This window comes from Doryrhamphus excisus, linkage group LG16, assembly GCF_037039965.1.
Source record: "Doryrhamphus excisus strain RoL-2023G ecotype Guam linkage group LG16, RoL_Dexc_Guam_v1.1, whole genome shotgun sequence".
Lineage (NCBI taxonomy): Eukaryota > Metazoa > Chordata > Actinopteri > Syngnathiformes > Syngnathidae > Doryrhamphus > Doryrhamphus excisus.
In genome coordinates, this window is record NC_136372.1 from 6,253,908 (window position 1) to 6,512,400 (window position 258,493).

At 40.9% G+C, this 258,493-nt stretch overlaps 20 protein-coding genes and 1 long non-coding RNA gene across 36 annotated transcripts; 9 read left to right on the forward strand and 12 right to left on the reverse strand.

Moving 5' to 3' along the window:
* Positions 1 to 626: 626 nt before the first annotated feature.
* On the reverse strand, positions 627 to 3,838 carry tnfsf14a (TNF superfamily member 14a). Its single transcript, XM_078797336.1, has 3 exons — positions 3,554 to 3,838; positions 2,355 to 2,421; positions 627 to 1,090 (listed from the first exon to the last, which is right to left on the reverse strand). The coding sequence occupies exons 1-3, from the start codon at positions 3,734 to 3,736 to the stop codon at positions 714 to 716; spliced, it is 627 nt and encodes a 208-aa protein (XP_078653462.1). The 5' UTR covers positions 3,737 to 3,838; the 3' UTR covers positions 627 to 713.
* A 1,046-nt stretch (positions 3,839 to 4,884) lies between these two features.
* LOC131103831 (transmembrane emp24 domain-containing protein 1-like) lies at positions 4,885 to 20,201 on the forward strand. Of its 2 annotated transcripts, XM_078797481.1 has the most exons (6): positions 4,960 to 5,006; positions 5,219 to 5,328; positions 5,403 to 5,579; positions 18,607 to 18,704; positions 18,820 to 19,000; positions 19,107 to 20,201. In XM_078797481.1, the coding sequence occupies exons 3-6, from the start codon at positions 5,403 to 5,405 to the stop codon at positions 19,317 to 19,319; spliced, it is 669 nt and encodes a 222-aa protein (XP_078653607.1). In that variant the 5' UTR covers positions 4,960 to 5,006; positions 5,219 to 5,328; the 3' UTR covers positions 19,320 to 20,201. The 2 variants fall into 2 exon arrangements, with proteins under 2 accessions (XP_057906417.2, XP_078653607.1); XM_058050434.2 differs by having other exon boundaries at positions 4,885 to 5,328.
* A 1,173-nt stretch (positions 20,202 to 21,374) lies between these two features.
* dnm2a (dynamin 2a) lies at positions 21,375 to 46,266 on the reverse strand. 5 transcript variants are annotated; one of them, XM_058050423.2, is made up of 21 exons: positions 45,794 to 46,266; positions 36,240 to 36,313; positions 35,916 to 36,065; positions 35,410 to 35,613; positions 35,206 to 35,304; positions 34,972 to 35,132; positions 33,758 to 33,900; positions 33,523 to 33,658; positions 33,348 to 33,415; positions 31,724 to 31,862; positions 30,799 to 30,885; positions 30,502 to 30,572; positions 29,645 to 29,696; positions 29,028 to 29,039; positions 26,605 to 26,715; positions 25,028 to 25,137; positions 24,836 to 24,947; positions 23,362 to 23,526; positions 22,875 to 23,098; positions 22,451 to 22,717; positions 21,375 to 22,300 (listed from the first exon to the last, which is right to left on the reverse strand). In XM_058050423.2, the coding sequence occupies exons 1-21, from the start codon at positions 45,952 to 45,954 to the stop codon at positions 22,228 to 22,230; spliced, it is 2,619 nt and encodes an 872-aa protein (XP_057906406.1). In that variant the 5' UTR covers positions 45,955 to 46,266; the 3' UTR covers positions 21,375 to 22,227. The 5 variants fall into 5 exon arrangements, with proteins under 5 accessions (XP_057906406.1, XP_057906403.1, XP_057906404.1 ...); XM_058050420.2 differs by lacking the exons at positions 29,028 to 29,039; positions 31,724 to 31,862 and adding exons at positions 28,815 to 28,847; positions 32,440 to 32,578 and having other exon boundaries at positions 45,794 to 46,265; XM_058050421.2 differs by lacking the exon at positions 31,724 to 31,862 and adding an exon at positions 32,440 to 32,578 and having other exon boundaries at positions 45,794 to 46,265.
* Positions 46,267 to 46,413: 147 nt separating this feature from the next.
* qtrt1 (queuine tRNA-ribosyltransferase 1) lies at positions 46,414 to 52,734 on the forward strand. The gene is made up of 9 exons (XM_058050425.2): positions 46,414 to 46,731; positions 46,887 to 46,955; positions 47,033 to 47,171; positions 47,622 to 47,816; positions 47,916 to 48,054; positions 48,119 to 48,194; positions 48,263 to 48,372; positions 49,031 to 49,115; positions 51,479 to 52,734. The coding sequence occupies exons 1-9, from the start codon at positions 46,432 to 46,434 to the stop codon at positions 51,629 to 51,631; spliced, it is 1,266 nt and encodes a 421-aa protein (XP_057906408.2). The 5' UTR covers positions 46,414 to 46,431; the 3' UTR covers positions 51,632 to 52,734.
* Positions 52,735 to 55,531: 2,797 nt separating this feature from the next.
* Positions 55,532 to 108,391, forward strand: kcnt2b (potassium sodium-activated channel subfamily T member 2b). Its single transcript, XM_058050418.2, has 30 exons — positions 55,532 to 55,955; positions 80,210 to 80,289; positions 81,486 to 81,588; positions 81,674 to 81,736; positions 84,610 to 84,658; positions 84,984 to 85,043; positions 86,923 to 86,997; positions 87,174 to 87,257; positions 87,630 to 87,724; positions 88,621 to 88,801; positions 94,160 to 94,324; positions 95,586 to 95,722; positions 96,217 to 96,280; positions 96,548 to 96,656; positions 99,479 to 99,587; positions 99,713 to 99,769; positions 100,526 to 100,678; positions 100,756 to 101,009; positions 101,092 to 101,416; positions 101,482 to 101,587; positions 101,671 to 101,843; positions 102,174 to 102,245; positions 102,796 to 102,930; positions 103,004 to 103,115; positions 103,269 to 103,370; positions 103,462 to 103,545; positions 103,621 to 103,749; positions 105,066 to 105,411; positions 105,564 to 105,648; positions 107,219 to 108,391. Exons 1-30 carry the CDS (start codon positions 55,867 to 55,869, stop codon positions 107,334 to 107,336), a joined length of 3,714 nt encoding a protein of 1,237 aa, XP_057906401.2. The 5' UTR covers positions 55,532 to 55,866; the 3' UTR covers positions 107,337 to 108,391.
* On the reverse strand, positions 88,318 to 107,396 carry LOC131103832 (uncharacterized). Of its 3 annotated transcripts, none has more exons than XR_013629949.1 (5): positions 107,223 to 107,396; positions 103,453 to 103,543; positions 103,263 to 103,363; positions 95,595 to 95,730; positions 88,318 to 88,808 (listed from the first exon to the last, which is right to left on the reverse strand). It is a non-coding gene; the product is annotated as an uncharacterized LOC131103832 (long non-coding RNA). The 3 variants fall into 3 exon arrangements; XR_013629950.1 differs by having other exon boundaries at positions 95,592 to 95,730; XR_013629948.1 differs by lacking the exon at positions 88,318 to 88,808 and having other exon boundaries at positions 95,471 to 95,730.
* Positions 108,392 to 110,995: 2,604 nt separating the features above from the next.
* On the forward strand, positions 110,996 to 112,738 carry LOC131103830 (C-signal-like). Its single transcript, XM_058050427.2, has 6 exons — positions 110,996 to 111,233; positions 111,290 to 111,344; positions 111,574 to 111,767; positions 111,870 to 112,031; positions 112,187 to 112,297; positions 112,383 to 112,738. The coding sequence occupies exons 1-6, from the start codon at positions 111,090 to 111,092 to the stop codon at positions 112,494 to 112,496; spliced, it is 780 nt and encodes a 259-aa protein (XP_057906410.2). The 5' UTR covers positions 110,996 to 111,089; the 3' UTR covers positions 112,497 to 112,738.
* Positions 112,739 to 119,326: 6,588 nt separating this feature from the next.
* Positions 119,327 to 122,679, forward strand: LOC131103199 (C-signal-like). Its single transcript, XM_058049267.2, has 6 exons — positions 119,327 to 119,549; positions 120,202 to 120,256; positions 120,335 to 120,522; positions 120,606 to 120,767; positions 120,877 to 120,987; positions 122,516 to 122,679. Exons 1-6 carry the CDS (start codon positions 119,406 to 119,408, stop codon positions 122,627 to 122,629), a joined length of 774 nt encoding a protein of 257 aa, XP_057905250.2. The 5' UTR covers positions 119,327 to 119,405; the 3' UTR covers positions 122,630 to 122,679.
* A 937-nt stretch (positions 122,680 to 123,616) lies between these two features.
* On the forward strand, positions 123,617 to 128,375 carry LOC131103198 (C-signal-like). Its single transcript, XM_058049266.2, has 6 exons — positions 123,617 to 123,814; positions 124,841 to 124,895; positions 125,025 to 125,212; positions 125,283 to 125,444; positions 125,523 to 125,633; positions 128,215 to 128,375. Exons 1-6 carry the CDS (start codon positions 123,671 to 123,673, stop codon positions 128,326 to 128,328), a joined length of 774 nt encoding a protein of 257 aa, XP_057905249.2. The 5' UTR covers positions 123,617 to 123,670; the 3' UTR covers positions 128,329 to 128,375.
* Positions 126,885 to 133,115, reverse strand: LOC131103197 (E3 ubiquitin-protein ligase TRIM35). The gene is made up of 6 exons (XM_058049265.2): positions 131,567 to 133,115; positions 131,042 to 131,137; positions 129,375 to 129,605; positions 129,284 to 129,306; positions 129,086 to 129,204; positions 126,885 to 128,983 (listed from the first exon to the last, which is right to left on the reverse strand). Exons 1-6 carry the CDS (start codon positions 132,101 to 132,103, stop codon positions 128,424 to 128,426), a joined length of 1,566 nt encoding a protein of 521 aa, XP_057905248.2. The 5' UTR covers positions 132,104 to 133,115; the 3' UTR covers positions 126,885 to 128,423.
* A 146-nt stretch (positions 133,116 to 133,261) lies between these two features.
* gipc1 (GIPC PDZ domain containing family, member 1) lies at positions 133,262 to 143,405 on the reverse strand. 5 transcript variants are annotated; one of them, XM_058049260.2, is made up of 10 exons: positions 143,164 to 143,405; positions 142,902 to 143,024; positions 141,091 to 141,828; positions 139,597 to 139,691; positions 139,485 to 139,532; positions 139,172 to 139,396; positions 138,920 to 139,097; positions 138,672 to 138,845; positions 138,474 to 138,590; positions 136,746 to 136,970 (listed from the first exon to the last, which is right to left on the reverse strand). In XM_058049260.2, the coding sequence occupies exons 2-9, from the start codon at positions 142,963 to 142,965 to the stop codon at positions 138,499 to 138,501; spliced, it is 1,614 nt and encodes a 537-aa protein (XP_057905243.2). In that variant the 5' UTR covers positions 142,966 to 143,024; positions 143,164 to 143,405; the 3' UTR covers positions 136,746 to 136,970; positions 138,474 to 138,498. The 5 variants fall into 5 exon arrangements, with proteins under 5 accessions (XP_057905247.1, XP_057905243.2, XP_057905245.2 ...); XM_058049262.2 differs by lacking the exon at positions 142,902 to 143,024; XM_058049257.2 differs by having other exon boundaries at positions 142,902 to 143,404.
* A 1,307-nt stretch (positions 143,406 to 144,712) lies between these two features.
* On the reverse strand, positions 144,713 to 149,573 carry LOC131103438 (uncharacterized). The gene is made up of 8 exons (XM_058049726.2): positions 149,525 to 149,573; positions 148,650 to 149,441; positions 147,518 to 147,612; positions 147,405 to 147,452; positions 146,899 to 147,123; positions 145,373 to 145,550; positions 145,133 to 145,306; positions 144,713 to 145,051 (listed from the first exon to the last, which is right to left on the reverse strand). The coding sequence occupies exons 1-8, from the start codon at positions 149,571 to 149,573 to the stop codon at positions 144,960 to 144,962; spliced, it is 1,653 nt and encodes a 550-aa protein (XP_057905709.2). The 3' UTR covers positions 144,713 to 144,959.
* Positions 149,574 to 149,743: 170 nt separating this feature from the next.
* On the reverse strand, positions 149,744 to 155,619 carry dnajb1a (DnaJ heat shock protein family (Hsp40) member B1a). Its single transcript, XM_058048390.2, has 3 exons — positions 155,042 to 155,619; positions 153,346 to 153,923; positions 149,744 to 152,487 (listed from the first exon to the last, which is right to left on the reverse strand). Exons 1-3 carry the CDS (start codon positions 155,250 to 155,252, stop codon positions 152,257 to 152,259), a joined length of 1,020 nt encoding a protein of 339 aa, XP_057904373.2. The 5' UTR covers positions 155,253 to 155,619; the 3' UTR covers positions 149,744 to 152,256.
* Positions 155,620 to 156,881: 1,262 nt separating this feature from the next.
* On the forward strand, positions 156,882 to 164,856 carry LOC131102824 (very-long-chain enoyl-CoA reductase). Its single transcript, XM_058048389.2, has 11 exons — positions 156,882 to 157,565; positions 158,457 to 158,508; positions 158,576 to 158,620; positions 158,718 to 158,821; positions 160,016 to 160,131; positions 160,248 to 160,353; positions 161,173 to 161,245; positions 161,329 to 161,372; positions 161,448 to 161,505; positions 161,582 to 161,670; positions 163,451 to 164,856. The coding sequence occupies exons 1-11, from the start codon at positions 157,395 to 157,397 to the stop codon at positions 163,622 to 163,624; spliced, it is 1,032 nt and encodes a 343-aa protein (XP_057904372.2). The 5' UTR covers positions 156,882 to 157,394; the 3' UTR covers positions 163,625 to 164,856.
* Positions 164,763 to 173,681, reverse strand: samd1a (sterile alpha motif domain containing 1a). Of its 2 annotated transcripts, none has more exons than XM_078797464.1 (7): positions 172,854 to 173,681; positions 169,378 to 169,726; positions 169,166 to 169,290; positions 169,008 to 169,065; positions 167,302 to 167,386; positions 167,118 to 167,232; positions 164,763 to 165,499 (listed from the first exon to the last, which is right to left on the reverse strand). In XM_078797464.1, the coding sequence occupies exons 1-7, from the start codon at positions 173,250 to 173,252 to the stop codon at positions 165,353 to 165,355; spliced, it is 1,278 nt and encodes a 425-aa protein (XP_078653590.1). In that variant the 5' UTR covers positions 173,253 to 173,681; the 3' UTR covers positions 164,763 to 165,352. The 2 variants fall into 2 exon arrangements, with proteins under 2 accessions (XP_078653590.1, XP_078653591.1); XM_078797465.1 differs by having other exon boundaries at positions 167,302 to 167,383; positions 172,854 to 173,678.
* Positions 173,682 to 175,308: 1,627 nt separating this feature from the next.
* Positions 175,309 to 190,068, reverse strand: prkacaa (protein kinase, cAMP-dependent, catalytic, alpha, genome duplicate a). Of its 2 annotated transcripts, none has more exons than XM_058048388.2 (10): positions 189,332 to 190,068; positions 180,062 to 180,123; positions 179,809 to 179,937; positions 179,634 to 179,732; positions 179,473 to 179,555; positions 179,261 to 179,387; positions 179,075 to 179,170; positions 178,874 to 178,996; positions 177,393 to 177,557; positions 175,309 to 177,300 (listed from the first exon to the last, which is right to left on the reverse strand). In XM_058048388.2, exons 1-10 carry the CDS (start codon positions 189,375 to 189,377, stop codon positions 177,175 to 177,177), a joined length of 1,056 nt encoding a protein of 351 aa, XP_057904371.2. In that variant the 5' UTR covers positions 189,378 to 190,068; the 3' UTR covers positions 175,309 to 177,174. The 2 variants fall into 2 exon arrangements, with proteins under 2 accessions (XP_057904371.2, XP_057904370.2); XM_058048387.2 differs by lacking the exon at positions 189,332 to 190,068 and adding an exon at positions 181,942 to 182,487.
* Positions 190,069 to 190,728: 660 nt separating this feature from the next.
* On the reverse strand, positions 190,729 to 193,809 carry asf1ba (anti-silencing function 1Ba histone chaperone). The gene is made up of 5 exons (XM_058049378.2): positions 193,442 to 193,809; positions 193,077 to 193,192; positions 192,838 to 193,014; positions 191,246 to 191,500; positions 190,729 to 190,899 (listed from the first exon to the last, which is right to left on the reverse strand). The coding sequence occupies exons 1-4, from the start codon at positions 193,548 to 193,550 to the stop codon at positions 191,309 to 191,311; spliced, it is 594 nt and encodes a 197-aa protein (XP_057905361.1). The 5' UTR covers positions 193,551 to 193,809; the 3' UTR covers positions 190,729 to 190,899; positions 191,246 to 191,308.
* Positions 193,810 to 194,777: 968 nt separating this feature from the next.
* crb3a (crumbs homolog 3a) lies at positions 194,778 to 199,869 on the forward strand. Of its 2 annotated transcripts, none has more exons than XM_058049381.2 (4): positions 194,778 to 195,053; positions 195,344 to 195,513; positions 198,265 to 198,311; positions 199,332 to 199,869. In XM_058049381.2, the coding sequence occupies exons 2-4, from the start codon at positions 195,417 to 195,419 to the stop codon at positions 199,539 to 199,541; spliced, it is 354 nt and encodes a 117-aa protein (XP_057905364.2). In that variant the 5' UTR covers positions 194,778 to 195,053; positions 195,344 to 195,416; the 3' UTR covers positions 199,542 to 199,869. The 2 variants fall into 2 exon arrangements, with proteins under 2 accessions (XP_057905364.2, XP_057905365.2); XM_058049382.2 differs by lacking the exon at positions 194,778 to 195,053 and adding an exon at positions 195,093 to 195,212.
* Positions 199,870 to 202,094: 2,225 nt separating this feature from the next.
* On the reverse strand, positions 202,095 to 206,337 carry tubb4bl (tubulin, beta 4B class IVb-like). The gene is made up of 4 exons (XM_058049380.2): positions 206,159 to 206,337; positions 205,331 to 205,439; positions 203,508 to 203,618; positions 202,095 to 203,430 (listed from the first exon to the last, which is right to left on the reverse strand). Exons 1-4 carry the CDS (start codon positions 206,213 to 206,215, stop codon positions 202,373 to 202,375), a joined length of 1,335 nt encoding a protein of 444 aa, XP_057905363.2. The 5' UTR covers positions 206,216 to 206,337; the 3' UTR covers positions 202,095 to 202,372.
* Positions 206,338 to 209,659: 3,322 nt separating this feature from the next.
* LOC131103730 (zinc-binding protein A33) lies at positions 209,660 to 215,698 on the forward strand. 2 transcript variants are annotated; one of them, XM_058050220.2, is made up of 6 exons: positions 209,660 to 210,166; positions 212,202 to 212,297; positions 212,446 to 212,607; positions 214,253 to 214,275; positions 214,347 to 214,459; positions 214,536 to 215,698. In XM_058050220.2, exons 1-6 carry the CDS (start codon positions 209,780 to 209,782, stop codon positions 215,072 to 215,074), a joined length of 1,320 nt encoding a protein of 439 aa, XP_057906203.2. In that variant the 5' UTR covers positions 209,660 to 209,779; the 3' UTR covers positions 215,075 to 215,698. The 2 variants fall into 2 exon arrangements, with proteins under 2 accessions (XP_057906203.2, XP_057906202.2); XM_058050219.2 differs by having other exon boundaries at positions 209,661 to 210,166; positions 212,377 to 212,607; positions 214,536 to 215,697.
* Positions 215,699 to 217,207: 1,509 nt separating this feature from the next.
* On the reverse strand, positions 217,208 to 218,256 carry LOC131102701 (G-protein coupled receptor 183). The gene has a single exon (XM_078797337.1). The coding sequence runs from the start codon at positions 218,254 to 218,256 to the stop codon at positions 217,306 to 217,308; it is 951 nt and encodes a 316-aa protein (XP_078653463.1). The 3' UTR covers positions 217,208 to 217,305.
* Positions 218,257 to 258,493: the final 40,237 nt, after the last annotated feature.

Sequence of the window (258,493 nt, forward strand, 5' to 3'; positions counted from 1 at the left end):
CCCTCCATGATTTCTAAGTGGGAGAAATAGCAAAATAGCAGGGTGTTCAAATACTTATTTTCTTCACTGTATAATACAAAGTTGAAATACAGTTTTTTTAATATATACAGTCATGGAAAAAGCATTGTTTCTTACTTTATTTGTTTATTTTAATGCCTGGCAAAGCTCACGGTAACTTTGTTTGGACAAAATATAATGACAACAACAGAAGTAGCTCAAATGACTTACATTTTTTGGCAGCACAATAATAGAGCTATTGATATAAGACCTTAAGTGATTATCAAGAAAACTATGGAAGTTGCTGGATATGAGCTATTAAATTAAACTATTAAACTATTTATATATAACTACTTTATATTTATCTAATATTATAATATAATAGTATAACATATTATACTATTCTAACTATTTATATATAACTACACTATTAATAATTGACACTATTATAGTTATAGTTGTTATCATCGTTATATCTGTCCAAATAAAGGTACCTTTAGTTGTACCAGGTATTGAAATCAATACCTGTAATACCAATAAAGGTTTTGAGATCAATAAACTGAAGAAACAAGGCTGGTCTAATATTTTTTTCCATGATTGTATATCACGACTTAGCTTATCTACCTGTTTTGATTTATGAAATATGAAAGTGTCCCTTGCGTCCTTTAATATTTCAGAATGTGGCCCTTTGTTGGGAAACTTTGGACACCCGTGTTCTAGATCATGAACGCACCAAAGACGTTCTCGTAGGCTTTGTGGCGTACTACTTTGGAGGAGTTGCTCACTTTGACGAAAACGGCGTCACGTTTGTGGAGGTGGAAGACTCCACCCAGGAAGCTGTTGGATTTCTTCTCCGTCTTTGTGGAATATGTCCTGGATTGCAAAAGCGGGATGCTCTCCTCGTCATCCCTGAGAGTGTGCATGGTGTGGTGGAATACTCCCACGTCCACGAAAAACACTTTGGAGTAGATAAAGTAGTAACCGTCCTTGCGGATGACCAGACTTCTGTTCTTGTAGTCCATCTGGTGGAGGAGGGGGTTCGCGATGGCGCTCCAGCCCAGGATGGCTTTGTCGTGAAGAACATCTGGTCCATCTGGAGACAAAGTCAACCATGATTATGTTCCATTTCTTTCCAAAGGTAACGAAGACTACCACCATGTACCCCACCTAACAGGTTATACATGGTCTTATTTACACTGTATAAGTATGTCTGTACCCAATTCCAATGTAGAACCTTTATTTGATGAAGATATTTAGTATAAATCCATACTCTTTACACAACCTCTACAACAGCTACAACCATCATACTACAACAAATGGCAATTTCTATATAATTCTATTCTATATAATTTATATATATAAATATATTGTACACAAAAACAAAAAGTCGTACATGTAAAAATGTAAAAAGATGTGTATATATATATAATTTTTTCATTTATTTATTATATATATATATTATATTTTACATAATATTTTTATTTTACGTATTTATTATAAGTGTATAAAAAATCTTACAATTGTTTTGTAAAAATTTTGGAAAATTATGAGGTAAAATACCTCAAAATTGTACATGTAAAAAATGCAGGATATGACAAACGTCTTTTAATATTTACATAAAATAAAATAAAATACTTTATGTATAAAAAAATGTCAAAAATACATAAAAATATTTTATGTATAAAATACATAAAATAGAATTTTAATATCAAGAGACAACCCCCCATGAAATTATACAAAGAAAATGTTAATATGTTAAATGTTTAAAAAAAATGTTAATAATAATAATAATAATATATAAAATAAATGTATATCTACAAAACAACAAAAACTCAAAAATACACAAACAAATTTTACTAAAATGAGAATAAAGCCTCAAACTTATTATAACAAATTATTTTTTTTGGTTGATATTTAATTTTATAATTACGTTCATTTTATTTTCAGAATTATTATTATGATTATTATGATAAAGAGTGAGTGTAGTACATGTACAATAGTACACAAATACATTTATCAACAAATTCATTCATTCAGTCTCTATGCTGGAGCCTATCCCAGCTGAGTTTGGTCGAGAGGTGGGATACACCCTGTTAGGTCACCAGCCAATCACAGGGCTTCATAAAATTCATTGAAATTGAATTGTAAACCCTACAAAATACGATATAGTAATATAATAATGTTATTAGATGACTGCTTGCATTTCATGCTCATAGAAAGTCTATCGTGGCGTCTCACCCATCAGATGTGCCGCTGGTTTAGAATGAGGAACCTCAGGACTGGAAGAGTGGAGGGATTCAAGTTTTTCTGTGGGCAACCATAATATGGACACTTTAGGGTGAAAATGATGCGTATTTATTCCAGTTCATGTTGAATGTGACGTATACCTGCGGTGGGCCTGGAGAAGGAAGCTGATGTTTGTTCCTGCAATGCAAACGATACATGTCAGTGTTGGTACAATATGGAGTATAGTAGGTGCTTTTTTTGTAGGTCGTGTTGGTAAAGAAAAGAAAAGGTTAGAGGAAACAGGAAATAGACCCCTTCTTCTCCCCGCCGTCCACTTTGCACATTTGTTTGCCTCGAGCTTCTTACACGCAACAACACCAACAGGAAATGCTCTTTTTTCCCCCCGCAGTACAGCATTTACTCAACTTTATTTCATGTATTAAATTAAATTCAGTAGATTAAGCAGGTGTGCCTAATGAAATATGTGTATGAGTCTGAGGTCACGAGTATGAGAAAAATATGTATTTCATGAAAAAAGGTTCAAATTGAACTGAAATAAAACAAAATACTGCTATTATGTATATTATATAGTATGTTATATATTGCTATTATATTAGAAAAGCAATCATTATGATTAGAAAAACAAACTAATTCTGCACAATAAATTGTGATAAAAGGGGGGGACAAAATATGGAAAAAATTAAACTATCATGACAAAAAACATAAATAATTATCATAAATAATTAATTTTTGGACACAGAATTTACTCAACTTTATTTCATGTATTAAATCAAATATAGTAGATTAAGCAGATATGTCTAATTAGATATGATGCTATTAGTCAAGAGTATGAGAAAAATATGTGTTTCATGGAAAAGGTTCAAGGTAAACTGAAATAAAACAAAATACTGCTATTATATTATTTTATATATATATTATATATTACTATTTTATTATAAAAGCAATCATAATGATTAGAAAATGAACAAATTCTGCGCAATAAACTGATATGAAGGGGGGACGAAATATGAAAAAGATTAAACTATCATCATGACAAAAAATCTATATAATTATCGTTGTTATTGTATTTTTTTGTTTAATTTTTGGACTAAGGAAAAAATATTAAATATAAGATATTTCAAATTTTTTTAACTTAGATTTTTCATTCATTCATTGCCATTGATGCAGTTGAATGAAGTGAAAAGTACTATAAATGGTTGTACCCTCATCAAGTATTCCAATGAGTTAAGGTCCTATGTCAATATGACAACAGAAAGCTGGTATAATTAAAATTAAATCTGAATGGAAAATAATAAATAGATGTCCTTACACGTTGACTTGAGTGGAGATAGAAGATCAGCACAGCCTCCAGTATGACCCCACCCAAGGCTAAGCTCACCAGCAGGAAAAGAAGGCTCTGAGCCAGGTTTCCAGTCCTTGGAGGGGCTGCTCGGGGTGGTAGCGGAGGGGCGGTAGCACGGTTGTCGACAACGTACACAGAAGGAGCTTTCATGTCTGTACGCTATTCAGCTCTTCTGCAAGTGCAAATATCTTTCCAGAGCTCATCAGACCCCCAAGTGAGAGATAGTAGTTGATGCGTGCCGTTGCACACTGCAAAGGCAATGTGCATCACACAGCATCTCTCCACTACTATAGTACTTCATTCTAATAATCACACAATCATTTTACAACAATAAAGTGAAAATAACTCAAAATGATGAGAGAAAAACATTGCTTTCAATAAAACATTTCAAATTTGGAGTCTTACAAGAGTGTTATGTTAGGAGAAATCGGTTTAGTAGTTGGGCTGTCAAAGGTTAAATGAGCAATTGTGTTTGAAATATGCCAATTTTGCTGTATTTAATGAACAGAAAGATAAATAGCCGGATAATATGACAGTTAACAGCTCCAAATGAACTGAATGTGTCAATCAAGCTAAAAGATACCACGCAAGTCTCACACTTGCAATGAGAGGTTGTGTTCAAAGACATCACGTTGTCATGACTTCCGGTCAAAGACAGTGGGTTTCATGTGATTGTGAGTTGAATGTGTAAACGGGTTCATAGCTGGTAATATATGTTAAAAATGTGTAGTAAAACGGTTAAAAAGCCATGGTTGAAATTTCCAAATTGAGATATCTCTAAATAGAATCGTTTCATTGATTGCAAGAGTGAATGCTCTTTCAGTATTAGAGGATCTTTGACGTATTTCCTCGTCGTGTTAAGTACAAGCTAGCAACGGCAGAAAGAGTTTGGAAAAAGCTCATAAATAAGCTTTGTTTGAATTTTAGGAAACGTTCGTCTTTGTGAGTATGGATATATATGTGTAAAAACATTCTCCCGAATTATTACTTTGAATATGTAAGTTGTAAGTTGATAGTATGACATGGATTTGTTAGCAATGTAGCACTGTGTTCAAACTAGCTACTCGTATTTAGCATACTTAATGTACATTTACGGACAGTAATTACATTTGTTATATGTTACAGTTACCGCACACATATACATGCACGACAAAGGAAGCGGAGGTTTCTTTATTGGTTCTCTGGGTAATGTAATTTAAGATAAATGTACTTATTTTCGTTGTATGTTTTTGCATACTTAAATGTACCAAAATCTTAATGTAGAGAGACAGCGTCGTGTTTTTTTATTTATCTTCCGGTTTATTTACGCACGCGCACTAGAAAGCCGTTTTGTGATGTTCGTAGTGGCATTGAATGCATCTCGCGTTCTTGTGACGAGAATGAGGAAGTGTCGTTGCCAGGATTAATGGACTCCAGACGTGTGAGTTGGTTAAATACAGTATATGGTGTTGGAATTGTACTACTGTTGATGTGTTCAGGTCAGAATGAAGTTATAAAAGAGTGTCAGACCACTGGTGTAAAAAATGTAACAATAAATAAAATCACGTGGTGGTGTGTATTGGTGTAACGAGGGACGGCTGGTCAACCTTCCAAGGTGTGTGCCATTATTAGGCAACTTCTTTTCCTCCAAAGACTCCAAAGGGTGAAATATTAGCAAAGGTGAAGCTCTCCCCGTGATGCCGTGGTATTGAGCTCCAGGCCAAAAGAAGCCGGAATGACACCAAGCTGGGCTGGATCAGCAGGTTTGACAAAGTGCTCAACGTTAGCGTCTTGTCTTTGTGTGCAACTAGCATCTCTTGTCATTGTGATTTTCAAGATGGAGCTGAGGTGTTTGCTGCTGACTTTGCTGGCTTCTTCGACTCTCAAGACGAGCCGGGCTTTGAACCTGAGGTCCAGTGAAGACATGGAGTTCACCTTCTTGTTACCTTCCGGCGGCAGAGAGTGCTTTTACCAAACCACAGCAAAGGACCACAGCCTGGAGTTTGAATACCAAGTAATCACAACATTTTTCTTATTATTATTCTTATTCACTGCTGAAAATGTGGTCAAAAGTCCCAGGACACCTTGATTACATCCCAAATGAAACATAATTTTTTAATGCAATGTCATGTTATTGTCGGCGTGAATGGAACTATGCTTAAATGCAGCAAACTAATCTGCTAATCAGTCTCAACGTTCACTGCATGTTAACATATTTGTTTTTTGTGTCTACATGCTGATTGACACTTGTCAAAAATCGTATATGATATCCTATTCCAATTTTCATGCATTGGACTATTTAATTATAATGTTAAAAATATGTTTTTAGGTCATACTTGGTGTTAATGGTATTATAAGTCGGGCTGTGAATCGATTAAAATATTTGGCCGTGATTAATCATATTTAAAAAAATCCATAGTTTACTCACAATGAATGGCATTTAATTGCAGATACAAGTTTTTATTTCTAACGAATAAAATAAATATCTTAAAACGATTCGATGTACAACTACGATAATTACATCAAATTTTATGTAAAATGATATCAATTTTCGGAACTTATAAAACAATACAGTCAGCAAGCATATTTTTGGATTACTACTTTTCTTTATTATTAGCATATTACTTCTTAAACGCGCCCACAAATGTTCAGTAAATACAAAATACAAAAATATAAAATAATGTAAATAATGAAAAATAATTACAAAATAATAAAAAATATACTAAATACAAAAGAGTGAGTGAGACCTCTCACACGAACACGTTTTTCTTTGTTTATTTATGGTATTTATGATACTGGTTTTAAATTCTAAATGTTTGTGAGTAAAAAAGCCTATTTAGGAACATTCAGAAACGATTATTATTAAGGATTGAACCCCCTCCCCCCCAAAAAGGTAAGGTTAACCCCTTACTATTTTTGCCAAAAATCAACACCTCTGCAAAGTGGAAATTTCTGCCATTTTGGGGTCCTTCTGGGACCCCCCATGAGAGTGTGGAAGGTTTCCACTTCATTTCACAGCAGTAAAGTGCAGTTTAAGCAAGTTGAACCTCCCCCTACCCCCCCCCAAAAAGATAAGGTTAACCCCTTACCATTTTTGCCAAAAATCGACACCTCTGCAAAGTGGAATTTTCTGCCATTTTGGGGTCCTTCTGGGACCCCCCATGAGGGTGTGGAAGGTTTCCACTTCATTCCACAGCAGTAAAGTGCAGTTTAAGCAAGTTAACCCCCCCCCCAAAAAAAAAGGTAAGGTTAACCCCTTACCTTTTTTTGCCAAAAATCAACACCTCTGCAAAGTGGAATTTTCTGCCATTTTGGGGTACTTCTGGGACCCCCCATGAGTGTGTGGAAGGTTTCCACTTCATTTCACAGCAGTAAAGTGCAGTTTAAGCAAGTTAACCCCCCCCCCCCCCCAAAAAAAGGTAAGGTTAACCCCTTACTATTTTTGCCAAAAATCAACACCTCTACAAAGTGGAATTTTCTGCCATTTTGGGGTCCTTCTGGGACCCCCCCATGAGGGTGTGGAAGGTTTCCACTTCATTTCACAGCAGTAAAGTGCAGTTTAAGCAAGTTGAACCTCCCCCTCCCCCCCCAAAAAAGGTAAGGTTAACCCCTTACCATTTTTGCCAAAAAATTGACACCTCTACAAAGTGGAATTTTCTGCCATTTTGGGTCCTTCTGGGACCCCCCATGAGGGTGTGGAAGGTTTCCACTTCATTTTGGAGCAGAAAAGTGCATTTTAAGCAAGTTGAAAAAAACCAAAAGAGGTAAGGTTAACCCCTTACTATTTTTGCCAAAAATCAACACCTCTACAAAGTGGAATTTTCTGCCATTTTGGTGTCCATCTGGGACCCCCCATGAGGGTGTGGAAGGTTTCCACTTCATTTCACAGCAGTAAAGTGCAGTTTAAGCAAGTTAACCCCCCCCCCCCCCCCCCAAAAAAAAAGGTAAGGTTAACCCCTTACTATTTTTGCCAAAAATCAACACCTCTACAAAGTGGAATTTTCTGCCATTTTGGGATCCTTCTGGGACCCCCCCGTGAGGGTGTGGAAGGTTTCCACTTCATTTCACAGCAGTAAAGTGCAGTTTAAGCAAGTTGAACCTCCCCCTCCCCCCCAAAAAAGGTAAGGTTAACCCCTTACCATTTTTGCCAAAAATTGACACCTCTACAAAGTGGAATTTTCTGCCATTTTGGGGTCCTTCTGGGACCCCCCATGAGGGTGTGGAAGGTTTCCACTTCATTTTGGAGCAGAAAAGTGCATTTTAAGCAAGTTGAAAAAAACCAAAAGAGGTAAGGTTAACCCCTTACCATTTTTGCCAAAAATCAACACCTCTACAAAGTGGAATTTTCTGCCATTTTGGGGTCCTTCTGGGACCCCCCATGAGGGTGTGGAAGGTTTCCACTTCATTTCACAGCAGTAAAGTACAGTTTAAGCAAGTTAACCCCCCCCCCAAAAAAGGTAAGGTTAACCCCTTACCTTTTTTGCCAAAAATCAACACCTCTGCAAAGTGGAATTTTCTGCCATTTTGGGTCCTTCTGGGACCCCCCATGAGGGTGTGGAAGGTTTCCACTTCATTTTGGAGCAGAAAAGTGCATTTTAAGCAAGTTGAAAAAAACCAAAAGAGGTAAGGTTAACCCCTTACTATTTTTGCCAAAAATCAACACCTCTACAAAGTGGAATTTTCTGCCATTTTGGTGTCCATCTGGGACCCCCCATGAGGGTGTGGAAGGTTTCCACTTCATTTCACAGCAGTAAAGTGCAGTTTAAGCAAGTTAACCCCCCCCCCCCCCCCCCCCCAAAAAAAAGGTAAGGTTAACCCCTTACTATTTTTGCCAAAAATCAACACCTCTACAAAGTGGAATTTTCTGCCATTTTGGGATCCTTCTGGGACCCCCCCCGTGAGGGTGTGGAAGGTTTCCACTTCATTTCACAGCAGTAAAGTGCAGTTTAAGCAAGTTAACCCCCCCCCCCCCCAAAAAAAAGGTAAGATTAACCCCTTACCATTTTTGCCAAAAATTGACACCTCTACAAAGTGGAATTTTCTGCCATTTTGGGGTCCTTCTGGGACCCCCCATGAGGGTGTGGAAGGTTTCCACTTCATTTTGGAGCAGAAAAGTGCATTTTAAGCAAGTTGAACCCCTCCCCCACCCCCCCAAAAGGTAAGGTTAACCCCTTACCTTTTTTGCCAAAAATCAACACCTCTGCAAAGTGGAATTTTCTGCCATTTTGGGGTCCTTCTGGGACCCCCCATGAGGGTGTGGAAGGTTTCCACTTCATTTCACAGCAGTAAAGTGCAGTTTAAGCAAGTTAACCCCCCCCCAAAAAAAAGGTAAGGTTAACCCCTTACCTTTTTTTGCCAAAAATCAACACCTCTGCAAAGTGGAATTTTCTGCCATTTTGGGGTCCTTCTGGGACCCCCCATGAGGGTGTGGAAGGTTTCCACTTCATTTTGGAGCAGAAAAGTGCATTTTAAGCAAGTTGAACCCCTCCCCCACCCCCACAAAAGGTAAGGTTAACCCCTTACCTTTTTTGCCAAAAATCAACACCTCTGCAAAGTGGAATTTTCTGCCATTTTGGGGTCCTTCTGGGACCCCCCGTTAGGGTGTGGAAGGTTTCCACTTCATTTCACAGCAGTAAAGTGCAGTTTAAGCAAGTTGACCCCCCCCCCCCAAAAAAGGTAAGGTTAACCCCTTACCATTTTTGCCAAAAATCGACACCTCTGCAAAGTGGAATTTTCTGCCATTTTGGGGTCCTTCTGGGACCCCCCATGAGTGTGTGGAAGGTTTCCACTTCATTTCACAACAGTAAAGTGCAGTTTAAGCAAGTTGACCCCCCCCCCCCAAAAAAAGGTGAGGTTAACCCCTTACCATTTTTGCCAAAAATCGACACCTCTGCAAAGTGGAATTTTCTGCCATTTTGGGGTCCTTCTGGGACCCCCCATGAGGGTGTGGAAGGTTTCCACTTCATTTTGGAGCAGTAAAGTGCATTTTAAGCAAGTTGAAAAAAACCAAAAAAGGTAAGGTTAACCCCTTACCATTTTTGCCAAAAATCAACACCTCTGCAAAGTGGAATTATCTGCCATTTTGGGGTCCTTCTGGGACCCCCCATGACGGTGTGGAAGGTTTCCACTTCATTTCACAGCAGTAAAGTGCAGTTTAAGCAAGTTAACCCCCCCCCAAAAAAGGTAAGGTTAACCCCTTACTATTTTTGCCAAAAATCAACACCTCTACAAAGTGGAATTTTCTGCCATTTTGGGGTCCTTCTGGGACCCCCCGTTAGGGTGTGGAAGGTTTCCACTTCATTTCACAGCAGTAAAGTGCAGTTTAAGCAAGTTGCCCCCCCCCCCCAAAAAAAAAGGTAAGGTTAACCCCTTACCTTTTTTGCCAAAAATCAACACCTTTGCAAAGTGGAATTTTCTGCCATTTTGGGGTCCTTCTGGGACCCCCCATGAGTGTGTGGAAGGTTTCCACTTCATTTCACAGCAGTAAAGTGCAGTTTAAGCAAGTTAACCCCCCCCCCCAAAAAAAGGTAAGGTTAACCCCTTACCATTTTTGCCAAAAATCAACACCTCTGCAAAGTGGAATTTTCTGCCATTTTGGGGTCCTTCTGGGACCCCCCATGAGGGTGTGGAAGGTTTCCACTTCATTTCACAGCAGTAAAGTGCAGTTTAAGCAAGTTGACCCCCCCCCCCAAAAAAGGTAAGGTTAACCCCTTACCATTTTTGCCAAAAATCGACACCTCTGCAAAGTGGAATTTTCTGCCATTTTGGGGTCCTTCTGGGACACCCCCCCCCCCCCCCCCATGAGGGTGTGGAAGGTTTCCACTTCATTTCACAGCAGTAAAGTGCAGTTTAAGCAAGTTAACCCCCCCCCCAAAAAAGGTAAGGTTAACCCCTTACCTTTTTTGCCAAAAATTGACACCTCTGCAAAGTGGAATTTTCTGCCATTTTGGGGTCCTTCTGGGACCCCCCATGAGGGTGTGGAAGGTTTCCACTTCATTTCACAGCAGTAAAGTGCAGTTTAAGCAAGTTGACCCCCCCCCCCCCCCAAAAAAGGTAAGGTTAACCCCTTACCATTTTTGCCAAAAATCGACACCTCTGCAAAGTGGAATTTTCTGCCATTTTGGGGTCCTTCTGGGACCCCCCATGAGTGTGTGGAAGGTTTCCACTTCATTCCACAGCAGTAAAGTGCAGTTTAAGCAAGTTAACCCCCCCCCCCAAAAAAAGGTAAGGTTAACCCCTTACCATTTTTGCCAAAAATCAACACCTCTGCAAAGTGGAATTTTCTGCCATTTTGGGGTCCTTCTGGGACCCCCCATGAGGGTGTGGAAGGTTTCCACTTCATTTCACAACAGTAAAGTGCAGTTCAAGCAAGTTAACCCCCCCCCCCAAAAAAGGTAAGGTTAACCCCTTACCATTTTTGCCAAAAATTGACACCTCTGCAAAGTGGAATTTTCTGCCATTTTGGGGTCCTTCTGGGACCCCCCATGAGGGTGTGGAAGGTTTCCACTTCATTTTGGAGCAGAAAAGTGCATTTTAAGCAAGTTGAAAAAAACCAAAAAAGGTAAGGTTAACCCCTTACTATTTTTGCCAAAAATCAACACCTCTACAAAGTGGAATTTTCATCCATTTTGGGGTCCTTCTGGGACCCCCCGTTAGGGTGTGGAAGGTTTCCACTTCATTTCACAGCAGTAAAGTGCAGTTTAAGCAAGTTGCCCCCCCCCCCAAAAAAGGTAAGGTTAACCCCTTACTTTTTTTGCCAAAAATCAACACCTCTGCAAAGTGGAATTTTCTGCCATTTTGGGGTCCTTCTGGGACCCCCCATGAGTGTGTGGAAGGTTTCCACTTCATTTCACAGCAGTAAAGTGCAGTTTAAGCAAGTTGACCCCCCCCCCCAAAAAAGGTAAGGTTAACCCCTTACCATTTTTGCCAAAAATCGACACCTCTGCAAAGTGGAATTTTCTGCCATTTTGGGGTCCTTCTGGGACCCCCCATGAGTGTGTGGAAGGTTTCCACTTCATTCCACAGCAGTAAAGTGCAGTTTAAGCAAGTTGACCCCCCCCCCCAAAAAAGGTAAGGTTAACCCCTTACCATTTTTGCCAAAAATCGACACCTCTGCAAAGTGGAATTTTCTGCCATTTTGGGGTCCTTCTGGGACCCCCCATGAGGGTGTGGAAGGTTTCCACTTCATTTTGGAGCAGTAAAGTGCATTTTAAGCAAGTTGAAAAAAACCAAAAAAGGTAAGGTTAACCCCTTACCATTTTTGCCAAAAATCAACACCTCTGCAAAGTGGAATTTTCTGCCATTTTGGGGTCCTTCTGGGACCCCCCATGAGGGTGTGGAAGGTTTCCACTTCATTTCACAGCAGTAAAGTGCAGTTTAAGCAAGTTAACCCCCCCCCAAAAAAGGTAAGGTTAACCCCTTACCTTTTTTGCCAAAAATCAACACCTCTGCAAAGTGGAATTTTCTACCATTTTGGGGTCCTTCTGGGACCCCCCATGAGGGTGTGGAAGGTTTCCACTTCATTTTGGAGCAGAAAAGTGCATTTTAAGCAAGTTGAAAAAAACCAAAAAAGGTAAGGTTAACCCCTTACTATTTTTGCCAAAAATCAACACCTCTACAAAGTGGAATTTTCTGCCATTTTGGGGTCCTTCTGGGACCCCCCGTTAGGGTGTGGAAGGTTTCCACTTCATTTCACAGCAGTAAAGTGCAGTTTAAGCAAGTTGCCCCCCCCCCCCAAAAAAAAAGGTAAGGTTAACCCCTTACCTTTTTTGCCAAAAATCAACACCTTTGCAAAGTGGAATTTTCTGCCATTTTGGGGTCCTTCTGGGACCCCCCATGAGTGTGTGGAAGGTTTCCACTTCATTTCACAGCAGTAAAGTGCAGTTTAAGCAAGTTAACCCCCCCCCCCAAAAAAAGGTAAGGTTAACCCCTTACCATTTTTGCCAAAAATCAACACCTCTGCAAAGTGGAATTTTCTGCCATTTTGGGGTCCTTCTGGGACCCCCCATGAGGGTGTGGAAGGTTTCCACTTCATTTCACAGCAGTAAAGTGCAGTTTAAGCAAGTTGACCCCCCCCCCCAAAAAAGGTAAGGTTAACCCCTTACCATTTTTGCCAAAAATCGACACCTCTGCAAAGTGGAATTTTCTGCCATTTTGGGGTCCTTCTGGGACACCCCCCCCCCCCCATGAGGGTGTGGAAGGTTTCCACTTCATTTCACAGCAGTAAAGTGCAGTTTAAGCAAGTTAACCCCCCCCCCAAAAAAGGTAAGGTTAACCCCTTACCTTTTTTGCCAAAAATTGACACCTCTGCAAAGTGGAATTTTCTGCCATTTTGGGGTCCTTCTGGGACCCCCCATGAGGGTGTGGAAGGTTTCCACTTCATTTCACAGCAGTAAAGTGCAGTTTAAGCAAGTTGACCCCCCCCCCCCCCCAAAAAAAGGTAAGGTTAACCCCTTACCATTTTTGCCAAAAATCGACACCTCTGCAAAGTGGAATTTTCTGCCATTTTGGGGTCCTTCTGGGACCCCCCATGAGTGTGTGGAAGGTTTCCACTTCATTCCACAGCAGTAAAGTGCAGTTTAAGCAAGTTAACCCCCCCCCCCAAAAAAAGGTAAGGTTAACCCCTTACCATTTTTGCCAAAAATCAACACCTCTGCAAAGTGGAATTTTCTGCCATTTTGGGGTCCTTCTGGGACCCCCCATGAGGGTGTGGAAGGTTTCCACTTCATTTCACAACAGTAAAGTGCAGTTCAAGCAAGTTAACCCCCCCCCCCAAAAAAGGTAAGGTTAACCCCTTACCATTTTTGCCAAAAATTGACACCTCTGCAAAGTGGAATTTTCTGCCATTTTGGGGTCCTTCTGGGACCCCCCATGAGGGTGTGGAAGGTTTCCACTTCATTTTGGAGCAGAAAAGTGCATTTTAAGCAAGTTGAAAAAAACCAAAAAAGGTAAGGTTAACCCCTTACTATTTTTGCCAAAAATCAACACCTCTACAAAGTGGAATTTTCATCCATTTTGGGGTCCTTCTGGGACCCCCCGTTAGGGTGTGGAAGGTTTCCACTTCATTTCACAGCAGTAAAGTGCAGTTTAAGCAAGTTGCCCCCCCCCCCAAAAAAGGTAAGGTTAACCCCTTACTTTTTTTGCCAAAAATCAACACCTCTGCAAAGTGGAATTTTCTGCCATTTTGGGGTCCTTCTGGGACCCCCCATGAGTGTGTGGAAGGTTTCCACTTCATTTCACAGCAGTAAAGTGCAGTTTAAGCAAGTTGACCCCCCCCCCCAAAAAAGGTAAGGTTAACCCCTTACCATTTTTGCCAAAAATCGACACCTCTGCAAAGTGGAATTTTCTGCCATTTTGGGGTCCTTCTGGGACCCCCCATGAGTGTGTGGAAGGTTTCCACTTCATTCCACAGCAGTAAAGTGCAGTTTAAGCAAGTTGACCCCCCCCCCAAAAAAGGTAAGGTTAACCCCTTACCATTTTTGCCAAAAATCGACACCTCTGCAAAGTGGAATTTTCTGCCATTTTGGGGTCCTTCTGGGACCCCCCATGAGGGTGTGGAAGGTTTCCACTTCATTTTGGAGCAGTAAAGTGCATTTTAAGCAAGTTGAAAAAAACCAAAAAAGGTAAGGTTAACCCCTTACCATTTTTGCCAAAAATCAACACCTCTGCAAAGTGGAATTTTCTGCCATTTTGGGGTCCTTCTGGGACCCCCCATGAGGGTGTGGAAGGTTTCCACTTCATTTCACAGCAGTAAAGTGCAGTTTAAGCAAGTTAACCCCCCCCCAAAAAAGGTAAGGTTAACCCCTTACCTTTTTTGCCAAAAATCAACACCTCTGCAAAGTGGAATTTTCTACCATTTTGGGGTCCTTCTGGGACCCCCCATGAGGGTGTGGAAGGTTTCCACTTCATTTTGGAGCAGAAAAGTGCATTTTAAGCAAGTTGAAAAAAACCAAAAAAGGTAAGGTTAACCCCTTACTATTTTTGCCAAAAATCAACACCTCTACAAAGTGGAATTTTCTGCCATTTTGGGGTCCTTCTGGGACCCCCCGTTAGGGTGTGGAAGGTTTCCACTTCATTTCACAGCAGTAAAGTGCAGTTTAAGCAAGTTGCCCCCCCCCCAAAAAAAAGGTAAGGTTAACCCCTTACCTTTTTTGCCAAAAATCAACACCTCTGCAAAGTGGAATTTTCTGCCATTTTGGGGTCCTTCTGGGACCCCCCATGAGTGTGTGGAAGGTTTCCACTTCATTTCACAGCAGTAAAGTGCAGTTTAAGCAAGTTGACCCCCCCCCCCCCAAAAAAAAAGGTAAGGTTAACCCCTTACCATTTTTGCCAAAAATCAACACCTCTGCAAAGTGGAATTTTCTGCCATTTTGGGGTCCTTCTGGGACCCCCCATGAGTGTGTGGAAGGTTTCCACTTCATTTCACAGCAGTAAAGTGCAGTTTAAGCAAGTTGACCCCCTCCCCCCCCAAAAAAGGTAAGGTTAACCCCTTACCATTTTTGCCAAAAATCAACACCTCTGCAAAGTGGAATTTTCTGCCATTTTGGGGTCCTTCTGGGACCCCCCATGAGTGTGGAAGGTTTCCACTTCATTTCACAGCAGTAAAGTGCAGTTTAAGCAAGTTGACCCCCCCCCCCCAAAAAAAAGGTAAGGTTAACCCCTTACCATTTTTGCCAAAAATCGACACCTCTGCAAAGTGGAATTTTCTGCCATTTTGGGGTCCTTCTGGGACCCCCCATGAGGGTGTGGAAGGTTTCCACTTCATTTTGGAGCAGTAAAGTGCATTTTAAGCAAGTTGAAAAAAACCAAAAAAGGTAAGGTTAACCCCTTACCATTTTTGCCAAAAATCAACACCTCTGCAAAGTGGAATTTTCTGCCATTTTGGGGTCCTTCTGGGACCCCCCATGACGGTGTGGAAGGTTTCCACTTCATTTTGGAGCAGAAAAGTGCATTTTAAGCAAGTTGAAAAAAACCAAAAAAGGTAAGGTTAACCCCTTACTATTTTTGCCAAAAATCAACACCTCTACAAAGTGGAATTTTCTGCCATTTTGGGGTCCATCTGGGACCCCCCGTTAGGGTGTGGAAGGTTTCCACTTCATTTCACAGCAGTAAAGTGCAGTTTAAGCAAGTTGCCCCCCCCCCCCAAAAAAAGGTAAGGTTAACCCCTTACCTTTTTTGCCAAAAATCAACACCTCTGCAAAGTGGAATTTTCTGCCATTTTGGGGTCCTTCTGGGACCCCCCATGAGTGTGTGGAAGGTTTCCACTTCATTTCACAGCAGTAAAGTGCAGTTTAAGCAAGTTGACCCCCCCCCCCCCCCCCCCAAAAAAAAAGGTAAGGTTAACCCCTTACCATTTTTGCCAAAAATCGACACCTCTGCAAAGTGGAATTTTCTGCCATTTTGGGGTCCTTCTGGGACCCCCCATGAGTGTGTGGAAGGTTTCCACTTCATTTCACAGCAGTAAAGTGCAGTTTAAGCAAGTTAACCCCCCCCCCCAAAAAAAAGGTAAGGTTAACCCCTTACCATTTTTGCCAAAAATCAACACCTCTGCAAAGTGGAATTTTCTGCCATTTTGGGGTCCTTCTGGGACCCCCCCCCATGAGGGTGTGGAAGGTTTCCACTTCATTTCACAGCAGAAAAGTGCAGTTTAATCAAGTTGACCCCCCCCCAAAAAGAAGGTAAGGTTTACCCCTACCTTTTTTGCCAAAAATCAACACCTCTACAAAGTGGAATTTTCTGCCATTTTAGGGTCCTTCTGGGACCCCCCATGAGGGTGTGGAAGGTTTCCACTTCATTTCACAGCAGTAAAGTGCAGTTTAAGCAAGTTGACCCCCCCCCCCCCCAAAAAAGGTAAGGTTAACCCCTTACCATTTTTGCCAAAAATCGACACCTCTGCAAAGTGGAATTTTCTGCCATTTTGGGGTCCTTCTGGGACCCCCCATGAGGGTGTGGAAGGTTTCCACTTCATTTCACAGCAGTAAAGTGCAGTTTAAGCAAGTTGACCCCCCCCCCCCCCAAAAAAGGTAAGGTTAACCCCTTACCATTTTTGCCAAAAATCGACACCTCTGCAAAGTGGAATTTTCTGCCATTTTGGGGTCCTTCTGGGACCCCCCATGAGGGTGTGGAAGGTTTCCACTTCATTTTGGAGCAGAAAAGTGCATTTTAAGCAAGTTGAAAAAAACCAAAAGAGGTAAGGTTAACCCCTTACTATTTTTGCCAAAAATCAACACCTCTACAAAGTGGAATTTTCTGCCATTTTGGGGTCCTTCTGGGACCCCCCGTTAGGGTGTGGAAGGTTTCCACTTCATTTCACAGCAGTAAAGTGCAGTTTAAGCAAGTTGCCCCCCCCCCCCCCCCCAAAAAAAAGGTAAGGTTAACCACTTACCTTTTTTGCCAAAAATCAACACCTCTGCAAAGTGGAATTTTCTGCCATTTTGGGGTCCTTCTGGGACCCTCCATGAGGGTGTGGAAGGTTTCCACTTCATTTTGGAGCAGAAAAGTGCAGTTTAAGCAAGTTAACCCCCCCCCCCAAAAAAAAAGGTAAGGTTAACCCCTTACCTTTTTGCCAAAAATCAACACCTCTGCAAAGTGGAATTTTCTGCCATTTTGGGGTCCTTCTGGGACCCCCCATGAGTGTGTGGAAGGTTTCCACTTCATTTCACAGCAGTAAAGTGCAGTTTAAGCAAGTTGACCCCCCCCCCCCCAAAAAAAAGGTAAGGTTAACCCCTTACCATTTTTGCCAAAAATCGACACCTCTGCAAAGTGGAATTTTCTGCCATTTTGGGGTCCTTCTGGGACCCCCCATGAGTGTGGAAGGTTTCCACTTCATTTCACAGCAGTAAAGTGCAGTTTAAGCAAGTTGACCCCCCCCCCCCCCCCAAAAAAAAGGTAAGGTTAACCCCTTACCATTTTTGCCAAAAATTGACACCTCTGCAAAGTGGAATTTTCTGCCATTTTGGGGTCCTTCTGGGACCCCCCATGAGTGTGTGGAAGGTTTCCACTTCATTTCACAGCAGTAAAGTGCAGTTTAAGCAAGTTGACCCCCCCCCCCCCAAAAAAGGTAAGGTTAACCCCTTACCTTTTTTGCCAAAAATCAGCACCTCTGCAAAGTGGAATTTTCTGCCATTTTGGGGTCCTTCTGGGACCCCCCATGAGGGTGTGGAAGGTTTCCACTTCATTTCACAGCAGTAAAGTGCAGTTTAAGCAAGTTGACCACCCACCCCCCCCCAAAAAAAGGTAAGGTTAACCCCTTACCATTTTTGCCAAAAATCGACACCTCTGCAAAGTGGAATTTTCTGCCATTTTGGGGTCCTTCTGGGACCCCCCATGAGAGTGTGGAAGGTTTCCACTTCATTTCACAGCAGTAAAGTGCAGTTTAAGCAAGTTGACCCCCCCCCCCCCAAAAAGGTAAGGTTAACCCCTTACCATTTTTGCCAAAAATCAACACCTCTGCAAAGTGGAATTTTCTGCCATTTTGGGGTCCTTCTGGGACCCCCCATGAGGGTGTGGAAGGTTTCCACTTCATTTCACAGCAGTAAAGTGCAGTTTAAGCAAGTTGCCCCCCCCCCCCCCCCCCAAAAAAAGGTAAGGTTAACCCCTTACCATTTTTGCCAAAAATCAACACCTCTGCAAAGTGGAATTTTCTGCCATTTTGGGGTCCTTCTGGGACCCCCCCCCATGAGGGTGTGGAAGGTTTCCACTTCATTTCACAGCAGAAAAGTGCAGTTTAATCAAGTTGACCCCCCCCAAAAAGAAGGTAAGGTTTACCCCTACCTTTTTTGCCAAAAATCAACACCTCTACAAAGTGGAATTTTCTGCCATTTTAGGGTCCTTCTGGGACCCCCCATGAGGGTGTGGAAGGTTTCCACTTCATTTCACAGCAGTAAAGTGCAGTTTAAGCAAGTTGACCCCCCCCCCCCCCTCAAAAAAAACCCTAAGGTTAACCCCTTATCATTTTTACCAAAAATCGATACCTCTACAAAGTGGAATTTTCTGCCATTTTGAGGGTGTGGAAGGTTTTCAGGTTAATTTCTATGTCGTAGGTGATTGGTGAGCCAAATCAGGATGTTGGCTTTGTCATGGTGTCGCCAAGCGGCCGCAGACTTGCATACGACTACCGGAGATCTCACGCCATCCACAAGTGAGCTTCATCCACTATGTTTTTCCTTACGAGGAAGCCATTCCTGGTCATTGCATGTGTATATATTCAGGCAGCACTCGTGCAGCCCTCATATGTGCCGGTTCTCCCCCTCCAGCGTGGATGTCACGGAGGATGGAGACTACAAGTTGTGCTTTGACAACAGCTTCAGCACGCTGACGAACAAGATGTTGTTCTTCGCTCTGGTCATCACCGGCCCAACCGCCATCAAAGACGAGGACTTGATCGGTGAAGTCATCACAAACAGGACCGTGGAGTTCCAACTGCAGGACATCAAGGTGAGACTCATACGGACATCCCCACGTAAAAATGAAGTATACCGCGTACTTTAATACTACAAGAATACAAATATCAACTGAAGTCATTCCAACTGTTGTCCTGCAGGGCAAGCTGGACTCTTTGTACTCGTCCCTCCAGAGGAGTCGTCTGATCCAGCTGATGCTGAAGAACTTCAACACCAGGGACCAGCACCTCCAAGACGACAACCTGTGGAGAGTGACCTTCTGGTCCGCCGTCAGCATCTTGTCCATCCTGACTGTGGCTGGCGTTCAGGTCTACGTGCTGCAGTCCCTCTTTCCTAAAAACACATCCTGCTGAACACCCCCAGGATTTCGCAAACCCTTTTTACAAGGAACAAAAACTAAACTTTACAGTATATTTTAGAACACAATTTTACAAAAAGCAATTCTACATTTCTAAGAATATTCTACCTAATATTCTAATATTAATAGATATAGATATACTAATATCTACCTAATACCTAATATTCTAAAAATAAATTTGTTAGGTTGAAAGATATTTTTAAAATAAACATATTACCATTTACCATGTAGTTAAAATAATGTAATATTGTTTAAATGAAAATATGATCATGAAAAATAAAATTCGGGTTAAGGTCCCAATAGTACATGATTATAGCCTCAATCCTCAAAAATTAAAGTATTAATAATTATTAAATTAATTATTAAATACAATTATTAAATTAAATATGTAGGAAATTAAAAATAAAAAAACATTTAAAAAACAAGATTAATCAAATCAGAAAAAAAATCAGAGACTTAAGTCCTAATATCACTAGATTTCTATGAATAAACTAAATCTAAAAATTAAAAACATTTAGAAGAATAAAATAATCACCTTGATTTTAAGACAATAAGTCATACTTTTGTTTAAAAAATAATAAAATCAAATCTCTCAAAAATCCTATTAAACAATTGTATTCAAATAAAGTATTACTATTACCAGAAAAAATAATTAGAGGGGGTATAAGAAATAAAAGCATTAAAAAAAACTTTTAGTACCAAAAGCTAAAGACTAAAGTCAATCTTTTAAAAATACATTCGTGCCTCAAAAGATGTAATTTGTGAAAAAAAAGTTAACATTTTATCAGAAAAAAATGTAACATGAGTAAAGTTAACATAAGAAAATGTGTAATGTTATGTAATACTGTGTGTTTTACAGGACTAATATCCAAATATTAGAATGTGTGTATACATATGAGCCATGTGAACCATATTTATTTGTATTAATTTACACATTTACAGTATGTAACCAAAACAGTAAAAAGCAGCGCTCACATTGGCATTCTTGGTATACACACCCACTTCCATTGGACCAAGCAATAAAATATCAAGTCAATAATTTTGAGGAAATGATGACTCTCATTTGTCCATGTTCACCATGATTCTACCCCCCCACTCCCCACCCCCCCACCTTTATTGCTCCTTACATTTACAGCTCCACAGCTATTGAAGACATTCACATGAGGCTTCATGAAGGCACCCTCCTCCCTCGCCATCCACACAAGGTCATTCAAGGTCAGCGCTAGTATCGCCGAGGAGCGGGCCGCCTGTTTTAACAACAATCAACGTTACAAAGATACTCTTAATAATAATTAATGTCACCTGCCTGACAGGAAATGCCAGTAACTCAGGCGTGGTTAGAAATGGAGAGATGAGAAATGATACAAATGAAGTATATATTAACAAATGTAAAGTACAATAATTACATTTATGTACATAGTGATTCTTGTTGAATAATTTGAAATAATTTCTTAAATTTATTTATTTCCGTTAATGTAAAAAAAGTATGAAAATATTGTAATTCAGCCATTTTTATTCAATTAAATATTTAGTTATACTAAAGTAAAACTATGCAAAATAACAGCAGTGATATGAATACATGTTTATGCATTTCTATTTACTTTTCTTAGAATCAAATAACATTTTCATATTGTAATGCACAATAGTATTAATGTTTTGAATATTTAATTACAATTATAATTTTATATTTATTATATACTTTTTAATTATAGTAATAATGTTTCATGCACACAACAAAATTACAATTCAGATATATTAAATTGATTTACATTTTTATAATTGCAGTACTGTTTAAGTATAATAAATAGCATAACATTCCTAACAGCAGTATTGTAAATATGTAGCTAAAATAAAAAATAGGATGTAAAATAGCAGTAATGAAAATTAAGTGTGCATGAAATTTAAATAAATAATAAAAAAAACATTACAACTAGTTTGGACCTACTTTGAGTATGAATGTTTGGGATGGTTTGGGAACCATTTGGGAAGGTGAAGGAGAGGAGGGGAGATGAAAAAGTGAGGACTCAAGGAAGACACCAACCACCAGAAGAACCATTCCCTCGTTTTATTGTACACACCGCTTTTATTGACTTTTGTCTTGTCTACATCAGGTCATGTGATGTTGGCTACACAGGCACTTGGACAGAAAAAGAAAATCAGGGAGGAAGGAGGTCAAAGTCAACTTAATAGTCTTAATAACAGGACTTCACTTACAGGCGCCCTCTAGTGGAGATAATGTGTAAGGCAAAGGGGAAAAAAGCCCATTCTGTAGAGAGGTTGGAATAGTTTTACAGTGATTATTCAGGTTTTGTGGCTTCTTTTGACAGGATGTGCCTTCAACCCCCCCACCGCTGAACACAGGCAGCCCCTAAATGAGTGAGTAGAATGAATTGAAGCGAGCGATAATAGTAAATAATAACGCCCCTGTGGCATGTAGGTTATAAATAAAAGCATCTCCATAGAATCCATACAATTGAGACGAGTTAGTCACATGACATGTTAGATAAGATACAAGTGCTGCCTTCCACAGTGTGGCCCGCGTATTTACAAAAAAAAAGGTTGAATGCATAGATGCAATCCGGTGGATTCTGTGCAACCGATTCCAAATCGCTTTTCGGACTTTTCACCACGGGAGCAATTATTTTTGTTTTTAAAGCTACATATATCCGTTTTTTTTTGTTTGAATAAAAAAAATGGTTAATGAGAATGCATCGGGAGGGCGTGAATAAGTTATCTGAAGATGTAAAACAACTAGCCTGTCCATGTCATCCTACTTTTATTTTCTGTACACTTTGCACAGCGCAGAGGTGGAATTGAACGTTCTCCTGTCCATCACACCCGCGCACGCACGCGCACGCACACACACACAAACAAGAGAATTAAGGCTCAGCCACCGTGGGGGTCTAGTCTAGCAGGGAGGGCTCAGCAGGGCGGATAATGGTGGGCCGATGAGAGGGAGCCCCAGGGGGTCTTCGGCTGCAGTGTGGAGAGAAGACGGGAGACGTGAGACTCTTAGTGCTCACAAAAGTGACAGAAACCAAAACAACCCGACAGAGGGAAGATGAAGAGGGGCGGGGAGAGGGGCGGCGGGGCTTGTGTCCTACATAACATTTTAAGATGTCCTACCTGGGAACCCCGGGAGGGATGCGGGCTGGCCGGGAGGGGATCTGCGGGGGCGCGCTGAAGGGGTCCTGGAGGTTGTTGAAGGCACTGTGGGGCGGTCCTGGCCGAGAGGGGATGGGAGGAGCCCCGAAGGCGGAAGACGGGTTGAGCGGAGGGGCGCCAAAGGCAGGAGAAGGGTTCAGGGGGGGTCCGGGCGTCGGACCCCGGACTGCTGGTGGGCGGCTGGGCGGTGCGGCTGTGGCGGGCAGTGGCTTGTGCTGCGGGGTCGGGCTGAGTGGATGACAGAGAACATTGTCATCATTTGTTTGTGGGCAACGTCCTGTCAACTTCCTGTTTTGATTCCAGGCTACTTAAATATCCCTTAAAATAAAATCATGAATTCAAATCCTAATAACACCGCTAGGAAAAAGCATTTTTCCCATCTCACCTGGAGTCTTGGATCCAGGTGTTATTTACAGGTGGGGGGACCGGGGTGGCGATGGTGTTGGCGCTGATGTCGCCGATGATATGCAGAGCCTCCTTGAGGGCATGATACATGCGCAACATTTCGTCCCTGCGCTGGGCCTGGTCGGCCGACTCCTCCATCAGGGTGTTCTGGTCCCCAGAGGAGTAGAGGTAGGCCAGCAGCTCCGAGTGGATGAAGTCCTTGGCCTGAAGAACACAGAATACATGATCATCATGTCAATGGCAATTTCCCTGAGGGATCCCAAAAAGATTAATAAAAGTATTCAGTGTCTGTCATCTGTGCTCTTAATCACTATTTCAATAGCAAAAATGCATTTATACGTCTTTAACATTGTTTACACTAACGACACTGAAGCCATAAAAATGGCCACAAGGTGGCAGAAGTGCATTAGAAAATGAGTTAGCATGATCTATCTAACAGGTGTTTGACAGGACGTTAGCAAACTCACATTGTTGATCATGAGGTGCATGATGGTCTTGGGTACAAGGTCTCGGATGGATTTGTTGATGATACCAATGTACGAATCCACCAAGTTGCGGATCGTCTCCACTTGACGCTCCAGCTGAGGGTCCATAGAGAAGGTGTCCGCCGGAGCCACTTCCTCATTCTCCACCTATGGAAGCCACAAAACATACGCTGAAAACATAGTGTTTTGATTGACATGGCGTAGCAACAGTAGAGCCTGTTCATGAGCACCAAATGTCGAAAAACTACTTCCTGACCCCTAGCTGGACCAGCCTGTCCCTCAGGGTTTTTCATAAATTAATAAACGATCATTGTTTTGTGGTTACCTTAGTCCAAAAATAGTGGAATACACGTCATGTAGTATTTTGGTCACTAGGCATCAGTAACATTTCTTTACCTTACCTTACCTTTTACATTACCTTAACTTGCAGACAGTCCAATATGACAGTGACAAAAAGTCATCCTCCCATTCCGTGTGGAAGTGGTAAGTTTTTGGCTTTTTTGCTTTGTGCTTCCCACTCAGTTTCATACCTATTCTTAAATTAAGAATGGCTAAATTGGAAGCTAAGCTAATACATCACTATATTGACAGTTACTATGGTACCCATTATGTCATTGTATGGTCATATCACCTCATACGTCGGTACGTGACAAAAATAAAAAAACATTTAAAATAAAAAAATTTAAAACTTAAAAAAAAAAACTATATTAGGAAAGCAGGAAGTGAACAAATGTAACAGTTACTGATTGTAAAAGTACCAGATGGAAGGTGTGTGAGGCTGGAAGGATGCCAATCATTTTTTTTCTATGCTATGCAATCAACCCACATTACATTTGAGATACTACAACAAGTAACAACGAGTTACTACATATTTGTTCCTATTGCTTATTGTGCCTTGTATATTAGGTAATTGGGGTATGGAAGTGACTATAGGGGTGTTATATAATGTCTACATGGCTCTCTAACGACGTTAAAAACAGGTTTTCTATGCTCTAACTACAAAAACATTCCACATATTAATACTGAATCCTGGCTTGTGGAAATTCAACAATACCCACAACAACAACCAAATACCCACAATAAGAATAAAAAATAATTAAAAAATAAAAATAAAAAATAATATAATAAATATTATTATATTATTATATAATAATAATGAATAATAATAATGAATAATAAATAAAATAAATAATAATTATGAATAACAAAAAATAATTGCTTAATCGATTAATCTTCCATTAATTGATTAATTGTTGCAGCTCCTCTAGCTATGCTACTGTTTGTGTCCTCTCGTCCTACTCCTTAAAGAGGAGAAACACAGCTCTTAAAGCTACAGGCACACATAACGGCGTGCTCCCAGTAAGACATACAAATCCGCTATTGTGGGACCTCAGACTGATTCCAAATGTTTGATGCCCTTTCATGTTTGTTATGATGATTGCAGTGACGCTCTAACCTGGTCCTTCTCCGGGTAAACCCCGGCCCTGAGGAACGACGCCTTCCAGCTGTCCACATCCTCTTGAGAGTCGCACGCCAGCTCTATCTGTCGTAGATCCTTGTACACGTTCCTGCATTTAAAAAAATATATTAGCGTACTTCCACATTAAAAAGTACACATGTGGACCAAGATAAGCTTCCAGCTACTGACCTCTGCTCAGTGTTGAAGATGGCGAATATGTGCTTTGTGGACATGAAGCCTTTCTCGACGTCTCTGATCTTCAGGTTATCCAAAGGCAGCATGTACTTCTTTTCTTTTTCCTGATGGGAAAATAAATATTCATTTTAATTTGACGCACTGGAGATGCAAAAGATGGCAATTTAATTCCTCCAAAAAATGCCCCCCCATTGTAATTGGTGGTATTACATTCCCAATTACTGTGCTGCTTTTGCCTTGTATTGGTGTTTTAGTTCATTTAGCCATTTTTATGCTTAATTTAAGCCAAGATTAAGTACAATTTTAGTAATAATAGAACATATTCAACCACAAAACAGTAATCATTTGTTCATTACTTTGTGGAAAACCATGATCAAGTGAGGTTGCAGTGCCTGTAATAAATGACTATATGAGCAAATACATTTTGTGATATGATTATTATATAACGTTTGACTGCAAAAGAAAAGGCATGATCAGATAGGGTTGGGGGCGGTGGGGATGGTTGGAGGGGCGGAAGAAAAGGAAAAGCAAGGAGGAGTTGTGGAGGGGGGGGTGCCAGCTTTCACTGGTGAGAAGAGACATCTGGAAGCATTTATGTCTGCAGAGGGTGGCTCGGGCTCAACTGTTACGTCACTCGACTACACACACACACACACACACACACACACACACACACAAGGGTCAAACACCCCAGCACATGTGCAAAAGTCAAAGCAACATACATGAGTCTATACGTGTTGCATGAACATGCTACGTGATGCTGGAGTGCAAACAAACATTTTTGGTCCAACAGTCCAAACCTTAAAGGGACGAGCCTTAACACACACACATACACACACACACAAATGATCCCAACTCCCCCCTCGGCCCCCGTAACCCAGTATGATTTCCTGCAAATTCCAAAGTCGGATCCCGGCTGCAACACTTCAGCCCGCCTGCCACGTCAGTTTGCCTTCCACCATCCTCCCGCTCACGTCGGCACTCCCCCCCCCTCGTTTATTTTTTTTTTTGGTGCATTTTTGGGCCAAAAGGCAGCCAGCAAGAAAGTGCAACGTGTTCACTTAACATTTGGAGACGGACGCTGTGGACCACGGCTGTAGCTTGAATGCATTACTTGACCGCTTTGGAAGACTTGATGGGACGGAGGAGAGGTATGTAGCACATTTCCGATGTTGCGTTTATGAACACATGTTGCATAGGATTTATATGTCGTTACCATTTTACAAAATTAACTTTTGAATACACTTTCATTTGCCGGAAAAAAGACACATTGCATGATAATGTGAAGTAGTGCATGTGCTATATAGAGTATAACATACAGTGATTTCTCTATGTGCCCTTTGACCCCATAGTGGTAATGTTTAATCCCTGTGTACTCTTGTCCTAAGTAGCAACTAGCGGCCACAGTGACCTCGGGGTCCTTCACTCCCATCAGAGGCCTCCTCGCCGCCCCGCCTGCCCAGTGTTCAGACTACCTGTTCATCCGGTTACAGCTGAACAGTAGTCTGCACATTGGTTAGGCTGGGCTGGGACTCACACACAAACAGGAAGTGGATGAGGACACCTCTTACCTCGTCGTCTTTGTACCAGGACAGCGCCTCTGCTGTGAGGACAAACCAGTACTCCTTGGAGCCCCCCTTCATGATGCTGATGTTAATAGTCAGCCAGCCTTTCCTGATCACCTGGTCAGAAGAACAGGAAGTAGGTGTCAGGCTGAAGGGAAGCAGTTTTTTGACGTGAGGACCCTTGGTTCGCTAAGCATCGTTAGTATTAAGATGTGATTAACACTAATAAAGCTTACCTACTTACCTGCTTTGTCGATGCTGATGTTTTCTATCCTAAATCAAACATTTTATCGTCTTATAGGACTTGTGTGTTAGAGCAAAGAGGCGGAAAATGGAGTGGCAAAAAAAGACAATAATGCATGCATGACAGGACAATAATAGTCATGGAGAGTATACATGTGTACAAAAAAACAAGTTAGTCCTTTTTTTTTTTTTTTTTTACACCTCATGAAGCCAAAGACAGCAGCAAATTTAGCAGAAGAGGCTGTGCCAGTGGGGTTAATATCTGCTTCATTAAAACAGAGCACTAAAAAAAAGCACCGATAGGCTTAGTAAAGACGCTAGTATACAGAAAAAGAGTTCATTTTGTTCACTTAACAGCGAGTGCAGATAAAGAGGGAGCTCAAATCAAACCGGAGAAGACTTATTAACACAAATGATCTTTGCTAACTCCTTCCCTCTTCATCCCATCCTAGCAGGCTAACCTTATGAGAAAGAAAGCTCCTATAGTTTGGAGGCGCCAACATAAACATGGAAGGGAAAAAAGCAGGGCACATTAAAAGCTCAGCCAGCAGCTTGCCTTGGCAGCAAAATAACTTTCTCAGAAACACTAAATTGTTTCTCTGCAGGAGTCGACAAAAAAAAGATGCTGTGACACAGATAAGAAGTGTTTGTGTTGTTGTTTGCACTAGTTAGAGAAAAAGATGCAAAAGTATGAACCAATTAAAGGTTAAAAATCCAAATTAGAATGTAGGGTATTAAGCTGTTCTAGAGATCCTGCTAAACTGCAGCATCAAAGCCGTAACAGAAGTGCCTTTTACACAGAACCTAGCAAAGAGCCATATTAATTAAGGATCGGTCGATCACACTTTAACTCCGACAGAAATGTTTTGCACATGGTTTAATATTTACTCCTTTTAATGTTTATAATTGCGTTTAAATGTGTGTTTAAGAAAGCTGATTCCTACTGTGTTCAGTGTTTACATTTCAATAAATATTTCATTCATTCATTCATTTTCTACTGCTTTTTCCTCACGAGGGTCGCGGGGGTGCTGGAGCCTATCCCAGCTGTCTTCGGGAAAGAGGCGGGGTACACCCTGGACTGGTCGCCAGCCAATCACAGGGCACATATAGACAAACAACCATTCACTCACATTCTTACCTATGGACAATTTGGAGTCGCTAATTAACCTAGCATGTTTTTGGAATGTGGGAGGAAACCGAAGTCAATAAATATTTGTCATTGCAATTTTTTCATATAAATTGAGGGCGCAAAAGCAGTATAGGCCACAAATATCTGCCATCGGCTAAGGGTGAAAAAAAAATCGGTAAAAAAAAACATATCGGTCGATCCCTAATATTGATATGAACAGCATTAAATTTGGCGCTGACATTTTCTAATTGTATACAATTTATAAACAAATAATACAGACAATGTCAGGCCTCTGTTACAGCTCAGACACTATCCCCTCGAGAGGGGGGGCAAATTGCCAGTTTTGACTTAGTTCTCCCATTCCATATTGTGCTGTTTGTACACAACAGCCACACAGGAGAAAAGGCAAGGGGGAAATGCGCTACAAAGTCATAAGAAAGTAGAGTGGATTGGCATAATGAGGGTTAATTGATAATAGAAAGTGTTAATTTTTTAACTGGCTGTTAATGTGAATATGAGGTTGGTTTATGAAGTTAAGTCTGCATGCATTGTTGATGATATGATGAATATTTATTATTGATTGGATTGCCCCGACTCCCCCGCTGAGGTCCGGGATGATTTGTCACAAGGCAAACGTTTGAGTCAGGAGGTGGCAGCAGAGGCTAGAGCCTAAAGACAATGAGAACTGATGCCGTCCTACAGTCGGAGACCAAACCAAACCAAATTAGTGGTGTGGATATAATTATAGATAATTACAATTCCGAAGTGAGCGCACAGGTAGTCCCAAATTAGTGGTGACTGCAAGGCACGGTGAGGACCGCCGCCGTCAGCCCTGAGACTCTACCTGCTCCTCCAGGACCTCTCCAAGCACAGCCAGCTGCAGAGGGGTACAACAACTCAGTACGGTGACTGCGAGGATGTCCGCATTGGTGCCTCATCACATGGTCGTTTATCTCCTGGCCTAACTGTTTCGGGACAGCCTCAGCTCTGCTGCCTGCTCAGCCTTGCCTCTGCTGCCTTGCCTGGCAAGGTGTGGCTTATATCTGTAGGTACTTACCAGAATCTCACCCTGCAGTAATAAGGGAGGGGACGAGGTAGTATCAAAACAGTCGGAAGAAATGAGGAAGCAGGCAGTTAGAATTACTTCACGTATACCACAATTTGGTTATGTCAAATTCTATTGGGCAGGTTCATGCACGCTCTTTGAATTTCAACACAAAAAAAGATGCCGGCAAGTTAATGTGAGTTAATGTAACAGAGCAAATAAAGAAATGTAAATAAAATAAACACTTAATTGCAGCGGAAGAACATGCTAGGGTCACATGCAAACGTAGTTGCAAGGTGAAAAAAAGGGTGAGGGCTGCAGAAAAAAGCAGGGAGGAAAGGCTCTATAGGCTGACTAAAATAGCAGCTCTTCCCTTTCATCATGTAGCCTAAATTCTTACACACAAGGTGTACACTAACCTGGGTTTATTATTCTATAAAAAAACAAGACATTCTGCGGTTACAACACTGTACAAGGTGGATATTATTAGCAGCTATTAGCAGATATTATTAGGCCTAAATCATTGCTACAGTGGGGTATAATTAATAGGCTTGGTAATGGGAGGCGTCCGTCAAGGGAGATTAAATTTGACATTAGTTATAAGGCCAATGGCGGGTAATAAAACATACCTGGTTGGGAATGGCCCGCTTCTTGTTGGCCACTGTGTTTCTCTGCTGTGCACTGTCATCAAATAAAGATGGACAGAGAAGACATTAAGTATTGACAGAAAAACAAACATAAAATGTGCACTTAATTGTACAAGGAAATGTGGAAATCTTAAAAAGGGTCAAAAGTGTCGCAGTCTCACACGCACACTTACACACAACCCTACATTGTTTTGGTCGGCCCACCTGTTGCTGCTGTACCCCGGGGGGCTACCATCATCCAGCCTTCTGTGGTCAAGACTGAAAGTGATGTCATAAGAACCGTTAAGAGCCCTGACGGACCTCCAACGTGTTATACGGGAATCCACTCGCCATGCAGATGCGAGGCACCAATTGCACACACTGACTGACTTTGTTTATACGTTAAAATGTCACAACACACACACACACACACACACACACACACAGAAGGAGCAGGGGAGACTACCAGTTACAGTCACACCCAGGATGTGAAGGCCACCAAGAGTCATTTCCACTGCAGAAGCTAGGTGTCAGTGCAGTAAACCAACATTAGCACAACTCTGTTGACTGGCGCCATTGAGCAACCTTTACAGTCAAATAGCCTGTGGCAGGCTAATTGGAACTTGACTTAAAAGTGACTGCCACCTCCCACCCTGAAGATAAACATGCTCTTATGTAGCTGCGACAGCAACTGCAATGTTCAGGCACACGGATGCAATGCAGCTTCCAAGTAGCTAACTTATTTGTTAAACGGAGATTAAGTTTACTTTTTTATCTCACGAGCATCATATGATGCAGAGCACTTAATAAGGAATTTGACATCTGAAGCGTAAGAGAGGGGTTGGGTACTGGGTGCATACTTAGCAAAGCCAATGAAGTCCTCGTGGTTGGTGTTGATGTAGGACAGCTCAATGTCAATCAGCAGCAGAACCTTCATTTGAAGCAGAAAATCACAATTAGAGCGGAAGGGTTGCAATCAAATGTGATTCTTAGAAGTCACGAGCATCACAGAATTAAAAAAAAACAAACTGACACTATGTCTGATTAGCGAGTAAGTGAATGTTCATCACTTTGTTGTCACTTTGGCTCATAGTGGAAATACCCAGTAATGTAAACAACATCAAATGGGATTATTTTTGTGTCATCATCCAGCGTACCTGGTCTTTGCTCTTTCCTTCTCTTTCCCTAATATACGTGGTCACAATCCTCTCCGTCTCCTCTCGCAGTCTCGGGTAGGAATTGAGCTGAAAGACAAGAGCGACGCACAGCTGATGCAGCGCTGAACAAAGACATTGGCAAGTGAAGACATGTGAGTCGAGCCTAGTAAAGACTTACCAATAAAGAGAGGACAGGAGTGAGAAGTGAGAATAATAAAGATGAGGACAAAGAAAAGGGAAGGAGACAGTCAAGTGCCAGTTCAGGGCAACACAGTTTTTTCAAAAGACACTCGCATGTCCGTCTCTTCTTACATGGACTTTACCATCAGCCAGAGGACTAGAAATTACATTTTCTAACGATATAATATTTTAATTACACACATATCACACAGGTAAGCAACAATATGATATAAGAGTTACATCTGGCTGATAGTATAAGTGTTAAAGGTGAGAAGGCAAAGTGACAGGATGGGAGAAGCATAAAAGGTGGGACATTGTGAAGTGTCTCCCTCTGTCCAGAAGGGGGCAGAGGAACACTGTTACTATGGCAACCACTGCACCTTAAGGCCCCAGTACAGTATTATCCACCCCTCCCCATTGCTCCCAGGCCCATATGAATGTCAGGCTGCCAATGTGGCTCTGTGGGGGGAGCAGGCCAGGTTGGAATTTGGTTAGAGGGAGAGAAGCAAATGTGGAGGTGGTGTGGAGGCGACACTTTAATGAGCGGATGATGACTGCATATGTGATTGAAGCAGGCTGGTGCAGATTTGAAGTTGCGCTTAAAATCCGAAGACACGATTTGCATATTGAAGGTAAATGAGGAGGACACAAATGGCAGGGAGGGGGGGTTCAATGGAGGTTTTACTGAGAAGAGGGATTGCTTCTATTTCAATGTCGACACCCAGCGGGTGTTTCCAGCGGTTACCTTAACGGCACACTTTACGGCCAGTGCGGTGAGCTCGGACACCACGAGGTCCACACATTTGAGGCTGGGCTCTTTGAGTTTGAGGATCTGCTTTTTGACTATGGCCTCGAAAGCCAGGTCAGGGGTGAAGAGCCCCGTTCTGGGCGGTGTTAGAAGAAGGGTGCGTTTTGTCAGGGATAGCAGAGAGAGACAGAGGGAAGAATAAAAAGAAGGAAATAAAAAGAAGACATAGGGAGAGAGAAGAGAAAGTCTCAGTTCAGTTAGTCATTTTTAGTTGTTGACTAGAAGAATCAAGCAGAGGCAGACAAGCCAAAGGTTTTCACATCCTCGTCCCTGACTCGCCAGATCTTCTAAGCGTCAACTATAGTCAACTCCCTCTCAAGGACCTGACTTAGAGCGTAAGACCACCACGTTTTTTGTGCTGGCTTTTGGGGTTCGGAGCTGTGCGACCTGCGGCTTGTCCAGGAGAAACCAAAGATGCTCAGACAAGTACTGAAACATCTGGTATCCATGTCGACACGTCATCCTTCACAACACTCCACAACACAACAGTGCCGCTTGAACACAGGGCTCGCTTGACTCATTTTGGGTTGGAGGGCAAACTGTACAGAATATACAGTATGAGGTTTTACGTCAGTCTACCCTCCGTCAGACACGCCCACGGTCGCCCTGTGTCTCAAGCCGGGTCAGGAGATGCTGGACACCCCCCGCAGTACCTTGTTGGTGCACTGCCTGACTGTGTTGATGAGCTCCTGAATGACCAGATCGATACATTTGAGACAGGGCGTTTTCAGCTTAACGATCTGCTTTTTCACGATGGCCTCAAACGCCAGGTCTGGAGTGAACAGTCCCGTTCTGAGGATGCACAGAGAGACAAGAGGCACAGCGCACAGGACAAATGGGACAGTTAACAGACGGGTGGGGCCAAAGAACGACATGTGATTAAGACAATCAATAGACGAGCAGGCGGATGGATGAGACGAATAAAGACAGCGACAAAGACATAAACAAATAGTTTAACTACTATCGTTTGTGGCATATAGGCCGCTACTTCTTTCTTACGCAAATTTATGGCAAAAAACTACATTTCCCATGATACTTAGAGGGCAGTTCAGGCGGTAGTGATGTGGATGAGTGAAGTGGAAGCTAATATGACGTATCAAGTCTTATGCAGCGATCAGTAAAGTACATGCACAAAATTCCAGTCCAATATATGTATGCACGTAGACGACCACAATGTAACCTATCTGAGATTTTCAGCAGTGTTCCTATGGTTTTCATTACACATTTCAATTGGTCATGTACTGAAAGGAAAACACAAACTGAAAAAAACATTCCACAAAATAAATCTATACAGATTCTAATGATCCATGAATCACAAATAGGCCCCCAAACACAGAACAAACTAAGGCAATGCATGACAACATAGACAAGTCACATATAAGAAATCAGTAACTGGATTCCTTGAGGGTAAAAAAAAAAAAAGAAAATCAACATGCACAAATCTATGACTGCTATGTTTGATGATCAACCTTGAATGATTTGTGCGTGAAATCAGCAAATCGTTGTGTGTAAAGCAGAAAGTACATATGAGTACAGTGAGACAGGTTCTGCTTGCACTTGCCTGACACCGTGAACGTTCTTGATTGCGTGACTGATTTCCCGCCGTAGCTCCTTCTCATCAAATACAATCTGTATCAGCCGGGGCGGAAAATACAAATATTAATTTCACAAACATAAAATATATCACTGTGTACTACTGTATTACAACATATTTTGCCCCGTGGTGCCAGACTGACCTTGACTAGTTCGAATGGGAAGCGCTCGTGAAAGATGCGGTTGATCTTGGCGCCACCAGACAGCTCGTTGGTGTCTACCTGGTCTCCAGAGCCTTCAATTCGCTTCTCAAAGTCCACGCCAAACTGCTGCACCATCCTGTGGCGGAAAAAGAGGCACCATATAAGAATAACCTCAATGTCTAGACTGTGCTTGTGCTTGGCGTTGTAGCAAACAATGGCTGCCGGCTGCACTCACTGCAATAAAGCCTTGGTCTTGCGTGTCGGGTCATCTGGACGGAAATTCTTGTATTCCTCCACCTCCTTTTCTAGGGAGAGGAGCTGACTCTGTAGCTTACTGCGCAGACCGGGAAGTGTGTCCCTGATGTGATTGGTCAGTTGCTGGAGGCAGAAAAAACATAATTAGACAAGTTGCATTTGCATTGACTAGCCACGTTTACATGACAAGTTTTTCCCTTTCCGAAAGCAATGGTATACATGGAAAGGAATATTCCAATCGCATGTCTACATGCGCTGCTATAATCAACCAGAATAGTCAATGGGGCATGCGCAGTAAAGCGTAAACACCAATATCATGTGATACCGACTTCCTCCAGTTTTTCTTTCACTTGTTGGAATAACTCCGTATTGCCAGTTTTTCCTTCGTCCAGTCTTGAAATTTAGTTTGAATCAAAAACAAACTTTCCACAGCAGTCCAGTGGCGATTGCTCGCCTCCATTTTTTTTTTTTTAAATCGAAGAACGCCTCGAGCTGCGTTTTACGTCATATATCAGCATTCGCTGAAAGAACGCACAAGGGAACTAAAGATTAAGTTCAATCTTGCTAATATTTTATAATTAAGCTCAGCACATGTTTTATATAGATATGTATTTTATTTTTTTAATAAAACTGGACTTGTGAATGGCGTATAGAAGGGTTTAGATTCTGTTCCACAGATGGCGCTAATGCACACGAAAGCTGCTCGCCAACCAACAATAAACAACAGAAGAAGAAAAACACCACGAAGAAGAACGCAGTCTGACAACTTTCCGATTGAGCGGACCTCAATCGGTTTGGGGAAAGGAATATTCCGATTATATATTCATTGGGATTGGCACTTTTCTTTCGGAATGAGGTGCATACAAAGGTTACAGCAAATAACCCGAATGGAATTGGAATATTTGGGTCCATGTATACGTGGCTACTGACAGCCATTTTTGGTTTGGAGTTTTGGGGCATTTTTGCTTCACTTACAAGACCCACAGAATATTGAGTTTTATGACTACAAAAACATTAAATCTATGTAAAGAAACTTTAGACTCTCTTCTTTCAACAGAAAAAAATGTTTGTTTCTAGCCTTTTTGGGTCTTTATAAATGGTCAATAGAACATAGGGTGTTTTCAGCAAAAACACAATTTTGACCAAAAAAACAGAAAAAATGTACTTTTCTGCAATGGAGTTAAGAGTACACACCTGGTTAAGAGCCTTTTGTAGATGCGGCGTACCCATTCGCTCCGCCATGTGTCTGTAAGCAGGGTGGGAGAGGAAGAATTTTCTCTCGGCCGCCAGAGCAGCACGGATGTCCTTCTTGCCGTCAATGTCTTTCTGACTTCTGTTTACCACGCCGATGTAGCCTGCATACACAAAACACACAAATGGCTTACTTGCTTTAGAATAAACAACAAAGCCGTTCAATAATAAAATTACCTCTGCGCAGTGGCAACAGTTTATTTTCAAGGATGTCCTTTGCGTCAGTGCCTTCATCCATCAGGTCCAGCTTTGTGATCACGCCAATGGTGCGCAAGCCTGCACAGATGTGCCAAAATTTGCAGCCGGTTAGAATAAAACAAGGAGAAAATTGAGAGCATCTACAAACTACATGCCAACTGCACCAGAGAACCAGGTGCTTACCCTGGGGGTCCACCTCCTTGGCAATCTTTAGCGCGTCCGAGTTGGCAAGGTCGGTGTTGGCCGGCGTGACAGCGAGGATCAGACAGCTTTCCTTGGTGATGAACTGCAAGAGCATATCCCGGATCTGGTGCTCGATGTCCACCGGCTGGTCTCCCACGGCAACTTTAGTCATTCCCGGAAGGTCGATCAGGGTCAAATTCAAAACTGTGACAAGAAGGGGAATAGAGATGAAAGATGTTTATAGAAAATTAATTATTAATGAGACTAATTCTGATGGAAATGTAAACATACTCCAAATAGAATGTCTGATACTCTCTGCAGTTGAGTAAATAAACCAACCAGCCGCTATTTGAGTAAATTAAATATTCATTTTCCTTTTGATTGGTAGGCTTTAACATTACACGTGTATACACAGAGCCGTTGTGATGGTCATCTGTGGCAGTGAAGCCCAGCAGTAAGACTCCTTATTAAGTGTTTGTACTGTATGTTTCATTGTAATGTGTTACCATGTGGAGAGTAGACCCTCAAGTTAATTGGGATGGGAGAGATGCCCTTGTTGGAGCCTGTTATCCTGTCCGTCTCCGCCTCGATTTCCGCGCGTACCTCGTCAAAATCCACAAACTTCTTTCCCTTGCAGTGCAGGAATTCAGCATATTCTATACACAAGGGAGGAGAATGGAGGATGAGGGAAATGACAAAAAGGGAAGGGAGCATATTAAATTAAAAAGGGTGCCTCAGGCGAAGCGGCAGCACTGAGAGACAGGGGAGTGATGAAGCACAGCGGGGAGACAATATTTTGCGGTTATAAAATTTTGTACCGACTCGCTCACCTGCTTTATTGTTGACCAACTGCAAAATGAGAGGTCTGCGAGTAACAATGCCTGATCCTCTCGGAAGGAAGTCCCTTGGGTGAGACAGACAGAAAGACAGAGAAAGTTCAATAAACAGCAGGAACAAAAAAACATGTTGGGTAACAAGGCCGGAGCAAAGAGAAACACACAGAAAGAAATATAAAATGTGGGGGAGGGGAGATTTCACACCACCAACCTGCCACACGCAGCAAATCAAATGTGACAAAGTCATTCTGCCACAGTTCACAGTTCCACATTTCCAAAAGGAGTAGGAAGAAGCTTATTAAATCCTACCCCTTCCATCTGGTACTTTTACAATCAGTAACTGTTACATTTGTTCACTTCCTGCTTTCCTAATATAGTTTACGTTTTTTTGTTTTTTATTTTGTCACGTACCAAAGTACGAGGTGATATGACCATCCAATGACATAATGGGTACCATAGTAAGTGTCAATATAGTGATATGTATAGCACATCATGACTGGTTCAACTGGACTCTTCATCCTTGTATTTAGCAACTGCTTGTATTGTTTCTTGAATTGGCTCATCGTTGTGCATTGTTTGAGGGTCTTACTCAATCCATTCCATAGTTTAATTCCACATACTGAAGCTATGGCTTTTTAACGTAGTCCTAGCATATACGTGTTTCATCTAGTCCAGATGCTTGGATGCCAACCTGGTGTTCCTGGCATGACCAGCAAGGAGGAGGCACCCGGGGTAGAACAAAGACTCGCTAAAAGGCATTATGACTTTAGACTGTTTAGAAAAGCTTTTACATAGCTTGCCTATTTTAATGCATATTTAATCTCTTTGGTTCACTGTGTTGTGTTAGTTTGGCTTTGGTAAGTTCCACCTCCACTACTCTACTTATTTTGGATGTTCTTATTGTGTTATTGTGACACTTGCTGTTAACTTTTATTCTTTTATTGTAACTGTTGCACTTTTGAGATCATTCATTTGATGTAAAGTGCGTTATAAATTAAATTTATTATTATTATTATGTCTAGCAGCTGGCCTGAAAGAGGTGGCCGAAGACCAACAAGTCTTGACTCCTTACTGTGGTGTTAATTAAAGTATTTACTGAGTGAACTATGGGCTGTTTCTACTGTTTGCTACTTTTTACTATTTGCTCATTCTGGCAAAGTATTCCCAAACACATTTTAGCAGGAAGCAGCAGTGCTACAACAATGCACCCACGACAATAATCATACAGTATATACACATCAACAGCATTAACCACTAATGAGTTTGTACTCCTTAAACCTGCACTTTATTAAGTGATTACATACAATACAGAGTCATTCGGCAGTACATGATCTTTTAGGGTGCAATTAGCCGTTAAGGGATCTACAACATGGCTCTTTTATATATGACAAACAAGCCATTGTGCAAGTTACGGGAACAAGCTGGACTAATGGTCTCAATAAAGCTTTTGTGTGACCCACCCTGTGTCAATACAAGTGGTTTGAGCCACTTGTATTGCCTCATACTTGCTACACGCAAACGACTAACTACAATGGTGATTACAATTTAAACGCTGCCAGTGTTACTGGTGTGTTAAGGGAAGAGGACACCTATAGGATGGCTCGTGTTATGTTCAAGCGACAGGAAAATCATGGAATGTTTAACTACCAGGCCAAAGTCGCTTCTTAACTCCCCCTCCCACTTGTGAACATCTGGTGGCAATAACCCACTTCTGTTGTGTGACGGGGCGACCAGAGGCGTTTCACTAGCCTACATTTGTCCTTACGCAGCACTCTATTGGGGCGTACACGCTTGAGCAGAACGTTGGTCAAGCTCATCTGACTTCATACTGGAAGCAGTGAGTCAGCCCCAGTACCAGAGAGGAAGAAAGGGCTGGCGTCTATATAACAGGGAAGCAGTTATAGTGGGACACGGTGGAGAACGTTCGAGATAGGCTCTTACATCAGCAGAAAGCCAACAGCGCTGCGTCATGCACATAATGTAGAGCACGCAGGATTTGTTCAAGCCACAGACAGTATAGAAAGCTCCTAACAATGAACAAGAACCGTTGTCAACAACCTTTCTGGGCGATTTCAAAATGTCCTTGTAAGTAAATGCACCTTACTGACCTTTGTGTGCAATAATGCATCACATCAACATTTAAAACCAACAAGAAAATATACAAATGTCACTTCTAAGCAAGATCTTATTAATTTTCTCCTAAAATGAAGACAGTAAATCAAATAACATGTGCGGTGAAAATGCTTTGGAGGACATAGGTCAGCATACATTCAATACAGATATAACTAAAGTGTTGTATAATTATTAGATAAATGCTCAATGACTTGTGGACAATTAATGACAATGTCCCACGCACGCCCCTGCAAACATGGCGGCCATTTTTAAAAAAAATTTGGTTCAAATTTGCACCCTTTTGGTTTACGCATACAGTTTGTACATTCATATACAAAATGCAAAGAAAGAATTGAACCTCAACATTGGCAACATTCCTACAAACTGCTTCTTGAGTATTAAACTTAATAAAAGAGTTGTATAGTTTAATTACATTATTACCAACCACAGGGGTAAAATTGCATCATGAGTCACATGATGTCAGAAACACGACAGGTTAGGGTTAGGGTTAGGGTTAGGGTTAGGGTTAGGTCATGGGAACAACTGTCATGAATATAAAGCTCACATGCCATTGGTTAGGGCCATCAGTTAGGGTCATCACACACCTGACGTAGCATGAAGATGGACAGGTGGAGAGCATGTGGTGCTGCAAGATTGACACTGTCAAGTGTCGACCACTCACAATGAACAAGCACATTGATCAAACAGAGTTACAAAGCAGGCAACAATGGAGTCATGGGGGTGGCGAGTTGGTTTGATAGCGGTGGCATATTGAAAGGAAGTCAGAGGCCCGGATTCCATTATTGATGGGCTGTAAATGATAGACGAGGCTGAGCAGATTGTGTATCGTTTCATGAATTATGGATGGACGAGAACGAGCATCGGCGGTGCAAGTCCCCCATTGGAGAAAGCACAAAAGAAGAGAGAGTAGGGCAGAGGGAAACTTGGACAAAAAAAACCATTTGTATCTTTATAAAGAGATCATGTTTTAATGTATTATATCATTAAAGTGAGCAGGTGTAAGTAATGTTGTGGCAAGTAAGTGTATATTTATGCTTCTATAATCCAAGACACCAACAATGAGCCTAATTCATCATCATCATCCATCATCTAATGGGTTTTTAATGGCACTGCAGCGTTTCATTCACAACATTTGAGATAAAGAATCTGTTGCGGCTTTGAAACCAAGATATGATTCTACCACTACTGTTTTCACACCAAGGCCGATAACAGCAGATAGTACAAGAAGACCCTCCACCCTGGACAGCTTGCAGTGCTGAGATATGATGCCCTTCCTCCACGTTACCGCAGAGCTAGCCAAAATAATCAACAAAACTATGAGTTTGTTACTATCAAAATTCAGTGAACTGTAAATTAGGTGTACTAAAATCAGATTCCTCATAGCGGAAGGGTGTAAACCAAGAAACACCTAAAAGGAGCAGTGCTATGACACAATGCAAACTTGAATAAACTGTCACATTATTAAGAAATCATATTTTCCAAAGAACCACAACTACCATCCCAAATACGTCAACTCAGGTTTCAAATAAGTGAAGCAGAAGTATAATGAATCGGGGCCTAAAGCAACTAAATTACTTAACAATAGGAAACAATAGGCAGGTAGATAGCACCATATGTACCATCCGAGATCCAGGAACTACTAAACTATAACATAACAAATATACGATAACATAACAGGAAGTACCACTACTATAAGTATTTTTCTACAGAATCCTCTGAAGCTCCTCTGGAGGCTGCACTGAACTAGACTTAGTTAACATTGGCGACGTGCAGAAGAAAATCAACAGAGCAGAAATTACTTCATAAGAAATTAGGTACGCAACCGGCAACTCCAAATCAAATAAGACCCTGGGGAGTGACGGGTTTCCGACAGATTGGAAAAAAAATATTCAGGGAGGAGTTGCCCCCCCCTCTTGCTGAAAACATTTAATTGGATTAAAAATGATGGTAAAACGTCCCCCATCACGGAAAGGGGCAATTATAAGTCATCATAAAAAGAAGGGAAAGACAGGGAAATTGTAGGAAGCTATAGAGCTATTAAAATTTTTAATACCGACTACAAGTTATATACATTGATAATTGCGAAACGACTCCAGCAATTTCTCCCAGAGTTGATTGACCGAGATCAGACAGGATTTATGATAAACACATAATAATATTACACTTGGTAGATAACAGCTATAATACTATTACGATGCTGAAAAGGCTTTTGATAGGGTCAGGTGGTCAATCCTTAGCTTTAAGAGACAATCAGCTGTATGTATAAAAAAAACGCTTTATCGACAGCAAACAGCAGAGTCAAAGTGAACGGGTCATTAACACCAGTGTTTACACTGGAAAGGCGAACTAGACAAGATTCGAAGTAAGACCTTATCGATATACAGTGAAGAAAATAAGTATTTGAACACCCTGCTATTTTGCTATTTCTCCCACTTAGAAATCATGGAGGGGTCTGAAATTTTCATCGTAGGTGCATGTCCACTGTGAGAGAGATAAACTAAAAAGAAAAATCCAGAAATCACAATGCATGATTTTTTAACAATTTATTTGTGTGATACAGCTGCAAATAAGTATTTGAACACCTGTGTATCATCTAGAATTCTGACCCTGAAAGACCTGTTAGTCTGCCCATTAGAAGTCCACCTGCACTCCATGTATCATCCTGAATCAGATGCACCTGTTTGAGGTCGTTAGCTGCATAAAGACACCTGTCCACCCCATACAATCAGTAAGACTTTAACTTGTAACATGGCGAAGACCAAAGAGCTGTCCAAAGACACCAGAGACAAAATTGTACACCTCCACAAGGCTGGAAAGGGCTACGGAGCAATTACCAAGCAGCTTGGTGAAAAAAGGTCCACTGTTGGAGCTATCATTAGAAAATGGAAGAAGCTAAACATGACGGTCAATCTCAATCGGAGTGGAGCCCCATGCAAGATATCACCTCGTGGGGTCTCAATGATTCTAAGAAAGGTGAGGAATCAGCCCAGAACTACACGACAGGACTTGGTCAATGACCTGAAAAGAGCTGGGACCACCGTTTCCAAGGTTACTGTAGGTAATACACTAAGACGTCATGATGTGAAATCATGCATGGCACGAAAGGTTCCCCTGCTTAAACCAGCACATGTCAAGGCCCGTCTTAAGTTTGCATATGACCATTTGGATGATACAGAGGAGTCATGGGAGAAAGTTTTATGGTCAGATGAGACCAAAATAGAACTTTTTGGTCATAATTCCAATAAGCGTGTTTGGAGGAAGAAGAATGAAGAGTACAATCCGAAGAACACCATCCCTACTGTGAAGCATGGGGGTGGTAGCATCATGCTTTGGGGGTGTTTTTCTGCACATGGGACAGGACGAGTGCACTGCATTAAAGAGAGGATGACTGGGGCCGTGTATTGTGAGATTTTGGGGAACAACCTCCTTCCCTCTGTCAGAGCATTGAAGATGGGTCGTGGCTGGGTCTTCCAACACGACAACGACCCGAAGCACACAGCCAGGAAAACCAAGGAGTGGCTCCGTAAGAAGCATATCAAGGTTCTAGCATGGCCCAGCCAGTCTCCAGACCTGAACCCAATCGAAAATCTTTGGAGGGAGCTCAAACTCCGTGTTTCTCAGCGACAGCCCAGAAACCTGACTGATCTAGAGAAGATCTGTGTGGAGGAGTGGGCCAAGATCCCTCCTGCAGTGTGTGCAAACCTGGTGAAAAACTACAGGAAACGTTTGACCTCTGTAATAGCAAACAAAGGCTACTGTACCAAATATTAACATTCATTTTCTCAGGTGTTCAAATACTTATTAGCAGCTGTATCACACAAATAAATTGTTAAAAAATCATGCATTGTGATTTCTGGATTTTTCTTTTTAGTTTATCTCTCTCACAGTGGACATGCACCTACGATGAAAATTTCAGACCCCTCCATGATTTCTAAGTGGGAGAAATAGCAAAATAGCAGGGTGTTCAAATACTTATTTTCTTCACTGTACCACAGCCTTGCTGGAGACATTGTGGTTCCTCAAATGTTCCTCATATCATACACACATCTTTTGGAGTTGTAAAAAGGTACAATTATTTGGGTGAAAAAGTACATTCAACTTTAGCCAAGGTACTAGGATACAAGATAGGACATATTGTAACTGTGGTGCGGATAGAGGATCGTTGGTTGGCTAAGGTACTGGAAAGCCATCACTAGGAACTGGTACAGACTGGAACCACCCACCCTGAGTCAATGGCCGGACATTATAAAGAACTGACTCATTTATTACTCCTGAAGGGAGATGGTTGAAATGGACCGCTAGTGAAAACATTAAAGGATAGTACAACTATACATGTATAGATTTATAGGATACCTAAGCTACTATAGAAGGTGTAAACAGGCACTGGCAATTTAAAAAAAAAAAAAAATCCCGATTGTTTATTATTGAGAACTGATATTTTGTTGAAACTTATCTATGTTATACTGCTGACTATTAAAAAACAAAAAAAGGTAGAAAAAATATACATGTATAGATTTATAGGATGCCTAAGCTACTATAGAAGGTGTAAACAGGCACTGGCACAGTGTTACAAGTGAAAGTTATGCTTGAAATGTATCTTTCCCCTAAAAAAATTTCCCTATTGTTTATTATTGAGAACTGATATTTTGTTGAAACTTACCTATGTTATACTGCTGACTACAAAAAAACGAAAAAAGGTAGAAAAACTACACATGTATAGATTTCTAGGATGCCTAAGCTACTATAGAAGGTGTAAACAGGCACTGGCACAGTGTTACAAGTGAAAGTTATGCTTGAAATTTATCTTTTCCCTAAAAAAATTTCCCTATTGTTTATTATTGAGAACTGATATTTTGTTGAAACTTATCTATGTTATACTGCTGACTACAAAAAAACGAAAAAAGGTAGAAAAACTACACATGTATAGATTTCTAGGATGCCTAAGCTACTATAGAAGGTGTAAACAGGTACTGGCACAGTGTTACAAGTGAAAGTTATGCTTGAAATTTATCTTTTCCCTAAAATTTTTTTCCCGATTGTTTATTATTGAGAACTGATATTTTGTCGAAACTTACCTATGTTATACTGCTGATTACTAAAAAACGAAAAAAGGTAGAAAAACTTTTTTTCCTGATGAAAGATGGGTGTAATCTTTTTTTTTTTTGGTATATGCCCCAAGACACAATATTCTGCACACCTTGAAAAATCACTTACAATCCATCAAAAATGGAAAAATTAAAAATGGCTGGGATTGAAAAAGGTAGGTAAGTTTGATCAAATGTAGAATTACTACTGCTTCTGTTTGACATTAGCATGGTGGCAATAACGCCTCGCACACTGCCACATCAATATTACGTGTGTTATCATTTCTAATAGCGATGGCATACTTCACCGTCTGATTGAGACAGTGTTTCTCCAAACGAGAATTGTAATCTACCCCTAAACCCGACTACTCCTCACTTACAAAAAATGCAGCATTCACAAACGCCAAAGCGATTTGATTATCTTTCGTCCGACAAAAGCACCCAATGTGTTCATTCTGCTCACCTGTGACACACTTGGGAGGGAATGCTGGTTCAAATCACATCCACAAGACGGGCCAAACACAGCACGAGTGCGCAAACTCAATTCACCCGGCCTAGATCCACCGGGTTAAAATGGGGACTGTTGTCAATAGCAGAAACGAAAACATGTTCTTCTTTCTGCACGACTTTGTTGTGTGCATAGTGATGCAACTACAATGGCAGACGTGCAGACTGTGACGTCAAAATTCTAGGCAGGAGACAACAAAGGCGGAGGACATATGTTTCTTATCAGAATGAAAAAAGCTTCGACGATGGAACACGGAAAATAACCGTTGCAGGGTCAAACTATCACCATATTCAAACCTTTACTATGATATGGGCAATGTCCTAATAACTGTAATTATCATAATTTTCTAGAAAGAAGCAGAACAAAACTAAAGTCTAACCTGCCTTGTAAAAATTTAGCATCCTGTCTTATCCAAAGATGGTCGGGCCTTTGAAGTCCAGAAAACAATCAGTTACATCCTGCATTGTATGACTTTCATTCAATTTTAAGAGATTCCTCCACCACATGAGACTACTTCGCTTATATTGTGGCAGGAGGAAGAGAAAAAGGGAAACGGATTAATTTCTTGCCTGGAGGACACAAGAGATGGAGCACATACGCAGACAAGTAAAAACAACAACAATGAACGATCTGGCCTTGAATGAGCCACAGTGACTGGAGCACACCCAGTTTTATGTTGTTGTGGGGGCACCTCCTACTCCCATGTTTGACTTCTCCTGTTGCAATTGTCAACCCTGATGTTACTGATCGAGCTGCAGTATTACTGTGCAGAGTGCGGAAGGGTAATGACAATGGACTGAAGGTCACTTGTACATTTGCATATGGTTGACAACACCAAAGGGAAGTAAGCAATAAAACCCAAGTCAGATCTGTCTTTCTCACAGTGCAAAATCTCAAAATGATAAACTGAGTCTAGGCCGCATGCGTTTTCGTCTCCACAAGCAAGTTTTGACAGGCACTTTGTCAAGAAGGGCGCATGAAAGCCAACAACTCTCTTACACCGCTTTCACAGCCAATGCGCTTCCTCCTTTTTGCATGACGGCTCATTCCCTGAGCAGGTTGCACATTAGCACTTCTGTTGCAGGGAAAACCTGCTAAACAAGCTGGTTGAGAACGAAACGGGCCTGTTTGGTTTCTTTTTATCTGCAGGGTGATCTTATTCCCTGCTGATATGGGAGAGACAACAGGACCTTGTGAGAGTGAGAGACGTTTTAGTCTATTCCCTTCAATTCCTGACGTAAAAAGGAGCAAAAGAGGAAGATGCAAAAGGAAGTTGTCTGTCTGCACTTTTTAACCAAAAAACATTGCAAGAAGCCACTGTAAAAGGGAATGTCTATAATTCTAGCTGCTATAGAACACATTCTAAAAAGAAAAGGTCAAAATTAAATACATTTCCCAGCATGCACTTCCTTTACAATTAAGACAGAACAAGCTATGACTCAGTGTAAGTCACTGCTGTGGGTGTGGCATTTAAAGTATCCCCATTTATCAACATGACTCTATATAATATGAACTTTACACAAAATTAAATGTGAACAAATACAAGATACTGGACCTTCATTTATTTGAAAAACTGTCAACATTTAATGGAGGAAATCTATACTGCTAAAAGTGTAGAAGGGTAAGTTCCAAATACTGTAGTGCGAAACAAATATTTTCAATGCAAATATCGCAGTAGTTACTTAGGACTGCCCTTGCATTGACGTAGGATTAACATTGCACTTTTAGAAAAACTGCATAACATGACAACATAACGTTAAAAATATTTACAACCGGTTTAATTCATCTTAGCCGGGTTAGCTCAGCTAGCCAGCGTCGCTTACCTGCCCACAAAATTCTCCAAAACCGAGCTCTTCCCGGCACTCTGCCCTCCGACCACGGCGATCTGAGGAAGGTCCAAGTTGCAACTCTGTCCGATGGAGCTGAAGGCGTCCTGGAGCTTGTTGATGAGGGGAATCAGGTCTTCCATGCCCCGGTTCCCCATGGCTTCGTTAGCTCGGTGAGCCCCACACAAGCGGTACAAAAAATAGAAGCGGAGGCTAACGTTAGCTAGCCGCGTAGATTAGCTTGCTGGGTACTGACGAGAATTCCCGCAGTAATCAAAGGGCGGAAACTTTGACTTTCGCGGTAAACGCTGGTAAGGTCCCAGATGTGTAATTCACATAGCAAACATGTCGTGTTCCAATAAAGACATTAGCTACTCTTTGAGTGGAGTCGAGGCGGACGGAAAAAGTCGAAAAACAAAACTTCCTCTCCACAAACACTATCCGGTCAGCGGGGACTCAACATCCGATAGACACCGGCAAGTCAAGTTCCGCCTCTTGCCTGCCAACGTCGGGCTTCCATTGGCTGACAGTGCCGTCACTACTCTAGAAAGCCTTTTGATTGGACTTCATGAAACGGCTTGTGCGTGTTTTCTACATTTTGATTGGTCAAAGGAGGCGCCACTCAATCTACGTCCATGTCATGTGATTTTCCAAACATGGCCGCCACTAGTGCTTGTAAAAACGCCGTGGACCACGACATGTTTTTAAAGAAAACGCTCTCTTCCGCGTCCCCTTTGGCTTTGCACATAATCGCAGAGTGTCCGGTGACCAAAGCAAGAGTTTGTGACCTGAGGCTGCCGCACTGCACCGTCAACACGCCGGTGTTTATGCCGGTGGGTACTCAGGGGACCATGAAGGGAATCACGGCGGATCAGCTGGAGGCTCTCGGCTGTCAGATATGTCTGGGGAACACATACCACCTGGGAATGAGGCCGGTAGGACAACCTTTAATGTAGTAAAATAGCATAAAATTCAGTTAAGAATGATTTTACTGGTTAATGCATCATAGCAGATCATAGTATGAGTGACACATGGGCGTACAGTCACATCAGTTGTGCCTAATGAAGTATCTTCAATTTTGTTTCCAAAGGGGCCTGATCTGATTGAAAAGGCCAATGGCTTGCATGGATTTATGAACTGGAAAAGAAACCTTTTAACGGTACGTTTTGAAAGACTAAATTGCAACCTGCAGATTGTGATGTAGATTTTAACACGGTTATCTTTTGATTTTAAAAGGACAGCGGAGGGTTCCAGATGGTGTCACTTGTTGAACTCTCTGAGGTCACAGAGGAAGGGGTCACGTTCAAGTCCCCTTATGATGGCGAAACCATCCTCCTGAGTCCCGAGAAGTCTATCAGCATACAGAACAGTCTTGGTGCGGTTCAGATGCTAATTCAATCTCTTCTTAGAGTGCAGCCATTAATTTCCTATGGACACTTGAGAGTCTCCAGTTGACCTGAAGTGCATGTTTTTTTTTGGGATGTGGCAGGAAACCGGAGTACCAGTAACACCCAAACTCCACGCAGAGATGTTCCAATGTAGATTCAAACACTACTCCACTCCACTCTCAACATTTGACGTGTTTCTGCTTAAATTAAGCATTTTCAAACATAAAAAATGTCTAAATGACCTAAAACCCACATATAAGGCATTCAGAAGACTCATTCAAAGACACTAGCCATGTTTACATGAGGTGTTTTTCCTCTTTCCGAATGGAATCCTTCTGAATGACTTTTCCGAAAACAATGGCACACATGGAAAGGAATATTCCAATCTCTTGTCTACATGCGCCGCTGTAATCAACATTATCCATATTTTCTTCCAGGGTCGGACATCATGATGCAGTTGGACGATGTGGTGAGCAGCACAGTGACGGGGCCGCGGGTGGAGGAGGCCATGCACAGATCCATTCGCTGGTTGGATCGTTGCATAAGAGCCAATAAAAATCCACACAAACAGAGCCTTTTTGCTATCATCCAGGGTGGCTTGAATGCCGGGCTTCGGAAAACATGTCTAGATGGTACTAATTCTTATTTCTTTAAAAGAAATCAAATTACAGTACCGGCTACAGTACATAGAAACTCTAGTAAGGAATGTTAATAATCAATATGTCTTATAGAAATGACTAAACGTGATGTCCCTGGTTTTGCCATCGGAGGCCTGAGTGGAGGTGAAGAGAAGGACGACTTCTGGCGCATGGTGACCCTCAGCACGGACCACCTCCCTCGAGAAAAGCCTCGCTACCTCATGGGCGTCGGGTAGGATAACAATTTGAACGACTGAAGGTCTTCTCTATAAACTGATCTACAATCTGTGCTGCAGATACGCTGTGGATTTGGTGGTGTGCGTTGCTCTGGGGTGCGATATGTTCGACTGCGTGTTCCCCACCCGGACTGCTGTAAGCTCTTTTCAGTTTCCGCAAATGTCGATCACATTTCCTGACTGACTTGTTTGCTTTGCTCTCAGAGGTTTGGCTCTGCGTTGGTACCCTGGGGATCGTTGCAGGTGAAACAGAAGCAGTACGCCAAAGACTTCCAGCCCATCGACCCTGACTGCCAGTGTCCCACATGCACAAGGTGATTTAAAAGTCAACACAGTCGACACCACTTCACTTCCACACACCACTTCAAAGTTCCCATCATGTTGTTTTGTTGTTGAGATATGCATATTGAAGCACATTTTTCTGCTTAAATTAAGCATTTTCAAACATAAAAAATATCTAAATGACCTAAAACCCACATATAAGGCATTCAGAAGACTCATTCATAGGCACTGTGAATCCTGTAGTATTCGTCCCTGGCCACTAGGGTGTCAGTAAAGTCACTAATGTTCAAGTGAGACACACAAACACCAAACATGATCGCCAGAAAACAGTCTGGTATGACGTTTACATGGACCCAAATATTCCATTCGGGTTATTTGCTCAAATGGAAAGAATGTAACCTTTGTATACTACACCTCATTCCGAAAGAAAAGTGCCATTCCGAATGGATATATAATCGGATTCACAGTGGTGGAATATTCCTTTCCCCAATCCGATTGAGGTATCTTGCAAAAATTTCATTGGATAATAAAAAGAGACACACAACGAAGCAGTTTTTAGACATTTGCAATGTAAGCTATAAATGTAGGTCTGTGCTTCTGATTGCGTTTAAGCCAGCAGAGAAGGTCTTGCTGGCCCTAACTGCGAACACTATTGCTACATAATGCTGCTTCTTCTGTTCTCCACTTCAGACACAGCCGGGCGTACCTGCATGCTCTTTTTAAGAGCGACACAGCCGCCATGCATCACGTCACCATCCACAACATCGCCTACCAGGTAACCATAGTAACCAAGTATATTCAGAAACCATGTTTATTTCCAACCACACAATGGAACCTCTAAAGTCACAACAAGACAAACATTTTGAGGTGAAATACTGCACTTAATATTGCACGGAAATCCTGATTTGGAATAGCCATCTTGCATAGATAAAGGATGGCGATGACCAGCTTCAACCAAATGTTACATAAATTAGCATACTCAAAACTGTGACTCCACATAGGTTGTTGCATTAACAACTTATTTTTACTCTTAACTGACTGTTATGACTGATATACCTCTGTGACAACTTGCCTTTGCCCTTGGGGGTTATGACTAAGGATCGACCGATACATTAGCCAGACGATATTTGTGTTCTTTACTTGAATTGGTATCGGCCCATACGCACATGGGTTCGCCGATGTATTTTTCCGCAGCATGATTTACAGACAGGCATCCGTTATGGTGGCAGCTTTGTGTTGCCGGAGGACCCATTATGGAAATACTTCACATAAAGCTATTTATACAACTTTGGGGCTCCAGCAAACCACAGTGAGAGCCATTATCCACAAATTGTGATAACACGGAACAGTGGTGAACCTTCCAAGGAGTGGCCGGCCAACCAAAATGACCCCAATAGCACAGCGACGACTCATACAAGAGGTCACAAAAGACACCACAACAACATCCAAAGAACTGCAGGCATCACTTGCCCATAAGAAAGAGATTGCATGGGCAAAAAGAGCCGACATGGCACATCGGCAAGTGTTATGGTGGTTATTTTTTCACTTTTATTGTATCAAACAAAACCATAGAATCTGTGGATGTTGAGCCATATATAAAACATGGAAGCAGCAGAATCAAAGTTGGAGCTGCGTATAAAACGAGCATGAATACACAGCGTTTGTTTTGCTGCCGTCTGTGCTCTGTCAACATGTCAGCGGTTGACACTCTTATATCTATTATATCTACATGTATTATAACTTTCGTTTTTCCGTAGATATATATTCATTCATTCATTTTCTGCCGCTTTTCCTCACGAGGGTCGCGGGGGGTGCTGGAGCCTATCCCAGCTGTCTTCGGGCGAGAGGCGGGGCACACCCTGGACTGGTGGCCAGCCAATCACAGGGCACATAGTATAGACAAACAACCATTCACACTCACATTCATACCTATGGACAATTTGGAGTCGCCAATTAACCTAGCATGTTTTTGGAATGTGGGAGGAAACCGGAGTACCCGGAAAAAACCCACGCATGCACTGGGAGAACATGCAAACTCCACACAGAGATGGCTGAGGGTGGGAATTGAACCCTGGTCTCCTAGCTGTGAGGCATAGATATATATATATAATACATGTAATAAACTGAAAATTCTCTGGAAACAAAATGGTCTTTTGATTAAATAGTACGTGATAATAAGCTCATGATTAAATAGTATGTGATAATAAGATCATCACATGGTTTGTCTGGTATCAGGCCCATGTGATAACCTATAATTGTCATTTTTTTCATGTAAATTGAGGGAGCAAAAGCATTATCGGCCACAAATATTGGCCATTGGCTAATGGTGATGGAAAAAAATCGGTATCAGCTCGAAAAAAAAACATATCGGTCGATCCCTAGATATATGACTGCAAGTTTTATGCATATTTTGCTTTCAATGTAAAAATTTTAAACTTCTTTTTAGACTAGAGTGTTGGTTGCTTTTAAATTGCCTGTAGAGTTAATAAAAGGTTTTATGAGGGCACCAGTTTGACCCTGGAAGAAATGATACCTCTTCCTGTTATTTCCTGTGAGAGAAACTATCGTTATTTGCCTTGGGATCAAGATGGTGCGCTCATTTTCTACTCTTTTGAGCCGACTGAGACAAGTCACGGTGACGGGACAGTGTGCGCTGACTCATCCTTTTAAACTGTGCAAACAGTGAGGAGTGTCTACCAGTGACACACGTGTCCCAAAACATAATACTCATGTGCATAACACACACACACACACACACACACACACACACACACACACACACAGAGTCTGCTTATGCAACACATCAATATTCAAAAGAGAACCTCCTCTATCCCATTTAAGCAGCACCATCTGGGCGACTCATTGATTGGTGGATGATTCTTGGTCCCCTGAGGTTGAACCTCAGTGGACTGGCCTTTTTATTTAGCGCCGTTAGCATGCCCGCCTGTGTATACAAAATGCCAGCGCTGTTACCTGTTGCTTTAGTCAATGCAGTATCGCCCTGAAGGGGAGGGGGACGGAGGGTGTTTTGTTTTATCCAGATGACCCCATTAACTTGCAAGATGAGAAGATTTAATGAACTTGTTGGTTACATAAGCTCATTGCAGCATTGCTAAAAACAACTAAATCTGTTTTCAGCTCAACCTGATGCGCTCTGTGCGACAGAGCATCGTGGAAGGCCGCTTCCCGGATTTCATACGCACCTTTATGAGGCGGATGTTCCCTTCCCGTGACCAATATCCCAGCTGGGCCGTGGACGCTTTGGCCTCTGTCAACATCACTTTGGAATAACGCCATGGAGACTCTGTTTTTATTGTACTGCACAGAGATAAACAGTGACAGATTTTTATATGTTTTTAAATGACTTTTTAAAATATTTTTTTAAATGGACAATCAAACTCAAGGAGGTGGTGGTGGTGGGGGGGCAGCTTTAGCTCAACAGGATGCCGCTTTATTTTGGTGGTGCAGCTCGTGCAAATTGTCCTCAGAGTGCACGTTATGATAATATGCGACTGGATGAGGTTGAAACAAGCTTTCTGAAAACACACCAACTGCGTCGCCCCGGTGTGCTTACATTTTTGTGCTGTCGCCATGGTAACGCGGACAGGCCCACCCACTTGAAATGTGTTTTTTTTTTTGCCTTTGCCTGTCAACCATTTTTTTTTTTTGCACGTTTCCATGGATGAGCACAATAAAGGCGGCGCATCGTTATCACCGCCACGTTAAGATGAATAAAATCTATACGTGTGGCATCGCTTGACAACAAAATGTGTACTTGTCTGACGGCCAGCAGAGGGCAAAATTTCAACAAGGATCGCCTTGTAATGTACACACAAGCTGTCTAAGGATTAAAGGGCGCGTAAACATTGACATCCACATTCTGGGATCAGCATCTATCCAATTAGAACGCATTCATTTTGGGCTCGGGAATAATACTCACTTGATGATAATTATGAGCGATTCATAAAGACACCTGTTGCCTTTGTCCTCTTAACACTTCATTTGCATTTCAGTGTTTCAGTGACCGCAAGCACCAATGCCAAGCAAAGCAGTGACGCGCCACCGCTCAAGCATCAAATACTGTGATTAAACACACTAAAAGTACTTTCACAAATTGCATTTTGTTTCTTTCCAAATTCTTCCACATGCTCTATGTCAGGGGTCTCAAACACGCGGCCCTCGGGCCAAATGTGGCCCGCAGGACACTAGTTTGAGGCCCCCGCCTTGATATGAAAGTTTAATGTTAGTGCGGCCCGCGCAAGTTTGATATGGATGCTGTATGGTATCATGTACCCAGAAAAAATTATTACGTTTGATTCATGTTCATGTTAAAGGTTAAATAACTGTTAATAGTTATCCTCCCTATCTGTGTGGAAGTGGTAAGTTTTTGGCTATTTAAGTTTAAAGGAAATAACTTGAAGGCTACCATTTAGGTCGCTAACTCTCTAGTTTGCGAGTTAGCATGTGTCTCAAGACCCTGCAGTTGCGCAATATGTTGTAAATAAAAAGAGTATAAATGTGACTATAGTCGTGTTTTGTCATGTCTACAGGGCTCTAATAATGCTTTGTTCATTTTAATCTGAAAAAAATAATTTGTCTACCCACCAACTATATGTGGTTTCTTAAGTTTTTATTATTTGCCGTTTTATTATTATTATATTTATTTATTACTGATTGATTGATTTTCTTTATTCTCGATTTGTTTATTTATTTTTCATCTTATTTTCTGTAGAAAAATAAAAATTAAGATATTTGAGAACAGTGGAATGTGTTATCAGAGCTTTTCTTGTAGAAAATTGGAACCAAATCACTGAAAAAGTTTGTATATTTTTCTGTTTTTAATAAATGCGTTTTTTTTTTGTTGGGAAAACCTGATACGGCCCAGCCTTGCCCAGACCCTAGCTCCAGTGGCCCGCAGGTAAGTTGAGTTTGAGACCCCTGATCTATGTGACTATGTGATTATGATATATCTTAATTAATCACAGGATTATTCTTCAGGAGGTTGTTTATTTTGAGATGAGACGGAACACTCTGGGTTTAGTTGGCAAGCCGTGCAGAATCGTGTCACCGGGCCTCAGAAAGTGTTTATGCACCAAAGGGTTTTACCAAAATTAATTGGACGTGTTGTCATGTATCAGGGCCCCATTTGAGCAAAGCAACATGGCAAATTGTGCTCGTTAAAAGCGCAGCCACATTTACTGTATGAACGGCGGTTGTGATGGACGTCGCTGCTGAGCGTGACGCTTCCAAAAAAATCACATGGATGTTAACCGTGGATGGTTTCCTCTTAATGAGGCGCAGGTGACTATGGAGGACGCTTGATTATTGTACCTATTTTGTGACTTTATAATCATTCAATATTCCGACACAATATAATAAAATCGAATACATCTGCTTAAAGATTAGAATACCTGATTTTGATTGACATAGAAGGCATGCCAGAAAATGTCCAGCGGGATACATGGTGGTCATCTACAACCATGCGGGGGGACTTGTCGATACTGTACAGACAGAAATGTTAAGCATTTAACAGCGTACATTTCACTTTTGTGGTATAGTTGACAGACATCATATTTCCTGTTCATATTTATATTAACCTCATGCCCCCTATTGGCTGTATTTCTATGTTAATAACAAATTAACAGGTATGCTGGAGCCTATCCCAGCTGAAGTGGGGTGAGAGGCGGGATACACCCTGGACTGGTCGCCAGCCAATCACAGGGCACATATAGACAAACAACCATTCACACTCACATTCATACCTATGGACAATTTGGAGTTGCCAATTAACCTAGCATGTTTTTGGAATGTGGGAGGAAACCGGAGTACCCGGGGAAACCCACGCATGCACGGGGAGAACATGCAAACTCCACACAGAGATGCCCAAGCAGAGAATTTAACCCAGGTCTTCCCAATCTCCTGACTGTGTGGCCTACTTACTAACCACGTCCTAAACAAACTTTGTGAATCTTGTGGTATTAATAAAAGATATGGACAGACTGCTCCCAGCATTGCTTGTTTATTTGTTTGCCATCTTGGATCACACACCCAAATCTGGTGATGGTTTACACAATACCACCGTGTCCTGAGGCATATTCCTTTGGCAAACTCAAATGAGTATGCTGCACAAACTAGTCAGTAAGAGCCTGGCGACGAAAGAAGAAATCGAGGAAGCTAATTTGACGAAAGGGGTAAAGGTGTTAACGAAGCAGAGCGATCAAAGATATTGAGAAGTTATTTTTGGCATGGATCCGTCCCCTCGTCCCTCTTCAATAAAGTCTTCATTAAAGGTAAAAGTGATGTTAAATGTTCATTTATCCATGTCATTTCTAATGTATAATTATTACTAGAATTATTCTTAATGACAATTATTTTTGGTCATATTTTGGGGTGACTAGATTGGATTTTATGGGAGGAATTGTTCAGTTTTTGTACATTTCAGTTTTCATCTGACCTTTTGGAACAAATTAGGTACAAGGTACTCATTCATTTTCTACTGCTTTTCCCCAAGAGGGTCACGGAGGGTGCTGGAGCTTATCCCAGCTGTCTTCGGGCGAGAGGGGGGATACACCCTGGACTGGTGGCCAGCCAATCACAGGGCACATATAGACAAACAACCATTCACACTCACATTCATACCTATGGACAATTTGGAGTCACCAATTAACCTAGCATGTTTTTGGAATGTGGGAGGAAACCGGAGTACCCGGAGAAAACCCACGCATGCACGGGGACAACATGCAAAATCCACACAGAGATGGCTGAGGGTGGAATTGAACCCTGGTCTCCTAGCTCGCTAACCACTCGACCGCAGTGCCTGGTACGAGGTACTATTGGATAAAACTTTTTTTTTAGTGTTTTTACAAAATATTTTATATTATAAAATACAAAAAATTCAAAGTAACACCCGTCCAATCAGCAGGCATTCTGTGATCTTTCAGTATGTGATCTCTAGGCTTAAGAAGTTTTAAGAAAAAATGCGTTCCGCAATGGCTCCTGGGCCGCACTTTGGACACCCCTGTATTGGATGTCATTACATACAGCATAAGGGTAGATGCATAAAACAATGACAAGCACAGTAATATTGTCAAAAGGAACAGCAGTGGTATGTGCAGGTGTACCTAATGAAGTGTCCCGTGGCAGTGGCATCACTAATCCCCAGTGGCTGGTCGTACACTTGCAGCCAGCGCGTCCATGCATGTTGGAGCTCAGGCGGAGGAGACTGGAGGAGGATGCTGATGCTGCTACTGCTGCGAAGGAGGAGAGACGCAAGCAACCAGTTGCTCCCCAGCTGTCAAAGTGGATCCTCAGCGGCTACCTGTTGCCTCGGCTGGGGGGGGGGGGAGAAGTAAAAGAGCCTGAATTGTTCGTTATAGGAAGCAGCCAATGAAAAGGATGCATATGTCATTGATGGCGATGCGATTATAAGAAAGAAAGAAGAAGGTTTTGGGGGGGAGTTGTGGTGGGTGCGCCACCTCCTCCGTGTGGAGGTTTTTACGGTGCGCCGCGTCTCTCGGTGAAGAACCATGGTCGAACTGGAGAAGGAAGTGCTCCCGCTGCCCCCGCGGTACCGGTTCCGAGACCTGTTGCTCGGGGACTGGCAGGCCGACGACAGGTAAGCCAGTTATACTCGGTTTTTACGCACGGCGCAGCGTCATCTCGGTTCACTCGTGTGCGTCTTGTGGGGTTTGGTCGCTGCTTTGGTGGGGCTTTGTGCCGCCAGCTGTGGATGATGATGCTGCTGCAACAGGTCCACTTCTTAGCTCATTTCACCACGCCAATATTCATCTCTATGGAAAAGGAGCACATATTTACATATTTTTTTTACATTTTGCACAAAAATACAGGAGTTGCATGCACCCTACTTTTTTCTCTGCTGTCATAATACCTGAAATTCATAGTGGACCATCTGCCACCTGGTCAGGCAATTCCAAGAGGCTGCTCACAGTAACAGGCAATTAACCTTTGCTTACACTCCATGAGCAGGCCTGGAAGATTTGACGTGCTAAATGATATGCACTGCCTAACATGGATATTTCATTAGGACATCTAATGGAAACCTCCATCTGAGCACTTTCTTGCTTGTGAGGCTCTTTTAAACCACAAAGTTGGAAAAAAAGAGATGACCCCCGGTGCAGCCCTGTAGTGACCACACACACACACACAGTGGTTGATGTTGCTGCAAATGCTTGCCACATGATCCAACCGTGGATATCATCACACGCATTTTTACCCTTTAGTAGAAGCGTTTGCCACATTTCACACATAAACATCAGCTTCTGCCATCTGCTACTGTCACCTCATGCAGATTACACGGCCAATTAACAGTCCACAGGCTGCTTGGCACATCAAGTTCTAAGCCTTTTTTTGGGGGGGAGGAGGTGCATTTAATCAAAAAGTGATATACATGGTTTTATGTACACAACAGCAGAAAGCACCAGGCGTTTATTTGAAGGAGGTAGGAATGTTTGAGGTACTTTTATCATGGTATTAATATAAAGTTGATGAGGCAAAAATATACATGGATACTGTGTTGTTTTGCATGTTTGTTCCACTTAAATGTTTCATATCATCAAACAAATTGAAATATTACTCAATGACAACACATCTAAACACAAAATTCAGTTTTTAGATGGAACATTATGATTAAGGGAGAAAAGATTTCAAACCTACATGGCTCTGTGAAAAGTGATTACCCCCTAAACCTAATAACTGGTTAGCAGTAACAACTGCAATCAAGCATTTGTGATAACTTGCAATGAGTCTTTTCCAACATGAAGGGCCTTTTTAAGGTCATGCAACAGCATCTCAATAGGATTCAGGTCAGGACTTTGACTAAGCCACTCCAAAGTCTCCATTTAGTTTTTCTTCAGCCATTCAAGGTGGACTTGCTGGTGTGTTTTGGATCATTGTCCTGCTGTAGAACCCAAATTGGTTTCATCTTGACGTCAGCAACAGATTAAGATTTTTTTGGTGGACAGCAGAATTCATGGTTCCATTTACTATCACAGCAAGTCTTCCAGGTACTGACGCAGCAAAACAGTCCCAGACCATCACACTACCACCACCATATTTTACTGTCGGTATGATGTTCTTTTCTTAAAATTCTGCATTACTTTTACGCAAGTTGTAATGGGAGACACAACTGCCAAATATTCACCTTTTGTCTTGTCAGTGTTTTCCCAGAGGTCTTGAGAAACATCAAGATGTTTTGAGACAAGCTTATTGTTCAGCAGTGTCCTGCAGTTCGTTGGATGATGTTGTGGGGTCTTTTGTGACCTCTTGCTGAACTATTGGGGTAATATTGGTTGGCTGGCCACTCCTGGAAAGGTTCATCACTGTACCATGTTTTCACCCTTTGTGAATAATGGCTCTTACCGTGGTTTGCTAGAGTCCCAAAGCTTTATAAATGGCTTTATAAACTTTTCCAGAAAGATAGATCTCCATTAATCGAGCTTTTTCACACAGGGCCATGTAGGTTTGGAGTTTTTTGCTCACTTAGTAAAAAAAAAAGTTTCATTTAAAAACTGCATTTTTCTTCATTAATTAATTCCTAAAGGTCCGACGCTAACCAAACTGCACGCTAACAAAATATACTTTGTCTTATAAGAATAAAGCAAATCCAATTAAAATGTAGCTTATAGTTTTACAAGCAGAAAAACACCCAATAAAATGCATAGAAATGATGAATGAACATATGTATAAAGTTATTTCTACCTGAATTGAAGATGTGACAAAGACGGTGATGTGGCAGCAAGATCCACTTCCCTTTTTGCTATGCATTATTGTTGACTTCCTGTTTCCGTTTGCATGTATTAGCAAGCTAATAGGCTGCTAACAGGGATGTTTTGTGATAGAAATACATTAAGAACAGTTAGACTCACAGGCAGTGTGTTAGTAACACAACAAGATGCAATATATAGTAAAATGTACACAAACCAAAACAAATTTTGCAGTAAATTATATATTATTTTTGCTTTATTAAGTAAAGCTCAACATAAATTTATATTCTTTGGGAGGTGATCCGGTACGTACTCACTTGTGCCATTATCCCGCCCTTACAGTGTTCTGTGTGAAAGGCTATAGGTGAATGCTAATTGCTAAATCTTCTGTTACGGCTGTGATTCGGCTACTGTGTGCTGTTGTGGTTTGCAGTTTTTTTTATGGCTTTCTAATTGAGTGATTTGTCAGTGATCTTCAGGACTCGAGTCATTTATTTGTAAAGTGGCGGGTTGTTTCTAAAGGAGTGCAGGAGTAAAACGGCCTCACTCCCCTGATTACAAAGGCCTTTGGCACAGGAGGTTGCCTCTGGCTTGTTACATCTCAGTCGGGTCATTTCTCCAGGGAAGGCAAACAAAAGGGAGGCTGGAGATTGCTTTTGTTGGGTGTTACACACTTTAGAGAAGTGTGTGTGTGTGTGTGCACTGCAATATCTTACAAAGACAGAATGATAGCAGTGTTAGCACATGACTGCAATCTGTTTGCGTAGCTCCCCTTATATTGCGATTCACACCAAAATAGCCAAACCTTTGTGGATTTTTTTTTATGCACAAATGGCAAAAATGGCCATTGTCAAAGAATCCTTTAAAAATGTCCCGGATCCAGATGGTGAGTCGACTCATCCCCAAAATTTAATCACGTCTTCCATATCCTATTCCTGAGAAATCCTGAAATTTTCATTCAAATCCATTCACAGCTTTTCAAGTTATTTTGAACACAAACAAACTAACCTGGTATTGATATTGATTGTCGGAGCAACCCACCTCTGGATCAGGCTCTTTCTGTCGTAACCTAGCATGTTTTTGGAATGTGGGAGGAAACCGGAGTACCCGGAGAAAACCTACGAATGCACGGGGAGAACATGCAAACTCCATACAGAGATGGCCGAGGGTGGAATTGATCCCTGGTCTCCTAGCTGTGAGGTCGACATAACTTTTCTTTTGTTGTGTCTTTACAAAATACTGTATAATACAAAATACGAAAAAGGTCAAAGTAACACCCGTTTCAGTATGTGTGTAATCTCTAAGGCTTAAGAAGTTTTAAGACAAGATGCGTTCCGCAAATGGCTCCTGGGCCGCACTTTGGACACCTCTGTATTGGATGACATTACATACAGCATAAGGGTAGATGCATAAAACAATGACAAGCACAGTAATATTGTCAAAAGGAACAGCAGTGGTATGTGCAGGTGTACCTAATGAAGTGTCCCGTGGCAGTGGCAACCACTAATCCCACCTCGGGATCAGGCTCTTTCTGTCGTACCCATGGCATCAGTGGAGACTTGGAATCATTAGGGCATGAAGCAGGAAGTAGCCTGCCGATCAATAAACAGATGGACAAACACAAATACTGACACAGTGTGCATGTTTGTTATTACTCGGATACTTTTATAAGCAAATATTGTGCAGATGAATCACCGGGTGAAGCTGCTGACCTCCATGCACGGGGATCATTAGCTGCAATAAAGTGGACAGATTAGCAAGCAAGGCTGAACTGTGATTGATAGTGACAGAGGGCTTAATTACCGACGGATCACACGGCGTTTTGCTGCCATGCTGCATTAATGAAGGGTGTCGCCTTTAGCGAGCACGCCTTGCACATCTAAAAAAAGTCAGTGCAAGACTCTGACAACCTTGCCGCACATTCTTATTATTCATGTGTGCATCCCTCTCGGGTGTGTGTCCACACACTCGTTTACACCTCACCGCTCCCTCCGCAAAAAAAAAAAAAAACAACCGCGCCCCCGCCTCTTCAGCGCTCCCCTCTTCTGCATTTGATTGAAGTGGCTTATCCTTCATTGAAGAGCTCTTGTCGAACTCAGCAGAATGTGTCCGTAGGTGACACAGTTTTCGCCACAAAAGACGTAAAAAGATGACAGCTATTCATAATTTATGGCTCACACACAGGGTCTCCCACCTTCTTGATTGCCTTTGTGGCCCGCCCCCGCGCTCCCCCATTGCCAAGCAATTGAGTGGATAGGAAATCTTGGCCCATCTAATGTACTTCATACATTTTTTATAGTTTACTTTTAACATTGCACCTTGGAAGATGGATTGAAATGAAACACAATACTGCAACTCAGAGCCATGTTTGATTTCCAGTAAACCTGTTTATCAAGGTTAATTGGGGAGGCAGGATTAATTTTTTATAAATAGAATATTTCTGTAGTTAGAGCATAGAAAACATGTTTAAAAGTGTCATTTTTAACATTATTAGAGCCCTCTAGATATTAATAACACCCCTATAGTCACCTTTACACTGATATTACTTTTCATTCATTCATTTTCTACCGCTTATCCTCACGAGGGTCGTGGGGGGTGCTGGAGCCTATCCCAGCTGTCTTCGGGCGAAATGCGGGGTACACTCTGGACTGGTGGCCAGCCAATCACAGGGCACAAATAGACAAACAACCATTCACACTCACATTCATACCTATGGACAATTTGGAGTGGCCAATTAACCTAGCATGTTTTTGGAATGTGGGAGGAAACCAGAGTACCCGGAAAAAAACCCACACATTTTTTTTATATTATTATTGTGGCTGTTGTGCGATAATTCAAACTTGCAATGTTATCGCGTCATTACAACATTACTGACAACTTGTGACCAGCATTTCTGTCCTCTAGTGGGCGCCTGACAGAGACAGAATATAATTAAGAACCACTGCCCTAGCAACAAGGAGACCGGAGTTCAATTCCACCCTCGGCCATCTTTGTGTGGAGTTTGCATGTTCTCCCCGAAAACATGCTAGGTTAACTGGTGACTCCAAATTGTCCATATGTATGAATGTGAGTGTGAATGGTTGTTTGTCTATATGTGCCCTGTGATTGGCTGGCCACCAGTCCAGGGTGTACCCCGCCTCTTGCCCGAAGACAGATGGGATAGGCTCCAGCACCCCTAAGACCCTTGTGAGGAACAGCGGTAGAAAATGAATGAATGAATGAAAACTTAAGTCTAAGCAGGCTGCACGGTGGATGAGTAGTTAGCATGCAGGCCTCACAAGCTAGGAGCCCCGAGTTCAATTCCACCTTCGGCCATGTCTGTGTAGAGTTTGCATCATGTTCTCCCCGGGTACTCCGTTTTACTCCCACATTCCAAAAACATGCTAGGTTAATTGGTGACTCCAAATTGTCCATAGGTATGAATGTGAGTGTGAATGGTTGTTTGTCTATATGTGCCCTGTGATTGTATCTCGCCTCTCGCCGGGTATTTTGATGGCTGATGACCAGCACCCCCCCGACCCTTGTGAGGATAAACGATAGAAAATGAATGAATGAATGAATTTCGCTGATTTTAGAAAAGGTAATATGTCGCAAGTTGCATTGTTCCTTTAATTTCTCTTCAACATCGGTTCTATTGCTGCTTTGTTAATAAATGCCCATGAGGTCAAAGATAGCTGTGATTTCCTTTCCACTTTGTCATGCACTCCAAATCATTATTAAAGTTTTAAAAAGGTAGTCGTTATACTGTATATAATGAACTTCAACAAGCAACTAGCAACAAGTGGAAGTGACAGGAATTCCAGCAATCTGGGTTCATCTATTCTACGCTGATGTGTTTCTGAGATATGTAAGATTTGGTTTCTTTTGTGAAGTTTTATCATTCCTGACACTCTTATGATCACGTTGCCTTTGGGCGATAAGTTTGAAGTCAAACAGCCGATCAGAAGAGCGAGTACTGTGGTTGGCATTGGCCAGTTGGACACATGGCATTTTGTTCCAGGATGAGAGTATTAAGTTGTTATATTTGAATTTGCTGTTTTTCCTGCCAATTTGAATCACCGCTTTAGCAAATGTGACTTTTTTTTGTGTGTCCATGCTGAAGTTTTTTTTTTCCTGCCACCGTTCTGATCAAACAGACACTATTTATATTCTCTGGCAGTGAGTCAGTGGCTTTTTCCTTTTTTTTTTGAGACGATGCCAGATGACTAGACAATTAAACAAAAGCAGGGTGACGACAAGAATTTTCAAATGTGCTGTCTTCATTTTTCAAACGGTTTATTATCTGAAGAGGGTGACTCTTTTGACATGAGCATTTGTTAGCTACCCTTCACTTGGATGTTTGCTAAAAACAGTGCATCTGTAGAATCCTCAAACAATCCATTTATCTGCCGTTTCCTGGCTTCAATCCTGTATTCCTTCTCAAGATTTTTTAAGCGTGTTCATAAACACAAACAACTCCCAACCCAGCTGCACTCCAAATAAAACATTACAGTTCCATCACTGCACAATACTCAGACTCAGCAGGAGCTCTTACAGAATTACCAAATACAACTTTCGTCCTGGAACCAATGTCATATTTAACTGTCGTCTTGATATCTTCTCACACGTCGTCTCTGTCTACCACCCTCACTCAAGGATAAATGTCCTCTGGCCAATGCTCCATCACTAAAGTCAATAATAATGCGAGTATGCTTTGACTTGAGTATATAGTCATTACATTTGCTGTATAAGAAAGAGCATCATCAATGCATGGATTACCTTACAGGGGAATCGTCGGAATTCTTGCAAATTACGTGAAGTTCTTTGGGGAAAAAAATTGTCTAGAGACATAACAGGGAAGAGGAATTAGTCGGGAGAGCTGCAACATGGTCAATGGTCTAATAGGACCAATGAATCTGACATGACGCATGTCTCTTTGGGGTTAATTAAAAAACAAAGCCTAATTGATATTGGCAAAGGTTGTAAAGCATTCCATGATTTATCCATAGGGCTATATATGCACACTCCACAATTACAGTGCATCGCGTAAATGCTCTAATTATAGCCGGGGAGTCTATTTACCGAAACCGCAAAGAAGACGAGGCGTTAATTGGAAGCGGGGTAAAATCACACAGATGTTATTTCCCTGATTTGAAGTTCATTATATACAGTATAACGACTACCTTTTTTAAACTTTAATAATGATTTGGAGTGCATGACAAAGTGGAAAGGAAATCATAGCTATCTTTGACCTCATGGGCAATTATTAACAAAGCAGCAATAGAACCGACGTTGAGGAGAAATTAAAGGAACAATGCAACTTACGACATATTGCCTTTTTTTAAATCAGCAAACTTCATTCATTCATTCGTTTTCTATCGCTTATCCTCACAAGGGTCACAGGGGTGCTGAAGCCTATCCCAGCTGTCTTCAGGCGAGAGGCAGGGTACACCCCGGACCGGTCGCCAGCCAATCACAGGGCACATATAGACAAACAACCATTCACACTCACATTCATACCTATGGACAATTTGGAGTCGCTAATTAACCTCTAGCATGTTTTTGGAATGTGGGAGGAAACCAGAGTACCCGGAGAGAACATGCAAACTCCACACAGAGATGGCCGAGGGTGGAATTGAACTCAGGCTCCTAGCAGTGAGGTCTGCGTGCTAACCACTAAAATGCTGTGCAGCCCCATTCAATCATTCATTTTCTACCGCTTTTTCCTCACGAGGGTCGCGGCGGTGCGGGAGCCTATCCCAGTTGTCTGCGGGCGAGAGGCGGGGTACACCCCAGACCGGTCGCCAGCCAATCACAGGGCACATATAGACAAACAACCATTCACACTCACATTCATACCTATGGACAATTTGGAGTCGCTAATTAACCTAGCATGTTTTTGGAATGTGGGAGGAAACCGGAGTACCCGGAGAAAACCCACGCATGCACGGGGAGAACATGCAAACTCCACACAGAGATGGCCGAAAGTGGAATTGAACTCGGGTCTCCTAGTTGTTAGGTCTGCGTGCTAACCACTAGACCACCGTGCAGCCCCAAAACAGCAAAATATATTTTTTTATTTGTCTGGGTTTTAATAACTGTCAACTGTTGCCAAACAACGCTGTCGGGCCGACTAGTGTACATGTCCGTGCAATTGTGGTCCAGGCCAGTGCCGGATGTTGGTAGAGGGCCCCCCTGGCATTACGAGACGGATAACAAACCCTTCTTGTCCACCCCTGGCAGCTCCCTTATTCCCAAACCAGGTTAGCTTGATACACCACCGGAATCGTCTTTCCCGAAGCCTGGCCCATCAGCGCTCTCGTGTTTCATTCCTTTCACAGCACTGATTTAAAGATAAAACAGATGGACGTTTCATGCTGATTTGATACCGTGCCAATTGTCTGCACACATCCCAAGCTAATGTAACATGAGAAGACGGTGAGATAGATTAACATTTGATGGCTTTTAATGAAATTAAGCACAAAGTAAGATGGTTTGTGATTATTTTGCGTTTCGAAAACATATTGTTGATCACGAGGGACGCTCTTCAGCTAGCTGTGAGTGTGCTCTTTTCAGCAATGGATGAGGCAAGGCTGATGATGTCAGGGAGCAAAGGCCCGAGCACATCCATGGATGATGTATGGAGGTTGTAACACACAGAAAGCCACATCTGAACACGGCGCAATTAAACATTATACGGGCAAAAGTATTTGGACACAGGTTTGCATCATTTACTTAATCAGTCGGGGTTTAGCCTGCACCCCTTTAGTTTACCCGCAATGTTACGGTAATTATTCATCTTACTAATTGGGAGTGTAATGGTACATGTTTAGCATAACGTTCGGCACGTTCGGTATAAGGTTCCCAACAGAACATGATAAGTGTGGGAGGAGATATAACTACCTTTAGTCATGTGTCTATTTCCGTAAAAAATATAGTACCCATCCTTTGGCTAGTTGGAATAATAGGTGTGTCCCAATAAAACGTAATACCTTGAGTATTGTCCAATATCAACATAGCTTTGGACAGCGCTTCTCAAATATTTCCTGTCATGCCCCCCCCCCCCCCAAGGGACAGAAGCTTTCACACAACCCTGATTTGACATACTACAGAAACTGATCATATTTATACATTTATCTGCAGACTGAATTTGAAACGGAAACCAGGAAAATGACACAAAATGGAGAGCATACAATACATACACATATTCAATAGTCAAATTGCATGTTCATTCATTCATTTTCTACCGCTTTTCCTCACGAGGGTCGCGGGGGGTGCTGGAGCCTATCCCAGCTGTCTTTGGGCGAGAGACTGGTCGCCAGCCAATGACAGGGCACATATAGACAAACAACCATTCACACTCACATTCATACCTATGGACAATTTGGAGTCGCCAATTAACCTAGCATGTTTTTGGAATGTGGGAGGAAACCGGAGTACCTGGAGAAAACCCACGCATGCACGGGGACAACATGCAAACTCCACACAGAGATAGCCGAGGGTGGAATTGAACTCGGGTCTCCTAGCTGTGAGGTCTGCGCGCTAACCACTAGACCGCCGTGTCGCCTCAAATTGCATGTTGAGTACTATAAATTTGTATATGTTGGTAGGTCTGAAAGCCTCTCCTGTCCCCCCTGAAACGTCCCCCTACACCTCCCCCCACCCAGGAGGGCCCACCATACTATTTTGAGAAGCACTGAGAAGCACTGCTGGGGGGTGCTGGAGCCTATCCCAGCTGTGTTTGGGCGAGAGGTGGGGTACACCCTGGACTGGTCGCCAGCCAATCACAGGGCACATATAGACAAACAACCATTCACACTCACATTCATACCTATGGACAATTTGGAGTCACCAATTAACCTAGCATGTTTTTGGAATGTGGGAGGAAACCGGAGTACCCGGAGAAAACCCACGCATGCACGGGGAGAACATGCAAACTCCACACAGAGATAGCCGAGAGTGGAATCGAACTCTGGTCTCCTAGCTATGTGGACTGCATGCTAACCACTCATCCAGAGTTGAATTTATTGGAGAAACAAAGTTTATGTTTATAAGCTAAGCAGGTTTATTTGTACCAAGAAATGAACCGAATCGTGACCCTACCATGGAGGTACATATTAACCATGAATATGACGTAGCGTTAGAAATGCTTAATTTAGACCAAGCATATGTACAATTTCATTATGAAAGAAAAAACGATAAAGTTAACGCGCAATGTTCAAACCATGGGAAGACTATAATTTATTGTAAAGTTGTCCGGTGCAGTTCTACCCCATCCCGAAGTCTGTCCAATCACTGCATCCCCTGCCCACTGTGTAAAAACGACTACTGATAATCAAAGATGATCAGTGGCTGCTGACCTACTATAACTTCTACCTGCCTGAAGGGTAGAGATAAAAAAAAAGTGATAAGACAGCTATTTAACGCTCTAATAACATCACAATCTTGCCGATTTTCCTCCCTGAGTCAAGCGCACCAAGGGGGCGCATTTTTAGATTTCAGGCAATATTAAGTGCTCGTGAAAGTCTCGGCTTGGTACACTGGAGTGTTCAGATCAATCTCGTGGCAGCGATGTGTGGAATTAATACAAATGTCACTTTCTCTTTTCATGTGAGCTTATTGACAGGCTCCACACAATCCTCCACCTGCAATCAAGCCCAAGCTGTTGTTTGCTATGGTTTGCTATCTGGGTCAGGGACAAGTTGTCCTGTCAATCATTTGTTGTCAGGCTTGGAGAAGAAGAGTACATCTTGGCTCTTTTAAGCAATTAGAGCAGCCAGGTGCAGAAGTGCAATTTGTCGTCATCTTGGCCTCAATTTAGTGGTTGCATTATTATTATTGTGTGTCCTTTTGTGTTGTTGGGTTGTTTGCAGCACTGACCTCCTTTACAAGATGACATCAATTCATATGTTCATGTGACAGAGTGCAGAATCCATAGATATAAACCTACCACTACTTCATGGCCTTCGTCATTTTTTCTACATTGTGATTGAAGTCAAGCATTTCCCTTTTGTGTTATCTCCCTTTAGAGGTGGAATTAGAATTCCTCTGCCTGCTTGTCCTGATTTGATCTTGGAAATAAACCATGCGCCGCAATCATTCATTGTTCTACTGTCACAACACTTGTCTTGCGCTCAGATTTATCAATCCATTTAATTGATTTTTCAACATTGAATAACGGTCAGTAGAGTACGGCCCGGCGTCTTGAATGTTAATTGCGTTTTTAACTGCGCAAAGAAGGTTAGGTTTTTATTGCCACTTAGTTAGTTAGCGGGATGACCCAGGTTATTGCCTTGTCAGACTGACGTTTACATTATATCTGCATGTAGACAGACAGAGGCTGTGCAGTTCTGGTGGATTCCATGTCCAAAAGCATTAAGGCCAGGGGTCTCAAACACGCGGCCCGCGGGCCAAATGTGGCCTGCAGGACACTAGTTTGAGGCCCCCGCCTTGATATGAAAAGTTTAATGTTAGTGTGGCCCGCGCAAGTTTGATATGGATGCTGTATGGTATCATGTACCCAGAAAAAATTATTACGTTTGATTAATGTTCATGTTAAAGGTTAAATAACTGTTAATAGTTATCCTTCTTATCCGTGTGGAAGTGGTAAGTTTTTGGCTATTTAAGTTTAAAGGAAATGACTTGAAGGCTACCGTTTAGGTCGCTAGCTCTCTAGTTTGCAAGTTAGCATGTGTCTCAAGACCCTGCAGTTGCGCAATATGTTGTAAATAAAAAAAGTATAAATGTGACTATAGTCGTGTTTTGTCATGTCTACAGGGCTCTAATAATGCTTTGTTCATTTTAATCTGAAAAAAATAATTTGTCTACCCACCATATTACTGATTGATTTTCTTTACTCTTGATTTGTTTATTTTTCATCTTATTTTGTGTAGAAAAATAAAAATTAAGATATTTGAGAACAGTGGAATGTTTTATCAGAGCTTTTATTGTAGAAAATCGGAACCAAAGCACTGAAAAAGTTTGTATATTTTTCTGTTTTTAATAAATGTGTTTGTTTTTGTTTTTTTTTGGAAAACCTGATGCGGCCCAGCCTCGCCCAGACCCTAGCTCCAGTGGCCCCCAGGTAAATTGAGTTTGAGACCCCTAATTAAGGTAGTGCTAGATAACAATGGTGCTTACACTAAATATTGACACTATTCTGACAATAATGGCTCTGTGAATAATATTTACATACTGATATACAAGTGGTACACTGACTACTCTATTGACGACATAGAAGCGGTCCTCAGGTTGGATCGATCCAACTTTTGCCGTTTCGTTTTGGTACATAAACCCTGGACGAACGATGGATGGATACTGTAGAGAAGAGCTTCTCAACTGGTTTGGCTGCGGGTCCCATCATTACCTCCAACAATGACAAGTTGCGAGAAGTTTTCAACTCAAACTTCATATACCTTGCTGTTTTCAACACAACGTGAGCTGCAGCGCCGAGACGCTGCCTGTTTATGGTGTGCTCTCGGATGGATGGCGCGCTAAGTCTCCACTCAATGTTCTTGCCCACCCACTCAAGCTTGACACTTCGCCCAGAAACATGGCATGCACGGCAGAGTAGCAAGCGAATAGCACAGACATCGGTTCATTGCTGTTTTTTGTTTTTTTTTTTTGCCAGGAAAAGACCCACGACCCGCTTTTGGGTCCCCGATTCACCAGTTGAGAAACACTGCTATACACAGCAAAGTGAATGACGTCACTTATTAATTGACTTTGTGCACATTATTACGTCTACAAAAAACAAAACAGGCTTTTCTGGTGGTGAGAAAAAGAAAAGCCACCGTCATGGAAGTAAAAATAGAAGCTCGGAGAGAAGAGAAACACCCACCAGCGTTGGCCGCGTTATTGATCTTAGTCGTGACGTCTATAATTACGACCATATAAAAACATCTGCTCCTATGAAAGCGACAGTGATAACTAAGCAACTTAGTGGTCTTATTATTTAGATCAGGGGTCTCAAACTCAATTTACCTGGGGGCCACTGGAGCTAGGGTCTGGGCAAGGCTGGGCCGCATCAGGTTTTCAAAAAAAAAAACAAACGCATTTATTAAAAACAGAAAAATATACAAACTTTTTCAGTGCTTTGGTTCCTATAAAAGCTCTGATAAAACATTCCACTGTTATCAAATATCTTAATTTTTATTTTTCTGCACAAAATAAGATGAAAAATAAATAAACAAATCAAGAATAAAGAAAATCAATCAATTAGTAATAAATAAATAAATATAATAATAATAATAAAACTTAAGAAACCACATATGGTGGGTAGACAAATTATTTTTTTCAGATTAAAATTAACAAAGCATTATTAGAGCCCTGTAGACATGACAAAACACGACTATAGTCACATTTATACTCTTTTTATTTACAACATATTGCGCAACTGCAGGGTCTTGAGACACATGCTAACTCACAAACTAGAGAGCTAACGACCTAAACGGTAGCCTTCAAGTTATTTCCTTTAAACTTAAATAGTCAAAAAAGTACCACTTCCACACGGATAGGGAGGATAACTATTAAGAGTTATTTAACCTTTAACATGAACATTAATCAAACGTAATAATTTTTTCTGGGTACATGATACCATACAGCATCCGTATCAAACTTGCGCGGGCCGCACTAACATTAAACTTTCATATCAAGGCGGGGGCCTCAAACTAGTGTCCTGCGGGCCATAGTTGGCCCGCGGGCCGCGTGTTTGAGACCCCTGATTTAGATGGAAGTCTCTTATACTTCTTTCTCCAAATAAACCACAGACGTAAAAGTAAGTTGTTCTATTGCTGTTTCTTTTATTTTTGTACACTATTTAATGTTATATTTCTGTATTTTATGTCCTTAATGTGTTCTGTGTACAGTGTGGAGTGATTTTAGGTATTTAGGTATACAGTGGTGTGAAAAAAGTGTTGCATCCCCTTTCCTGATTTTTTTTTTTTTGCACGTTTGTAACACTTAAATGTGTCAGATCATCAAACTAATTAAAATATTAGTCAATGACAACAGAAATCAACACAAAATGCAGTTTTTACATGAATCTTTTTACTATTAAGGGAGAAAAATATGATTGCCGCCTAAACCTAATAACTGGTTGAGCCACGCTTAGCAGCAACAACTGCAATCAAGCGTTTGTGATAACTTGCAATGAGTCTTTTCCAGCATGAAGCGCCTTTTTAAGGTCATGCCACAGCATCTCAATAGGATTCAGGTCAGGACTTTGACTAGGTAATTCCAAAGTCTTCATTTTGTTTTTCTTCAGCCATTCAAAAAGTAGACTTGCTGGTGTGTTTTTGGATCATTGTCCTGCTGTAGAACCCAAGTTGGTTTCATCTTGACGTCACCAACAGATGGCCGGACAGCAGAGTTCATGGTTCCATTTATCACAGCAAGTCTTCCAGGTCCTGAAGCTGCAAAACAGTCCCAGACCATCACACTACCACCATCATATTTTACTGTTGGTATGATGTTCTTTTTCTGAAATGTAGTGTTACTTTTATGCCAGATGCAGTTCTTTGGATGTTGTCGTGGGGTTTTTTGTGACCTCTTGGATGAGTCCATGAGTTCTTCGGGTGATTTTAGTTTGAAGAATCACCATTGTTCCATGTTTTCGCTATTTGTGGACAATGGCTCCCGCTGGAGAGTGACTTTTCCAGACTATTAGATCTCAATTAATTGAGTTAAATTATGTTTTTACAGGGGCGCAATCAGTTTTTCATAGAGGTCCGTGTATGTTTGGATTTTTTTCTCCCTTAATAGTACAAAGTTTCATTTTAAAAACTGCATTTTGTGTTCAGTTGTCTTGTCATTGACTAGTATTTAAATTTGTTTGGTGATCTGAAACATATAAGTGTGCCAAACGTGCAAAAGAATAAGAAATCATGAAAGGGGAAACACTTTTTCACACCACCGTAAATAGTACTCTACATCACAGTCTAAAAACGGAACTCGTACGGTTGAACTGTGAGGGGTGTACTCACTTTTTTGAGTTATAGTACATTGTCTATGAAGGTGGACAACATGGTGCTGATCTAGTTTAGGGTTATTTGGGCTTCTCTGTCATAACCTGTATTCATGAGAGGTACAGGAAAAAAAAAAAAACTAGGGTGTGAGCACTGACCTCGCCAAGTACGTATGCATGACTACTATTCCTGGCTTGAGTGTGGATGTTGACATGAGCCACCGACTGCGCTCGCCGAGCCTCTTTCATCTCACCACTGTGTCATTAGCAGGACCTATGCTGTGTCATTATTGGAGCGTCGGCATGAGCAGAAGCAGCGGGAGAGCTGAAGGTTCCACTGTCATATGCTCTCTCTCACAAATCCTCCTCTGCAGAAACCCCAATCTCTCCATCCTCCCTGTCTGTCTGAGTCTCTTTCTCTGGCCTCTTTGGGGGTGGGGGGGGTTATACTACATGGTCAAAGTGACCCAATTCAGATGTTTTTGTCTGTTGCTTGTTACTTCAAACATCTGGTATTACTGTATGTTACAAGTATACCAGAGTATAGTGACAGATCTACTTAAAAAATGTGATGTTTTCCCTGAATGAGATACCCAGAATATACAGGAATAAAGGATGTGGGATTTACAATTTCAACAAGGAACTATAAAACTTTGAACAATATGTGAACATCCTTCCTTATTTACTTCCCAATACACAGAAAAAAATATGCCAACAAAAAAACACGCAAATGTCTGTATTATGTTTCTGCAGAACTTTTTTTTTTTTTGTAGAAAGTTTTCTTCTCTGTCCCTCTCAGTCACGCTGTAAACAAACCCCCACGCTGCTTCGTATCAAAGCCTCGTCTTCCTGGAGCTGCTTTGACAAAGTCCGATGATTACCGTAATGATCCGAGTCTAGCTAGTCTAACTGTTGGAATTATTTTGATAGTTAAAGACTTCATAATTTTTTAAATAGCATTACAAATCGTATTACTGTTTTACAACAACAAACAATCATTTACACTCATATTCATACCTATGGACAATTTGGAGTCACCAATTAACCTAGCATGTTTTTGGAATGTGGGAGGAAACCGGAGTACCCGGAGAAAAGCCACGCATGCACGGGGAGAACATGCAAACTCCACACAGAGGTGCCTACATGCTAACCACTGTTCGGCCTTAAATGGCTTATTTACTATTATTTTATCTACTATGTTGCAAGTAATGTGACTGTAAAGGTGACTATAGGGGTGTTATTTAATGTCAAGATGGCTCCAGCAATGTTAGAAAGTCAGATTTTCTGTGTTCTAACCACAAAAATATTTGATTTATAAATAAGGAATCCTCTCTACCCGTGCATGCCTGGGTTTTCTCCGGGTACTCCGGTTTCCTCCCACATTCCAAAAACATGCTAGGTTAATTGGCGACTCCAAATTGTCCATAGGTATGAATGTGAGTGTGAATGGTTGTTTGTCTATATGTGCTCTGTGATTGGCTGGCCACCAGTGACAGCTGGGATAGGTTCCAGGACCCCCCGCGACCCTCATGAGGATAGAAAATTAATGAATTAATATAGTGTCCAATCAAGAAAAGCATCGGAATAAATGTATTTGACTGTTATTTAACTAACTAAATAGATTTTTTTAGGGAAACTGTCCAATCAAAAAATTCAAATTAAATGCAGAAATAAGCTAAATAATTTTTTGTAATACTCAGGTTTCCTCCCACATTCCAAAAACATGCTAGGTTAATTGGCGACTCCAAATTGTCCATAGGTATGAATGTGAGTGTGAATGGTTGTTTGTCTATATGTGCCCTGTGATTGGCTGGCGACCAGTCCAAGGTGTACCCCGCCTCTCGCCTGAAGATAGCTGGGATAGGTTCCAGCACCCCCCACGACCCTCGTGAGGATAAGCGGTAGAAAATGAATGAATGAATGAATAAGGAATCCTAATTTGTGAAATTTCACTTGGAACCAGTTAACCACATTAAATGAGGCACTTTTTGACTATAGTTGTTGGATGCTTGCATGTTGTTTCAGGGGTTCAATCACTTGAAATGAAGATTTAAAAACGTCACACCTTTGTAATCAGCTGGACTTGTCCATTAGGATGTGCTGTGTCAATCCCTTGTGGCATACTTACATACATCGACAAGGCGCTGGGAATGCAAATGGGAATTTCCAATCCTCAAATGTCATGTTCCTGCTGGTTTTGCTTCACGGAATCCTCCGAGGCGACCTGAGTTGCATGCTGAGAAGTAATCGATTTGATGACAGGAAAAGCCCAGCCTAGACATTTTAGAAACAAATAGAGGCCACACTGAGATGTTTTAGAACACACACAGACATATCTCTTGTAGTCTTATAGAAATCCTTCCCATAAGAGTGGATAAACTGGGATTTAACCTTAATGGGGTTGTTTTTTTAAGTCTATTGTTACAATGTAATGCTCTTTATGAACTTTGACTTCCTTCAAGTCTTGTCATGGCTTTTTTGCGGTTCATGTTCACTCGAGGGAAAACAGTGTAGCTTAAAGAAACACACCGGTGGCACAAAGGCCTTAAAATGATCTCCTTCATTCGGAATGCTATCACAAGCTCCCCCTCATATAAATTTAATAGGCTGACGGATTGCATGGATGCGCGGACTCAGACAAAGTTCATGTCATGTGTTTGAGGAAATAATCAAAGAGAATATATTTTTTTTAATTCTTGCAAAGATGAATACAATTGATTTGTTATGATTACAAGAATCAGACTTCAATGGGAGATTGTGTGTGTAAGTCTCAATGAACCAATCCCTGCTATTTAACCTATTGTGCTCATTTTTTTGGCCCTTTGTATTGAGTTGTGGACTCCTATAGAGCAGCTCCACACAATAACCCGCACAGAAAGTTTCCGGTTTGTGACGCTAACTTTATAGGAGTTGATAAACGCTACAAGAGTTGATAATAGACGGTGTCGTATGTTTTTTAAATGTCGGCTTTTAACATACAGCCATATGTGTTTGATGCTGAATCTAATCCGGAAGTAGAGAATAGACAGTCCGAAGTAGCTATAGCATTTTAGCCTTAGGTTTTCTACAGCATCGGTAATGTCTAATATGGTCACAAATTGTGGTGGGAAAGGGCTATTAGCAACCCTGCTGCATGTATGCACACTCTATAATGCTACACAAAAAGCACTTTGACTTAAAAACAAAATAAACGCAGTTATGACACTGATAAATTGTTACTTACTGCTCGCTCTTCTGACTCTTCCACACGACCAAGTAACGTTGGAAAGGCGTAGGGTTTCAGCAAGTTTGTCGGCTAGTTCAGCTGCATACTGGCCCATGTTCACAAAAGAACATTTGTTGTTTTTTATGTGACAATAATGTTAAGTAATACAGTATAGAAATATATGCTATATCAGGGGTTCCCTTTACACCAATCATGAAGATAGTGTGAGTCAATTGTTTGTTCCGTGTTACGACCTCCACGATAGAAAGGTGTTTTCCACAAGTTCTTCTGTCAAACTATTATTTCACGATGAATTGGAAAATGTGTCCTTTGCTGAAAGCTTTTCAATACGTTGCCTTGACCTCGACTACGTTGTCTTTTGTATAATCCTTTTCATTTCTCGTTTACCATATATGTAATGTTTTATAGCAAATGCCAACTGGACTTATACAATACATAAATTCATAATGAATGCAAATTTCACTGGCATACTACTCATTGTAGAGACACTAATAGTAGAAACACTAATAGTATTAGTATTTAGTTTACCAGTTAGATTTTATATATGTTATGTGATTTAACATAAGAGGTATGTAGATCATTTTGATTGTGTGCACCCCTGATATAGTATGTACATGTATATAAACATTGGTATTTATGAATATATTACGTATATATATTCTCTATGTTCATATTAGGAGGGATATCTTTGGGACATGGTTATATTAAAAGTAGCCATAGCCTATTATTTACAAATTGATACATAGTGTTATAAAAGAAAATATCAATATAAAATATCATAAAAATGTTGCACTACCCTTTATTTTTCAAAACCGGAATCGCCAGTCTGCCCTGTTGGCATTTGCAAATAAGGAGACGAAGAAAAAGGTTGAGAGAAACGTAAGGTCAATGAATGCATTTCTTGGTCAAGCCGGTGAAAACGACCCAAATATTGACAATATTCCTGACTGTAAATTGAAATATTTTTTTTTTTATTGCTGCCATATCCACGCAGCAGCGGCACGACACAGTGGCTGTAGTCGACCTCCCATGCAGCCCACCACCACAGCTTCCAAAATCTCTTTTATGTATCAACAACTTGCAAACACGTCCCTCTGAACCAAAGTTCCTCATTCTTGCCCCACTACAGCAAGGTGCATTCACTGACCGAGGTTCGAATCTCCAATTGGGCATCTCTGTGTGGAGTGTGCATGTGTACTTTTTCTCCGGGTACTCCGGTTCCCTCCCACATTCCAAAAACATGCTAGGTTAATTGGCGACTCCAAATTGTCCATCGGTATGAATGTGAGTGTGAATGGTTGTTTGTCTATATGTGTCCTGTGATTGGCTGGCGACCAGTCCAGGGTGTACCCCGCCTTTCGCTCGAAGACAGCTGGGATAGGCTCCAGCACCCCCGCGACCCTCATGAGGATAAGTGGTAGAAAATGAATGAATGAAAAGTAATGAGTGTAAAGGTATAGGGGTGTTATTTAATATCTAGAGGGCTCTAATAATGTTAAAAACGACACTTAGAAGGTCGTAAACAGGTTTTCTATGCTCCAACTACAGAAACAGAAGGAAATAAAACCTTTTAGGGGCTGCACGGTGTATGAGTGGTTAGCGCACACGCTTCACAAATAGGAGACCCGAGTTCAATTCCACCCTCTATATGTGTCCTGTGATTGGCTGGCGACCAGTCCAGGATGTACCCCGCCTCTCGTCTGAAGACAGCTGGGATAGGCTCCAGCATACTAGTGAGGACAAGCGGCATAGAAAATGAATGTAAGATAATATCTTTCATTTCTATTGCATGTTTTTTTTAAAATGGAAACATTTAAATGTAAATGTTTGCTTAGGGACTGGATGGTAATGGTTGGCTTTCCTACAACCTGCTATTGATCATTTGATTACTCTGCGCATGGATTAGCTCAGACTCACAAAGACATGATCCACTAACCCTGTCATAGTCTTTATGAATGTAAATATACCACAGGGCCTCTCATATCTGCAGTACTTTGCACCCAGTGACGTTCCATAGGAAAGGTGCAATTACACCCACGCCAAGGATGTTCTTTTATTTTTCGTCTTACGTGCAAATGTTTTACTGTCATCACATGGCGTGTGGGTTGAATGGGTGGGTATGGTGGGGTGTTTTGGACCATCAACATATTTAGATCCGACTGCACGAGACTGTGTTTGCTCACAATCGCTCATGTGAGAGGGAAGCAGGAGGCGAGTCCTGTCTGCGTTGCCATGGCAACTACAGGGAAGCTTGTCCCACCCCTCTCTCACCCAAAAGATGGGGTCACCGTGGAACCCTCTTACTGGCCAATGCCGTTGCATCTTTGTGCCTTTCATGAGCCCAGCCTGGCGTCATCCACTCTATCCCTCCCAAAGGAGGGATGAAAGGAGACCTGGTGTGGATTGTCCACCCACGGGGTGGTCAAATAGGAAATACAGTCACCTCCAGTCTATCCGCTTCTATGTGGGACAAACCTAGTGGGCCTCTTTGTTGTTTTCCATCATGTCTCTGCATGAGTGGCTTAATAATCCTAATAACCGCACAACGCAAGCGGTCCAGTGATTTTGTCGCGCATGTGTCGCTTTCTCCAGAAGGGTGGTGGGATGGAAAAGGGGAGGAAAAAGCAGTAATTATGGCCTCCCATGTTCAGCAGGATCATCAGAGGGAACTCGTTTGTTGCTCCATATTCAATCAGCCTAGCTAACGAGATGAACCCAGGTCTTATGGGTTAGGGGACAAGAGAGAGAGGAGCATCCGTAGCTATGGTACGTTAAATGTTACTTTAAACGTTACTTTAAATACTACTTTAAATGTTGAAACAATTATGAATTAACAATTATGCCAATGTCAAACAATTCATTCATCATTTACTATAAGTTGTTGATTAATTGACTATAAAAAATATTAAAATATAAAATTATTTATAAAATACCATACATTATATATTTATATAAATAAATAATATATATTATGAAATTATAAATATATTATAAAATATATAATTATTTATTTTAATTTAACGCATAGCCTTAAATAAACATAAAATTAAAAAATGTTTTGATATATCAAAAAAACCCAATAACAAGTTTGTTTTGCGTAATTAACGCATGCGCATCAAGTCACACCTCTCTTGTAACGGCAGAAGGAGGCGCAATTGGCTTTTTTTAAACTAACATTTTTTTAAACTAATATTGTCACTAGATGACCATGAGGTGCATTCACTGACACTTTTAACATCACAACAACATCGTTTGGTCTAAATAAACAGAAGGACAAACAAAAAATAAATAAATAAGTGGACAGCCTTACACTTTACTAACTCTTATTGCGGAAGTACAATTTGCTGCATTTACATCTGCGCGGAAATCCCAGAAGTGACATCTACACTTCAAAACATGTGAATTCAACGTAAATTACATGATGTCTTAGAATAAATGATTATAATAAATAATGTGATTTAAATGTTGTGCAACTGTTCAAGAGACTAGTGTTGGGCAAATATATTTCATTTTCAGATGTGTGCTATCATTTAGCTTGAGTAAAATTTTCAGTTCATTTGGAGCCGTCACGCACAATTATAGAGAATTGTGATTAATCATTATTAATTAATTTCAAAACTGTGATTAATTTGACCGCCCTAATGTATTTTGTGATTTAAATGTTGTGCAACTGTTAAAGAGACTAGTGTTTGGCAAATATATTTCGATTCAGACGTGTGCTATCGTTTAGCTTGAGTAAAATTTTCAGTTCATTTGAAGCCGTCGCGCAAAATCATAGAGAATTGTGATTAATCATGATTAATCGTGATTAATTAATCGCAAAACTGTGATTAATTTGACCGCCCAAATGTATTTTGTGACTTAAATGTTGTGCAACTGTTAAAGAGACTAGTGTTTGGCAAATATATTTTGATTCAGACGTGTGCTATCGTTTAGCTTGAGTAAAATTTTCAGTTCATTTGAAGCCGTCGCGCACAATTATAGAGAATCGTGATTAATCATGATTAATTAATCTCACCGCTGTGATTAATTTGACAGCCCTAATGTATTTTACAGTCCATTGATGATTTACTTGATTCTTCATTTTTATTTTGTTTTATTATTGAATGTTTACTAATACTGTATCAGTTTTTTGTTTTTGTCATCACTGCATAAGCCATGTATGTACAGTGAAGAAAATAAGTATTTGAACACCCTGCTATTTTGCTATTTCTCCCACTTAGAAATCATGGAGGGGTCTGAAATTTTCATCGTAGGTGCATGTCCACTGTGAGAGAGATAAACTAAAAAGAAAAATCCAGAAATCACAATGCATGATTTTTTAACAATTTATTTGTGTGATACAGCTGCAAATAAGTATTTGAACACCTGTGTATCATCTAGAATTCTGACCCTGAAAGACCTGTTAGTCTGCCCATTAGAAGTCCACCTGCACTCCATGTATCATCCTGAATCAGATGCACCTGTTTGAGGTCGTTAGCTGCATAAAGACACCTGTCCACCCCATACAATCAGTAAGACTTTAACTTGTAACATGGCGAAGACCAAAGAGCTGTCCAAAGACACCAGAGACAAAATTGTACACCTCCACAAGGCTGGAAAGGGCTACGGAGCAATTACCAAGCAGCTTGGTGAAAAAAGGTCCACTGTTGGAGCTATCATTAGAAAATGGAAGAAGCTAAACATGACGGTCAATCTCAATCGGAGTGGAGCCCCATGCAAGATATCACCTCGTGGGGTCTCAATGATTCTAAGAAAGGTGAGGAATCAGCCCAGAACTACACGACAGGACTTGGTCAATGACCTGAAAAGAGCTGGGACCACCGTTTCCAAGGTTACTGTAGGTAATACACTAAGACGTCATGATGTGAAATCATGCATGGCACGAAAGGTTCCCCTGCTTAAACCAGCACATGTCAAGGCCCGTCTTAAGTTTGCATATGACCATTTGGATGATACAGAGGAGTCATGGGAGAAAGTTTTATGGTCAGATGAGACCAAAATAGAACTTTTTGGTCATAATTCCAATAAGCGTGTTTGGAGGAAGAAGAATGAAGAGTACAATCCGAAGAACACCATCCCTACTGTGAAGCATGGGGGTGGTAGCATCATGCTTTGGGGGTGTTTTTCTGCACATGGGACAGGACGAGTGCACTGCATTAAAGAGAGGATGACTGGGGCCGTGTATTGTGAGATTTTGGGGAACAACCTCCTTCCCTCTGTCAGAGCATTGAAGATGGGTCGTGGCTGGGTCTTCCAACACGACAACGACCCGAAGCACACAGCCAGGAAAACCAAGGAGTGGCTCCGTAAGAAGCATATCAAGGTTCTAGCATGGCCCAGCCAGTCTCCAGACCTGAACCCAATCGAAAATCTTTGGAGGGAGCTCAAACTCTGTGTTTCTCAGCGACAGCCCAGAAACCTGACTGATCTAGAGAAGATCTGTGTGGAGGAGTGGGCCAAGATCCCTCCTGCAGTGTGTGCAAACCTGGTGAAAAACTACAGGAAACGTTTGACCTCTGTAATAGCAAACAAAGGCTACTGTACCAAATATTAACATTCATTTTCTCAGGTGTTCAAATACTTATTTGCAGCTGTATCACACAAATAAATTGTTAAAAAATCATGCATTGTGATTTCTGGATTTTTCTTTTTAGTTTATCTCTCTCACAGTGGACATGCACCTACGATGAAAATTTCAGACCCCTCCATGATTTCTAAGTGGGAGAAATAGCAAAATAGCAGGGTGTTCAAATACTTATTTTCTTCACTGTATTACTATTATAATGTTGCCCTATTCGAAAATTCTAACATGTGAAATCCAGTAAGGGAACAAACTGTGAGTTAAATAAACTCTGCTTCCTCCTACTCCTTTTCGCACATGAATTTGAATTTTGCAAGTGTAACCATGTGATTCTCCTCAATGTAACTGGTTATGCATATTGGAAACAAATAGTCTCTCTTTCCTCTGTCCCCAGGGTGCAGGTGGAGTTCTACGTGAATGAGAACACGTTCAAGGAGCGCCTCAAGCTGTTCTTCATCAAAAACCAAAGATCCAGTGAGTTGCCCTTTTGTTGTCTTGTCTTTAATTAGTCGAGTCCATTTGCCTTTTGTTGTTATACACGAGTGGCTCAGGTTGTTGTTACCTGTGATGTCGTGCATCGACTAGTTTGGGTACGAATGAGATCCAATACAAGAGCTGTATCATGGTTGATATTGCTCAGCTATGATTGACACTGTCAGAGATCGGGGATGAGTAGAGTAGCGATTAGTTTTAATTCAAATATGTCAGCGAGTTTTCAATTTATGTAACAATTGCATTTGCAGAGCTGTAGTTTGCATGGATGCATAATGGAGACATTTGTAATATTTCCATATTAGCCTATTCAGTTACATGAGTTGCTGACTTTGCGTTTGTTGTATTTGTACCGTGCAGCATAACTGTATAACCCATTACTAGTATTATTTTTTCCACTTTTTCCAAAAGAAAACACCCACTCATTAGATAAATGACATTTGGATATTTCATATAATTCTAACATCCGTTTTGTTTGCTGTCCAAAGTGCGGTCCGGGGGCTATTTGAGACTCGTACCTTATTTATTATTGGCCCGTGACACATTGCAGAAATACATTAGGAAAAAAAAATTGTTAAAATAGAGCAAAAAGGCACAATGTAAAGAGAATAAATTAAAATGTTGACATTAATAACTCAAAATAAGTTATCTAAGTTCCCGCTTAGCTAGGAGACCAGGGTTCAATTCCACCCTCGGCCACCCATCTCTGTGTGGAGTGTACATGTGTAGTTTTTCTCCAGGTACTCCGGTTCCCATCCCACATTCCAAAAACATGCTAGGTTAATTGGCGACTCCAAATTGTCCATAGATATGAATGAGAGTGTGAATGGTTGTTTGTCTATATGTGCCCTGTGATTGGCTGGCGACCAGTCCAGGGTGTACCCCGCCTCTCGCCCGAAGACAGCTGGGATAGGCTCCAGCACCCCCCGTGACCCTCGTGAGGAAAAGCGGTAGAAAATGAATGAATGAATGAATGGTTGTTTGTCTATATGTGCCCTGTGATTGGCTGGCGACCAGTCCAGGGTGTACCCCGCCTCTCGCCCAAGGACAGCTGGGATAGGCTCCAGCAACCCGCGACCATTGTGAGGATTTAGAGCTGATATGTATATGATACAGAATTTAACTACTTAGAGTTCAGGTACCAAAGATGTTGCTAAGTTGAAATCTTTCCACCATAGGTCTGCGGGTGCGAATGTTTAACTTTGCACTCAAAGTGCTGAGCTGCCTCCTCTACATCGTCAGAGTGTTACTGGACAACCCGCAAGACGAGAGGCCCGACTGGTGAGAACCACACAGCAGCATCCGCAGCTACAGGGATTACTTGATCTTTTCCAAATCCTTGTTATGTATGTCTCCGGCTATACAGCACCAGTGGCGTGAACTGCACCAAACAGAACACATCCGCCCGCCCCTGGAGCGAGTTTGACTGGTAAGCACGCACCAAGTCCTTAAATTAGGAGTGATGGCTGCAGGTGGGCCCGCATGCTTCCTGGGGACCTGACGTTGTATGATGCGATCAATACGACTTTACTTATCTGACACAATTCGCAAGCTGATATTGAGTATTCCAGATCCGCATTCATTTGTCACAATCCGGCTGTATGGATTAGCTGTCCGCATAATATATATGTAGTGCCTGTGCAGCCTAATCAACAGCGATCTAGTGGAGATAAAGCTTGTAATATACAACGGCAAAACAGGAAGTGGTGGACACAAGCCATGTCGGAACGCCACACCATGTCTCCTACCCGGGGACCTATTATTATATTATATTGGCGGCCAGTGACGCTGGCTGAGCTCCGGCTCCGAATGAACAAGGAGGCTGACAAAGCGAAGGGAAGGTTCTGGTGCCGCCTCATAGGAGCAAATCAAGCAGGCAAGTAGCCATGATAGGCCCCAGGGTGTCTTTGGAGCAAGAGGGGGGGAGCCTTTCTCTCACAATAAGGCTGGAAATTTCCATTGGACTGTGTGAATATCACTTTTCACCTACAATATGAGAACTTGGGCTGTTTATGGTGTTGGGTCATTATCTTTGTGTTTATTGTACTCATCAGAATTTAGTGGGATTTCCTCCAAAAAGTCATGTGATTGTGTTTCGAATAAAGTATCAACCTACCTACCTACCTACCATGTGATCTACATAATTCAAAAATGGGGGATAACATAAATATAATAATTATTATTATTATTATCATATTAGCAATCAGTGTGTTCTTACCAGAATTGAGCTGGATTTCACACAAAACATCATATATAAAAAAGTAAACAGGTATAAACCTCACTAAACAGAACTGTGGGAAATGCTACTATGTACCTTAATGTGTGAATTTTGCAGGATTTCATCCAAAAAGTAGTACAAAATTAATAAAACATTGAAAATAACAGTGGAAGTACAGTATGCAACTACTGTAGTGGTATTTTAGTACGATTTTATACAAAAAATGCACTATAATTAGAATAAACATGACCAAAAATAAAATAAAAACAAGTAGGGCTTCAACTAACGATTATTTTAATAACCGATTAATTATTTTTTCGATTAATCTGATTTTTGATTTGCGCCTCTTTATTCAGAAATAGAAGAGGGAAGAGTTCATTTTGAGCTCTGACTTTGACTCTCCTTGTTAAAGTAGGGCTTAAAAACCTTTTGAGCAAAATAGTGTTAAATACATTTTGCTACCGACCTACCTACCATGTGATATACGTACATAATTCAAAACGGGGGAAAACATAAATATCATGTTCAAATGAGCTACCATTTGTATTAGAAAATCAGTAAGCTCTTACCAGAATTGAGTTGGATTTCATACAAAACATCATATGAAAGAAGTAAACAGGTATAAACCTCACCAAACAGAACTGTGGGAAAATGCTACTATGTACCTTAATGTGTGAATTTTGCAGGACTTCATCGAAAAAGTTGTACAAAACTAACAAAACATTAAAAATAACAGTGGAAGTACAGTATGTAACTATTGCAACTACTGTAGTGGCATTTTAGTAGGATTTTATACAAAAAACAATGCATTATAATTAGAATAAACATGACCAAAAATATTTTTAAAAATGATTAAAAACATGTAAGGCTTCAACTAACGATTATTTTAATAACCGATTAATTGCATGATTATTTTTTTGATTAATCTTAATTTTGATTTCCGCCTCCTTATTCGAAAATAGAAGAGAGAAGAGTTTATAATGAGCTCTGACTTTGCTCTCCTTGTTAAAGTAGGGCTTAAAAACCTTTTGAGCAAAATAGTGTTAAATACATTTTGCTAAAATCTCCGCAAATGCAATGTTAATGTTACAGGATCGACATCGGTTCTCATAAAGGGAAAATCCTGATACCGATATCAGATTTTTAGGGAGATAATTATTCTGAAATAATTCCCCAAAAAGTGCAGTTACGCTTTAATGAGCAACCTGTATTAACATAAAAAAAGTCAGTTATGAAACTCCCTGCACAACACTGGATTTGACATACAAAAGTTTGTAGACAAGAAAGAAAAATGCGTGTATTGCGTGTTTCACAGGTTTCAACAAAAAGTGATAATGTTCAGATGATATTGTATAATTTTTTTTACTAACAAAGTAAACTCTAAATAATGGCCAAAAAATCTGGGAGCAAAGTTATAAAAACTAAAATTAAATTCTGTATATTGTCCAGTCATGTCAGTGCCGAGGCTGTTCTCATCGACATTTAGTAGCCTTTCATACAAAAAGCAATACACTAGTTGTGCAAATGTTTTCATGAATATTTAATACCTACTGTCCTTTTTGGCACATGAGTAGTGGAAAAGATTCACTTTTAATTTGTATTTTTCTGCAGGGCATAGATGCACACGCGCAGTGATGTTCCTGATATTGTAAAATAGTCCAATTATGAACATAATGTAGTGCTAACACACACACTCACATGCAACCTCAACTCCATTAGCGCAGAAACAGCTTGAACTATGTCACAAATTGTCTGCATACGGTTTACCACTTTAACAAGGACTTGAATGCAGCATTTTTTTTTTTTTATCAAGGCTCCTAATTGCCTCCTTTTATGTTTTATGTTTCTACTACTATTTTTCCTGCTGTATTTGCAGTCGGGCCTTTTTAATATATTTTGCCAGTGAAGCTTGATAGAGCTGAAGGAATAATATTTCATGCAGTCTGCGTATGCAAATACGCAGATAAAATCCAGTTTTTGTGTGTATAATATCTTACTAAATTCCCATGAGGTGATGCTGCAGCCGTGGTGTCGAATCTTTATGTGTTTTACCGCTTGCTCCCTGTTGTCTTTGCACTATGCAGGAAGCTGATCATCTGGGTGGAAAGACCACTACCGCTGTGGGCCCTGCAGGTCAGATAGTGTGTAAATTAGTTTGTGACACATTTGTACACACGTATACACATCAGTTATTGCCTCCCGTCACATGTATTCTGCATACGTCTAACGAATGAGAAGCGAGCGATGGTGTGCTCATGTAGATACAAGTGGACACAATCAGACACGTTCCCCTTCTTTGCTCAAATCTGCTTCTCTCTGTAGCTCAATCATCAGCACGCCTACTGACGCCACCCACGCTCTCCTCTTGCATCTCTGCCATGCCTAATTTCTCTCTCGCGCTTTCTCTAGACTGTCTCAACTCGCCGTCTGCTCTCTCTCTCTCTCTCTTTTTTTGCAGGTGCTCGTGGCTTTTATCAGCTTCTCAGAAACAATGTTGCTTGTGTATCTCAGCTACAAGGTGAGGGCTATTTTTACTTTGGGAACTCTGGCGGTGCCCCGGCAGATGCCATTGTTTTCTTCCTTTTTGCTGTGTATTAAATATAAAATTAATATTGTATTCAACGGTGAAATTCATTCATTCATTTCCTTCATTTTCTACCGCTTTTTCCTCACGAGGGTTGCGGGGGTGCTGGAGCCTATCCCAGCTGTCTTCGGGCAAGAGGCAGGGTACACCCTGGACTGGTCGCCAGCCAATCACATGGCACATATAGACAAACAACCATTCACACTCACATTCATACCTATGGACAATTTGGAGTCGCCAATTAACCTAGCATGTTTTTGGAATGTGGGAGGAAACCGAAGTACCCAGAGAAAACCCACGCATGCACGGGGAGAACATGCAAACTCCACACAGAGATGGCCGAGGGTGGAATTGAACCCTGGTCTCCTAGCTGTGAGGTCTGCGCGCTAACCACTCATACGCCGTGCCGCAACTGCAAAAGTAATGTTTTAAATTTAAAAAATGTCTCATAAATCAGACTTCCTGTCACCCAAACAGACAAATGAGCCTGGCTGAAAATTGTCTCATTGATGATTGGGGCCGAGGTAATTCTGCTCCATACATTCAACCTAGCAACATGTGCCGCTTGCTCAGTCCAATTAACTGATTTCTTAGTTTTCTATTTTTAATAAATTCAAAAAAAGTAAAAAAAAAAAAACTTTTTCACATTGTCATAATGGAGTATTTTGTGTAGAATTTTGAGGTAAGAGATTAAATTAATACAATTTGGAATGAGGCTGTAACATGACAAAATGTGGAAAAAGTGAAGCGCTGTGAATACTTTCCGGATGCACTGTAGGTGCAGACACAGCTATTAAAAATGAAAATACAAAATATACAGAATAAACAGTATAAATATATATAAAAAGTATAAAAAAGTAGGATTCCTTACTTACAAATGGAATATTTTCATAGTGGAGACCAGTCCAGGGTGTACCCCGCCTCTCACCCGAAGACATCTGGGATAGGCTTCAGCACCCCCGTGAGAATAAGCAGCAAAAAATGAATGAATGAATGAATTAATATTTTCATAGTTATAGTACAGCATTGAAAACCTGTTTACAACCATCTAAATGTGTTTTTTTACATCATTAGAGCCCTCTAGACATGAAATAGCACCCCTATAATCACCTCTACACTTGTATTACCCAAGATAGTGGACATAATAAGACTAAATAAGCCAGTGCTTGAGTGTGTAGCTATAAATGTGTTTCCTATGGAAGCTGAGTGGCAGACAGGAAATGATGGCGGGTGTTCAGAGTTGAGCCTGTGCAATAAAAGCCTGTTGTTCAGGCGATCAAAAAGTGTCTTTGTTCTTAGACTATGCCAGTCAGTCATGCTTTGCATGTGTGCGCCTTAACTTTGTTTTGTAACCAAAGTTGTGGCGCATGACGACCAACGTGTCCTAGTTATCGACACATGAGACAGACTATCGTGGAAGCCCCCGTGTTGCTACAGCGGGGCGCTGATCAATCAACGTGTGCCCCTGCCTTTCATGTTGTTGACACTATAATCCTATGAAGGGCTCCATGTGCGCCTTACTCCAGAGGCTTTAGCATTTAAAGCTGACTGATTCCTGTGGACAAGGGGGTGCGAGCACGTCCACCTACACTCGTCTGGGACTGACACATTAACTGGAGGCCGATTAGATGAAATGCTATTTTCCTTTCCCCTACTTTAAACGGTACCCGTGTGACTTGCAGAAGCCGTAGATCTATTCTAAGCTTCAATTTGTTCCCTTCCGCTAAACGGGCCTGTTATGTGGTAATCCCGCCCCCGGGGTCGCCATGACAATGGAGTTCCCTGACCCCTTGTGCGTGCTTTTTGTTTCCAGGGCAACGTTTGGGAGCAAGTGCTACGTGTCCCTTTCATTCTGGAGATGATCAGCGCCATCCCATTCATGATCACTGTGAGTGGGAAAAACATGCACCGCTGAGCACCGAAAGCACTCGCAAACAATACACACGTTTATTACCTCCTACTACACGGAAGCCAGTATGGGTGTCATGATAGCTGGGGGGGGGGGGTGAGGGGCAAAACAAATAGCGACACAAGCAGACTGAAGTGCTTTTCCTTTTTCGACAGGTGATCTGGCCCTCTTTCAAAAACCTCTTCATCCCTGTTTTCCTCAATTGCTGGCTGGCCAAACATGCTCTGGAGAACATGATAGTGAGTCAACCAATTGCAATGCCTGTATGCTCAATATTGTTTTGAAAACTGCATATTGTACTTGTGGCTGAATAGATACATTATCGTTCAAATGTGCCATGAAAATGAACATCCAAACTTCTCAATGGGTACACTTGCACACTTCAATGGCTGTATTTAACGAACCAATGAGCCCATATATTAACCCAACAGTATTATTATCTTTATAATGATATCATTGGATCACATTGACTTGTACAGGTGTGCCTAATCTTGCAGATGTTCTTGCTTCCACCAAGTACATGTCCAACCAGTGCAAAGACCTGTTCAGGCCTGATTCCTTTTCCACGCCTCAGCTGGCGCCTGTCTTTTTTTACACTTCTCTCTCTGCAGAATGATCTCCATAGGGCCATCCAGCGGACACACTCGGCCATGTTTAACCAGGTGGTGATACTCATCAGCACGTTGGTGTGTCTCATGTTTACATGGTGGGTACACACACATTCACACACAGATTGAGGGGGAAAATAATAAGAAAAGATGCATGAGGGAAAGGAAAAGAAACAATGGTGTGACAGGAGACATGTTTAAATCAACCAACCATACGGACATGAGTATATTTACAATGCTCTGGCATCTTGACAAACCCTTAATTATATACACCAGCACTGTCTAATGAGATCCAGTATGAGATATGCCTCAGAAAGACACTAAAAGATGACAGAAAAAAGTAAAAGGGTTGTTTACACTGGCCACAAGCGTGTGTTGCACAAATTCTAACCTGGATGGGGAATTGAGTGCTTTTAATAAGCCCTACTAGGAACACACCCTTTTGTGTGTCTGTAGCTTTAATGCTAATAATGAATTATGAAGATGAACTATATCAGCAAGTTGAAGTATTTGTGATTTTAGAAATAAGCAGTTAGTATGTTCTCTTTAGGCGGCATTATGAATTATCCTTACTGACCTTTTTTGCAGTACATTTAACGAGTGAAGATTGCTTTTATAGTTATTTTATAGTGGAACATAAGGATTAGCCTCAGACATTTTTCGCACATAACTGCCAGGTTGCTACTATATCCTTGAGCATGTTAAAGGATCTGCTCCTCTGAAAGCGACAGTAAACAACTGGGCAGCGTGGTGTTTATTGTTCTCTCTTTTTTTATATATTACTGTTTCACTTAAGTCTTGTATTTTGAGTTTTTATTCCTGCATTTTTGTGCTTCATGTGTTCTGTGGACAGCGCAAGTGACTGAAGAGTTAATTAAAGTATGAGTTCATAACCAGAGGACTACCTGTACATCTTTAAGAGTCTATTGGGATCTTAATACTGTGACAAACATTTCAGAGATCCACCATGTTTTTCTTACCTTTCCATAAACAGCATCTGCGGCATCCAACACCTCGAGCGAGCAGGCAACAACCTGACCTTGTTCGATTCACTCTACTTCTGCGTCGTCACCTTCTCCACCGTGGGCTTCGGCGACGTCACCCCCCAGATCTGGCCCTCGCAGCTCCTGGTGGTCATCATGATTTTTGTGGCACTCATTGTGCTTCCCATTCAGGTGAGAGCTAGAGAGAGAGAATACAAAATGGAGTCAGTAGATAGAAGAGGGTTTGTTGGGTTTGTTGACTGGTGGGCTCATTTGGCCCTGCTAACCGTGTTGTCTTCATGCAAACTAATTAAACAAAGACTTCACTTCATATCGTTGCACACAATATTATGTATTCAATATTATGTATTCTGTCGCAATTTTATTTTACAAACACGGCGATTTTAAAACCTGTCGACATAAAAACACATTTGTTAATTGCGACAATTTAGTCACAGTCATTTTGCACTACAGAGACTCAAGAGCACCTTTCAAGGAATACAGAGGAATACACCGCAAAATTCACAAATGTGATAATGCAACAGGATGTTATTCTAACAAGCTAACACAGTAATAGTATTACTGTAAAAAATTGGCTCAGAGATGTTTTTGTTTTTTTTGGCCTGCGGCACATTCTAAAACTAAAAAAAAACAGGAAAAAAAGCAGTTCATTGTACAACTTGTAATATTATGAGCAAAACGAATTTAGTCATTTTAGTAGCATTTCAGTAGCACAGTCTTGGGGGAAAAAAACATTAGATTTTTTTTTTAAGTCATAATATTATGAGAAACCAACAAAACAAAATATTCCCAAATTTTTCCAAATTTGGAAAGTTATAATGTAAGGAGAAGATATTATGGGAATAAAGTGATAATAAAAAAAAACAGAAGGAATGGAAAAAAGCTGCAATTTTACAATAATAAAGACACTATATTAAGAGGAATAAGTATTCTAATGACAAAAAACAAACAATTTTAAGAGAATAATCTCATAATGTATAATAAAGGAACGCAGTGGTTAGCATGTTGGCCACACAGTCAGGAGCTCGAGAAGGTTTGAATTTCTATTGGGCATCTATGTGTGGAGTTAGCATGTTCTCCCCGTGTGTGCGTGAGATTTCTGCGGTTTCCTCCCACATTCTATAAACATGCATGTTTGGTTAACTGGCGACTCCAAATTGTCCATAGGTATGAATGTGAGTGTGAATGGTTGTTTGTCTATATGTGCCCTGTGATTGGCTGGCGACCAGTCCAGGGTGTACCCCGCCTCTTGCCTGTAGTTAGCTGGGATAGGCTCCACCATACCCCCGTGACCCTTGTGAGGATAAATGATGTCATTTTAGATAGATAGAGATATAGAGAGAGATATAGAGATATAGAGATATAGAGAGAGATATAGAGATATAGAGATATAGAGATATAGAGATATAGAGATATAGAGAGATAGAGAGATAGAGAGATAGAGAGAGACAGAGAGACAGAGAGATAGAGAGATAGAGAGAGAGATAGAGAGATAGAGAGATAGATAGATAGATAGATAGATAGATAGATAGAGAGAGACAGAGAGAGAGATAGAGAGAGAGAGAGAGATAGAGCTAGAGCTAGAGATAGAGAGAGAGCTAGAGCTAGAGATAGAGAGAGAGATAGAGCTAGAGATAGAGAGAGAGAGATAGAGAGAGATACAGATAGATAGAGAGAGAGAGAGAGATAGAGAGAGAGATAGAGAGATAGATAGAGATAGAGAGAGAGAGAGATAGATATAGAGAGAGAGATAGATATAGATATAGATATATATATATATAGAGAGAGATGTAGAGATAGATAGATAGATAGATAGATAGATAGATAGATAGATAGATAGATAGATAGATAGATAGATAGATAGATAGATAGATAGATAGATAGATAGATAGATAGATAGATAGATAGATAGATAGATAGATAGATAGATAGATAGATAGATAGATAGATAGATAGATAGATAGATAGATAGATAGATAGATAGATAGATAGATAGATAGATAGATAGATTAATTGAATTGAATTGCCTTTATTATCATTATACAAGATGTACAACGAGATCAAAAGTCATAATATTAGCAGAAACCCCAAAAAATATTTGGAAAATAATGGTCTTTTTCACCTATATCACAATTCAAAGATGCAGTTTTCTTTTGATTTACAAAATATCAAAACGGCCCTCACACCGTTCAGTTGTTGTAAAAATGATGCTGGAAAAGACACCCCTGCCTTGGCTCATAAAAACATCACATTATGTAATTTAACACTGTGAGCATGCAATGCAATAATGATGCCTGAAACGGAAAGCTCATGATACTAAACTCTACCCTACTAAACTGATTTCAGTGAAGGTTATACATTTAGACAACAACCTCACACACTGCGATGACTCACTGCATCCTACGTCAATTTACAACACTATTTTTATTCCGAGAATGACTTCCCCATATCCCACTTCTGCCATTTAGCTGCTTTATGTACACACACAAACAGACACACGCACACATGCAACACTTTGACAAATGTGTTAGTTACATCCTATCAGATCTGGTTCCAATCTTTGTGCGTCTCCCGAGAGATAATACAAGGTGTGTGTGTGTGTGTGTGTGTGTGCAGACTCAAAGGAAGGTCTCTGGGGAGCAAACCTAACGAGGAATGATTTGTTTTTCTGACATTCAGTTTGGTTAGAAGTACTTTTGATTTGATTGCCGCATGAGACTTGTTTTTAGGTCAGAAAGTTGCATGTTACGGTATGTTCAAGTTCCTTCAATGTCTATAGATCTATAATGACACCGTGGAAACCTTTTAGGTTTTAAAGCAGTTAGGGCAGAGGTGATCATTTGAGGGTGTGAAAAAACATTTTTTCAAAACCCAAAAAATATTTATAAAAAATGACATTTACAGGGCTCAAGTGGTTAGCACGCAGGCCTCACAGCTAGGAGACCCAAGTTCAATTCCACCCTCGGCCATCTCTGTGTGGAGTTTGCATGTTCTCCCCGTTCATGCGTGGGTTTTCTCCGGGTACTCCGGTTTCCTCCCACATTCCAAAAACATGCTAGGTTAATCGGCGACTCCAAATTGTCCATAGGTATGAATGTGAGTGTGAATGGTTGTCTATTTGTCTATGTATGTTGTATGTGTTTTTTCTACCCATTTATGCATTTTTGGCCTTGTGCGACTTATACTCTGGAGCAACTTATAGTCCAGAAAATACGGTAAATATATATCAGATTTACAGAAAGTGTGCAATTATTATTTAAACAAAAGTAAGCAGGTGCCTAAATTTGGGGACCCTTGTTGTTTTATTGATTTGAATGCTTTAACACTCATTATTGGAACACAAAATTTGTTTAGTATTTTGGTATTTGGTAATTTGTTTGTTTGGCTCACTGACCGTCCACTTGCATACACAAGTGAATAATCATTATTATTTATTATACATTATTTATTATTCTATATTGTTTAGTTTAATCTAATAATCACAAAACTCTCATTTTCTTACAAATTGCAATACATTTTCTTTTGTAGAAAATGACATTAAATTATGATAAGAAAATAAGAAAATAGTAGTATTCATCCTATAAGTCAAATCCACAGGGTAAGGACACTGTGGTTCTGTGGATGTGAATAACGGGAGACAAATATGACTAAAGGTACTTGCTCTAGCTTCCTGTGGAGGGAATGACAATCACCAGCATGGGCGACATGTCCTTCTCCACACTGTCTCCCTATGTTCATCCATAAATACCCCTTGACATTTAGAAACTGGCCCCGCTTAGCCCTAACCCCCCGGCCTGTGTGTGTGTGTCAGAGGAGACACCGAGTCCTGCAATGACCTGCACAGGGAAGCCTCAGAGCAGAGCTATTGTTTGTTTTTCTGGTTTTCTCTTTTACATCGACAATATAACACAACATTTGGATTTTTTCTGGAAAAAAAAATGCCTTTGCAGGGAGCTGTTTGTTGTCGTGGGTTGATGATGCTGATGGATTCCCTGACATTGTCTCAGCACAAAATCAATGACATTTATCTGGACTACCACCTACAGTAAAGCAGCATCCAAACAAATTGTTACTTGAATTATGCTGACATGTGTGTGGCATGACTGTGTGGCTGGTAAACACGATCACCTATTTCCATCACCAATCACAGCTGTCTTCGAGAGAGGCGGGGTACACCCTGGACTGGTCGCCAGCCAATCACAGGGCACATATAGGCAAACAACCATTCACACTCACATTCATATCTATGGACAATTTGGAGTCGCCAATTAACCTAGCATGTTTTTGGAATGTGGGAGGAAACCGAAGTACCCGGAGAAAACCCACGCATGCATGGTGACAACATGACGGTAGAGGGTGGAATTGAACTCGGGTCTCCTAGCTGTGAGGCCTGTGTGCTAACCACTCGCTATGGACAATTTGGAGTCGCCAATTAACCTAGCATGTTTTTGGAATGTGGGAGGAAACCAGAGTCCCCGGAGAAAACCCACGCATGCCCAAGAAGAACATGCAACCTCCACGCAGAGATGGCCGAGAGTGGAATTGAACTTGCGTCTCCTAGCTGTGAGGTCTGCGTGCAAACTACTCGCTATGGACAATTTGGAGTCGCCAATTAACCTAGCATGTTTTTGGAATGTGGGGGGAAACCGGAGTCCCCGGAGAAAACCCACGCATGCACGGGGAGAACATGCAAACTCCACACACAGACAGCCGAGGGTGGAACAGGCCTGTGTGCTAATCACTCATCAATATTGAAATGTTTGATGGCTTTGTTTTTTGTTTTTTTTTTAGTAATACAATGTGCTTTAACTCTCATTACTCTTACAGTAAACAATAGTGCTTTTCGGGCCAAATCTAGCACTTTTTAGCATTGCATCCGCCATTTTTGTTGAGGCCTTTTAGGACTGTTCTGCAGGACATTTAGCCATTTTTGATCACTGTTATTACGTAAAATAAAAAATATAAATAAATAATAAAATTATAGCTTAAACCAACCTGCTTCAACACTATGGCACATTCATATTTTTCTGCCAGAATGCAGGATTTTGAGTCAACAATATTAAATTTTCACCACCGCGTATTTACCATATTTGTGACGTGTGTCCGCCATTTTTGTAGAATGCATTGTGACCTGACTTCTACCAGCTTTTTGTTAATGATAGTAAAACAATCTGTCTTCATTCTAAACTTTTATGGCAAACTACAGTGTTCTTGTGACAAAATATATCTTTTTTTGCCACAATATAGTAGCTTTGTGCTCATTTTTGTGGAATGTGTTGCAGCAGGACTCGTGCGTCATTGCGGGGGTTGGACAAAGAGCTTGCAAAAGTGCAGTGCTGCTCATATTGCTGGAAAAAAGCCCACTATGAACATAATACAGTACTTAATTTTCAGTCATATTACAAATAAATTGTACTAAATTGTAACTTAAATTCCATGTCATGAATAAACGCTTTTGACTGCCCCCCCCCCGATCTTCAATCTTCAACTTCCATCTGTCGAACATGCCTGATGTCATCCCAAATGCAGTTTGAGCAGCTGGCCTTTCTGTGGATGGAGCGTCAAAAATCTGGCGGGAACTACAGCCGCTACAGGGCGCAGACGGAGAAGCATGTGGTGCTGTGCGTCAGCTGTCTCAAGATCGACCTCCTCATGGACTTCCTCAATGAGTTCTTCGCTCATCCTCGCCTGCAGGTGCTCTCCGAAGGGGTTTCGTTTTTGCACAATAGGCAGGGGAGTGTTGGTCGTCTGTAATCCTTTCTGTTTAAGGTCAACACGCAGGCTTAATGAGGGCGGTTGGTTGGATCACGCCACTGCTGTCTTGCTTGTACAGGAGCAGACGTGTTTGTTTGTGCAACATGTGCACATATTGACTTGTTGATACAGACTGTAGTATCATTTTAATATCTGACTAAATTCGTATTACCTTTGGCCTCTTGTTTTTGTAATATTATTATATCTAAAAAGTTTATGGTAATGGTAATGGTAATATTTCATTTCAACAATCGAGTGATCACATAATCAGTTCACAGTTCCACATGTCCAAAAGGAGTAGGAAGAAGCAAAGCTTATTAAATCCTACCCCTCCATCTGGTACTTCAGTAACTGTTACATTTGTTCACTTCCTGCTTTCCATAATATAGTTTAAGGTTTTTTGTTTTGTTTTTTTTTTTAATAATGTACCTCGTACCGAAGTACGAGGTGATATGACCATCCAATGACATAATGGGTACCATAGTAACCGTCAATATAGTGATATGTATAGCACATCATGACTGGTTCAAGACTCTTCATCCTTGTATTTAGCAAACATCAACTGCTTGTATTGTTTCTTGAATTGGCTCATCGTTGTGCATTGTTTGAGGGTCTTACTCAATCCATTCCATAGTTTGATTCCACATACTGAAATGCTATGGCTTTTTAACGTAGTCCTAGCATATAAGTGTTTCTAATTTAGTTCTTCCCTGAGATCATATTTCTATTCTCTAGTAGAGAAGTATTTGATTACATTTTTGGCTAATTGGTTATTTTTAGCCTTATGCATTATTTTAGCTGTTTGAAGATGAACTACATCAGCAAGTTTAAGTATTTGTGATTTTAGAAATAAGGAGTTAGTATGTTCTCTGTAGGCGGCATTATGAATTATCCTTACTGACCTTTTTTGCAGTACATTTAGCGAGTGAAGATTTCTTTTGTAGTTATTAGCCCATATTTCTACACAATAAGTAAGATATGGTAGAACCAGAGAGCAATAAAGAGTGTGGAGTGATTTCTGATTGAGGACAAATTTTGCTTTGTTCAATATTGAAATATTTCTGGCCACCTTATGTGATCCCCAGAAATGTATTTTCCTTCACCCTTTCAATGTCTACACTGAAGTAATATTTATCTGTCGACACGCTATTCATATATTGTAGAGGAATATCATACTGTGTTTATGTATGGGTGTGTGTAGGATTACTACGTGGTGATCCTGTGTCCAGCAGAGATGGATGTCCAGGTTAGAAGAGTCCTGCATGTTCCTCTTTGGGCCCAGAGAGTCATCTACCTGCAAGGGTCCGCCCTCAAAGACCAGGACCTGATGAGGGCCAAGTGAGTCGCTGCAACAGCAAAACAAAAACACCAGAAGACAAATTTAATAGGTGACACCAACAAGTACTGTTCTATGAAGAAACACAATAAAATTGATGAAATGATTCCTTGGATGGAACGTGTTTATGATGTTCCAACTCTAAAAGAACCACTATCCATTCTTCACAGAGACTCTGAGTCACCAAAGCATGCGTGCTTTGTTTGAGCACACAATAACAAAGCCATTGTACAAAGAAAGAGATATATTTTTGGCAATCATTTCTGTCGAAAAGTAAATCCTATGAAATCCGCAGTGTACGAAAACAGAGTTCCCACTGTACTTTCATCACTCTGTCTCTTTTCCCCTTCTACTATGTCATCTATACTTGGTGCAAACCTGAAATAACACACTGGATTGTCTATTATCTGTGAGTGAAATAACAAAACCCTCCTCCCTGTGTCTTCCCTTGATTCTCTCCGTGTCGCTCCTTCTGCACTCTTCTAACCGCCCGCAGGATGGATGACGCTGAGGCCTGCTTCATCCTCAGTAACCGCTTTGAAGTGGACCGCATTGCTGCTGTATGTTCCAAATGGCTTTTCTCACTCCTTGTTTTGCATGTTAATAAGATACTCTCTTGATGCTCATGAGGCGAGGTCATCTCTTTGTGTGGGAAAGATGGCAGCCAAAATCCCAAAATGTTGTATGCGCCATTAAAATGTTCCGTGCAAGCCGGTGGTTCATGTGGACTATTAGAGAGGAGCTGTAATCTGATGCGGCTAATGAAAGCGCTCTGGATCCATTTCACTCCATCAATTTCACTCCCTTTCCGTCTCCAATTTGGTCAGGATCATCAGACCATCCTGCGGGCCTGGGCGGTGAAAGACTTCGCTCCCAACTGCCCCCTCTACGTGCAGATCCTCAAGCCGGAAAACAAGTTCCATGTCAAGTTTGCAGGTTTGTATCAAAGAGGAGGTAGCTAACCTTTTGACTGCTTTATTTATTTGAGCTCATGTTCTGTCATTGAAGAAGTATCTGTGAGCTCATGAAGAGGATCATCTGAAAATTGAAAAGCAGGAAAAGCGTGGAGTGTAAACACAGCGAGGCGAAGAAGTGCAAAAAAGGATATTGGACCTCAGAGAAACAGATATAATATAGTGTGTGTGCTTTTGGAGTATAACGAAAGAAATGCTATTTTCCTGTACAGGTTTTTGTCAATTCCATCTGACCTGGCTTCCACTTGGAGGCATATCCGCAAGATATGGTGTGCGAGTGACGTTCTGATAGACAACATGTATTTACCAGTTACCTGTCATGAAGAATATAGACAACACAAACCATTATCCAATGTAAAATATACAATATCTCTCGTTATTGTTCCTTTGAATGTCTTTTTAAGACATTTGAGCAAATAACGGATGCATGAAAGGATATTCCAAGAACCAAGAAACCTGACATATTCAGTCATTCATTCATTTTCTACCGCTTACCCTGGAGCCTATGCCAGCTGTCTTCAGGCGAGAGGCGGGGTACACCCCGGACTGGTCGCCAGCCAATCACAGGGCACATATAGACAAACAACCATTCACACTCACATTTATGCCTATGGACAATTTGGAGTCGCCAATTAACCTAGCATGTTTTTGGAATGTGGGAGGAAACCGGAGTACCCGGAGAAAACCCACGCATGCACGAGGAGAACAAACCAGCGCTAACCACTCGATCACCGTGCAACCTGACAAGCTAAATTGCACGAAAGAACCAAACAATGTAGAATATCTTGCAAAAATGAGGTAGGGTACATGTTGGAAGCAGCTCCCCAGTGACTGCAGCACTCATGCAGCACCAGACCATTATCCTACAACCACCATTATCTTGCTACCAGCAATCATAATTCTAATCTTAATCTTTTTTAGTTTTTAGTCAATTCTATATGTAATAGTTTTAGTACAGTTTTAGTCAACAAAACTCAAAAAAGTTTTAGTGAATTAATATCATTGTGATTTACCAGGACAGTTGTCGGTGTGGTACAGCTGGGCTTGGGCGATTTTTGTAGGTGGAAAAAAGTTTCTAACCACTACCAACAATTTGTTTTGTTTGTTGTAATGGAGTCTCTCAGAGCAGTGTCCTCCTCGCCAGATAAACAAAGCCTTTCCATCGATGGTAATACTGTGTGCCACTCAATTGAGCCGAAACACCCGATTTCTGTCGGCATGGCTTGGCAAACTCCACGTTTATACCACCGAGTCATGCCGTTTCTGACTCTCTTGGCTTCCATCGACTCGCCATCGCTCCTTGCCCGCTCAACTTGTCAGACTCATTTGTCCCTCAGTAGTCATAAACGGCGGCGTCTCTCACATAGTTTACCGTGATCACTACCGTTTCCGAACAGTCTCCTCAACAAAAACTTGCTGTCTCATTCCTGACTATAGTATTGTCCCTCAAGAGGATAAATAATTGTTATAATTGAGAAGTATACTCACTTTTGTAATATGCTGTGCTTCATATGCCACAAATAAGTGTAATTTGTCAGAAATAAACTCCACGGAGTAAAATTATGAACTGTGCAAAAGCACTACCTTTAATGGCACCACCAGAATGGCAAGACATGGTACCCCCTAAATCGTGCCAGGGGAGAAGTACTCTACATTAACAGGTACAGAGTCTACTATCCCATAAAGCTGATTACTGGAAGTTCAAAGAGAGTGAAATGCCACTGGTACAAACCCCATGAAAAATGACTGTATCTCTTAAAAGTACAAAGAGCTACAGTCATTTTTCTTTTTTTTAAATGGGTGAGTGTGTTTGTTTACCAGATTAACAGAGGACATGTCCAAAAAAAACTTTTAATTGGGAACATTTTGTCTTTTGTAACTTAATTTCAGTTGATCGGCACACAATGAAACTTTTGCTAATCGCTGTGGAAATGCCAAACACGTACTTTTACTCACTACTTAGGCTTGTTTTAGGCTGTGTTTTGGAGCAACAACCCCCCACCCCACCCCCCAAAAAAAAACATAATTTGGGCTACTCTAAGGCTCAGGGATGGGAATTACTTATTGATTTGGGGAGGCAGGATGGATGAGTTCAAAACAAAATGGCCAATTCCAGCTGGTTTGTCGAAGCAGTTTCAGTGTTGACTTATTTTATACGTCACGTCAATGATGTCTAAGAATGAACTCTGAAAGGATTTAAAGTACAGGAGACCCTGGCGCTGACCAAGAACCGACTGGAGGGATTAAATAGATCACCGAAGACCTTGTTCTCCCTTGGAGCAAAGCCACTAAGGTGAGGGCGAGTCAAGGCTACCTTACTCAACCTTGTCTGTGACACGGATCTGAGAATGTCACATCGATCTCAAAACCTTAGCTAAGCTAGAAAGAAAAGTTGACTCGCAGAAGCCTGACGGACACTTGCGTCGACCCACTTTAGCCCAGACTGAAATAACTGAACGGGTACTGTATGGACTGCCATGATGTGTTTCCAGAGGATAAAGAGCTTTTACTTTGGAGATCCCTTGACATTTCCTGCCGAGCCAGCAGACTCTGACATTTGCAGTTCAGAGGGAAATATCGCAGCAAGCCTTTAATGGATTTCAACGCAATTTAATGGCTTCAATGCATCCTAGCGCCGTAGGTTAGACCTGAATTGATGAAGTGAGGCGCATCTCCACAGAATGCGGTGCGCACACACATATGCACAGACGAAGGTCAGCAGTCTGACCATGACTGACGTTTTTTTTTTTCTTTCTTTCTTTCTTTCTTCCTCTTTGTCCGCAGATCATGTGGTATGCGAGGAAGAGTTTAAGTACGCCATGCTGGCTTTAAACTGTGTGTGCCCTGGTACTTCAACACTCATCACGTTGTTGATTCACTCGTCCAGAGGACAGTGAGTGCACTTGGAGCTAATCTTGACATGCAACCACTCTTACATATCAGATGCATTTACGATAATTTAAGATAATTATGCTTAATTTTGATATTTTGCAAATGATTTCTACGTCCTGTTCTTAGGACTGCACCCCAGGAGGCTTTTAAGCAGCGTGGAGGAGCTTTTCAAGGCCTTAACAGGTAAGTTCTCATTTTAGATCCAATCATAAAGGCAGTCATCATTTAGAAATTCCGACAATTCAATACCAGATGGTAAAAGTATTTAACACAAAAGGCGTTAACCATCATCTTGTAACTTCAAAACAAATGAAGTAGCAAAAAGAAAAGACTGACAATTGAAGCCACCAATACAAAAAATTGCCTAAATACTTCCGGACCTAAAACTGTATCTTGGGGCTACTGCTCGGTTTCCACAGATCACATTCTTACCTAATGTTACACTAGTGAGTGTACAGTGGATCCACATGTTTCCTTGTGGATTATTGGCTGAGACAATGATGCATGATGATGCTGCAACAAAGTAAATGAAACCATTTGTACAAACTGCAAAGTCGCTGTAACACTTGTTTATATAAGGCAGTCTTATTGTCACAGGCCACCCACATTCACACTGCCCCCACAGCCTTGTTTCCTGTTATCATCTCAGTGGCCTCCGCATCTAAACCCATATATACCCCCTGAGATCGTGGCTGTCCACTTAAGTCTACGTGGGCTCCATTGTTTCGACAGGCTGCTCGTCCTTGCTGGGGTCAGTGTACTGATTGAAGTATTGATCAAGGAGCTCTGACAGAGATGTAAGACGTTAATTCTCCAGGCGTTGAGTGGAAAATCCTCCTGATGTGACCCTGGTCGCTTTGCTGGAAGCTTTGTGTTAGATGCTTAAGGAGGTCAATTTCCACCCACATGACACAGACGTTCTATATGTTCGCCTTTCAGGGAAGGTGGCGCATGCGCTGCGGACCAGTGGCATCGAACCTACCGCCGCTGCTCAGCCAATGAGGTGCACCACATCCGCCTGGAGGAGAGCAAATTCTTCGGGGAATACCAGGGCAAGAGTTTCACCTTTGCGTCCTTTCATGCCCACAAGAAGTAAGCAAGACGTGAAACTGAAAAATGCAGCCAGTTGTGCGCAGTTCAGAGTCTAATTCTTGTCTCCGTGGCAACAGGTATGGAGTGTGTTTGATCGGAGTACGCAGGCTGGACACCACCAACATCCTGCTAAACCCCGGTCCCTGTCATATTATGGGGGCCTCTGACATCTGCTTCTACATCAACATCTCCAAAGAGGAGAACTCTGCATTTGTCCGGGGCCAGAGGGAGCCGTCGTGGGGCAGCGCCGGAGGGAACACCAGGGGCGTTCACCAAACCATTTACCACGGACTCACCCGTTTGCCAGTGCACAGTATTATCGCCAGTATGGGTCAGTGAGGCCACACATGTAGAAGACCACCAATGTTAGACAAGGCAGCCACTGTTCTAAATCATCTACGGGTCTATTTCAGGGACGGTGGCAATTGACCTGCAGGATTCCAGTGACAGCAGCCCAGACTGTCCAGATCCAGGGAGCGGTGGGCCCGGCAGCGGAAGAGGAAGCCGGAGCAGCTCTAGGACAGAGATGAGCGGTGCCAATACTTTGGCCTTGCCTGCCCTGGGAGACTCCGCCGAGGAAAGGCGGCACAGCATCGCACCTGTCCTGGAGTTAGTGGATGGTGTCAACAACCCGACTTTTGACCTCCTGGGGGACCAGTCTGAAGACGAGGGAGGAGAAGAGAGCAAAGATGATAGCGACAAAGACGAGAGCGCCCACTGGTGGGGCCGACACTGCGAGTGAGTACTTGAAGTTGGAGTTAATAAGTATTGTTGTACAATGATAACTGTGAGCGTGCGTCCAGGTGGGTGAAGGGCTACCCGCTCAACTCTCCATACATCGGCAGCTCTCCTGCCCTTTGCCACCTTTTACAAGAAAAAATGCCTTTTTGCTGCCTGCGTATGGACAAGGTCAGCGCTTTAAATGGTCTGTACATCTTGTACTGCCCCTCTTGACTTCATTCTCCATGGCCGCTCTCCTCCTTCTCCACCAGGCTTGTCATCATATCCCGTTTGAGGACGCCCGCTCCTACGGCTTCAAAAACAAGCTGATCATTGTGTCTGCTGAGAGTGCAGGAAATGGCCTTTACAACTTCATTGTTCCTCTTCGGGCCTACTACCGGCCTAGAAAGGAGTTGAACCCAATTGTGTTGCTGCTGGAGAGCATGTGAGATGGCCCTCGTTATTGTTTGGCTATTTTTGTGCGGAAATACAAATACTCCTCAGAAAAGCTGCTGTGGGCATAACTGCCACATCATAAATCTTTAGTTGCACAGGGTTTTAAAATGTGTTCCTATTCTCTAATGTTAGAGAATAAGTGAGCTATTCTGGCCCACAGTGAACATGATTTGTGAAATGCTGGATGCTTTCAGGTCGTGCAATAAAATGCTGAGTCACTCCAAAGTAGTGTTGTGACCACCTAAATTTATCTTTATCGGAGCAAGTTGTGATCATTGCATGTTTTTACTCACATAGTGTTGTGTTTTGATTATTTCAGACCCGAGGCAGACTTCCTGGAAGCAATTTGCTGGTTCCCGATGGTTTTCTACACAGTGGGTTCCATGGACAAGTAAGTCGCCTCAAAGGTTTCAGGCTGGAATAGTGTTTTGTACATGGCACCAATAACAGCGCCTAGTGCCTATGGCAGAGAAAGTGACACCTCGGTGACAGATATTGGCACCTATGAGATAGATAATGATATTTACGTGACTTTGGCATTTATATGACAGATAGTGGCAGCTACACAGCATAGTTGCACCTGCGAGACGAAAAGTGGCATTTACATGACATGACAGATAGTGGCACAGATGTGGATGAAAGTGGTTTAACGTGACACCTATGTACTGGCACTGATGGCGCCTACTGTATGTGGTTGTAAGTGGATGAGATAGTGACACCTATGCGTCACATTCTGGCACCCTTGTGACACACAGTGAGTGACAGATAGAGAGTCATGTGGCACATGTGTGTCAAATACTGGCACACATGTCTACAGTACAATTGCCTTTAATGGTGGCACCTAGTGGCAATCAGTACACGACACACCATCTTCATCGGTTTACCTTCTTTCATGACCGATGTTGTCTGATATCATCCATGTCATGTGCCCCTCAAAATAGTTTAGACAGTCTTTTGCGATGTGGAGTGACTTTTGCGGACACCATGGTGGTCGTGGACAAAGAGAGCTCCATGATTGCAGAAGAAGACTACATGGCTGATGCAAAGACCATCGTCAACGTCCAGACCCTCTTTAGGTCTGCCTCAGCTAAAAAGTCTCAAATTCTGTGATTTTTTTTTTACTGACAGCCGTGGTTTGTGTGCATGCAGACTGTTCCCAGCTCTGAGTATTATCACTGAGCTCACACACCCTGCCAACATGCGCTTCATGCAGTTCAAAGTCAAAGACCACTACTCTCAAGCTCTGTCCAAGCTAGAAAAGGTAAACACGACCTCAGTTCACCAATACATGCATGTGTAGTTCTTTCTTTACATTTGTGAATTTATAATTCAGGTTTGTTTACATTTTTTTTTTGCTCCATTTAAACCAGCATCAAGCAGAGTGACTTGTGAGTGTGTGTTGTGTTACCTGCAGAAGGAAAGGGAGAGAGGATCCAACCTGGTGTTTATGTTCCGCCTGCCCTTTGCTGCAGGCAAAGTGTTCAGTGTCAGCATGCTGGATACACTCCTCTACCAGGTAGGACATAAACACACTTTTCACCACATACTAGAAAATCCTGCACCTCATAATGGCAATAAGAGAATTCTCATCTGCTTACTTTGGACAGTCCTTCGTCAAGGATTACATGATCTCCATCACCAGGTTGCTGCTGGGTCTCGACTCCATGCCAGGTTCAGGGTTCCTCTGTGCTGTAAGAGCAACCACAACTCGACCTCAGTCTTGTGTATCAAAAGATGAGTCTCTAATCAGTACAATGTTCTTATAGATGAAAATCACAGAGGACGACTTGTGGATACGGACGTACGGCAGGCTCTACCAGAAGCTATGCTCCTCCACGGGGGATATTCCAATTGGTATCTACAGAACAGAAGCCCACAAGCTCCCAGTTTCAGAGGTCAGTTGTGAACAATGTGACTTGGTTGCCGGACTTATGAGAAACAAACTGCACCACTTTCAGCTTGGTACGGTTGTAATTTTATGTTGGCACTGTCAAAAGTTGAGGAGCACCAAAATACAGTGGAACCTCTAAAACAAGCGTCATATTGCGCTCATATCGACGACATGAACATGAATACTAACCTTTTTCCATAATGCGACAATACAACCATTACAGGCTAACATAACATTGCTTAATGCTTAGACTAACAATAGCACAATGAAACACTGACTGTTAAAAAGTTACTGTATACTGTATAAGGGATTTACCTTGAGTTAATGAGGATATCCTGAATTATCACATACTACAGTATTAATTGGCCCTGTACCCTAGAAACCGCCCATGAATGATATGGGAAAAGGCCGAAATGATACCGTGTCAAAGCCCAGGGCAGTAATACTGATAAAATATAGAGTTTAACCATGTCAGTATCAGCACCCGTAGCTGTCCACTCAGAGCGCGCTGCTCTGGTATCGTGCCCGTGAAACAACCAATCAGAGAACAGCGCACGAGCATGAACACACACTATAAATATTCCTACTGCTTCTCCAGTCACCAAAAAACCCAAACTTGATTAATGGAACTTTAATTGTCAGACATTGATAAGATAAGACTGTTGATAAAATATTATTGTTGAAATATTTTTGCAATTATTGTATTTACACTGTTTAGATATAATACATGTAATAAACTGAACATTTTCTGGAAACAAAATGGTCTTTTGATTAAATAGTACGTGATAATAAGCTCATGATTAAATAGTATGTGATAATAAGATCATCACATGGTTTGTCTGGTATCAGGCCCAGTATCATGCCCCCAAGTGTCAGTATCAGCCCGGGACCGAAGGCCTGATACCAGACAAATCATGTGATAACCTATAAGTACATCGCTCCCTGATATGTAGTATTCTGGTCACTCGGAGTCTGAAATGTTACATTGATGAAACTTGATGTTATTTTACACTGCATGGAGGCAGCCATGGCATATCCAACATAACAGTAAAAAGAAGTGCTCCTATTCTGTGTGGAAGTGGTAAGTTTAATTCGTTAGCTCGATGGCTTGTGCTCAAAGCAGTCATCAAATCAGGTATGTTCAGCACTGCAAACCCCACCCAAAGGTTCCTTGGGTACTTCAAAAGTATGAATCCGCCGAAGGACGGATGACTTTCAGAGGCAAAAAATGTAATTCCAATTCCTGCGGCGCAAAAGCGGCTTGACGTCAAACAAAATCCTTTCCAAGTGAATATAAATTAGTATGTGGTTACGCGTCAGTCCCAGGTATCCATCACAGTGGAAGACTACGAGGACACCAGAGAACCGAGGGAGCCCCTGCTGTCTCGAACCGGCGCTCACCGCAACTCTACCTCCTCGGAGCCCATCTCGACCTCGTCCCACTCTTCGGACCACCCGCTGCTCCGGAGGAAGAGCATGCAGTGGGCACGGCGGCTGAGCAGGAAAGGCGGACGAAGCTCCGGCGGAGCCAAGGGCGGCACAGGCAGCGCAGCCGAGAGGATTAGCCAGCAGAGACTGACCCTGTTCCGGCGCTCGGAGAGGCAGGAACTTAATGCCCTTGTGAGAACCAGGATGAAGCATTTGGGCCTCTCCCCCACTGGCTTCAGTAAGTCTGGACCTCTTCTGGAGTAGTCAGTGTATGTACAGTACATGTGCTCCACTCCATTGGTCTTAGCCTCTATTCTGTGAAAGAGTGAGATTTCCCACTACCTGTCCACTTCATTTCATGCTCCACTTGGCTCTTTCTTCCTGTTACAGATGGAATGACGGACCAAGGCAACAGACTGTCTTACATCCTTATCAACCCTTCTCCAGACACCAGACTGGAGCTGCACGATGTTGTGTAAGTACACAATGACACACTATACAGTGGAGGCTGTGTATTAGGTTCAAGGCAAGGGCTGTAGCCCACCAGATAGCGCTGTTTTTCTTTGTATCTAAGTACTGTCTTTAGGTGTTCAGCTTGAGAAAACTATATAAAAACCATATTACTGAAACCTGTTGAGCTAACGTCAATTTAAAGGCTGCATTTATTTTTAGGTTTTTGTTTCCTGTCTGTCTGTATCGACCAGTTATGACAGAATCCCGTGAATTCTTTTTAGCAACAAAAGGCCTAGTAAACGAGGGACGACAATTGGCAAATCAATCACATCTTTTGTATCAAAAACGCTAAAGAGTAGACAGCAATTGATCACTCCCTAGATATGCAGCAAATACTGTATGTCTCCTAGTGGCTGGAAGAAAATGTTCCAGACTCGTAGAAATTTCAAGGCCAAATTTGTTTTTGGGCTGAGAAAAATAACTGTTCACACTTTTGAGTTTGAATCGTTCATTAATTCGTTCATTTTCTACCACTTATCCTCATGAGAGTTGCGGGGGGTTCTGGAGCCTATCCCAGCTGTCTTCGGGCGAGAGGCGGGGTACACCCTGGACTGGTCGCCAGCCAATCACAGGGCACATATAGACAAACAACCATTCACACTCACATTCATACCTATGGACAATTTGGAGTCACCAATTAACCTAGCATGTTTTTGGAATGTGGGAGGAAACCGGAGTACCCGGAGAAAACCCAGAAAACTGCACACAGAAATGGCCGAGGGTGGAATTGAACTCAGGTCTCCTAGCTGTGAGGCCTGCATGCTAACCACTAGATCACCGTGCAACCGAGTTTGAATCAATTACCCAAAATTCCAGTTTTTGCTTTTTTAAGTACAGGAAGGTGGCGGCACGGCGGTCGAGTGGTTAGCGCGCAGACCTCACAGCTAGGAGACCCAAGTTCAATTCCAACCTCGGCCATCTCTTTGTGGAGTTTGCATGTTCTCCCCGTAGATGCATAGGTTTTCTCTGGGTACTCCGGTTTTCTCCCACATTCCAAAAACATGCTAGGTTAATTGGCATCTCCAAATTGTCCATAGGTATGAATGTGAGTGTGAATGGTTGTTTGTCTATATGTGCCCTGTGATTGGCTGGCGATCAGTCCAGTGTGAACCCCGCCTCTTGCCCGAAGACAGCTGGGATAGGCTCCAGCACCCCCCACGACCCTTGTGAAGATAAGCGGTGGAAAATGAATGAATGAATGAATGAATGAATGAAAAGTACAGGAAGGTTTTTTGTGTGCTGTTTTAAATCAAGTAAAGGTTTGAATTTAGCAAGGCAACAACGGCCTCTTGTGGCTCTATCGCTAATTACACGTGTGGATGACAAAAAGGTTGTGTAGAGTAGAAGTGTATTGCATCCTAATAAGAGTAATATTTTGTCAAAGCTAGCATTATTATATTTGTGGAGACATTTTGGTTTGCAGTGTTTGTATTGGATCTCATTTGCTTGTGCATAATGTTGTTGCTGTCACGCACCACTGAGGTGTGAAGGACAGGAAATGAACAAGATGCAATCTTATGTCCCATTTGCAGGTACCTCATCAGACCAGACCCCCTCTCTTTGGTACCCAATCAAGGCAGCAACAGGAAGTGCAGCGCCGGATTGACAGAGAGCCACAGGTTTGATACCCAGGACAGCACCCATCTGTGAGACACAAAAAGACAAATATGATGTATAAAAAAAGAAACATTGCCAGAGGCCCAACAAGAACTCTTGAGCGAGACAGAAAATGGAGATGGAAGAGCGAGGCAGCCAGATGGCCATCAAATCTTCCCACAGTCAGCCATGGCAGATGTGCATGGAGCTTGTTGAGAACGGCGGCTGGAACGTTTTTATTTATGCACCTTCCTATTTTCCAAGCAGAGAGTTCGGGACACAGAAGTGCATTTAATGACAAACTTTACGTATTTATATCCATGTATGTGCATGTTCTGTACTGCGTCATGCACACTACATGGACTAAAGTATCGGGACACACAAAAAATACACTCCAACATGGTTTCCACCGCGCTGGCCTTTGCAGCTATAACAGCTTACGCTCTCCTAGGAGTCTTTCCGCAAGACTTTTTAGTGTTTTCCTGTTCAGTTTTGAATCCCAAAGGTGTTTCATGTGGTTCAGATCAGGGCACTCGTGTTCTTCCATACAGAAAAGGGCCTTCCATGAACTGTTTCTACAAAGATGGAGGCATGGAATGATGCAAGGTCAATGAACATTCATGGGAAACAAAGGTGTCCAGTCAATTTAGAAGGTGTGTCTAAGTACTTTAGTCCATCCAATGTATGTGCAGTGTTTACGTATGCGTGCGAGAGAATGAAAGCCAGTCACTGCCAATTTAACCCGGACAGCCAAAGGAATCTGCTGCCAGACAAAAAGCTACGGGGTGTACTTTTGTGTTGTGTTTGTTTTTGTCACATTGACTGTCGTTTGATTGTATTTTTGTGCTTCATCATGAAGCAAACGTGAGACACCAAACCCGCCGTTTGAATGAGGAGGAGTTCTTTCTTTCCCCATGCTAAAATCATGAAAGCGGACACAGATGCAGTTTGTTTCTCGAGGCTTTTTACTGTGCTTTGGAAACTCTCAATGTGCCATTTCACACAGAATTAATGGGTTGCGGCTCTGTGGTTGCTGTAGCTTCGGTGCCATTATAAAGAGAAGAATATGTGTATATATTAAAGTCAGTCAACTTGTCATTTTTTTCCATTTTGGGTCTGTCCACTTTATCTTAAAAGGTGTTTAGTTTCCCCTTGAAGAGCTTTAATTGTAGCTGAGGTCAAATATATAAAGCGGGGGTTTCCAAAGTGTGGCCTGTGGGCCATTTTCAGCTCACAGACAATTTCTTTTGGACCTTGGCACAGTAAATTCAATGAATTATTAACATGATATGTTATTAGATCGGCGGTTGAGTAGTTAGCACGCAGACCTCACAGCAAAAAGATCAGGGTTCAATCCCACCCTTGGCCATCTCTATGTGGAGTTAGCATGTTCTCCCCCGTGTGTGCGTGAGATTTCTGCGGTTCCCTCCCACATTCCAAAACATGCGAGGTTAATTGGCGACTCCAAATTGTCCAAAGGTGTGAATGTGAGTGTGAATGGTTGTTTGACTATATGTGCCCTGTGATTGGCTGGCGACCAGTCCCCGCCTCTCGCCCGAAGACAGCTGGGATAGACTCCAGCACCCCCTGCGACCCTCGTGAAAAAAAGTGGTAGAAAATGAATGAATGAATGTTATTAGATCTGCGATTGGCTGGCGACCAGTCCAGGGTGTACCCCGCATCTCGCCCGAAAACAGCTGGGATAGGCTCCAGCACCCCCCGCGACCCTCGTGAGGAAAAGTGGTAGAAAATGAATGAATGAATGTTATTAGATCTGTGAATGGCTGGCGACCAGTCCAGGGTGTACCCCGCATCTCGCCCGAAAACAGCTAGGATAGGCTCCAGCACCCCCCGCGGTAGAAAATGAATGAATGAATATTATTAGATATTACACTAATTGTTTTTCACAAGTAACAAAAAGCTAAAATGTCAATGTTGACCTACATTGATTGGTTTTAGTGTCTTTAATATAAATACAAAATGGATTCAATGACCTCGCATCCTTTAATTTTTCTGTATGCAGAAAAAAATTCAACCTCCATCCCATTCCAAACATCCATTTTCTATACTGCTTGTCCTCATTAGGTTCTCAGGTGAGGTGGAGCCTATCCCAGCTGGCTTTGATGGAAAGGTGAGGTAATGTAAACACAATCACACATTTTTTACGACGGTTATCTGAAGTAAAACATTCGACTGCCTTTTCCGCTTTGCCTTTTTGCTCTCTTTTGGATGTTTGTTTTTCCTACGAAAGTCCAGAGTTTGTTGTTATGGCGTAGCAGTCTTATCATCGATGGACTTGCCAAACACTCAAATGACATATAAAATGTGTGGTATTGAATGCAGCTCTGCTACCACCACCCCTTAAAATTGTCATTTTGCACATTTTGTCACAATGCAGAAGTACTTCCACGCGGGAGACATGGCTTTGTTTACTTTCTAGCCTACTGCAAATACAATCCTCCAATCCCTGGATCAATACAAAAAACAGACAGCCTCAATCTCCAAACATCAGTAAAACATTTAAGTTAATACACTTCTCTGGGATGCTTTTGTGCAGTTTGAATTTGAGGTAGTTCAAAACAACACGGCGTACCAATACAAAACAGGTTTAATGATTATTCCGGAATGATATGTTTTGTTTTATCCAGAAATTTAAGAAAACATTTGAACAAAAAGTATGTGTAAAGGTTTCAGTGCATGGTATATCTGATGAGTTGAATCAGAATGAGTTGACCTGCTTGTGTTGGTGATTGTGAAGTGAAGCAGCCTGAAGAAAACCAAGCAAGTCCAGTTGTCTGGTTCAACTCTTCAGATAAACCAAACATGCAATTCAATATACAATTTTTTTTTCTGAATAACTTAATAGGTAATTTTAATAATAATGATACACACATTTCTTCTGTAGACTACAGTAGACTATTCTGTAGACTATCCGCCTGGGTCAACAAATTAAAAAAGCCTCCCAGTCCCGTCATACTGTACCTTGGAGTCTTTAATGTGGGCAGAATTCCCGCAAAGAAAACAACCTCAGCGCAGCATTAGAGGGTGTCTCTTTGTGTGTTCTTCTCCAGCATATATCTGCAGCTGTGTGTCAGACAGACCATAAACATAAACACCTCACCTCATTGTGCACAAATACACAAACAGAGCGCAGAATTACAGTCCTACTAGTTGATTATGTTTGTTAGTTGTTTAACAAACTAGGAGTGTCTATGTGTTTATTGTATGAATTAATTTTAAAAGTATTCTGCGTAATGTGGTACACACCAATATTCATTCATTCATTTTCTACCGCTAATCCTCACAAGGGTTGCGGTAGGTGCTGGAGCCTATCCATGCTGTCGTCGGGAGAGAGGCGGGGTACACCCTGAACTGGTCGCCAGCCAATCACAGGGCACATATAGACAAACAACCATTCACACTCACATTCCTACCTATGGACAATTTGGAGTCACCAATTCACCTAGCATGTTTTTGGAATGTGGGAGGAAACCGGAGTACCCGGAGAAAACCCAAGCATGCACAGGGAGAACAGGGATTGAACTCTGCTCTCCTAGCTGTGAGGTCTGCGCGCTAACCACTCGACTGCCGTGCAGCTCCCACACCAATATTTACCAACAAAATTAATATCACCAAAAGTGTAGTCGTACTCTGATGATGAATGATTGCAGGTGAGATTGACTTAAAATGTGAGTGAAAAGTGACAACCGAGTCAAACGGCCTCATTAGGTAAACAGCAGCACCGCGAATATATAAACACACCCCTGACGTGTGCGACACCAGTTGAAAGTCAGCAAGAGGTGCGAAATGTCGTCCAAGCCGACTAATGTGCTCATCACCGGGGCCAACAGAGGCCTGGGCCTGGAGATGGTCCGACAAATGGCAGAGGACAAGGGTCAAGTGAAGAAATTGTTTGCTTGCTGCAAAGAACCAAGTGGAGCCAAATCTGAGGTGAGAATATCAACTTGATGCAATGAAGACTGCATCATTTTGTATTCGGTTTACAGGGCTTGCAAACATTGGCTAAGAAGCATTTGGATATCATCATCATCATCCCCATGGGTATGAGCTCTTTTACCTGACTTAAGTTTGACACTTTGACTGTCATGTATTGTATTGTATTGTACTTAGTCTGCAGCAAATAGATTTGATGGCATCTCAGCCATGGTAACAAGGACCAAAGAGTGGTACCCATCTAACGTAAGGTTGGGGACATCAAGCATCGAGATTTAAAGCAGATGCATGTTGAACGTTGATGTGGACCTTCACGTGACTCTGTTTTCTATGACAGATGTCAGTGACCTGGACAGCATAAAAGAGGCGGCCAAACTGATCGGTCCCCAACTGGGTGGGGAGGGCCTCAACCTGCTCATCAACAATGCCGGAATCGTCGGCGATATTCATAGCAGAGTGCAGGAAATTGCTCCCAAGGATGTGCAAGATGTCTTCAATGTCAATTTCATGGGGCCTCTGAATGTTATTCAAGTAAATGGCGAACACGCTAATGTGTCTGCATGACTTTTCAAAATAATAGCACACCGTCTGCCCAGTTATTAGTCTCTCTTCCTCGCTGCTGTCATGTTCTAGGAGTTCCTGCCACATCTTCGGGCGGCGGCGACGGTCAGCGGGACTACAGGGATGTCTTGCAGCAAAGCGGCTGTCATTAACATCTCGTCATGCATGGGCTCAATAACAAGCGCAATGGGATACGACTCATCCGTGCCTTGTGTACCATACCGCATCAGCAAGGTACACAACTTTTGCATGATGCTCCCCAGCAACTGCAAAATGAACACAAATATATACACTCATCATATACTTTTGGTCTTGTACGATTTCCTGTTCCTGCACGTTGGTAAGATTATCGCTTTACGTTTGTTGTCACACATTATGCTTTTTTTCAGGTTGCTCTGAATATGCTAACAGTGTGCGCTGCAGAGGAGATGAAAAAGGATGAAATCTTATTTGCAGTGCTGCGCCCTGGATGGGTGCGCACAGAAATGGGCGGGCCACAAGTAAGTCCGTTCGGCCAATGCCTCGTGACTGAATCAAGTAATATTAATGGCTGTGTACAATAGCAATTGTGTTCTAACCTTGCAGGGGGAAATTGATGTTGAGGAGAGCGTGAATGGGATGCTGGAAGTGATGGCCTCTATGAGCGAAGAGCATAGTGGAGCCTTTCTAGATTATAAACACAGAACCATGCCTTGGTAGCTTAACATAAACATCAACACAAATGATTTAAATATATAAATTGACTTGTAACTTTCTGTCCTACATTGTTGCTTTTTTCTTTAAATGGGCTGAACAGTAATCTGGATGTAGGAAGTGATTGGAGAGTGTAGTCTGAGGCCATATCGCATGATTTTCTCAATGTCTATCCCTTTTTCCTCCACTTCAATACAAAGAATAAAGTCTCCAGTACGTGTGCTTATAGGTGTGTCGATGTCATCACTTAACGTATATAATCTACAACCAGTTCACTCCCGACAAAGCAGATGACAGCCAGGAGGCTAGCTGCTCTGTGTGCTGCCTACAAGGCATAACATCAGTCAACATCTAATACAAACATCTCATTAGAATACACGATAATCTCATTGCATGCAGGGAATTCACAGCGAGTCTGATTTAGCTGTGGAGTTACACAACAGCAACAAATATCACAATGCAGGCGCACAGTTAAGTCATTTACATGTTTGTCCCGCCATTTTGACTTTGTGCGTATTGTGATGTAACAATCTGGCTCTCATGCCCATTTAATTTTAATTTGTGATTTCAAGTCAACGCATCTGCCCGATGTCTTTTCTCATGTTGTGTCTGAACCGAAAACTAAGCTTCAACATACCCCAATGACCTTAGTGATAAGAGCCATCGTAAATGGATGGATGTTTGTTGTTCCTAAGGTCGGGGGTTCAGTGCAGCTATATCTGCTACTCCAAGCGGAGATTGTAAGGTCTTTTTCAAGGCAAACACCCTTCTTTCACTCCAGGGTAGATTAAGTCTCTGCTGGTACCTCACTGAATCATGTCCTGCTTGTCACTACCCCTATAAAGAGGGCAGCGCCATCTTGAAACAAGACCTCTGTGTCAAATTTGTGTATATCGATATAAACATGCTTGTTTTTGATATCGTGCTTAACAGAAATATCTATATTTACAAAAAAAAATAACGGCTGCACGGTGGATGAGTGGTTAGCGTGCAGACCTCACAGCTAGGAGACCAAAGTTCAATTCCACCCTCGGGCATCTCTGTGTGGAGTTTGCATGTTCTCCCCGTGCATGCGTGGGTTTCCTCCCACATTCCAAAAACATGCTCGGTTAATTAGCGACTCCAAATTGTCCATAGGTATGAATGTGAGTGTGAATGGTTGTTTGTCTATATATGCCCTGTGATTGGCTGGCGACCAGTCCAGGGTGTACCCTGCCTCTCGCCCGAAGACAGCTGGGATAGGCTCCTGCATCCCTGCGACCCTCGTGACGATAAGCGGTAGAAAATGAATGAATGAACAAAAAAATAACGATATCGCTCAGCCCTAGTTAAAACACAGAGGAATTGTCTCAGGCTACGAAAAAAAAAATCCCAGCCTACCCCAGCTGTCTTTAGGCGAGAGGCAGGATACACCCTGGACTGGTCGCCAGCCAATCACAGAGCACATATAGACAAACAAACATTCACACTCACATTCATACCTATGGACAATTTGGAGTCGCCAATTAACCTAGCATGTTTTGGGAATGTGGGAGGAAACCGGAGTACCCGGAGAAAACCCACGCATACATGGGGAGAACATGCAAACTCCACACAGAGATGGCCGAGGGTGGAATTGAACCCTGGTCTCCTAGCTGTGAGGTCTGCGTGCTAACCACTCATCCGCCGTACCGCGTTGACAATATCAACTTAATGAAATTACAGTAAATCTGCATCATAATTTTGTTTTTCTATTCCATTAGCAGACCTTGAAAAAACTGGATAAGAAGCATCCGGACTTCATTATCATCATCCCTATGGGTATGAGCTCCTTTAGCCTACTTAAGTTTGACTTGCCTTTCATCGGCATGTTTGTATTGTATTGTACTCATACTGCAGCAAAGCATTATTAAAATAGGCCCATGGGCATCTCAGCAATGTTTAAAAGGCCTGGAAGATGGTACCCATATATTGTATGCACCTAAGCTAGATCAACAGGACCACAGGGATGTCCTGCAAGAAGGCAGCTGTCAACATCTCGTCAGATATTAGCGCACGAAGATACAGTACAACTCATTGGTGCCTTACCGTGTCAGCAAGGTAAGCGGTGATGACTTTTTCATGATGTGTCCCAGCAACTGCAAAAATGAACACAAATAAACACACTTGTCACATACTACTGTGCTGTGCTGTTTATTGTGACACACAGTGTTAAATTATGTAACATTTGCATTTTTTAGGTTGCTTTGAATAAGCTAACAATGTGCGCTGCAGAGGAAATGAAAAAGGATGAAATCTTGCTTTCAATGCTGCACCCTGGTGGGGGTGCACAGAATTGGGCAGGCAAGGGGTGAGTCAGTTCATCGTGACTGAATAGTGTTGGAACTTATTTGACATCTAATGTCAAACCATTTTTTGTGTTGCTGTGAGGAATGTTATTTGAATAGAAACAAAGAGTACAGAAAAGGTATTTTATTTGGTGAACCGGATGTACCTTATTTTGAAGGGCACTAAACAGGATGTTCTGTTAGCCATTTTTGTCAGTTAAACAGAGAGAAGTAATATCATTGCCTTATGTTGTTGGTACATGAATGTGAGTGTGAATGGTTGTTTGTCTTTATGTGCCCTGTGATTGGCTGGCAACCAGTCCAGGGTGTACCCCGCCTCTCGCCCGTAGACAACTGGGATAGGCTCTAGCACCCCCTGTGACCCTCATGAGGATAAGTGGTAGAAAATTAATGAATGATTTAATGAATTATGAGAACCTTGGTAAGATAGAAAAATCAAATTTAACTTTTAATCTCTTAATAAAAGCGTGTGTGTGTGTTATTTACAAAGCTGATTCATAACCTAAAAGGCAAATAGCAAAAAAGATTATAAATATCAATTCAGATTGATGCATCCGCCTTAATTTTTGTAAAGTATCGGTATCGATATCGACGATACAGGCCCTGTATTTACTTGGTATTGGATCGATACCAAATCTAGCAGTATAGCACACCACTTCTGGATGACGAAGGTTGTAGCAACATGACACAAAAACACTTGAGGGTCATAAAATTAAAATTAACTTACCTGTTACCGACTGTTCCTCATTTGAGAGTATTTTAAAAATGTTTTCCTATAGAATGTAATTTTTCTATTGAAAAAAAGGGGAAACGTGTTGCTAAACTTGCTAGGCAAGCACCAGTTTTAAACGTTTCAGACCGCTTGCTTTCACAATGTCTTCATACTTTCTTATTGCTTCAACACCTTTCAAGCTCAGACACTTCTACTTGGCTTCACTGGCAAAACGTATTTTTTTTCCCCAAAAAATACGTTTTTTAAAAAAAAGCTACATTGTACTATTTGTCGCGATACGACAGGTGAAATTGACTCTTCTTCGGGTGAGGGCGCCTCCTCCACAGTCCTGATTTGTTACAGCAGCACCACCCAGTGTTGGACATGGGAAGTGCAGCAATGGAGTGTACTGTTCCTTTTACTTTCAAGACTGGGTACTGCTTAGATCTTGCTCTCATTCAGGCTGTTTGTCATTTCAGTTTTAAAAAAAATTTACCCATTTTGGAGCGCAGCAGAGGGAACACACAGTTGTAAAGGGTAGTTTTACATTTTAAGCAAATATTTATCTAAAAGTACAAAATACAGTCAATTTCATGTATGCATTTACAGTATGTCACAAAAGTGAGTACACACTTCACATTTCTGCAAATATTTTATTACATCTTTTCATGGGACAACACTGAAGAAATGAAAATTTGCTACAATGTAAAGTAGTCAGTGTACAGCTTTTATAACAGTGTAAATTTACTGTTCCGTTCAAAATAACTCAATACACAGACCTTAATGTCTAAACTGCAGGCAACAAAGTGAATACACCCCTAAGTGAAAATGTCCAAATTGGGCCAAAAGTGTCAATATTTTGTGTGGCCACCATTATTTTCCAGCACTGCCTTAACCCTCTTGGGCATGGAGTTCACCAGAGCTTCACAGGTTGCCACTGGAATCCTCTTCCACTCCTCCATGACGACATCACGGAGCTGGTGGATGTTAGAGACCTTGTGCTCCTTCACCTTCAGTTTGAGGATGCCCCACAGATGCTCAATAGGATTTAGGTCCGGAGACATGCTTGGCCAGTTCATCACATTCACCCTTAACTTCTTTAGCAAAGCAGTGGTTGTCTTGGAGGTGTGTTTGGGGTCGTTGCCATGTTGGAATACTGCCCTGCGGCCCAGTTTCCGAAGGGAGGGGATCATGCTCTGCTTCAGGATGTCACAGTACATGTTGGCATTCATTGTTCCCTCAATGAACTGTAGCTCCCCAGTGCCGGCAGCACTCGCGCAGCCCCAGACCATGACACTCCCACCACCATGTTTGACTGTAGGTAAAACACACTCGTCTTTGTACTCCTCACCTGGTTTCCGCCACACACGCTTGACACCATCTGAACCAAATAAGCTTATCTTGGTCTCATCAGACCACAGGACATGGTTCCAGTAACCCATGTCTTTAGTCTGCTTATCTTCAGCAAACTGTTTGCAGGCTTTCTTATGCATCATCTTTAGAAGAGGCTTCTTTCTGGGATGACAGCCATGCAGACGAATTTGATGCAGAGTGCGACGTATGGTCTGAGCACTGACAGGTTGACCACCCATCCCTTCAACCTCTGCAGCAATGCTGGCAGCACTCAGGCGTCTATTTTCCAAAGACAACCTCTGGATATGACGCTGGGCACGTGCACTCAACTTCTTTGGTCGACCATGGCGAGGCCTGTTCTGAGTGGACCCTGTGATGTTAAACCGCTGTATGGTCTTGGCCACCGTGCTGCTGCTCAGTTTCAGAGTGTTGGCAATCTTCTTATAGCCTAAGTCATCTTCGTGTAGCGCAGCAATTCTTTTTTTCAGATCCTCAGAGAGTTCTTTGCCATGAGGTGCCATGTTAAACTTCCAGTGAACAGTATGAGAAAGTGTGAGAGTGATAAAACCAAATTTAACACACATGCTCCCCATTCACACCTGAGACCTTGTAACACTAATGGGTCACATGACACTGGGGAAAGAAAATGGCTAATTGGGCCCAATTTGGACATTTTCACTTAGGGGTGTATTCACTTTTGTTGCCTGCAGTTTAGACATTAAGGTCTGTGTATTGAGTTATTTTGAGGGGACAGTAAATTATACAAGCTGTACACTGACTACTTTACATTGTAGCAAAGTTTCATTTCTTCAGTGTTGTCCCATGAAAAGATATAATAAAATATTTGCAGAAATGTGAGGGGTGTACTCACTTTTGTGACATACTGTAGCTCACTGCCTTTTATGATATGTCCTTAAAAACTGCAGACTGCTCCAGTCTTTCACTCGTTGTTTTGCACAATTGAATAGCACTGTTAAGTTTAATAGTCTTATCTAATGAATGTATTACCTAATGCTGGCTTGTCAAACCAATGATAAAGTGACTAAGCCTTTAAGGTAAGCATCCCATAGTCCACAGCGATACAATGGTGATGTCAGCCTGACTTCTTATCAACTATTTCTGTAGGTCTAATCATATCATGACGTCAATCACCTGAATTGTAAAGTTCTAAAGTACAATAAAGTCAGGTCAAATGGGATTAAGGAAATTAGAATATTCCACCATTCCATTTGAGATGTTAACTGCTAAATTAGTTGTCTAATTATGTTCCTTGCAACACCAGGGAAGCAAACACCAGGAAGCAAAGATCTAAGTACTGTATGTGTAAGTACTGCATGTGTCACGTGAAAAGTTAAACCAATTTGTGGCCACATTAATCAGTAAACAAAACACAACAGTGGCCAGATATTAGTAAGTCAACAATAAATATTGACACTAACTGGAACTAGAATGGCACTCTATGTGATCATCTGCATAGCCATGCACTTATACAAGCAGAATAACGTTAATTGGCAACTACAAATTGTCCACAGCAATAATTATTTGTCCATATGAGCCAAGACCACAAGATCGAATCGTCACAGTCATACTCGGAGTAGAACCGCTGCTCCTCTGCATTGAGAGGTGTTCAAGGCACGTACTACCAGTAGGAGGCCTCCTGACTATGTGTCTCAACTGGCCTGGGAATGAGGAGTTGGACAACATAGTTGGGGAGAGGGACGTCTGGGCTTATATGCTTAGGCTGCAGTTCCTGTGACCTGACCTCAGATAAGCAGTAGAAAATGGACGGAGGGATGGATGTCTACAGCAGGGGAAACCAACATGCAACCTACTATAGTAGCCAAAATATGTTTACTTTTTATTACTTCGCCAATGTTATCTTATACATAGTTATGTCCAGTGTATTTTAGTCTTACAACTATGCAATAAATATATAACATACAGGGAGATTAGAACATTTTTGCTAAATTTTACATTTAAAATAAAAAAAAACATGTCAGACATCTCAAACATAATGTAATTTTGACTCACTGTCTGCAACCCACTCAGAATGAATCCATGACCCACAAATGGGTCTTGACCCACTAGTTGAGAACCGATGCACTAATGGCCAGGGCGCCTTAAATTCACAATTTATGTCAACATCCTCTTACAATTCTACTAAAACAAACAGCCAACAGAAACAAACAAAAGCACCTCCAGGATGCAAAACAAGTTTGCTGGTCGGTTGATTTGTTTACTGCTTTGCATAACGTCACTCAACATTGGCACGTCACATATATGAATCCTTTATAATTATTTTTACATGCTTTACATGCTCCATTTTCTCCGATTTGTTATACTTTTTTTCTACGTTGTCAACTTGTAGCTCAACTTCCTGCAGTCCCAGTTAGATTGAGCCGCCCAATACAGCGCCTGATTGTGTACCAAATACACGTGGGCGTGACTTCAAGGCAATACAGGCATATAAAAATTGACGCCCCGTGAGAATGTTGTTCGACGAGCTCAAGAACCGAGAGCGCCATGTCGTCCACGCCGATCACGGTGCTGATCACCGGGGCCAACAAAGGCCTGGGCTTCGAGATGGTGCGTCAATTGTCGGAGGATAAAGGGCGAGTGAAGAAACTGTTTGCCTGCTGCAGAGACCCAAATGGACCCACAGCTGAAGTGAGCAAAACAGACGAGATTTTTACACTTTTAGTCTTTTTTTGAATCTAAAATGTTCACTTTTAAACGCTGTTAAAACAATTCCTGTTGCAGAAACAAACGATGTGATTTCCTTATCAACGTACTTTGCCCAGCGCATGCGCACTAACTACTTATTCGCTCAGTCTTAAAGAAACAGCAAGTATTAACTCCTTATTCGGGTTTATCCACAAACAGCGTATTTTGTATACTACTGTGTATTTTCGTGTGTTTACTCGTGACTTACGTGGTAATGACATTGTAATAAGTCATAACCGTCCAGTGATTACAGTACAATTACACTACAAGTCCCAAAGTGCACTGCTCCGTTAGCTTCACCTGAGCGCTCATGTCACCAGTTTGAATCAATTTTCAGATGTAATTTTAAAAGTAAGCATTGGTATATGGTTTGGAATTAAAACACAAATCACGTTTTATATATGTATAATGTAAATGTGTCATAAACGCAAACCAGTTCACTATAGGTTAGCTTAAGCATACTGCGTCATACTATATGCGGAAGTACAGTGGCCTTAAAGGGACAAAACATTTGACAACGCGACAGTAATTAGTTGTGTGGTGAAATAGCCACATGTTCAATAGCAGTGTTATTTATTTTGCTCTCTGTTTACAGGCCTTACATACACTGGCAAAAAAGTATCCAGACGTCATTGTTATCGTCAATATGGGTATAACAAGTTTAGCAAGCTAATTGCTCAGTGAGCTAAAGAAACATTATGTTGAGTGTCCCACTTTTTCTATGACAGATGTCACTAATGAGAGCAGTATACAAGAGGCGGCCAAGGTGATCACCCCCCTACTAGGCAGCGAGGGCCTCAACCTGCTCATCAACAATGCTGGATTGGGACTGGAATCATCGCTGCAGACCACCACGACAAAGGACATGTTGGACTGTTTCAACACAAACGTTATTGGTCCAATGAACATCATCAAAGTAAAATGATTTTCACACTGCAATTCAACCACCGCAGTCAGACTATTTATGGTGTTTTCTCTCCCCTGTTGTTACCTTATTAGGAGTTCCTTCCTCATCTTCGGACAGCAGCGAAGGCCAGCAAGATTTCAGGGATGTCCTGCAACAAAGCAGCTGTCATTAATATCTCCGCGATGGAAGGTTCAATGGACGTGACAAAGGAGACCTATTCATACATGGCTATTGTACCATTCCGTGTCAGTAAGGTAAGGTGTGGCCATGTTTGCACGGTCGGCATCAAAACAGTGCTGCGATAAATACAATGCCCGCTGAAATAATGCAGCTGAAGGCAAAATCAAACATTGCTCTTTTCAGGCCGCTTTGAATATGCTGACAGTGTGCGCTGCGGAGGAGATGAAGAAGGAGAAGATCCTGTTTTCACTGCTGCACCCTGGATGGGTGCGCACAGATACTGGTGGGCCAGAGGTGAGTTGACTGGCTGCTGCAAACACAAATGTATGATGCACACATGATGGGGTTAAAACTATTATTGTACTTGTGTACCAACACACCCTCCCCTGTTATCACCATGTTAGTGCATGTCTTGTGTTTAATACGAGATAAGAAAAAGGCACTAAGCTAACAAACAGGACTGGGGTGTAAGGAAGCAATTAATCAAAACAGTGCTGAAAAGTTGTATACTGTGATTAAAATATTTAATCATGATTAATGGCATTTTGTCAGAGTTAACTCAGAATTAATCTGAAATACATTTTTATCTAGAATAACTAGGGATGTAAATCTTTGTGGTAAACTATTCCATATACAACTACAACTATAACTACATCAAATTTTATATATACGTTTTGAAACTATAAGCCATTATTTTATTCCCACTTTGTTATACAGTCATTGAACACACCGTGTAATGTTGTCCCACACTGCACTTTTTCTTTCACCTCATATTTGTTCCCAAATGCTGATGATACTACATTTTTTGCTCTGATTTATTTATTTTTAAATGGATAAGTGTTGGGCTGCACAGCGGTCGTGTGGTTAGCACGCAGACCTCACAGCTAGGAGACCTGGGTTCAATTCCACTCTCATCCATCTCTGTGTGGAGTTTGCATGTTCTCCCCGTGCATGCGTGGGTTTTCTCCGGGTACTCCGGTTTACTCCCACATTCCAAAAACATGCTAGGTTAATTGGTGAATTGTACATGAATGTGAGTGTGAATGGTTGTTTGTCTATATGTGCCCTGGGATTGGCTGGCCACCAGTCCAGGGTGTACCCCGCCTCTCCCCCGAAGACAGGATAGGCTCCAGAAAAGCGGTAGAAAATGAATGAATGAATGGATGTGTTAAATGGATAAATGAAAAGACTAGTAGGGTATAGTAAGTGTAATAAATCAGTGTTAACTTGCCCATTACATGCTCAGCATTATTCTGTCATCGGTCCTCCCTCACTCTATGGGTGGCGACAGTGTTGCTTTTAGCAGTCAATCTTTTGGGAACTCATAACGCTCCATAATAATTACTTACTCATTTTTTTTGTAAAATACACTGGCTGGGATCGATTCACTTTTCAGTGGAAGTAGCATCATTTGATATCACATGAATTTGCAATGAGCACAAAGCCAAAAACCGGACTTGACAAAGTTAGTGTTAAGTTGCATCTTGAGCACAAAGCCTGGGCTCGCTGAACCACATTGACCATGTACCCCCTTAGGCAGATGGGTGAACAATATTTGAGACAAATAGGCCTTTTGTGTACATAGAAAAGGTTGTACATCTTTGGATTTGTCTAAAAACTGAAGTGGTGCATATTTGTTGGGTTTACTGTATATAATAAATCATGCCACCCAAAGCACTTAAGCAAAACCAATAGGGCGCACCACAAATTGAATGTCTTAGTTTTTCACATGCCTATAGCTCTGTCATTGTCATCTACACAATAAATTGAAATGACCCCATGTTTGTTAAATAAAGCCGATGTTTAAAATTGTGTCTTCCAGGGGGAAATTGATGCCCAAACCAGCGTGAAGGGGATGCTTAAAGTGATGTCCACCATGAAAGATAAGCACAATGGAATCTTCCTGGATTACCAGGGCAGCCCCATGCCTTGGTAGCATCACATCAAAATGAACCAAAATAAAGTTATTGTGCTTACTTGGATAAATTGTGGCTTGTTTCTTTAATCATCTATCGATTGTTGTTCCTTCCACGTTACCATGTGGCGCTGTTCCATGCTACCATGGTAGCAGGGCAGATCCTGAGAGGGTGAGGGTTATTCCTGTTGGGATGTTGGCTCCAGGGAAAAAGAAGGGATACAGCTTGCCTGTAAAGAAGTCATTATAGGTATGGATGGGCATCATGACAGGATTGCGGCAAGCGAGTGCTGGGCCTTGTCAGTCCACTCCAGACACCCAAAAATGTTAACACAAAACACTTTTATTATAGAAGGATGAGATTTACATGCAGATAATACAATGTAAACAAATGAAAGGTATAAATAAAGTGATTAAAATCACTTACCTTTATTGATGACTCCTATTGATCGAGGAAGGGAAGGCAAGAGCCACTTGATTTCAGTAGTTTCTGTTCTTTTTGCCTCTGTGATGGGTTATTTTGCAATTTAAAATCATGCAATCATTGAGTTTGCCTAAAGAATGATCATTACAAGATGCTGTTGTATTGTGTAACTTCAAGTATGGCGATTTGGTGTTCGGTATGTGATCCAAAACGGCTGTTTTTACTTTGAGGTGTGAAAATCCCCTTAAATTATACGACTCCAAAGTAAAATAGACTGCATAATAAAACAATGGAAAAACAAACAAAGCCACCCCATGAGTCAAACTTCTATGCAAAACAAGTTTGCTGGTCAGTTGATTTGTTTGCTGCTTTACATAACGTCCATAACACAAATTGTCATTACCTTGCAACTTGTCTGCATTCATTTTTAACTATTATATATGCTCCCTTTTCTTACATACGTTTTGCACGTTATTGCCAACATCTTGTTCAACTCGCTCCTGTCTAATTGAGCCGCCCATTGCATACAAACTCAAACAGGTGGGCGTGGAAAGGCGGACTTAAAGGCAATATAAAAATCGATGCACTGTTAAGAGTGTTGTTCGACAAGTGCAAAGACGACAAAGACCGATTGTGCCATGCCGTCCAAGCCGATCACCGTGCTCATCACCGGGGCCAACAGAGGCATTGGCCTGGAGATGGTGCGTCAATTGGTGTTGGATAAGGGGCGTGTGAGGAAGTTGTTTGCCTGCTGCAGAGACCCAAATGGACCTAAAGCTGAGGTGAGCATACCAGACGACACTTTTAAAAATAATGTATATATATATATATATATATATATATATATATATATATATACTGTATATAACATATCCACCTTTAAAGGCCGCCAATACAATCACAACAAATCCCTACTGCACAAACGCAACACAAACACTGATGTACTGTAAACAAGAGTCCGTAGCGTATGCGCTCTAATTCCTCATACCTAAACTAGTTTTTTGAATACTACTTGAGGTATTGTTGTGTAGGTGTTTTTCGCTGACAAAATACTGTGTACTTTTCATTTCTACCGCAAAACACAGCAATACATCGAAACTGACCTGTGAGTATAGTACAATTATACTACAAGTCCCGGGATGCAATGCTAACTTTAGCAGACCACTTAACGCTTAATGTATCTCGTCAATTTTAAATCATTTGATTACATTTAAGCATTGGTATTAGCTGTAGTTAGAAAGAGTAGAGTTAAAACATACATAACCTTGTACATTTGTAATGTAAACGTGTCAAAAACGCTTTTTTTTAACAGTCACGACAATTGACATGAAGCTACTATGTAGCCATTACTCGTGCACACTTGTGCTCGTGCTTCATTCTACTTGTCTCGCGAGGCGTTCAGGCACACTCATAATTGTGAGTTTTAGGTAATAATTGTTTTTCATTTTTATTCACATACCCTCTATCGTGACACATTGTAGTGTATTGACTGTAGCCTCAAAGCACTGGCGTAAACAACGTCAAATATGAGCAGTTACATGAACATGTTATAGAGATGAGACATTCCCCATTAATTAGCTAGATGGTTAACTCTGTCTTTTCCCTTTCCTTTCCTCATTCATACTACTACATAGCAGGAAGCTAAATAGCTAGCCAACAAGATGTGGTTGTCTCTAGTGTTTTCGCAGAAAACTGCAGGTCTCTCGCTCAACCCCTATAAAGCTGTTAATAACGGTACTGGGATGTGTGTTTAAACATGACATGGCAATAATTTAATGTGCAATTTAATGTTTTGATTCTATTCGCAGACCTTGCAAACACTGGCAAAGCAGTACCCAGACATCATCGTCATCGTCACTATGGGTATAAGAGCTATCCTTTACTGTACTTAAGTTTGGCATGCTACATTCTGCATTCTATGTTTATTATCACGCTAGGAATATAGTAAAAGTTAACATAAGTATACATAATAGTGACTATTTTCTATGACAGATGTCACCGAGATGAGCAGCATACAAGAGGCTGCCAAGGTGATCATCCCACTACTGGGCAGCGAGGGCCTCAACCTGCTCATCAACAACGCCGGGGTGGCGCAGGAATTATCGCTGCAGACCACCACTACCAAGGACATGCAGGACACTTTCAACACAAACGTTATTGGTCCTATGAACATCATGAAAGTAAATTATTTTCACACTGCAAATTAACCACCGAAGTCAGACTATTTATGGCGTTTTCTCTCCTTATTAGGAGTTCCTTCCTCAACTTCAGACAGCGGCCAAGGTCAGCAAGATTTCAGGGATGTCGTGCAACAAAGCAGCTGTCATTAATATCTCCGCGATGGAGGGTTCGATGGACGTGACAAAGGAGACCTACTCTCTCGAGGCTATTTTACCATTACGTGTCAGCAAGGTGAGGTGTCCAAGCAAACAGTGCTGCTGCGATAAATACAGTACACACGGAAATAATACCAAAGTTTGCTCTTTTCAGGCCGCTTTGAATATGCTGACAGTGTGTGCCGCAGAGGAAATGAAGAAGGATAAGATCCTGTTTTCACTGCTGCACCCTGGATGGGTGCGCACAGATACAGGTGGACCAGAGGTGAGTTGACTGGCCGCCGAAAACAAACACACACAAACCGATGTATGATGCACAAATGGTGGTAATAATTTGTCCTCAAGCAACTTTTTTTGTTGTTGTTGTTGAAACCTGTCCTACATGTGTGCAAACACTCCCTACCGCATTTGTGCAGCATGTTTGCACACATGACTTGTGGTCTGACTTGCTAAACAAAAGTCGCTGAGCTAACAATGTTTGGATGCTTGTGCTCACACAACTGGTCTTTAAACCAATATTATTACGGCATGAGACAACATTTGTAAAGGAAAACACACTTGTCCGCTTTCTTTTGAAGTGAAACGCCAAGTTAGCTTACATTAAAACTATAAAGACTTTCAGACTTCTAAGTATATTTCATTTGCATAGAATGTCAATGCAATGCAAGGCTGCGTCACACCTTAAAAGCTCTTACCTCACCGAATGACTAATATAGTCATTAATGTCATAAATCACAACAGCGCAAGCAATGTGTCAAATTTCCTATATTGTACTGTACTATATTTACCCATCAGTCACAATCCTTATGTGAAACATGAACACATATTTCCTTCCCTTTTTTGTGCATTATAACATGAAAAAACAAGTTAATATGAGCCAGCTAACAATGCACGTCATTGGGATACACCTATTTCGACTATGAAGCCCTCTAACAACATTGCATTGTTTGATATCCATGCTATGATCATGCATTAACACGTACACTAAAGATAACATGTAATAGTTGCAGTAACTTGCCGTATTTTGATGATTTAAAACACTACCAAAACATCTTTCCTAGGGCATACATATGCTTATGCTAGTTCCGTCAGCAACAGGGGCATAGATACAGCGATAACACTTACAATGTCCGCACTCATTGGGATAACCGTGTCTTCCAGCACAGGACGTGTAGTCCAGTACTCAGGTAAAAAAAAAAAACTACTGATGGCAAAACAAGCTTCTGGTTGAGTCTTTGTCGCGAAATTGAGAGCTAGGTATGCACTCTTTAGTCTATGAATGACGCCGAGACTAGCGGTTAGCGATAGTTTTTCGATAATATCGCTATAGCTTGGTTAATATGCAAGTCAGTTGCAAGTCAATGGAATACTGTTGCCGTTTTTTTAGGGGTGTTTTTAGTTAGCATCAAAAATTTCCCATGACGTGTGTCTTATTAGCTAGCTCATATTAACTCGTTTTCGAGGTAGAATGCGCAGAAAAGAGAAAGAAATATGTATTCATGTTTCAAGTTCGGTTTATGAATGATGGGCAAAATTTGCCAAAAAAGTGCAGTTCCCCTTTAAGATCAAAGATCCTCTACGTGTGCACTGTTGCAGAACTTGAAAAAAAATCAGCTATCAAGATGCATATTTTCATTTTAGCGAGCATGTGTTCAATATTTTTATCGAATTGAGACCACATTTCAGCTGAAAACCTGTAAACTTAAAGCCATATATTTAATTGATGATGTGACATTTATTGAAGTTAATGATTATCAAACACATAAATGTGTTCTCATGATGACAAATGGGTAAATATCTCCTGTGTAATGGTGATGATACTTTAGGGCTTAATCTATTTACACTCACCACTCATGTTGACGAGCACCTCCAATAGAGGATATTAGATATGATTAATCAATTGGATTTGTCTGTGGAATGTAAAATAAGTTAATGCAATGATTAACTTTGTATTCCATTACATGTTCATTTCTAACATAGGTAGTATAGGTGAGACCTGCCAGTTAATAGCTGTGACAAAGACTAATAAAGTACATAAGCCGCGGCGATGGAGACATTATTTGCTTTATACCAAGCCACTTTGTATTCAAACATGATTCATATCAAGTCAAATTTAAAGAAAGGGTGTGGAACCTACTGACCATGGGCCATTTGCAGCCAGTGGCAGCATGTGATCCGGCCCGCCATGCAAATTCTAGAAACAAATAAAACTTCAGACAAAAGCCGGCAAACATTTAACCCCTAAATGATCATTATATAATAAATCATCTTGACCAGAGCCGTCCTTATTTCTCCCCACACGCCTACTGCTGTCACTCATATACACAATAACTGAGGTGGCCCCCTGCTGGTCAAGAGTGAAACTACAGCTTCAAGGGATTGTACTTTCTCATTCATTCATTTTCTACCGCTTTTCCTCATGAGGGTCGCGGGGGGTGCTGGAGCCTATCCCAGCTGACTTCGGGCGAGAGGCGGGGTACACCCTGGACTGGTCGCCAGCCAATCACAGGGCACATATAGACAAACAACCATTCACACTCACATTCATACCTATGGACAATTTGGAGTCGCCAATTAACCTAGCATGTTTTTGGAATGTGGGAGGGATGGAGAGAACACGCAAACTCCACACAGAGATGGAATTGAACCCTGGTCTCCTAGTTGTGAGGTCTGCGTGCTAACCACTCGTCCACCGTGCAGCTCTTCTACTTTCTCATTCATTCATTTTCTACCGCTTATCTTCACGAGGGTGAAGATAAGTTGTGAGGTCTGCGCGCTAACCACTCGACCACAGCTCTTCTACTTTCTCATTGTTTCAAAATATTGTTGAAAAATGTGTCTTCCAGGGGGAAATTGATGCCCAAACCAGCGTGAAGGGGATGCTTGAAGTGATGTCCACCATGAAAGATAAGCACAATGGAACCTTCCTGGATTACCAGGGCAGCGTCTTGCCTTGGTAGCTTACATGAAAATGAACCCAAATAAAGTTCATCTGCTTACAAGAATATATTGTGGCTTGTTTTTTTTTTATTATCTATTGATGGTTGATTGGTGTTCACCATGTGGCGCTGTTCCACACTGCCACTGTAGCAGGGCAGATCTTAAGGGGGTCTGGATTATTCCCGTTGATGTTGGCTCCAGGGCAAAAGAAAGGGTACATCTTGTCGGTAAAGAAGCCATTAAAGGTGTAGATGGGCATCATGCTGATAGGATTTGAGAAGGTCACCTCACCGCCGTCGTAGTCCAGCTGAACCCGAACCCTGGTCAGCTCCCCCTCCAGGTGCAAGCGAGTGCTGGGCCTCGTCATGGCCGAGTATTCTCCTTCGTAGTGCGATATCATCCAGAAGCCGCCCTCGGGGCAGCCGGAAATACGGCCCTTTCGGTCGATGGACTCCTTGACCACCCCCAGCATCCAGTCCACTTTGTCACCCACCTCCACCTCCCAGGCGTAGCGGCCTGACGTGAAACCCTCAGAACCCAGGGCGAAGACAAAATGGCCGAAACGTTCCGGGTTGTCCGGAAGCTGCTGCAGAGCGCCTCTGTTGGCCACGCAGGTGAGGTCCTTGGAGATGGACAACCAGGAGTACGCAGTGTTGGGGTCCAGGGTGATGGGTGCTAAAACAGCATAAAATGGGTGTTTTCTCTAAATTTGATAACCCCAGTTTGTATATGTTACCCAGGAGTAAGCTTATGTAAAACATATAAAAGGATGCTCACTGTACTGAACCAGCTCCACCATCTTCTCCCAAACATGGTACTTCAGGGAACTCACATGCTTGGCCACGTTAATAAGAGCTCCAGACACCTTTTCCGGATCCTTCTGCGGAAGCTGTGCTCTTTAAAAACAAAGAATCGAACCATGATGTCACCAGCAGTAAGATTACCTAGTATGATGTGGTCATGAACATGCCTTACCTTTTCTTTGTGTTGGAGTAATTCTACAATGATGCAACGAGTATTATTAGAATTGATCAGCAGGTCCAACAACATTGAAAGTGAAAGTTACCTGCAGGAAGAGAGCATCTGCGGATGCGATCTCATTCTCGACGGCGATGACGGCGTGCGAGAAGGTCAGGATGTCCCTTGTGATGCTCTCGGACTTCTTCCTCACCAGTTCTCGCTTTTCCTCTTCCTCTTGCTGCAGGGCGGCCAGCCGAGCCGCTTCCTCCTTTTGCAGGAAGTCACGCAGCTGTTCGAATTCCTCTTTGACCTGCTTCTCAGCGGCTTGTGCCTGGTTCTGAGCGTGCAAGGAAATGGATGAGTCAGCACATCCTTTCCTCAATGATGGCAACAATAAGGAATTTTAACTTTAGAAATACTATGAATGCTACAATAAAGACTTTTGTTTACTTCACACTGATGATAGTATATACTAGTGCAGGGGGCTCTAAAGGGTGTGGTCAATCATGGCTGGTTTTATCACCACATTCAAATACCACAATTAAGCAAAAATGTTAATTCATTCATTTTCTACCACTTTTCCTCACGAGGGTCGCGGGGGTGCTGGAGCCTATCCCAGCTGTCTTCGGGCGAGAGGCGGGGTACACCGTGGACTGGTCACCAGCCAATCACAGGGCACATATAGACAAACAACCATTCACACTCACATTCATACCTATGGACAATTTGGAATCACCAATTAACCTAGCATGTTTTTGGAATGTGGGAGGAAAACGGAGTACCCGGAGAAAACCCACGCATGCACGGGGAGAACATGCAAACTCCACACAGAGATGGCCAATGGTGGAATTGAACTCGGGTCGCCCAGCTGTGAGGACTGTGCGCTAACCACTCGCAGCCTTAAGCAAGAATGAAAAAAAAATAAAATAAAAATTGACCAGAATAAAAACAAAATATTAGGACAATAAAGTCATAAAATCCAGAAAAAAATACCTGTAAAATAACTGTAAATAAAAATAGAAATTAAAAATATAAAAATAAACAAAACAAAAAATAGGTTGCCTAAGAGTTTTATATTTTCTCCTGTATTAGTATTATAATACTAAAGTAACAATATTATGAGAATGAAGACATGAGACAAAAATGTACAAGAAAGTTAAATTATAATATATAGTATATATATATAGTATTATATTGCCCTATATAATAGTTAAAAACTGCAAGTGTAATATGTGTAAAAAAAAAAAAAACAATACAAATTAATAAGCTTTGTCTCTGATGACGAGATGGCCACCATTTTGTTTTTTTTAACTGAAAGTGGCCCCCATGCATTCTTTTACATTATGTACATTATAACTATGCTATCATACGATACCTTTCTTATAGTATCTTATTCGTGCGCAGCAACTCGTGCAGTGGTTTGTACAAATGCTGCAGCTCCCCTGCAATTGAGAACTGCATCATGTCGTCTTCAAATAGGCGGTTTTAATTAGTTAACTTCTGTTTGCATGACAATGTTACTTTAGCATTTAGCGCAGCAGATCTTACCTTCTCACACTGACAACAGACTGATAAGCTTTTGTCACTTTTCCAAACAATCACGACTGTTTAATGTAAGCGATACTATTTGGGGAAATTTCTGTTGTTTTCAAAGCACTCTGTAATGCAATTCCTCATTTTCCAACACGAAACACAACCCTTGGCTGACGCTCCGCAGCACGCTGTAGTTACACCAGCGGCCATGCGGGCTCGAGCGGGTTTGCTTGTTGATACCTTGATGTGCACAGTTGTGTCATCACACTCCTGCTTGGCCTCATACAGGCGACGCAGGTTCTTCTTCACAGGAATCAGCTCGTTCTTCAGTTCCTCCTGACGAAAACAACAGAAGAACATTCAAAATGGCCACTTTTAGAGCAAAAATGTGATTTCTTCTGGACTTGTTTGCATGATGTCTATTAATGAATTGTATTAATTGTAACAATAATTCACCTGACCTGCAGGCAAAGAAATGCAGATCAAATAATTGCTATTGATTTTGTTTGCACAGCTGCTAGGCAGAGTTCAAAGGGCTTTTGAATACGAAACAAATGGCTAACAATGCAGCAACAAGAGTAAGCAGGGACAGGAAGTGAGATAGCATATCTGTTATTGTATGCAGGGGTGCTCGCCGCTGAGTGGAGTTCAAAGGGCTTCGAAACCCAGGAAATAGTTTGCATGACAACCTCAGCGACTGGCTGCTACGGGACAGTTCCTACAAATTTGTTTTGCATGTGACTATATTTAAAAATGTAAAGCTACCTTGAGATCATGAGCTCCTTCTTCCAGAGGACACACTCGATGGCCCTGGTGCTTCTTGGAGGTGTGACACACACAGCACAAGGTTTCCAAATCATCCAGACAGAAGAGCTTGAGAACCTCGCCGTGGTTGGTGCACCTCACATCCTCCACGTCAGCTTCCAGCTTCATGGAAGCGACACTTCCAGCCACGGCTGTCTGGAGTTGCTGCTCCTTCAGGAAAGTGTCGGCGACATTCTTCAGAGCCAGGCTGACCGTTGGCTCCGTCAGGGAGCACTTCCTGCGGCAGATGGGACACTCGCGTCTGGCCTTCTTTTTGTTCCAAAACTGCTGAAGGCATGCCCTGCAGAAGCTGTGGCTGCACTTGAGCACCACGGGCTCCTTGAAGATCTCGCAGCACACTGGGCATGACAGCTCCTCTTCCAGAACGGAGCCCGAGCGGGAAGAGACGGCCCTCGGACGAAGGGATGAGTTCACTTTGGAAGTCTGGAGGAAGGAGAGTTTCCCGGGCTGAGAGGACGCACGTGGGCGTGACGCCATGGTGGAAGCTTCTAGCAGACAATGTGGTTACAAGGCTTTTCCGTGAGGGCTGCAGCAGGTGGACTAAACAGGGGTTTAGGTGCAACTGGGCTTTTAGATCAACAGGGACTTGAAGAACAGGTTTAGTCCCCTTCTAGGAAGGCCCTCATCTCTTCTGCTCCATTTTTAAGAGAAAACACCAACAGAAGCTCACATGATGTGTTAAAAAAATAATTCCACCAAGTACAATGTCTGACATATACATCACATTTGTGGTGCCCCCTATGGGTTGTGGTCATACTAGCATAAAAGTTTTATCATTAGACAATTAGTTCATGACTTACAAATTATTTGGTGGTGACTCAGCTAAAACTAAAATCCTAATTATGGGGTAAAAGCAGCACCACAATATGGAGTATTTGTCAAATAAATTAACAGCATAGGCAACACAGTACAGGCGAACATTTTGACACATTTTCATCCTTTTGTGTGCAACGGTTTAGCAATGGAACAGTTAGATTAATGAAATACATAAATAAATTGCAAAACCAATAGAGGTTTGGGGTTTTAAATAATACTGCTATTTAAGATGTTTTCTTTCATGGTCACTTCCTGTCTGTATCAGGCATTATCATGAGCACCAAGCTGAAACAACAGCGTTCAGGAACAACAAAGCAAACAAGTTATTATTAGAACTGCATTGTAATTGAACATGAACAGTGTCATACAAAGTCACGGAGTCAGTGTCCATTTGTTTCCTCTCAGTGTGAATGAAGAAATTTGTGACAAAAGAACTCCATAATACACTGAAATCTCAAAATATATCCCGCTCACGCTGAAATGTGATATAGGAATTATTTCCCAAAAACAGCAACACAGGACAGAAGTAGTTTCTATTGACAGTTGATGTGGAGGTGTCATGCAGCACAATGCAACCCTCTTTGACAATCCTATCTTTCAACAACAACAAAAACAAACAATACAAAATACAAGATGAAAAGCTGTTAGCTTCCTTTCCTTTCACAACTCCAGGTAATGTTTCTCCTTTCAAATAGATGTCACAGCACCTGATATAAAAACACTAGCCATTAATAATAATTAAAAAAATAAAGACATAAGGTCAGCACAAGCACCAGCATAAACTGCTTCTCGGTCCATTAAAACCACGCTAACAAAAAGTGACTTAACACTTTTTTAATATATATACATATAACACTGTTATCAAAAGTAAAACTGCAGTCATTACAGTGTGGAATGTGCGAACAAAACACCACTGATGATTTTTTGTTGTTTTTTTTTAAGCGAGCTAGACTTATTACGACCCTTTTGACACCCCACTTGTTCTCTTTAGAAAGAAATGAAAGCAAAAAAAACTATAAACAGCAGAATTGGTAATAATGAAGATAAAAAATAAAAACTGCACATGCATTGTAAAAACACTTGAGTAGAGAGGCTGAGGACAGCACAACACTGCAGATACAATGGAGCCTCTGTTGTTGGGGGAACACATTATTACGTATTAGCGTTGTATCCCACACCACTCAACATGCAGGTTCATGTGGCCAAAAGGGGGAGGCTCATGCTTGCAGTTGAACCACAGGAAGACGAGATTTAAAATTAAGAAGAAAATAAAAAGCAGCTTGTTTTCCGGCACTGAGAAAATATTAGCCATGGAATTCTCTCCCAAAAACTAAAAAACAGCAGGCGTACACAGTATATGGAATAAAAGCAAACCCTTCTGTGCAGCAAGTAGTGGACCAGTGTTGTGGGTGACACACACACATAGCTTTGTTGGGCTCCATTAAACTCCCCGAGCTCACACTCGTCCAACCTTAGCATCACCGATGGCGCCCCACACGTCGAAGACAAATTCATCTGGGAAGGCGAAGTCTCCCAGGGTCTCGTCCAAAGCCTCTGCAAACTCATCTGGGTTCTTTTTGTCCTTTCCCAGCTCCACCATGGTGGCCGCTGCAGGGGACAAGTACACAATACATGGGGAGTTTTTCTTTCCGAATGACCTTTCCGAAAGCAACGGTATACATGGAAAGGAATATTCCAATCGCATGTCTACATGCGCCGCTATAATCAACCAGAATAGTCAATGGGGCATGTGCAATAAAGCGTAAACACCAACATCATGTGATATCGACTTCCTCCAGTTTTCCTTTCTCTTGTTGGAATAACTCCGTATTGCCATTTTTTCCTTCATCCAGTCTTGAAATTTAGTTTGAATCAAAAACAAACTTTCCGCAGCAGTCCAGTGCCGATTGCCCGTCTCCATTTTTGAAAATGGAGGAACGACTCGAGTTACGTCATATCTCAGCATTCGCTGAAAGAACGCATCCGGGAATAGGAAAAGATAAAGTTCAATCTTGCTAATATTTTATAATTAAACTCAGCACATGTTTTATATAGATATGTATTTTATTTTTTTAATAAAACTGGACTTGTGAATGGCGTATAGAAGGGTTTAGATTCTGTTCCACAGATGGCACTAATGCACACGAAAGCTGCTTGCCAATCGCAAATAAACAACAGAAGAAGAAAAACACCACGAAGAAGAACGCAGTCTGACAACTTTCCGATTGAGCGGGTACAAGATACCTCAATCGGATTAGGGAAAGGAATATTCCACCCCTGTGAATCCCATTATATATTCATTCGGATTGGCACTTTTCTTTCAGAATGAGGTGTATACAAAAGGTACCCGAATGGAATTGGAATATTTGTGTCCATGTATACGTGGCTATTGTCATGTAAGTGCAAAAAGAAGATACGCAGGGACCATGCATAGGACTAGCTCAGTTAGGTAAAGCAATTGATCAGTCCAACAAGACATGTTAAATAATGGAGATTGAGGGGTGGAGACTGTGCAGGAAACTATCTTCAGCATGTGCACTTCACGGACAAGGATACAAATTGAGGCTAGCAGTTAAAGTAACACACATACCCAGCTCGCTGTCCCTGATGCCCATGTAGCTCTCCAGCAGGTCATCTACTTTCTCAATGGCTTTCTCCTCAAAGGCGGAGGGCTGACGGTACAAAAACAAAACAATACATGATCTTTATACAGTAATAAAATTGTTAGGTTTTTGTCCTGAGCAACAAGCTCACCACTTCCTCTACAGTTGCCGGACCCTTGGAACGCAGCCGCAAGGTTCCCCTGCCGGTGCCCAGCTGGACACCCGAAGATGACCTGGACCCTCCAGATCGCTGGCTGATCATATCTGCACAGTCAGCAAACTGTCAATATACGTTAGCACTATCACGTGGCTCAATAGTTCCTACCGAAGGCTTTGAGAGGCTCTGTCAGCTTGATGGTAAAGTCCTTGCCCTTGGGCAGCTCTTTAAGCATCTTTGCCACCTCGTAGTGTCGACAGCCAATCAGGCGATGGCCGTTGATGGACTCAATCATGTCACCCACATTGATCACTTGGATCTGGTGAATGATGCTGCCCTCGCGGATCCTCTAAAAAGGAAGAAGCAGACCAAACAAAAGCATGAAACATGCAACAATTCACTCTATTGCTGTCACAGTGTCCAAAGTGCAGCTAGGGTGCCATGTGCAGGCCGCAGCTTGCTTTTTATTGGGCCACTGTAGAAATATAATTAAACCCCAAAAACCCAGCAAAATGGAAGATGCTGAAATGTTGATACTAATAAATCAAAACTTTTTGGACACCCCCGATGTAGCTGGGCAGCATTGCCCTCTCACTTCCCTTACAAAAGCAATCATGCTAACACTGCTAACACATGGCACTTACACTTACACTTTAAAAAGCTTTAATAGGGCATTTGAAGAACAACACTTGTATGGTGAGTTTTGGAGTTTTGCAGTCAAACGGCGGCTAACGCAGCCTTGTAGCTAACACTCGCCAGTCCTAAATGATCAGTATTGGCGGCGTAAAGCCTGATCACAGCCTCTCTACCCACTAAATGTACTAAATGTAAAATGTATTCAAGTAAAAACATCCTCCATAACCCCTCTAGTATTTATTAGTATTTAATTATCTTTATACTTGGTGATGGTTACTTCAATTGAGTGGTTGGGACCATAAGTGTGGCCATTATTGGTAATATGAAGTGTCATAACTCACCTTTATGAAAGCATAACCAGCTCCATTGTCAGTGATGGTCAAGCCGAGTGCATCCTCCCCTTTAAACACATCAATTTCTTTCCGCTGTCCTTTAATGTGAGCAAAGATAAAGTCCTCTAAGCCAATCTGGCCTCCCAGCAATTTGTCCATGTCCACCTTGTGAGTGTTCAATGTACAAAACATAACCTGTGGAGGAGGGAAAAATAACAAACAAGTTAATCTCCTGCTAGAATCCAAATCCATCCAAATGGCAACTCACCTCCGCTGGCGGGATTCCGAAGGCTTCCCCAATCTTGGCGTAAAGCTCCCGCACGTTGCTGAAGCCCTCGATGCGTCCGGTGGGGCTGCCATGAGCCAGCTGCGTGTGGAAGATGAGGCGAGGTCGCATGCTGCTGGGCGGCGGAGGCAACCCCTCCGAGGTGGCCCCTTGTCCCAGGCCGAGCACACCCCCTCCATCCCCCAAGCCGTCCATCCCCGGAACATTGAGACCGGCACGGATGGGCTCCGCTTCCTCATTCTCCACCAAGGGGGACGCTTTCTTCCTTCTTCCCAAGCCCAGAGGCATAGTAGTCTTTTGGGAGGTGGGGGAGAAGAGGCGAGGGCGTTATCCAAAAAAGGGGCTGGTTCTAGGGGTAGAACCAGCTGCAGGTGTATTGTAGGGAGTCACAGTTAAAGTGTAGTCCTTCAGACGAGCTCAAGAGCTGTCTTAAACGGCCAGTGAGCAGATCTACAAAACCACACATCAGAGAAGTAGAAGAGAAGTCCAGTAGGGTGCCGTGGGTGGTCGTCAGCTACAAAAACAAAACAAGGAAAATGACGGGAATATTTTCACATTGGTGCATCAAAGCCAGGATATCATTTGTGTGACAAACGAACCCATAAAAGCTAATTATATAATTATATTTTATAAACATAATAGCTTTATTAGCAGTTACTGTTAGCTGCTATGCCTCACCTGTCTCAAACAGCTAGCCAGCTAGCTAACAAACGTAGCACAATGCCCGTCATGACAGCGAACTTATACAGGAGCAAAACCCGCCATATAATCACAACTAGTGCTCTTAATTAAAGTTAACTAATCCCTACTTAATTGTGAACAGCGCAAACAGGATAGACTAAGTCAGTCTTACCGCAGCAGGAGTTTTTAGCCAAGTGTCGTTAGCTAGCCCCTCTAGCTTACTGTCGCTAGCCTCGGAAACAACTCTTGCTGTCAAGTTGTTAGAAGAAATACTGCCTATCAACTAAAACAGACTACTTTCTCTAATCAGTTAAGCATCGCATTTGGCTTCGGTGGAGTTTAAAGCAAAAAGCTCGTCAAAGTGCACAGATAGTGTGCTGGTATGCCGCTGCTGATTATTACTGGCGTTAGCCCCGGTTAGGGGTGGAGCCATGGTGCCTTTAGGCTCACGCGTAAATATGACTATTTTCATTCTGATGTAAGTTCAACTTATATTTTAGACCACACTAATCCCAAAGTAATACATACTGACAAGTATTAAAGTGAAAATGTAAACATTTAAACATTTTAGATGGATCACGATAGCTCAACTGTTTGTTAATGATAAGAGGCGCGGCGCCAGCATTTGCACTTGAACGCACTATGCTTTAAATCATATGGCACGTCCTCTGTTCCAGTGCCTTGCCTCCAATTAAATATAGCATCTTCTGGGTTTTGTGTTTAACCCTTCAGAGTACTTCGGACATTTTGTGACATTTTTACTTTCTCGCCATTCTAGGTGAAATTTTCCAGATGTCCGATTGAAAACAACCTTTTTTACTGTATATTTATCTTTACATAAACTAATGCAATGCTTGAAGATCTCAATTTGGATTGCTGGCCTTCAATTTTTAATTACTGTATTTGTCCACCAGATGGTGCTATTATTAACCATTCAAAGCATGCAACATTTGAAGTGGAGTCTACTTTAAAAGTGTTTTTACTTTGTATTTTTCATTTTTTTTAAGTTTTGTAAAAAATCATTAAATTGGTTAATATCCCCAAAATATGATTAGTACTTTATATGTATATTTCAGGCAGAAGTAGCTTGGGTTTTTTTATAAGTAAAAATTTAATTATGTAAACATACTGTCTTTCAAAGGGTTAAAACCCCCCAAATATCATATTTTGATTGTATATTATGGCAGTTTTTGAGAAAAAAAATACTATATAATATATTGCATTTTTACAGGTGTATAGGGAAAACTGTCATTAGGTTCAATGTAAAAAAATGCTCATTTAATCAAAGCTATTTTCACTTTGTACACATGACATTAACATTGGCAGGTTGCTATACTTGTTTTGAGGAAGTGCGTTCAGAATCAGAGGAGCCATGGATGCCACTGCATCTGCTCCAAGGTGGCTCGCTGCTCCATGTCTGAAGTCAAGCATATCCACAGGAAGTCCTTGCAATCTGAGTGGAGATACGGAAGATGGATGAAGATACTTGGTGTGAGCCGCTGTAATGTAAGTAATGCGTGCATAGCCCATTTACCTTGGGACAGTACGCGGTTTAATGTAAGGCCTTTAAAGAGGAACATGAGTGTGTCGAAGCGTTCGGTTCCATCCAGCAATTCGAATAGCAGCGCGCCCAGTTGCCATACCGTGGCTGGTCCAGCCTTGTATGGACGCTTGAAGACGTACTCTGGAGGAGCATAGCGTAAGGTTCCTACAAGACACACAAAAATATGTGTTTGGTTTTTTTTTTGGGAGGGTGTGATTCAGGAAAATGTGACATCCTACCAGCATATTCTTGATACGGTTCCTCGTTGACGAAGCAGCTGCAGCCAAAGTCTATAACACGAACTCGAGGGAGACTAAAAGTGGCCTCCAGGAGAATATTTCGTTGCTTCAGGTCTCGATGGAAAACGTTTACGGCGTGCATTTTGATCGCAGTGTCCACCAGCTGCTTCATGATGTTCTAGCAAGGACAAAAATTTAAAATAACAGTGAATGTAACCTTTTTATATAACTGACAGGTAGCCATTTTTATACCTTTGCCTCGTACTCCTCCAGTGGACCTAGCTTGTATTTGGTCCTGTAAGTGAACAGGTCCACAGATGGTACAGGCCTCTCCATGACCAGGACTAGTTCTTGCTCCAGATCATACGTGTCCAATAATAGCACGACTGCAGATGTACCGTCAGGGTTCTTTAAGGAGGAAGCTTGCAGCATGAGCCAAGCCTCTAAAGGAACCTTTTGGACTTTTCCGTTGATGTACTATGCAATCATGAACACACAGAAATTGATCAGTCAATTAAAAAATTTTTTTAAAAAACTTTTAAAAGACATGTATGCAAGCCCTCACCAAAAAAACACTTTCGACTTTTTCTATGGGAATGTATTTAATCGCCACCTACAGGACATATTCATAACAGTTAGCAATGGAAATGATGTTTGGGTGTATACAAAACACCTACCGGGAAACAGTCGCTTTTCCTATAACCCGCATAAACTGATCCAAAGCCTCCTTCCCCGAGCTTCTCCAGCTGTTGATACTTTTGCACAAACAATGCTGCAAAGACAAAGAGGTATTTGAATGATAAATGCTCACAGAAAGGATGACTGACTAAAATGTGTATTTTTTCAATGGCAGTATTGACAGAGAAATGCTCACAGAAAGGATGACTAAAATGTGTCTTTTTTCTAATGGAGGTATTGAATTGAAAAAGGCTCACACAAAGATGACTGACTAAAATGTGTCTTTTTTCCAATGGAGGTATTGAATTGAGAAAGGCTCACACAAAGATGACTGACTAAAATGTGTCTTTTTTCAATGGCAGTATTGAATGAGAAATGCTCACACAAAGATGACTAAAATGTGTGTTTTTTCAATGGAGGTATTGAATTGAGAAATGCTCACAGAAAGGATGACTAAAATGTGTCTTTTTTCAATGGCAGTATTGACTGAGAAATGCTCACAGAAAGGATGACTAAAATGTGTCTTTTTTCTAATGGAGGTATTGAATTGAGAAAGGCTCACACAAAGATGACTGACTAAAATGTGTGTTTTTTCAATGGAGGTATTGAATTGAGAAATAATCACAGAAAGGATGACTAAAATGTGTCTTTTTTCAATGGAGATATTGAATGAGAAATGCTCACACAAAGATGACTAAAATGTGTCTTTTTTCAATGGAGGTATTGAATTGAGAAAGGCTCACACAAAGATGACTAAAATGTGTGTTTTTTCAATGGAGGTATTGAATTGAGAAATGCTCACAGAAAGGATGACTAAAATGTGTCTTTTTTCAATGGCAGTATTGACTGAGAAATGCTCACAGAAAGGATGACTAAAATGTGTCTTTTTTCTAATGGGGGTATTGAATTGAGAAAGGCTCACACAAAGATGACTGACTAAAATGTGTCTTTTTTCAATGGCAGTATTGAATGAGAAATACTCACAGAAAGTATGACTGACTAAAACGTGTCTTTTTTCAATGGAGATAATGAATGAGAAATGCTCACACAAAGATGACTGACTAAAATGTGTCTTTTTTCAGTGGAGGTATTGAATTGAGAAATGCTCATACAAAGATGACTAAAATGTGTTTTTTCAATGGAGGTATTGAATTGAGAAATGCTCACACAAAGGTGACTAAAATGTGTCTTTTTTCCAATGGAGGTATTGAATTGAGAAATGCTCACACAAAGGTGACTAAAATGTGTCTTTTTTCCAATGGAGGTATTGAATTGAGAAATGCTCAGAGAAAGGATGACTAAAATATGTCTTTTTTTCAATGGCAGTATTGAATGGAAAAATGCTCACACGAAGATGAGTGACTATAAAATGTGTCTTTTTCCAATGGCAGTATTGAATAGGAAAATGCTCACACCAAGTATCGTATTACCGACAAAAATGTGTGTAATAGCAGTATTGAATGCTCACAGAAAGCACATTAATAGTGTCTTACTTCTGGTGGCGTCGGCCTGTTGCGAGGTTGTAGGGCAGCAGGAACACGGTGGAAGGTTGCCAGTCTTCTCAGCTACCTTTGTGGGAGGCTTTCTGGTTTGTGTGGGTTTTTTGGCTTCGAGTTTCGTGCTTGACTTCCTCTTGTTGGTGAGTTTGGCCAGCAGAGCTTTCATGGACACCTCTGTGACTTCCACCTGCGGCTTCTTTGCGGCGGTCTCGGGTTTGGCGCTGTATTTGCTGTTCAGGACTTTAGCCAGCAGAGCCTTGACGGACAGCTCGGTGTTGTCAACCTTGGGGTCTCTTATGACGGTCTCGGGTTTGGTGGTGTTTGTGTTGCGTTTGGTTCTTTTAGCAGGCAACGCCTTCACCGAGACCTCGGTGGTGTTGAGTCCCTGCTGCTTTGTGAGAGACTCCGGTTTTGTGCTGGGCTTTCGTTTTGTTCTTTTAGGCTGCGGTGAGATTTTCACCGACACTTCTTTGGCTTGCTCCTCTTGTTTAGGGGTGACCTTTCGTTTGCTCCTTTTAACGGGGGACACCTTCAGGGTCATCTCGGCGACTTTGTCTTCTTCCTCTTTAAATGACATGGTCCCAGCTGCTGGCTGTTTGGCTTCGCCACCATTTGGGACGGCATCATAAGGCGTTTTAGTGAGCAGGGCTCCTCCATTTCTCAAGACCTTACTTTCAGCTTTCCTCAGACCACAGCTTTCCATGAAGGTGGCAACGTCTCTCTTCTCGGCACCTACAACAACAAACATGTTTATTTCCTTATTTTATAGCATTTCATGCTTCATACATATGTAATATCATAATAATACAATGTCCAATTGAATCATGTTTATCAACTTTTATCAGGTCAATTTTTATATTTAAAAAATACTCTTTAACTCTTAAAAAAAAAAAAAAAATATATATATATATATATATATATATATATATATATATATATATATGTTAAAATATATAAATATTATATATAATATAAATATTTGTAAAATCATTAAAATATATATTTTAATATGTATAATTTATTAATTTATTTAACCCTTGACTTTTTAACCTTTTATTATTATCTTTGCACTTTTTATATAATTTTTAATATATGTTTTTGTTTTAAATTATTGTATTTAATTGTTTTATTAATTGTATTATTAATAGTATTGTAATATTAAATATTTCATATATTTTTAAATCATTTTTGTATGTACTTTACACTATATATTTTGGTACAAGCAAACACATTCATCGTCATTATGGTGTATTTAAATATTTTTACATACTTTTCTGACTCTTTTTGAATACATTTTATATATTTTTTCACATACTTTTCTGTGCATAAATGCAAAATATGTATATTGGGTATTTTTTTATTACTGTATTATTATAGTTTCTAATACAGCTGGAAGGGGGATGCAGTACAGGTGGGTTTTTACATTCTTAAAAATGAACGCCATTCAGGGGTGCATTTTAATAAATTAGAATATCTCTAAAAAGTCCAATCTTGTTGATTTATGTATTGATTGTAGTTCAATCAAAAAAAAATGAAAGTCTTATATTGTGTGGATCCACTAATCACAAACTGAAATATTTAACAAGTGTATGTCTTAAACATTTTGATGAAAACTTCTATATGTTGACCTAATTCTAATCAGTGAATAATAATAAAAAAATAATAATAATTGTCTGAAATGTTAAGATAATGAAAGCCACACAGTCTGAGTGCAAGATTATGAAACCGGTTTGGGAACACATTTCCCCCTTTGAAGCATAACTTTAAAGCCTATCATGTTTATTTGTTATTATTTAGTAACTCACCAGAGTGGTTGGAGGGCAGAAATGGCAAAGTGTGAAACTTGTCCACATTCATGATTGCTTGCATGAACTCCACAGCGTGTCGACTCGCCAAAAAATAAGGCAAAATCAGGCAGGTTTTCCGGGCTGTGTGTTCGATAAGAGATGGTGTATTTGGTGTAAAGTGTAGTCATAAAGGACTGCCGTCCTTTGGCAGTCACAAACACGTCAAAGGCGCTATGGTGCCAGTGGGACTCGAATAAGGAGACACGGCCGTGACACTTACATGCGACTTAAACCGAAGTGCACCACGAAGGATCATCTGCTGGAACCTTGTAAGAAAACACTGACTTTGGACAAAGACATGAATCACCGTCACGACAGCCGCCATGCCACTCCCTCCGTTCTCATCGTAATTAATTGATTTAATGAGGTTTCGGGAGGATGAGCTGCTGACGTGAGGGCTGCTGAATCAAAGATTGTTTACTTTATTAGAGGCACATTTAATCAAACGGTGGAGTATTGTTACGAGGGTCTCTTAAGGAGTGGAGGCAAAAAGCGGCCATTTTCTGCCTCGTATATGCCTGGTTACCGTAACGATATGTTTATTCCAATGTATATATTTGCATATAGGATAATTGACCATGTTTCTTAAGTGTACCTTAGTGTATTATAGGTAAGGCTATTTTACGAAAATAAAGCAGTGAACTGCAAAGGCAGCATGTGCTAATTGTTGGACTTACCTTAAGCTAACTAGTTAGCTTAGCTTAAGCTAGTTACCTTAAGCTAACTACGTGCTCGTGAAAATACTGTAAAAATACTTAGGAATGATTTATACACGACACTTTAAGCACACTTAACATGTCAAATATTCGAGAATTCTACTAGTTAAACGTTATGCAAAAACGGGAATTCTACTAGTTAAACGTTATGCAAAAAAAACAATTGCGGCATAATGCCATCTAGTGGACAGCCACCGTCATTGTACATATATTAGAAGTCAAGTTTACTGTACGTTTATTTCTAAGCAGTTCCACACAGGTAAGACATAACAAAGGCCTCTAATAAAGCTCAAATAATCACCCGGAGTGTTGTAATTATTACATTGTAACTACACTTAACGTATTTCTATCGAAAAGTATGGACTCTACCATTTGCATCCTGGGCGGTGTCGGGACAGTATTGTAGCGGGGGTTACTTCCTGGTTCACAGAAGATGTAGATACATCACAATTGTACTTTTTTTTTTTTATTCTGACAGAAAACCAGTTCTACTGTGACTAAATTGTCGGCAATTGAAACAAAAAGTCAAAACAATGCCGTGTGCTTACTTTGGTTCTTTTAGCAGACTACTTCCGGGTTCGCATTGGAAGATGAAGCCTACAAGACCGTGCCATTTTTGATTATAGGGTGAACTGAAAATGTTACTTTGTGACGCAGACAGCAAAAGGAGAGAAAAAAATCCTGTAACAAAAGAGAAACATGTGGAGAGTTGTATTTTGTTTTGTCATTACTTTTGTTAGCAAACCACTTCCTGGTTCTCAAGACGACCAATTTGGGTTCTGGGGTGAAAGAAAGCTAGTAAGTTAGCATGCTAATTTTAATGAACAGGACTTCAAAATGTATATACTAGGATGAGTGGAAGAGTTTCACTGTGACTGAAAGATAAAAAGTGCAACAATAAAAAACATTACAGCATTTGTCCTTTTGTGTTATTTACTAAGCTACTTCCTGGTTCGTGGAGAATGAAGCAATAAATACACAGTGGACTGTACCATCTTCTAAAATGGCTCCATTGCGAGCTAAACAGCAAAGGAAATAGGGAAATTGACTTGCAGTTTGCATGGTGACTCAAATAAAAATAATTTTCATGTACAGAGTATTCTTCCTTGGAATATGTGCCACCAGTTTCAGTTTATGTAATTTCCGCTAATTATCAAACCAACAAAGATAACATGCAACATGCAAACATACATTTCCAGGGTCCAAAAACAATATTGTTATGTAATCCAACAGCACAAATGCTAGTTGTTGATATATCAGTGATGACAGAGTCCACAATATTGGTTCAGGGGAGATGTCTTCAAAGGAGCCACGGATGCTGGTGTATCTGCACCAGGGTGGCACGCTGATCTGGATCGGAATTTAGGCACATTTGCAAGAAATCTCTGCAATCTGGATGAAGAACCAGCAGAGAGAAACAAGAAAATGAAATGTAAGAGTGCAGTTTTACAGCTGGTTGTTCATAGGTAATACCTTGGGATAGAACACGGTTCAGTCCAAGCATCTGCGAGATGAACAGGAGGGTGTCAAACTGTTTAGTTCCAGCTAGTAGTTCAAAAAGCATGGCCCCAAGGTGCCACACTGTGGTTGGGCCGGCCCTGTACGTCCCCCTGAGGACAAACTCCGGAGGAGCGTAAGATAGAGTCCCTACAGGGTGTTGTCAAAAGTAAAAGGTGAAAGTTGTATGATAAGTAGATGAATGTACTGTGTTACCGGTGTAGTCGTGGTAAGGTTCCTCCGTCACGAAGCAGCTGCAGCCAAAGTCTATGACCCGCACTCGAGGGACGCCGTAGGTGGCTTCCAAAAGAATGTTTCCTGGTTTGAGATCTCGATGAAAAACATTGACGGCGTGCATTTTGATAGCTGCGTCCACCAGTTGTTTCATGATGTTCTAACAAGGGGAATACATGATGACTCATTTGATATGACATCAAAACAATCAGCCGACACATCATTAAGTAAGTTTATAAAATGTTCATATTTTAAAAATAATTTTTGTATATACACTTTATAATATAAAGTATATTTTGGCACATTAATTTTCATTATGATGTACTTTTATCTGAAAACCGACTGAAAAGTAATTTAATAAATCTTTTCATATATTTTGAAAATATTTTTTGTATATACTTTACAGTGTATTTTTACTACAAAATATTAGTAATGACATTTATTGTCATCATGGTGTAGTAAAAATATTTGAAATATTTTTTCATACTTAAAAATACATGTATTTATTATTCCTATGTTTGTATATTTTATTTACATTTTTATTTTATTTTTCTGTGCATAAAAGCAAAATATTTATATATTATACGATTAATATATATTATGGAGTTATTTATATATTTTCTATATTACTGTAAAATAAATATTTTCATATATTTTGAAAATATTTGTAGTATATACTTTACACTGTATTTTTGCTTGTTTGTATATTTTTTATGTATTACTGTAAAATAAATATTTTCATATATTTTGAAAATACTTTTAGTATGTACCTTACACTGTATTTTTGCTACAAAATATTAGTAATCATTTATTGTCATCATGGTGTAGTAAAAATATTTGAAATATTTTTTCCTAAATCTTTTTTCAGACTTTAAAAAAATACATTTATTTATTATTCCTAAGTTTTTATATTTTATTTATTTACATTTTTATTTTATTTTTCTGTGGATAAAAGCAAAAATATTTATATATTATAAGATAATATATATTATGGAGTTTTTAGTATATTTTCTATGTATTACTGTAAAATAAATATTTTCATATATTTTTAGTATATATTTTACACTGTATTTTGCTACCAAATATTAGTAACCACATTTATTGGCATCATGGTGTAGTAAAAATATTTGAAATGTGTTTTATATTTATATTTATTTACATTTTTATTTATTTTTTCTGTGCATAAAAGCAAAATATTTATATATTATTTGATACTATATATTATGGAGTTATTGATATATTTTCTATGCATTATTGTATTATGATTATTAGTTTTTAATAGATTTATTGTGAGTTGCGTACCACTGAAAAATACAACCACATTAGTAGAGCTGATGTTTTTGTTGCCATTGTCCATATTTTAATGTTGTATAATATTGTGCAGCAACACAAAGGTCCTCAACAAGGCCTATCCCTATGCGTCCTATCCCTATGCGTCCTATCCCTATGCTTCCTAACCCTATGCCCCTCATAGTCCAAAATAATCCCACACCACTTGGTCTCCATACCTTTGCCTCGTGTTCCTTGAGGTGTCCGAGTCGACATTTGGTGATGTAGGTGAACATGTCCACAGATCGTACCGGCTTCTCCATGACCAACACCAGCTCCTGCTCCAGGTCGTATTTGTCCAGTAAAGACACCACGGCCGACTTCCCGTCTGCATCCTTGATAGAAGACGCCTGAAGCATGAGCAGCGCCTCCAAGGGGACGTCCTGCTTCCTTCCATTTATGTTCTACGGGACAACCAGAACATGGAACTACACCATTCTCAATGAACCGTGGCTGCCCTGGTGCCGGAAGCACTCATGCAGCCTGCTTCAGCACCTTCATTTCTTTTTAAACATTGTCTTATGTGGTGCAAGGGACACAGTTTCATCATCGCCATGCAAAGATGGCCGTCATCCATACCCAAGGAAGATATTTGTTTTCTTTAACTTCAGTGTTATGAAGACTGTTTCCAGCTAGTTACACAATAATGGCTGTGTGTTCAACTGTCAAACTGTGTGATTATTACCAGTGGGATTATCTTGACTTCATCTTTGGGGATGTGTTTGATGGCCACCTACAGGACAGAATCATTTTCACTCTTAAGTCTTATGGGTTTTTTTTTTATTCGATTTTACTTACAGCGAAAGCATCATGTTTCCGGTACCCAGCGTAGACGGATCCAAAGCCTCCTTCGCCGATCTTCTCCAGTTGCTGATACTTCTGCTGGAACAAGGCTATTCAAACAAACAGGTCATTTACTGTAAATTGTCCAATCAATGCCTTTGTTCAACTCTCCTGTAGTTGCAAAAAGCATAAAAACGTTGGTTGTGGCTGTAGGCAACCTCCTTGTCTAGTTTTTTATTATTATTTATATATTTTTTATTATTTTTATTAACGTCACAAGATAGCAGTAGCTGCACTTGACGTACGTATCATGGGTGGTCATCATTCAGCAGCTTTATCTAGCTCTGTGTGCGCTGTAAAATGTCGGTAGCACTACCGAACAGCTGGTACGGAGCTCATGTGTGATAGGCTTGCCGTACTGTTGTTTACCATGAACTCATCAGCGCTATAACACTGGCAGACCTCCATTACAACATTGGTTCTATATGGTACATTGGTGCGGTGAACTACATGGCCATGGCTAACAAGCTTGTTGACATCCATTTTGATTGCAAAATATCACCCAAGCCTATGAAAAAGTCTGCAAAAAAAGGAAAATAAATAAATAATAAAATAAAGTTTAAAAAATGTTTTTAACTATATAAGGAAAGCAGGAAGTGAACAAATGTAACAGTTACTGATTGTAAAAGTACCAGATGGAGGGGTAGGAGTTAATTAAGTATCTACTAAATCACATCTTCTTCCTATGGAAAGAGTTGAAATGAGAACAAAAATTATTATGCTATTATTCTAATAATTAATAAGTTGTTGTTTGTTATTTATTATGTATTCATTAACATTAACATTAAAATAAAATAAAAAAACAAAAACACAAATTAAAATTAAAATTAAAATTAAAATTAAAATTAAAATTAAAATTAAAATTAAAATTAAAATTAAAATTAAAATTAAAATTAAAATTAAAATTAAAATTAAAATTAATTATTCTAAACTTATTATTACTATGCTAACTTATTTGGGTTTACAGTGCATGGGATAACCTTTCACACAGGAACCTCCAAATGTGGGCTATGGCCAGGACCTCCCATTGAATGATGGTGGCCTTTACGTGTTGCATGAAAGGTGCTTCAGTTTGGTATGACCTTACCTTGACTGGTCGTGGCCAGGAGACGTTTCTCAGCCTGTCGGATCATGGACATCTGGGTGGCTTTGACCCACTGCCTCCTTGTCAAGGTCTCTGGTTTTGGGTTAACCTTCCGTTTAGATCGAGTCCTCACAGAGCTCTCATTGGTTTGACCTCTTTGTCGCCTCCTCAGCTTGTCTTTACCTCCTTGCCTCCTCGTTAGAGTCTCTAGTTTGGATTTACCCTTTCGTCTCCTCATAAGGGTCTCTGGTTTGACTTTAGGTTTGCTTTTACCCCTCATGAGGGTCTGTGGTCTGGTCTTCTGTTTGGAGTCTTTGACTGGTACAACCTTCACTGAAACCTTCTGCTTCTTTGTGAGGGTCTCGAGCTTTGTGTCAGCTTTCCTCTTGGTGCCCCTCGCTGGTCCAACCTTCACGGACACCTTAGTGGTCTTCATGGCACCCCTCTTCTTTAGGAGGGATTCTGGTTTTGTGTTCTTCCTGCTTGATGCAGTTTTCCCTGACCCCTTTGTGGATTTGACCCGCTTCTTATTTTTACGGCTGTCCAGTTTTGTTCTGGTCTTGCGTTTGGTTCTAAGAGATGCTTTCATGGAGACCTTGGTGGACCTGATCCTTTTATTGGTTAAGAGGGTCTCCTGTTTGGTCCTTTTGGTGGGTACAGCTTCAGCGGCTACTTCTCTGGAGGCTCCAGCTGTGAGGACAAAGGAGTCGTAGCGTCTCTTGGTGGGTAGTGCTCCATTCTGGATGGCCGTGCTCTTATGGTTCCTCACCCTGCAGGTGCCATTTGCTCGGTTTTCTGGACCCGGTAGAAGAAACTCAACAATGAAGTAATTCAGAGGTCAAGATAAACATTGGAAGTCAATATGTTGTGCATCATACCTGAGAGGATGCCGGATGATGCAAATCTAACAAACTTGTTGACGTCCATTTTGATAGCAAAATATCACCTAAAACTATGAAAAAGTCTGCAACAGTAAAAGTGTGCATGCGTCTGTGAATCCTCCTTTTAGTCACTTCCACGTCAAGACCCCTGCTGGAGGAAGATGACGTCAACAAGGGTAACTCCACGAATTATTGCCTGCGTTTAAAAAAACAGCTGTAAACACTGTAAAGCTAGCAAATACCACATTTTTATTTTCATTTAGGCCACTACACGCAAAAACGGGTGAATTAGTGCATAGAGACGATAACAGTACCGAAAAGTAGCTTTTTTCCGTTATTATAACCAAACGACATTATGTTACATTCACTGACTATCGGATGTCACAATGACAGCAGTGATTGACGTGCTTTTTTTCTCCCCCGGGGCAAAACAAAAATAAGTAATACGTATTGTTCTTAATCACCGATTGTTGAGATGTTTGTCGTCATGACGACACGTTGTGGGCTCTCATCCAAAGCGACGACGACACTTTCTCATGCGAGAACTTAAAACTCCCACGTTGTTCAAAAGCGACAGTTACGCTTACGGCCGCTAGAGGTCAGTAAACACTGGTTATCTACTACAGCGTTGCCAATTATTGCCACTAACGCACAATTACTATGAATTATTGGCCATTTAATATAGATACACCACAATCAGATGTAGGCGGAGTATATTTTATTCCCGTTTGCAGTCGTCTGGTCTATGAAATATCCACTCTGATGACCAACCAAGGGTGCCAAAAAATAGAAAGCGTTTAAAATCAACCTTAGTGCAATAAATACAATATGCCTCAATACTACTAACCGATAGTAATCAGTTGTAATCTAATGTGGTAAACCAAGTCCAGGCAGCATTTTGAGGCTTGATAACAAAGTCATGTGATCCATTCATAAAGCCAGAATAGCATCAATCACACCCTGTAAACAACAACAACAAAAAAATGAAACCAGCCCACCTCGTTATGTGAAAGCACATTTGTGTTCAAGAGGAAATACTCCATGAGGAGCAGGAAGAAGCTAAATATCACTTGGAAGTCTTTTTATGAGGCTAGTGTGTTTAAAATTAGGGGGGGGGGGGGCTTCCTGTACGGTGTCAAACAAGGCATAGCATGTATTATCATAATTTATATTACAACTAATAGCCTGACATACATCAAAATGCCCTCAACATCCATCCATATTATGACTACACATTCTTTATTTGGCACATTGACATAAACAAATTAAGTCAACAATGTGCACCGTCTGCCCCCACCCAGAAAAAAATCATTTTTAAAAGATATATTACGACCGCTACATGAGTGGCACCGTTATCGTGTGTTTTAAAAAGCAAAGACGTCTCAGTGAGTATGAGGTCACCGACATCGACACGAGTCAATGTAAATAGTTCACCATTAAATAAGGTCAGTTGTCACCGACGCCCCCACCACAGCGGGTGTGCGTCTCGCCACGGGAGGTAATTGACGGCATGCTAAGAGCAGCTAGCACCTCAGGTTCCATTGAAGCAGCCATGACACATGCATCACCTGAATGCTAAAAAAATAAAATAATAATAAAAGGAAACGGCATATGATCAAAGTGCTTTCCATCAACGAGTACAAGAGTCACACTGACAGGAAACGGAATTGTGAAGTTATGAGAGGAAATAAAGTCAATTTACATTATAAATAATAAAACTTCATTAGCATAGAACGGTTTTTCCTTAAAATCATTATTTTGTTTTTTGTCATAAAATTACTTCATATTCATTCTGTATTTCTGATCAAATTTACACCCACAATATTACAAATTTCTTTGGATAATCTTTATAGTCACAATATTATGACAATTAATAAATATTGATATTTACACTATTTTTGTCATTAAATTAGCACTTTTAGCACACTATTATTTTTTCCTCACAATATTATAACATTAATTCATTCATTTTCTACCGCTTTTCCTCACAAGGGTCGTGCTGGAGCCTATCCCAGCTGTCTTCGCACAAGAGGCAGGGTACACCCTGGACTGGTTGCCAGCCAATCACAGGGCACATATAGACAAACAACCATTCACACTCACATTCATACCTATCGACAATTTGGAGTCACCAATTAACCTAGCATGTTTTTGGAATGTGGGAGGAAACCGGAGTACCCGGAGAAAACCCACGCATGCACGGGGAGAACATGCAAACTCCACACAGAGATGGCCGAGGGTGGAATTGAACCCTGATCTCCTAGCTGCAAGGTCTGCGAGCTAACCACTCGTCCGCCGTGCAGCCCAATATTATAATATTTTCCTGATAAAAGGGTAACTTCAGTGTTATGATGAAGGGACCATTTCCTCTCATAAAAGTACAATTTCTGAATGATATTTTTGTCCTTTTCAGTGGGGCTCTATTACTCGGGAGTGCTTTCTATGATTTATTCCCCAAATTGAACGTGGCTCAGTGTTTGTCTTCCTCTGTGATAGTAAAATACCTGAAGTAAGCGATTCAAAAGCTCCAAGCTCAGGCAGTGTTGGTTCACTCTTAAAAAACAAAAACAAGGTTTAGTGCATTGATAAACTCCAGCTAACAATAAATAGCCAAATCTTTGTGTGTTTTTTAGATGTTGTCTCCAGACAAGCAAAGTCCGAAAAAATCCTGAAATCAAAAGCACCCCGAAGAACGCCGTTGAAAGTGTTCCGAGTTATTGCACCCCGCATCACGGCGGGAGAACCTGCCTGAGCGCGTCGCGGGTGTTTTGTCCAAGTTTGTCTGGGAATTTGACTGTAAAGTCCAGGATCATGTCGCCTCTCTTTTCGGGCCACTTGGACAGAGGCAGGCCTTCTCCCAGGATACGCTTCTTCATGCCCGGCTTCACCACGTCCCTGGAGGTCACAGTGATGGTCCGGCCGTCCAGCGTGGGGGCGCTGACCGTGCACCCGCAGAGTGCCTGGACACAAAATCACGGTATGGATCCAATTGTACACTATTACCTCAAATAGTGGCCTCCATCCATTTGAATAGACACCACAACCCGAAACAGACCTTATCCACTAAAACATGACATGGCATCTGTAAAGCTGACATTTAATGTGAGGGGAAAAAAATTATCCAGTACGCTACTTCCACTGACAAAGCAGCTTTACTTTTTCATTCATTTTCTACCGCTTTTCCTCATGAGGGTCGCGGGGTGCTGGAGCCTATCCCAGCTGTCTTCGGGCAAGAGGCGGGGTACACCCTGTACTGGTCGCCAGCCAATCACAGGGCACATATAGACAAACAACCATTCACACTCACATTCATACCTATGGACAATTTGGAGTCACCAATTAACCTAGCATGTTTTTGGAATGTGGGAGGAAACCGGAATACCCGGAAAAAACCCACGCATGCACGGGGAGAACATGCAAACTCCACACAGAGGGTGGAATTGAACCCTGGTCTCCTAGCTGTGAGGTCTGCGTGCTAACCACTCGACCGCTTGATACTTAAAAATATTGAAATATGATGTTTTTGTGGAAAAATTTAATAAAGCCCCCTCCCCCGCAATAGATAGATACCTTGTACTCTCTGCAGTTGAGTAATAAACACCCCTGCCAGCTAACTCTACAATGATATACTGTACACAACCACACTGTCATCTATTAAACATCTTCTCGATTTCCCCATATTAAAATAAATTTGTCAAAGGTTTGATTTAGGGATGTGACTATTTTCTTAATAATAGGAAAAAATGTCATAAATGTGTACAAAATTGGAATAAAGTGTACCTAATGAAGTGTCCAGCGAGTGTAACAGAGGTACTTACGTCTCTGAGTGATATTTTTGCAGGGTAAATAATATCAGAGCCCTCCCTCCTGAACACGGGATGCGGTTTGTCTTTGACCACAAACACCACGTCGGCGGGAATGTTAGTGGGCGTTTCGTCTCCCTCCCGGGGGAAGGTGATTTTGGTCCCCTCTTTCCAGCCGCGCTTGATATCCACCGACAGAATCTTGTCCTCACAGCGAATGGTGCGTCCGTCGGGGTTCAGTCTTTTACGGGAGATCTTCATCTTCTTGGTGCAGCCCGAGAACACCTCCTCCAGGCTCACCTTCAGCTCGTGGACCACGGGCGGGTCCTTTTTCTTCTCGTGGGCGCCGTGCAGGCCGCCGGGGTGGTGTTTGAAGGGCCGGTGGAAGCCACCCATGCCGCCCATGCCGAAGGCGGCAAAGGGGTCATTGACATCCATGTTGCCGTCGTCGCCGTTCTGCGAGAAGAAGTGATCGAACGGGCTGCGGCCGCCGAAGAACTCGGCGAACATGGCATGAGGGTCTCCATGGAAGGTGTAGTTGTAGGTAGAGCCACTGTGACCTCCACCGCCACCTCCAGCAGAACCCTTCAGGCCTAAAAAAAAAAAAAAAGGTTTATACAGTACATTTGTTGATGTTCTCCATTATATTTCTATTCCATATGTATATTTGATACGTTTTCTATTTTTGTAAACATTGTTATTGTGCTGTTTGCTAGCTATTATTTAGGAGAACAATAAATTTAGCAATAAATGTCACATTTTGCAAAAAAAAAACAGATTATATAAGTAGGAAATAATGTAGAAATGCATGCACCTTACTTTATAGTAAAAATGTCCCAATGTTGTGAGAATATATGTAAATTTAAAATTAACATAACAACCTACGACAATTTTTTAATAAAATTAAAATTGTATTAAATTTTGTCACATTTTTATACCAATAATTTCATGATATTAAGAATATTATTTTATTCATATTAATATTTTTCTAAAAAAATTCCATCTATCTAGTCATAGTCAGACAATTTTTTGTCTTAATATTTTGGACCACTTAATATGAGAAAATTGCAATTTTATAAACATAATATTAAGACATTCTTTCTCATAAAATTACAGCTTTACATTCACATTTAGACTTTTTGCTTGATTTTAACTAAATATTACAACTTTATATTTACATTTTGACTAACTATATTGGCCTAAAACGATGTAGTCCAAATATTTAGAATATTTGTCATAAAATTACATTTCATTATACCGTTTTTTGGGTAATTTTACGACTTTAGTGTCATAATATTTATATTTTGAACTACAAGTTCAAATCAGTGTCCCACCACAAGGGGGCAACAGTGGGCGCGCCAAAACGGACCCCAAATATGGTTAGCTAATAGTGACATCAGACAGCATTCTAAATGTATCATAGTTAATACAAGAGATGTGTCAAGCATACTAAATTGTCAGTGCATCTGTTATTAGACTGTGTAAGTGTAATATATAATATTATGACCAGTTTTCTCGTTCTTTCTAGCAAGTTCTCACGCTGCATCGATCTCTCCAACACACACACACACTCGTTATTGTGCAGCAAAAACAATGGGACTATCAACTCAATTGTTAGTTCCTAAATAAAACAAGTATAAATGTGTATCCAAATTAAACACCAAATTAAGAGTTGTGCATATATAAAGTATACAAGAAGTGTGTTACTTACCTTCCTCGCCGTATCGATCGTAAATGTCCTTCTTCTTCGCATCACTGAGGACGTCGTAGGCTTCTGCAATCTCCTTAAATTTGTCCTCAGCCCCTGCAGACTTGTTCTTGTCCGGATGGTAGCGGAGGGCCTGCTTTCTGTACGCCTTCTTTATTTCATCTTCCGTGGCACCCTTGGCTATCCCCAGCACTTTGTAATAATCTTTACCCATCACACCTAACCTGTCACTTCTTCTTCCACGTCTTCAAAAAAACATTCCAGATGGATCCTCTTCCCTTTTGGGTGCCAAGAACACATCGGGAGCCCCCAGCATGTGGCTAACGACGCTAGCGTCTCCGGCTAGCTAACTAGCTAGCAAATGAGATAGCTACAGGTAAAGGTAAAAGGTCAGCCGGGTTGACTCGAATACGTAGACGAGTTTTCTTCTTCACGCCAAAGACGAGGAGACAAATGTCACCGAAATTGAACGACCCGACGTCAGGCGGCGTGTTCGAACTGAAATGTCCGTGTCGTACCGCAAGGGAGCAGCAGCAGAGAATCGCTGGGAAGAAACTTCTGGAAGAAGCTAGTGTTACTGACGTGTGGAACGGGCACGGCGAGATTGTTCACTCCGAGCACTTCCGGTTTTGTGCGCAAACCAGGAAGTGTGTTTACTTTTCGTTTTACGATAACGATCCATTAACAGAACTTTCTTGTTTCAAACACTTTTTCATAGGCAATGTTTATTTTACTGCAAACATTCTGATATGATGTGTGTCTTACATACATTATTTGGGTAATTTTATCACGGGCAGTTTTGTCAGGCAGTTTAGCTAGAATATGGACGTTTTACCAATATTTGCCATAAAATCTCCCCCAACTTTAACATGTAACTATTGAAGGCAGCCGCATATACAGACATGTTTAAATGTTAAATAATTCTTGTCCGTGAATACATGTAAATTCAACTAATTTGTAACAAGTCCCAACAGTTAGCTAGTTGCGAAGCTGATCTGCAATTTATAATAATACATGATAAATTTATAATAATTATTAGTTAATAAATAATAATATTTAGTTTTAAATTAATTAATTTATACAATTATAAATAATAGTTTTATTTGTATAGCGCTTTTCAAAATACTCAAAAAAATGGAGTTGAATAAAAGCAAGTAAACAGAGTAAAAGATACATTAAAATAAAACATTCATTTGTTTATACACAGCTAAAAAGCAGGTAAAAGCGGGGCAAAACAGTCAGGTATCAAAAGTTAGACATAAAAAACAGATTTAAAGAGGTGGGTTTTTAGTTGTTTTTTGAAACTGGGTAGGTCGGGGCAAGCACGGAGCGAATGGGGCCAAGAATTTAAGCATGATTTTCACATTCAAAATGTTGTATTGTCTAATTTATCACAGAATACAGCTGAAATACACTTGGAATGCAAACAGATTGCTGCTCCTGCCCGTTTTTAAATAGAGTAAAGAATATAAACGTGTGTTCTGGTGTACTATGTGATGAGTTGAGTCAATGAAAGGCATTGGCAATCGGTTGTTGCTAGGCAAAATTTGTATCCCCATTCAAAAATTGTTCGAGAAAGGACAGGCGGGGTCCGCAAGGACACAGTCAGTCACAACCGAACCAAGAGGATTATGACATCTGTTTATTTAGACACTATTTTGCAATTGTTGCCTTCCACAAGAGAAAGTATAAGTAGCATTAGAGTAAAAAACTAAAAAAAAGTAAAAAGGTAGTACTGTGAAGATTATGGAATGTCTTTTCCGTCCAATATTTTCTATGGAGGTCAGAAGGAGGAATGAATACCCGGCACACAGGTGGTCCGAGGTCATGGGAGGAAGTAAGGAGAGGGGGTTATGTGCGTTGGCATGTGGAGGTCTTTCATCCCACCCACCGGGTTTTTAATCGGGCCTTTCTTGAGCTGCCAAAGCCAGAAGCCGAGCAGTTGAGTCTCCAATCGCTTGTCCAGAACCAGTAGTTGACCGGCGTCCAAAGACCGCACATTGGTATTGTGTTCCGCAAGCGCCGTCCCAAGGTTACCAAGCGAGCTGCAGTGCGAAGAGCAAATCAGCCGGCTTATATTTAGCCTTGCAAATGGCGCTCTGTGGATTATGTCTTGCGGCTCTCCGGTTTCGTCTTCAGCGTGTGTGTTTGCTAGCATGACGGGGGCTCCGGTCCGAGCTATTCAGGTGAGGCTCCCAGTGTCGTGTTCTTCCACACCGGCTCATCTTCCAGGCATTTTTTCGCTCACCCTCTTGGCGCTCAGGCACGCTGTAAAGATATTTACAGAGGTGAGGAGAGCAGCAGAGACACTTGTGTCAGGACCCGTGGACAACCAGTTGAGTCTCTTAGGGGGATCATGGATGTTCTGGCCTTAGAGGCAAAGACTGTGAACGGTGCAGAGCCAGAGAAGAAGAAGGCTGCGTCGAGGCCCAGACCTAAACCTCCGAAAAAGCCCAAAAGGATCGTATACTTTGAGGTGGAGATTGTGGATGTTAAAAGCAAGGAGAAACTTCTACTGCTGGACAAGGTGAGGATGCGAGTTGCTCTTTTGAATTATGAACCCCTCGTGTATAAATAATATTATTGCATGTTGTTTCAAGTCCTTGACCTCACAGAACTGAGACAGCTGAAGAATGACAAGCATGTTGTAGCTTTTATGGTTCCTTTTGGCGCTTTGTCACCTCCCAGGAGGACTTTCAAGTTGCTAGATAGCTTTGGACAAATGTGTGCTAAAGTGGTGTCAAATCAGCAGTACTATTAAACTGCAGAGATTCTGGAAAAACATTTTAAAAAGTCCCAAAAATGTAAGCGTTAATATCACAGTGGTCCCTAGCCAGCATGCTAATGTGTCCCTAAGATGACATCATTGCGCATTTAATCTTTATGACATCTTGGGGACTTTTTGTGCCATTTTGGCTGCGTTACAAAAACAGTTTTTGTATGATGTGGTTTTCGACAGAATTTTTCCGTAATTCTCGTACACTGTCTCAATAGTTTTTAATATTGTACATGAAAAAACAGTGTGCCCAAACAAAGCACCTTACACAGGGGTGGCTACATTTTCTTTATTGAGTGACTTCTAAATAACCCACCATGGGGCCAAATAAAGTTGCAAGTGCATGCAATTTCATAGCGTATGGTGAAAAACTTTCTTGATTTAAGGAAAGAATGTATCTAAAAGTACAAAGATCTTCCCCTCTTGGGCTAGCAAGAGTCTTCAGTTAGGGCGAAAGTGATGTTAAATGTTCAGTCATTCATTTCTGCATGTGAAACTATAATCATTCTCTACAAAATGTGTTTTTTGATAATATTTTTGGGTGTCTGGAACTGATTTATTGAATTTGCATCATTTTGTAAAGGTAAAATTGCCTTTAAATACGTTGGCACACCAATGTTATCAGTGTTGTTGTTGTTACAGGTGGAGCCAACCGCAACTATTTTGGATATCAAGGCCTTGTTTCATAAATCATGTAAGCCAACTAATGGACACAACCTTCCAAAATGAATTGACAACATGGCTGTGTACATTTTCAATAGATCCAAAGTGGTACCCCGCCAGGCAATCACTGCGTTTGGATCCAAGTAAGATCTACTGTCTTAACCTTTGATTGGCAGGAGGTCATGTCGCTGTCTTGACTGGCTAAACGTGTTTAGTTATTTATTTATTTTTTTGTTCCAGAGGGTAAATGTCTCAGAGATGAGGAAGTTCTCCAAACACTTCCCGTGGGAACCACAGCTAGCTTCTACTTTAGTGACCTAGGACCTCAACTCACATGGGGAACAGTGAGTCACCACACACAAACATTGTACATACATATATATCCATGTGCACATGTTAATCCTATGTTTAAGATGCTGCTACGTCACAACTAATGTACAGATAGTATTGGTGCCATCTAGTGGTAACACTTCTAGATTGCATGTAGCCTGAGTATCCTTGTCATAATAAAAAGATCAGGGTGATATCGTGGCAAAATAAACCACATAAATGTATTTTAACAGGAACTATGTAATGACTAAAAATAGATGTCCATAAGTAAAATAAAATTAAAACAATTATTATTCTTTACAGCGATGTATTTTTATTATTTTTTTTTTTCGTCACAGCAATGTATTTTTAGATCAATATATGATTGATGATTATATCATGATTGCTGCTTATTTATATGAATAATCCTAAAAATGTATATATACGTTAATAAATATATATTATATAGTAATAACATATATAATTATGTTAATATAGTCATATACAAACATATGTTAATCGTATGTATAAATTATGAGATAAGAAAGTTATAAGAGATGAGATAAAAAGTCGAAATTATGAGATAAAGTCATAACTTCAAGATAAAAAGTAAAAGTTGTGAGATAAACAGTCGAAATTATAAGATACAAACTGCGCATGCGCCACAGGTGCCTTCTTCACTTGGCAAAAATGGCGACATAATTGTAAGCAAGGTGGGTATTCTACTTAACAAGAATGCGACCGCGGACAACTCATTACACATGTAGCAAACATCGAACATTTGCAAAAGACACCCACTTACAATTGTGTCGCCATTTTTGTCAAGTGAAGAAGGCGGCACCTGTGGCACATGCGCAGTTGAAATTTCATAATTTCGACTTTTTAGCTCATAAATATGACTTTTTAGCTCATAATTATAGCATATAAACTAACCTGTGAGCCTTCCACAAGCTTGGTCCAGCAGCCACACTTGACACGGGACACTTGGGTCATATATTGTGTGTAATAAAAGTCCATTTGGCTGGTTTGCGTTCCTCTCACCTCCTACAGAGGCTGTCCTCTAATGCCGGGACATCTAATCTCATGCCCCCATTTCTCCTGCTGGTGTTTATCCCTCTCCAGCCTCTCATTTGCCTCTCACTTTGTTCACCCTTTGCCCACCGAGCCATTCAGTCTGTCCTTCCACTGCTGAGCTGGCTCCTATGTGACGTCGTTCGTGTCCATTTCAGGTGTTCCTGGCCGAGTGTGTCGGCCCACTGCTCATCTATTTAATGTTCTACTTCCGCCTTCCATTCATCTATGCGCCCAAATATGACTTCACCAGCAGCAAACACTTGGTGGTACAGTGAGTGTCAGCGTTTTTTTTTTCGAGGGGGGCGTATATATAGATACGCATGTCAATATCAATACACTATTGATACTATTGATACTACAATTCATGAAAATATACTTTTTTTGTAGTTCTGCTTGCATCTGTCACTCCTTCCATTACATCAAGAGGATTCTGGAGACACTGTTTGTCCACCGCATATCCAACGGGACCATGCCTCTGAGGAATATATTTAAGGTGAATTTGTTGTTTTTTTTTCAAACACACAACATCAAAATGGCGACATAAGAAGATGAAGAATGTTAGCTACTCCTCGTGACCTTCCCTGGCCGCTTGTTGCTAGGCAAAATTCATAGCGCGTGCTTAGGATTTCCCCGTAGCCCATTTAAATCACTGCTACACGTGCTCCAGTTAATGTCTCTATTAAATTAACCGGAAGAGTCACCGGAAGTCTGTAAAAGCAAAAAATAACCACCGGGTCACAAAACAATGGTTGGAACAGCTGTGGCTGTAGGTAATTTGTTTTCAAACTCCACAAGATGGAAGTACGGTTGCAATTGGGGTACAATCGTCACAAGCTACTTCCGGGATTGAACATCTCGCGGTTTTTCACAAATGAATGAATATATTTTGTGGTTGACTATCGCCTATTATTGGTAAAACGGGGTCACAAAACAATGGCTGAAACAGCTGTGGCTGTTGTTAAATTGTTTTCACACTCCACAAGATGGCAGTACAGTTGCAATTGAGCTACAATCGTCACAAGCTACTTCCGGGATTGAACATCCCGCCAAATGAATGAATAGATTTCATGGTTGACTATGGCCTATTATTGGTAAACACATTCGTATATAACTGTACTGGCCACTAGGTGTCACTAATAACACACGAAACAGGCACAATAATAACACTGGGGACTGTTATGGCCACACTCCATCCAAAACTCACCTCTGAATTTCCGCCATTACTTCCTGTTTACATGTTCTAACGATGAAAAGCCTGGAACCAATGAACTGCCTAATCGCTGTCACAGCATTGGTTGTGCCGTCTTTGCAGAATTGTGGCTATTACTGGTGCGCCGCAGCCTGGATGGCGTACTACATAAACCACCCTCTCTACACCACGCCTTGTAAGTGCCGCCATCATTTATTCATCATTCAGTCATTTATTTATTCATCAGTGTGCTTCCATCTTGTCTTCTATGTGCTTCAGTTTATGGGCAGCAGCAGGTGAACACAGGACTTTACATTTTCTGGGTAAGGTGGAGATGAAAATGCAAAGTGTTGATTGCGTTAATGTTCATGCTTTGGATGTTTTGCTTACTCACCCAGTTCTGCCAAATAGGGAATTTCTCCATCCATGTTGCTCTCCGTAACATCAAACAACCAGGTAGAACATTTTTGGACCACTTCTTAAAAATAAATGAAGTTAAAAAATGTATGAAAAATGTTTCATGTTATCTCAGGTTCAAAAGTGAAGAAGATTCCTTACCCGACGAAAAATCCTTTCACATGGATTTTCTGGCTGGTGTCTTGTCCAAACTATACATATGAGGTAAGAAATTATGTAGTAATATTGCATTATGTTACATTGATCAGGAAGAACTGTCCAGAAACTTAAGTAACAAGGAACTTTCTCCATGCTATGTCTTATTTAATGTCTTATTTTCCTCTTATTATGTCTATTACTTTGGGTAATACTAGTGTAAAAGTGACTATAGCAGGGGTCTCAAACTCAATTTACTTGGGGGCCACTGGAGCTAGGGTCTGGGCAAGACTGGGCCGCATCAGGTTTTCCAAAAAAACAAATTTATTAAAAACAGAAAAATGAATAAACTTTGCTTTGGTTTTGATTTTCTACAATATCTTACTTTTTATTTTTCTACACAAAATAAGATGAAAAATAAATCAACAAATCAAGAATAAAGATAATCAATCAATCAGTAATAAATAAATAAATAAAATAATCATAATAAAACGGCAAATAATAAAAACTTAAGAAACCACACATAGTTGGTGGGTAGACAACTTATTTTTTTCAGATTAAAATTAACAAAGCATTATTAGAGCCCTGTAGACATGACAAAACACGACTATAGTCACATTTATACTTTTTTATTTACAACATATTGCGCAACTGCAGGGTCTTGAGACACATGCTAACTCGCAAACTAGAGAGCTAGCGACCTAAACGGTAGCCTTTAAGTTATTTCCTTTAAACTTAAATAGCCAAAAACCTACCACTTCCACACGGATAGGGAGGATAACTATTAACAGTTATTTAACCTTTAACATGAACATTAATCAAACGTAATAATTTTTTTCTGGGTACATGATACCATACAGCATTAACACTAAACTTTCATATCAAGGCGGGGGCCTCAAACTAGTGTCCTGCGGGCCACATTTGGCCCACAGGCCGCGTGTTTGAGACCCCTGGACTATAGGGATGTTTGATCATGACTAGTAGCCTCTAATAATGTTAAAAATCGTATTTAGAAGGATGTTAGCAGGCTTTCTGTGTTCTAACTATGAAAATATTCCATTTATAAGTAAGTTAACCTCATTTAACAAGGGATTACTGTACTGGAAACTTTTGGAGACCAGCATGAATGGACATATTGTCTTTTTTATTACATGTGTCATTGCTAATTATGCAGATAGATCGAGTCCCTCCACAGCCACACACAATAGAGAAGCATCTATCTCCAAATTGGGACTTTTTTATCATCCATGTGATATGTCGTCTTTGACTTATGAAAAAAAAAAAGTCACACTTGTAATGAATTTGAAATGGGATGATCATCTTTGAATATTCTGATCTCCTGCTTCCATGCCATTGCTGTATATAGCCGAATAATGCTAACTAGGGGTGTGCCAGGCATATCGTACTTCTTTAGACACTGGTAAATCTCTCTTGGAATGTTGTGAACTCCTGTTTCCCTGCCAGTGTTGGAACACAGTGTCCTATAGGTGACGTCATGTTGGGGCAAACTATTTGAGACTGACTCAACAGCGCTTTTTACTGGTTGCAACTAAGTACTGCAGTCTATTTTGGCCTTAATTGCTGCAAGAAACAATCGGCAATCCGTTTGAAAAGTAAATTAGAGTAAATAAAGAGTATATTTAGTAAATATAGAGTAAATTAAATTAGCTCTACATATTATAGAGCACTGCAGGAGGCAATTGTTGGTTCTTCAATACAATATCAGTGATTTGAATGGAGAAACTATTCCATACAGTGTCTGTCAGTTTAATATGTGTAAATGCTGCCATCTCCTGGTAGCAGAAGGTTTTACAGCTGGATGTGTGTGTATGTGTGTGTGTGTGAACAGCTGGGCTCGTGGATAGGATTCAGCGTGATGACGCAGTGTGTCCCCGTGGCTCTCTTCACTGTGGTGGGCTTCATCCAGATGACTGTGTGGGCCCGAGGGAAACACCGCAGCTACTTGAAGGAGTTTAAGGATTATCCCACCCTGCGCTCCTCCATAGTGCCCTTCATCCTTTAGGAAGGGCAAACACCACCCTGGACCACCATCACCACCCCACCATAATCCATCCAGCCCACTGGACTGTCACAAACTTGAAGCAGTTTTTGGCTGGTTTAAAGTCTTAATTTACCGTCGTTGAGGGGAAAAAAAAAAAAGTCCTTTACGTGTAGATGTTGATCCATGTAGCCAGCAGCCTGGAGCTGACCCATGAATGACCTTCGTATTCTTAAATCATAAAGCAGACAGGCTATGCTCTTTGCTTTGTGAGTGTGCATCAAGTGCATTTTTGGCGTAGAACATGAGGAAATACACTCTAAAAAGTAAGTATCTATTGACACCATTTGATTTAATACATAAATGCAATGTAAAAAATGTAATTAATTGTTTTAGATAAACTTTCCAAGTTGCTAACTTTATTTTTTAAGTTATGTTCAAATAATAATGTTGGCTATTACATGGACTTAATTTAGTATGTCATATACACTCAAATTTTATTGTTGGTAAGCTTAAAACAAAATTCAAGTTGCCATGACTTAATAAAATTAGCTTGGTAACATAATATACACACACACACACACATATGTATATAGTATATATATATTAAGTTACTGCTACTTAAAAAGCTGTGTGCATTGTTATTATAATTAAGTAGACAACAAATTAAACTACTTTGAATAAAATGATTAAGTCAGTTGACTTAACATATTTTTTTGAGTCGCAAACTTAAAAACTTGTCCCCATGGCAACAATTATTCAGTAAGCATTACTTAAAATAAGCTTTGAGTGAAGAGGAAAAGCTAATTTGTGCAATGCAATATTGTTTGTTGGTTCAAAGCAATTTCAAATGAAGTTGTCATAACTAAGAAAGACTAATGGAAACTGTTGCGTTGATTTTTTTTGTTGAGGCTAAACATTTATTTTTTGAGTGTAGGATCCAATCCCAAATCCAGAGCCGCCAAGACTACAAGTAAACTTTAAAAAAAGGATGCCACGTCATGTTTTAGTGCAGTTTTTTTTTTTTTAAGTTCTTTGGATTTATTTGTCTACTAATCGGAGCCACAGTGCTTCACGTAATTGCTTACAGACATTTGGGGGAAAATGAAAACATCTTCCACTTTCAATGATTGTACAAAAAAAGGGCTAAATAAAAAAAGTATCAAGAGGCTGAACAAGGCTTTATTTGTGTTGACGGACTGATTTAAGACAAGGTGGACTACATCCTATGGAATGTTACACACTTCAAGAGTCATGTATAGATGGCATGACAAAAATGATAACAAATATTGCATCTGATCTGCTCTGTATTGGCTCGGCCTGATTCTTGTATTATTTACCATGCAGGCGGCCATTGCTGCTCTCAATGCAAATCAATGAGGTAAGTAGAAATGAACGAGACGAGGAAGTGCTATCAGCTACTGCAGGAACTTTGATGCACTTTTTTTACCTGCGTGGTTTTGGGGAAGGTCTCACCTCAGAAGAGAGTAGGAAGAAGGTTCTGGAGGAGGCCCCCCCCCCCGCCCTCCAAGTGCAGCACTTCAGTCGTTGAGGAAAAAAAGGTGGGGGTATGAGCCCATAGGAAGTCCACAGGGTACACAGCCCCTGGCTTCATGATACATGGTGTGGCTCTTCTTAAAGGGCCAGCGCACCTCCTGTGCGCCACGGTGAAATGGGGATCATAATGAGAGGTAGGATGAATGTCTTTAAGTCACTAGCCCCCCCAATTCCTTCTTTGCTCCATATATTGTCTCAGAGGTCCTCACACTCCAGGAAGTGGGTCCTCTGGAGCACCTTGATGTGACGCTCGTAGATTTTGAGGGCGGGGCCGAGTCGGATGGACAGGCCTGTCAGCACGTCGCTGCGTTGCATGAGCAGCAGCGACTTGCCGTCAATCTCCTGTTAGGTGAGGGGGGGGGGGCAATGAAGATTTTGGTTAGTCGGTTCAATACAATACTTCCTGTCCTGGTTCACAGGAACACACCATTTTAAAATCCAGGGTTCCATTTAATATAATAAGTCTTGTAATGTATTCTTTTTTATTACATTGTTATACTGAAGCTAAATAAAACACTTTACCATTAATGCGTCTTGTGGTGCTGCACTGTATATTTATTTCTTTTCACATATTCATAAAGGGTTCATAAAGGGTTTTTTTTCTGCAGAATTAGCTAGCTGAGTAAGTTTACTTCTTGACCGCTCAATGACCCTTGTAGGCTGGCGCATTATCCAGTAATTATCGAGTTTTGGTGTATGGTGCGGAAAATATGGGAAGGACAGCTGGCATTGGCTCAGGCCACCCACGCTGCAGTACAAAATGGATGGATGGATTAAGATGCATGAGAAAGTTTGATATTTTGAAAGCTAATTTTACCACTGTGATTTCTGGAATGTTTTTCTTTAAAATGTCAGTGATTTTTTAAAAAATAAATTCATTTTATCGTTTACCGGGCTGCATGGTGGTCTAGTGGTTAGCGCGCAGACCTCACAGCTAGGAGACCCGAGTTCAATCCCACCCTCGACCATCAGTTTGCATGTTTTCCCCGTGCATGCGTGGGTTTTCTCCGGGTACTCCGGTTTCCTCCCACATTCCAAAAACATGCTAGGTTAATTGGCGACTCCAAATTGTCCATAGGTATGAATGTGAGTGTGAATGGTTGTTTGTCTATATGTGCCCTGTGATTGGCTGGGATAGGCTCCAGCACCCCCGCAACCCTCGTGAGGCTAAGCGGTAGAAAATGAATGAATGAATGAATGAATGAAGGTTTGCCACCCCTGTTATAAAGGAACTGTCTGTGAATGTAGCTTGTTGTTCCAACTCCGTACAGTAGATGGCATTGTAACTCCTCTTCTCCTCAGAACACCAGGTCTACTCCAATATATGCTAAATGTTTACTACAAATAATGTATCTTTGTTCATCTATCGATGCTAGCAATTTATAGTGACAGGCAATTAGATGCTCTTCCACGAGAAGGTACTCGGTACATTTGTATTTGTGGGTGGGCCACAATACTTTTCTAATGTAAAATATGTGCCATGGCATAATAAAGGATGGGAAACACTGTACTGGTGAATGTGTTGCCAACTATATTTGTATTCAGACCCCTTTAGAGTCTTGCGACAAATCTGGCGACTTTTTTTCCAGTTTTATTGGAAACTTTTGGAGGAAGCATGTATTGCTCTTCTCAATGAGCAGCAGATGCTGCTGTGGCCCCTCCCCCACATGTAAAAGCACTCAAAGGTGCCTCTGTGGGAAGCTGATTTGTATTTTAACGTATTTACTTTACTTATGCACGCTTTTTGTCTCTTAAGTGTCCATAAAAATCAGATACGTTGTGTCCAATTAAGACAATGACGTCATCACACCGTCCCAACAAATACATAGATCGGTGTACTGTGGAAAACCCTTTGCATTGATGCATGTATATGTAGTAATCTTGTATGTTCAAAAGTGGGAAATTCTAATTCCATAAAGTCCCCAAATGGAGAGGAACGCAGGAAAAAAATAACACCAACCTGCGTCTTAAACGCCACGGCCTGTTCTGGGAAGCCCGCGTCGGAGAAGTAAGTTACCACGTCCGCCACACTCCACTGTAGTAAGTTCTGAGTCATCTTCTCCTTCTTCACTGAGCTGCAAAAAATACATGTATTTTTAAAAAAAAGGATGCATAATTTGTGATGACAGAGATGGGACACTCACACGCCATCGCTTTTATCCCCATTCACTAGGACGTTGTTGACTTGTGGGGGGGAGATCATCTCTGCATTCTTCTTTAAAGTACCTGCTAATAACAGCCAAATGTTACTTTAAGCGGGATGCAGCCTCATTCACTGCATTCACGAGCCAAGCACTGGTCACAATATGTTTTACAACTGTGTATTCAAGCCGCTGGAGTATATTCGTAAGTCTCATTATGGGATGTTTTCAGGGAAAAGACGCTTTGATGTAGTCACAAATCTTGTAAGTAGTTCAGAAAAAAGAGATCGCAAAGTGCAAACAGAAGTGTGCTGCTGTTTTTAAGAACCGCAAATGCTAAACGGAGATCACTTATAAGACAGCAGGGTTCTGCTGTTTAAGGAACTCCTGCAAAAAGTCTAGTCAAAGATCTTCTATACAACAAGACCATACTGCTGCTTTTAAGAAACGACAGGAAAACCACTAGTCAAGGATGCGTTTTTGAAGCACTACTGTAAAAACGGCCTTGAAAGATCCTCACTAGGAGAGGAGTACGCTGCTGTTTTTAAGGAGCAACGACAAAAATGCTTGACAAAGATTGTCCTCATAACAGACAGACTTTTTTTATTGTCATTGCACAATAACAGCAGTGAAATTGCCAACAAAATGTTGTTGTCTGGCTCCCGTATAATAATAAATAATATATCATAATGTGGAGAATAAATAGATGACGTCAAATATGAACAATATACAGCGTAAACAGTAATTTGTACAAATGATTTAAACAATTTAGAATAAATAATAAAAATTTAAAAGGAACAGCATAACAGAATCATACTGTTGTTTCTATTGCAAAAATACTAGTCAAAGATCCCGTACCTGACAGGAGTGCTCTCCAGTTTTTAAGGACCAACTGTAAAAAGCACTAGTCAAAGATCCTCTGTATGACAGGAGCATGTGGTTGTTTTTAAGGACCAACTGTAAAAAGCACTAGTCAAAGATCCTCTGTATGACAGAAGTGCTCTGAGGTTTTCAAGGATGTATTGCAAAAAACTAGTCAAAGATCCTGTATACAACAAGACCACACTGCTGCTTTTGAGAAACTACTGCAGAAACACTAGTCAAAGATCCTCTGTATGAAAGGATCAGACAGGTGTTTCTAAGAAAAATGCCTGTTACAGATGCTCGATATGACAAGAGTGTAGCCGTTTTCAGTAGTAGTAGCTTGCAACGTCTCCATGAGGTGCGTGCCATGTTTATGTGTCAAGCTCGAGCGGGTGGGTAAGGACATCGAGTGTGGACTTAAAAAGACGTCCATCCGACACACAGCGATGTACCATATCTGACGGAGAAGAGTGGCACATCAAGCGAAAGCTCACATTGTGTTGTGTGGGGAAATACCACCCACAATGAAGACTTTCAGGGACAATATGACCGTTCTGTTTCATGCCCACTTTGATCTATTGGCCCAGGCAGACTGGTGGTCCGTCAAAGAAATGGTCCTCCTATTGTTATTAAGCTTACCTACTGTGTGTAGAACCAGAGCAACTGGACATGCTTGATTTTTAACTTGTTGCACTTCTCATTGAGGTCCATGTACAAATGCTCTCATTCAACCCCCCAGATATAACATGTACACACACTTTTACACTTTTACCCCCAAAATAATTTGCGGATAAAAACGTATTGTTGCGGAACAAGATCATAACTTGTGAAAGAGAGTAACTCACAGTCGTCCAACGATGACAGAGTCTGTGTCCGTCCCTCAGAAATGTCGCCACTCCTCTCCTGAAGGGAATAAAAGAGGAAGGTATCAAATACGGAGCAGACTATATGGATGTGGAAACAGGAAATTAAGGAGCACAAGTGGGGAGGGGGGGTCCCTTACCAGTTGTGTGGGGTAGTCTGGTACCAGCTGGTCTGAGAGAGGACTGCTGTCCTCCGTCTTGTCTTCTTTTTTCACATTGTTCTTCGGAGTGAGCGCCACAGGGTGGACTGTTGCTTTCATGGCCACTGTTGACAAAAAGACATAAGACATTAACATTGTAATCGATTCCATATGTGTGTCAAGTGTTCCTGTTCCGGTTATTCAGTCAGTACCTTTGTCTATCTGCATTCCAGTGTCCTGGCGCTCCACTGGGCAGCCAGCGGCACCATAAGCCCAGTCATTGTGTGCAAGGGCCCTCGGGCTGGAGGGGGGCAAGGAGCTGGGCCTTGTACCAGCCCTTTGGAATGAGATGCAATCCAGGCCCAAGCCAAGGGGGGCACCGGGACTGGGCCGAGTGCCAGAGGGAGAGCAGGGGGCGGATGCCGCTCGCACTCCCGCACCTTGCATGGCTGTAGCTTCACATGCAGGGCCAGGGGAGGGTCCGTAGTGTCTGTCCCGGCTCTCGTCGCCCCCTTCCTCATCTGCATTACTGTCTGTGTCCATTGCCATGGAAGTGTCCGCCTGCAAGATTGCAACATTAGATCATTGTCATCGTCTATTCTGCTCAAAGCCACTAGGGGGCATATTTTCACAATATCTGGGGATTGATATGCTATGCTGTGGTGTGTTCACTGGCATTATAGTTATATTATTCCTTTCATTTGCATTCAAATGGCATTCTTGAGTTAAATCAGATTAGTCTACATCGGCTTGTTCAGGATGAGTGATACGGAATTTTCTGGCCAAGCACTTACTGGTTCTGACTTATTGGACTTTTTATGCTTGCATGGTATCTGGATTCCTATGCAATAATATACTGTGATGTATTTACTGGCATTATAGCCCCTATTAAATTATTAATTATTTGGGCCGCATGGTGGCCTAGCTTCTTGGCCACACAGATCTGGATTTGACTCTCTGTTTGGGTGTTTGCATGGTCTCCCTAGCTGTGGGTTTCCTCCCACTCTGAATTGTCCATGGGTATGAATTTGAGTGTGAATGATTGTCTATAGAATAGTTTGTCTATATGTGCCCTGTGATTGACTGGCGACTAGTCCAGGGTGTACCCCGCCTCTTGCCCGAAGACAGCTGGGATGTCAGACAGCTCCAGCACCCCCACGACCCTTGTGAGGAAAAGCGGTAGAAAATGAATGAATGAATGAATGATTGTCTATACAATGGTTGTTTGTCGATATGTGCCCTGTGATTGGCTGGCGACCAGTCCAGGGTGTACCCCGCCTCTTGCCCGAAAACAGCTGGGATAGGCTCCAGCACCTCCGCGACCCTTGTGAGGAAAAAGCCGTAGAAAATGAATGAATGAATGAATGATTGTCTATATGTGCCTCGCGATTGGCTGGCAACCGGTCCTGGGTGTGCCCCGTTTCTCACACAAAGTCAGCTGGGATAGGCTCCAGCATACTGGTGCCACCCAAGTTAGGATAAGCTGCATAGAAAATGGATGGATGGAGCCACTTATTTCAAATTTTCTGTCCCAGTACAAATACTGCGTCCTGGTTATGCAACAAGATCAAACACAAGACATCACTAAGATCATTGGACCCATCATAACATACATTATTATGCTTTCAGGGAATTATGTGGCCTGCACCAAGTGGCTCATCTGGACAAACACTGGTGCATACCTGATGTTCTTAAGCAACAAAATCACAGACAATACATCACTAGAGGATCAGAAGATCATATAGTACCCACCATAACATCCTATAGGCTTTTTGGGCCACATTTGCATGGTATTTATGTTCTGCAAAGATATATAAACTTGTCTTACACACTTATATTTTATCCTTTCCGTGACAGGATCTCTCAGCATTGTTTGGCCTGAAGTGTGGCTGTTCATTCCGAGTGTTTTCGCCCCTTTTTGTTACTGAACGTGTATTCATAGAATCACGGCTCGTGTGCATATGTCGCAATTTGGTGGTAAATCATTACCACTGGGGCTGCAGCGCAACACACCGAGAAAAAAAAAACACACACACACACACACATACAGCATCGACTGCACTGGAGACATGATGAAGTAGTTGCAGGCTGAGCAGAACCATGGCGTTCCTTTCTTTTGGACGGGGCGGTTCGTCAGTCGAGCTAGAGACTGCGTGTCCAGGAGGAGCGCGACACCGGCTCCTCCCTCCGCTATGGATGCCAATCGCACAACTTTCACCGCCGCCCCGAAATAAACAATCAGTGGATCTCGATCTTGAATTGTGTGCCGATTTGCTCCTCGTTTGGGGAGGCCTGCGTGATTGAACATTGTATCCCAGGAGAATGCCCGTAACGGGCCAAGGGGAGGTGTTTGTCTTTGTTTTGCTCAAATTCCCAACGAAGTGCGCATGCAGTTGCAGATTGTCGCCATTGTGCGTTTGCTTCTAAGCGAGGCGCGGCTGCAAAAGGAGGAAAAAAAACGACTTGCAGCTCTACTTTGACTTTGCACAAGCACAGGGTATAATGAGTCCGTTATCGGACACGTTTCGGAATTGAATCGTTGAATGCTTGACGACACAAAGTGATCCGAACACAATTTTGTTTTTGTGGCTGTTACACGCCTTTCCCCAAAGAGAGCAAACTGGATTTGATCTCGGCTTAACCCACATCGGACAGACGCATCCAGCAAAGCCGAGCGAGCAGCGACGACATGGGCCGACCCATTGCTGGCGTTTCCAGTTTCTTCACTTTCTGCTTATTGGCAACAATATGTATTTCGTTTATAAATGCTAATCGAGTAGAAAGTGGCGTACGGGACATGCGACGAACACTGCCCCCCCCACCCAACACCCACACACAGGCGAGACGTGACCGGGCTGTGTGTGTCCGATAATGGATCTAGGATGTCGACTTTTTTTGTAGAGCGTCGCCAATCGTGCATCCCTCGATACAGTGACGCAGATGACACCACTGGGTTACATTTATTGACATTATGTTGCAAAACAAGAGTGATAGCACATTTTGAAAGGTAGGCTAAAATGTGCGTGAATGTGTTTCAATAACACAATACGCGACATGAATAACGCAAAAAAAAAACCCAGCAACGAGTAAGAATGTCCTCATGTCTTTCATTCATATTTTATAAACAAGACTTTTTAACACCGTTGTTAAACCGAGGTGAACCCAAACACGTATTTCCGGTACGTCTTGTCAAAATAAAGCCATAAAGCAAAGCGCTTCACGTTGACTGTGACAATGACATTCACCGTACTTCCGGATTCGACTCGCGCATCTAGCGCTAGCTTGACCGTCACCCCTCCACCCCCACCTTGTAGCTGAACAAACGCATAGTTTGCTGCTTGTTAAACGGCCCTTTTGTGCTCAAAATGGTGGCTCCTGTTGACAGGAACAAGTTTTAAAACAGTTCAGGTGGAGAAGTGGAACACATTTTCTGCGCAAGATAACAGCGTGGCGTCCAAAAAAATGGACGTTACTTAGCTCACGAGCGCACCTTCTTCTATCGCCCCCCCTCCCTCTCTTCGTAGCGCTCGCGCGAGGTTCAACCGCCGCTCCCCAGTTTGCGGCATTCTTTTCAGGGTACATTAACCAAACATCCCGGCTAGCATAACACACATAAAAGCCGACTAAAAACGGGGTATCACAAACCATTAGAGCGATAAACCGGTTCAGGCAACAAAACGTCACACACCTCCTCCTCGTCGTCGTCGTCCGGGTCCGCGGCACCGAGCGCGCTGTCCCCGTTGCTCAAGTCCGAATGACTGGCGTCGTCCACCGCGCTCTTTGCCGCTGCCACAGCCGCCGCTCCACCTCCTCCGACTCCAACAGTCGCAGACACCGCGTCGTCCTTTTTGCGGTACCTCCGCTGAACCTTGGCGGCGTTCCGGTACGATATGGAGCCCTTGTAGTTGACTTTGAGCACCGTCTGCTCCCGGATCAGTTTCTCCAGTTCTGCGCACGTTTGGTCGGGCTCGGACCCGTGTCGTCTACGGACCATTCGACAGATCCTCTCCAAGTCTGGCCGGGCTTTTCTCGACCGTAGGGAGTCGATGGTGTCCAGAATCCACTCTCGGTACTTGGAGTCGGACATTTTTTTCCCTCTTCCCCCGCCTCTCTTTTCTTTCTTTCTCGGCTAGCTTCAGTGCGTCAACCTTACGTTAGTTTGGGGCTCGGTGCTCTCGTGAGCCGCGAGTTCAGAAGCGGAAACCTTGCCGTACGCCTGCTTGTGCGCTTAAGGTGGACCGGCCGAGTTGCAACCAAAACTTTCACCCTCCCTGTCGCTCTTAAGGTGGAACTGGTAAGTCCTGCGAGCGAGCGTACACATGCGCTCACGACGACGTGTGAAAGGTGGCCAAAGCGGCAACACAAAGGGGCGACAACTATAAAGATTGTTTTAAATGCTCTCACGCTCATGCGGTGACGTGTCTGACCGACAGTTTAGCAAGTAGCTCTCATTCATCACTGCGGGAAAACAAAGCTGCCTCATTTTTTTTACGTAGCATCTGTAGGGTGGGTCAAAAGCAGGAACTTTTTTTTAGGGGGAGGGGTCTATCGAATTGCCGTGGATACATTCCTAGCAAAAATGCTGCAAAAACACACTGAAAGATTAGCATTTAGCTAATGTTGCACACCGTGTACCAAGTAACAGCAACGTAAACTACTATATGTATCAAAATACTTAATCATGCTTCAAAGCAAATATTAACAACACATGTAGACTATTTTGGGAAACCCGTCATGCAATATGGCAGATTGTGCAAAAAAAAGCATAACTTTGGGGATAAGGGAGCCTCAAACTCCAATGGGGTTCACTCTCATGCACGCCATGCAAGAAACATACATACGTTTTTTAAAGGAGGGGTCAATCTCATGCATGTACAAAAAACAAAATAAATCCATGCTACACACTGAGGACCATGAAAAATACATAATTGTGCTCTAAAACAAGCATTACTGGAGACTTTTTACTCAGGTGCATATCTCATACGATATTGCTGAACTTGCAGGAACACCAAGAACAAAATAAATATTGCACATATACACAACAAAGCAAGACTATTAAAAGCATACAACCAAGTTCCAAAACAGACCACTAAGTGTATAATTTAGCGTCAATTGCTGCAGAATAAACATATAAAGTATACATCAATACTTACCTGATACATGTATGTCTTTTAAGTGAAGTATATAAAAAAATCAAGTTGTTTACCATGAAGTCAACGTGTTGAAATGACGGTTGAATGCGAAATATTGAAATATTTTACTTGGAAAGGTTCTACTGCAAAGCACATTGGTCACACATTAAAAAGGTACTTTTTTCATGTTACAAGGCTATTTGAAACATAGATAGAAGGCAGACAGATTAGTCTTAACAAGTAAAACTTTATTGGAATGATACATTTTTGCAAAATATCTTATGCGTGTGTGTGTGTGTATATATATATATATATATATATATATATACGTATATACATACACACACTTTCTTTTAACATACTCATTGTGTTCTAAGGGTATCTGTCAAGTTCTCCAGAAGGTAAGATAGTTAAGACTGTAAAGGCATATTAATAATATTATACAGTATTGTTCCCCCCAAAAGGTACATGAGACTATACAATCACTGTACCCAGGTCATGAGAAAAAAAAAAGAATAGATGTTTTTTATTTTTTTTTTAACCTTTGAATTGTTTTTTTGTTTTTTTTTTGAAAATACAATTAGAAAAGATGAACCTAAAACGTCTCGGATGTAAAAAGTGTTATGTTTGAATGTTGCAATGTTAGAAGAAGGCAGAGACAGGAGAAAAAACTATATTGTGATCACTTATTTTGAGTGTTTCTGAGATATATATATATACATATATATATATATATATATATATATATAATTTATATAGAAATAAAACAAATTAAGCTAAATGACAAAGAGGCATGTAGGACGCAAAAATAAAAGCACTGCTATGGGACCACGTTACACGTGCTCTACTCAACACAATACATGTGTTGGAGATCCATTCTTTAATGCGATGCTTTGACTCACTGAAAAGGTCAAAGGGCACAAACTGTTGCAGAATGATGACAGGTCAGAGTGTGGGAGTTAGCTTGCTGTTTTGGTATGAAAGAAAACAAAAGATCACCGTATTAATACACATTCAACAGCCAAGTCAAGACATCCAAAAAAAACAAAAAAAGTCATTCAGCCTTTACATTTCAATTAATTAACTGGAGCCTGCATTGAAATGAATCACATTCTTTTTTGTGTGTTTTTTTAAAGAAAAAAATGGGAGCGTCACATCAAAAAAAAAACACTCGGACACAAAGTCTAGCACCTCGGGCCTCATGTAGAGAGGGAGGGGGTGTAAGAGTGTGTGTGTGTGGGGGGGGGGGTGGGGGCGTCAGGCGCAAGCGTACGACCTTCAAGAAAAAAAAAAATACAGAATTTGAGTCCACAAACCAGCATTGAGATCAGCATTGGTCTGTGATTGTCTTGCAACCAAAATACAAATAAATAAGATTTCTCAACTCGACACTCCTCTAAATTCCATTAGAGGGCGCACAGATACTTGTGGGTGGGGGGGATTAGATTTGCATGGCAGGCTGGACTGTTCTCTCGTGTGCTATTACATGACCCATGGGCTGCAGGTTGCACGCCAATGACGCAGTATATACAAAACTTTGTGATGAAGTTTGCAAACTGGGTAGAATTAACTTTATTTCTAAACTCACAGCGATGCCAAAATAGATGGAGACTGGTGCATCTCAATACATTAGAATATTTATTTACGTATTTCAGTAGCTCAATCAGACTACACATAAAATGTGATAAATCAAAAATGTATTCATTCATTCATTCATTTTCTACCGCTTTTTCTCACAAGGGTCGTGGGGGTGCTGGAGCCTATCCCAGCTGTCTTTGGGCGACAGGCGGGGTACACCCTGGACTGGTGGCCAGCCAATCACAGGGCACATATAGACAAACAACCATTCACACTCACATTCATACCTATGGACAATTTGGAGTCGCCAATTAACCTAGCATGTTTTTGGAATGTGGGAGGAAACCGGAGTACCCGGAGAAAACCCATGCTTGCACGGGGGAAAACATGCAAACTCCACACAGAGATGGCAGAGGGTGGAATTGAACCCTGGTCTGCTAGCTGTGAGGCCTGCGCGCTAACCACTCGACCGCCATGCTGCAAAAATGTATTTCTTAATTTAATAATTTTGATGATTATAGCATAGAGGTAATAAAGACCCCAAATTCGGTATCTAATATTTAAATAAATTGTGAAAACTACTGATTGGCGCGCTAATCTGCTAATTAACTGCAAAACCCTTAGTTTGAATTGAACTCATGAAATCAAATAGCTTTTTCTATATTGCAAATTTGTTGAGATGCACCCTTGTATGTAAAGATTAAGAAGTGTGACTATGCACCTTTTTAAACCAACTCTAAATAACACAAACAGGACAAAATGATTACCAGTTAGTTGAAGGAGGGACGTGAGAGGCAACCACCCCGCCCCCCCCCCCCCCCCCCAAAATAGCAAATATGATAAATCTTTCTCACATGTAGTGACTAAAGCTCAACGCCGGTTGGCACGGCGATAGGCACAATCTGTTGGACTCGGTATTGCTTGGGATGGGAGCGGCGGTGAGAGGGCATTAACAAGACACTACAATCAAAAAAAGGGTACCTTAACAACATGGCTGCCTCGACGCCGTGCGACGACCGCCGAGATACGAGTTTAGCTGAAGGACCTTTGACTCGGTTGGCGAGTGGGGATGAAGAGGTGAACAGGTAACAGCTGAGAAAAAAAAAAAAAACAGGAGAAGGCAACGCTGCTGGTTCTGCTGGATCTTTCCTCATTGCTTGGCCGTGCCTCCCCGTCAAGAGGCGGGGATGTTGCGGCGAGTGGGGTAGGGGGAGGGATGTAACACAAATATAAGCAGTCCAATCAACACCCTCCCCCCCAAAAACACTCCCTCCCCCAATCTAAATCTGCGGATGGAACCTAGAACTCGGCGAACTCCTTGGTGCACTTCTCAGCGATGGACACTCGGATCTCCTCCTCGTCGTAGTCATCAAAGTTGCTGGTGTCGCCGGGGCCTCTGCACTTGGGGATGAAGGGGGCTTCAACCTGGAACGTATAGTTGCCACATTCCCAGTGACCGGATAGTAAAAGGAGGGAGGGGTGGCGGTGTGTTCTTCAAAAAGGGGCGCCACACTCACCTTCCTCTGATAGATGGCGATCCAGTCGGTGGTGGTGAACCACCTGTGGCCCTTGATGTCGTTGACGCCGTTCCTGAGGTTGCCGAAGCGCTTGGTGAGGTCCACCTGAAGCAGGTTTCTCAACAAGTCCTTCAGGTCCGCGCTGAAGTGGGAAGGAAAGCGGACCTGCAAAAAAAATCAGTGGATAAATGAAATACTCAGGGACAAAACGGCAAGGAGCTTCCTTCAACACTCTTAAGGGTGCCCTTGTCACCTGACGTTTCATGAGTGTCAGGACCCCCTCTCTCCTGGCCCCCGCTGGCCTGCGCTCACACACGCTCACTTTTATTCTGCTATTTTAACTGCAATTTCTCAGACTCTTGGACTATTTCCAGTCTTATTGATTTTGTACAAGCTTGCTGCTGTCATTAATTACTTGCAAGAGTGACGATGACATTCATTAAATGACATACTCTATTCTGCTCTTCTAACTGCAATTTCTCGGACTCCTTCTGATTATTTTCTACAATGTTTGTTGGTGTTCTTACTTGCAAGAGCGGGGATCACTGACATGAATGCAATTTCAATGAATATGTGAACTCTTTCCAGTCTTTTGAGTCATTCTAATGATTTATTTTGTGCAAGGTTGCCACCGTCATTAATTACCTGCCAGAGTGGGAATGGTATTCATTAAATGACACATTCTATTATAGCAATATCTTAGTGGACTGTTTTCAGTCATTCGGATTATTTGGCTTGCAAGAAGGGTGATTTAATGACACTGTAGTCTAATGTGTGGTATTTTCCATAAATTGTGTCATAGTATTTTATTTCTAGTATAAATTGCATCCAGGGGTGCACGGTGGACGAGTGGTTAGCGTGCAGGCATCACAGCTAGGAGATCCGAGTTCAATTCCACCCTCGGCCATCTCTGTGTGGAGTTTGCATGTTCTCCCCATGCATGTGTGGGTTTTCTCCGGGTACTCCGGTTTCCTCCCACATTCCAAAAACATGCTAGGTTAATTGGTGACTCCAAATTGTCCATAGGTATGAATGTGAGTGTGAATGGTTGTTTGTCTATATGTGCCCTGTGATTGGCTGGCGACCAGTCCAGGGTGTACCCTGCCGCTTGCCTGAAGACAGCTGGGATAGGCTTAAGCACCCCCTGCGAAGAATCTGTTTTGAGCAATCCAATATGTTGCATGCGTGCATGGTTATTTGCTTTTGTTTACCACATAAAGAGTGACAGGAGACGTGGCGTTAAATAAAATATAGGTGTCAATAGGATTAGTTGCGTTAATTCTTCCAGTTAACCGTGATAACTGCCATCCTGGCTGAAATGGCCCAATATGAGCACAGCACATACATTATCCACCATGAACCTTTTGGCCTTGGTGGAGGTCTCCGCTCTACTGCACTTCAGCTGTTCATATTTAGTTATTTAATGCAAATCAAGGTAAAAAAAACCCAAAGAAATAATGAGTTAACGTAGATCAACTCACCTTTCCTGATACAATCTTCTCATAAATTTGGATGGGCTGGTCTGCAAAGAAGGGGGGATACCCGGCAGCCATCTCGTATATGAGCACCCCCAGAGCCCACCAGTCTACAGCTTTATTGTAGCCCTGGAAACATATTCCACAATGGCTAGTAAGGTAAAGTTTAAATAGTTCTGACATTAAAAAAAACAAACAAACACTCACTTTACTTAGGATGATCTCTGGTGCCAGGTACTCAGGGGTTCCGCAGAGCGTCCAGGTTCGACCTTTCACTCTTTTCGCAAAGCCAAAATCTGTAACCTGCAGGAGAGTGCACACACCTCAGAACACTGCAATATCTCACTTTTCAAAACTAAAAAAAAAAAATGGTGTCAAACATGTGAGCCATGCCTGAATGTAACCCTGCTGGTCGATGAGCAGGTTCTCTGGCTTCAGATCTCTGTAGATGAGGTCCAGTGAGTGAAGATACTCAAAGGTCAGTACAATCTGTGCTGCGTAGAAGCGGGCGTGTGGTTCGCTGCAAGAAAACATAGGGATATGTAATATCGCAATATTCATACAAGCATTTAGGACAGAAGATGATGGGGGGAAAAATACAATACCTGAATCTACCGATTCTCCTCAAATGTGAGAACATTTCACCTCCGGGAACGTACTCCATTATCATATAGAGATTACTGTTGTCCTGGAGGGAGAACAGAAAAATCTCATTTAAATGAAGAGATGAGCAGGCTGTGAGGAAAGTACTATTCTCAATCCATACCTTAAAAGAATGCTCCAGTCGCACAAGGAAAGGAAAGTTAACTGCCTGCAGGATACGTTTCTCATTCAGCGTGTGCTCGATCTGCTTCAGCTTCACCACCTGCAACACACCAAGAAAAACACTCAGAAAACTCAAAAAGTAACGCAGAAATAGGCTAGGATTCAGACAAGCTTACCTTTTGTTTGTCAAGTATTTTCATAGCAAAGTGCAGGCCTGATTCTTTGTGCTTAACCAGCATGACTCTGCCAAAGGAACCGGTGCCTAAAGTCTTTATACGCTCAAAGTGGTCCAAAGCTGCAGTTTGCTGTGGAGAATGAAGGGAGATGATTATTACAATCGCCAGCAGATGGCGCCTTGTTTCTCTAATAAACAGTTCAGGTGTGGGGACTATTCCCAGAGTCTGACATCAATAGTAACAACCGTGTTACCTGTGCTGGATTCTCCCATTTCTTTAGAAAATCTTCTTTGGCTTTGGCAAGAAACTCCTTCACTGTGGAACAAAAGCAGACAAAAGAATTGAATATTAGGCTCAGCAATTATGTTTCCCATGGGCTATGTATGTACAGCATATCCATCGACATCTACACAGGAGTCTGAAGTGATGGCTAACAGCTACATGCAGCCTAAAAACAAAACATAAAAGATAACAATTTCAGGAAAATGGAAAAAGGAAGTCGCACAAAACTTCCCTAACAGTTGGAATAGTTTCTATCAATGTGAAACCAGTTGGTGGGTAACCATGGACTCAAAGCTTCAGACTACGTGTTAAAAATAAATACATTCGCTAAATGTACTGCAAAAAAGGTCAGTAAGAATAATTCATAATGCCGCCTACAGAGAACATACTAACTCCTTATTTCTAAAATCACAAATACTCAAACTTGCTGATATAGTTCATCTTCAAACAGCTAAAATAATGCATAAGGCTAAAAATAACCAATTACCTAAAAATTTCATCCAATACTTCTCTACAAGAGAGGAGAAATATGATCTCAGGGAAGAACTACATTTGAAACACTTATGTATATGCTACGACTACGTTAAAAAGCCATAGCATTTCAGCATGTGGAATCAAACTATGGAATGGATTGAGTAAGACCCTCAAACAATGCACAACCATGAGCCAATTCAAGAAACAATACAAGCAGTTGATGTTTGCTAAATACAAGGATGAAGAGTCTTGAACCAGTCATGATGTGCTATACATATCACTATATTGACACTTACTATGGTACCCATTATGTCATTGGATGGTCATATCACCTCGTACTTCGGTACGGGACAAAAAAAAAAACAACCAAAAAAAAAAACAATATTAGGAAAGCAGGAAGTGAACAAATGTAACAGTTACTGATTGTAAAAGTACCAGATGGGGGGGGTAGGATTTAATAAGCTTTGCTTCTTCCTACTCCTTTTGGACATGTGGAACTGTGAACTGATTATGTGATGCATTCAATTGTAATCTGATGCATGTTGAAATGAAATAAAACTATTACCATTACCATAAATGAAGACATCAAATGGTGTACCTGATCGTTTTTTGTGGACTAACAAACGCACCAGTGCAAAGCATGGAGAGCAGTTGTTCTGCAAAATGGCCTTTATATAGTGTATTGGCATTTATGGATGCTGCTAATGAATGACAAGGCATTGCCTGGCGGGAGGCACGCCTGTGGACATACAGTATTCAGACCTGTCATATGCAGAAGTTCATTTCTTTCCTGCCCTTATCTTTATGGGGTTAATCACAGTGCTCTGTGGGAACATGGAGATAACCAGTCCTTCCTCATTCCGCCTTCACATCTTGCTCACTGCGGAGGACGCATGACTCTTTATAGGCGTAGTGGTGGCAGACGTTACATTTTGGTATTGTGCGCCACTATTATAGGTTGCAGGGGAAAGAGGGTGTTCTTACAGCATGTTGTGTAGTATACAAACAGTGGAAAAACTAAAGCGCATTGAGCCTGTCAGGATCATGTGGCATGTCGGAATAATCAATGTGAAACAACAGCCTGCAGCAAAGTGCACACACGGGCAGTCAGATGTAAGAATTCCAACATGTAGCAACACTTTTGACAACAAATGGCGACCATATCTATTGTAAATTGTTACGTGAGATACGTGTAAATAATAATGTCATACAAGTGAGTGGAACAGTTGCAACAAAACTGTGAGCACAATGCAAGCTGACTAATGGAAGCTTCATGGTGGAAGGAGTTACTTCAAGCTGGGGTTCTGCAGGGCGCTCTCTGGATGTGCTCTTCGTAATCTTCTCTATAACTACCAAGCAGACGCCCTAACTTCTTACCATCTGGGATGACTATGGGAACCTCGACTGCTTCCGCCGAGCGCGAGCCAGATGATTCGGCGGAGCGGGAGGATGACTCCCTCTTCCCTGCGTGCTTCCTGGAGCTCTTCCTGTCACACATTAGCCCGGCAGAGTCTCCCCCTCTTTGCCTTCGTCGGACTCACAGACTCATGGCCTTCTACTCTCGCCTCCCTCTAATCAGTCCTCATTCATGCACATGAGAGCAGTCGTTCGTCCTCGTCACGGTGGTGTCTTCGTTCTTACTCAGGAACTGTTGCTTTGGAAGATAGCATCCAGTGTGCAGCACTCTTGCTGGCTTGGTTTGTACCAATATTTATTCTGTACACACAGTTCTCTCTGCTGTCCTCGCTCATATCGCCAACACACACACACACACGGATACATATTGATGTAAACATAAATCGACAAGATGGGAGGGGCCTAAACACGAGTACTTATTAATTTATCCAACCCAAAGAAGAATCTCAGAGTAAAACTGGGCTGTGGCAACAAACTTGAGTTAAACTTGAGTTAGATGGCATGTTTGAAAATTAAAAAGTTTTAAATCAGGAAGTCACCCACGTGCACCAGAGAGTCTGTGCAGTTTCAATGCTCAATTGATCCTCCAAAAAAAAGAAAAATCAATCCTCCATCACTCTCCAGGCCCTCTATGGCCTACTCTGATGCAGGAAAAAGAGGGTTACATTCGGGCGAGCTGACTGACATTTACGAGGGGAGCACACAGAATTCTGACCTTGGTCTACCAGAAGATCGTTAAGATGCTGTATTGTTTTTCATTAATTTTTTGAACTTAGTAGGTTGGACGCAAAAAATTATTAAGTGACTGTATTCACTCCTGACCATGCCGCGTCCTGGCACCATTCGGCTGTAGCGTTTTTGTATCCTTGTTAATACAAACTGCACCTGTTGTCATCCTCCTCATCCTAGTCCTTGAACCGAAGATTAATTCAGCTGGTTATCTTCCTATTCTTCTTTTGTTGTTGATTGTTGGATGGCAAGCAGCTCACACAGTGAGCTATATTGCTAGTGACTATTGACCACAAGATTATTGACCACCATTTCCACAGAAAATGGAACAAAGGAGATTGATTGACAATAGTCTACAGCCAATCAGGGTGCAGAACATAATGGCCGAGTAATACATACAATAATTAATGTACACTGTACCTAGAAAATAATAATAATAATAATAATAATACAGTGCTTCACTCATTCTCCATTAGGTTACAACCTTAATCCAAAATGAGGGATATCCTGATCAACATTTTTGGCCTCAGATCCGATAAATTATTAAACTGAAAGTGTTTTTAGCAAGTACAAAAGTAAAAAAAAATCGATGTATCACACTATCATGTTATTCAATCGTACGATGGATTATCACTACACCATGTGGATGTTATTTTTTCTACTATTATCATTAAAATACGTGTAGAGCTGCTATAATCGTCTCCTACCCACCGTTGCTAATCAATTAGTTGCCATTTTATGTCATATAGGAGGAGCTCCCCGGATAGTGAAAGAGAAATATGTGCTAGCATACAAGAGATCAAAAGTGTAGATTGGTTTTGGCTTATGTAGGTTGGATGTAAGGAGTGTATCACAAAAATAGGACAAACATGCAAAGCCACCTCTCTTTCGTCGCTATGCTCACAGAGATAAATGTGCCTGTTAAGAGAAATGTTTTTTTTTTAATTCAAATGCAAAATACTGTGTTATTCAATAAAGAGACATGTTTACTTTACACTGTTTATCGTCATCAGTGTGCTCGTGCTTCTCAACCTTATCCAGGTCATTCTCTTGTCTCTTTCTGGTGATTAGATCATTACTACTATACTACTAAATACTTATTTTTGGTGTGCTTGGGAGACATGAGGTGCTGTGTTTTCTGAATGGGTGGAAAATAGTAAAAACAGTCTTGTTTTTGCAACCTTGCCATGGTTAAAATATGTTGCAAAAAATCCACCCAATTTCTACACCGCTTGTCCTAATTAGGGGTCACGGGTAAGCTGGAGCCTACCCTAGCTGAGGGCTGCAAAATATAAACTAATTATTTTTTGCTGTTGTTACACCCTATTATCATATTGAGATATAATTGTTATTGTGAGCAATGTTTGGCCAATCTTATTGTGCGGTACCCTGAGTTTCCCAGCTTTGTAAGCATAAAAAAAACTTTTGCGTGTTGTCAATATGGGGTGTCATGTGATGAATTTTGAGGGGGAAATAATGGCCTCAACAATCATTTTCTGTCAGAAACAAAAGGTGCGGCTGCCCTTTTTTCCCCCAGTTGAGAAAACTTGTCTATGTCAGTCGTCTGTGTTAATTCTGTTTAAAACAGAAATACTGCCACTCTGTGCCTGTGGCATTGTCATTGATGTTAGTGTATGCTGGCTCCGTGAGCTCACATAGCTGGCTAACTGCAGCTAGGGTAGTAGCTATTGTAGCTAGTAGCCCCGCCTCCACAAAGAGGCTGAATGAATGAGAACCCACTCTCACAGAGAGAGAAGAGCAAACACACAAACCCGCATACATACATGCATACCAATTTATCGAGAATGTCATAATTATATATAGTTATAATTATTTATCCATTATTGTGACAGGCCTAGCCCCACCAGTTAAAATTGTATGTAATTTATGCATAAACAGCCATTCAATATCCCTTGAGATATTAAGTTAAGGTTAAAAACAAATGAGGCAAATAAATCCTGGTTCTGCAGCAAAGTCTAACGGGTTTGGAGGAAAACAAGCTTCCCCTTATCTTGTGACCACTGGCCTTGATTTCACAGGTCAGGTCAGGCTAGCAAGCTTATCTGGGGAGGCCCCATTTCCACAATAAAAGCGGAATGGCAGCAATCAGACTTATACAACAAAGCGCATTGAAAAGTGGAGACGGGAAGCGATCAGCATTAGAAACACAAACACGGCCCTCTTACAGAGAAGTGGGCAGGACATGTTTGGGATATTTATAGTTTGCAGAGGGTTACGCTTTTCACAGGGGTGCCTCTTCATGACATACATGATGTAATCCACACACAGGAGTGGAAAATACAAGCCTCCTTTGTGGATGGTGTGACGGGGGTGGGGGAGAGCGATCATTCTTAGCAGAACAATTACACAAGTAAAAAAGTTAGCAGGCTGACAGTAGTGAATAAATAACAACCATTCTTTACAAAGTGTGAGCTTACGTAACAGACAACTGACCGGCTGCACTTTGTGTGTGTGTGCATGTGTAAAAACAAACAAAAGCATGGCTGCGGGACATCACTACTCCAGTACAGCAAAAGAAAAAGGGGAAAACAAACAAATAGGCCTCTCATGATAATTTTTTGCTAGTCTATAATTGTACTATTAATTATCGTCCGATATTGACTCAAAGATCATTTTGCATGCCATCATTGATTTATGTAATTTGACCCAAGATGGTACTCAAATGTAGTGTACCTCTCACACACAGCAATACAATAGGTGGATAAAAAAAACAAAATACATTACCAACGTATAATGCAGAATATTAAACAAATACTATGTGAGCTCTAACAATGTGCTTTCCAGTCTTGTTTTACAACAACTGTACAGCAAAGCACTCTGGGAAACAGGGAGTATAGTCCCAGCGACACTACATTATAAAGAAGAAAAAAATTAAATGCATGACTTGCATGAGTTTAAATGGCAGTCATACCACCCTGTGCTCAAATACAACACTGCGAATCATTCGATAAATCAATATATCCATTACAAATAAATAACAGCAACATTATGACACTGCGCTGACGATTTAGCGCGATGCAAAGCTCCACCCACTGTGTCCAATCAGCTCTATGCAGTATCATCCTCTCGCTCCTCCTACTGAAGCATGTGAAAAAAACACATGGCACAAGGCCAGGCCAGGCCAGCTGATATGCAGTGTGTCCGCATGGGAAATCCAACATTTTAAAAGGCCAAAAAAAAAAAAAAGACCCAGAGGATACAGAGTGCAGAACCTCAATTGCTCCTTAACTTCCTGCAACATATCAGCTTCTTCCTGTGGGCTTCTGCAGCCAGGGAACATTTGTCTCCACAAACAGCAATAATTGGAAAACACAGCTGCAAAAGAATTAACTAAAAAAATTCATAGAAGTCATATTCTAATGAGAAGAGAATAAACACTCAATATTATGAGGGAAAATAATATCAGTTTGGTAGCGTTAGAGCTGATATTAAAGAAACAATTTTACTTTTATCAAGCAACAAACAAAACAAAGTTGTGATTGGGGAAAGTTTGAATGGGAATAAAGTCAAAATATTGCATTAAATAATATGATGACGATTAAGAAGAAGGTTAAAATATTTGGAAAATAAAAAAAAGCAAAAAAAAAACGTTTAACAGACTTTTTTTCTTTACATTATGCATTTTCCTCAATTTTTGCTGTGTTTGTTTTGGTTTAAATTTATTTCTACAATGTGCTGTGGAGGGGCGACAAGGCCGACCGCCTGTGGTTAGCGCACAGACCTCACAGCTAGGATACGAGGGTTCAATTCTCCGGTTTCCTCCCACATTCCAAAAACATGCTGCACTCCAAATTGTCCATAGGTATTAATGTGAGTGTGAATGGTTGTTTGTCTATATGTGCCCAGTGATTGGCTGGCGACCAGTCCAGGGTGTACCCCGCCTCTCGCCCAAAGACAGCTGGGATAGGCTCCAGCACCCCCGCGACCCTTGTGAGGAAAAAGCAGTAGAAAATGATTTGTGGGACAATTAGTCCCCTGGCTGCACATGACACGCCCCTGCCATGTTATATTTCCAATTTCCTTTTGGACCAATTAGGTATCTATAACCTTACCTAACGTGCTAAAATAAAAAGGTACATATTGTGTAATAATTTAACTTCCCCAAACTTCACAAAACCAAACAACTAACTATTACTATTCTTGTAATGTTACAAACTTTGGCTGTGGCTGTCTCTTCGGGGTGTCCCTCACCTGACCTCAAGCCAAATGATGCCAATTTGCATTGAAAGTCAGAGAAAGCATCAGAAAAGTTAAGCAGGCACTGGTGGTGACTGTCCTGGTTCTGTGGAGGGCAGCGGGCCATTAAAAGGATGATTTGAATGTTGGCGCAGGACTGCAGAGCTGGCCGTTCTTCACACCTCCTCTCTAGCAGCAACAAGGAGCTGATGCTCATTTCACAGATAGCTGCTCAGACTGAACACACACAAGCGCTACTCGAAGTGTGTGAAAACAATTGGAGGTTGGATGGGGGTGGGGGGGGGGTACAGCTCCAAACGATAGCAGGATCACTTACTAGGGTGACAATACTTGGCAACAACCAGCAAAGGAGGCAAATAATTCTGGTGTAACGAGTCGTTTGCTCCATAAAGACAGCACAGAATAATTCTGGAACAGGATGTAAAAATCATCTGCTCTGTTGCGGTTATAACACATAATACAGAATAAAGACAGAATGGGATTGTTGCAACACAGAACAAAACAATGCTTCTTTATAAAACAACACAAATCTGAACACTCGTGAGATTATATAATATAAAGGAGATTCATTTTAGGAAATAAAAAGCCTTTATAGTCACAAAATCTCCATCTTCATTCAGTCATCAAGCATGAAAACAGGAAATTATTAAATTGCACAAAAGTGTGATGATAACGGCAGCACGGCGGTTAAGTGGTTAGCACGCAGACCTCACAGCTATCAATTCCACCCTCGGCCATCTCTGTGTGGAGTTTGCATGTTCTCCCCGTGCATGTGTGGGTTTTCTCCGGGTACTCCGTTTTCCTCCCACATTCCAAAAACATGCTAGGTTAATTGGCGACTCTAAATTGTCCATAGGTATGAATGTGAGTGTGAATGGTTGTTTGTCTATATGTGCCCTGTGATTGGCTGGCGACCAGTCCAGGGTGTACCCCGCCTCTCGCCCGAAGACAGCTGGGATAGGCTCCAACAACCCCCGCAACCCCCGTGAGGAAAAGCGGTAGAAAATGAATGAATTAATGAATGTGATGATGACCACAGAACTGGAAACTATTACTAGAACATAGCTGTAATGTCGTGTCTGGTGTATATGCGCATGCTCGTCCTGGCTGCTCAGTACAATATTAAGATATGCCTTAAGATATGCCTTTATTCGTCCCTCAGTGGGGAAATTTGAATTTGAAATATGGCTACAATAATAACAAATAAGATTTTGCTATGTAGTGTTAAGTTATTTTACTTTTTATTTTAGCAGGTCAGGTAAAGTTATAGATACTTAATTGGTCCAAAAGAAAATTAGAAATATAACATGGCAGCGGTGTGTCATGTGCAGCCAGGGGACTAATTGTCCCACAGCACATTGTAGAAATAAATTTAAACCAAAACGACCCCCAGCAAAAATTGAGGAAAAAGGCATAATGTAAAGAGAAAAGGTCCATTAAATGCTTTTTTTCTCTTTTTAAAGAGAAATTAAAATTTAATTTAAAAATGTAATTTAATTTTTTTTATTAAATTAAAATTTAATTTAAAAATCTAATTTTAAAATGTTTAAATTAAATTAAAATTGTATTAAAAAATTTAATTTAAGAGAATATTTTCTTCTTAATCTTCATAATAGTATTTATTGTAATATTTTGACTTTATTCCCATAACATTCAAACTTTTCCCCAATTACAACTTTGTTTTCTTTTTCCACTTGCATGCCTGTTAAGTATGTTAAAGGGTTTGGAACAGCTTATTCTTATGCCGTCTTTGCGACTTGACAAAGTGGAGGTGAACCGGCATTCTGAAACAAAAGACATGAAAGCATATTTGATCACCTATTACCCCCCCCACCAAAAAAAAACCCAAATTGATGACACAATCACTATCGAGCAGAGCCTGTGTACTGTGTATCCTGTGTACATAGAAGCTCCCTTGTTGTGAAGGGCTTCTCTCATCACATGATGTTCAAGAGACTGCTCAGGTCCCAAGTTTGTGCCTCCAGAGGATCAACGTGCATGCATCATATGACAACCAGACACTATCAAGTTCCGAAGCAGTACTAAAGGATTTTTTTGTGGATTTTGATTGTACATAAGAAGTGGGTTTTAATATTAGCCTGCACGTAAGCTTTCATAGCAATGAGGAGGATGAATCTAATGAAGGCCACAGGGAGAGCTCAACAACAACAACAAAAAAAAAGCTTGCAGTGGGTGCTGCCTCCCTGGACGCACCCCCCGGGCACTTTAATCATAAGCTTTGCCACAAAATGATGAATAAAATGCACTTTTTGTTCCAATGGGAGTCACGATGTAGCTGGTGTGCAAACATTTACAGGCATCGTTAACGGTGGGTTGCATAATATATAACAGTTGTCGTTTTGCAGACAGGGAATCACGGAATCAAAATAATAAATATACTCACCACTCTCCATCTCATTGCCTTTCTTTGCGGTGGGCGTGTTGCCCATGATGGCAGCCCAGTCAAGAGTCCTGTAGTTGGGACCGACTTGTTTTTTGTTTTGTTTTTTTTTTACTCCCGTAGAAGTGGTTGATTGCGATTGATTTCCTCCTTATCGGTGGTCTTCTAGCTTGTCTTTATCATTCTTTGAGAAGGATGTCGAATTATATTCCCCTGCTGTCGGTCCGTTTTGGGGAACTCCAAAAGCCTCAAGTCGGAGGCTACAGATGGCTAAACCAGAAGGCTAACTATGCTATGCTAGTGGGTGTTAGCTCGGTAGCCTGTCAAACACCAGTTCACCCACAGGAAATCCAGGAAATCGCTCTATTTTACAATATCTGCAAATGAAGGTTACATATATCCAAAGCCAGTCCAGGAAACGGAAAAACTGCTGTCAATGCTCTTCTTTTCAATATGTGTAACCGAGTTAGCTGCTAGCTGTTAGCGTCCCTCGCAGTCGTTGCTCAGTGGCCTTAACAAACAAGGCGCTGAATGTAAAGCAGGCCGCCTTTTTCTGTGAAAATATGGCTAATAAATATGTTGTCCAGATGATTCCTTTTTCTATATCATCCACAATCACTCCGAAGCCAGGCCAAGCACGACGGTTCCACCTAGACCGATGTCTAACAGCCAGCACCTAAAATCAACAGAGCCCTTCCATTAATCTTCACACCGTGAGGGAAACTCAAGTCGTCCATCCAGCTAACACCGCCCATCTAAGACTCCGATTGGATAAGTGGACAGACATTGACGTGACAGGTAACTCCGCAGGAGATGATTGGACACAGCTTGACATATGGCTTTCCTGCCGCGATTTGGTTGGACAGACGTCGCGTATGGTCCCACCTTATTGACTTCCTCGTAGCCAATAGACGCCGCAACTGTAACGGTAGCTGCTGTTTGTCCACCTTTTTTTGTTTTAACTTAGCAGCTGTTTGAATAAATGCTTTAAAAAGTCTTAAACATTTGACAAATAAAATAATATCATCTTACATTGCTCACCTAATCACCATTATTGTGTTTTATTAAGCAATTTGTGTAGTCAAAACAACACTATAGCCCGACCCGTCTGTGACTGGGCGTGACGTTGACAGGCTATTTATAGCAAAATGTGAAAATATATGGGATTATTCATAGGGAGTATTGTTTTGGAGTTGTTTTACACTATACAGTTAAAATTAACAACTAGAGGTAAAATCACTTAGAAAAACACATTACTCATAATGCTCGGAACAATCACACATACTAATGCATACAAACACAGCGTTTTTATTTGGAACACAATACCAACAATTACCTCACCCTTCAGTGTGAATATATAAATGTAAGTGCAAACTGAAGAGAAATAAAATGTTAGATGATCAAACTCTTGTCATTTATTTATTGCTGAAATCTGACACTGTCACTAATCCGCTCTGCATCAACCTCTTCCATGAGTAAAAACTACTTGAATATTGCTTCATCTGAAGCTTTCATCGTTAAAGAGCTTTTGAAGGAAAGTAAGAGCAGTTGTAAGGCAAATAAGTATGTACAATATCAGAATGGGGCGGTCTAGTGGTTAGCGCGCAGACCTCACAGCTAGGAGACCAGGGTTCAATTCCCACCCTCGGCCATCTCTGTGTGGAGTTTGCATGTTCTCCCCATGTGTGGGTTTTCTCCGGGTACTCCGGTTTCTTCCCACATTCCAAAAAAAACATGCTAGGTTAATTGGCCACTCCAAATTGTCCATAGGTATGAATGTGAGTGTGAATGGTTGTTTGTCTATCGCCAGCCCTGTGATTGGCTGTCCAGGGTGTACCCCGCCTCTCGCTCGCTGGGATAGGCTCCAGCACCCCCCACAACCCTCGTGAGGAAAAAGCGGTAGAAAATGAATGAATGAATATCAGAATGTCCCCCATTCTTAATAAAAAAAAACCTAACAAAAACAAACAAGGGACGTCTCTATAAGCAGTCCATGGAATTGTCCGGTAGTATTCCCAAGGGTGCAGATTTGCCCGGAAGACAGGATGGAGGCAGCATGGAGTTGGATGACGGATCCACATTTTCAGAATCTTCCATTCGCTCCGCGCAGCCTTCCCAGTTGATGTGGAATCTGGTGACGCGAGGGTTCGATGCTAGAATGTTTCGCTGAAGCTGGGCAGAGACGATGTACACAACATTAATGTCTATATTTGATTTAATTCTCTCCTGTCACCTACTTTCATTGGCTATTTATGATAGGATGGATTCAAGAATATAATACAGTCAAATAGTTTGTATGCCCCATTTCTCATATGATTCAGTTTTTGTTTTATTGGGCCAAGATTTAGCTTTGGTTTTCATACAATACTGCACGTAACAAACAAGTCCATTTGCAGTGTACTGTACCATTCACAAAATTGAGAGCCCAAACACAGCACCCTACCCATTGGTGACTCACTGTATTTTTTCTTCTTCTTCTTCTTCTTCTTTTTTTTTTAATTGAATAACAAGCAATGGGGCCAGATAAAGTTGCCAGCAATTTGATTAAAAAATGGCAAAAATTTTCAGAAAGATGTACAAGTCTGCATCAACAATGAGTTACATCCTTTATAATTATTTCACGTTGTTTTCTGCATGTAAAAATATTTTTTTTGTTAATACAACAACACTCCGTTGTATTTATCACCCAGAAAGAAACAAGAAAACTATTATACTACTATATAAAAATGTATAAAAGCGAGGGCTGTCAAAGTTAATGTCTTAATAAAGCATTAATGGAGGTTACCTTTAACAGCCTTTATTACCTTTATTACCGTTACCTTTATTTATTTTGACTTGTGATTAACAAATGCATGACTTGTTTGACTCTCGGCACACACTGTAGTTTGAGGAAGTGGCAATGACTGTGGCACCAAAAGCGGGGACAAATATTGAGCAGAAAAGGAATATTTGGGTCCAAGCTGCAAGTTCACAGCAGGCATACCCAAGGACAGCTATTGGGGGCTTATGTCAATATGAGCATGGCTGAAGTGCTGCCAGCAGCATTTGCATTAAATTAGGATTGTAATCATTAATATACTCCATCAATGTATCGTTATATTACCCATGATTTAACTACATTGATCTGTGTTCGGCAAGTTGCCATATATTTTTATGGTAATTAATTAATTGATTGAATTAATACTCCAAAATAAAGCACTGGATTTAAGCATGCCTTATATGGATGCATGTTTTTTGTCTCACATAAGAAAGAGAGCGAGTATTACAAGCAAGCAACTGGTTAATTGTAAGCTGCATTGATGTGCTATACTGCTTGTCAAAAGACTGTATAGTCGATAGTGACGATACCTGAAACAGTAGATACCGATATATACAGTAGTTTGTGTATTGATATCAAATTGGTATTGGAAGTATTGATTCTTGTGACAACCCTACTAGCAACCCAAATACAAATGTGATGATGCAAGGCGTTAAAATTGGCGCAGAAGTCGACTTATCGAGCGTCTAACCTGAGTGTAGTCCGGCTTGATGGGCGGATTCTCCCGAAGTTCTGGGTCTGTGTACTCGTTGTTCACATAGTAACCGATGCGAATGAACTCCTGGCCACGGTACGTGCAGGTGATGAGCACCACAGTGACACCTACGGCATCGCTTTCAGGGATCAACCCAGTGTTTGGTGCATCAGCCTGTTGATTTAAAAATAACATTTCAACAACACTGTGACAGTAATATTAAAGTAACTTCTTACCTGAAAAACAAACATATGTCGCCCAGCAGGTACCGGTCCAACTAAGACGGAGTCCAGGACTTGATCATACTCTTCGCTTTCTGCTGAGCCCACATAGATGATCTTCCACTCCAAGTCTGAAAACACATGAAGTGATGTCATATTACTTATGCGTTTAAGAGATTAGTCACCACAAAAAATAAGAACTATTCAGCTAAAGTCCCACATCCATGTTTATAGAAGTACTGTACACCTAATAGAAGTCTTAATAGTTTGTTTTGGCACTCTTCGACACCGATTGTTAATAAATAAAGCTATCTAGCCAAAAGTTAACGTTAGCAGTAAGTCATTTAGTGACAACAGAACACGTTTGTCGTCACACTCACCTTCGGGCAGGTCTTCCATGCACTCAAACGTTATTTCAAACTGGAAGGGGTTCCCAAACGGGCTCGGGTTGTCCAAGACGGCCACATTTAACACTTGCACCTTCGCCATTGTTGTCGATGACGGGCTGCTTGCTGCAAGCTAGCAAAATGCTAACTACAAATCAGGCGGTTCAAAGCCCTTTTCCCCGGCAAAGCTTTAGATTAAGACAAACTCACTTTCGCTTTCTCCCTTACCTCACAAAATGTTTTTTTCACAGTTACTTCAACGACACAATGTACTCAACTCAGTCACACAACCCCCCAAAAAAGAAGTACTCTAAGAAGTAAAACAAAACTGTTTTGAGTATTGTACTCCCGCCGGTTTGACAACCTACCCAGAATTCCATGCGCCTAATGACGGGCAAAGGTAAGCTTCCGGTTGCTTGAATTGGAGAGACGCCCTCTTGTGGATTATTGTGTGTCATACATTTACCATGAGATAAAATTATACAACGAATTAAAAAAAAAAAGAATCCCCAAATACATTAGATTATGTATCTTAGATACTAAAAGTTGTCATAGCCATTATATGGAAAAAGGCGCCCCCTTGTGGACTTTTTGAGTCATGTCACAACACTCACCGGCTATAATGATAAAATAAAACACCAATAACTACATATAAAACAGACAAAAATACTATAAAATAAATATATGATTAAAAAATGTTAAATGCAAATAACGACATTATTTGCATTTAACATTTTTTTAATTAAAAAATTATTATTATTTTAAATATTTTTTTTAAATACAAATAACTACATACATTATTTGTATTTAATTTTATTTAAAAATCATATATTTATTTTATGGTATTTTTGTCCGTTTTATTTTTTATACTTTATTTCGTTTAAATTGATAAGCGGTAGAAAATGAATGAATGAATGAATGAATGAATGGAGAAGTGCCCCCTGGTGGAAGATTGGGTTAATGTCTGTGCAGAGCAATAAACTATAAAGATTTTGAATTAGATTTTATTGATAGTTTAATTGTATTTGTCTGAAAAATGATGATATACTTAGTTTTTAACATACTGATAATTTTACCCAAGTGTAGCACACTGGTGGCCTCACATTGCAAATGACCACCATCTGACTGACTTGAGATTAAACCTAAAGCTGCCTACTCCTGTGGGTGGTGGGGGGCCGGGGGGATAAAGTAAGGATTAACCTATGAGTTAGCGAAGGTTTCATCCCAATAAATATCCCAGGAATGCTCACATCCACGTTCTCCAGCGGTTGTGAGGCGTAGCCACCAGACGGGGGCGCTGTTTCCCCGCAGTCCCAACTTTCCAGCGGAGACACAGGTTGCTAGGTAAAGGGCATATAGCACCGAGTGGAGTCAAACACCGTGCAGCCTCATGCTGGAGTGCAAGTGCAGCCTCGACAGGGAAAAGAACGTACTAGATTCCATCCAAAATCGTAACAATAGTATTTCATCTAGAAGGGGCAGTGTACAGCAGTGCTGTTTGTATTCGGAGTAACCTGACTCTTTGTTCTGCGCCACTAAACTGCGTTTTATTTGGACTTTGCACAAAGGAGGATCTGTCTACTCGCAGGAAGGTGCGCTCGCACAGGTAATGTAACACCGAACTGGATCACATGATCAAGTGCTTTACATAAAGAGGATGTGGGTTTGGGTTTATTCTGATAATGTTATTTGGTGCATAGATTGTCAAGTAACATGTAGTAGATTTCTCACCTTTGTTTGCCTACCTGTGAGAAGCCTGATTGAGGTTGGTGTATATATATATATATTTTATTATACTATATTTACTTTAGCCATGTGGTTATGTGATTCAGTATGATTCACTGTTTGTTCCTTGTCTCAATCTCTGCTTAAAATAGTTAACTTTGTCTTCTCTAGGGAGGAGAGAATAGCATCAGGTGGCATTCATGAAATGGACCCGAGCTGATGCCCGCTAGACCCGGTTCTAGACATGTCCGGGGGTCCAGATGTGGGTCCGGCCAAACCTGGCGTGGTCATGCCGGGGGGTGTTTTTATTCTGCTGCTGCTGGGCACTAATGCTGTATGGGGTGAGTCGCTGTATGATCTCTTGCCACTGAAGATCCAAGCACTTACAAAGCACCCAATTAGATTTGCTGTGTTCGAACCCGCATGGCCGCACAAATACAAATACAAATACAAAAAAAAACAACAACAAAAAGAAGACAAACAGCAAAAATGAGAAAAGAGCGTAATAGTCCTTCCAGAATCTGCGCCTATTCATCTGTATTTCTTTGGATTTTGTATTCCCCACGGATAACAGTCTGTTTTAATGTATTTCCACCCACGGTCCGCCTCCAGCACACCCACTCCGTCGTGGTTGGTCACACTTACGAGTACTTAAAAGGAGTTTTGTTGTGAGACGTCACTCACAAATATAACTATAGTACTCCGCGTTACATATAAATAACAATATCACTCGGCTTATATGCAGGTCAGTTATGGAAATGTTTGCATTTTTTTTAATTGTTAGCTAGCTCAAATTAACCAATTTTCTCATGTTATCTGTTAAGAGGAATTATACATAAAAACAATGTTATTTTCATAAGTGCGAAATGAAGTTAACATACTATGCCAGTTGTAAAGCATGAACAACAATAAAACTTTCTTAATTGTCCCACAAGTGTAAAAAGAAGTGAAGCATCCTTAACATTCATTCATTCATTCATTTTCTACCGCTTGTCCTCATGATGGTCATGGGGGATTTTTGTTTTTGTTTTGCTTAAAAAAAAAAGCACAGCACTCGGCATATAGAAGATCTTTACCTTGCATTTTTGCGACAGATTTTTAAAAACAGCAAAGTGCTCCTGTATAGAGGATCTTTGTCTAGCAATTTTAGCAACCACAACAATCTGGTGCACAATCAACATGATGTTAAGGTAAAAAATGACTACAAGTCAACGTCTTTAAATGCTGAGTCAGCACGAAACTCTCCAGCGAGTGCACACTCATCCACTCATGCACATTTAGCTACATTTTATCTGGGAAAAGAACGATATGTGCAGCACGCTGTGGTGGCTGAGGTAAGCATTAAAGCTGTACACCGAGGTCCCGCGCTGTTCCTCGCCACCCATGAATGGGCATGTGATGACTTGGTGACATCACCAAACTACACAGTAACAAAATGGGGGGGAGGAGATGAGGAATGTGCATAACGTCAGTTGAGTCACATGGAAGATACGGGAGGAGAAAGTAAAAAAAAATATAACAATCTCTAGCTTGTGTGTCATCTTTCAAACGTTTCTCTGAGTTTTGTTTTGTTTTTTTTAGAAACTGAAAACCACCTCCTGCTTTTTCGGAGTCAATAATTTACCAGGGCAAACAGGCAGCTTTGCAGGGACAAAAGTACAATGTGATAAGGCCAGGAGAAAAACTCAAAGACAGAGACGGAAGGAAGGAAGGAAGGCGGTGTGAAATGTAATTACTGCATGTGTTGCATGGAATTACTGATAGGCATGTCTTCATACAACAACTCAATTTTCATAGACTTTCATACAGTCGAACCCCAACCTTCAGGGTGGCAGACGACCACTACCAACTGAGCCATGCCGCGCCGCTATTAACTACTATTAAGTCATTCAATCCCAGCCATTTTTCGAAAGCCAACCCCTTCAGTACCGGCCATTTTAGACGATTTTCACTGATCTTCCAAGGTACACGGAATATTGTGTTTTATGGATATATAAACATGGAACCAAACCCAACCCTAGATCCAAACCATGGTACCAAAAGAAAGATTAAACTCCCTTCTTTCATCAGAAAAAACAACTTTGTTTCTATCTTTTTCAGTTCTTTAATAATCAGCAATAGAACATAGGTAAGTTTCAGGGAAATATCAGTTCCCGACTAAAAACATTAGTTAGGAACTTGTGAAAAGATACAACAAGAACCGTTTACAAATATAACACCATTAACCATTTACAATGTTCACATTTGGAACTGAACGTGTTAAATTTGACTATCAAGAGTGCTTATTTTCGGCTGCACGGCGGATAAGTGGTTAGCACACAGGCCTCACACATCTCTGTGTGGAGTTTGCATGTTCTCCCCGTGCATGCGTGGGTTTTCTCCGGGTACTCCGGTTTCCTCCCACATTCCAAAAACATGCTAGGTTAATTGGCGACTCCAAATTGTCCATAGGTATGAATATGAGTGTGAATGGTTGTTTGTCTATATGTGCCCTGTGATTGGCTGGCGACCAGTCCGAAGACAGCTGGGATAGGCACCAGCACCCCCTGCAACCCTCGTGAGGATAAGCGGTAGAAAATGAATGAAGGAATGAATAATACAAAAATGCTACCTAGCATGCCTTGCGGCAGGAATGTATGGACTACTGTAGAATATGGAATAGAATAGCACTGCAAGTCATGTTGCCAGATACAGTTTTGATGTTAAATGTTCTTAAAAAAGGTATTTGGAAATAGTGGGCCAGCCTGATATTTGCCCACTCATACTGTATAATAATAATAATACTGTAGATGCTAGTCAAAGATCCTTTATATGACAGGTGTGCTCTGCCTTTTTTTTGGTACAGTACAATGGTACAGTACAAACAAGTTGTGTGTGTCATATATGTCAATTTACACCTCACAACAGTAGGGGGAGCCCCAGAGTCTTTCCTGACCCGTTCACCCTTGAGCCAAAGTTCCCATGAAGCAGCCTGGTGTTGTTAAACATTAAGTGTTATTGCTTCAATTGAGTTCCCACACTGTACAAGATAAGAATTGGCATTATAACACTGCTTTTAGTTTCACTTACCTGCTTTTTTTTCTATTCCACAGGGGATTCTAACACTGTTTCAAGTGACTTCCGATCACATAACACTACTGTGAGTCAAATACTTACTTTTAAATTGTAACATTTTGATTCAGTCAAGGCCATCGACAAGGGAACAAGATTGTTTTTAAATAAATGGACTTGTGGGAGGGCTGCACGATGGTCGAGTGTTTAGCGCAGACCTCACAGCTAGAAGACTTGGGTTCAATCCCACCCTCGGCCATCTCTGTGTGGAGATTGCATGTTCTCCCCGTGCATGCGTGGGTTTTCTCCGGGTACTCCGGTTTCCTCCCACATTCCAAAAACATGCTAGGTTAATTGGCGACTCCAAATTGTCCATCGGTATGAATGTGAGTGTGAATGGTTGTTTGTCTATATGTGCCCTGTGATTGGCTGGCCACCAGTCCAGGGTGTACCCCGCCACCCTGGTGAGGATAAGCGGTAGAAAATGAATGAATGAATGTTATAATATTGTGAGGAAAAAATAATAGTGTGCTAAAAGTGCTAATTTAATGACAAAAAATAGCGTAAATTTCACTATTTATTAATAGTCATAATATTGTGACTATAAAGATTATCCAAAGAAATTTGTCATATTGTGGGTGTAAATTTGATGAGAAATACAAAATGAATATGAAGTAATTTTATGACAAAAAAAGAAATAATGATTATAAGGAAAAACTGTTCTATGCTAATGAAGTTTTATTATTCATAACGTAAATTGACTTTATTTCCTCTCATAACTTCACAATTCTGTTTCCTGTCAGTGTGACTCTTGTACTCGTTGATGGAAAGCACTTTGATCATCTGCCGTTTCCTTTTATTATTTTTTTATTTTATGTTTTAGGTTATTTGGCGACTCCAAATTGTCCATAGGTATGAATGTGAGTGTGAATGGTTGTTTGTCTATATGTGCCATGTGATTGGCTGGCCACCAGTCCAGGGTATACCCCGCCGTTCACCCGAAGACAGCTGGGATAGGCTCCAGCACTACACATCATACTATATGTACTGTAATGTACTTTCATGTGAAGAGAAGCCTTTAAATTCACTGCTTATTGTCCGACACCAGGGCCCCAACATTGCCGCCATTGTGGCCCCCACGGTGACGCTGGGACTCATGGCTATCATCTCTGCGGTAGCGGCCTGGCTGCTTTGCGTGGTGAAGAAGAAACGTCAGACGGAAGGCACGTACAGACCCAGCTCCGAGGAACAGTGCGGCACTCGCAGCGTGGCCGCCACAGACGTGCTGAAGCTACCAAAGGAGGAAAGACTCATTTGAGCTTGACCTTTGACCCACCCCCGAGAATGGCCGCAGGCATCAAAAATAAGATGCATTTACTTCCAGTGAAGAACAATATTCATCCTCAAGCAAAAAGGATTGTCAGTATTTTATCACTAGGGACCATTTCTTGTTATTTTGGATATTATGTAGTAAATCAATAGCACTCAAACGTCTCAATTTTCATGTGGTACAATAGTGATTCAACATTGGTTACACTTTTATCCTCAATCATTCCATATTGTATTATTTCAATGATTCAATGATCTGATCATTATGGTTATGTACATTTTTTTAACCCAATAAATATCTGCTTTATTTGTATACAAGTTAAAACAATATTTTTTTGACAGGTCATCTAATAATTACTGTACATGATAATATTAAGTACTGATTCTCAAACTGTGCATGCCTGGGCTCTATTACGTCATACTCGGAAATACCAGAGATTTTTAAAAATACAAAAAAAATTCAATTAGACATAGGGGACATATGAATTCATCGTCCGAATACAATTTTCAGGCCGTGGGTGGAATAAATTAAGGAAATACAGGTGGAATAGGTGCAGATCTAGAAAGCTTTCTGTGTGGGTTATTGCGTGTAGCTGCTCTGTAAGAGTCCACAACAAATAGAGTTAGGGTCGGTTTAAAGGTTTGAGTTCAGGTTAAGTGTTAGGATTTAAGATTTGGGGTAAAGGGTTAAGTTTAGAGTTTAGAGTAAGGGTTTATGGTTGGTGGTTCAGGTTAAATGTTAGGGTTTAAGATCTAGGGTTGGGTTTAAAGGTTTGGGGGTTAAGTGTTATGGATTTAGGGTTAAGAGTTTGGTTGTGTTTAAGGGTCAGGGCTTCAGGTTAGGGTTGGTTTGAGTTCAGGTTAAGTGTTAAAATTTAAGATTTAGGGTTGGGTTTAAAGGTTTGGGGGTTCAGGTTAAGTGTTTGGGTAAGGGCTAAGGGTTAGAGTTTAGAGTATGGGTTTATGGTTAGTGGTTCAGGTTAAATGTTAGGGTTTAAGATCTAGGGTTGGGTTTAAAGGTTTGGGGGTTAAGTGTTATGGATTTAGGGTTAAGAGATTGGTTGTGTTTAAGGGTTAGGGCTTCAGGTTAGGGTTGGTTTTAAAGGTTTGAGTTCAGGTTAAGTGTTGGGATTTAAGATGTAGGGTTGGTTTTAAAGGTTTGAGTTTAGGTTAAGTGTTGGGATTTAAGATTTAGGGTTGGTTTTAAAGGTTTGAGTTCAGGTTAAGTGTTAGCATTTAAGATTTAGGGTTAGGTTTAAAGGTTTGGGGTTCAGGTTAAATGTTAGGGTTTAAAACCTAGGGTTGGGTTTAAAGGTTTGGGGGTTAAATGTTATGGATTTAGGGTTAAGAGTTGGGTTGTTTCTAAGGGTTGGGGTTCAGGTTATGTGTTAGGATTCAAGATTTAGGGTTGGGTTTAAAGGTTTGAGTTGAAGTTATGAGTTGGCATTTAAGATTTAGGGTTGGTTTTAAAGATTTGGGGTTCAGGTTAAGTGTTTGGGTTTAAGATTTAGGGTTAAGGGTTAGGGTTAGAGTTTAGAGTAAGGGTTATGGTTAGTGGTTTAGGTTAAATGTTAGGGTTTAAGACCTAGGGTTGGGTTTGACGGTTTGGAGGTTAAGTCTTATGGATTTAGGGTTAAGAGATTGGGTTGTGATTATGGGTTAGGGGTTCAGGTTATGTGTTAGGATTTAAGATTTAGTGTTGGGTTTATGGTTAGTGGTTCAGGTTAAATGTTAGGGTTTAAAACCTAGGGTTGGGTTTAAAGGTTTGGGGATTAAATGTTATGGATTTAGAGTTAAGAGATGGGTTGTTTTTAAGGGTTAGGGGTTCAGGTTATGTGTTAGGATTCAAGATTTAGGGTTGGGTTTATGATAAGTGGTTCAGGTTAAATGTTAGGGTTTAAGCTCTCGGGTTAAGTTTAAAGGTTTGAGTTGAGCTTATGAGTTGGCATTTAAGATTTAGGGTTGGTTTTAAAGATTTGGGGTTCAGGTTAAGTGTTTGGGTTTAAGATTTAGGGCTAAGTGTTAGGGTTAGTGGTTCAGGTTAAATGTTAGGGTTTAAGATCTAGGGTTGGGTTTAACGGTTTGGAGGTTAAGTCTTATGGATGAAGGGTTAAGAGTTTGGGTTGTGTTTAAGGGTTAGGGGTTCTGGTTATGTCTTAGGATTTAAGATTTAGGGTTGGGTTTATGGTTAGTGGTTCAGGTTAAATGTTAGGGTTTAAGATTAGGGTTGGGTTTAAAGGTTTGGAGGTTAAGTCTTATGGATTTATGGTTAAGAGTTTGGTTGTGTTTAAGGGTTAGGGGGTCAGGTTATGTGTTATGATTTAAGATTTAGGGTTGGGTTTATGGTTAGTGGTTCAGGTTAAATGTTAGAGTTTAAGATCTAGGGTTCGGTTTAACGGTTTGGAGGTTAAGTCTTATGGATGAAGGGTTAAGAGTTTGGGTTGTGTTTAAGGGTTAGGGGTTCAGGTGAAGTGTTAGGGTTTAGGTTTAAAGATTAGGGCTTCGGGTTCAGGTTTCAATAAAGACACAGGGTCGGTAAATCAACCTTTAAATTAGACTTTAATAGTTCTCCCATTGAACAGCTTCACAGTTAAACTTGCTTGCTTTGAAATTGGGCAAGGCAATGAATGTTGGGGAGGATGGATGTGGAATGTCAGTGTGTTCACGATGAAAACCAGAAGCAAAAACTTGACTAGCATGAGTAGCATCAGTAACACAACGTCTAAAACACCAGCCAACATGAAGCTAACACGGCGTCAGTGCAGTGATAGGAATGAAATGAAGGAGTGAAATGGAGGATAAGTGTTTTTTTGTTTTTTTTTAGGCCACCTCCTCCTCTCCCTCTTCCTCGAACTCTCCCTCCTCGGCGGTGGCGTCCTGGTACTGCTGGTACTCGGACACCAGGTCGTTCATGTTGCTCTCAGCCTCGGTGAACTCCATCTCGTCCATGCCTTCGCCCGTGTACCAGTGGAGGAAAGCCTTACGGCGGAACATGGCGGTGAACTGCTCCGAGATGCGCTTGAACAGCTCCTGGATGGCCGTGCTGTTGCCGATGAACGTGGCGGCCATCTTGAGGCCGCGGGGCGGGATGTCGCACACGGCTGTCTTCACATTGTTGGGAATCCATTCCACAAAGTAGCTGCTGTTCTTGTTCTGCACGTTCAGCATCTGCTCGTCGACCTCCTTCATGGACATGCGGCCGCGGAAGACGGCGGCAACGGTGAGGTAGCGGCCGTGGCGTGGGTCGCACGCCGCCATCATGTTCTTGGCGTCAAACATCTGCTGGGTGAGCTCGGGCACAGAGAGTGCGCGGTACTGCTGGCTCCCCCTGCTGGTGAGCGGAGCGAAGCCCGGCATGAAGAAGTGCAGGCGGGGGAAGGGCACCATATTGACCGCCAGCTTGCGGAGGTCGGCGTTGAGTTGGCCGGGGAATCGGAGACAGGTGGTGACGCCGCTCATGGTGGCCGACACCAAATGGTTAAGATCTCCGTACGTGGGCGTGGTCAGCTTCAAGGTGCGGAAGCAGATGTCGTACAGAGCTTCATTGTCAATGCAGTAGGTCTCGTCTGTGTTCTCCACCAGCTGATGCACCGACAGCGTGGCGTTGTACGGCTCCACCACCGTGTCGGACACCTTGGGGGACGGCACCACGCTGAAGGTGTTCATGATGCGGTCCGGGTACTCCTCGCGGATCTTGCTGATGAGCAAGGTGCCCATACCCGAGCCGGTGCCGCCGCCCAGGGAGTGGGTGAGCTGGAAGCCCTGTAGGCAATCACAGCTCTCCGCCTCTTTCCTCACCACGTCCAGGACCGAGTCCACTAGCTCTGCACCCTCCGTGTAGTGACCCTTGGCCCAGTTGTTGCCGGCGCCGCTCTGGCCTGGACGCAAAATCATATCACAGTGAAGCATCACGTCACCTTGTGGGGACCGGGACCACTGCTTGTTTGTAGCTTACCAAAAACAAAGTTGTCCGGTCTAAAGATCTGACCAAATGGACCGGACCTGACAGAATCCATAGTTCCTGGCTCCAGGTCCACCAAGATGGCACGGGGTACATATTTCCCACCTGAAAATAATCCACACATAATGGCATTGCTTAACATTTGCATAGATATATGAATTATTACTGTCGCACTAAAAAAACGCCTATTCTGCCTAGCAACAACACCAAAACCTTTACTGGACTTCTCTGCATTTGCATGAAATAACCTTCTAGCAGCTATTATGAGCCTACTGATCAAGTACCATCATTTTTGCTACCTATGCTTACCAGCGTTTTACCATACGTTCATTTAACACATGTGGTCTGCCAGAGAATAAGAACACGTAGCAGGAGGGATCAGCATTGCCAACTTAGCGGCTTCATTGCTGTATTTAGCAAGTAATCAGACCCCTCTAGGTAACAAAAAGAGACTACTGTCGCAACAAATTCAGTGAAGAGACTTTTGCATCATGCTTTGTTTGCAACATAAAAAAAAATGTAGTTGTTTTTTTATGCTTTTCACATTTTTTTAAAATCACATTTTACAAGTGAGCCATGGCCGTTTATGCAAATTCAATGATTATGTCATTACATTATACCCCTCCCCACCCAAAACTGCCACAAATAGATTGTAGTCTTGTGGGAAACACTGCTTACCATCACAGCTATAAGCTAATACGTTGTTTGTACTCATAGGTAATTGCTTTTGGTACAAATGTCAGTCAATGAACTTTTAAATTGACTTCAATTTCAGCAAAACTTTATATGAATATAAAAAATATGTGCATTGGCATTCCACACCACTTCATGCATTGAGGGTTCACGCTATCACTGTTTCAAAATATATACAATAAATATGCATGTTTAAGCAAATTCAAGCATAAAACAGCTAAATTAATGAAAATACAAATATAAGGCATTCAGAAAACACATTCAGACATTATGGTATGTAGTATTCTGCACAGGAAGTACAATACAGAAACTGAAAAAAAAAGAAACATGGAACTTTAACATGTGTGAGTCTATATTATGTCTTACATGTATTCATTCATTCGTTCATTTTCTCCCCATTATCCTCACAAGGGTTGTGGGGGGTGCTGGAGCCTATCCCAGCTGTCTTCGGGCGAGAGGCGGGGTACACCCTGGACTGGTCGCCAGCCAATCACAGGGCACATATAGACAAACAACCATTCACACTCACATTCATACCTATGGACAATTTGGAGTCGCCAATTAACCTAGCATGTTTTTGGTATGTGGGAGGAAACCCACGCATGCACGAGGAGAACATGCAAACTCCACCCAGAGATTTATATATGGACTTATATATGTATTATATTCTCTTATTATGTCTATATTGGGTAACAAGTGTAAACATGACTATAGGGGTGTTATGTCATGTCTGGAGGGCTCTAATAATGTATTTAGATGGTTGTTAAGAGGTTTCTGATGCCCTAAATACAAAAATATTACATGTATAAATAAGGAAATCACTTATTACGTTTGGAACAAAATACTGTGAAAAACGAGGGACTAACATACTGCGAGATAGAGCCCGTGTACCACCAGTGTCACTTGTCCCACAGTTTGAGAATCCATGAACTCTGTTTTTGCTTGCACGCTATTCCAAGACTTGGGTTTAAGATTGAAGGGGGTTCGATGCCAACCGGATTGATTAATTATTGATCAAGGGGTGTGTCCCACTGCTTTTGTTGACATTATGTAGACAAATTGATGGTTGTTTTAAATAATTTCTTAAATAAAGGTGACAAATTTGACATTCAAATGTGGTTTACCGGTGGCCTCGTTGTAATAGACGCTGATCCTGTCTAGCTGGAGGTCGCTATCACCGTGGTAGGTTCCGGTGGGATCGATGCCATGCTCGTCGCTGATCACCTCCCAGAACTGGCGGGGGGGTGGAGAGAAAAGAGGCGTGGTGTGACACGAGTGACAGCTGATATGAACATTTTATCAAATAAACTCAATATTTATTGCTGTCCCTCAAAATGGGGGGAAGTGGTCTTAATCACAAGATGTAATTTTATGAATGAAATGAGAAAAGACCTGAAGCAGCATTTCATATATGGATTAAATCACAATTATACATATAAAAAACAAAACAATTATATAATAAAAAAACAACATGCAAACTCTGCACTAGTATTTCAGCAATTAAAAGCTGATTTTTGAATGAGATAATATATTTCAAAAATAAGCAAGACTTTAAATAGTGAGGTAAAAATAGGTCATTAAAGAGGAGGAGGGGGAGGGGCTCCACCCCGCTACGATTGAATGCCATAATGGCTAAAAACATGCATAAAAATGTTTTTTTTTTTAAAACAAAAACGCCGATTTAAAGAGCAAGCGAAGTGTTGCATAATAACGTAAATCAATAATTCGTGCAAAACTGCCGTGATCATGAACCCATGCAATGTCAAACCAGCAACATATTTGAATAAATTGCACATTGCATTGCGGAAAGCATGCAAAACGTCTCATATATATTTTGGTCTTCCTTCTGGAACATTCCATTTGGATGGATTAGGCAGCCCGGTGAATTAATCAATGCACGCACTAATCTTTGCACAAATAAATAAAATAAAAGACAGGAACATAAGGCTTACCTTGGCTCCGATTTGGTTCCCGCACTGACCGGCTTGCAAATGCACAATTTCACGCATTTTTGCGCAAATTTGAGAACGAGAGCTGGAGCTGTGACGACGGTGAGAAAAAGCAAAAAAAGACGACGGTTCTCTTCTCCCGGGGGTTCGGTGGTGGAGTCGCGGTTGCACCGCCTCTCAGCGCTTCTACTGGACTGAAGCGGTGGTGCAACCTGACGTCATCGTCATGGCAACCAAAGAGCGGAGGAGAAAGGGGCGGTGCCGAGGAGCCGTGGAAGTGGGGGATAGGATGCGAGGAGACGACATCCCTCCATCGAGACAGCGCATCTCGCATCATTGTCTCATCGGGCGAACTCGGTGAACTCGAACTCAACGCCGGCTTGTCAACAACAAATAGCTGGATTGTCACATTTATAAATGTTTCAGAAGCATTTCTATTTTTAGTTACGTTCTACATGCTGAAAAATATTTAGAACAAGTGAAAGGCAAAAAATGTCTTTATAAAGAACCAAAATAATAAGTGTACAGAACTACAAACCACAACATTAAACACACCAGTATTGTGAAAACGAGTACATAAATGCATCCATCACAATGTATCCAACCAGGCATCGTCTGTCTCCTATAGCCGCAGAGTGCGGAGTCCACAAATACATATAGAAGACATTAAAAACATTGAGCTAATTTTTCAACCCTTTGTATTGAGTTGTGTACTCCTATAGAGCAGCTACACACAATAACCAACAAAGAAAGCTTTCTAGATCTTCCAGATTCTGCACCTATTCCAGCTGGATTTTCGGCCCACCTCCGGGCACGCCCACTCCGCTGTGATTGGTCGCACTCAATATTCACACTGCAGCAGAGCAAAGGAGGGCATAGCTGTAGCTTGTATTCGGGAACGCCCATATAAGGTAATCCAGCTCATTGTGACATCACAAGGAGCCGCTGTTAGAAAAAAAAACTCACATTCAAATGCGCTAAGCCCATTATTTGAAATTTTGGCATGTTTTAACACGAGAATCCAACATTTTAACTACATTTATAGGTCAGAAAGTTGAAAAAAGCATAGTAGGTCCCCTTTAATTAACAGCTGTGTGGCTGCAGGCAACCTCCGGATGTTGTTTTTATTAACTCCACAAAATGGCAGTAGCTGCATTTGAAGTAGTGGTCAGTATCCAGCAGTGATATGTGCTTTAAAATGTCGGCTGTCAGGGTGAAACTCGCCATACTGTTAATTACAATGAACTCATTAGCAGTATTAATGCCGGCTGATTACAACATTGGTTCTGATGCTCCTGTGTAGCTGATATGTGGCTCACCCCCATTCTTACTGCTTAATGAAGTCATGGATTACTATGTGTGGTTAGCAGATAATTAGCCTTGTTTTTACCTGCAGCAAACACCTACAGGTAAAATGTTGTCCTTCAAGTCTGCTGTCAGCAGTGAAAACAATGAGGCACATGCTTTGCTAACTTTTATGAGAAATGCATCTCTCAATAATGGACAACCTGAAGAAATCATTATTATCATCATAATAATAGCAGTTCACAGCCACTAGGGGGCAGTGTAGTAATTCTACTGTACTGTTGTCCCACAGTAGTGTATCAGAAATGTGTTGACCAAATTCTAGCCCTAGTGTTTGTCCACACCAGTGTGTGTAAGAAGTGCACTTACTGTCCACTTTTTACATACAGTTGTCCCTCGTTTTTGGCAGTTAATTGGTTCCAGGCCAGACCAACAGTGTTAAATTAATAGGTTCAATGTAAATAAAGGAATATTTTCATGTCTGTTTACGTCTTTCTAAATACGTTAACATTATTAGAGCCCTGTAGACATAAAATAACACCCTTATAGTCACCTTTACACTCTTATGTTGACTCAAGCTAATCGAGCTAGCAAGCTAACCAGTTAGCCTCATATTTCTTTCTTCTCAACTTTTTTCATTCATTTATTCATACATTTTCTTATACTCACGAGGGTCGAGGGGGTATGCCATAGCCTATCCCAGCTGTCTTCGGGCCAGAGGCAGGGTACACCCTGGACTGGTGGCCAGCCAATCACAGGGCACATATAGACAAACAACCATTCACACTCACATTCATACCTATGGACAATTTTTGGAATGTGGGAGGAAACTGGAGTACCAGGAGAAAACCCACGCATGCACGGGGAGAACATGCAAGAAAGCCAATACCAGGTATCTCTAATAAATATATAATAGATGATAATAATACCTTGTTTAATAAAATAATAAAATAATAAAATAATAAAATAATAAAATAATAAAATAATAAAATAATAAAATAATAAAATAATAAAATAATAAAATAATAAAATAATAAAATAATAAAATAATAAAATAATAAAATAATAAAATAATAAAAATCAAAATACATTAATAAATTAATTAAATCATTCAGAATAAATGATAGACACAGTGGTTCTACTTCTCTCTACGCTTTTCCAGATATGTCGAATTGTGTAAGTACATGTTTGAAATCAGCGTCACCGTAACTACCATTAGATTCAGCCATTCCAAATAACAGGCATCCTAGTAATATTCTCCCTAGCAACAAGAAAGGCACACCGCCAATGTTTTTGTAGCATTTCTTGGGTTATTTCAGACATAAACAGCATTTCATTATTCCCAGCGTGTTTACAAAGCTATTCTTTATCGTGGACAGTTCAACCTGACTGCGTGTGTTTGTGTGCCGAGTTGGCCGAGGGTGGAATTGAACCTAGCTGTGAGGTCTGCGCGCTAACCACATGACCGCCGTGAAGCCCATATAAGGGACATTCATTCATTCATTTTCTACCGCTTTTTTCCTCACGAGGGTCACGGGGGTGCTGGAGCCTATCCCAGCTGTCTTCGGGCGAGAGGCGGGGTACACCCTGGACTGGTCACCAGCCAATCACAGGGCACATATAGACAAACAACCATTCACACTTCATTCATACCTATGGACAATTTGGAGTCACCAATTAACCTAGCATGTTTTTGGAATGTTTTTGGAAACCCACGCATGCACGGGGAGAACATGCAAACCCCACACAGAGATGGCCGAGGGTGGAATTGAACCCGGGTCTTCTAGCTGTGAGGTCTGCGCGCTAAGCACACAAGCACCGTGCAGCCCATATAAGGGACATGTACAATTAAAACTTACCAAGTGTTCAAATGCAGCAGCAGCTAGTCTGGTAAAAAAAACAAAAACAAAGGAAAAGCTGGTTTATCCAGTCTGAAAGCTCATAGAAGTGAAAACCAGCAATTTCAACTAAAGGAAAATGTTTTGCAACAAGTTTTTTTTTAAAGAAATGATCACACAGTCACTTATCTGTAATGGATTAACACGCTTTGATAGTTGGTCATTCGGCATGGTGCTGCTGAAAACAACAACAAAAAGCATGAAGCGTTGACATCCTGCATGATCGCATTCCACACTTGCACCAAGTAACCAGCCGGGGAGTAGCCAATGGGGCTCAATTTCCTGGTTCAACATTTTTGCATTGTTATCTCGCCGCTGCCTTAGCTACGCCCTAACAAGTCAAAGAGTTTGCTATGACAGAAGCGTGTGAGGACGTTACGGACTCTTTCTAAAGTGTAGCTCCTCGTCTTTAAACTTCATCATGTCAGTACCAGAGGAGGATCTTACATGCCCGATCTGCCATGACCTCTTCGAGGACCCGGTGGTGCTGTCGTGCAGCCACAGCTTCTGTCGAAGATGCCAAGAGCGCTGCTGGGATGCCAGGCTGCGAGAGTGTCCCGTGTGTCGTAAGAAGGCCTCCAAGTCCAGCCATTTCCCAAACTTGGCCCTCAGGAACATCTGTGAGGCGGTGCAGGCCAGGAGGGACATGGAAGCTGTGGAGGAGATGATGATGTGTCATCTGCACAGGGAGAAGTATAAGCTCTTCTGTCTGGTGGATAAGGAGCTCATCTGTGTGGTGTGCCAGTGCTCCAAAGCCCACAAGACCCATCAGTGCTCACCTGTAGAGGAGGCGGTGCTGGACTGCAAGGTAAAGATAATGTATTAGTGTTTCTGCAATTGGCTGTGTGTGTATATAATAGTAACAGTCATTATTTATTATAACATAAATTACAAATGTGAAGCACACACATATACAAAGAATGATGGGATTCTGGAGTTGGAGGGCCTCTTCTATTGTGGCTAAACTACAAAAATGGAGAATAAAATGACTACAATATGGATAAAACAGGGGGACATCATATTTTTGTTCATTTGTCCATCTACTTTGCAGGCTGCTTCATGCTTTGTGGGGAATTTTGTTGGGACAGGTCTGTACTGTTTTTGGGTCAGGGGGACACACATACGGGACACCATAGTGAGACAAGAGGCAAAAACTGAAAAAAATACGGATAATAATCCTGGAGCGCCACATTTTTGTGTATTAGTCAGAGGTTGGATCAAGTCTTTAAAGGGGAACTTTGGGAATTTTGCCCATCCTTCACAATCCTTATGTGAAACATTCATTCATTCATTTTCTACCGCTTATCCTCAAGAGGGTCGCGGGGGGTGCTGGAGCCTATCCCAGCTGTCTTCGGGCGAGAGGCGGGGTAACCCTGGACTGGTCGCCAGCCAATCACAGGGCACATATAGACAAACAACCATTCACACTCACATTCATACCTATGGACAATTTGGAGTCGCCAATTTTCTGTGCATTATAACACAAAAAACAAGTTAATATGAGCAAGCTAACAATGCTGTTATTGGGATACACCTATTTCGACTGCAAGGCTAGCAAGCTAGCAGACAGGCAGTCGGCAGTTCGGCAGGAAGGAGACTGATTTACAATGGTCCAATCAGGAGGCAGAAGACAATGGGCTGTGCAGACAGACAGATTAAAGAGAGAGAGTGAGACTCAACTTCCCACAATGCAATTCTTCTTGAAGGGTCAGCCCAAGTCTGTAACAGCGCTCATTTGTTGTAATAAAAATAAATTAAAAAAAATTGCTAACTATTCATTAATTCATTTTCTACAGCTTATGCTCACGAGGGTCGTGGGGGGGGGGTGCTGGAGCCTATCCCAGCTGTCTTCGGGCGAGAGGTGGGGTACACCCTGGACTGGTTGCCAGTCAATCACAGGGCACATATAGACAAACAACCATTCACACTCACATTCATACCTATGGACAATTTGGAGTCGCTAATTAACCTAGCATGTTTTTGGAATATGGGAGGAAACCGGAGTACCCGGAGAAAACCCACGCATGCACAGGGGGTGGGATTGAACCCTGGTCTCCTAGCTGTGAGGTTTGCGTGCTAACCACTTGACTGTTGCTTTCTGCCACTTTCTGTGCATTATAACACAAGAAAACAAGTTAATATGAGCTAGCTAACAATGCTGTTATTGGGATACACCTATTTTGACTGCAAGGCTAGCAAGCTAGCAGACAGGCCGTCGGCAGTTCAGCATGAAGGAGACTGATTTACAATGGTCCAATCAGGAGGCAGAAGACAAAGTGAGACTCAACTTCCCACAATGCAATTCTTCTTGAAGGACCAGCTCAAGTCTATAACAGCGTTCATTTGCTGACCAAAAAAAAAATCTGCGAAAGGTGCCCCCTTTTTTTTGATTGCTAACTAATTGAGATCAAATAATCAACAGCGCCTCTACAGGTTGCAATGATGTAATGCGCTCCATTTTGCTTCAACAAATTCTTATTGATGTGACCCGTGGGTGGAATAAGTTAAAACAGACCGTTTTCATGGGAAGCACAAAATCCGAGAAATACAGCTGGAATAGGTACAGATTCTGTTTGACCTAGAAAGCTTTCTCTGCTGGTTATTGTGTGTAGCTGCTCTATAGGAGTCCACAACTCAATACAAAGGGCCGAAACATGGGCATCATAGTAGGTCCCCTTTAAGCCATTGATGACTAAAGCCATCCCCAATGGTTAGCAGTTAGCCAGCCCTGTTTTTGCTTGTAGCAAACACCTACAGGTAGAATGCCGTCCTTCAAGTAAGTCTACCCATTGTCATGCCTCTAGCTGTCAAAACATTGAGGCGCATGCTATGCTAACTTTCAGGAGCAACTCAACGTATCCCTCAAGAGTCTGCAAGACAAAGTGGACAACCTGAAGAAAATACACAAGACCTCTGCGGACATTTTCAAGCACATCAAGGTAAGCTGCTCTCATTGGCCTGAAAAAAGCAGACGTAAACAGGACCGACTGACCCACTCCAGTGATGGTTCTGATCCAGGATCAGGCGCTGGAAACGCAAGAAATGATCAGGTGTCAGTTTGAGCAGCTCCGTCAAACCCTTCGCCAGGAGGAGGAGGCCAGGTTAGCGGCTGTGAAGAGGGAGGAAGAGGAGAAGATTGCAGGGATGAACGATAAGATGAAGGAGATATCTGCTGAGGTCCTGTCCCTCACCGACACCATCAGCGTCTTACGGGAGCAGCTGATGGAAGATGGCATAGTCCTGCTCAAGGTGGCATTGTCCTTTCCTCAGTAACTACTCATTACGTCAATATTCCTCTAACTGTATGTGCCTTAGTCATTACTTCTCCTGTAACTACTGTCATTTTGTGCCTTATTTCCTGAGCAACTACTCATTACGTCACTACTTCCTCAGTAACTACTCTAAATGTATGTGCCTTAGTCATTAGTTCCTCAGTAACTACTCATTACGTCAATAGTTCCTCTAACTGTATGTGCCTTAGTCATTAGTTCTTTAGTAACGACTGTACTTTTGTGCATTATTTCTTCAGTAACAACTCATTACGCCAATAGTTCCTCAGTAACTACTCTAAATGTATGTGCCTTAGTCATCATTTCCTCAGTAACTACTGTAATTTGTGTCTTATTTCCTCAGTAACTACTCATTACGTCAAGAGTTCCTCCAAATGTATGTGCCGTAGTTATTAGTTCCTCAGTGACTGCTGTAATTTTGTGCCTTATTTCCTTAGTAACTACTCATTACATCAAGATTTTCTTGGTAACTACTCTAAATTTATGTGCCTTCGTCATTAGTTCCTCTGTAACTACTGTACTTTTGTGCCTTATTTCTTCAGTAACAACTAATTATGTCAATAGTTCCTCAGTAACTACTCTAAATGTATGTGCCTTAGTCATTAGTTCCTCAGTAACTACTGTACTTTTGTGCCATATTTCTTCAGTAACAACTCATTACATCACTAGTTCCTCAGTAACTACTCTAAATGTATGTGCTTTGGTCATTACTTCCTCAGTAACTACTGTAATTTGTGCCTTATTTCCTCAGTAACTACTCATTACGTCAATAGTTCCTCAGTAACTACTCTAAATGTATGTGCCTTAGTCATTAGTTCCTCAATAACTACTGTAATTTTGTGGCTTATTTCCTTAGTAACTAGTCATTACATCACTAGTTCCTCAGTAACTACTCTAAATGTATGTGCCTTAGTCATTTGTTCCCCAGGAATTACTGCAATGTTGTGCCTTATTTCCTCAGTAACTACTACTTGCGTCAATAGTTCCTCAGTAACTACTCTAAATGTATGTGCCTGGGTCATTACTTCCCCAGTAACTACTGTCATTTGTGCCTTATTTCCTCAGGAACTACTCATTACATCAATAGTTCCTCAGCAACTACTGTACTTTTGTGCCTTATTTCTTCAGTAACAACTCATTACATCACTAGTTCCTCAGCAACTACTCTAAATGTATGTGCCTTGGTCATTACTTTCTCAGTAAATACTGCAATTTGTGCCTCATTTCCTCTGTAACTACTCTAAATGTGCCTTGGTCATTATTTCCTCAATAACTACTGTAATTTTGTGCCTTATTTCCTCGGTGACTACTAATTACGTCGAGAGTTCCTCAGTAACTACTCAAAATTTTTTGTGCCTTAGTCATTAGTTCCTTAGTAGCTACTGTACATTTGTGCCTTATTTCCTCAGTGACTACTTGTTACGTCAATAGTTCCTCAATAACTACTCTAAATGTATGTGCCTTGGTCATTAGTTCCTCAATAACTACTGTAATTTTGTGTATCTTATGGTACAGTGAGACCCATAATGAAAAAGTATACTTTGCATAAAATGTAACCTTAACAAGCACATCTGTGACTCATACATTTTTTTTTCGTTTGACAGAATTTTAAAGATAACGAGGACAGGTAGGTGGACAGAACGCTCTACTTTCCGCCTGTGACGTAGTGTCGCTGTAAAATGTACCCTGTCACCACAGAAACACAACATCCAGCTCAGACAACATGTGTGGCGTCCTCATCGACGTCACCAACCACCTTTCCAACCTCAAGTACAAAGTCTGGGAGAAAATGCTGCAACATATTGATTACAGTAAGTTGTCCGTGTAAACAAAATGAAAAATACTCCAAAAATACTTCCAAAAATACTAATTTCCTGTCTTTCACAGGCCCTGTGACCTTGGACCCAAACACAGCACACCCTTGCCTCATCCTGTCGGACAATCTGACTTCCCTCCACTATAAGGACGAGATGAACAGCTGCCCCGACAACCCGGAGCGCTTCCACATGAGCGCCGAGGTGGTGGGCATGACCTCGCTGGGCTCAGGAAGCCACCATTGGGTGGTGGAAACAGGAAGCAATCAAGACTGGCTGCTGGGCGTGGCCTCGTCTTCTATACCCAGGAATTCGGAAGTCAATGCTCGGCCCGAGAACGGCTTCTGGACGTTGTGTTTCCGGGACGGCCAGATCAAGGCAATGACATCGCCCCCTACCATCGTGGAGGTGTCAAGTACGCTGGAGCGAGTCAAAGTGCACGTGGATTATGACAAAGGGATTGTTTCATTTTTTGACGCCGACGCGGATGCTCTTATTTACACGTACACGCACAACTTCCAGGAAACACTACTGCCTTACTTTTACACGCAGAGCAGTCAGCCATTGAGGATCATGTCGGAGAGGGTCCTTGTAGCAATGCTGCGTCAATAAGCTTCCATTAATAGAGTGTTATTTTTTGGTGATTTTTCTCTCAAAGATTACATTTTGTTGCACTTTATTTTTTTTGTTTTCTGCTGTTTTGAAAGATGGGAATATATACTTAGTTTTTTGGTATGTTTGTCACACTTAAATGTTTCAGATTATTAAACAAATTCAAATATTAGTCAATGACAATACAACTTAAAACAAAATGTATACCATTCATCTCAACTTTGCTCTTAACCAGGGGTCTCAAACTCAATTTACTTGGGGGCCACTGGAGCTAGGGTCTGGGTGAGACTGGGCCGCATCAGGTTTTCCAAAAAAAACAAAACAAAAAAAAACGCATTTATTAAAAACAGAAAAATGAATAAACTTTGCTTTGGTTCCGATTTTCTACAAGAAAAGCTCTGATAAAACATTCACTGTTCTCAAATATCTTAATTTTTATTTTTCTACACAAAATAAGGTGAAAAATAAATAAACAAATTAAGAATAAAGAAAATCAATCAGTAATAAATAAATAAAATAATAATAATAATAAAACGGCAAATAATAAAACCTTAAGAAACCACATATAGTTGGTGGGTAGACAAATTATTTTTTTCAGATTAAAATGAACAAAGCATTATTAGAGCCCTGTAGACATGACAAAGCACGACTATAGTCACATTTATACTTTTTTTATTTACAACATATTGCGCAACTGCAGGGTCTTGAAACACATGCTAACTTGCAAACTAGAGCTAGCTAGCGACCTAAACGGTAGCCTTCAAGTTATTTCCTTTAAACTTAAATAGCCAAAAACTTACCACTTCCACACGGATAGGGAGGATAACTATTAACAGTTATTTAACCTTTAGCATGAACATTAATCAAACGTAATAATTTTTTCTGGGTACATGATACCATACAGCATCCATATCAAACTTGCACGGGCCGCAATAACACGGGCCTCAAACTAGTGTCCTGCGGGCCACATTTGGCCCGCAGGCCGCGTGTTTGAGACCCCTGCTCTTAACCTTTGGAAGGGAGCTAAATGTAGCCCTGGATTTATTATTTTAAGAAATTCACATTGTACTTTGCTCATAAAGTGTTTAATGCTCTTACATATACAGTGTTCATTATAGAAATGAAAGCTTTGCTCTGGTACTGTACACTGTAAACCTGAATGTTCAAATTACTTAAATGAAGTTATACATACTCAAAGTTCTTAACTAATAGTACTTTTAACTAATATGTTTTGGGGACTGGTCGCCAGCCAATCACAGGGCACATATAGACAACCATTCACACTCACATTCATACCTATGGACAATTTGGAGTCGCCAATTAACCTAACATGTTTTTGGAATGTGGGAGGAAACCGGAGTACCCGGAGAAAACCCACACATGCACGGGGAGAACATGCAAACTCCACACAGAGGGTGGACTTATATATGTATTATTTTCTCTTCTTATGTCTATATTGGGTAATACAATTGTAAACATGACCATAGGGGTGTTATGTAATGTCTAGAGGGCTCTAATAATGTATTTAGATGGTTGTTAAGAGGTTTCCTACGCTCTAAATACAAAAATGTTAGATGTCTAAATAAGGAAATCACTTATTATGCATGCACAGGAGAACATGCTCTGGTGTCCTAGCCATGAGGTCTGTGCGCTAACCACTTGACCGCCGTGCAGCCTGGTATAAGTATAGTTAACTTAAAATTTTCTTAAAAGTTCTACTAATAAATGTTGATTGCCAGTTGCATTATCTGTCTTTTCAGTTTATTTAACTTTTATTTAAATTTTTTAATTTTAATATGAACTTTTTGCAGATTTGTGTAACCTACTTAAAAGAATTTGTAGTTACTAAAAAAACATGACTAAATCAAACCAATAATCAATTAAGAATAAATCCATTGCATCAGATAGATTTGTACTGTGTAGGTTACACATACACACCTTCTTCCTATGGAAAAATTACAAAAGTATATCTAATATCAACTCCAAATATTAAAGCTCTGATATACTCAAATGTTTGAGTTTATGAACTTAAAAAAAATGTGGCAACTGATTGCCTCACTTTTTTTTTTTAGTTCTGCTAACTTATTCGGGTTTACAGTGTATGTCTAGGCAGAGTAATTGCACCTGGCGAACACACGGGGGCGCCAAAGTGTTGACTTTATAGCGGCGTGTCAAACAGACTCTGAGGTTAAAGTATTTTTAGCCATACTGCAAATAACTACACTGCAGTTCTATGTTGATTCGTTTTGTCCACGTTGTTTTTTGTCCTTCTCCGTAAGGAAAAAGCGGCACCATTTTTTAATGCAGCTCATCGGCAGGAAGGGCACCTTGTCCAGGCGAGACAGGTAAACGAGGGGTTGAATGGTGCTGCTGATGTTGAGGAAGGCGAATCCCACAGGTTGCACGTAGCAGCGGAAGACGTCGGGCGCGTAGTAGTCCTCAAAGGGGAAGAGGACAACAGGCAGCAGGTAGGTGAACACGATAATACAAAGGATGGCGAGCACGGTTTTGAAGGCCTTCCTCTTCATGGGGTGCATGTCGTCTTTCCCCGCACCGCTGGACTTCTTCAGCGTCCACAGGATGCACGCGTTGCACACTACCATCCAAGTGAAGGTGGCTAGGATCTCCCCGGTGAACACCTTCTCAAAGTTAGGCAAGCCGCCTACCATCTTGGCAGCGGAATAGGCGAAGGTGAGGCAGAACACCAACACGGAGAGACTTAACCGATACTTGACGTGTTTGAGTTGGCCGAACGCGAGCGGGAAGAGAACGGCGATGAAGCGATCCAAGCAGATGCAGGAGAGGAACAAGGGACCGCTGGTGTCCTTGACGCCGTAGGAGAACTTGAGGGCAGACCACACCTCCTTGCTCTGCCAGTGGTAGAGATTAAGGAAGATGACTGGGGTCATGGAGCCAAAATAGGCATCCATGAAGGCCAGGGAACCCAGGTAGATGTCCGAGGTGGACGGTTCTTTGCGGTTGCGGATGAGGATGGCGATGACGAGGATGTTGGCGGGGATCCCCACCACTACGTTGATGGTCTGGAGGGTGAGGTCGAACAGGATTCCCTCCACAAGGGATTCGCAGCCGTCAAAGACGCTGAAGGGTTTGACCGTGGCGTTGATGGTGGCGGTGATGTTGGCTGGGGTTGGGACCGTTGGCCAGGATGCGTTGGTGTCCATTACTGTGGACTCTGATTGGACAGGAGTAACAATAATAATAGTGAAAATAGGCCAATCACTCACTCAGTACAATAGAGAGTCTACATTAGGGGCAGGAATGCCAGTGCCCCATAAAGCATGTTGAATGCAATGGAGTGAAATTAGCATTTCTAAATTTACACTAATTACATTAATTAACACCAAAACAAAAGTATTTTTGTTGAGTATGTTTAGTTTTAATCAGATTTCTGTGCAAAGATATCCTAGTAACTATTAAATAAAAACACATTTTGACGGTACCCAAAACAAGCTAGCAAACAAGCTAGCGCAGGGGTGTCTAAACTTTTTTCCCCCACTTAGGGCTACATATTGAAAAATAGGGGGCGTACATTAAAACAGACTGTTTTCATGGGAAGCACAAGATCCAAAGAAATAAAGCTGAATAGGTGCAGATTCTAGAAGAACTAGAAAGCTTTCTGTGCTGGTTATCATGTCTATAACTCAATACAAAATGGATGAAAAAAAATTTTTTTCCTCAAAATATTTAGATTTTATTCTTATAAAATTGCAACTTTTTCTTGTTAGAATAAAATTTATTTCTTTTGATATTTTGACTTTATTCTCATACAATTATTGCAGTTTTTTTCCATTATTGCTGCTATTATTATTTATTATTATATTTAAACTTTATTCTTGTAAATTTTGTTCTCCTAATGAGTTTTTCCACAAGCTAATTTTCCAAAAATTCCAACTTATTTTTCTCAGTATATTACCAATTATAATATTATAAATATTTGTGTTCTATATATTATTTTCCATTTATTCTATTTTTATATATTTATAATATATGGTAAAAAAAATGTTTTTCTTGTCCTGAGCTAGATGGTGAGTGTGTGTGTGTGTGTGGGGGGGGGGGGGGGGGGGGGATGGGGGTAAAAGCATCAATATAAATAAGATATACTGTAGATAGCCAGTGTCAACCTTGCTTATTAAGAATGACTCCAATTTCCACATTTTATCCAAGAGGAGACTGAGGGCAGCAAGAAAATGGGCAGATGCAGCAAAGTGGAGGCTGTGGAGTATAATACTGTTCCTGCACAGCAACAGCGTTAAAAAAAAGGAAGTAGATCTTACTTAAGAATGATGTATAATTTACTTGAGAATGACACTTGTAATATTTACTTAGATTATCGATGTAGAAAAAGTTTCTTTTTTTAAGTTAAAGTTATTTTTTTTCGTGATTTTAATTAAGCTGCTGTTGATTACAATGCCTATTTCTGGTCTGTGTCTGAAGTGAAGACAGGCAGCTATGGGAGGGGGTAAACATGTTTCTAAACACTATCAGGGCTTCCCCTCAGGCTGTTATCTTGTTATTGTGACTGTGTGGACCCTCCTCAGGGAGCCCGGATGCTGCATTCAGGGACATCTCAATCACCTCGGGGGACTCCAGCTGGAAGCTCCACCCACGTAGAGATGACTATAAAGTCCACCAGCCACAAATTTAAATGGTCAGCTTTAGAAGTGTAATGGACGCATGTTATGTCTTTTTTTTTTAGTTTTCTTCAAATGTGAGCATCTCGGAGCCCTCCACCAGGTAGACCTCAGGAAGCCCAGGCAGGTATTGTTCCTTGTGCTGCCATCAAGGAGGCGACTACTCCGACTACACCGCTCAGCTCTCTTCTTGGCCTCTTTCCTCACCTTCTTGTTTGTGTGCGGAGACCACTCAAACACCTCAGGCTTTTGTCTCCTCCCGTGGGACTAATCACACCGACAGGAGCTCGCTGGAAAAGACGCTCCCTCCCTGGAGACGCCATATGTAATTCATTGTGTTTTGTTCAGGTTTAGAGTAGAAAAATTCAGTTTCGCAGAATGTCGTTAAAATTATTTGATTCATTTTTCTGTGAAATACAATTCTATTTGTACTTTGTGTTTTACTTTATATTTTTAAATAAAGTTGTTGTAAGCTGGCTGTCTCTCCGGTTTGTGTGTGTAATATTTCATTCATATTATTATTGGTGGTTTTTTTTCATAATTTTTATTAGCTGTCTCAACAAAAGTCAAATTATTTGCTTTTGCAAGACATTTCAAAATATAATTATATATTTTTTAGGTTTGTTTTTTTAAATAATACTAAAATATATTTGATGTAATTTTTCATTGCAATCCATTTTAAATATGATGATTATTACGATTAATATTGTTATTTACCAACTTTATATATTTTATGTCATTATTGCCTTTTAAGGTATTTAAAATAATTTTATGTTTTAATTATAGTATATATTTTTATAAATTTTATTTTATTTTAATTTTTTTTAAAAAAAAGGTTTGTGTACCCTAAATGTAAAATATGATATTTAATAATTTTTCAATATTTGTACATAGTATAAAAATTTATTTAAATAATTCAAGTACATTTTTAATAATAAAAAAGTCAAATGTATGCATTTTAATTTTTCAAATTTAATTAAGACATATTGATGCCAATATATAAAAACTATTATTATACTATTATTATTATAATAATAATAATCCAATCTCATTTTGTCTGGCTGGTAAAATCTTTTATAGGCTGAACATATAAAATATTACGATTCCTTAATTCAATACTAAAAAAATATATGTAAGAAAAATCAAGAGAATTCAATATATTTGTTATTTACTCACCTGGATGAAACGTATGATGTTTCTTCGCAGCGTTGCGCACGGCAAAAATGCTTCAGTGACTGGGGCTTCCATTTATAAAGGTGACCAGTAGGGGAGGATCATCCTCTTGTGGGAACACGATCCGGTCCAAACCTGTTACTTGACTTATTTATCAAATACTACCAAGTGTACTCATATCATTTGCATATTCCATATTCTCTTTTGTTATTGTTACTCACTTTTCCGCCTCCAACTTAGTAATGCGCACTTTTGTAGGCTTCTTATGAAATATCTTGGTCCCCTCTTGGATATCCAGGCAGGTACCAGAGAGCATCATGGGACCGGGGTGATGGTACATTTGTTTTCTTGATGTCTCTGAAATTGAGCAAGGGGAAATGTTTAGCAATCAAATGTTGTAAATGTTGTAGTAAAAAGCCAAAAATGATCAGAAAATGTGAAAAAGTGACCCCCCCCCATTAAAACATAAGTGAATTGAGCTCTATCAGTCTGGAAAAGGTTAGTATAGGGCTTCTAAAGCTTTGGGACTCCAGCAAAACACAGTGAGAGCCATTATCCACAAATGACAAAAACAGTGATTAACCTTCCCAAGAGTGGCCATTTTGGCCAACCAAAATGCCCCCAAAAATGCAGCAATGATTGATCCAAGAGGTCACAAAAGACCCCACAACAACATTCTAAGACCTCAATTGCCTCAGTTAGGCTCAGTGTTCATGACTGCACCATAAGAAAGACACTGAGCAAAAACATCCTACATGGCAGAGTTGGAAGACCAGAACCTGAACAAAAATAACATTAAGGCTCGTCTCAATTTTGCCAGAAAACATCTTGGGAAAATACTATGTGGTCTGACACGACAAAAATTAAACTTTGTGGAAGGTGTGTGTTCAATTGCTGGTGTAATAGTAACGCATTTCAGAAAAAAGAACATCATACCAACAGTAAAATATGGTGGAGGTAGTGTGATGGTCTGGGGCTGTTTTGCCGTTTTGCTGATTCAGGACCTGGAAGACTTGCAGTGATGGAACCATGAATTCTGATGTCTACAAAAAAAAATCTTAAAACATTTAAACATGAAAAAAACAGGAAGGGGGGGGTGGCACTTTTTCACACTACTGTGTATCTACATATATATAATATATATATATATATAAATATATATTTCAAGACACAGCTTTGTGATATTTTCATTACATTGTGCATTTTTGCTCTATTTTTATGTAAAAAAAACCTATTTAATTTCTTCAACGTGTAAACAAACCGTGGGCCACACATTGGACACCCCTGTTTGTAGACTAACTTGGTTTGTTCTTATTCAGACTTGAAACTGCATAGTCAAGGTTGACTCAACAGCACCCCTGGTGGCTGTAAGCAAGTAGTACTCTCCATTTTGCTCAGTGAATAATAACAAATGAACGAGACAACAAAATGAGAGACGTTATGTACTGTTGTATATATAGTTGCTGTAATACTGCTTGTGGGTGCTAGGGGGCAGTACAGGTTGAATAATGATGGGAGAATTTTGCTAATGCTCAGTTTGCTGTATTTCATTCAAGGATATGTTGATTATAGTGCTGTATATTTATTTTTATTCTTATTGATTTCAATCAGAAAGCAATAATAAACATTTAGTAAACGTTCAATGTCAATCATGCTGTACTGTGCACTGCAATACAGGAAGCAATGGGGCGGCAATTCATTTAATTGGAACAATAGTAACAAGTCATGCCTTATATAACCCAATTGTGCATTTTTAAAGATAGATGTTTTCCACATAACCACTTCCTCCTTGTGCACTTCCTGTTTCGGGCTACTTTATTTGAATGTAATCGCTGTTATAACAACTTTGTTCCAATAGATGTAGAAATAAACTTTGATTACTGGCTTAAAGCAATAAAAAGGAAATAATATCACCAATAATATTCAATAATATCATCTTAACAGCAGCGCTACAGTAGATGAATGGGATGTTTTTCGGAGGGAGGAGAAGGAGCTCCACTATTAAAGGGGATGTTGATGCGGTGGTTATTAACTGCATGGCCCTTAGCCAACCTGCACCCCATTACAGCCATTATGCCACACTCAATATACGCTGAAACACGTAATTATAGGCCTGCGAGTCTTCAGGCAGACATCCAACAAACAAACACCCCTCATTAGGAGTCACTTGCCGAATGGTGCTGCCCCCCCCATGATGACACATGGAGCGCTTGAATTGAAAATCCACTTTAAGCACATAAAAACAGTCTAATGAGATTCGATACAAGATCTGTGTCACCAATGCAGACTTCACAAAGATAATAATACTCAGTTTTGGTTGACGCTGTCACAATATGGTTATTATTGTATCGTCAAGGGTGTCATTACAATGTGCAGGTGTACCTAATGCTGTGTCCGCCAGGCACCCCCCCCCCCAGGTATAAACACCTGTCACCTTTCTCGGAATAATTCCACACACACTGCGTGAGCTGGCCATCTTTAAGAGGAAGCTGGACACCATGAACCATGTGACAAGTAGCATTGGTCACACTCTGTCCAACTCAGTGGCGTCATTAGGCCTATTTAGAGGGGCTTCAGTCCCCCTAAAATGTTCTTAAGCCCCCTAAATAATTTGATATTTTTTATAGATTAAAAAAAATTGTATTTATTTATTTTTTTTTTTATTGTATTTATTATTTTTTTAATTGTATATTTTATTTTTTACAAAAAAAAATCTGACAAATTTCATACAATAGGGCAAAAGCAGGCTAATAAGCTAGCCAATAAGCACGCTAATACTCTGGCTAATAACTCAGTGGCGTCTTTAGGCCTATTAGAGGGGCTTCAGTCCCCCTAAAATGTTCTTAAGCCCCCCTAAATAATTTGACATTTTTTTATAGATTTTTAAAACATTTTTGGATATATTTATTTACATTTTTTTCACAAAAAAAATCTCTGACAAATATCATATAATAGGGCAAAAACAGGCTAATAAGCAAGCCAATAAGCAGGCTAATATTAGCCTACTACTACTACTAGTAGTAGTAGTAGTAATAATCAGAAGAAGAATAATGATAGTAATAATAATAGGCTAATTAATATAATAATGATTACTATATAATTGATCACTGTCCACTGGACAGAATGGTTACAGAGTATATTGTGTGTACTTGTGTAAATTTAATGGTGGCCTAAAACAGTTGAGTATCTCTACTAAATCTGTCCAAAAGTGGGAAAGTTATATCCTGGTTCTTGTTTGTTATTTGTTTTTTGGATTTTGGGATTTTTTTGAATGTCCACTACATTCATTCATATTCTGTGCATCTCCAGGAGGCTAAGCCGCCCCCTGTCCTCAGAACCTTGTGACGCCCCTGATCTAACTTCAAGCATGAGTACACCACCAAGACCTGGTTTTACCTTCTGTTGACTTTGTATAAACATCAGCTCTTATCTCACCTCGCCTGCTGATGATTTGGAATTTGGGTCAGGAGGAGAGTTAGCGCCCTGTGGGGCTCCAAATCAGGCCAAATTATCATAAAGTGGCATTTTACAGGTAAAACATTGATGATATCTGTATTGACAGCATACTATGAGGCTATTGCCTCATCAAAGTAACATTTCTAACACCTAGCGGCCTAATGGCGCAGTGAACATTCACACAGGAGCTGCTGTCAGCCACAACTCACACCTGTCACTGGCATGTCTTCCATGGAAGACGTCAGCACAGATATATTAGCATATGTTAATGAATACGATCAAATGAATTTATATACATATATTACTTACTCGTTTATCAGACTGGTCCAAAGTAAAATTGCTTATTCATAAATTGAATAATTTGGTAGTTAGAGCACAGAAACCTGTTCTAAATATTCTAAATTCTAGAGCTCTAGGTGTGAAATAGCACCCCTATAATCAGTGGTGGGGAAAGGGTCTTTGGGGGCTCGAAGCACAAAATTCATGGGCCTCCCCAACCCATCTGTGCACAACGGAAAATATTTTTTGCACACAATTTCTCAGACATTTGACATGTACACTAAGAGAACCCTAATAGAAGAGATTAGGGGTTCTCAAAGTGAGGTCCAGTTGGTGGCCTATAAACAAACGTTGTGGCTCATGCTGATTGACAACACTGAAGGCAGATCGGGCTGTGCAGGGGAGCCCGGCCCTCCCCCAAAAGGGGGTTTGCTTTGTCATTTAATAATTGCATGGTAAATGCCCATTGTTTTTCATTTCGGGGGCCCCCTAAAAGCCGGTGCCCCAGGCAAATCCCTGTTTTGCCTGTTGGTACGTCCCACCTCTGCCTATAATGACTTTTAAACTTGTGTTCTCGAATATATTGACATAATAGTACAGTAAAAATTCACACAGGAGCTGCTGTCAGCCACAACTCATGCCTGTCACTGGCAGTCTCTTCAGTTACAAAAGAAGCCACTAGCACGTTATGATGCTCGTCCTCCAGATTTTGTAATCGTATGACTTTTGCGTGTCTGAAAAACGATGCGGGCTGCACGGCGGACAAGTGGTTAGCACGCAGACCTCACAGGTTCTGTGGGTTTTCTCCGGTTACCTCCCACATTCCAAAAACATGCTAGGTTAATTGTCGACTCCAAATTGTCCATAGGTATGAATGTGAGTGTGAATGGTTGTTTGTCTATATGTGCTCTGTGATTGGCTGGCGACCAGTCCAGGGTGTACCCGGCCTCTCGGCCGAAGACAGCTGGGATAGACTCCAGCACCCCCAACACGACCCTCGTAAGGATAAGCGTAGAAAATGAATGAATAAATGAATAACTATGCAGCTCATTGGCGCCCTCTGTTGGATGGCCTCAAAGTCACCTACACCTATGTATAAGCAATTTGCTTCATCCATACTTAATGCATTTTCCATTTGTTTTGTGCCTGTGGGGGTTTTTTAACTTGTTGGAATTAAATCATCTCTCCTTTTATGGCCTTGATTGAGATTATTAAGAGGATGCTGCAAAGGTTTCAATTAAAAAGAAGTCCATAAATGTAAGGAGGGCAAGCGTAGAAAGTCATTCCCAAGAGGGAATTAATGACCTGTGTCTGGCTTGTGTTATATTAACATTTAATTTAAGCAGCTCAGCCATGCGGAGGACACCTTACACTGAACTCTCAGGGGAATTTTTACACTCAGCAAACAAACAAGACCATCCAACAAGACAGCTAATGAGTCAAAAAGGAAAAAAAACATTTCAAAACTGTTAGCAATAGAAATCCCTGAATTTGTAACACAAACGACAGAATGCTGATCATAGTGTTTTAGCTTGCCTGTGTGTTTTTCTGCCACATTGAGGTCGTTCAACTTTGTTTATGAGCAAAGTTCAAAAAGTGTGTTTTTGACAAAATACGACAAAAGGATTTACTACATCAGCATTCTGTCAAAAAGGGAAATTTCTTACTTTTTAATTCTTACATCTGACAAGAACAATCCTCTGGTTATAAGAAGACATTTTATTCCTAGTGTCAGCAAAATGGGCTTTTTAAAATAAATAGATTGCTGCAGGGTTCATGCCATTGCCAGTGTTAATAAACACTGCAATACTGGGAAAGCCTTTACTGGTATATTCCATTCATTTAGAAAAAAAACCCATTTCACTACAAGACTAATAGATTCTGAACAGTGTCAATATTATTAATATACCTTAGATATGTCAGTGATACAGTATATCTACTATAAATGGAAGATAAGACAAGATAATTGTGCCTTATTTTGCCCTTCTTACCCAGCCTACAGTCAGGCACAGTGGTAGTGGGGTGCATGACTGCTGGCGGCACACCGTGGGAGCGACGGTTCCAAACATGTGTGACACTATGTAAAGCAGAGCATGATCTCCACCACACGGAATAAGGAGCCCAAACATATCCGCTGGAGCCTATCCCAGCTGTGTGCGTGCATGTGTGCGTGCATGTGAATGACTGTTTACTGTCTGTGTGTTTAGCTTCTGTTTGCAGATGACAGTACATGCATTGTGTGTACACTTAGAAGCAGGCAAATTTAAAATAAATAAATAAATAAATAAATAAATAAAAATAGATAAATAAAAAATAAAAAATAAAAAATAAAAAATAAAAAATAAAAAATAAAAAAAAAAAAATAAAAAATAAAAAATAAAAAATAAAAAATAAAAAATAAAAAATAAAAAATAAAAAATAAAATAAAAATACAAAAATAAATAAATAAAAAATAAAAAAGTAAAAATTACATTTATAGTAGAGGTTCAAAATGCATTTTTTGCAAACAAGCATTCATTTATTTAATTCATAAATTATTATTAATTATTTAATTCATAAATTTGCTGGAGCCTATCCCAGCTGTCTTCAGGCGAGAGGCGGGGTACACCCTGGACTGGTGGCCAGCCAATCACAGGGCACATATAGACAAACAACCATTGACACACACATTCATACCTATGGACAATTTAGAGTCGCCAATTAACCTAGCATGGATGTTTGCTTATGGTAACTGACTAGTGTTGGCCGCTGTAGACCCAGTGGATAGTACATCTATACAAGCAGTACACTGACTACTCTAAAAGTATATCCATATTTACTTCCTATTGTATTGTCCCTGGAGAAGATTTAGCCAAACTCTCAGCTTAACATTTACGGTTGGCTCGCGTGCTTTTGTCTGCAGTTGAGAACGATCCCTGGCACGTTAAAACACCCAATGGTTGGCTGTGGAAAATGAAAAATGACCTCGAGTGCAGATGGGCTGCAGTGGAGTTGAGCAAAAAAATGAGGCATGACCAAAGTTCAGTCAGTCAACTGACTATTTATGAAATAAAGTTTGGTGACCACTGCCTCTCAAGGGCACACACACACACAAACACACACAAATGGAACATTGGAGCAGTAATAAGCTGAAAAGGATAAACAACTTTGGTATTGTACAATATCTCTTTGATTTATTTGTGTCAGCAATTGACTTTTATAACACACTGTATACATCACGGTGATCAAGTGGTTAGCACGCAGGCTTCACAGCAAGCAGACCCAAGTTCAATTCCACCCTCGGACATCTCTGTGTGGAGTTAGCGTGTTCTCTCCGGTTTCCTCTCACATTCCAAAAACATGCTAGGTTAATTAGCGACTCCAAATTGTCCATAGGTATGAATGTGAGTGTGAATGGTTGTTTGTCTATATGTGCCCTGTGATTGGCTGCATGGCGACCAGTCCAGGGTGTACCCCGCCTCTCGCCTGAAGTCAGCTGGGATAGGCTCCAGCAAATAGAAGATGAATGAATGATAATATTAATTTCACTGTGAAACAGTGCAGGTCTGCACCCTTAAAAATAATCATTTAAATAGTATTTTCTTGTCAAAGTACACTTAAAAATAATTTTCAAAAATATATTTTAGTAGTGTAGCATTATTATAAATTAAATATTGTTAAAATTAGGGATGTCTGATATTAGCTTTTTTTTTTTTGCCAAAAAACAATATGTTGATATTGTCCAACTCTCAATTTTCGATATATACCGATATATGTAACATGACATATATCACATATGTGTTGTAAAAAGCATTTTAAAAATATCGGTTTTCATAATAAAAATATTGATATCGATATCACATTTGTATGCTGATAATGATCGCTACCTATATGTATCGGACACCCATAATTAAACTATTTTAAGGACTAAAATAATCTTTGATAAGATTACAATTAAAATCCTAGGAGTGCCATATTTAAATGATGAACACATTTGTGTCAGGACGTCATTTTATTGCTAACTACAGCCAAAAAAAACTAATAATAAAAATAACTCATAACGTCTTTCTTCCATAATCTCATTGGAATAGACTGGGTGGGCAGACCGGTCGTTAACCGAGGTGTTCATGTTGAAAACGTTAACTATTTCTGGTGGAGAGAAAATATATTTAGCTATGTCACACTCTCTCTGTCTCACACACACACACACACACACACACACACTAAATAACCCACTACCCCCCCCCCGTCGTGACGTCACAAGGGTACAAGGAGCGTGTGCAGAAGCGGAGCACACAAGCCACCAGTCACATCAACCACAGCGCCACATCAGTATTATTAATAATCCCCCTCTTTTTTTTTTTAAACCAACTATTTAGAACAAAACTTGTATTAAAGTCACGTGAATGCAGAGAGGGAGGCGTTCATTGATTATTGGAAGAAGTTGGATTAAAAGCCAGATGCTCATCAAGATGAACTGGAGTCAGATGGACGGAGCCAACCGACCGCTTCACCGGTAACTACTTTTACTTTCGGTACTTTCTTTTCCTGCACTTTAATGGCGTGTGGACGCGTTGTGAAATGCGGGAGGGGGGGATATTGTTTCTTGTACGTGTTGAAGGAAGTACAGCAATGCACGGAAAGCGTGCGATGTTGTGTTCAGGTCCTCACGTATAAAGCAAGTGCACTTATCGTGTGACTTTATCGCTCACGCCTCAAATGGTTCGTTATCTAATAGCGGCTTCCATTTACACTATGCAGCATAATGCAAAGTGGATGCATAACTAATTGTGTTTATAGATTTCACAATATAAATAATATAAATAAAACCTGGTTTAAGGTTTCTACTAAAAATCAGCACAGTACAAAATAAAGTGTTTTTTAAAGTGTCTCCCATTTTTAGCCCAGCTCAGCATAAATCATTTCTAAAGACAAATTACTGGCAATTATTCTTAAAACACTAAAAAACAGATGTGCGCCCACTTTGAATATACAGTATATACCCTACATAAATAATATAAATGCGCTTAGCAGACAAACAGATGTTACATTACGTGTTGCACAATATTTGGGGCAGTGCCTAACATATCCAGGAGATGGCACTGTTTTGCGCCTTTCTTCTCAATAATGTATTTTATATACAATATAGAGCAGTGACTCATAAAATAATACAATTTGCGGCTTAATTCGTTCAATCCCTGCCATTTTTTTAAATTCAACCCTTTCGTATTATTTTAGGATTTTTGAGTGATTTTTCAAAATTTTTTCTGTGAAAAAAAAAATATTGTGTTCTTTGGCTATATAGATATATAGATAGACTTTCTTTATTGTAATTGCACAATAACACAACAGTGAAATTGCCAACGAAATGTCGTTGCCTGACTCCCGTATAATAATAAATAATAATAATAATAATGTGGTGAATAAATAGATGACATCATAATATGAACAACTGCGTCTTTCATCAGCATTTTTTTTCATTCTTTAGTCATCAGCAGAAGAACATAGGTAGGTTTCAGGAAAATATCAGTTCCCGACTAAAAAAAAAAAAAAAATTGGGCATAACCTTCATATACAACACAACACTTAAACAACACAAAAAAGGATTGTTTACAAATATCACACCATCTACTTACAATTTCCCCATTTGGAACTAAACTGTATGCGTGTGCACGACCACGCCAACGTGTGCATACATAAAAATCTCCAATCACCTCTTTTTGCCTCTTGCGCAACAAAACCTAAAAGACATATATACGTCTTTTGGGAGCAAGCGTTCAGGTTTTTAAAAAAACTTATAAATATGAATGAGTTAATAGCCCAGCAGTGTTTTGACTTCCTAATTGGACCCAGTTGGACAGCCAAAACAACGAGCCATGTGCTCATCTTGGATTTGCACGCCGCCGCTAATCTTCTGACCTCAATGCTAATCGTTCAAATATATTCCGCATGGTACGAGCTATAATAAACGCATCAGTCCTTGAATGAGTGATGCGTGTGTGTATGTTGTCGTAAGAGCATTCGGGTGGATGTGTGAGTGCTACCATGCATAAAATACCAATATCAGTGCTTATATGATGTGTGCTATTCAGCGCTAAATGAAGACAGCTTTCGTGCCTCATTCTTGATTATCTTGGAGGTGTGTTTGGGCTCTTTGTGTTGGAAAACTGCCGTGAAGCCCAATTTCCCTAAAGGAGAGGAGCATGTGCTGTTTGGCATTGTCAAAGTACATGTTTGAGTTCATTTTTGCCATCAATGAACCGTAGCTCCGCAGTGCTGGCAGCACTCATGCATGCTACCACCACTGTGGAAAAAAGTTGACGTTAAAATGACAAAAGTTACTCTTTGGCACGCAAAATTGCACAAGGCCGTGACAAAGGGTAAGCCGGGTTTACAAGTGTCAGTCGGGAAGCCATTGTTGGCCAGACATCTACAGATCTGTAAGCACTCTGTATGTTCCTTGACCCCGTTACTAAGGTAATAAACTGCTCAGGTTCTTTGTATTTATTTCAGGCATCCTCTGTCTTTGTTTGATTTGTTTTTCCATAGTGCTACTCACATGCCGCTAGCTATTCAGGCAATAATGGCTATGAGATGACTCATTTGCAGTGGATGGTAAACCTTTATGGTAATATTATGAGGAAAACAAAAAAAAACATTTTAACAGCATAGAGGTGAAAAATTAAGGAAATAAAATATGTTCTTTGTTTTTTCTTGAGCAATAATGGGTCATGATATTAAAGAGAAACAAAACAAGTTGTCATTTTTGGCAAATTCGGTTGGGAAAAATGATATAATGGGAATAAAGTCATAATATGACAAGAAAATTAAGTTAACAGAAAGATCAAATAGAATTGAAAAACAGCAAAAATGGGAAAAAAAGAGCAAAGACTGAAGTTCATAGCAATAATATGTTTTTTTCACCTATATCACAAAGCTGAGATTTAGTTCCATTTCTTGGAATATATGTAAGAAATAAGTCAAGAAATCAGGTGATTGAATATCTAATGAAAAACAAGCTAAAGTAGGGCTGGACCAAAACTCCTATCCTGATTTATTAAGTTATAATAGCAATATACGATATCTACCAATTTTTTTTTAAACATAGGCCAAAGCCAAATGTCTAAAAAAACTGTTTTATTAAAATGTAAACAATCTTAAAAAGTTAAATCTTTAGTGTAATCATGCTGCAGTCACGGTCGTCTCTCAGGTTAGCGCCATTAGCACTTGCATCTAAGGATCCCCATTACAATATACGGTAAACATGGTCGATACCATCTTTATACAACAACTTTTATACCGCCTTTTTTGCTGTTCACTCCCGCTATGCAGCCGCTCCTCCTTTGTATGTCTGCGGGGATCTCTGATAGCTCCACATAGCGAAGGGGTGCTCAAAGCTAACAATAACTCCCGAGTGTAAACAATGGAGTAAGATACAAGCTACAAGATGAACATCGATAGCTGCACACTTAAGGGGGGCTTAAGGGGACGGTACGGCACAAAAAACAAAAAAAAAAGTAATAAATAAAGCACTATTAAACACTAAACATGGCACGGAAGACACGGAGCTGCCGTTATTAGCTTGAAACATTACACCTCCACATCAAATTCAGTCTATATAGATATGAACGATATATGAACTTTTTTTTTACATTGTGCTTAAAAGAAATATCAATACATCACCAAGCGCTAAGCTAAAGTATCACTTAAAACACCAAAGTTCCCTTTATTCAGTAAAGAAATCTAGATGGGAAAGCAAAAAGTCTATCTTCAGTGACATATTGCAGGAGGTTTGCTAGCAGCTGCTTATAATTATTTGTCTTGGAAATACTATCTGTACTTCTGACTTATGTTTTCTTTATTAGTGACCTACACCAAAAAAATATACCAGTTTTGTTCCTCGGTCTGCATTGGATGCTGGTGGCCGAGGTTTGCCACCAGCTGCTTATAATTATCTGTCTTGGAAATACGATCTGTACTTCTGGCTTATGTTTTCTTTATTAGTGACCTACACCAAAAAATATACCAGTTTTGTTCCTCGGTCTGCATTGGATGCTGGTGGCCGAGGTTTGCCACCAGCTGCTTATAATTATCTGTCTTGGAAATACTATCTGTACTTCTGGCTTATGTTTTCTTTATTAGTGACCTACACCAAAAAATATAGCAGTTTTGTTCCTCGGTCTGCATTGGATGCTGGTGGCCGAGGTTTGCCACCAGCTGCTTATAATTATCTGTCTTGGAAATACTATCTGTACTTCTGACTTATGTTTTCTTTATTAGTGATCTACACCAAAAAATATACCAGTTTTGTTCCTCGGTCTGCATTGGATGCTGGTGGCCGAGGTTCGCCACCAGCTGCTTATAATTATCTGTCTTGGAAATACTATCTGTACTTCTGGCTTATGTTTTCTTTATTAGTGACCTACACCAAAAAATATAGCAGTTTTGTTCCTCGGTCTGCATTGGATGCTGGTGGCCGAGGTTTGCCACCAGCTGCTTATAATTATCTGTCTTGGAAATACTATCTGTACTTCTGACTTATGTTTTCTTTATTAGTGATCTACACCAAAAAATATACCAGTTTTGTTCCTCGGTCTGCATTGGATGCTGGTGGCCGAGGTTCGCCACCAGCTGCTTATAATTATCTGTCTTGGAAATACTATCTGTACTTCTGACTTACGTTTTCTTTATAAGTGACCTACACCAAAAAATATAGCAGTTTTGTTCCTCGGTCTGCATTGGATGCTGGTGGCCGAGGTTTGCCACCAGCTGCTTATAATTATGTGTCTTGGAAATACTATCTGTACTTCTGACTTATGTTTTCTTTATTAGTGACCTACACCAAAAAATATACCAGTTTTGTTCCTCGGTCTGCATTGGATGCTGGTGGCCGAGGTTTGCCACCAGCTGCTTATAATTATCTGTCTTGGAAATACTATCTGTACTTCTGGCTTATGTTTTCTTTATTAGTGACCTACACCAAAAAATATAGCAGTTTTGTTCCTCGGTCTGCATTGGATGCTGGTGGCCGAGGTTTGCCACCAGCTGCTTATAATTATCTGTCTTGGAAATACTATCTGTACTTCTGACTTATGTTTTCTTTATTAGTGATCTACACCAAAAAATATACCAGTTTTGTTCCTCGGTCTGCATTGGATGCTGGTGGCCGAGGTTTGCCACCAGCTGCTTATAATTATGTGTCTTGGAAATACTATCTGTACTTCTGACTTATGTTTTCTTTATTAGTGACCTACACCAAAAAATATAGCAGTTTTGTTCCTCGGTCTGCATTGGATGCTGGTGGCCGAGGTTTGCCACCAGCTGCTTATTATTATCTGTCTTGGAAATACTATCTGTACTTCTGACTTACGTTTTCTTTATAAGTGACCTACACCAAAAAAATATAGCAGTTTTGTTCCGGAAGCATTTTACTTGTAGACCAGTGATCTCCACACCCAGACGTCTTCCCACCAAATTGAAGCCGATAAAGTGTCTGAGGTGTTGAGCCATACAGCACATTGAAAGGAGAGCCCGGCGGCAACACCCTCCCTGATGGACCCTTATCGGCACTCTGTTACAATCCAGAGTGACAGCTCTTTGTAGTGGAGGCTATTCTTAGCACCTTCCCCGGGTTCCGTGATGATGTGCGTCCGTTTGGAGCCGAAATCCAAAGAGCACTCCCCCCCGATCCCCCAACCCCCAGGCTCAATGTACATGATCGTGATCACACATCCACTCTTCAGCGCACCTGCCCCTCAACAACATAGAGCTGGACTATCTTCTCATCTTTTTAGGTGTCTGGTCTCCTCTTGACACTCTTGTTTTTGTCAACCTTCGTCTTTCAGCACTAAGGCGGCAGAAGCTTTTACATCAACATCACACCTTGAGAAAAAAGGGTGAAAAGAATCAATGTTTGCAGTAAATCGAAGAAATTCGCCCTTTTCTTTTATATAAATTGAGTGCCGTTTTCTATAAGCAGATGCTTTGAATACATCCATTCATTCATTTTCTATCGCTTTTGATGCTTTTGATGCTGCTGGGTGCTGGAGCCTATCCCAGCTGACTTCAGGCAATAGGCGGGGTACACCCTGGACTGGTGGCCAGCCAATCACAGGGCACATATAGACAAACAACCATTCACACTCACATTCATACCTATGGACAATTTGGAGTCACCAATTAACCTAGCATGTTTTTGGAATGTGGGAGGAAACCAGAGTACCCGGAGAAAACCCACGTATACACGGGGAGAACATGCAAACTCCACACAGAGATGGCCGAGGGTGGAATTGAACTTGGTTCTCCTAGCTGTGAGGCCTGTGTGCTAACAACTCGCTATGGACAATTTGGAGTCGCCAATTAGCCTAGCATGTTTGTGGAATGTGGGAGGAAACCGGAGTACCCGAGAAAACCCACACATGCACGGGGAGAACATGCAAACTCCACACAGAGATGGCCGAGGGTGGAATTGAACCCTGGTGCTAACCACTCGACCACCGTGCCGCCCCATCCTTCCATTTCAAATGATAATATTACAGAAAATAAACATGGTGCATTATTAAGAAAAACAAAACAAAACAAAAAAAACCCTTAAACTGTATTATGGAAAGCAGGAAGTGAACAAATGTAACAGTTACTGATTGTAAAAGTACCAGATGGAGGGGTAGGATTTAATAAGCTTTGCTTCTTCCTACTCCTTTTGGACATGTGGAACTGTGAACTGATTATGTGATGCATTCAATTGTAATCTGATGCATGCTCAAATGAAATAAAACCATTACCATGCTTACCAGTACCCCCAAAAATTGCTGGTGATTCTGAAACAGTAGTTGAGCTGTGTGAGAAATTTCAAGCCAATCAAATTCACGGGGTTTGATAACAGCGGCACCACATTGTGTATTTGTATTTGTAAAATAATAGCCCAGGTGACAGAGGGTGGGATTTCCAGTGTCCCATTAATTACACCCATACACATGTTCAGGCACACACACAAATCAGTTATGTCATAAAGCTATCACGGATTTAACGGAGTATTAATTTAGCCCGCCTACGCAGCCTTAATAATAGCAAGCAAAATATTTTTTTTTTTTAAAAAAAGAGCAATGAGAGGGATCACTCCAAGAAATTGACATCAATAACAAACAACCAAGCACTGTGAATTTCACGCAGGCGATTGAAAGCATCTCCTCTGGGGCTTAGTTAAGTAACTAATACTAAAATTAATAAACAGTCATAAGTGTCACGCTTCCAAAACACACTGAAAATAATCTGCGGTACCTAATCGTTTTATTATGAGTCTCACATGACAGTTTTAGTACCTCCACAATAAAAATGACATTAAACAGTTTGGATTTTGTATGCGCTCTCTGTCACCCACACACACACACACACACACACACACTCTTAATATACACAATTTAAGAGGAAACATCAGAACCAATCCTTTCCTGTTAGAGACAGGAAACGTCTACCGCCTATTGAATAGACATCGACTCCTGCGTCGCTCCAAGACACTCTTTATTTTATTTTGTTTTGGTTCCGGCTTAAACTAATACATTTATAGAGTTTATTACATCTTCTTGGCCAATGACAAGAGAGTAAGACCTCTTAATGTAACCTCCAAAACAAGAAGGAGGTTAAGAAGGAAACCAAATTACTGATTTGTTCTTTATGGGCCAAAAAAGGCACAGACTCGGAGGTGGAAACTGTTGGTGTAGGGCAGGGGTCTCAAACACACAGTTTGAGGCCCCCACCCAAGGCCCCCCAAGTTTAATGTTAGTGCGGCCCGCGCAAGTTTGATATGGATGCTGTATGGTATCATGTACCCAGAAAAAATTATTACGTTTGATTAATGTTCATGTTAAAGGTTAAATAACTGTTAATAGTTATCCTCCCTATCCGTGTGGAAGTGGTAAGTTTTTGGCTATTTAAGTTTAAAGGAAATAAACTTAAATAGCAATTTACAAAATTTTTTTACAAAAATGTTGTAAATAAAAAGAGTATAAATGTGACTATAGTCGTGTTTTGTCATGTAGTATATAGTCGTGTTTTGAGGCCCCCGCCTTGATATGAAAGTTTAATGTTAGTGCGGCCCGCGCAAGTTTGATATGGATGCTGTATGGTATCATGTACCCAGAAAAAATTATTACGTTTGATTAATGTTCATGTTAAAGGTTAAATAACTTAATAGTTATCCTCCCTATCCATGTGGAAGTGGTAAGTTTTTGGCTATTTAAGTTTAAAGGAAATAACTTGAAGGCTACCGTTTAGGTCGCTAGCTCTCTAGTTTGCGAGTTAGCATGTGTCTCAAGACCCTGCAGTTGCGCAATATGTTGTAAATAAAAAGAGTATAAATGTGACTATAGTCGTGGTTTGTCATGTCTACAGGGCTCTAATAATGCTTTGTTCATTTTAATCTGAAAAAAATAATTTGTCTACCCACCAACTATATGTGGTTTCTTAAGTTTTTATTATTTGCCGTTTTATTATTATTATTAGATTTATTTATTTATTACTGATTGATTGATTTTCCTTATTCTTGATTGGTTTATTTATTTTTCATCTTATTTTGTGTAGAAAAATAAAAATTAAGATATTTGAGAACAGTGGAATGTTTTATCAGAGCTTTTCTTGTAGAAAATCAAAACCAAAGCAAAGTTTATTCATTTTTCTGTTTTTAATAAATGCGTTTTTTTGTTTGTTTTTTTTTTGGAAAACCTGATGCGACCCAGTCTCGCCCAGACCCTAGCTCCAGTGGCCCCCAGGTAAATTGAGTTTGAGACCCCTGCTATAGTCACTTTTATACTAGTATTACCCAAAGTAATAGACATAATAAGAGGAAAATAAGACAGTAAATAAGACGTAGCATGGAGAAAGTTCCTTGTTACTTAAGTTTCTGGACAGTTCTTCCTGATCAATGTAACATAATGCAACATTTGCCGTTTTATTATTATTATTATATTTAATAATATAATAAGTAAAATAAAAAGTGAGATATTTGAGAACAGTGGAATGTTTTATCAGAGCTTTTCTCATAGAAAATTGGAACCAAGGCGAAGTTTTTAAAATTTTTTTGTTTTTAATAAATGCGTTTTTTTTTTTTTTGCCTGATGCGGCCCAGTCTCACCCAGACCCGAGCTCCAGTGGCCCCCAAGTAAATTGAGTTTGATATCCCTGGTGTAGGGGGTTGAAGGGTCAGCAACCCGTTGATCGTGATCGACCAGTCAATCTGTAGGACTTAACTAGTCAATCGCCGTTGTAAATGCCATTTTTATTAAACGTTTATATTTACGCAGGCACCTTTCAGGGCAGACATGGTTACCATGATGGATACTTAGCTCTCCATTTCGCTACAAAAACTTGTTTGCCGTCAGCTGGAACGCACGTCATGTGCTGGAAGACACAGCCATCCCAATGAGAGCGGACATCGTAAGTGTTGTCGCTGTATCTATGTTGCTGACGGAACTAGCATAAGTATATGTAGCAATGCGGCCTGAAAAAAAAATTCGGTGGTGTTTTAAATCATCAAAATACGGCAAGATACTGCCGTACTGATATATATTATTATATTATATTTATTTGATTTTATATTATATTTTTTATTTACTAGAATAATTATTATATTTTTATTATTTATAATAATAATAAATTATAATAATTATAATATCTATTCTTTTTATGTATTATTTTTTATTATATTATATTAATATATATTAATATAATAATAATTATTATTATAGTATTATATATATATAATAACAATTATTATTATATTATAATATATATTAATATATTATTATTATATTATAATATCATCAGGGTACGCGTTAATGCATGATCGCAGCATGTATATCAAACAATGCAATGTTGTTAGAGGGGTTTTTTGTAGTCAAAATTGGTGTGTCCCTATGACATTGTTAGCTAGCTCATATTAACTTCTTTTCCCGTGTTATAATGCACAGAAACTGGGAAGAAATATGAGATTGGGTATTATTGACAAAATTACCCATGAGGATATGTAGTATTCTAAACTTGTCATTCATTATTATTATTATTATTATTATCATCATTGCTGTTCAAAGAGAAATGAGCATTGAAAAATCTCATTATGATTCCCCCATCAGATAGTCAGTGTTGCCCCGGGTCCATAGTCTCTGCTCAGTACCAGGACCAGAATCGGATAGGCAGCCCAGAACATTCCATCACTTTCTAGTGTGGCCTGGACGGCTGCCAGCGTCGTACCTTCCCTCCCGCCCATGTGAACAAATGTAGAGTGTTGTAATGGCGCCTGCTGTACAGTGGGAAATAGTCACATTAATCAAGCTGGCGGGCCAAAAAAAAAAAAAAAAAAAAGAGCCCAGCGTCCCGATATCAGACTGGGTCAAAGGGATTTGACTTTTGACAGCTGGGTAGAGTGTCCACATGGAAGCAATCCCAGGCGAAGAATTGAACACATTCTCTTTGGAAAGCGGCCAAAGAGGGAAATACTTCAATCACATCCACCCACTGTTCAAGAAAGACACTTAGGAAGAAGACATTTTAAAATGACAAAGCCCAGTGTTGCGTTCTCCTCTGTGCACTGACATGTACTTCATGATGGTGGAAAAAATTAGTTTTTAATGCTACTATATGCAGTTTTATTTTATTTTAGTTTTATTTAGTTTTAGTTATTTTACCATTACTTCAACCTAAAACCTAATAAACAAGTAGCATTGTTGTTTTTAAACTGGCTGTTTTTTCTAAGCATTCATTCATTTTCTACCGCTTTTCCTCACGAGGGTCGCGAGGGGTGCTGGAGCCTATCCCAGCTGTCTTCGGGCGAGAGGCAGGGTACACCCTGGACTGGTCGCCAGCCAATCACAGGGCACATATAGACAAACAACCATTCACACTCACATTCATACCTATGGACAATTTGGAGTCGCTAATTAACCTAGCATGTTTTTGGAATGTGGGAGGAAACCGGAGTACCCGGAGAAAACCCACGCATGCACGGGGAGAACATGCAAACTCCACACAGAGATGGCTGAGGGTGGAATTGAACCCTGGTGTCCTAGCTGTGAGGTCTGCGCGCTAACCCTTTTTCTAAGCATTTAGCATAAAATATTACTTTGGATGAAAAAGTCATGTTATCACTGAAAACAACTGAGAGTGAAATTTTATAGAATTTAATGAGTTGGACAATATCGGACATTTAGTTCAAAATGCTTGATTTAGGCCAAGACTACAAGAAATATGCATATTTTTGTACTAATAATGGGCCATAGTTAACCACAGTTTCAGATTTTGAAGTTGTGAGGGGTGACTTTATTTAAGATCGGGAGACGTGGAAACATTTCTGTCCCCTGGGGGAGCATGACAGAAAATAATTGAGAACCATTAGGTTACGCTGTTACCTTTAAGGCAGGGGTCTCAAACTCAATTTACCTGGGGACCACATCAGGTTTTCCAAAAAAAAACCCAAGCATTTATTTAAAACAGAAAAATGAATAAACTTTGCTTTGGTTCCAATTTTCTACAAGAAAAGCTCTGATAAAACATTCCATTGTTCTCAGATATCTTACTTTTTATTTTTCTACTCAAAATAAGATGAAAAATAAACAAATCAAGAATAAAAAAAATCAATCAATCAGTAATAAATAAATATAATAATAACAATAATAATAATAACAATAGTAATAATAATAATAAAAGACCAAATAAAAACTTAAGAAACCACATAGTTGGTGGGTAGACAAATTAATTTTTTCAGATTAAAATGAACAAAGCATTATTAGAGCCCTGTAGACATGACAAAACACGACTAGTCACATTTATACACTTTATTTACAACATATTGCGCAACTGCAAGGTCTTGAGACACATGCTAACTCACAAACTAGAGAGCTAGCGACCAAAACGGTAGCCTTCAAGTTATTTCCTTTAAACTTAAATAGCCAAAAACTTACCACTTCCACACGAATAGGGAGGATAACTATTAACAGTTATTTAACCTTTAACATGAACATTAATGAAACGTAATAATTTTTTCTGGGTACATGATACCATACAGCATCCATATCAAACTTGCACGGGCCGCACTAACATTAAACTTTCATATCAAGGCGGGGGGCCTCAAACTAGTGTCCTGTGGGCCACATTTGGCTCGCGGGCCACGTGTTTGAGACCCCTGTTTTAAGGCATGTTGCTTCATTAAAATTACTTCATTTTCTAATTTTACAACTGATTACAGCACATTTTTTTGCATGGAATTCGACTAAATTACTAAAAATGTGCACTTTTTTTTCCCCTAGACAGATTATGACAGTTTATGTAATTGAAATGCTCAATAACAGCGGCCTGTCTGTCAACACCTTCAATTAAAGGGAAGTAAATGGAGTGAAAGCAGAGAGCCGTCGATCCATATGTTGCTACTTAAAACAGACTCTTGAGAATTTCTAGCACTTGGTGGTTGGCCATGAAAATAATGGTTATAGATGGAATAAGATGATGGCTTCATACTCAAAAGGTCGTGCCTGGCGTTATCTGAACATATCAATCGCGGTCGACGGGGTCATTGGGTTATGTCGACGGAAAAAAAAAAAATCAGTGGCGCTAACTCGCTAAGGGATGAATCACGCAATCAAGAGTCAACATGGCTGATCTGATTAACAGACTGATGACCCGCCCACTCAAGAACAGACGCCAAGTGTAAGCAGAGATTGGCGGGTTTTAACCAGCGGCGTTCATGTCTGTCTCATGTCTCAAGCACCGACTGTGGAGATGGATTCACGCGGCCCCCCTTTTGGGAGTTAAATTCCTCTTTGGCGTACATAAAAACCCAGAGTGGAGTGAAAAGATTTACTGTCTACAAATCGATAGAAGCGAGGATGAAAGAACTAAACATGGTTTTGCTTTTCTCTTTGGTTTGTTCAGATGTTCACTCAAAATACGTACCCCCCCGCGAACCTCCACCCCCTTCACTTTTCTCGTGATAGTGCTGGTCAAGGGTCAAGTGTCGCTCAGTTATCACAGCACGGGGCGTAAACAATGGTTGCTTTAGCTTCGGGAAGGCTCGGCTGGAAGCATGTGCAGTAACCTTTGCATGGAGTGTGTCGACTATTTACTTTGTACTATTAGCGGCTATTTTATGCACGATTAGTCCAAAAAACACTTGGACACCAAAAATGTAAATAAAGAAAAATATGAGGAAAAACAAGACACACAGTGATCAACCTTTTCTGATATGCTATGGACCAAACCTCTGTTTTTTGTTTGGTTTATATTGATTTGGTCTATCTAAAGCACAGGGAGATTCTTGCAGCATCTGCAGTGATGCGGACTCTGCATCAGTCCGTTGTGGTGAAAAGGGAGCTGAGGTGAAAGGCAAAGCTCTTGATTTACCGCTCAATATACGGTACGTTCCTACCCTCCTATATGGTCATGAACTTTGTGTAGTGACCGAAAGGACAATATCACGAGCACAAGCAGTTGGGTGGCTGGGCTTTTCCTTAGAGATAAAGTGAGTAGAACTGTCATCCAGGAGGGACTTGGGAGTAGAACCGCTGCTCCTCCGCGTTCAGAGAGATGAGGTGGCATGGGCATCTGGTCAGGATGCCTCCCGGAAGAGTTGTTGTGCACATCCGACCAGTAGGAGACCTCAGGAAGGACCCAGGACACATTGGAGAGACTGTCTCTCAATTAGCTAAGGAACCGCTTGGGCTCTGCAAGGAAGAGCTGGATGAAGTGGCCGGGGAACGGGAAGTCTGGGCTTCCCTGGTTAGGCTGCTTTTCACACGGATAAGCGGCAGAAAATGGATGGATCTAAGGCAGGTCACCAAACTGAGCAAAGGGAGCCGCAACAAGTAGGCTTAAAAGCCACATGCGCGTTGCCAACCCCCAGTCTAGGGCCTCACCGAATACTCGATTAATCCAAACAACTAGTTTCAGATTACTAAAAAAAAATCACCAAACTGAGCAAAGGGAGCTGCAACAAGGAGGCTGAAGAGCCGCATGCGGGTTGCCAACCCCTAGTCAAGGGCCTCACTGAATACTCGATTAATCCAAACACCGAGTTTCAGATAACTAAAAAAAAATCACTAAACTGAGCAAAGGGAGCTGCAACAAGGAGGCTGAAGAGCCGCATGTGGGTTGCCGACCCCTGGTCTAGGGCCTTATGGAATACTTGATTAATCCAAACAACTAGTTTCAGATTACTAAAAAATATCACCAAACTGAGCATAAGGAGCCTCAACAAGGAGGCTGAAGAGCCGCATGCGGGTTGCCAACCCCTAGTCTAGGGCCTCACTGAATACTCGATTAATCCAAACAACTAGTTTCAGATTATTGAAAAAAAATCACCAAACTGAGCAAAGGGAGCTGCAACAGGGAGCCGCATGCGGGTTGCCGACCCCTGGTCTAGGGCCTCATCAAATACTTGATTAATCAAAAGAAACAAGCTTCAGATTATTAAAAAAAGTTTTTTTAATCACCAAACTGAGCAAAGGGAGCCGCAACAAGGAGGCTTAAAAGCCGCATGCGGGTTGCCGACCCCCAGTCTAGGGCCTCATCGAATACTTGATTAATCAAAAGAAACAAGCTTCAGATTACTAAAAAAAGTTTTTAAAATCACCAAATTGAGCAAAGGGAGCCGCAACAAGGAGGCTTAAAAGCCGCATGCGGGTTGCCGACCCCTAGTCTAGGGCCTCATCGAATACTTGATTAATCAAAAGAAACAAGCTTCAGATTACTAAGAAAATGTTTTGTAAAATCACCAAACTGAGCAAAGGGAGCTGCAACAAGGAGGCTTAAAAGCCGCATGCGGGTTGCCGACCCCTGGTCTAGGGCCTCATCGAATACTTGATTAATCAAAAGAAACAAGCTTCAGATTACTAAAAAAAATGTTTTTTTAAATCACCAAATTGAGCAAAGGGAGCCGCAACAAGGAGGCTTAAAAGCCGCATGCGGGTTGCCGACCCCTAGTCTAGGGCCTCATCGAATACTTGATTAATCAAAAGAAACAAGCTTCAGATTACTAAAAAAAGTTTTTAAAATCACCAAATTGAGCAAAGGGAGCCGCAACAAGGAGGCTTAAAAGCCGCATGCGGGTTGCCGACCCCTAGTCTAGGGCCTCATCGAATACTTGATTAATCAAAAGAAACAAGCTTCGGATTACTAAAAAAATGTTTTGTAAAATCACCAAACTGAGCAAAGGGAGCTGCAACAAGGAGGCTTAAAAGCCGCATGCGGGTTGCCGACCCCTGGTCTAGGGCCTCATCGAAAACTTGATTAATCAAAACAACTCTTATTTCTCTCCTTTAAAGGCAGTTCATGTAAGAGAGTTCCCCTTTTTTCCAGATACGGTATATGTACTTGCAAATCACATTTATTCAGAATGGAACACTCTGTCCCATACAGGCGTACAGAGTTCCCACACTGAGTTAGAGTCCCACACTAGTTTGAGACTAAAAGTGAAATTTGCAATATAGCCAAACGCCTGTTGTTGAACCAATTCAGTGCAGCCCAGCTTTTGGCTCATAGGAGTCATAGACAAGATAGTGCCAGAGGTTGATAACACTCTTCCACTGTTTAGGTCTCCTGTTCTACAACACTTTGTCATGTTATAGTAATTGCAGGCCCTGTTGCAGCTATTTTGCAGTAACTCTGTGTAAGACAGGCTGGCTCACGTACTGCAAACAGAATATGACACTGAACTAACTGTCTTCTAATTAAAGATAAGCATTACCAAAAGCAATAACACTGACTGACATAAAAAGAGCAGTATTTCATATATAGGGTATCTATTTTCTATATCTGTCCAAGCATGTCTTATTCCTTTAGGAGTTGCACAGTGGGAGTTTTTTTTTTTCTCCCTCCAGCATTGTGAAAAAAAAACTTTTCACACACACACACGCATAGAACATTGTGCATTCACAGGGAAGACATATTATATACAAGTTTTTTTATTTCCCCTGTTGTACTGTCAATGCAGTTCATGTGTGATGAGCTGCTGCAGCATGAAGCAGCTTAGACAATTCCCACGACGGGGAGAGAAACAAAGCTCTCCTTCAGTACATACTTGTAGGACTTGCGCTTCATCAAGACTTGGATGACATCTGGGAGACGGGTTTGTTTTTCATGAATCATTTATCAATCAGTAATAGAATGAACACATACGGCAGAGGGGGTCAGCAACCCGTCTATTGAAAGCTATTTGTCGATATTTGGGAGAATGAGAAAATATTACAAAAAATATTATTATTGCATCAGTGCCTTCCACTCCTGGAGAGGGACTAATAGGCATGCATTTTGACCACTGAACACGCTCTCCAGACTGGCAACCCGCAAGCTCCCGCCAGACGGGAGGTACCATCAGTGCTCACAGGTTGAGCGACAGCCGCCTCAAAATTAAAAAGGCACAAATGTCTTCCAAAAAAACACTGCAGGTTAGGACCGACTGTAATGGTAATGGTTTTATTTCATTTGAAGATGCATCAGATTACAATTGAATGCATCACATAATCAGTTCACAGTTCCACATGTCCAAAAGGAGTAGGAAGAAGCAAAGCTTATTCAAATCTACCCCTCCATCTGGTACTTTTACAGTCAGTAACTGTTACATTTGGTCACTTCCTGCATTTTTAATTTAATTTAATTTAATGTAATTTAATTTAATGTAATTTAATTTAATGTAATTTAATGTAATTTAATTTAATGTAATTTAATGTAATTTAATGTAATTTAATGTAATTCAATGTAATTCAATGTAATTTAATGTAATTTAATGTAATTTAATTTAATGTAATTTAATGTAATTTAATGTAACTTAAAGTAATGTAATGTAATTTAATGTAATTTAATGTAATTTAATTTAATGTAATTTAATGTAATGTAATTTATGAGAAATAAGGAGTTAGTTCTCTGTATTATCGGCATTATGAATTATCCTTACTGACCTTTTTTGCAGTACATTTAGATGGGCACCCCTTACAAAAGTAGAAATTTGCAATATACAAAAGTGCAATATACAAAAGTAGGGGGTGCCCAAGGTGCGGGCTCATTTGTCATTGCATCACTAATGGAATTAAAAAAAAAACAAACAGTAAAAATTGTAAAAAAATGAGAAAAGGCTGAATTGTTAACGCCAACAATCAATAATAACACAAAGCTTTGTGTTCTGCCTGATGGCCGCCATGTTTCACCAATCTTGCTCAAAATTTTACACACGTGTGCTTTTCATTCGCTCTAATGCACGGGTGGACAAACTACAGCCCGGGGGCCACATCCAGCCCGTCAAGTGTTTGAATACGGCCCACCCTGTTTTTTCCAAAGTATTTCATTTAAACTTAACATACAACCATCATGGTGGCATCAAGTAGCTGTTTTATCAATTTCGTTATTTGATTGTCTACTGTTTACAAAGTGCTCCTGAAAAAAAGGGACACAAGCACATATAGCAGATTCCATGACACTTTTTACAGATACAATAATTCCAGGTGGACTGTTACTAGTAAAATATATAGTTTGCCCCCCACCGCCGTCAATTTTGTTAAATCAATGCAGCCCGCGAGTCAAAAGTTTACCCCCCCTGATCTAATATATGTGCCAAATTTGGTGGTGATTTCACTAAACGCCTTAAAGTTACATTGGGAGTTTTGCTGCTCAGTCTGGCTTACGGGGGCCAAACTTTGGGGTTTATGTTTTGACCAATTTTCACCCTTTTGTGTGCAGCGGTTGACGAGTAGAGTATGTAATACTATATGTTCAGTTCAGTTCCCCATAAAACTTATTTACAAATTTATCACTTGTACTTAGAAATGTTTTAGAGTTAAGCACTGTACATAAATTCACTTTTTAAACACGGGCAGTTGCTGCCTTTTTGGCAGTTTTACTATTACAAAGAAAGGAGGCTTTATTCATTTTTTTCAGTGGCGCCCATTAGCGGGTTTCGAAAAAAACGTCATGGAGGACATTCCTGATGACGTTAGAAAACAGGCGTAGGGGGGTGGGGGGGTTGTCTCACACACAAAGGCACGCGCTGACTATGACTGAAATTTTAGTGACTCCAAAGTCAGCTAATAGATATGCCGTTCACACAAACGTGACACTAGCTACACCATCCACCTGAGCAGCCTGTATATACGTATATATACTATATATAGTATATTGATGATATACTGTATGTACTATGATTCATATTCATGTCTGCCTACCTGTCTATGTACGGTAGCTGATGTGCTGTCTCGCTTTCTTCTCCTGTCAGGCTTCATCTCCGCCTCCATCTTAAAGAGATCCATTAACAAGCCTTTCCTACATTGTCATAAACTAAACATCAAATATTCAAAACTTGGGGTGGGGGGGTGGCGGGGTAATGCCATCCACAGCACACGCAAAGCACCCATCAGGCCACAGGCCGACTTTGCTCTCGGCTGGAAATAAATAAATAAAGGAACAAAAGTCATGTTTTCAAAACACTGCTGCAAGTGGGAGATGGATGCGTTTAAAGTCAGCCATTAGGGCTGCGGTCTGCTACTGCTCGAGGGTGAAAGGTTGCACCCTTCAAAACATGAATGCGTCTGCTGCAGCTACACGGTGTGATAAGTAAAGTAAGGGTACAACAATCCAGTAAAGCAAAAGTTTTAAGACATTCACGTGATGCCGTTCACTGTACTAACAATGCTGGCCTTTTTATAGGCCTCCAAAACTAATCCTTAAATGATGCAGACGTCAAATGAAAACACCTAAGGAGAGACAGACCATCTTAACACCTCCAGAGAAATTGGAGTGTTCTAAAACTTTTGACCGGTAGTACTTGTCGATGGCGACAACTTCACTGAAAGGAGTTTTGAATATTTTGGTTCCCTTATTTAGTAATGCAATGGACAATCAAAACCATAACAAGTGACTGATAAATGACACCACAGTGGTTGGAGTGTCTGTATACATGGAGAGTATGTAGAGCACGGTGTGTGTGTGTGTGTGTGTGTGTGTTTTGGCCGAACCAAAGTATAATCTTATGAGTCATCTTTGGTTGCCTGGCAACAGTCAAGGAATAATTGTTGGTTTTACACCACATTAAAATTGCAGCGATTAGAGTTTAGAGTTTTATTTAGACATCTCCGAGTAAGCTTTTAAAATGTGGAACTGTTCCTTTAAGGCGGTGTGTGCGTGCATGTGAATGACTGTTTACTGCCTGTGTTTTACTGCCTAATTAGCTTCTGTTTGCAGATGACAGTACCTGCATCGTGTGGACACTGAAAAGCAGGCTTTTTTTTTTTTTTTTTGCTGTTGCCTGACAGAAAACTACATTGTGATCTATATTATTTGTATTTCATAATTTTAAAATTTTAATTTAATAAATTTAATATTAAATATATTTAATGTAAATATATTACATTAAAAGTATATTAACTTTATTGAATTTAATAAATTTATTACATTTATTATATTTATTACATTAAATGTATTTAAATTTCAAGTAGAGCTTCAAAATGCATTTTTCATTGTCATTCATTAATTTTCTACCGCTTATCCTCACGAGGGTTGCGGGGAGTGCTGGAGCCTATCCCAGCTGTCTTCGGGCGACTGGCAGGGTACACCCTGGACTGGTCACCAGCCAATCACAGGGCACATATAGACAAACAACCATTCACACTCACATTCATACCTATGGACAATTTGGAGTCACCAATTAACCTAGCATGTTTTTGGAATGTGGGAGGAAACCGGAGTACCCGGAGAAAACCCACGCATGCACGGGGAGACCATGCAAACTCCACACAGAGATGGCAGAGGGTGGGATTGAACTTGTGTCTCCTCGCTGTGAGGTCTGTGCGCTAACCACTAGACCGCCGTGCAACCACAAACAAGCATTAAAGTGAAATAGGCCATTCGTCAGCTGATAAACATTAAAAAAAACTAACTCGAGGCAAAAATGTGGATTCAAGGTCAGGTATGAAAAAGCTTCCCCTCTTTGAAGACGCTCGGATTGTTTAGCTGAGGGTTATGGAACAAAAACGTCAAATGGTAGACTCAAAAAAACTGTTTGGAATTTGCACAAGAGCACCAAACATGAACATGGAATAGTGGAAGTAAGATTTATTCTCTGATGAATTGGCGGCCATGATGGTGTGCAACGTTAGTATCCAAACAAGGAGATCCTACACAAGATGTTTTTTTCCATATGGCACAGTGGAGGGGGCACCATCATGATCTGGGGTGCTTTTTACTTCAATGGAACAGTGAAGCTTCAGGTTGTGCAGGGGTGTCAAATGTGTTGTGCATAACTGAAGGTTCTTGTTCTGTGTGGTCCTCAACAGGACAATGCTGCAGTTTAGGCCTGCTGTATTCCTCATATCTTGCGTTCTAAAGATGTGATTACAGATGAAACCCTGCCTGGGGCGGGGGACTGTGGGGGGGGTCTTGGATGCTGATTCCTTGACCTAAATGGCGTGTCTTTACATGCACATCAGGCAGCAGTTTACTGAGGTCTGACGCATTATTGAATGAGTGATGAGGCGCAGCATGTCGCTACTCTTCCACGATGTGATGCAGGACGTGACTTGGTCTCCTACAGTGATAACGCCTTCGCTAATTGGACTGTTGAATCATCTTGTGTTTGTATCTTTGTTGTGCATTTCTAGTGGGTCACACTGTGATGTGCATGTGTGTGTGTGTGTGTGTGTGTACGTGTTTTATTCATCCATCCACGCTGGGTCACTTACGACCTAAAAGCTTGTCATGGGAAAATAAACAACTTGAAGCCTTTTTAGGAATGTGACTGAAGTCTTAACATGGCTGGCTTTCATACGTGCTTACACACACACACACACACACACACATTGCAGAACACAACAAGAGCGCTTTCGATGTCGGTATAGCCGTGCAAGCAGCTGCAGTCATCGACAAACAGTCAGCTGGGTCCACCACAAGATGCCGCGGGGTAACCGATTATTTTGGGAGCATTACACATCAGCTATGGACAGCCATTCTTAACTACCATACAGTACAAGTATAAAGATATGTTTACCGCTGTGCAATAAAAGTAAAACAAAGTAAAATCACTCACCCTGAAGAAATGAAGAGGAAGCTGTTTACCATTGCCTGACAGTGTTTTATAGGTATAGATTTTTAAAATATCAATATTTATTTGAGGCTGCACAGCAAGTGGTTAGCGTGCAGGCCTCACAGCTAGGAGACCAGGGTTCAATTCCACCCTCGGCCATCTCTGTGTGGAGTTTGCATGTTCTCCCCGTGCATGCGTGGGTTTTCTCCGGGTACTCCGGTTTCCTCCCACATTCCAAAAACATGCTAGGTTAATTGGTGACTCCAAATTGTCCATAGGTATGAATGTGAGTGTGAATGGTTGTTTGTCTATATGTGCCCTGTGATTGGCTGGCGACCAGTCAAGGGTGTACCTCCGCCTCTCGCCCGAAGACAGCTGGGATAGGCTCCAGCACCCCCGCCACCCTCATGAGGATAAGCGGTAGAAAATATATCAGAATAACAATTTATTTACAAATATTTACATTTTTCACATTTGGAAATAAAACTGTGTACATGCATTAAAACTCCATGTTCTTCCACTTCCATTTCCTCCTGCAAGTGTGTTGACATACAAAAGATTAGTGGCTCTTTTTAATTCTCATGCAAAAAAAAAAATTTAAAACATATAAATACATCTTTGGTATTGAATGAGTTGAATGTTTTGATGGAATTTTTGACTAGTTGTCCACAAGAAACAAGGAAAAAAATATGTTTTTTTGTCAGACCGGGCACATATGAGGTGTGTTAAGAAGCAGAGTTCCGATTCCATCGACTGTATGGATTTGGAAGAACAAGCTACATTTACAGACAGTCCCATTATAATGTGTTTACTCGCAAGGGGCGAACAGGTAAGCGTAATCTATTTGCGGCAGTTCAAAAGCATTGATCAAATGAATGTATTGGGGGTATGTGGGGAGGACGGGGGGGGGGGGTTAATCCATTCAAAATCATCCCAGATGTTCATGTAGTATCTGGGATGGATGTGATGCCATTCCATGTTAATAATGAATAAGCGTTAAGAATGTGTGTGAAAGACTAGATTGAACCGGCAGATATTAAGTTCTTTTTGTGGTAGCAGGTTTATTTAGATGGGAGATGATACTCATGCTAAAAGATTAATAGAGCGCGATAACACAGAGGAGGGGCGCTTGTGTGTTACACAGATAAAGCACTGCATTGGCCGGGACATTAAACAAGTCAGCAAAGGAGAAAGTCCTGCTGTGAAATATAATGATTCACTATCTGGAAGTGAAAAGATAAGCTCTTATTTCATCTACTTTATTATAACCAGGAGCAACAAGGGATTCATCTTGGTGGACCACCTCTTTTCAAACTCATAAAAAACACTTGGCTTGTTACTTTATTATTTCTCATAGCTTGAGAACACACACTTGAGTAAGGACTGCTTACCATGGCAACATTAGGTAGAGGATTAGTTACTGTAGCAATTAGAATCTGCATTAAAACCTGCTCTACCGCTGGGGGATTTAAGTCATAACGATAAACACAACAAACAACAATATTTATTTATGTTCACGTACCACCTAAGAGGACTAAATATGCAGACGTTAGTGTTAATTGTTGACACCTAATTAGGAACGACAAATGAAAATCAGCATTGGTGTCTAAATTAAATCAATGTTTTGGACTTGGAACATTATATGAATATGTTCATATAATTTTTGTGAGAATTAATCATACATTTTTATGAATTAAATTGTAATAATGTGAAATAACTGTATGGAACACAAATTTTTTTTTTAATAATTACAAATTATTTATTTATAGCTGGAGCCTATCCCAGCTGTGTTTGGCCAAGAGGCGGGGGTACATCCTGGACTGATCGCCAGCCAATCACAGGGCACACATAGAAAATCAACCACCGCCGTGCAGCCCCATTATATTAATATGTTCATACAATTTTTGTGAGAATTAATCATACAGTAAAAAGAACTATTAGGAATGAAATTGTAATAATGTGAAATAACTGTATGGGACCCAAAGTGATTTTTTAATTTAATAATTATTTGAAAATATAACTTTTTACTAAATAAATAAATCATGAATTATATAAATACATACATACATACATACTCATATATATATATATATATATACACACACACACACACGTTCATATATATATATATATAGACATACACGTACACACACACGTTCATATATATAGACATACACGTACACATACATACACACACGTATATATGTATACACACACGTACACACACATATATGTATACATACATATATATACACACACACATACATACATACATACATAGAAAACAAACATACATATTCGATATGTATTTATTTTAACTGTATTATTAACAAGCAAAGAATAATGCCAGACAAAGGTTATGAGACATTTGTCCATGCTATTGATAAAAGTTGTCTCAAACCATTTGCCTACTACTATGTATGAAGGTGACATGTTTGTCCTGGCATTTTTAACAAATGATACAGCAACAAAAAGAAAACAAATGCAAGCATGAAGGCCAAACTGCATGCCTGTTTAACTCACTCAAGCAAACAATGGCTCCATCCACACATCCAGCACAAAGAGTGTAGGATGGTGATGTGAGCAAACAAAGTGTCCTTGTGGCTTTTGTTGTTACATGAACATACTTCATGAAAGAACCACACACACACAAAAACACAACAACCCACAATCGGACTCTTCCTACACATGATGCTGACACAATTCAGGTACATCTCCAACCGTGCCCAGCCGTTTATCAGTGTTTGCCACCTATATTCACCAGATGTGACCCCTGTGAAGTGATGTTGACAAAAACACATCAATAACCGGAGGAGGAGGAGGAGGCTGCTAGCATCCAGCTGCAGGGTCATGACCGACTGTGCATCGTCATAGGTTGTTAGCATGCGCTACGTTGGAGGATACAGCGGAAATGGAAAAAACATTTTTATGATGACCCATCTCGCTGCAGGAAAGGGATGTGGGTTAAAGTGAAAGTAAAATAGAAGAGGTGACATGCAGAATGTTTCATGAGCAAATAAAAGACGACACCGACTGAAATTGACCATTGACTGCGATTAACTCATTTGAGGGGCGATGATGCAACTCCACAATAGAAGGGAGCGTGTGTGGAAAAGTTTTAAGCCGAAAAAAATCAGACACAAGGTGGATTTTATAAGAGCTCAGCCTGCAACTCTTCTATAGAAATACTGTACATCAGGGGTCTCAAACTCAATTTACTTGGGGGTCACTGGAGCTAGGGTCTGGGTGAGACTGGGCCGCATCAGGTTTTCCCCCCAAAAAAACGCATTTATTAAAAACAGAAAAATGAATAAACTTTGCTTTGGTTTCGATTTTCTACAATAAAAGCTCTGATAAAACATTCCACTCTTCTCAAATATCTTACTTTTTATTTTTCTACACAAAATAAGATGAAAAAAAAATAAACAAATCAATCAATCAGTAATAAATAAATATAATAATAATAATAATAAAACGGCAAATAATAAAAACTTAAGAAACCACATATAGTTGGTGGGTAGACAAATTATTTTTTTCAGATTAAAATGAACAAAGCATTATTAGAGCCCTGTAGACATGACAAAACACGACTATAGTCACATTTATACTCTTTTTATTTACAACATATTGCGCAACTGCAGGGTCTTGAGACACATGCTAACTCGCAAACTAGAGAGCTAGCGACCGAAACGGTAGCCTTCAAGTTATTTCCTTTAAACTTAAATAGCCAAAAACTTACCACTTCCACACGGATAAGGAGGATAACTATTAACAGTTATTTAACCTTTAACATGAACATTAATCAAACGTAATAATGTTTTCTGGGTACATGATACCATACAGCATCCATATCAAACTTGCACGGGCTGCACTAAACATTAAAACTTTCATATCAAGGCGGGGGCCTCAAACTAGTGTCCTGCAGGCCACACTTGGCTCACGGGCCGCGTGTTTGAGACCCCTGCTGTACATGCTCCGCAGCAACCAGGAATCATGTAGCACGAAGGAAATGTGTGCACACACAGTTCAGTTGCAAATACTGGCACACGGGGGCATGATACTGGGCCTGATACCAGACAAACCATGTGATAACCTATAAATATCGTATCATGAGCCTAGTATCGTGATACGTATCGTATCGCCAGATTCTTGCCAATACACACCCCTAGTCACGTATGCAGGTGCACCTATAACCCCTGAAGGCAACACTTTAGCTCAATAAGAAGCCTGAAGAACGTTCTGGAAAAGCGATAGCAACAACAGTTGCAAATCTTGACTAAGAATTCATCTGTGGGAAACAAAAACAACAACAAATGGAACAAAAGTCACCATCTATGTAGATTTGGGGCACTTTAACCTCAAATGATGAGACCGTTTTAGAGAACATGCCAAGGGTGGAATTGAACCCTGGTCCTCCGAGCTGTGAGTTCTGCGCGCTAACCACTCGACCGCCGTGCTGCCACCATTACGGTAATAATTACAAAAAATATATGCGAAAAATGGGTCGAGTGGTTAGAGTGCAAACCTCACAGCTAGGAGACCAGGGTTCAATTCCACCCTCAGCCATCTCTGTGTGGAGTTTGCATGTTCTTCCCATGCATGCGTGGGTTTTCTCCGAGTACTCCGGTTTCCTCCCACATTCCAAAAACATGCTAGGTTAATTGGCGACTCCAAATTGTCCATAGGTATGAATGTGAGTGTGAATGGTTGTTTGTCTATATGTGCCCTGTGATTGGCTGGCGACCAGTCCAGGGTGTACCCCGTTTCTCGCCCGAAGACAGCTGGGATAGGCTCCAGCATGTTGGCCACACAGTAAGGAAATCGGGAATACCTGGGTTCCTCCCACATTCCAAAAACATGCTAGGTTAATTAGCGACTCCAAATTGACCATAGGTATGAATGTGAGTGTGAATGGTTGTTTGTCTGTATGTGCCCTGTGATTGGCTGGCGACCAGTCCAGGGTGTACCCTGCCTCTCGCCCGAAGACAGCTGGGATAGGCTCCAGCACCCCCGTGACCCTTGTAAGGAAAAAGCGATAGAAAATGAACGAATTAATGAATATGCGAAAAATAGCTAGTCGTTTTCAAAACACGGCCTACAGACCAAGACCTTTTTACTCATTTACTCTACACACCAAAGCAGATTTCCACATTGAGATTTACAAGATGTCCCAGCAGCCGAGGTGCATAGCGTGACACGACATGATGCTCCTCTGTCTCTGAACTCTTCCTCACCCCATTATCAGACGGCGGAACGCTGTCATTCCGCAGCCCGAAGGTGCATAGCGTGCATATTCATGGGGTCGTGTCACTTTGACCAAAAATATGACAACTTTTGGATATTATATTATTAAAAAGGTGACCACTGTGTTTGTTTTAGCAGTAATCTATTTGTGAATATTCAACTTTTCCACTATAATGTTAGCCAAGGGGTTTGTTTCTAGTACTTTACTCTGAATGCATACAGCGCTTCAATATTTCATTTGTAAAAGCGTGCAAGCAAATGAATGGCGAGTGCTCTTCAACAAACAATAGCATGTGTTAGCACCAATGGGGCAACATGCAGTTGAATTGTCCTGAAATAAATAACCAGGGTCCTCGTTTATTTACCTTATTAAAGCGGTATTGTCATGAATGTTTTCAGCACAAAAGATATGTGTCATTATCCTGGCGTCATTCAAACAATGACATCAATTTAACTGAGTGTTTATCATCCAAAAAAGTTCAGGGTTTATGCTACTTAATGAAAAAAACGTGTTATTACCAAAACTATTTAGTCTGTTTCACCAAATTAGGAAAAAAACACAAATTTTTACTCCGGTTTCCTCCCACATTCCAAAAACATGTTAGCTTATTTGGCGACTCCAAATTGTCCATAGGTATGAATGTGAGTGTGAATGGTTGTTTGCCTATATGTGCCCTGTGATTGGCTGGTGAACAGTCCAGGGTGTACCCTGCCTCTTTCCCCAAGACAGCTGGGATAGGCTCCAGCATGTCCGCAACCCTGGTGGATGGATGGAAAATCAAATTCTTCAGGTAGATGAGTAAACACCCACTGAAGTCAAAATGCACATTCAACACCTCAACCACAAAACAGCCAAATCACAAACCAACGCATAACTTTGCGAACCAACATGCTAGCTCCATAAAACATACCTTTGTTGACATCTAGAAGTCAATAGATCCCATCGGCAACAGTTTTAAAAATCTGTACCGAAACAAGACTCAAACTATCAGCCTTATAGTAGCGGTTTCCTACCTTTGAAATTAATGTATCATAGCCGAATGCTAAGAGTTACCTCTAACAACGTGTTAAGTGTTTCCAGGTGAAAAATTGTTAGATCTTTTGTGTTCATTTAAATGGTTGAGGCAGTCATTTGTGTGGTGAACATATCACAACAACATAATTAGCTTGTGTCCACCAATGGCAGCCTGACATCCTAGCAAACATATCATACTGTATGTACAGTACATGACTGCTTGAATAAAAGCATGCATTCTTCAGGCGGGCATGTCTTTCCAGCTTCTCATCTGTTCCAGTTTTGACTAGCGAGCAGGAAATTAGTGACGCTAAATGTAAATGTTCATTTCCCCATCTCATATTTATTGCCATGGTTCAAACCTTGCACAAAATATCAATATTTAATACACAAAGGGAAAGTGATGAATACTTAATAACCCTGTGTAGATGTCTCTGAAGCTCTGAAAAAAAAAAAAACACCATGTAAGGCGGAGCTGACACTACAAGCAAAATAACGAGGTCATGGGTCACCTCCCGCTCTCCTGCCAATTGTGGGAGAAATCCGCCGGTTAATCATTGTCCTCCACTTTGGTGCCAGAAAGTAGAACAAATGGTTGTAAACAAGCATGTGTGTGTTTAATACCAGGTTTACTTCATTTATAAGGAAAACAAGCTAAAGTTGTGTGATCAGGGACAGAGTTCAATACACACAAGCTGACTGTGAGACAACAGTCCTTTCACAATAAGGGATGAAAAAAAAAACACATGGATGTGATTTGTTTTTTTTTTTTCAAGAAAATATTCAGTTTTGATATTACTATTTCAAATGGTTGTAGCTTGAAAATGGGAATAGATAAAAGTCATTTGACCTCCAAAAGGGGGCGCTGCAAAAAGTTTGGGAACCACTGCTCTATATAAACAGCGGTTTAAGATCTACTGCAAAAAATAAAAAAAACTTGCCAAAGATGGTCTATGCTACAGGAGTACTTTGCTGTTAAAAGCAAAAAAACTGGACAAAAGATCCTGTACATAATGCAACCTGTTGTTTTGTACAAAAACGCTTGTCCAAGAGCCTCGACGTTGTCTTGGACCTATTGCAAAAGGTCAAAGATCCTTTTTAAGACAGAATAACACAGCATTGTGCTGATGTTTTTATGGATGTGCTGCAAAACCCTCGTCAAATATCCTGTGTCTTTAAGGACCTATTGCAAAAAAAAAAAAATCACTGCTCAAAGATCCTCTATATGAGACTAATCGCTCTGATGTCTTTATGCGCCTTGTTCAAAAAGATGACAAGATCGTTCTGCTGTTTTTATTAATGTGCAGAAAAACTGTCAAAGATCCTCTATATTGTCTTCAATGATCTATTGTAATGAATGCCAAAGATCCTTTATATACCAGGATGTGCTACAAAATGCTTGTCATCTACTTCCAAAAAAAACCAAAAAAAACACCAGTCAAAGATCCTCTATATGAGACTAATCGCTCTAATGTCTTTATGCACCTTGTTCAAAAAGATGACAAGATCGTTCTGCTGTTTTTATTAATGTGCAGAAACATACTGTCAAAGATCCTCTATATTGTCTTCAATTATCCATTGCAATAAATGCCAAAGATCTTTTATATACCAGGATGTGATACAAAATGCTTGTCTACTTCCAAAAAACAAACAAAAAAAGTCAAAGATCCTCTATATGAGACTAATCACTCTGATGTCTTTATGCACCTTGTTCAAAAAGTTCTGCTGTTTTTATTAATGTGCAAAAACAAACTGTCAAAGATCCTCTATATTGTCTTCAATGATCTATTGCAATGAATGCCAAAGATCCTTTATATACCAGGATGTGATACAAAATGCTTCTTGTCTACTTCCAAAAAACAAACAAAAAAAAACACCAGTCAAAGATCCTCTATATTGTCTTCAATGATCTATTGCAATGAATGCCAAATATCCTTTATATACCAGGATGTGCTACAAAATGCTTCTCGTCTACTTCCAAAAAACAAAAAAAAGTGTCAAAGATCCTCTATATGTGACTAATCACTCTGATGTTTTTATGCACCTTGCTCAAAAAGATGACAGGATTGTTCTGCAGTTTTTTATTAATGTGCAGAAACAAACTGTCAAAGATCCTCTATATTGTCTTTAAAGATCTATTGCAATGAATGCCAAAGATCCTTTATATACCAGGATGTGCTACAAAATGCTTGTCGTCTACTTCCAAAAAAACAACAAAAAAAAACCACCAGTCAAAGATCCTCTATACGAGACTAATCACCCTGATGTCTTTATGCACCTTGTTCAAAAACATGGTAAAAGATGACGGGATTGTTCTGCTGTTTTTATTAATGTGCAGAAACAAACTGTCAAAGATCCTCTATATTGTCTTCAATGATCGATTGTAATGAATGCCAAAGATCCTTTATATACCAGGATGTGCTACAAAATGCTTGTCTACTTCCAAAAAAAACAAAACACAGGTGAAAGATCCTCTATATGAGAGGATCACTCTGCTGCTTTTATGGGTGTGCTGCAAAAACGCTAGTCAAAAATGACCATCAGATAACTGACAAGGAAGTGAAATGAAATGGTAATTT

Coding starts and splice junctions, on each gene's coding strand:
- tnfsf14a (XM_078797336.1), bottom strand. CDS start 3,736: ATGAAAGCTCCTTCTGTGTACGTTGTCGACAACCGTGCTACCGCCCCT. Junction 2,422..3,553: donor ATCTCCACTCAAGTCAACGT/GTAAGGACATCT, acceptor TTTGCATTGCAG/GAACAAACATCAGCTTCCTT. Junction 1,091..2,354: donor CATTCAACATGAACTGGAAT/AAATACGCATCA, acceptor CTTTGTCTCCAG/ATGGACCAGATGTTCTTCAC.
- LOC131103831 (XM_058050434.2), top strand. CDS start 5,403: ATGGAGCTGAGGTGTTTGCTGCTGACTTTGCTGGCTTCTTCGACTCTC. Junction 18,705..18,819: donor AGATCTCACGCCATCCACAA/GTGAGCTTCATC, acceptor CTCCCCCTCCAG/CGTGGATGTCACGGAGGATG. Junction 19,001..19,106: donor TCCAACTGCAGGACATCAAG/GTGAGACTCATA, acceptor GTTGTCCTGCAG/GGCAAGCTGGACTCTTTGTA.
- dnm2a (XM_058050420.2), bottom strand. CDS start 45,954: ATGGGGAACCGGGGCATGGAAGACCTGATTCCCCTCATCAACAAGCTC. Junction 32,579..33,347: donor AAGAACGTTCACGGTGTCAG/GCAAGTGCAAGC, acceptor GTGCATCCTCAG/AACGGGACTGTTCACTCCAG. Junction 25,138..26,604: donor CCTGGTACAAAGACGACGAG/GTAAGAGGTGTC, acceptor TTTTCCCATCAG/GAAAAAGAAAAGAAGTACAT.
- qtrt1 (XM_058050425.2), top strand. CDS start 46,432: ATGTCATGTGATTTTCCAAACATGGCCGCCACTAGTGCTTGTAAAAAC. Junction 47,172..47,621: donor CAGCATACAGAACAGTCTTG/GTGCGGTTCAGA, acceptor ATTTTCTTCCAG/GGTCGGACATCATGATGCAG. Junction 49,116..51,478: donor TCCACAACATCGCCTACCAG/GTAACCATAGTA, acceptor ATCTGTTTTCAG/CTCAACCTGATGCGCTCTGT.
- kcnt2b (XM_058050418.2), top strand. CDS start 55,867: ATGGTCGAACTGGAGAAGGAAGTGCTCCCGCTGCCCCCGCGGTACCGG. Junction 87,258..87,629: donor ATGCTCTGGAGAACATGATA/GTGAGTCAACCA, acceptor CTCTCTCTGCAG/AATGATCTCCATAGGGCCAT. Junction 101,010..101,091: donor CAGTATTATCGCCAGTATGG/GTCAGTGAGGCC, acceptor GGTCTATTTCAG/GGACGGTGGCAATTGACCTG.
- LOC131103830 (XM_058050427.2), top strand. CDS start 111,090: ATGTCGTCCAAGCCGACTAATGTGCTCATCACCGGGGCCAACAGAGGC. Junction 111,234..111,289: donor CAAGTGGAGCCAAATCTGAG/GTGAGAATATCA, acceptor TTCGGTTTACAG/GGCTTGCAAACATTGGCTAA. Junction 112,298..112,382: donor CAGAAATGGGCGGGCCACAA/GTAAGTCCGTTC, acceptor CTAACCTTGCAG/GGGGAAATTGATGTTGAGGA.
- LOC131103199 (XM_058049267.2), top strand. CDS start 119,406: ATGTCGTCCACGCCGATCACGGTGCTGATCACCGGGGCCAACAAAGGC. Junction 120,257..120,334: donor CATTGTTATCGTCAATATGG/GTATAACAAGTT, acceptor TTTCTATGACAG/ATGTCACTAATGAGAGCAGT. Junction 120,768..120,876: donor TACCATTCCGTGTCAGTAAG/GTAAGGTGTGGC, acceptor TGCTCTTTTCAG/GCCGCTTTGAATATGCTGAC.
- LOC131103198 (XM_058049266.2), top strand. CDS start 123,671: ATGCCGTCCAAGCCGATCACCGTGCTCATCACCGGGGCCAACAGAGGC. Junction 125,213..125,282: donor GTCCTATGAACATCATGAAA/GTAAATTATTTT, acceptor TCTCCTTATTAG/GAGTTCCTTCCTCAACTTCA. Junction 125,634..128,214: donor CAGATACAGGTGGACCAGAG/GTGAGTTGACTG, acceptor TGTGTCTTCCAG/GGGGAAATTGATGCCCAAAC.
- LOC131103197 (XM_058049265.2), bottom strand. CDS start 132,103: ATGGCGTCACGCCCACGTGCGTCCTCTCAGCCCGGGAAACTCTCCTTC. Junction 129,205..129,283: donor TACTCCAACACAAAGAAAAG/GTAAGGCATGTT, acceptor TTGTTTTTAAAG/AGCACAGCTTCCGCAGAAGG. Junction 128,984..129,085: donor GGTGGAGCTGGTTCAGTACA/GTGAGCATCCTT, acceptor ATGCTGTTTTAG/CACCCATCACCCTGGACCCC.
- gipc1 (XM_058049260.2), bottom strand. CDS start 142,965: ATGCAAGCAATCATGAATGTGGACAAGTTTCACACTTTGCCATTTCTG. Junction 138,846..138,919: donor ACCGTATCAAGAATATGCTG/GTAGGATGTCAC, acceptor TGTGTCTTGTAG/GAACCTTACGCTATGCTCCT. Junction 138,591..138,671: donor AAACCGCGTACTGTCCCAAG/GTAAATGGGCTA, acceptor ATCTCCACTCAG/ATTGCAAGGACTTCCTGTGG.
- LOC131103438 (XM_058049726.2), bottom strand. CDS start 149,573: ATGGACGTCAACAAGTTTGTTAGATTTGCATCATCCGGCATCCTCTCA. Junction 147,124..147,404: donor AAGTCAAGATAATCCCACTG/GTAATAATCACA, acceptor GTTGTCCCGTAG/AACATAAATGGAAGGAAGCA. Junction 145,052..145,132: donor GAACCGTGTTCTATCCCAAG/GTATTACCTATG, acceptor TTCTTCATCCAG/ATTGCAGAGATTTCTTGCAA.
- dnajb1a (XM_058048390.2), bottom strand. CDS start 155,252: ATGGGTAAAGATTATTACAAAGTGCTGGGGATAGCCAAGGGTGCCACG. Junction 153,924..155,041: donor CGATCGATACGGCGAGGAAG/GTAAGTAACACA, acceptor TTTTTTTTTTAG/GCCTGAAGGGTTCTGCTGGA. Junction 152,488..153,345: donor CAAAAATATCACTCAGAGAC/GTAAGTACCTCT, acceptor TTTTGTGTCCAG/GCACTCTGCGGGTGCACGGT.
- LOC131102824 (XM_058048389.2), top strand. CDS start 157,395: ATGGATGTTCTGGCCTTAGAGGCAAAGACTGTGAACGGTGCAGAGCCA. Junction 158,822..160,015: donor CTCAACTCACATGGGGAACA/GTGAGTCACCAC, acceptor TGTCCATTTCAG/GTGTTCCTGGCCGAGTGTGT. Junction 161,506..161,581: donor CCGTAACATCAAACAACCAG/GTAGAACATTTT, acceptor ATGTTATCTCAG/GTTCAAAAGTGAAGAAGATT.
- samd1a (XM_078797464.1), bottom strand. CDS start 173,252: ATGTCCGACTCCAAGTACCGAGAGTGGATTCTGGACACCATCGACTCC. Junction 169,727..172,853: donor ACGACGACGACGAGGAGGAG/GTGTGTGACGTT, acceptor GCAATCTTGCAG/GCGGACACTTCCATGGCAAT. Junction 169,291..169,377: donor TGGAATGCAGATAGACAAAG/GTACTGACTGAA, acceptor TTTTGTCAACAG/TGGCCATGAAAGCAACAGTC.
- prkacaa (XM_058048387.2), bottom strand. CDS start 182,062: ATGTGTGACAGGAAGAGCTCCAGGAAGCACGCAGGGAAGAGGGAGTCA. Junction 180,124..181,941: donor TCCCATAGTCATCCCAGATG/GTAAGAAGTTAG, acceptor TTTGTTCCACAG/TGAAGGAGTTTCTTGCCAAA. Junction 179,938..180,061: donor AATGGGAGAATCCAGCACAG/GTAACACGGTTG, acceptor CATTCTCCACAG/CAAACTGCAGCTTTGGACCA.
- asf1ba (XM_058049378.2), bottom strand. CDS start 193,550: ATGGCGAAGGTGCAAGTGTTAAATGTGGCCGTCTTGGACAACCCGAGC. Junction 193,193..193,441: donor CATGGAAGACCTGCCCGAAG/GTGAGTGTGACG, acceptor ATGTGTTTTCAG/ACTTGGAGTGGAAGATCATC. Junction 193,015..193,076: donor GACATATGTTTGTTTTTCAG/GTAAGAAGTTAC, acceptor TTAAATCAACAG/GCTGATGCACCAAACACTGG.
- crb3a (XM_058049381.2), top strand. CDS start 195,417: ATGTCCGGGGGTCCAGATGTGGGTCCGGCCAAACCTGGCGTGGTCATG. Junction 195,514..198,264: donor GGGCACTAATGCTGTATGGG/GTGAGTCGCTGT, acceptor TCTATTCCACAG/GGGATTCTAACACTGTTTCA. Junction 198,312..199,331: donor TCCGATCACATAACACTACT/GTGAGTCAAATA, acceptor GTCCGACACCAG/GGCCCCAACATTGCCGCCAT.
- tubb4bl (XM_058049380.2), bottom strand. CDS start 206,215: ATGCGTGAAATTGTGCATTTGCAAGCCGGTCAGTGCGGGAACCAAATC. Junction 205,440..206,158: donor GGAACCAAATCGGAGCCAAG/GTAAGCCTTATG, acceptor CCCCCCCGCCAG/TTCTGGGAGGTGATCAGCGA. Junction 203,619..205,330: donor CTATTACAACGAGGCCACCG/GTAAACCACATT, acceptor GATTATTTTCAG/GTGGGAAATATGTACCCCGT.
- LOC131103730 (XM_058050219.2), top strand. CDS start 209,780: ATGTCAGTACCAGAGGAGGATCTTACATGCCCGATCTGCCATGACCTC. Junction 212,298..212,376: donor ACATTTTCAAGCACATCAAG/GTAAGCTGCTCT, acceptor GTTCTGATCCAG/GATCAGGCGCTGGAAACGCA. Junction 212,608..214,252: donor ATGGCATAGTCCTGCTCAAG/GTGGCATTGTCC, acceptor TTCGTTTGACAG/AATTTTAAAGATAACGAGGA.
- LOC131102701 (XM_078797337.1), bottom strand. CDS start 218,256: ATGGACACCAACGCATCCTGGCCAACGGTCCCAACCCCAGCCAACATC.